This window comes from Notechis scutatus, chromosome 1 (genome assembly GCF_049901735.1).
Source record: "Notechis scutatus isolate UNSWTSFEM ecotype Mainland chromosome 1, rNotScu1.2, whole genome shotgun sequence".
NCBI classification, from domain to species: Eukaryota; Metazoa; Chordata; class Lepidosauria; order Squamata; family Elapidae; genus Notechis; species Notechis scutatus.
Genome location: NC_142009.1, coordinates 326,934,632 through 327,180,219, shown reverse-complemented (window position 1 = coordinate 327,180,219; position 245,588 = coordinate 326,934,632). Strand labels below are relative to the sequence as shown.

The 245,588-nt window shown below is 42.3% G+C and overlaps 3 protein-coding genes and 1 long non-coding RNA gene across 17 annotated transcripts; all 4 read right to left on the bottom strand.

Annotated features, from left to right (window-relative positions):
* Positions 1-34,140: 34,140 nt before the first annotated feature.
* MEX3D (mex-3 RNA binding family member D) lies at positions 34,141-48,879 on the bottom strand. The gene is made up of 2 exons (XM_026681091.2): positions 48,022-48,879; positions 34,141-36,503 (listed from the first exon to the last, which is right to left on the bottom strand). Exons 1-2 carry the CDS (start codon positions 48,725-48,727, stop codon positions 35,209-35,211), a joined length of 2,001 nt encoding a protein of 666 aa, XP_026536876.1. The 5' UTR covers positions 48,728-48,879; the 3' UTR covers positions 34,141-35,208.
* A 9,670-nt stretch (positions 48,880-58,549) lies between these two features.
* On the bottom strand, positions 58,550-78,306 carry MBD3 (methyl-CpG binding domain protein 3). 7 transcript variants are annotated; one of them, XM_026681070.2, is made up of 7 exons: positions 78,176-78,306; positions 71,183-71,342; positions 66,224-66,361; positions 64,019-64,109; positions 62,602-62,779; positions 61,013-61,207; positions 58,550-60,374 (listed from the first exon to the last, which is right to left on the bottom strand). In XM_026681070.2, exons 1-6 carry the CDS (start codon positions 78,235-78,237, stop codon positions 61,018-61,020), a joined length of 819 nt encoding a protein of 272 aa, XP_026536855.2. In that variant the 5' UTR covers positions 78,238-78,306; the 3' UTR covers positions 58,550-60,374; positions 61,013-61,017. The 7 variants fall into 7 exon arrangements, with proteins under 7 accessions (XP_026536855.2, XP_087808749.1, XP_026536854.2 ...); XM_087952623.1 differs by having other exon boundaries at positions 58,550-60,083; positions 78,176-78,292; XM_026681069.2 differs by lacking the exon at positions 78,176-78,306 and adding an exon at positions 76,169-76,702.
* Positions 78,307-84,567: 6,261 nt separating this feature from the next.
* LOC113420955 (uncharacterized) lies at positions 84,568-89,734 on the bottom strand. The gene is made up of 3 exons (XR_003372110.2): positions 89,587-89,734; positions 87,786-87,925; positions 84,568-84,727 (listed from the first exon to the last, which is right to left on the bottom strand). It is a non-coding gene; the product is annotated as an uncharacterized LOC113420955 (long non-coding RNA).
* Positions 89,735-100,281: 10,547 nt separating this feature from the next.
* Positions 100,282-223,758, bottom strand: TCF3 (transcription factor 3). Of its 8 annotated transcripts, none has more exons than XM_087952626.1 (20): positions 223,040-223,758; positions 216,370-216,468; positions 205,982-206,054; positions 169,623-169,696; positions 168,099-168,195; positions 156,359-156,423; positions 151,972-152,101; positions 144,297-144,346; positions 132,465-132,567; positions 129,703-129,842; positions 127,739-127,865; positions 123,611-123,669; positions 122,704-122,782; positions 119,677-119,750; positions 118,334-118,525; positions 115,759-115,888; positions 114,765-114,927; positions 113,568-113,806; positions 104,551-104,695; positions 100,282-100,967 (listed from the first exon to the last, which is right to left on the bottom strand). In XM_087952626.1, exons 2-19 carry the CDS (start codon positions 216,439-216,441, stop codon positions 104,553-104,555), a joined length of 2,010 nt encoding a protein of 669 aa, XP_087808752.1. In that variant the 5' UTR covers positions 216,442-216,468; positions 223,040-223,758; the 3' UTR covers positions 100,282-100,967; positions 104,551-104,552. The 8 variants fall into 8 exon arrangements, with proteins under 8 accessions (XP_087808752.1, XP_087808754.1, XP_087808756.1 ...); XM_087952628.1 differs by having other exon boundaries at positions 114,780-114,927; XM_087952630.1 differs by lacking the exon at positions 113,568-113,806 and adding an exon at positions 105,389-105,615 and having other exon boundaries at positions 114,780-114,927.
* Positions 223,759-245,588: the final 21,830 nt, after the last annotated feature.

Here is a 245,588-nt window from a genome sequence, read left to right as displayed (position 1 = left end):
AAAGTGAGCAATTGATATGAGAGCCGGTTTAATCTAGTGATTAAGGCACCAGGTTAGAAAAATGGGAGACCATGAGTTCAAATCCTGCCTTAGCCATAACCAGCTGTGGGTGACTTTGGGCCAGTCACTCTCTCATACCCCACCCCACCTCACATGGTGGTTGTTCTGGAGAAAATAAGAGGAGCCCTGAGTTATTTGTAAAAATAATAAAAGCAAAACACAAAAAATAAAATAAAAAGAGTGCATGTAAATGTCTTTACAGGCAGTCCTCGACTTATAACAGTTCATTTAGTGACCACTCGATGTTAATGAAAAAAGTAACTTAGGACCATTTTTCACACTTATGACCATTGCAGCATCCCTATGGTCACATGATTTACAGTTGGCTGCTTGACAACTGCCTCATATTTATACCGGTTGCAATGTCCCACAGTCATGTAATCTACCTTTTGCGACCTTCTGACAAACAAAATCAATGGGGAAGCCAGATTCATTTAACAACTGTGTTACTAATTTAAGAACTGCAGTGATTCACTTAACAAATGGGGCAAGAAAGGTTGTAAAATGAGGCAAAATTCAGTTAATGAATTTCTTACTTAGTAACATAAATTTGGGAGTCAATTGTGGTCGCAAATTGATGACTACCTGTATTTCAACCATTTAATCCAGGGGTGAGCAACTATGGCAACTTCAAAACCTGTGGACTTCATTTCCCAGAATTCACCTGGCTGAGGAATAGCCATAGTTGGCCATCCCTGCTATAGTCTGAAAGTTTCCATTGGGAATTGCTGGAATCAAGGTGTGATGACCCAGGGTGGGATACCCTTTTATTCCTTCACTTTGCTTCAAAGCTCCAAATATCCTTGACTGGAGACAAAAAACTCCCCCACAAGCAATTACAAAAAGGAGGAAATGCCGTTTAAACTAAAAATGCCTATAAATTATAAAGAGTAAAAACAACACAAACCACACTGAAGCAATTAAGGGAACAGATAAAGGCTTAAAGATGTCCACAGATATAGGAACACACACTGGGAAGGAGGCCAAACTCAGAGAGGAACAACAGACTAGAGATATTTCCACACTTTGTTTCCAGCACTGGCCCATACGCATGTCTGTCCTTTTAACCAGTTCTCACAGCTGCAGCCCATGAAGAAGATCAAGGCCCTTTCCTCCCCCATAGACCACGCCATTCACATTTCTCCCTTATCCTTTCCTCCCTATGTCCCCTAGGATGGAGAAGGGATGGGCCTGGGTCTTCCTCTGACTGCCCAGCCGGCCTCTGCCCTTCCCGAGCCTCCTCCACAACCTCCGGAGCCGCACTTCCATTCCCTGTTGGCTGTTCCTCCTCTCCCTCGAAGTCAGTCTCCAACAGGGGCATGACACAAGGTTTGTTCCTTCTGTGGATTTCTCCTATGGAGAAAAAGCTCCATAGCTATTTTTAGCTTTTGGGAGATAAGGGGAGCTCTATCTGATTTGTCAACAGAAAGCAAGTCCCCTGGAAAGCATAATTTCTGTATACAGATGCTCCTCAATCTATGATCATTTGTTTAATGGTGGTTGAAAACTATAACAATGCTGAAAAAGTGACTTATGACCTGTTCTTGAAGTTACAACCATAATACCAACCGTCCCCATGGTCATTTGATTCTGATTTGGGTACCTAGCAACTGGCTCGCATTTATGATGGTTATAATGTTCTACAGTCACATTATCATGATTTCTCAGCTGTCTTCCAACAAGCAAAGTTAATGGAGGAAACTGGATTCAATCAACGACTGAAGTGGTTTGCCTAATGATCACACTAAAAATAGTGAATTCTGGTCTAGTCACATGGTGAGTCACTTAATGACTGCATTGCTTCACAACCAAAATTCCAGTCCTAATTGTGGTCATAAGTTGAGGAGGGCCTGTAAAAATGCTTAGACTTTTGTGATTAACTTTTATTTCTATAGGTAGTCCCTAACTTACGAGCACAATTAAGCCCAGAATTTCTGTTGCTAAATGAAACAGTTGTTAAGTGAGTTTGCCCCATTTTACAACCTTTATTGCTACTAATATTAAGTTGTTAAATGCAGTTGTTAAATTAGTAACACGGTTTTTAAGTTAATCTGGCTTCCCTGTTGACTTTACTTGTCAGAAGATCTCAAAAAGTGATCACATGAATCCAGGACACTGCAACCGTCATAAGTATGAGTCAGTTGCCAAGCATTTTAATTTTGATCCCGTGATCATGGGGATGCTGTAACGATCGTGCTTTTCAACTTTGAAAGGTCACTAAACAAATTGTTGTAAGTCGAGGACTACCTGTATTTACACTGAGGAAGACCAAATGTTCCAAAAAAATGCTGCTTAACCTCAGCACCATAACATAAATATTGCCATCAAATGGCATAGTATTTATTGTTTAGCAGGAAGAGGGAATTGTATGTGGGATCCAGACCTCCCTATGTATTTTGACTGCCCACTCACTTTTTCCACTGGGTACAAATTTTAGGATAAACTGTGTTTCAATTCTCCTTGTAAAAGCTGCATATAATATTTTACAAGCCACATCTCCAAGTGCAACATCCAAAGACAATCAAACATGATTTTAATAGTTAACTTTGGCTGACTTGGAATAAAAAAGACACAGCAATCATGGCTAACCCATTTTCTGCTTAGAGGTAGGCAGGGAAAAATATTTACTTAGCTTTAATTTGCACTGTAATTATCCCACGGGACAATATGTGAATTTCCTTAGGGCAAAACTGTCTCAAAGCCTTCCTTGAGGTGGGTTTCAGGTTCTGCATGTGATAAACACAACAGAAGTATAATGGTTTCAACCCTGAAGAAAAGGCACACTGCAAATGCTCAATGAAAGTCTTTCCTACCCTGTTTCCCCCCAAAATACAACCTACCCTGAAAGTAAGTCCTAGCTTGATTTTTAAGCCCTACCCCCAAAATAAGGCCTAATTAAGCTCCTGCCCACTCCAGAGTGCACAGGTAAAAATTAAGCTAGGGTGGGGATGGGGTGGTGGTGGAGCTGCCCTACTACTTACCTTTGGACAGTTGTAGCCAGGCCTTGCACACCCTGACACCTGCCTTGCCGGCCCATTTCTCTGCAGCCAGCAAGGCTTTTCCTGAAGGCTTCTGTAGCTGATAACAGAGCCCCAGATCGATCCGAAGCTCTGTTATCGGCTGCAGAGGCCTTCAGGAAAGCCTTGCCAGCCGCAGAAGAAGTTTCTGAAGGCCTCTGACAGCAAAAAGGAGACTAGGGGCAATGTGTGCAAGTGAGGTTAATCAGTGGATGACATCCCCCGAAAATAAGATCTGGTGCCTCTTTTGGTGACAAAAAAATGTAAGACAGGGTCTTACTTTCAGGGAAACACAGCAGGTAGCACAGTACAGGTAGTCCTTGACTTATTGCCCCAATTGAGCCCAAAATTTCTGTAGCTAAGTGGAACATTTGTTAAGTGAATTTTGCCCCATTTTACAACTTTTCTTGCCACAATTGTTAAGTGAATCACTGCAGTTGTTAAGTTAGTCACACGGTTGTGAAGTGACTTTGGCTTCCCCATTGACTTAGCTTGTCAGAAGTTTGCAAAAGTGACCCCAAAGCACTGCAACTGTCATAAATATGAGTCAGTTGCCAAGCATCCAAACTTTGATCATGTGAACATGGAGATGCTGCAATGGTCGTAAGTGTGAAAAATGGTCATGTCACTTTTTTCAGTGCCATTGTAACTTTGAATGGTCACTAAATGAACTGTTGTAAGTCGAGGACCACCTGTACAAATATAAGGCTTCTAAGAAAGAGAAGCAGTTGTGACCCACCGAGACAAATCCATATATATTGTAATGCAGTGGCCCCCAATCTTTTGGGCACCAGGGACCGGTTCCGTGGAGAGAGGTTTTTCCGTGGACCAGAGGGGGCGTGATTTCATGTGCTGCCTGCATCCTGTAGATGGGGCTTGCTTGCTTGCGTAGCCCAATTTCTGGCATCCTGTGGCCCAGTGCCGGTCCACAGAACTGGGTTTGAAAATCCCTGTCTTAATGTGATGGCCTAGGTCTGTGATGGTGAACCTATGGCATGCGTGCCACAGGTGGCATGCAGACCCATTTGTGTGGGCATGCAAGCCCCAGCCAAACTTACCTGCACTGCACATGAGTGCGCCTCCCAGCTGATTTTAGGCCCCTGGAGCCTGGGAGAGGCCGCTTTTGCCCTCCCAGAGGCTCGTGGGAAACCTCTGCAGGCTCGGGAGGCCGAAAAACAGGTCCGTTTTGCCACTTCCGGTATTTCTACACATGCGCTTTCGGCACACCCCAACAAAACGGTTTGCCATCACTGGCCTAGGTCATACAACATGCTAAGACATTTCCTGAGTTTTCACAGGACCTTGGGTCACAAAATTGCTTGGACCCGGACCCATTTATGCCTAGAGAGCACCATGATTGAGAAATCTCTGCCTCCTAACCTCAGTCCCTCTTCCCTTCCATTATTTAGTCTAGAGAAAATGCCTGCATGGATAGAAACACACACGGCCTCCCAAAGTGTTTGTTTTAAAACTGGGTGCTTTTGTTGTTTTCCTTCTTCTCCCTCCAGTTTGTTTTATCCTTGATGTTTTGATGATATTCTGTTTATCTTCATAAGAAAGAGAAGACTAGAAAACCAATAAATAAGCGATTCACTGTTGCTCAGGCATCTTTGTTTCATCTTCTATGCAGGCCACACAATCAGGAAAATTTATTTTATTTCACTTAGTAGATTGCTGAATACCTGAGAATGTCAACATATTACATACTTGTAATATGAGATGTCACTTTTTTAAAGGTAACCCTTAACACTTGGGTTTTAAGGTTATTCTTTTGAATTACACGGAGTCCTTCACTTGCAACAGTTCACATGACTATTGCAATCTCCCTTGGTCACATGATCAAATTTCAGAAGCTTGGCAACTGTCTCGTATTTATGACAGTTGCAGTGTCCCAGGTTCATGTGATCATCTTTTGCAACCTTCTAACAAGCAAAGTCATTGGGGAAGCCAGATTCACTTAACAACTGCAGTGATCCACTTAACAATTATTGCAAGAAAGGTCTTAAAATGGGGCAAATTGTATTAGTGCTTCAGCAAAATTGATATCATAGTTTTTAGAACTTACTTACTTACTTACTTACTTACTTACTTACTTACTTACTTCCCATTCCCTTTGTATCCCATCTTTCCTCTAGGACAGTGTTTCTCAACCTCAGGAACTTTAAGATGGATGGACATTAGCCCCCAGAATTCCTTCAGCCATCCTGGTTTGGGGGGATTCTGGGAGTTGATATCCACCTGTCTTAAAGTTTCTATGGTTGAGAATCACTGCTCTATGAACCCAAGATGGCTTACAAAGCAAGGTGCCTTCTAATTTTGTCCCACAGCAACCATCCTGTCAGATACATGACTCGCCCAACAAGGAATCATGGATGGAAACTGAACAAGGAGAGATTCAACCTGGAAAGGAGGAGAAATTTTCTGACAGTGAGAACAATCAACCAATAGAACAGAAGTTGCCTTCAGAAGTTGTAGGAGCTTCATCCCTGAAAGCTTTCAAGAAGAGATTGGATTTCCATCTGTCAGAAATGGTGTAGGATCTCCTGCTTGGGCAGAGGGTTGGAATAGATGACCTCCAAGATCCCTTCCAACTCTGTTAACCTCTCCCAAAGCATAATTAGAAAAAGAGAGAAGCAGAATCAGGTTTTCTGACTTACAATTATTTATATGGAAAACTAAAACAAACATTCTCTCAATAGATTGCAATATAAAAATAATCACATTTCAGAAACAAACAAACTTGCCTATAAAAAGCATGGAGACACAAGCCAATTAAACCACATAATTAAAATAGGAAAAACACACAAAAAACCCACAGACGGCTGCTTTGAAAAAGAAAGCAGAGGGGGGAAAGTTCATGGAATGAAAACAACATTAAAACCATACCATGATTTAAAGAAATTGGGAAGATTAAAAATGCCTGGCATCAGAAGAAAATTAGAATATGTACTCAAGTAGGTAGGTGCTTCCAAAATTTGGGTTTGTGCAACTTAGGCTGATCTCCTTGGATGCTTATGACAACAATGTATGTGACAGAAAAGTGCTTAATTTCCCCATCTCAATAATTATGATGGCTTCATTCCTACAATAGTTCTTAACTTATGACCACAATTAGAACCAGAATTTCTGTTGCTAAGCAAGGTGGTTCTTAAATGAGTCATGCCCAATTTTACAACCTTTTTGCCACAGTTGTCAAATGAATCACTGAAGTTAAATGACTCACAGGGTTGTTAAGTGAAGCTTCCCCCACTAACTTTGCTTGTCAGAAGCTGACTGGCAAGGTTGCACATGTCCCCTTAGGATGCTGCAACTATCTATCATTAATACGGTATATGCCAGGGGTCCCCAAACTTGGCAACTTTGGGAATTTTGGGAGTTGAAGTCCACAACTCTTAAAGTTGCCAAGTTTGGAGACCTCTGATATATGCTGATTGCCAAGCACCTGAATTTTGATCACATCACCATGGGGATACTGTGATGGTCGTAAGTGTAAGGACCTGTTGTAAATAACTTTTTTCAGTGTTGTTGTAACTTCGAATAATTGTAAATCTGTAAAGGGAGCATGAATTTTCCAGGATTCCATTGGCTCCATTTTATTTCTTACATTCACGATGCTTATCCTTCTTGAATGTTTAGGTCAAGAATTTCCTCCAAGGGAACAAGATTAAGGTCTCTAGGAAAAACTTCCTTGCATGTTGCTGAAATTCCAGATTTTCCTCTAAATAAGAGACCTTTATCACAGGATACAAACAGGATACAAACCCTGTCATGTTTTCAGAACCTTCCTCTTTAGAAGGTTTGCAAACTGAGGAGGCCTGAATTTTGTTTGATACCTCATATCTCCTGGCATTTCAGAAATAAAGACAGTACAGGTAGTCCTCAAGTTACAGCAATTTGTCTAGTGACTATTTGACTAGAATAACAGAGTTGGAAGGGACTTTGGAGGTCTAGTCCAGCCCCCTGCTCAGGTCATTTCAGACAAATGGTTATCCAATCTCTTCTTAACATCTTCCAGTGAAGTTACAACAGCACTGAAAAAAGGGACTTTTGACTGCTTTTCACACTTATAACCATTGCAGCATCTCCAATTCTCCATGGTCACATGATCAAAACTCAGACATTAGGTAAGTGACTTGTATTTATGACCGTTGCAATCCAGGGTCACGTGATCCCCTTTTGCAAGCTTCTGACAAGCAGAATCAATGGGGAAGCCCGAGTCACTCAACCACCAGTTTACTAACTTACCGACTGCAGGGATTCACTTAAGAACTGTGGCAAAAAAGATTGTAAAATAGATAGATAGAAGATAGAATTCTTTATTGGCCAAGTGTGATTGGACCTACAAGGAATTTGTCTTGGTGCAAATACTCTCAGTGTACATAAAAGAAAAGATACATTCGTCAAGAGTCAAGAATCATCAGGCACAACACTTAATAATAGTCATAGGGTACAATAAGCCATCAAATCATATTAGGAAACAGTCAATATAAATCATGAGGATACAAGCAACAAGGTTACAGTCATACAGTCACAGGTGGGAGAGGATGGGTGATAAGGAGTGATGAAAAGATTAATAGTAATAGTAGTGCAGACTTTGTAAATAGTTGGACAGTGTTGAGGGAATGATTTGTTTAGCAGAGTGATGGCATTCGGGAAAAAACTGTCCTTGTGTCTAGTTGTTCTGGTGTGCAGTGCTCTATAGCGTTATTTTGAGAGTAGGAGTTGAAAGAGTTTATGTCCAGGATGTGAGGGGTCTGTAGATATTTTCACAGCCTTCTTTTTGACTCGTGCAGTATACAGGTCCTCGATTGAAGGCAGGTTGGTAGTAATTGTTTTTGCTGCAGTCCTAATTATCCTCTGAAGTCTGTGTCTGTCCTGTTGGGTTGCAGAACCAAACCAGACAATTATAGAGGTGCAGATGACAGACTCAATAATTCCTCTGTAGAACTGTATGAGCAGCTCCTTGGGCAGTTTGAGCTTTCCGAGTTGGCGCAGAAAGAACATTCTATGTTGCGCTTTTTTGATGACGTTTTTGATGGTAGGTGTCCATTTTAGGTCTTGTGATATGATAGAGCCTAGAAATTTGAAGGTCTCTACTGTTGAAGGTCAATACTGTGTTGTCTAGTATTGTAAGAGGTGATAGTATGGGAGGGTTTCTTCTAAAGTCTACCACCATTTCTACGGTTTTGAGTGTGTTCATTTCCTGGAACAGAACTCACTTAATAACCATCTCACTTAGAAACAGAAATTAATAACCTTCTTACATAGCAACAGGAATGGGTGTAATTGGATTCAATTGTGATCGCAAGTCAAGGATTACCTGTAGTTTGCCAACCTGAAGTCCAGATCACAGGACACAGTGAGGTTTTTGATAGCAGAAGACTTCACCCCTTGGAGCCATAGATAAATGGATGAAACAAAGGTTCTGCTGATGTCCCCAGGAGGACTGGGCAGCCTCAGGTGCTATCTGTGGTGAAGAGCTGTGGCGGTGCAGTGGTTAAAATGCAGTACTGCAGGCTACTTTTTCTGGCTGCCAGCAGTTCGATTCTCACCGGCTCAAGGTTGACTCGGCCTTCTATCCTTCCGAGGTGGGTAAAATGAGGACCCAGGCAGTTGTTGGAGGCAATAGGCTGACTCTGTATACTGCTTAGAGAGGGCTGTAAAGCACTGTGAAGCAGTATATACATCTAAGTGCTATTGCTATCTAGTGATACAAGTAGTCCTTGACTTACAAACATTCACTGAGCAACCGTTCAATGTTACAGCAGCACTGAAATGAGGGACTTACAACCAGTCCTTGCAATTACGACTGTCATAGCCTCCCCATAATCACGTGATCAGAATTTGGAATCTTGGCAACTGGCATGAATTTACAATGGTTGCAGCATCCTGGAGTCATGTGATTGCCATGTGTGACCTTCCCAGCTGGCTTCCAATAAGCAAAGACAATGGGAGAAGCTGGTTTTGCTTAACGATCATGCAATGTATTTAATGACTGCAGTGATTCGCTTAACAACTGTGACAACAAAGATTGTAAACCCAGGCACAGCTTATTTAATACAGGAGCCCTGGTCGTGCAGTAGTTAGGATGCAGCACTGCAGGGCTAACTCACTGCTCCTTCCAGGATTTCAATTCTGAGCAGCTCAAGGTTAACTCGGCCTTCCGTCCTTCTGAGGTGGGTAAAATGAGGACCCAGATTGTTGGGGGCAAGAGGCTAACTCTGTAAACTGCTTAGAGAGGGCTGTAAAGCACTATGAAGCGGTATATAAGTCTAAGTGTTATTGCCATTGCTAATCAATCAGAATAGAGCTGGAAGGGACCTTCCAGGTCTTCTAATAAACTACCTTCCTTAGCAATGGAAATTCTAGTCCCAATTATTATCATACATCAAGGACTATCTTAATTGGCACCATGATTTTTTTGGACAAGCAGCTTGATTCTGGACTCTGACTCTGGATTTTGGATGGACAGCTCCCCTTCTATCTCTACAATGTTACCCTAAAATTACTCATTCCTTGCTCTGCTGGACAGCTCCCCTGCTTACTGTTAGCTAAGCGCCAGGACATCTGAGCATCGTTGAATCATGTCACTGTCTGATAAATTGAGCACCAGTGCATGTAAGTTTCCTGCGTGATTGTGGGAATGTTGTTCTATGCTTAACTGATCTCATTTCAGTCTGGTTTATTGTGTGAACCTAGCATATGCGATTTATGGCTCAGTGTGCCAAGTCAACAGAGGAAATTAGGTTAAGTGAATACATCATAGTTCAGCTAATCATGGATAAGTGAACCACAAAACCACTGAGCTGTGCTTGCAGAATAACATAACCAGGTCACTTAAAGACAAATTGCTTTCGTTTACAAAAAAAGGTGTCTTGGTTGATGTTAACTTTGGTTTGCTTTTTGTGGCTTAGCATGTCGATTGACTCTAGCCTGTTCAGTTAGTTTATACTTCAGTGGACTGGGTTGGACCCAGGAAATGGGTTTAAATTAATAATCAGTAAAGACTGAGAATGCAATCACACCCTTTCCTATTCTAAATCTTTGGACTCCCCCCCCCTTTTTTTTTTTTTCCAAAGTGACTTTTGGCTCACTTTACCAAAGTTTGTGCACATTGTTAACATTCCCACAGCTGTGTTCTCATCGTCTTTTTCATGCCATCACAGAGCCTCAGCCAGTGATGAAGTAGAGGAGAAAAAAAGGGAAAAATGACAGGCATGGAATGGTCAGCCTTGATTATTGTAATTTCTCCCTAGCCTAATTATGAAACATAATTTGTTGCCTTTGTATCTGTCTTGGGCCATGTAACCCAAATCCTGAAATTTAAGCAGCTTTGTGGTGGGTGCTGAAAATGCCCATTATGTATTTTAATTAACAGACAGTATAACAGTGTTGGAAGGGACCTTGGAGGTCTTCTAGTCCAACCCACTGCTTACACAGGAGACCCTACACCATTTCTGACAAGTAACTGTCCAGTCTCTTCTTAAAAGCCTTCAGTGATGAAGCATCCACAACTTCTGAAGGCAAGCCGTTCCACTGGTTGATTGTACTCATTGTCAGGAAATGCATTTTTAGTTGTAGGTTGAATCTTTCTTGATTAGTTTCCATTCATTTTTTCTTGTTCTGCTTTTAAGTGCTTTGGAAAATAGATTGACACACACACACACACAAACCCCTCTTCTTTCTGGCAGTCCCACAAATATTGAAAAACTGCTATCATATCACTCCTAGTCTTTCTTTTCACTGGACTAGCCATACTCAATTCCTGCAACCATTCTTCATATGTTTTAGCCTCTCGACCCCAATCATCTATACTCTTTCCAAAGTCTCAACATCTTTTTTATAATGGGTGACCAAAACTGGGTGCAGTATTCCATGTGTGGTCTTACTAAGGCTTTATAAAGTGGTACTAGTAATTCATGTGGTCTTGATTCTACCCCTCTGTTTATGCAATCTAGGAGTGCATTGGCTTTTTTGGCTGCCGCCGCACACTGCTGACTCATATTTAGATGGTTGTCCACTAAGATTCCAAGATCCCTGTGTGAACACTTCTGCTTTGATGCAATATAGTGATTGGGGAGGTGATCTCAAAAAGCTACAATTGCGTGATCAAAACCACAACATTTTGGTGCACCTTGACATGCAGGGGGAAAAACAGTAGCAGGGTTGAAATGCAAGAATATTCTTTTTTTAGAACGCCAGATAATTATTGCAATGATACAATGAATGCTCAATACAACATAAGAGGTATTTGTAATAATCATCTTCATTCAGACTCTTAATGTTATTTTCGTGGGGAATCTTGATTCCTTCAGTTTTCACTATTTTTCCTTGTTTGATAGTGAGTGTGGCACATTTGTTCAATCCAAACTCCATTACAATATCTTGGCTAAGTATACAGTCAGTGTTGAGCTGCAATTCTATTTCAGATGGAGTTTTCCATATAGCTTCAGATTGTCCATGTAAAGGAGGTGAGATGGTCTGGCAGATGTTTTTGATGTTGATAGCCATGCCCTGAGCTATTCAGTATTGTTGACAGAGGAAAGAGTGCAATGACAAATAGTGGTGGTGATTGTGAATCTCCTTGAAATGTTCCTCTCTTGATATTAACCACCCCCCCCGTCTGTCACCATTGACCTGCAACTGTGTCTTCCCTTGTGCCATCGATCTTTGCACAACACTTCTAATGTTTCTACTGACTCCTGTTATTTCTAGGCACTTGATTATCCAGTCATGTGGCAGAGAGTTGAGTGCCTTTTTGTGGTTAATCCATGCTACATTCAGGTTCGCCTTCCTTCTCTTGTAGTTTTCCAAAATCATTTTGTCAATTAGGGGTTGATCTTTTGTTCCTCTGCTATTGGGGTAGGGTTTTTTAAAATTTCTCTTCTTTTTCAATACTGCATTCTTGCTTTGCTTGTTGCGATTTCTCCATGATTGAGATCCTGTGATGTTCCGCTGTGTTGTTAGTTGTTCTTGAGTTTGTGATTCCAAGCAGACTGGGAAAAAAAAAGTGGCCCATGGCTTCTGTAGGGCATTTAATGATAGTGTTGCATCACTGGCTTATCCACAGGCCTCTTCTTGGCAGAGATATTAGGAGAAGCCATAGGCATACTCCTCCCCTTCAAATGGAAAAAAAAGAGGATAGCTGAAGAGAAAAGAGAGAAAGAAATAGGAGAAGGCAAGGAATGATTGACTTATATTTTATCTGTCTAGCAATATTTGTTCTGATTGATTTGCTCACATAATAACAGAATTCTGGGAGCTGAAGTCCACATATCTAAATTGCCAAGGTTGCAAAACACCAATTTATGCACATAAAGCATTTTTTGATAATGTAAAGAAAGGAAGGTATCAGATATAGATAAAAGAAAAAAGATATAATATAAATCAAAGGAGATGGGGAAGGGAAGGGAAGGGAAGGGAAGGGAAGGGAAGGGAAAGAAAAAAGGACAGTCTCTGTCCAATGAGATTGTAATCTAAATTCTCATAATCTAGCCCAGGCTGGAAATTTAGGAAAACATTTCCTTTGTTAAGATGAGAACCCCATCTGAGATAGGAGGGTACTGCCATACTCTAAGAATCATAGGTTTAGAACTCATTTACCAAACTCTTTTTTATGTATTTAGTATCAGCCTCTAATTTCCTAAAACCCATTCCCAGAACAGTCCCTGAGAGAATAAACTTCCTACTAATTGTACATTCAGCACATTTGAGCAAGATGAAGAAACAGGAACAGCCACCATCCTCTCTCGTCTCATTCATGGCCTGCCAGAGCACAGACAAGGGGGTCAAAAAGGGTTTTCTATTTTTCCCCCCCTAATTGGCAGAGGCCTTTCTGACATTCTGCTGTTTGGCACTACGAGATGACCCATGTTATTACTCTTAAAATCAAGGGGGGGTTAGGGTGGGGCTGGGCTCAAACCTGCTAAGTAGACAAGAATAATATATTGCCCTCCCTTATCTAGAGATGCCTGCCTGCCTCCCCCATCGCTGCGGTTGGATCGAGCTCGGCAGCTCCGCCTTGGCACACTGGCCCAGATCTGCCATTCCACATGGCTGCTCCATCGGAGTCTTCCCGGGGGCTCACCCTGAGCAGGCAGAAGGACCTTCACTGTGACTGGGCTAATCCAACATGACTTTTCCATTAGGGTTGAGAGGCTAGCAAAGAGCTTTTTAGTGTAGGGAAGAGCTCTTCCCCCCTCTTTTGCCCTCCCCCCTCCACGTTCTAAGCAAGCAAATGTGCCATCTCTACCTGAGACCTTTCCTTCCTTCTTCCTGGCACGAACTGCTTAATCTTGCCAGTAAAGCCAAGGAAAAGGGAAAGACAGCAAGACAATATACAAGTAGTCCTCGAGTTACCACCACAAATGGGATCACAACTTGCGTTGTTAAGCAAGAGGTGTCCAATTTTTATGACCTTTTTTGCCACAGTTGTTAAGAAGAGGGCTGCAGTTGTTAAGTGAACCAGGCAGTCGTTAAGCGAATCCAGTTTCCTCCATTGACTTTACTTGCCAAAGGACGACCGGAAAGGTTGCAAAAGGTGACCACGTGATCTTGGGATGCTGCAACACATTGTAAATACATGCTGGTTGCTAAGTGCTCAAATTCTGATGCTGCGACGGTTGTATGTGCAAGGACTGATTGTAAGCCTCATTTTACAGTTCCATTGTAACTTTGAACCATCGCTAAATGAATGGTTGAAATCGAGGATTTCCTGTATGAAAAAGGCCAAAGCCTCTGACCCAGAGGTGGTATTCAGCCAGTTCTGATTGTTTCTGGAGAACCGGTAGCGGAAATTTTGAGTAATTTGGAGAAGCGGCAAATACTCCCTCTGACTGGCCCCACCCCCATCTATTCTCCACCTCTTGAGTCCCAGCTGATTGGCTGGGTCTTCTTTGGTTGCCCTGCACAGGAGAACGGAGCTGGTAAGCAGGTTAGTGGGGTGGGGAGGGAATGGGGATTTTACAGTATATCCTTCCCTCAGAGTGGGGTGGAAATGGGGATTTTGCAGTATCCTTCCCCTGCCACGCCCACCAAGCCACACCATGCCCACCAAGCCACGCCCACAGAACCGGTAGTAAAAAAAATTGAATACCGCCATTGCTCTGACTGTTATTAGATTTCTTTTCAAAATGCACCACTGTAATTGTTACTCGTTGGAATTTTGAATTCAGCAGGAGCCCTGGTTAGAAGGTTTGCTCCTAAGCATACGCAGAGTGCTAAAAAGTACTGAGCAATTAAGTAGCAGAGGTCTTTTTCAAAAAGAAAACAAAAATGATTACAACCTGGTTGTCAGATCCAGAGAAAAGACTTAGACCAACAATTAGGAAATGCTGACAAACATTCATACCGTTGAAATGAAATGTGAATTTGTTAAGAAACAGGGGAGAGTAGGAAAGCTATCTAAACCAACATCTTGAACAGAAAGAAATAAAAAGAGCAAGAGAGAGAAAGAGAGAGAAGAAGCTCCCTTTTGCCTCTGAAATATTGAGTAAGGTGACCAACTTCTTTACAATGAAAAGGAGGACACAAATAAATTGAAGGGAAGAAACAAAGCCACTTGCGCACGGCACACTCTCTCAAAACAATTCTCCTGTGTGGAGCGCATGTGTCTCATAATCGCGTCTCGCCGCACTGTACCGAGCCTTGATGAATCATCATGTCAAATACAAATATGTCACATCACACACAACAGATCAGATTGGCATCAATCAAATACGGAGATTTACAGATTAGTCTTCAAATATCAAAAAGGAGGACACGTAGGAGGACACTTTTCAAGAGAGGACAGAACTTACAAAAGGACGACTGTCCTCCCTAAAGGAAGACGGTTGGTCACCTTAATGTTGAGAGTCATTTTATTAACAGGCTAGGTGAGAGGCAAACTCAGGCCTGGTTGGGAAAAGTTCCTTATCTATTCTCACAATTTGCCCTTGTGATCATAGATAGACAGAGATGATGCAATCTCCTCCTCCTCCTCCTCTTCTTCTTCCTCCTCCTCCTCCTCCTCAACATATAAGGATGTTTGTATTGCACTTTCCCCTCAGAGCAACACATTTTCAAGATAGTTTGAGCTGGGAGAAGGTGATTAGATGAAGAGGAATAGATTCACCCAAAGTCTGCCAATAAGCTTCCTGGCTCGGAGGAGGCTAGAACCAAGTCTCCTCACTCCTACCGGTAGTCCAGTGGCACAGTTGCAGTGATAGGATTCAAATCGGTTCTGTGGGCATGGCTCGGTGGAAGGAGATTGTAAAATCCGCATTCCCTCCACACTCCTGGGGGAAGGATATTATAAAATCCCATTCCCTCCCCACCCCACTAACCTGCTTTCCAGCTCCATTCTCTTGTGCAGGGCAACAAAAGGAGACCCATCAGTCAGCTGGGACTCAGGAGGCAGAGAAGAGATGGGGGTGGGGCCAATCAGAGGTGAAATTGGCCGGTTCTCCAAACTACTCAACATTTCCGCTACCGGTTCTCCAGAACTGGTCAGAACCACCTCTGCACAGTTGACTAGAATTCGCCAGGCAATCTCCATGGTTGAACAGAATTAAAACTCAAGGCTGCTCTCTCCTCCTAATGCAGCCCCCAGTGCAACGAACTGGCTCATGGATGGAGAGGGAGGCCGAAAATCCCCCAGGAAGCTTCAATGGTGCACAGTCCAATGGTTTAATTTCTCAATCTTAGCAGCATTACGTTATATGGACTTCAACTCCCAGAATTCTTGCTGGCTGGGGGAATTCTGGGAGTTGGAGTCCATACATTCTAAAGTTGCCAAAATGGAGGAATACCGTTTGAATTATTGCGAGAGAGAGAACCCCACCTATTACTCAAGGTTGTTGGAAGCACTGGTGTTCAGATAGTCTTTGACTTGTGGCCACAACTGAGACTAGAATTTTTATTGCTAAGCAAGGCAGTTGGTAAGTGAGTGGTGTCTGATTTTGCAATCTTTTTTGCCATGGTTGTTAAGTGAGACAGACACTTGTTAATCTGGCTTCCCCCACTGACTGCTTGTCCGAAGCCATCTGGGAAAGTCACATGACCCCAGGACATGACAACTGTCATAAATGTAAATATAAATAAACTGTCATAAATATATGACAGTTACCATGTGTTCAAATTTAGATCACATGACCATGGTAATTTGCAATGGTTGTAAGTGGGCGGAATGGCTGTAAGTCACTTTTTTCAATACTACTGTAACTTTAAATATTCACCAAATAAATTGTTGTAAGTCAAGGACTGCCTGTAATAATGTGAGTGGAAACCTTCAACCATCTCTTGTGCTGGATGGATATAATAGTTTAAACACAATATTCATGTTTTCAGTTGTGGGAATAATTCTGTTTTGCTATTTTGTGCACTTCTCAGAGCAAGTTTGATGGGGCTGTTATTTATTATACAGATGAAATAAACATATTTGAATTGCTGCCATGCACCTTAATTTAATAGAAATATAATACGCACCAACGTGCCTACTGTCCCTGTCCTATTGTTTCTTTTATATTTTTTTAAATTTTTCTTATATGTATCCATGTATTCATAACTATATTTTTACTTATACCTATTATCTTGTGAGCAATTGACAAATAAAAATAAATAAATAAAATAAATAAATTTCTCTTCTTAATTGGAACCTGATATACGGTACTGAATATACTAATATTGTAGAACTGATTATTCTTTTGTGCAACCAGAAAAACTCAATTTTGTATCTCCACTAAGCTGTGAAGCTCCATAGGTGACTCTCAAGATCTCTCTCAACCTGTTCTACCTTGCAAGGTCATTGTGAATTAAAATGGGCTAAGGATGTTGCTAGAGATTCCTTAAAGGAAGATAAATAAAGGCATAATAATAATTTTAAAAATCCACCCCAGTCCTTGGAAGGAGAATGAAAAGTCAGATAAAATGGATATTGCTAGATTTTAAGTCATCTGGAGTCATTTGAGAGGTGAGCAACCTAGAAATGTGACAATTTAAACCAAATTATATTAAATTAAATTTTTGTGAGGTTTCTCCTTTTTCTTTGCTAAAAAAATGGGATAAATAATATCTTTTCTTTACCCTCAATTCAAGAGAGTTTAAATATGTGGGTCAAACATATAACAAGTCACTAGGAATGAATAGGACTGTGTAAAAATTTAATAAAAGAAGTAAATAAATAAATACAAATCTCTTTATGTTGTTTATACTTTAGTTTCTCCCTTGATAATCCTCACGTGCATTTTCTTGTAGGTCACAAAGAACCCATTCTATTTCCAGACTGTAGATGCATTTATACAATGAAAAAATATTTATTTTGATACCTGTTAAAGGTTTTTACAATTTTCCTTCATATTTTTTATCTGTTTTTGATTCTGACTATTATGAGCCCTGGACAGAGAAATGTTCAAAAATGGTTTCCTAACAAGATGCATTTGCTTTTTATTGCAATTTAATAATTCATCTTAAACACTGTTCAGTGTCTCGAAGAGGCATTGTAGAAAGTTTCCAGCAATACTGGATTTAAATATATTTTAAATTTGAAGTCCATTTTTAATCTTTTAAAGGACAGGCAGTCAAAAAGAAAAAGAAAAGGTTACATTGTGGGCTTAGCCTTAGCAGGGTGAGTGAATCTGTCAAGCTCACTTTTGCTCATTTCTGAATTTTTCTGTTGTTCCATTGACTTGGGAGTTTCTGCATCAGTTCACAAATTATTTTTAAGGTCCCCACAAAATTTTAAGTCATGTCTTTGTCACTATGTCCAGCATATATGCAGTTTGGAATGCATGATTACTCAAGTGTGCAATTTCCCTGATGTAATTGCTATTTTTGCATTATTTTCATGGATGTGTGCCATTACGTATATACTTTCCCTTAATAAATGCATTATTGTCTCCACTTTCTGATGGGTGGGAATTCAGAAAAAGTGTACCATATTTTCAAAAAATAATGATGTGCCAGTGTATATGTTGATTCATATCTTAGACATCAAATTCTGAATCAGTCAAGATTAAAATGTAAAATAAAAGGCTTTCCTTATTGACCTCCAGGAAAAACTGAGGCACTCTAGTCTCCTCCCTCTGCTGTCTCTTCAGGTACAAACTTGGTGTATCATGATATTTAATTTAGTATTACGTTTCAACAAGCTTTTGAGGAAATGCCTCAAAATAATGTCCTCGATAACTTGCCTTATTTTGAGTACAGGTAGTCCTCAACTTACAACCTCAAATGGGACCATAATTTCTGTTGCTAAGCAAGGCAGTTGTTAAGTGAGTCATGCCTAATTTTAGGACTTTTTTTGTCACTGTTGTTAAGCAAATCATTGCAGTTGTTAAGTGAATCATGTACTCATTAAGCGAACCCAGCTTTCCCTATTGGCTTTGCTTGTCGGAAGCCAGCTGGGAAGGTTGCAGAGGATGAATCATATCACTCTGGGACACTGCAATTGTCATAAGTACTTCCCTGTTGCCAAGTGCCTGAATTTTGGGCCATGGGGACCCTGCAGTGGTCTCATGTGTGAAGGTAGGTCATGAGTCACTTTTTGCAGAGCTGTTTTACAAACAGTCACCAAATTAAGGGCTATAAGTCAAGGACTATCTATAGAGGTGTTTGATGTGTGACAATAGATGATATTTGCTGATTTATTCACCTAGCAAAATATTTGGTGGCCTCGTATTTATCTCCAATTCTTGCTCCATGAGGTTCTTTTCCTACAACTTTTGCTTTAGTTTATGGATACAGGTAGTCCTCAACATACAACCACAATTGAGCCCAAAATTTCTGTTGCTAAGTGAGATAGCTGTTAAGTTAATTTTGGCCCTTTTTACGACCTTTCATGCAACAATTGTTAAGTGAATCTGACTTCCCTGTTGACTTTACTTGTCAGAAGGTTGCAGAAGAAGGTTGCATGACCCCGGGGACACTGCAATGTCATAAATATGAACCAGTTGCCAAGTATCCGAATTTTGATCATGTGACCATGGGGAGGCTGTAATACATAAGTGTGCAAAACAGTCATTTTTTTCAGTGTCAGTGTAAATTCGAACAGTCATTAAATGAACTGTTGTAAGTCTATATTTTCAACGGGGGGAGAGGAAGTAACATTGTAATGACATCATCTTGCAAATGTCAGAAATAACATAATTTTTGACATTTGTACAGTGGTCTCTTCCGGAACAGTCTATCATTTAGTCTCCTCATATGGAAACAAAACATACTATAAACAGATAACTCATGGGAAAAATGATAAAGAAGAAACAATTATTGAAGAGAAATTAGGATTTTATTAGGATGAGTAATGAATCATCCCGAGATGCTGAGGTGAACAAAAGCGAACGTCTTTTTTAGGGATGGGTGAATCTGTCAGTTTTAGTTTCTCTCAGTTTCTCATTTTTGAGACTGTGTCAAAGTCAGTTTATCCAACTTCAGAGGCTTTTGTGAAACCTGCACTATATTTTGTGTGCATTTTAATGCACATTTCTCCAAATATAGATATTTGTTTTCCTCTCAGATGCAGATGATCTTTTTTGCAAATACATTTCATGAAACTTTATAAGTTATTTTTCAAGAAAATGTGCATTTTAGGAAATTTCTGTAGAATATTTTTTATTGCTGGCAAACTATGTTGCATATTTCCCACCCATTTCTTAGAAACAGAAGTAAAAAGGACAAGAATTTCAAATTTGTGCATTTACACATGGAATACATCTAGATATCAGATGTTAACCCATCTACTCTACACCATCACATCTACCACATAAAACACCTATAGTTTATCCCTTTTATTTTAGCTACCAGCTATCCACTCCCCCATTCAATCACATGAAAATTCAACTAAGTGAAACAATTCATGAAAAAATAAAAAAGGTCTTTTGAGCTTCACCGGCCTTTTAAAGACAAAATATGTTACCCCAACTGCTGAAAAAGCATTTGAATGGGTTTCGTTCATCTACTACAGGGGCTATTATGGTTGGGTTGTTGTTTTTTAATCACATCTTTAAGCTGAATAAAAAGCATCTGGCTTTCAGATGAGTAGAAAATGGATCATGGATGAAGAGAGAATTGGAAGGTGAAGCAGAAATGTTGGCACAGGATGCCGCAGTGACTTTGATATAATAATTGCAGAGTGGGGCCTAGACTGCACTATGCAAGCACATCCTTGATTTTTCACCTCCAAAATATCAGTGATTGTTTAATAGCTTTGAACGTACCAGAAAAAAAGAAATAATCTGATAGAGCTGCTGCTTCAATGGGGAACCCCTCCCCCCCTTTTTCCCCTACATTCCTATCAACAAATATGTGCCTCGACCTGATGCTCCACTTTGATTTATCTCGGCACCAATCACATCCTTTTCCCGTTTGCTGAAGATCAGACGCTTGCACACACACCCCAACTCCCATGGCGTTTTATTTATTCATTTATTTGCATACCATCTTATAAAATCAAACTATACCCAAAGCAGCTTATAGAGGATTCTGAATTATTAAAAAGGCACGGCGATAGGAACAGAACAAGCTCTTCCCTTGATGCAATGTTTTAACAGGCTTGAACTGCAGAGCCAGGAGAATGGGTGGCAAGGAGCTTAGACGTCCTCAGAAGATTACGGCCCCGTGCTTTATTCCCCCCTCCCCCGAACATTGCAAGCGGCTCAGGAGCGCTGGCCCGGATCTCCACCCTCACTCTGAGCCTGTAGTGCGGGAACCGGGAATGGTGGCGGGGACGGTGAAGGAAGCTCCTGTCAAAATTCATTAGGACCTCCTCGCCTGGCACAAAAGCATGGTGCCCCTTCTGCTTTGCTGAGCTGGTTGGAGGGAGGCGGAGGAGCACCCTTCCCCAGCCAGGACCGGTCAAAAGCAATCAGTTGATAGGAGGGAAAATCCAAAACCAAGCAAGGGCTGCCACCCACAGATCAGGGTGGAGAGCCATGAGTGGGCTTTTCCGCTTGGTCCTGGGTGGGGCCCGACAGGGGGGAAAAAGCAAGAAAGTGGAGAAAAGAAGATTGCTACCAAACCCCCTTTTTGGCAGAGCAAAAGGGAAATTTAGAGCAGAGAAATAAATCTCTGCGGGCAAAGGGGCGGTTGCTCAGCCGCCATCCTGCCTGGCCCCACGTCCCTTGGTAAGTTCCCGGCAGCCATTTTCCATCAAAATCAGCAAAGGGAAGAAAGTAAGAAAAAAAAGGCCAGCTGAAAAATGGGGGAATCTGTCTGAAGGGATTTGTCTCCTGTGAACAATCAGACATGAACAGCAGGGATGATGCAGAAGTTCAGGTTAGGCCAGGATCTTTCGTCTAAAAATGGTTAGCAGAGGGATCTCTGAAGATTCACTAGCCATCACCGTAGTTGTCTTCCCCCGCTGGTCATTGAAGGTTTACTGCTCCTAAAGATGCAGGTTCCATCCTACTGTCACATCTCGGATCTTTCCTTAGGAAGAAGACCGATTTATCCATGAAGCATATTTGGACTTTTAGCCTTAAAGATATCACTGGCAGGACAAAAAGAGGGCAAGACCCAGTTTGTTCCTGATGTCTGTGCCTTCAGAGAGGTAGACTGCCACTGAAGAGGGAGCTCCCCACAGGGAGAAAAACAAAACAACAACACAGGCATGTGTTGATTTATTCATTTGGCCTGACACACTTTCCACATGAAAGACATAAAACTTGCTCTACAAATTTAAAAAAGCACAATCACAGCATCTAATCCTTGGACCAATAAATGATGCTCTTTTTGTTCTGCACCCCAACATTGGTGCGACATTAAGAACCTGTTTTTCTTCTTCTCTACAATCCACCCTCCTTCCCTGAAGGGGGAAGCGGGATGATGGGGCCTTCATTCAGACCTCTATTATTTGGTTGCAAACTGCTTAATTTCCTGGATAACAACGACAAAATTATATTTTTGTTGCTGTTTCTGTTGTTGCTGATGGCCTCCCCCCCATTTTTCTGTTGTGGTACAATCTGTGGTGGGGTGTGTCTAGTTCTATTCATACATTGCCACGGCAACCAGACTCCATCAATGGCCATCAGTAACTGTGGACAATTAGAGAGTTGCTGTGGAAAAAGGAAGTGGGAGGTAGGAGATGAGCAGCCCCCTCACTCTGTGCCATCTTCAACAAATGACTTCAATTATCCACATTATTTCTTCTCTTCCCTCTCCTCCGATTGCATTCATTGGCACCCCAGCTGCTTTGCTACTCAATTTTGTTACATAAATGCCCAGCGGGAACAAACGCTGGTAGGCCAAGGCTTAACGGGACAATTGGGAGTGATCTTCAGCCCTAAGTGACTTCACAACCTTTCCTGCCCAGCTCGATTCCTCCAAAGCAGGTTACTGGAGCACCAGCAGGAATAGCCATGAAGAGAAGGAACAAGAGATGTTAGCAAGCTGCCATTGAGACCCCAATTTTCTCCCTCCCCATAGCCCTGTTTCCCATTTGGCTGAATAAAAGCTTAAACATGCCTTTGGTTTGATCATCGCTCTTACTAGAATTCTCTGAGCAGCAGTATGAAATTGATTTATTAGACTGCTTTCCCGCCTTTATTTGATACAACTCAATGCCACCTGTATACAGGTAGTTCTCGAGTGACAACCACAATTGAGCCCAAAGCTTCCATTGTTAAGCAAGACAGTTGTTAAGTGAATTTTGCCCCATTTTAGAACTTTTCTTGCCACAGTTGTTAAGTGAATCACTGCAGTTGTTAAAATAGTAATGTGGTTAAGTGAATCTGATTTCCCCATTGACTTTGCTTGTCAGAAGCTCACAAAAGGGACCACATGATCTGGGACAATGCAACTGTCATGAAAACATGAGGCCAAGTGTGATCATGTAATCACAGAGAAGCGGCAATGGTTCTAAGTGTGACAAATAGTCATAAATCACTTTTTTTCAGTGCTGTTATAACTTCGGATGCTCAATACATAAATTGTTACAAGTCGAGAACTACCTGTAATATTCTCTTCTGTTTTTCCTGCAACAACCCTGCAAATTGTATTTTCTCTGCAACCTTTCAAGATGGCCTGAGCTGAGTGGGAGTAACCAGCTCAAAATCACTCAGCTTTATTCCTGATCCAGCACTTTAAACATCCCACTGATTTGCCATTGCCATCTTCTGTGTCTTTTTAAAATTTCCTTGAATTAAAGGAGATTTCTCAGGGCTTTAATGTCAGCCTTGACATTTCCTTGTGGTCTCTCATCCAATTATTAGGCATCATTTTTAAGGTCATCATTAGTCGACTATATGCTATCATCTTGTGCCAGGGTATTTGTCTCTCTCAAAACTACGTCCTCCAAACTGGCAGCAAAGGCAAATACAGACTCTTTCAGCAAGCAATATTTTGTGCCATAAGGAAAGAATAGAGAAATATTTTCTCTACTTCATCTATCACTACAACAAACTTTGATGTATATATGATAATGAACTTATTTTGTGAATGTTTAATGCTGATAAAAGGGGAACCAAAAGTGGGAGAGGCAAAGTTGCAGGAAAGTAGACCAGGAAATGTATCTTTTCTTGTGATGATTACTGCACCTATCTTTTAGTAGATCATTTGCATTAATATGGTCAGTTTATTGTCCTTTACAAAGCCATTCTATTCTGATTCTTTTTTTCTGTTTTTACATTGCAATTTTCTTTGCCTGAGAGTTCATGTAAGCACAAATAGTCCTAATCTTTCATATCTTGAATTGGCCAAGATCCATGCTTAATGTGGGGTTTAGATTTTCCTTCTCTTGTCAGAAGGCTTTATTAAAAGTCCCATTTGTTGTTGATTATCGCCACCTGCTGGCCAAAAATAAATCCACTTTATCCTTATTTCCTAGGATTAAGAATGTGTATGTACAGTACTGTAACCCCATTGTTCTTAATTCCCCAATTTTCTATCCATATTATTTTCCTTGTGGCAATATTTAGATTGCAGTTTGCTTGTGTCAATGAATTTAAAGATCTGTAGAAAACTTACAGCCCCAAGCATATTTAAATAGCATGAAAGAATTTCTTGGACCTCCAGTAATCATACTGTTAATCTGAATACATACATCACAAGATACATCACGAGACAAGAATAGAATAGAATAACAGAGTTGGAAGGGACCTTGGAGGTCTTCTAGTCCATCTCCCTGCTTAGGCAGGCAGCCCTACACCACTTCAGACAAATGGTTATCCAATCTCTTCTTAAAAACCTCCAGAGTTAGAGCAACCGCAACTTCTGGAGGTAAATTGTTCCACTGATTAATTGTTCTTGCCGACAGGAAATTTCTTCTTAGTTCTAGGTTGCTTCTCTCCTTGATTAGTTTCCACCCATTGCTCCTTGTCCTGCCCTCAGGTGCTTTGGAGAATAGCTTGACTCCTTCTTCTTTGTGGAAACCTCTGAGATATTGGAACACTGCTATCATGTCACCCCTAGTCCTTCTTTTGATAAGACTAGACATATCCAGTTCCAGCAACTGTTCTTTATATGTTTAGCCTCCAGTCCCCTAATCATCTTTGTTGCATTCTCTGCACTCATTCTAGAGTCTCAACATTTTTTTTTATATCATGGTGACCAAAACTGAATGCAGTATTCCAAGTGTGGCCTTACCAAGGCATTATAAAGTGGTATTAACACTTCATGTGATCTTGATTCTATGCCTCTGTTAATGCAGGCTAGAACTGTTTTGGCTTTTTTGGCAGCTGCATCCCACTGCTGGCTCATATTTATGTGATTGTCCACTAGGACTCCAAGATCCCTCTCACAGTTACTACTATTGAGTCAGGTACCATCTATACTATACCTGTGTATTTTGTTTTTGTTGCCTAAATGTAGAACCTTACTTTTTTCACCATTGAATTTCATTTTGTTAGATAGCACCCAATGTTCAAGTCTATCAAGATCCTTCTGTATCTTCTTAAGCTTATCTTCTGGAATGTTGGCTAGTCCTGTTAGCTTGGTGTCGTCTGCAAATTTGATGAGTTCCTCATCGATCCCCTTGCCAAATAATTGATAAAGATGTTGAAAAGTACTGGGCCTAAAACAGAGCCCTGAGGTAATCCACTGCAAGATAGAAAGACCTGCACATGTATTAGAGAACAAACGGAAGTATATAATATCAGAGAGAGTAAAAGAATACAAATAGAAATGGGCTGGTCACAAAGCAAGAAGAACTGATGGTAGGTGGACCATGGCAGTCACAGAATGGATCCCACGTGATAAAAAGCATCCACAAAAGAGATCTAAAACAAAATAGATAGACGACAGCAGCGAGTATTGTGGGCTGAATTGGCAAAAGAAAGCTCAGGACCGCATTGGTTGAAAATATGTGGAAGAGTGAAGGCCTGAAGTGGATAGACAATGGCTAAAATGCTGCTGGTGGTGCTACTGAATACATTTTTTTAAAATTCCTGAAATAGTGTTTCAAACAGTTGATGCACTTAAGGCTCGCTGAATTTCCTTAGCTTCCAATTGATTCTCCAATCTAGTCCTTTTGTTGTTTTTGGCTTTGATTCTCCAGCATCTTCCAAAATTCCATCTGTATTAAGGTGGTGGGGTATTCGCTGAGTACATAAAGTTGTAGTTTGCTTTTGTCACAATTTGAAAAAACAAAACAAAATAAAACTGTTTAATTATTTATGTGACTTTAAAAATTGTACTAAATTGCTTTATAAGCAGCTAAACAACTTCATTTGATTTAACTTGAGCTTAAAGTGGCAGACATTTTATTTTTCATTAAATGGACACTTCAGACCAGGGGTGTCAAACTCACGTTGTCATGGCAGCATCACGTGACATAGAAGGGGACGACAGAGAATGAGGTGGCTGGATGGAGTCACTGAAGCAGTTGGCTTGAGCTTAAATGGACTCTGGAGGATGGTAGAGAACAGGAAGACCTGGAGGAACGTTGTCCATGGAGTCGCGATGGGTCGGACACGACTTCACAACTAAGAACAACAAATGATCATATGACCACAATTTGTTTTTGTTAAAAAACAGCACTTACTACCAGTTTTCAGCCAAAACTCCCCTAGAGAACAATGGGTTTGCTTAACGACTGCAGCAAAAAAAGTGGGGGGGATATAAAATTAGGTCAGTCGCAGGGTGACTTGCTTATGCCCATCATGCTATGTGATCGTAATGGGCCAGCTATGGTACACAAATTTTGTACAAACACCCACTTATGATATTATCACCTGCCATTTTATGTATGGTACGTCTTAACTATTGCACAAAGTCATTTTTTGGTTTGTGTGCCCTTGAGTCAGCTTTAATTCCTGTCAAGGCCTGCAGTTTTCGTGGCTTGGGATTAACTTCTTCCTAAAATGGAGAGTGATTGGCCCAAAGTCACTTAGCTGGTTTCATGCCTAAGACAAGACTAGAACTCACGGCCTCCAGTTACTAGCTTCATAACCTAACCACTATAGCAAACTGACTATGGTGCCACATCATGGCTTCCTTTTATATCTACACTGCATTTTAATTTGGTTTTATTCTGAGTTAGCTTTATTATCTCCTCACTGTTTTCTCTAAGCTCATTTGTATTTTAGTTTGATAGAAAAGCAAAAAGAACTTCGAAAAAGCAAAACTAAGCACTAAATTAATCAATAATTTTATTTTTAGCTCTGTCAAGTGGGAGTGACATAGCAGGTTTCCTGAGTGAAAGTGGATTGGACAAAGGCTCTTCCTGCTGTATGGTTCAAAAGCTCTGCATTTCTACCACATTCTTACATACAAGTAATTGAATCCTAGTCTACTAAACCTCTTTATAATATAATACACACATTTTAAACCATCCATTCCAGTTACAGCTACACAGTATAGGACTATGGTTGGTTCAACTAACATCAGTTTATTCCAGCTTATTGTGTGAACCTTCTTTAAGAGAGCCAACTAATTTGTGCATACAGCACACAACTTAGTACAGGTAGTCCTTGACTTAAAACCTTTCATTTAATGACCATTCAAAGTCACCACGACACTGAAAAAAATGATTTATATGACCATTTTTCGCACGACCATTGCAGCATTCCCATGGTCACTTGATCGAAATTGGTGACTGGCATGTATTTATGACGGTTGCAATGTCCCGGGGGGGGGGGGGGGTCGGGGGTCACATGTTCACCTTTTGCGACCTTCTGACAAGCAAAGACAAGGGGGAAGCCAGATTCACTTAACAACTGTGTTACTAACTTAGCAGTGAGTCACTTAACAAGAAAGGTAATAGGGCTTCCGGTTTTGCAAAGCTTCGGCGGCGGCAGGAATCCGCGATCTTGCGCGGTTCCTGCTGCGCTCGCCACTGAAGTTCCTCTGATCCACTTGGTTCTGGAGGATATGGTTGCCCCGTAGAGGCAACCGAAGAGAGAGGAGATCCAGACAGGGGCTTGGGGGTATCGCAAACCCCCTCCCTAGCTGGCAAAACTCCTTTTTCCTAAGGCAGTGGAGCGGCGGTCAGCAATGGCCGCCACAAAGAAGCCTGCAGCCGAGTAAGATTTGTGCAGGAGGAAGCTGGAGAAAGTGAAAGGTTGTTTTTGGCTGAACCGGGACAGCAAGGAACTCTTAAATACCCTGGAAATTAAACTGCTTGAATGATACATTGTTTCCCAAAGAAGGCTGTAAAAGCGGCGGAAGAAAAGTAAAAGGGAATTTATTTTCTCTCACTCTCCCTCCCTACGGAAATAGCAGAGGGAATCTGGAAAACCTGCTGGGCACAACAAACCTGAAATTTAAAGCCAAGGAGGTAAAAGATCTTTGAATATTGGAATTAAAAACTAAAAAATTTCTTAATCTTTTTTTTTTTTTTGGTATAAGTGGGAGGGAAGAGGTAAAGAACTTTAAGATTGTATTGAAGGAGACTGCTTGGACTTTATGAGACTAGAAATAAATGGTGATAAAACTTCTAGAAAATTATTTTGGATCTGTGTAATTGAATTCTACCCCAGGAAGAGAAAATATAAAAAGAAGAAAGTGCTAAATGAAACAATTTGTTCTGATTTGGATTTACTTTATGACTTTGGGATTCTTGGGAACTACTTCTTGAAAGATCAAAAACATTTGGGTTGTCTTTTTTTTTTTTAATGGCATTATCGGTTGAAGAACTACCAATGGAATTTCAAAAGCTGAAAGAAGAAGAACAAGAAGGCAAGGGCTCTTCTGGATCTATTTTTCACTTCTTAGAAATGGTGAGTTCTACTTATCAAGAAATACAACAACAGGATGAGGAAGAAAGCTGGGAAGAAGCCATCTTTAATGGACAAATAATCTTAGTGGAAGAAGAAAACAGAAGGGGGGTAAAGAGAATGGAGAATTCAGAACTTAAAAAAGCAACCAAGAAAGGGAAAAATAAGAAAAATCAAAATAATGTCAGAAAGCAACAGAAAAGAGAAATACAACAAAGAGGGAAGATTAAGAGAGTGGAGTTTGAGAGATGGGGGGCAAAAGGAAGGGAAAAAGGAAAGAGAAGTCATAAAGGTTTGAAACAAGATGTTAAAAAAAGGTTTTTTCAGAGACAAAGGGTAAAATATAACTTAAAAAATGATTCTGCGAAAGTACATAAGACTGTATTGTAGATATTAGTATTTGAAACTGAGTTAGAAAATTGAAATATTACATGAGTTAATAATGCAATAAACGGAATTTATAAAAATGTTTAAGATTTAACAATAGAGTTGAATTTCCTAAGAAATATTGTTTTTACTATATTATAAACTTCAATACTTTTTTTTTTGATTATTTCAAAATGTAGTATTTAGAATGTACTAAGCAGAATCAGCATGGAAATTATATATTATTCTAAGTGTTTAATTTAGGGGAAAGATAAAAAGTTGTCATACTTCAACCAGTGATCACAGGAAAAATATTGTATTAGAAAGAAAAGATAAATAGATAATTGAAAGTGATGCAAGTAAAATTATTTAAACTGAGGTGAAATAAATAAAATAGAATTAAGAGAGTGAATAGAAGAGAGAAAACATATAGAGAATATAGAATGTTAAATAAGATATGAAATAGTATATTTGTGAGCATGAATTTGATTTATGTCTGTACAAAAAGATGTAACCTGGGGTAAGCCGCTTTCCAAAAAGAAGTTGTATGTATTTATGTTTTGTGTTATATCTGTCTATGTTTGAATTAAAACCCTAGAAGAACGTTGGAAGAGAATAATGAAATTGTAAATAAGGCAAATGGATACAATGAATATATATAATTCAAGGTAAAAGAAATATAATTGAATGGAAGGAAAGGGAGAAATAAAGAGAAGTTGGGAAAAGATATGAAGTTGAAGATAAGATAAATATACATATTAAATTGTGTTTGTATGGAAATATGATAATTTGGAATTATTTTGTTTTTAAATAAGATGCCTTATTTGTTTTTCCAGAAAAGATCTCTTATGTTGTTATATTCTATGTTCTGTTTGTTTGTGTATTGATTTCAAAAATTAATAAAATTTGTTTTTTAAAAAAAAGAAAGGTAATAAATGGGCCAAACTCACTTAACTGTCTCACTTAGCAACAGAAAATGTTGAGCTTGGTTATGGTCGTAAGTCAAGGACTACCTATAATTGAATTAACCCACGTTTAGCTTTACGTTATATAGATAGAGAGATAGAGTTTCTGGTTCAAAGACATGAGCTTGTGCAGTTCATCTGTGGACAGAGAGAGGACTGTGCAGACCCAGCGCAGAGTCTAGCACAATGGGAGCACTCGAAATCCATTGTGGTAATAATTGTGGGTGTTATTCTGTGACACCACTGACATGTTTCTCTCAGGTTTTGTCTTTGGATCCTGTAGAAGCTTTGTAGCATAGCTCTCTTGGCTAGATGTCAGAATGGTGTAGGATTTCCTTTACAGCACCTTGGTAGTGCTTGTGTGGATGACCTCAAGGGTCTCTTCCCCAGTCTCTGATATACCATAGAGCAGAGGTAGGACAAAATGGCCCCTTTATGACTTGTGGACATCAACCCCCAGAATTCCTGAGCCAGCATGGCTGACTCAGGAATTCTGGGAGTTGAAGTCCACAAGTCATAAAAGGACCATCGTGTCCCCACCCCTGCCATAGAGCAACTGGCAAGTCATCCATTCTGATGACATGTCCCACCCACCACATGATCAGGGACTCAATGTTGGTGAATTTCACGCAATCCAGGACCTCCAGATTGTGGGCATAGTCTTGCCAGTATATGTCAAGGATGGCGCTCCATCGTATAATGACATAATATACTAACCATAATAATAAAATCACATAATAAATTTTTAAAAAAGCACATATATATATATCGTATTGTTCACTTAACACTTAGCATGTTGAGTTTGGAGAAGACAATGTTGGTTGTAGACTTCTGAACTCCCTTTCATATTTGGGAGGGGGATAGGACGATGGTAGGAAGAATTATCCAGAGTTTCTCCAGACTAATGTATGAAAAATGGTGAGTTTACCTTAGCAACCCAGCAGATTTCAAGTGGTCATCAAGAATAAATTCCTAATAGAGGAAACAAACCACAGGTGTCCTGCTCTTGGCAGGTAACACCTACCAACAGCTGTCTGACAATAGAACAGCCTAACACTACAGATGGTAGATTTTCCAAAAATCTGAGGACAGGCTGGATGGCCATCTGTCAGAGATGCTGCCATAGGGACAGGGAGTTGGGACATATGATAACTGAGGTCTCTTTCAAGTCTTGCGTCCAAAATGTTGGAGTTTAGCTATATGCTATATCAGGGGTCTCCAACCTTGGCAACTTTAAGCCTGGTGGATTTCAACTCCCAGAATTCCTGAGCTAACATGACTGGAGGAGGAATTCTGGGAGCTGAAGTCCACAAGTCTTAATGCTGTTATGTTTGAAGATCCCTGGTGTAAGTCAAGGACTACCTAATGTACATATGCATTAACAATTAGGTATCTTATAAGCTTGTCAGTTATGGCTTATTTGAGCAAACCATGGTTTATGACATGATATACTTAACCAGATCAGAAGTAAAGTTACTGACTGAATTTGCATAGCTAAGCTTAATATAGCTGTACGCGGCCTGTTAGTTAGGATATTCTTTGAAAATTGTATAAATGAATGGTTTATATTTTTATATTTTATTTATATTTTATATTTGCATAGCACTAGTTGTGCAAATACAGAGACTACAGAACACATTAATACCCAATTCTTTGAATTTTTGCTGTTAGTGCAAAACACAGCAGTCCAGTTTGGTGGGTGCTACCTACCAAGAGCATATAACACCTGTGCTTTGGTCTCTAAGTGGTTACCAGTTAGTTTCCAGGAATAATTCAGAAGTCTGGTTATTATTTATAAAACACTAATGATCTGGCACCCTGCCAACTGCAGGTCCACCTTACCTAACCTGGCTCATCCAGTATATATGGAACCACTCATTCCCCACCATTTGTGGAGATTAATTTCTCAGAAACAATTTTTCATTTGTCTTGTAGCGTTGTAGAATATTCTACCATGACAAATAAGATTTGCTGAACCCCTTTTAATGTTCAGGAAGCTACTTGCAATGGGACTTTTCCAACCAATGTTGGTTGAATTGATGGCAACCTCACTCCTTGATTTATTTCACTTTGCATATCTTATTATAAATGTAATTGGTATTATTTAGTTTGGCTTTTTAAGATTGTTTCATTACCCTTTTATTGCTATAACCTTGATTCATTTTTGATTATGTCTGCTGTGGTTAATAAGTTTTTTTTTTCAGTGCTTTGTAAACAATTCTTTGCTTGGATCTAGTAGTATCCAAACTGAATGAACAAATTGATTGCCTTGTTCTCCAAAGGCAGAGAAGAATTGGACCCAAAAATGGATATGAACAGTCGTCTGATGTTGATACTCACCTTTTGTTCTCTCTGGCATATTTTTCTCAAGGAGGGAGCTGCAGAAGGATACCGATCAGCTCCCTTGCAATAGAACTGTATTACTTTAGGCCAGGGGTGTCCAACCTTGGCAACTTTAAGACTTGTGGACTTCAACTCCCAGAATTCCTCAGCCAGCAAAAAGGTTGGACACCCCTGCGTTAGGCCAAGAACTACATGTGGTCCTTGACACATCACCGTTCTCTGGCTTATAGAAAATTTGTAGCAAATAGCAAGACAGCTTGCAGAAGCATTAGAGAAAAGCATAAAGTTAGGGTTGCAGGGTTGTATATCACTGCTGACAACACACAAAAAACAGTAGCATGATCCCTAATTAAGAGCTTGAGGACCTACTGAATATTGTTAAACAGCACAAATCAAGTTTCTGGTCCCTTAGGTTGAAAGGATGTGTTTGAAAAAAATGTTCAGTTACAAACTGGGTTAAGATGTTCAGGGGCATCAGAAATGTGTCTAGTTCCTTGGTCCATGAATAAGAGAAAAGGCGATGGATCTCATCAGGGATCATAGACAATTAAGTGGAAATTTTCCTCCCTCCCTTCTAAATGGCAGAGAAACCCTAATGAAAGGATGAGCAAAAAGCTTTAGAACAGAAGTCTCCAAACTTGGCAACTTTTAAGACTTGTGGACTTCACAGCTGGCTGGAGAATTCTGGGAGTTGAAGTCCACAAGTCTTAAAAGTTGCCAAGTTTGGGGACCCCTGCTTTAGAAGATGAGACAGGAAGAGGCCACAGAATGCTCCAGGCTCCCTACCCAGGCCAATGTTCCCATCATCTCCTGCTGAAGTTAAATGAAATGGAACAGCCTGCTTCCTGAAGCTGTGGATGCTCCATCAATGGGATTCTTCAAATAAAGATTGGGCAGCCATTTGTCTGAGATGGTGTAAGTTTTTTTTCACTGAGAAAGGGGTTGGATTAGAAGACTTCCACGGTCCCTAACAGCCTTAGGATTCTGGTATTTATACAAAGGAAAGAAGCCAGAATTTGCCAGTCAGGTGCAGTAAAAGTAAATCCCTTGTTTGCTATGTTAAGTAAATCCCTTGTTTGCTATGGGCTGGTTTTTTGTGAAATCTGAAAGTAAACACGGAAAAAAAATGGCATAAGCTGTAATCATGGGAGCATGGGGATGCTGCAAGCAGCTGTTAATGCAGACTGGTTGCCAAGGATCCAAAATGCAGTCACATGATGTGTGTGGGAGGAAGAATAGCCATTGGAACTTTGGGGAAGCCAGGTGGTCAGTTTTGATGGTCCCGTCTTAAATTTGAACGGTTGCTGAGCAACCAGTTGTAAGTTGAGGACTATCTGTCATGTGCTTATGGGAAGAAATCTATAATGGGGGTCTCCAACCTTGGCAACTTTAAATCTGGAGGACTTCAACTCCCAGAATTCCCCAGCGGAGGAATTCTGGGAGTTGAAGTCCTCCAGGCTTAAAGTTGCCAAGGTTGGAGACCCCTATTCTGTAAATCAGTATACTATTGAAACCGCCAGAAAACCAGGGTGGTATAGTGGTTTCAGTGCTCGAATGAATCTGGGAAGACCCAGGTTCAGTTTCCTCCTCAGCCACAGGGACTCTCTGGACTGGAAGACATAGGGCCACACCCTCCCTCTCAACCTAACATCCGGGATAAATTCTATGATTAAGGTGATGGACTAAAGCAGGGATAGCCAGTCCCGCCTTTTCTCAGCCCATGAGCCAATAAGGTATGGTGAGGAAGGTGCTGGAGTAGGAGTGGGGAAACCAGGTTTAAGACCCTTTTCAGCCTCAGAAGCTTATTGGCTGACTTTGGGCTAGCCCCTCCCTCTTGTCGCAACCTACCTTGCCAAATTCTAGACAAGCTATAAAGACAAATAAAACATGTGGATTATAATTCCCAAAAGTGACTTTACTAGATTACCAGGACAGATTTGTCAGATAGTAAAAAGTCTTTTATTATTATTATTATCATCATCAGCATTATCATTATTAAGAAGGCTTTGAAGTTTAAAAAAAAAATAAAACTCTGGATACAATTTTCATAACTGTCAAGTCAGATCAACAAATATATATATATACATATACATATACATATACATATACATATACATATACATATATATATACATATATATATATATATATAAAATATATATATTTATATGTATATATTTCAGAACTTTAGCCGTTGGATGGTTAAAGGTCTGGTCCTTACCCCCACCCAATGCCAAGCCCCTTTTCTTAAAAAATAAAATATATTTTAGTTCTTAAAATTTATTCAATAAAGTAACTATTTTCCTAGAAATTCCCTACATATACACAGAGGTAAAAAATAAACTTTAAAAAGTCCAACATAAAAAAGAGACTTTTTTGCGTGTGCGTATTATGCTGATATTTATTTTTCCTTCTTTGCCCTCCCTAAGGGAGCCTGCCCGACTTCTCCCCTCCAGCTTATTGGTCCCCCTTGAGAGTTAATATCAATTTATATAATTTGGGGGACCAGCCAAATGCAGATAACACTTGTCTTGCCAACAACGAAAAATTATGTTCACGCTTTCTTTCTCTTCAGGACTGCATACAAAAAAAGTAAAGGAATAAGAGGAAGGAAGGAAGAAAGGAAGGAAGAAAGGAAGGAAGGAAGGAAGGGAAGGTAGGTGGGAAAGAAAGGAAGGAAAAAAAGAAAAAGGAAGGAAAAAAGAAAGAAAGAAAAAGAAATCTTAAAAGTGCACAATATGGACTTTTGCTTGATTTATCTTTGCAAAAAGAAATACTGTTTGGGGCAAAAGGGCATGAGGAACAGCAAACATTTAACCCAACCCAGCCTGTGCTTATGGGGTTGAGAGTTAAAGCTATTCTGTAAACAATATTTGAACAGATATATATTTTTTTGCCCAGCTTTGAAAGCTGGCTCTTGCCAAGCACAAAATGCAATTCAGCCCTCAGGCGCATAGGTATTCAAGTCCCAGAATTCTCAGCCATGGCCATGATAGGGAATTCTGTGAGTTGACATTGACACCTCTGACAGCTGCCCTAAATGGTGAAGACTCTCATCATCTTCCCCTCCCACCACCAATATTATTTTCCCTCGCTCTACCTCGACATATCTCCTTTCACCAGGCAAGATCCAAAAGGACATACTCCATTTCCCTTACCACCCCTCCAGGTTCTTTCGCATGTTCTGATTTCCAAAAAAATGTTGATATAAACAATTAGACGCTTGAAAAAAGCCATGTTCTTTGTTGTTCTTTTGGGTTTGTTTTGGAAGGAAAGGAAGTGTGTGTGTGTGTGTGGGGGGCAGTAAATGCATGGTGAGTCCCACCCACTCAGTGGCTATGAGAAGATATGGATGGCTTGCGTGGCTGGTGCGTGGCAGGCAGGGCACTGGGGCTCAATCCGGCCACAGATGCGCATGGCACACTCCATGCAGAAGAGGTTATGGCCACAGGGCACGAGGGCAGCAATCACTTCGCTCTCAAAGCACACCATGCACTCGCGGGAATTCTTGCGAGCCCGTTCTGAACTGTTAGAATCAGTAGGCGAGCCAGAAGTGGCAGAGATGCTGCTCGGTAACGGGGAAGAGGATGAGTAGCCGGTGCTGTTGGAGAAGGATGACATGGAACCCTGGGCCGGCAGCCAGGACAGGGCACTGACTGGATCGCTCTGGATGCGCCGGGCCAAAGGATGCTCCAGAGCCACGCCAGGGTCTGGAAGGGTGGGTGAATGCCGAGGTGTGGCGGAGGTGCTGAGTGTGCTGTTGCGTCTCTGAGCATTGCCGTTCACTGAGGAGGTGGAAGAACTGCTGAAGGCCTGGAGGGAATTGCTGGGAGCCTCGAAGGGGGACCAGATGGTGGTTGGCGTGGTGAGATCCAAGGCCAAGAAGTCAAACCCAAAATCACCGTCATCAGAGCCCAGTCCGGGAGCTGGAGGTTCGCTGAATGAGTAACTGCTGTTGTTGGAAACAAAGGAGCCCGTGGGGGGGCTTTCAACCACATGGCCCCCAAAGTAAGGCTCGGTGGCCGAGGTAGCACTACCCGAGGAACCGAGGTTATCGTTACGTAAACTGGGCACAGTCCGCCGGGTAGGGTGAGGTGCTTTTGACCACAGGCTGGACGGATTGCCACCCATCAGGTCGAGGCAAACGTCAGTGCCGTTGGAATGAAAGTCGTTGTTGATGTTGATGTCGATGAAGGAGCCCGTCCTCATGGTGATGTGAGCCTCGATCTCCTCACGCGCCCGGTCCACATTCTCCGGCATGCCTGTCACTTCAAACACCGGCTCCTTGTCCCGACTTGGGGTCACGATGTAGGTGTGTGTCTGTTGCTGGATGCGCTTGATGGTTGCTCCCTTTGGGCCCACCACTAGCCCGACCACACGGTAAGGAACCCGTACTTGGATGGTAGTCTGGCCGGGGAGGTTCGGAGGCGCCAGGACTGAGCCAGCCATGCCGTTGACTTTGTTGCGAGTGGCCCGGATCACGGAGAAGTGCTCGGCAGCTGAAAGGATTTCTCGCTTGGCCATCTCCACATCTTCTTTCCGCCCCGTTACAATAAAAATGGGTTCCTCTCCTCTCACTGGTGTTTTGATATAAGTGTTAGTTTTCGCTCTCAGGGCTTTGATCTTGCATCCTGAAAGACAGAGATATCGAAGACGAGAAGAACAAAAGGGACATGTCAGCTAATGGAGAACTCTATTTATAAATTTTAGTCTTGGTTAGAAATGTATCGCTGCATAAGAAATTGCGCTGTCAAAAAACAGCTTTCCATAACAACAAGTAGAATTTTTATGACTATCCCAACCTGGGCCTTTCAGATGCAATGCATCCCACCTCCCAGAATCACCTCCAAATCCTGCAGGCCACATTTTCCCCTGCCCCAAAGCACTCCATCTATAGTTCTCAACTTACAACCGTTTTTTTCACACTTAACGATTGTTGAAGCATTCCCGTGGTCACATGATCAAAATCTGAATGCTTGGCAACTGGCATGTATTTATGAGGATTGCTCTGTGCCAGGGTCATGTAAATCACCTTTTGCACCTTCTGACAAGCAAAGTCAATGGGGAAGTCACTTAGCAATTGTGTTATTAACAACTGCAGTGACTCATTTAAGAACTGTGGCAAGAAAGGTTATGAAGTGGGACAAAACTCACAACTATCTCGCTAAATAACATAAATTCTGGGCTTAATTGTGCTCATAAGTCAACAACTACCTGTATTGTAATCCTCTGGAAGAGGTGGAACTACCTTTTCTCCTCTTACTATTTTAAATAACTGGACAATTTAAGGGCAAAACACAGATTTTAAAGCACCTCTTAAGAACCCCAAATTTCATCCCCTCCCTTTCTCTCCCTCCATAGAGAGGGGAGAATCAAGAGGCAAAATGCTCCATTTCCTCTTATGGCAGTGCTTCCAATGTTGGCAAATTTGAGATTTGTGGACCCCCAACTTCCAGAATTCCCCAGCCAACATGGGGATTTGTGACTTTGCTTGTCACAAGCCGGCTGGGAAAGTTGCAAATGGCAATGTCAAGACCCTGGGATGCTACAACGATCGTAAATACATGCCTGTTGCCAAAACCCTACAGTTTGGTCATATGACTATAGGTATACTATAGTGGTCATAAGTGCGATCACTAGTTGTAAGTCACTTCTTTCAGCGCTGTTGTAACCTCAAATGGTCACTCAAGGAATGACTGTAAGTTGTGGACTACCTTTACTGGTATGGACTAGAAACTTGTTCTATTTTAACAGAAGAGGAGATCCTTAGGGAAGGGAAGCAAGGCTTAGACACGATAGTTCAGCAGCGTGTAGAGATGTACGTGTTCCATCCCTAAAGAAACTAGATTTTCATTTGCTTTAAAGGTCATTTTTTAAAAAAAATCCTGGATGGTTCAAGAACGCATCTCAACTCCCTCTCTCCCTAGAATAGAGACATGGACTATTTTTATAGAATTTATCTTTTTTTGTTGTCGTCCCCCTCATATCTTTTTGGAGTTTTTTTAATCTTTAAATTCTTTTTGAGCATTTGGCATCCAAAAGGAACGGAGCTGGATTTTACAGCTGTACAACCCAGGCAAGTTGGAGGAGCTATTTCAAGAAAAACCCAGGGCTACTTCCCAGAGATCAGAACAAGTAGTTCGATGCCTCAAATTTTTTTTGGAAGAGGTTAGAACAGAAAATAAGCCCTTCGCCCTGTTTTGCTGCTGGTCTTTGGGATCTGGTATAGAACAATCCATTTAGTGACGGATTGACATTGCAACAGCACTGAAAAAAGTGACTTACAGCCAGCTCTTGTACTTTATAACTGTTGCAGCATCCACAGAGTCATATGATCAAAAATTGGGTGCTTGGCAACTGACCAGCATTTATAACAGTTGTAGCATCCTGAGTTCAGGTGATCATCCTTTGTGATCTTCCAAAGCTGGCTTCTGTCAGACAAAGTCAGTGGGGGATCCTGGATTCGCTTAACAACTGTTTGATTCACGTAACAACTGTGGCCAAAGTCTGTAAAATCGAGAGTGGCTCCCTTAACAGGCCACCTAGCTTAGCAACAGAAATTTTGTTTCCAAATACGGTCGCAATTTGAGGACTACCTGTATTGCTCCTGTACACAGAAGCTCCATGTTAACTGTTAATATGATGAATATTTATTGCTCATAAATAACACGAAGGCCTCCACATAAAATGCTGAGCCTCCCAATGTTAATTTATCCTAAAAAGCACTGCTGACACAAAAGAGGATGCACAGAGGGCACTTTTCGGCCATTCAGATTGGGAAAAACACTTTTGCAATCACTAATGTGACCAAAACCCTCTTTTATCCTCATGTTCTGCTTTCACAAAGCAAACTGGAACATTTCCCCATCCTGAGGGGTTAAGATTCTCCTGTGGAAAACAAAGATAATCAGATAGAACATGGACGAGCCACAGTTACTCAGAGAATTGGTCTGGCCTCCTCTTGATATTATCCAGGTTGGCAACCGCTGTGCCCTGTTGGGTCAAAGGAGCGCCAAACTTTATTGAAGAAAATTTATACACATAGTCGACATTTTAGGCACAATGGAGCCTAAAACGTCCATCGCTATGCAGTTGTTAAAATTTTATGGTCATTTTATGACATTTTTTGCCTCAGTTAAGTGAATCCTTGCCATTGTTAGGTGAATCATGAGGTCGTTAAGTGAATTTGGCTCCCCCTCATTGACTTGGCTTATCGGAAACCAGCTGGGAAAGTTACAAAAGTGACCCAGGACAGTGAAACTGTCGTAAACACAAGCCAGTTGTCAGGCGCCTGAAAGCATGTGGCCATGGGGATGCTGTAATGGTCATAAGTGTGAAAAATGATCTCAAGTCACTGTTTTCAGTACCGATGTAACTTTGAACAGTCACTAAATGAATGATTGTAAATCGAGGACTACTTAGATGCTACCAAATTCACTTGCAGTGACTCCTGGCAGCTTACAAGGATTTACTCGCACTCTGCAAACTCCTCCATTTTATCTGCCCCTAATCCATTATTCCATTATTATAAGATGCTTGATATATTTACTAATCTTATACCTAGTTTCTATTTATTTTCTTCTCTTCAGAATCAATGACCTAATATTTTATAGGGGTGAATCCACTGTGATCTTTGCTCTGTCTACATCCAAAAAACTACACACACAAAAAAAGGTATGCCCGAAAAAAAATGTGTGCAATACTAAATTTTTCGGGAGTCTGAAGAGAAAATCAGACAGAGGAGGATTATGATTGAATATGTATAACGCTGATCAGGCCAGGAAATTGCTGCCCTCCCTGTCACTATTTTTAATAGACGATCCTGAGGACAATCTTATGAGAAAGGAAATTTGTTCTTACCCATGTTGCAGGAGGGAAAAGAAAAAAAAAAGCTGTTTTTTTTAAAAAAAGAACACAATTTATGGAAAGCATCGCTGCAAAACCTTTTCGCACATGGTGCCTTGAATTGCCATGTGCGAATAGGTGGCAATATAAATTTCCAAATAAACAAATAAATAGAACTTAATTGTCCAGTTTCCTTTCTTTTTTTTTTAGTCTGAGGTGCTCAAGCTCGAGTTCTGAGGAGGATTTCACAGGTACTTAACAGAGAACAGATAATCAGAGTTGGAAGGGACCTTGTAGGTCATCTAGTCCAACTCCCTGCCCAAGTGGGAGACCCTACACCATTTCTGACAAATGGCAGTCCAATCTTTTCTTGAAAGTCTCAAGTGATGGTGCTCCCAAAACTTCTGAAGGCAGCTTCTGTTCCATTGGTTGATTGTTCTCACTGTCAGAAAGTTTCTCCTTATTTCCAGGTTGAATCTCTCCTTGTTCAGTTTCCATCCATTATTCCTTGTCTGGCCTTCGGGTGCTTTAGAAAATAGCTTCACCCCTTCCTCCCTCTGTGGCAGCCCCTCAGATATTGGAAGACTGCTATCATGTCTAATACCACTCTATAAAGCCTTAGTAAGACCACACCTAGAGTCCTGCATCCAGTTTTGGTCACCACACTATAAAAAAAATGTTGAGACTCTAGAAAAAGTGCAGAGAAGAGCAACCAGGATGATTAGAGGACTGGAGACTAAGGGATATGAAGAACGGTTACAGGAAGTGGGCCTGGCTAGTCTAGTGAAGAGAAGGACCAGGGGAGACATGATAGCAGTCTTCCAATATCTGAGGGGCTGCCACAGAGAGAAAGGGGTCAAGCTATTTTCTAAAGCACCCGAAGGCCAGACAAGGAATAAATGGATGGAAACTGAACAAGGAGAGATTCAACCTGGAAATAAGGAGAAACTTTCTGACAGTGAGAACAATCAACCCATGGAACAGAAGTTGCCTTTGGAAGTTGTAGGAGCTTCATCACTGGAAGCTTTCAAGAAGAGATTGGACTCCCAACTGTCAGAAATGGTGTAGGGTCTCCTGCTTGGGCGGAGGGTTGGACTAGGTGACCCATAAAGTTCCTTCCAATTCTGATTATCTGTTAGATTTGTAAAGCTACAACAGTGCTGAAAAAAGTGACTTATGATTTGTCCCTTCACTTATGACTGTCACAACATATGCAGTAACATGATCAAAATTCAGGGGCGTGGCAACTTGCACGTATAGCTGCAGCATCCGTGTGTGTGTGTGTGTGTGTGTCACATGATCGCCATTTGCGACTTTCCGGGCTGGCTTCTGACAAGCCAAGACAATGGGAGAAACCAGATTTACTTAACGACCGTGTGATTCAACTTAACAACTTCAGTATTTCACTTAACCATGGCAAAAAGTGGGCCATCAAAGTGGGTGTGACTCATTAACAACTGCCTTGTTTAGCATCAGAAATTCTGATCCCAAATGTGGTCGTAAGTCAAGGACCACTTGTATGCTTCTAGAGCAGCTTGCATATGTGTGATTAAGAGCAAAGTATTCTTGGCTGGAATTTCCCTTCCCTTCTGTTCACAAACCACAGGATTTAAGCTCTGAAGCAGATTGCTTAGACCAGGGATCCCCAACCTTTCGACGCCGCGGCCCGGTTCCGGCGTCAGCTGGCGCGCAGCCCGGTTCCGGCGTCAGCTGGCGCCGCCATCTTTTTTGACGAAAAATCACTTCCGGTGGCGTCACGGAAGTGATTTTCGTCAAAATAGGAGCCAGCGCTTCTGGTGAGCTTTTTCAGGTAGAAATGGCTTTCTACCCGAAAAGCTCACCAGCGCTGGCGCCGCCATCTTTTGACGAAAAATTGCTTTTTTACCAAAAAGATGGCGGCGCCCAGCAACCAGCGGCCCGGTAAGGCTTGTTCCGTGGCCCGGTACGGTCCGCGGACCGGCGGTTGGGGACCCCTGGCTTAGACTCTGACTAGGCGGACTATTCCTGACCCTAGAATTACAATTCCTAGAAATGTGACTTGATTGGGTGGGTATAACCAACGAGTGGGCGAGAGAGACAGCCTGGGAACTCATAGTTGAATAGCAAAGCCGTTGGGGGAGGGGCTTGTGAAGGTCCTGGGTTCAATTTTTGGAATCTTTCAATAGGACCCCAAAGCGCCAAGATATACCACATTGTCCTGCAAAAGCACTTTGGCCATTCTATCTTGCAAAGATCCAGGAATACCAAAAAAAAGTCCAGGAAGACCTTGGAATGTGATATTTTAAAGCAGAGGTGGGGAACTATGGCCCTTTTATGAGTTGTGGACTTCAGTTCCCAGAATTCCTGAGCCAGCCCTCTGTAGAACAACGGCTAAATCTTTTATTGACCCATTGACCATTTTGGTGTAATGGTGAAAATACTGGTCTAGAAATCAGGAGACTATGAATTCTAGTTCTCTCTTAGGCATGAAAGCTGGCTGTGGGCCAATCCCCAGGAGATTGTGAGTTCTAGTCTCACCTTGAGGATGAAAGTTGGCTGGATAACTTTGGGCCAATCCCCAGGAGACTGAGTTCAACTCCTGCCTTAGGCATGAAAGTTAGTGGGGTGACATGGGCCAGTCCTGCTCTCTCAGTCCAACCCACCTCCCAGGGTGGTTGTTGTGAGGAAAACAGGAGGAAAATAGGACTACTAGATATGTTTTCTGCCTTGAATTATTTAGAACACTAATAAAGGCGGGATAAAAATCTAATACCCATCCGTTTCAATTCAGTCAATGGCTTTATGCACCCTTATGCAGTCCAGCAATGAATCTAAGCAAGGCTATTGATGGCTCAACTGGACTTAGGCAGCAAAGAGTTACAAGGATGAGGGCCACAACCTGTTGGCTGCACCTGGGCTGAAGGGCACATTCAGATCTTTGATAGTGTTGTAGGCTTTCTCACAGAATGATTTCCCTAGTGGGAGAAGCAGTGGTGGGATTCAAATTTTTTTACTACCAGTTCTGTGGGCATGGCTTGGTAGCTGTGGCGTGGCTTGGTGGGCGTGGCATGGGAAAGATACTGCAAAATCTCCATTCCCACCCCACTCCTGGGGAGAGATTACTGCAAAATCCCATTCCCTCCCCACCCCACTAACCTGCTTTCCAGCTCTGTTCTCCTGTGCAGGGCAACCAAAGAAGACCCAGCCAATCAGCTGGGACTCATTGGGAGGCAGAGAATAGATGGGGGAGAGGCCAGTCAGAGGTGGTATTTGCCGGTTCTCTAAACTACTCAAAATTTCTGCTACCGGTTCTCCAGAACTGGTCAGAACCTGCTGAATGCCACCTCTGGTGGGAGGGCATGGTTGATCCCAAAGCCCCACTTGAAATGGAGAGATTATTATTCATCAGCCTTCCTGGCTTTTGGTAGAAGATACTTTCTACCATTTCTGCCTTATTTTTAGTCCGATGGACAAGAGCTCAATAAAGCTGGGGCTGCAACCACCCATCCTGTTTTATTTTCTAAGAATGCTTCCGTCCTTCATGGGGCCCAGTGATGGCTGAAGATCATGTCTGGTGTTTTGCTTTGCAGCCTTCCATTGTTAAGGTCTGAGGGAAAGGGAGAAGACAAGATATCTAGGGAGGTGTCCCCATAACTGTGCTGCTTACAAGTGCTCTGTTACCTATGTGCAGCACACAGTAACGGCCATGGTATTGTCTATTATTCCTCAGGTATCACTAGAAGTAGTCTTCCATTTACAATCATTCATTTATTTTATTTTTATTTATTTTATTTGGTTTGTCAACTGCTTACAAGATAATAGGTATAAGTAAAAACATAGTTATGAATACATGTGTATGTATGTGTATGTATATGTGTGTGTGTGTGTGTGTGTGTGTGTATATACATTCAGCTTTGTTCGGGTATTTTCCCACGTCATTGTAGTTGTGCTTTTAAAGTTGTAGCACGTTTGGCAGAATCTCATCTGCCATCATCAGGCTTCTCTATAGTGTTCATCTTCATACAGAAGCCTGATGATGGCAGATGAGATTCTGCCAAATGTTGCTACAACTTTAAAAGCACAACTACAATGACGTGGGAAAATACCTGAACAAAGCTGAATGCCATACATGTAAGTACCTGCGAAAACTTAAGAAAACAAATATATATAAATATAAATAAAAATAAAAATAAAAGAAACAATAGGACAGGGACGGCAGAGACTGTTCAAAATTACAGCAGCACTGGAAAAAAAAGACTTATGACTTTTTTCACACTTATGACCGTTGCAGCATCCCCATGGTCACGTGATCGAAATTTGAACGCTTGGCAATGGGCATGTATTTATGACAGCCTGAGTATCCTAGTGTCACGTAATCACTTTTTGTGACCCTGACAATTAAACCCTGATAAACACTTCAAAGGCAAAGCAAAGCGCGTTTGTGGTTATTCTCAGTTTATTGACGCGGAACCTGACATAAAGTCAAAGGGGAAGCCAGGATTCACTTAATAACTGTGTTACTAACTTAATAACTGCAGTGATTCATTTAATCACTGTGGGATGAAAGGTTGTAAAATGGGGCAAAACTCACTTAACACCTGTCTCATTTAGCAACAGAAATTTTGGGCTTAATTGTGATTATATGTCAAAGACTACTTGTATTTGGCCCTCAAAGGGGCTAAGGAAACAACTTCGCAAGGCAACATTCATTCTCCAAGACTCAGTTCCACCTGTCCAGAAGGACATCACAATCCACTGAAGTAAAAATCATCAAGGGATTCAGAAAGAAAAGCAGGATTTCGTACAAGATCCCAAGGGAGGAGCAAGGGAGACTGATCAAAAAATCAATAAGAGTTGAAATACGAAAAAGGGCAAGAGATGGCTTATTTTTATTTATTGGAATTTGTCAAACAAAAATGAGAACAAGAATAAGAGAATAAATATACAATGACAGGGATGATAGGCATGTTAGTGCACATAATTATGCACGCCCCTTCTACTGACCACGTAAGTATGAAGTAAGGTCCACGGAAGTCAATTTGTGACTGAAACTGTGAAAATTTGTAGCTGAGACAACCAAATCAGGTAGGGCATTCCAGACTTTGACCACTCTATTGCAGAAATCATATTGGTAGATAGATATAGAATACATTTTAATATGGGATTTGTTTTAGTAAAGACTAAAAAATAGAGCTAGACATTAAAAATTGGGAAAATGTTATTATGCATACTGTTATATGATAGAAGCTATTCTAATTAATATGTATAAGCAAAATCAAGAAGTCAAGATTACTATTATGAAGGCTTAAAAAGTAAAAAATAAGATGATGAATAGATACATAATACCTCTTAATATGGGAATTGTTGTATTAGAGGCTAGTAATAACACATAGAAAGTAGAAATTGGAAAAACACTATTTTATATTCTTCCACAAAATAGAATTCATTATAATTACAATGTAAGCTGAAAGAATATTATGTATATTTAATATCATCATTGTTATCAAGATTTTGTATAAAGTAAATTGACCCAGACAATGTACTGTTCACTACAGATTTTGAAATAAAATAAAATTAAAAATAATTTTAAAAAAAGGAATGGATCCATTTTTCCATGACACTCTTGAAGGAGATAATCCTTCAAAGTGAGAAAAATCACATTGCATGTCTATTATTTGCCTGATTTCACTGGGTTCAGATTTAATTTTGGAAGGTCTTTTCAACAACCTCGGACGAAAGTAATTAAAAATAAAAGTTCATTATATAGAAGATGCTATATTCTTTCCAACAGTGGTCTTTTCTGGACTGACATGAGATGTTTAGGCCCTTCAGAAGAAAAAATAATGCAAGATACCATCTTTAAAAATAAAAAGCAAACAGAGGAAAATGATGCTAAAATTGTTTTTGGCCCAATACCTATCCTGCAGGTGAAACTTTAGGAGGCATCAGCCTTTTCCCCCTTCCTAATTACGGTACCTCATCTTTAACAGCAAAGCATGATGGCTGAACAAACTTGGAGAATCTGGGTTCATACCTGAAGTGAAATTTGAATTTCAGGTCATAAAGGAAAAGGGATGGAAACTCTGTTTCTTGATGAGAGCTAAAAACTTGAAGCTGAATAGGGGATCTATGTGTGCATTTTCAAGACTGAAGATTGTGCTAATCTACATAAAATTCAGATACCTAAGAAATCTTTTACCTAACAAAATATACAAGGAAATGCAAAAACTGTATTGTTTAAATTGTATATTTTGCACTACACAACCAAACTTTACTTCCCAGATAAATTTCTTCTGTTAAATTTGTTGTTGGATGTATGCTAGCAATAACTTTTAAAAAAAGAGTTCCCCATGCATATTTTTCATGGAGTTACATAAAAACTTCTAGTTTTTTTTAAATCTTTAAGGCGCAATGCAACTACAATCAAAATCTATTTGGTCAACATCACTATTTACAAGCAGGACCAGATTTTCTAAAAAAGATACCTCTGAGCAAACACTGTGTTTTATCTGCCACTAACCAATCACACTCTATGTGCTAGAGATAGTGAGAAGATTTACCTGATTGGACAGTAAAAACCTCAGGCTGCCTTCTTGAGGAATTAAATCCTGACTTCTGCTAAGACAGGAAAAGCAGAAAAAAGTTGGAAGGCGAGCTGCATGGCCTAATATAAATTGGGCGTGGCCAAATAGGGGCGGGAGGGGAAGGGGGGGGTACTTCCAGAATTATCCAATAGGATACAAGGAGCGTGATGTCACCGCGCTCAACACAGCATGGTCTCAGCTAACAAAGCGAACAATAGGGCAGATATGTGCCCCATTGACAAGGGGGAAAAGACTGATACAGACCCCCAAATTACGAACTTTAAAAATACAAAAATGTTACACAACTTAGGCTGGCTATAAACAAAGAGCTGGAGTAATTCTTATTTAGATACTTGGAGAATGTCTTAAAATGTTCCAGCTTTGGAAAAAAAGGAAAGGTACATTTTTCTACAATATATTTTGGCATTTATTATGGTAGCTTTCAAATGCAAAACCAGCAAAGGAAGACAGAGGAGCATCAGTTCAAGATTTGGCCCACCATACGCTCATCTTTGCCCATTGAAACTTGCTCATTTTCTTTATACCTTTGCTGCTAAGGAAAAAAAATGGGTTTTATAAATCAAAATGTTAAAATGTATGGAAAGAAGGCAAGAATGTGAATAATCGGAATTATGTTGAGTGAGCAATTTGCAAAAGGAACAACATGGGTCCCAAAAGAAGTGGGACCTGAAAAACGGGGCACAGATGACACCAATTCCGCATGGATTCCAGAAGGTGGGTTCGAGTTTGCCAACTTATAACTTCTTATAGCCTCCTCGTCCAGAAAGAACAACAAGCATCCAAACCTGTGCTCAAATGTATCTCCTCAATGTGTGTAGCACCTTGTCTTTTTAAAACAAGGATTACCTACTTTAAATACAATTCATAAAGATGCTCACTTGGTTCTCTCAAAACAAAGGGAAAATAAGTGGAAATGGAATATTGTTATTTCTGGAATAATTTTTCCAACTGTAAATGTCGAAAGTTTTTTAGTTTCCTTCCTTCCTTCCTTCCTCTCCACATTTCTGTCACACGAAAAGAACAAAGAAGCTTTTAAAGTCTCCCCAAAGCCAAATGGAACAGGCCCAGAAATTAGGCGTTCCTTGGTTTTCTAGATTTCAGTGAAGTATGAATTAAGGAAGAGAAATACAAAGCCAAATATGGCTGGATTTAGCCACACAAAAGCTGGAAAAGTTGGTATTGGGGCATAGAGAGAAAACTGAAGTCTGTCAGTTTTCACATTTAGAAAGCTACAATCTGGGGGAATGCAGCATTTCTAAATGCTTACATAAAACAACCTTAAAGATTGGGGTGTGCACATACATCGGTTGCCCCAAGCAGGCTCACCTCCCCTTCCAAAGTTTTCCTTAAAAAAAAAAACAGAAAACAAAAGGACCAGCAGTTTGTTTTATTTCCTCCAAACATGGGGTGGGTGCTATGGATGTTGCTTTAAAAATAAAATGAAATTTAAAAAAAATGAAAGAAAGCTCTTTTCATCCCCAAATAAATTCGAGAGAAAGGGACAAACCCACCTAAAACGAAACCCTCCCAAGACTTTTGAAAAACTATGTAGGAGATTGCTGAGTAATTGGGGAGGGGGTGAGAGGATCTAGGGGCAGATGTGGGGGGGGCAGAAACTAAGGATGGGGGACCCGCCCTTTCCTACCGATGGGCTTAACTTTATGATGGGCACAACCAACCAACTCTTCTTGCATTCTTGGACGGTTTTTTTGTTTTTTACCTTGACGGCCCACGATTTCTGCCACATGTTCCGAGCTGGGCACCGAGACGCATTCCGTCATGTTGACACTCTTCTTGCGGCTGCCGATGATGCCCAGCTGCCCGTCCAGCAGGGGGTGCTGTGGCGGAGGGGGGTGCCCCAGATGGGGCGGGAAGGCCCCCAGGATCTCCACGGGGGAGACGGAGTTGGAGGCCGGGGGGCTGCCCTCGGCCTCCAGCAGGACCAGGCCCCCACCTGCGGGCGGCGCTGCTGCCAGGGGAGGCAGCCCATGGTAGCCGAAGGGATCCAGCCCTCCTGGATCACCTGCCTCCATCAGGTCGTCCTCGGGTCGTGGTCCTCCTCCTCCTCCTCTTCTTCTTCTTCTTCCATCCTCCTTGGCCGCCGCCGCCTCCTCCTCCTCCGCTTCTTCTCTCCCGCCTTCTCCTTCCTCCTCTTCCTCCTCCTCTGCCGCCAGCCCTAAGATGGAAAGCTGCTCCAAGGCCAAGGAAAGCTCCGCCGCGGAGTCTCGGAGGGGCGCCTCGGCTTCTTGCAGGAGAGGCGGGGAAGGCGGCTCCAGGCTGGGCTGCTCGGGGCCGGCAGGCAGGGCGAAGCTGCTGCCGGAACAAGCCGGTTGCTGCGCGATCTGGGGGGTCAGCAGCCCGCCCAAGCCAGACGGGGGGCAGCAGCGGGAGGCTTCTCCATCCAGCTGGTAGATGGCGCTGGGCATGGCTGCCTGCAGCTCCCCCTCCTCCGCCTCTTCCTCCTCCTCCTCCTGCTGCTGCCCCCCCAGCCTGGGACGGGCTCCCTGCCTCCGGCTTCGGGGCGCTCTCTCGGGCTGCTGCCGCCGCCGCCGCCGCCGCACCGCCCCCAGATCGGCTCCGCTCGCCTAGGATCCCGCCCCCCTGCCTCCTCCTCCGCCGCCGCCTTTGTTTGCTGGCCCTGCCGCCGCCTTCATCCAGCAGCCCGGCCCGGAGAAGGGGGGGAGGGAAGGAAGAAGGGAGGGAGGGAGGGAGGTTGGACGGGGCGGGGAGGGGAGCCCGAGCGGAGGCTGCCGGCAGCGCACCCGCCCCTCCACCCGATGGCGCCTCGCCGCGCCTCTATCCCACCCAGAAAGAGGACGTCATCTCCAGCCCAACAATGAAAGACCGGGAGGGGGAGGGCAGAGAAAAAGGGGGAAAGCGCATGCGCGGGGAAAGCCTTTTTCCCACCCTTCAACCCCCCCCCCGGGGGTAGCCCCGCCCCCTCCCACGCGCTGTAAAGGTTCGGGGTTAAAAGCGCGGCCACGCCTTCCAACTTCTGGCGGGGGAGGGGGGGAGGGAATGGGGCTGATTTGGGCCGGGAGGGATGCTTCCCCGCCCTAAACCCGACTTCCTGAGCTGTCTTTGTAATAAAAATATATATGGATATGAAGTCGCGGGGTGCAAAGGGGGGGGGGGGGGAAGGAATGTTACTTTTTAAAAAAAGGTGCGCTAAAAATAATTAACCCCCTTCCAAGCCAAGTTCTTGGGAGTATTTTGAGTGCAAAAGCCGTTTTCTTGCCCGCTTTTGGAGATTGATTTTCGTCTAGTTTGCAGCCTTGGAGTTTCCTCGTGGTCTACCGTCCCAGCCCAGTCCTCCTTAGCTGTCAGCTCCTGTAGACGTGGCATGTTTATTTCGGTCAGTAGGGAACCTAATTGGTGACTTTTGCAGAAAACGCCATGCTTTGGCTAATGTTACCTTTCCCCACCCCACCCTTTTTGGTTTAATTATTGTCTTGATATCAAAAAATGAGTTGATAAAGGAACTATATTGTGAGTGCAGTTCCTAAATATTATAACCTAGTGTTGCTTTGGGAGCCAGTGAGAACAGTCACATAACACTAACCTCATTCTATGGAGATTTTCAGTCATCCAGGCCATGGTTGTCCCCAAGGTGCTTTTTTCAAGAGGCAACTGCACTTTCTGGTTTTTCTTTGAAGACGTTTCCCTTCTTCAGCTCTGATGGTAGAGCTGAAGAAGCTTCTTGGATGAGAAGTGAAACATCTTCAAAGAAAACCCAGAAAGTCGTTTCCTCCTGAAAAAGCACCTTTCGGACTAACCTCATTCCAACATAGTTCCAAGTCCTGATCATCTTCTACCTTCTCTGCAGAATGAATCTCCTCTCGGTTCAGAGACAAACCTGCAGGCCTCTTTGAATTTCATGCTTCTCTGTCCCACTATTCCCACATTTTCCATAGCCAGGAAGGTAGAATTATCAGTCTTAGCTTTGGTTGTCATTGATTCATGGCCATCAAGTTGATGTTAACTCTTGACCTGTCCCCAAGTTGCTCCTTCAATGGAGTCTTTTCTCCTTCCACTTTCTCCAGCTTTATGGACTTCTCAAGGAGCTGGATCTTTGCATTCAAAATTGAGCTTGGTCATTTGTGCATCAAAGTGGGAACTCTGGATTGATTTAATGATTCATTTTATATGTTCTTGGTTGTTCATATTTCTTCAACACCAAAGTGCAAAAGCATCTATACTCTTTTTCCAAGTCCAATTTTTATTTCCATAGAAAACCACTGTATGGCTAATTCTGATCTTTTGAGGCAAAATAGTTGAATGAATGAGTGAAGCCATGTGCTTCTTCCTCAGTTGGGACCATTCATATCTCCAATGTAAATAACCCCAAAGGTTTTATTGCTTTTCATTCCTCTACCTACCTTTAAATCATTTGGATGTCACTTGATTGGTTAATGGTTAATTAAAGAAAAGGATTTTAAAAATATCTGTGACCAGTTGATAATACAAATGCAGACATTAAGACTTCAGAGGAAAAAAAACACAATATACTGAACAAATTGAAGTGCATTGTTCTGGTGTTTCATTTATAAAACTAGTAACTACAATAAAAAAATAAGCCTTTAGTAATATAATGAAGGGTGCACAAATGTAAAGAATGGAGTATGAATATCTGTCTTTATTTTCTTAACTCTGTTCTCCCTGTACATAGTAAAATGATTATTGTACTGTCTTGGGTCTTACTGTTACTAGTGAAAATGAATGCACCAATACTTGTATTCTGTCTGTGAAGCTACTGGTTTCTTTTCCAGATGGGGTATTTTCTTCTTGTGATTATTAGTGACCCCAACTAATAATTAAAGGAAGATGCAAGAATTGACTTTTTAGCTGAGAATACCTCCCTTGGGAACTACTTTTGAATAGACATGGGTAGTGTTGAATTGTAAATATTGTATTGCTGTTGTTTATGAAATTTATACAGTACCCAACTCAACAACTCTAAATATTACGGCAAGCATAATGAAGTGAAGGTTCTCACTCTTCCTCAACACAGTCCTGAGTGAAGAATGGATCTTCTAAAAAAGTGGGGGGGAGGAGGATATGCATCCAGACTTTGGGCAAAGCCTCATTCCAGAGGGCAGGTGCTGCCACAGATGTGTACTTCTGAAGTCGCAATAAGATGTCAACCCTTTGACATCAAACTGGCTGGGCAGATACTACGAGAAATAGATGATGCCTCAAGTAACCAGGCCCAATGCTCTGTAGGTTTTTAGAAGTACTGAGACATGCCCATCATTGCTCACACCACTGCATCCTGGATCAGTTGAACCTTCTGGGTTGTCTTCAAGGGTAACCCCCACATAGATTTGCAGGAGCCAAGCCATGAAATACACTTGCACGCCCTGTAGGTATACGTCATATTGGTAACAATTTACAAAGCAAGTTGTAATACTATTTTGATATTCAGAGGAAAGATTTGACGGTATCGTTTGAACATTTGGAAGAACATTTCACCAATCAAAGGTAAGTCCAGGACATCTTTTTCTCTCTTTTAGAATTAGTAAAGTGCTTAACTTTGGCTGTATCACGTGCATCTAGTAAGTATTTATTCCTTCTATTTTCAGTTGCACAAGAATGCAACAAGAATTTTTCTGGATTTGCCCTAAGATATGTAATTGTGCAGAGAATTATTAAGTTTGTAAATGTTTCAGGACCAGGTAAGAATATATTTAATGTGAATTGAAATTGTGCAAGGGAGAATTCTCAACTCCAGACCCACTATAGCACACAGAAATGACTTTTTACAGAATTAAATACATCCCCTTTTTTTAGTGTTTTTTCCTTTTTCCTTTGGTAAGTTTACTTTTACTATAGGTAGTCCTCAATTTACAACCATTCATTTAGCAACTGTTTGAAGTTACAACAGCATTGAAAAGATGACATAACTGGTCCTTGCACTTATGATCCCCATGGTCACATGATCAAAATTTGGCTCCTTGGGCTAAGGCTGCCCTGCAGGGGCGGCTGAAGATAGGGGGGATCCGGAGAGGGGTTTGGGGGTGTTGCAGACCCCCTCCCCGGCCGGCAGAACCCCCTTTTCCCAAGACGGTGCAGCGGCGGTCCGTAATGGCCGCCACAAAGAAGCCGGCAGCTGGGTAAGAATTCGCAGGAGGAAGAGGAGAAAGCCTTTGAAAGTGAAAGTTTTTCTTGGTTGACCCAGGACTCTAAGACATATTTAACATAATTCCTGGAAATTATGGCTTTTTGAATGATACCTTCCAGAAGAGAAAATAAGCGGCAATTTTGAGGTGCTGAAAGGAAAGTTTACTCTCCTTCCCTACGGAATCAATAAGTGGATACTGAGAAACCTGTCTTTTTCAGGTAAAAACTGGCTTTATGTGATAAGTGGGAAGGGAGGGGACAAAAAATATATTTATATGTTAAGATTTTGTTGGAGGAGATGCCTTAAGGATCTGAAGACTGAAATGTATTGTAATAAGGCTTTAAGATACAGATTTGGACTTTCTTTTTTTGATTGATACTACCCCAGGAAGAGAAAGTGAGAACTTTGTCTTGGCTTGGATTGATTGATGACTTTGGGATTGTTCTATTTTTTGAAATATCTTGATTGTTGCAAGAAGAAAGAGGGGGGGGGGAGAAAAGAAAAGATTTATAATGGCTTTTTCTGTTGAGGAACTGAGAAAAGAATATGAGCAAACAAAAAAAGATGGCAAAGATGGTGTAAAAGAAGCCTTCCTTTTTTTAGAAATGGCGCTTGCTACCTATCAACAAACACTACAACAGATGGAGGCAGCAGCAGAAGAAGAAGAAGAAGCCATCTTTAATGAATTTCAAAATTTAACTAAGAAAGAAGGAAGAAAGAAAGGAAGGAAAATGAAGGACTTAAGATTTAAAAAAACACTCAAGAAAGAGAAAAATAAGGTGCAAAATCAATATAATGATAGTAAACAAAAGAAAAAAGGAACACAACAGAGAAGGGAAGCCAGTAAGGCAGAGGCTAGGAGAAGGGGGGGTAGAAAGGTCTGGTGGGAGAAGAAAGAAAGGGAAAAGGTGGAGAAAAGCCACAAAGTTTTGAAATTAGATGGGAAAAGAGGAATCTTTTTAGGGACAAAGGGTAAAAGTATAATTTCTTTAAAAAAGATTTTTCAAGGTACATAAGATGGTATTGTAGCATTTGTATTAGAAATTGAAAATTAGAATGGTTTAAGAGTTAATAAGAGATTAAAATGTTGAAATGTTTAGTAATGATTGATTTTAAAATTTAATAAAATATTAAAGGGAATGTTTAGAATATTGAGTTTCAATTAAAGAGTTTAATATGACTATGGTATTGATGTTATTATAAAATTATTATTGTAGCATTTGTCTTTGGAAAAGGCAATGGGAATGTTATAAGATTCAATATTTAGATCTATTATTTAACTATGTATTTAATCATTTTGGATTTATTATTTTTCTTTTATTTTTTTAAAAAAATTAGTAGATAGAATGTACCAAGCAGAATCAGATTGGGTATTAGGTGTTATTTTAAATGTTAATCTAATTAATTTAGGGGGAAGATAGAAAGGCATCATACTCTGATTAGTGATTTCAGGAGAAATTCTTTTTTTTTATTATAAGGAATGAGACAAAGGGATAATAAAGAATGGACAAAAGATACAAATATAATGACTCAAATTAAGATGGATTAAATAAGATAGAATTAAGAAGAGTGAAATGTGTGGAGAAGCTAATATAGAAGACATAGAATGGTAAATAAAATAGGTAATGACATGTAAGATGAGCATGAATATAATTGAAGTCCATGTAGAGAGAGGTACCTGGGGCCAAGTTACTTTCCTAAAAGATTTTTTATATGTTTGTGTGTTGTGTGTTTATGTTTTTGGGAGAATTAATAAAACCTTGCAGAAATATAGAATGAGAATAATGGTAACCAAGTCAGAAAGAAATAGATGAAATAATAATAGTGAAATTGAATTAGAGAAGTAAAGAGAAACTGGATAAGAGGTATTTGTATGCTCATATGGAAATGGTTTAAAATAGAATTATATTGTATAAAATAAGGTTTTATTTGACTTGTAAAATTTATAATGGAAAAAGGTTCAAGTATGTAATGGTTAATGATGATTTGTTTGTCTTTAAAATTAATAAAATGTGTTTAAAAAAATTTTTTTTGGCTCCTTGGCAACTGGCATGTATTTAACAATGGTTGCAACATTCTGGGGACCCGCAATACCTTTTGTGACCTTTCAAGAGGCAGTCAATGGGGGAGCCAGATTCCTTTGGCGACCACATCCACAATTTGCTCACCAACTGCAGTGATTTCCTTTACAGCCATGGCAAAAAGGGTCATAAAATTTGGAGGTAACTTACTTAACCACCTTGCTTAGCAACAGAAATTCTGGTCCCACTTATGTTCATAAGTCGAGGACTACCTGTATATTATTTTACACAATGGGTGTAATTTGTTCAATATTTTTGTCATCTTGCTGCTTTGGAAGATGATTACAAGATGAGTGATGTTCATATATTCTTTCAGTCCTGATAGCCAGACAGTAACTTGATACAAGTTTATTTACCTGTGGCAAGTTGCACCTTTTCACAATACTGACTGTACCCCCCCATCCCAGTTCCTCTCCACCCACATTATAGAACAAAACATTTACAGACTAAGTACAAACATCCCCTTATCACATCAGCCTGCTTTAAGTCCTATTTATAAGGAAGGCAGTTCAATCACTAAGTCATGTCTGACTCCTTGTGACCTCATGGACCATAGCCCGAGGCCCCCTGTCCTCCATTGTCTTCCAGTTCGTCCAAATTCATGTTCATTGTGTTGATGACACGATCTAACCATCCTCTGCAGTCCCCTTTTCCTTTTGCCTCCCATCTTATCCAGCATCAGGGTCTTTTCTAAGGAGTCTTTCCTTCTCGTTAGGTGGCCAAAGTATTTGAGCTTCAGCTTCAGTATCTGTCCTTCCAAATAGTCTGGATCGGTTTCCTTTAGGATTAGGGTTATTGATCTCCCTGCAGTCCAAGGGACTCTCAAGTCTTCTCAGGCACCACAATTTGAAAGCATAAATCCTTCGATGCTCTGCCTTCCTTATTGTCCAACTCTCACAACCATGCATCGCTGTAGCTTTGACTATACACTTTTGTCAACGATGATGTATTTGCTTTTTAATATACTGTCTAGCTTTCCCATAGCTTTCCTCCCAAGGAGCAAGTATCTTTTATTTTCTTAACCCCAGTTATCTTGGAGTCCAAGAAAATAAAATCTGTCATTCCTTCCATTTCTTGCAGCCTTCCTACTGCCCTCGTTTGTTGAAAGACAGAAACTGAAAGGCAGAACCATGGTCTGCAAATAAAAGGGTTAGTATCTTCTCTGCCTAAGATGTTGGAATAACGTTTTCTCGATGTCAGCTGGTGGGGGGTGGTGGCTTGTATCTTTAAAAGGGTGAAATGGATGCTATAAGCATTTGCCAGTCTTCAGACACTCATTTGCAAGGCCCACTTTCTCTGAAGAGGGTCTCAGTTATAACCCAACATTAATGGTTTAGTACAAGCCAACCAAATATTGTCAGTACTTGAAAGACTTTAACACAAGGTGTGGATTCTAACCTAAAGTAGACTTCTTCAACCTGGTGCTTCCTACAGGCTGATCTCCATATTCTCCAGTCAACAAAGGTCATTGTTTCTCAACTTTGCCAGCTTTAAGATATGTGGATTGCAATTCCCAAGTATGCTGGCTGGGGGAATTCTGAGAATGGGAAGTCCACATATCTCAAAGCTGCCAAGGTTGAGGAACATTGACATCTGGGAATTGAAATGCAGGATTATCTCCAGCACCAAGGTGAAGGAAGAAAATATGGTTTGCCAATTGCACAGTGGCAGATAGGAAAGCACTCCAGAGGGTTAATGTCATTGCCCAGATAATTGGTTGCCCTCTCCCCTCTTTGGAAGAGCTTTATAGCTCCCACTGCCTTGAGAAAGCTCAAAACATTCTCAAAGATCCATCTCATCCCGGGAACCCTTTTTTTGAACTATTACCATCTGGCAGACGATAAAGAATAATAAAAACAAGGACAAATAGGCTGAAAAACAGCTTCTATCCCAGGGCAGTAGCTCTTTTGAATTCTGCTGTATAGGGCAGTGTTGGTGTGGTGTTGGGGTTTTTTGGTTCAATGTGTGAAGAGTGAAGGATGTGCATTTGTGTTTATATTCATGGTCATGATGTGCACTGAAGATGGTGTTTGATTTCGTTGTATGAGGTACAATGACAATAAAGTAAAGTAAACTAAATCAATTATTTAATTGTTCAAAATCCTTTTGGACATGTACACGTCTGCTTTGGGTTATACTGTGAGTGAATTTACACATCCCTAAAATATGGAACAATTTTGTGCATGGCAAGTATTGGCTGGTTAATATGAATGCTATTTCCTTACTACATACTTTACTACTGGCAGCTTTTAAGAGATAAAACGTATCATCCAGAATCCACTTGAGTAAATGGGAAGTATGGCTGCTCAGCATTCAGGTGCTTTGAGATTGTGTCTAGGAACTATATAGGAAAGCAGGGTCTGGCACGTGCATTTAGGTTAAGCAAACAGGAAGGTTTAGTGTGTCTGACTTTTGTGTATAGCTCAGTGGTGGATGAACCCAACCAATGCAATTTTTTCAATGGGATTATGATCCAGCTGGTTGCAACTTAATAAATGAGATACTAATGCCATGCATGAACTAGGCCACTTATATAGAGTTTTGGGATGAGAGATGTAACTCTTGCTCCTGTCATATCCAACTTGATCAGTGGGGTTACCTAATCTAACTCTTGTCCACTGCTGCTTGACCAAGCCTGGAGTTGTCTACACTGTGTGTGTACAGTGATTATTTATGGAGATCTTAGATGGCTATGAGCTTGTCATTATGACTGATCTCCCTTGTTTAAACATTTCAGATACTAAAAAAAAAAAAAGATTTTCCATTTTTTGATAATAGCTCTAAAAAAGTTGGCAAACAGACGGCACTGCTAGTTATCAGGAAATGTTGATTCAAATCCAAGCCTGAATGTTACCAAAACTTGCTTGTTTAGGCCCTGTTAACAGGCAGAATGTATCAGCAATGAAGATTAGCCTCCTCCTCCTCCGTAAGTGAAGGAAGTTCTTTGAACCTGAGAATGCTTGTTACGAATAAGCATCGTTCTTTTTATTAATATTTTTCGTGTGATTTCACATGGATATTTATAATCGGCATTAAAGCAGGAAAACCCATGTCACATATTAAATTTGCAGGATAGGAAAGCATCCCTTTAAGAAGTTACATCTTTTATCCCTGCTCTCCAACCCTTTTCACTGGGCAAGAGACACAACTTCAATCCTGCGGCTTACAGCAGTTCTCATAAATGGGTTTTTTTTTCTTGCACCTCAGCAATGCTGATCAGACTAGCAACCTATTAATTTCTAGTTACTTGACTATGAGAAACCCTTAAACAAAATATGGTAAAATGGCTTCACCCAACTCAGGCTGCCCTGGAAATAATATTAGTAAATTTGTTGAGCCTGGAAATATATTTCTGTCACAACTGGTCTCCATCCTGTCTGAACAGAAGCTTATTGGCAAGCATTCATTTTATACATTAGTTATGCTTTTTTTGAATGATGATCCCTGGTAACTTGACAGGTCCCTACAATTTTCTTTGCCAGTTTTTGAAAGTAGTTTGCCAAGTTTTTAAAAGTCTTTTTCTAAAGGCTGAGAAAGGGACTGGCCCAGGGTCACCCAGCTGGCTTTGTGACCATGGCAGGACTCTAGAACTCATGTTTTCCTGGTTTCTAGCCTTAACCACAGAATCAAAACTGGCTCTCTATTCTGTTTTTATTTTACTTTTCTTAAGCTAACCATAATTGTAATGTTGCTCTATAGGGAAGAATTTGGGGTTCTAAAATATTCCCAAGTAGGGAATGAAAACCAAACTTTCATTCTCCTGTTGTTTCCATGCAACTGTTTAATGGACTTCCTTTACTCATGAAGACACAAATACTAGACCTCAACAGGTCATCTGATGTAATGGCTATCATTACCTAACCCAGGAATTCTTAAAACCCCTATAGCACTCTCTTGCCTGCTTTAACTCTCTTTCATATGACTGCTATGTACATTTTTTTAACCTCACCCCTTTTCCAGGTCTATGATTGGGAGTAACATTTGAGAAAAGTTATGCTATTCATGTTTCATTATATTTTCTTAACAAACATTAAATGCATGAAAAATTAAATGTATGAAAAACATTTTATTACAAAACTAATATTCCCCAACAAGACTGTACATTAAGATACTGTTACAATTAAAGTACATATCAGTGGTAAGGTGGCGACAGTTGTGATGAGTGTGTATTTGAAAGACAAAGGATTGAAGAATTTTCTAAATTCTTGTTAATGAACACCACACTATCAAATCATTGGTTAAAAAGAAAATAAATGCATAATCTGGCTAGGAGGATATTGTGAAGACAGCCAGACTGCGTTTCCTTTCCAACAGGGCTTTACACATTTGCGCACTAGTTGCAGCTTCATCCTAGCACGACTTAAGCACGCAACATGATTTTGCAGCATAAACAGCTTAAAGCAATAATTTATGACATTTCCTAGGAATTATATGCTGAGAGGTTGCTCCAAATAAGCAAAGAAAAGAAATCAAACAGGGACTAACTCTTATGTGCATGCAAGAGCAGAAGAGAAATATACATGATAGATTTCAACCAATACTCAAAAATCTGAAAACAATTAAATAGAGACTACTGGACCAAAATCCTGCATTTCTTTTGTAAGTCCAAAATGAAAAGAGCTATATTAGGCCCAAGATCGCATTTCTAACTTTGGGGATTAAAAAATTAAGGTAACACCCCACATTTCCAAAATATCTAACCAGGATTCATGAAGATGGTTTCCATTAGCCCTGACTTTTTTTTAAAAGAGATGTAGTACTGTCATCTAATCCTGAAATTTAAAATCCAGCACTGAAAATTTAGTATTGTGTTGATGACAGTTTAGAGACAGTATGCATTAGGAAGCAAGCAAGAGCAAAGATGGTATTATTTATGTTTCTAGTAACCCAATCCCAGCTGAGGTGGAACTCATTAAGGCAAATTCTGTGTAATTTACAACTGGCCTGCTTTATTTGCTTCTCCTCAACTATGTTAGCAATCTAATATTACTACTTCTGAAAAGCATTTAATTATATGAGACAAAGGCACCCCCCTCCCCCCCCAGCAACCAATTCAATTATAAAACAAGAGATCGATAGCGCTAAGTAATCCTTTCTTTCAAATAGTTGCAAAAAATTCACACAGCACCTTTTGGTTACTTTCTCTGATTGGGTAATTATGGTCATTATTTAATATTCTTTCCATAATGGTTTGTGCTCATAAAGCCCTGCATGAATTATAGGTATATGCATGCAGAAGAAGGGGATTTTTTGACCAAAACGTGGATCTGTATAGCTTCGGGCGATCAGTTTCCCAGTCCACATGGAAAGGCACGTTCTGTTGACGGGTTTTTTTTAAAAAAGCAAATAAAACGAACCCAAATTAAATAATCAGGTAAGAAAATGAAGATCCCATGGCAAGATTTTACAAGTGGAATAGCTTACCTCTATCACCAAAAATATTTTGTTATATGTGACTTCAATTATGTAGAGAAAACTTAGAAACAATTTCTTCCTGGCATCTCTGGGCTAAGCCAATTCGTTTAGGGCATGTTCAGACACTATTAGAAGAAACTTGGGAAACCTGTTTCAATTGCTAGTCTGGAAATGAGACAAAGGGATTATGTTCATAATTCGTGAATAACTTTTTTGATTCCTCTATTGCCCCATGATACTTTTTAAGAGAAAAATGAGGGGGCAGAGGAAAGAAAAAAAAAAAAGCTGAGCTCAGCAAATTCTTCTTCAAACTACTCAGTCTGACTGGTCCCTTCAGCTTCTTGTGAACTGAAGCCAAACACATTCACACACGCAGATACAGTTAGTGCACAGCATTTTGAAGATGCACTTGCCTCTGCATTGACCAAGTGCAGGCTAGTTCTTGGAAAAAACACCCTGAAGGAAAAGAGACACTTGATCAGCTACAAAGCATGGAAGATACGGCTCCAAAAGGTACCCGGGGATGGGGGTGGAAGAGTGAATAATAAGATTCCTAGCTTGGGCAGGGGGTTGGGCTAGAAGACCTTCAAGGCCCCTTCCAACCCTATGATTCTATGATCAAAATGGTGAAGACTTTTCTACATGCCACGCAAGCATGTACCAAGATCAAGACCACTGCCTGTGACTATGGGGATGGGTGGGTTGCCAAATAACTTCTGTGTTCAAGAAATGAATGTTTTCCTATTCTGAAGGTCCATGCGCACTTGTTATTCAACATTCAGGAGAGATCAAGAGTATAGCCACTCCATTAAAAAAATAGGCCAAGCCAACTTGGCTTCAGGACCAAGAACATATCAAGAATACCATGTAATCCCCACTTCAAGTCCTTTCTAGTTAAAATGGAAATGGAAGAAATGGTTGGAAAAGTATTTTCTTAAAATCTTGAAAAATGCTATCATTCATTGCAAATATTGAGCTTGGTAATAAATATAAATATAGGATAAAATCACTTTGAAACTCTTCAAGGGTTGGGAGAAACAGCACTGCAAACCTATGGGTGATGGGGAAAAAGTATTAATATGGAACTGTGCTACCTGGACTATACATTCTCCATTTCCTGTACACGATCACCATCTTCCTCCTCCTCCTCCTCCTCCTCTTCTTCTTCATTACCCTTTACTGCAGGTGTCTCACCATCCCTGGCTATCTCTTCCACATGAGCAAGCATGTCAGCCATCAAGGCTTCCTCTAGTCTCTTCCTCACTTGCTGAACCAGCTCTTCTTGCTTCCTGGAGAGAAAAATAATTAAATAAATACCCCCAAGCACACGTATCTATTCCTTTGTAGCATACAGCAGATATAACTGGAGAAACCCTGCTATTAGGGAAGAGGTAAATTGACAAAGAATAACAGGATCACTTTTATATCCTATGTTTCATTTCAGTAATTTAAGGTTGAATAGGCAGTGCTTCCTTTTTTAATTTCTCCACAACCACCATCTTATATGAGATTGGAATGAGAGCGAACAGGCAAAAGAAAAAAAAGTAAGCCTACTGAATCTGTGCAGGTAATCAATCATCTAGCCCTGAAGACTTGTGAGATTCATTGCAAGTGGGCAGCTGATCTAAATAACTTCTGTAAGTTGTCAATAGTACAGACTTTCTTCTCACCTCTGATGGGGGCTCTCTTTTCTATAAGGATGATACCCAGGTGTTGTGTTTGGGGATTCTCTTCCCTACCAGTCAAAATATCAGATCTGTCCATTCTGTTTCCTATTTGACTGGTGGGGGTAAAATCAGCAAGTCATCCAGCTATTACATATGATTCCTGGAGAACAACAATGTAGCTACAATGTAGGCTATTGCACTGTGGCTAGAAGCAGCTTTGTGGCTGCCCTAGCACTCATCAGATTTCTTTCTGAGCTGTGCAGTACGTGGTCAGAGCATACTGTTGCACTGCTAAATGCTGGCATGCTTACTTGCCCTTAGCACTTAGAGAGTTCCCTTCACTGTGTTCCAAATGCTGCTAGTGAGCTTGCTGGTCATGAATCCCCTACCAAAATTATGGGAGGGAACAGATCACTAAGCAGCTCGATATTTGACAGCTTCAACATTCATCGAATTTAGTATTCAATGCAATTTTGATACGAAAATGTTGTCCCAGTACTTGTTTGTTTGGTACTTGAGGGGAATAGCTACAGAGAACGGACAAAAAGTCAGCCTGGCTGGGAAGGCTGCTGCAAAAGAAAAAGGGGGACGGTCATTGATGAGGGACAGACAGAAATCCTTCCTGGCCAATGTATTTAATCACATCCTTTGTTTGGCACTCATCCTCCTCCTGGAACCAATTCACGATGAGTACTGAAGTACTACTGTAGAAGAGATCTCAATTGACTGAGCTGTGGTCAGGCTGAAGTTGTGGTAGTCTTGTGTGCTTTCTAGAACAGGGGGAGGACAGGGACTGGGCACAGGGATTATCTGCTCTTGCTGGAAATAACATCAAATATTTGTAGCCTTGCCTATGAATTAGACTGAGGCAGATAACATGCATATTTTACAACAATTTATATTCTTTTGAGGACAACAGAATCATAGGTACTTTTAAGCATCTAACAAATTCTAGCACTATGTAAAACCCCAGGGGGAGAAATTCACCTCCTGCCCTGGGAGTCAGGTTTTACTACCTGATGTCTTCATCAGTCACCATGAAGGCTTTGCAGAGAGGCTGAGAAGTGTTCAGCCAGACCCCGGGGTTTTTCTCAACAGCAGCAGAAAGCTGTCCAGTGATGGGCATTGTGCTGGTATGCAAGGCACTGGCAATGGCTGAAAGGAGAGTCTCATCAGTACATCCAGGTCCCACACCTAAAGAGGTACAGCATGGTAACAGTTAATAAATGATGGTCTTTTTTTGCTAATACTATTACAAAATTCCTGCCGATCAGCATGATCACGTTTAAGGCACAAATATATTCCATGATAGTCTGACAGCAGTATCAGGCACTAGGTAGAGTAGTGAGCTTAAATTCAAATTTAAATCTGTACTCCACAGCTAAAGCTTTCTCAAGACTCTTTTTTTGGGGGGTAAAGAATTCAACTTTTTAACCTCTTGGCCTAGAAACGCAACTAAGGGAGAAAGCCTTTCCTCGTTTACAGAAGGCAGAGCTAACAATAAGAGGGCAGTTTAAGCCCTGTGCCTTCTAGGAGGAGGGATAGAATTAAGCTCTTTCCTGTGGTCTCCCTTTTCAGCAGTCTGAAAATCAGCAAGCTTCCCGCTTCCCTTGCCTGGTTTTGTTTTCCCGAGGATAAGGGGGCACAAAATGAGTGTGTATTTCATTTTATACACATCCCACCCAAATAGTGAGAGTTTCCAAAAAAAATAAAAATTAAAACGTATTTTGTATTTTTAACAAACAGTTCAAGCAGCTGGTTATGATGAGACATCTTAAGTGCAGAAAGAAAGGAAACTGGAATCTGAAAGGATTGGATCCCTTCTGAAATGGAGCTTAGGAAACAGCAATTTATACGAAAGGAGGGGCAAAAGAGATTCTAGCCAGAAACTCTTCATGAGGTCTTCCTGGTGCTCTCTGAGCTTGGCTGTTTGTTTGCAGACATTTGGGTAATGAAAAGTCCTAAAGAAAACAACCAAGCTCAGAAAGCAACAAGGACCCTCATTTAAATCCTGAGCTACAAATATTCTCCTTTATTAAAAACTCTTCAACGCAATTCAAGGATTGTAAAGGAGTGAGCTTTAAAGTTTTGATTACTGAAATGCATATATGGACAGACATAAACATTAACTTCTATGTGACAGAATAATAGCTTAGGAAAAGATTTACTCTTGCAACTAGCATGTAAAGATATATTATGGCATTGTGCTAAGAAGGCTCTATTCATCTGATCTATCTGGATATTTGTTTTTATGATTGGATCATTTATTTCAAAAATCATTACTTATCATTACGGTCAAATGCTCTGAAGAATATTTGATAGTGAAGAAGTGGAATGTAAAATATTCCCAATGAAATAATCAGCTTCGTGATCCGAGGAACTTGGTCACTGCCATCAGCAGTTCAGCTCTTTACCAACAGCTGCTGAAAGTACCTTGCAAACCCTTTGGAAGGTCCATTGTTTTCACCAGCTCCTCTGCAATGTCAAAGGCATTTAAGCCACTTAGTTTCTTTTCCCAGAAGAGCTAAAAAGAGAAAAACAATGTATTTTTGTAAAAAAAGAAAAAAACGGGGGGACACAGTGGGGAGGAAGGGGGCAAATTATGAGTCTCCCTTACACATCTTTAAGAAAACTGCAATATGTCATCTTTCCATCTAATTCCAGTCTTTCCCAGTATGCATTCCTCCTAATGTTATTCAGCTTAAAAGCATTTTAACTCACTGTAGCTTTGAGGATTCCTGAATGGCGTACACATGATACCCAGTCCCCAGATTTATCATTTAAAACAGAGGTGGGGGAATCTATGGCCGTTTTATGACTTGTGGACTTCAGCTCCCCCAATTCCTGAGCCAGCCATGCTGGCTCAAGAATTCTGGGAGTTGAAGTCCACAGGTAATAAAAGGGCCATAGTTCGCCACTCCTGATCTAAAAAGACATGTTAAAAAGGGACGAAGGGAGGAATGTTGAGGTAGGAAACTAACTCAGGAACAAAGTCTTATTGTAACCAACTGTAATGCAGGAAAACAAACAACTCAGAGAGGGGAAACAAACAAACTTTCAGCTTCAGCAAATGGAAAGGCCCAGCTTCCATTTTTTTACATTTCTGTAACTGAATAGAACAGTTGCTGGTCAAGAGCTGAGGAAGGTAAGAGTCTGGAGGATTTATGTTTTAGATTTCATCTCCCACTAGCACAAGCAAACCTAAATAATTATTGTAAAAAATATAATCCAAATTATCTGGAGGGTACCATGTTGTGAAACATGGGGTTTTACCCTGACACTGACTTTCCAGAAGATGATAGACCAATCTTCCCATCCAAAATATTTTTAAACCTCTAGATAGGTACATGCAAAAATTGTCTGTTTGTGAATTCAGCATTCCAGACATTCAAGAATGTTGTGTTTCCCTCCAGACCATAATACTTCTGGGGGTGGAATGGGAGATTTCAGCAGTTTACAGAAGTAGCTTCTGAACTGGAAGTGTCTAGGGATTTCTGACCGAATACATATTTTGTCCAGAGCACCTTGAATCATTCACAATTTGGAGACAAGTGGGACTTTTCTTAGTTAACCAGAATGGCCCATCCCAAATTGATGAATTTTGCAACTCTCTATTGGGCAAGTATGTCAAGCATTTAATCTTCTGTGTGCAATGTATTTCCCCAAATATTTTAAACAAGATTGTATATTTTTATTGAAGACTGGGTGAAGCTAAAATCATATATATATAACTTCACCCAATCATTCATTTTGCACCCAATCATTCATTCATATACACACACACACAGTTTTATTATTTTTACAAAGATCTCAAGGCAGTGACCATATCTAATACACCTTCCCTCTCCTATTTTCCTAACAGCAACAACCCTGTGACGTGAGTTGGGCTGTGATTGACCTTGGCCCAAGGTCACTCAACTGACTTTCATGGTTAAGGCAGGACTTGAACTCACTGTCTCTTGTTTTCTAGCCTGGTATCTTAACCACTAGACCAAGCTTGATAGAGGATATCAATGATTTCCCCCCTTTTAAACTCTATTCAAAATACCAAACTATGCAAAATGGCCCCATCCACTTGGGAGAAGATGCTATGTAAGTATGAAAGAAAAGCTAGCAACTTGCATGCAGCTCCAAGGTCTACAAGTTTCAGATCTTACTTCAGATTAATCTGAAAAGGGAGAAAGAATCAGTCTGAGCAATCTTTTCCTGCCTCAGCTAGGTTCTTTCATGCAACCCATGATTATGGGATATACTTGGAAATAGCCTAAAGCTCATGAAGTGCTAGTAAGATGGAACTTCTCGGTATTCAGAAATGTTAATTTCAAGTTCAGACCTAGTCTAAAACTGCTAGATTGGGGGAGTAGGCTGGCAATTTATATTCCTTGCAAACATTCTTGCAACATCTGGCTAACCACTCCTGAAATAAGATGCTGGATTAGGTGGATTTAACAGGAGTCTTTTTACACTATTACAATAACTTAGTGTGGTATAATGGAGAGCAGACTGACTTCAAAGCAGAGATCAAGGTTCATATTGCTGCTCAGCCTTGATTAGGCCTCTGCTTCTCAGTAGTGTTCTACGAGATCAATTGGAAAATACTTCAAAGTAAACCTCCCACCTCTCAATCACACCTCTTACCTGTCGGGGTTGGTCAACTGCTTTTTGGGGGTCAGTCTTCACTTTATTGCTGGGATGATTTGTGATCTTAGTGACTGGTTGCTTAAAAATTGAAGCTGTCTGCCTCACAGGAAGTGTGGTGTTTAGATCAGGTTTACCCTAAAGATGTGACAAGATAGGAAGTGAGCAATAAAAAAAACCATTCTGAAATTAAACTAAGATCTCAGTATACAATATTATGGAGTTCATGGTGATGCAAAAATGTTTTGAATTAAATTGTTTCTAATCTGAAATACCCTGTTTCAAATGAGAATCAGCTGGGAATAGGCTGTACATTTTTAGCCAGAAACAGCTATGTTCTAACTGCAAAGATTTGATTTTGAATTGAAAGTTTCAAAATGGTCCAAAATGACAATTTTGCAATTGAAGTGGTTTGCTTCTTAACATTTTCAAGACTCCTAAAACTTAAGTCTACTGGAAATTAAATGTCTTTGTAAATTTCAGATTTTTTAAAAGATACATGACAAGGAAAATAACCCTTTCCTTATGTTGTGATTCTGGAGAAATCACTCAACAAAAGAAACTTTTTTTTTGGCTACAATGAATTTTGTCCATTGGCAGCAATACAGAATTTTCTCGTCAGGAATGTAACAGAAGAGTTGCTTTTCTTTCATATCTATCTTGATCATGACTATCAGTTTTTCTTCCCAACACCATACAGCTTTTTAAGAGTATACAGAATGATCTTTATCCCTAATTTAGTTCAAGTCTTAGATCAACAGCTTGTCTTCAAATAAGGCAACTTTAGGAATCCAAGTATGTATGTATAGTAACCCATATCAACATTCTTGAAAAAAATTTATTGGAAAATACAGTTTTCAAGGACTATAAATTCAGGGGACTTAGAGGTATAATCTTGGGACTGATTAAATCTATTGACAACTGGTTTCATTGGTATTTATAGAAAGTTGAGATACTGAAAATGTGGTTGAACGCTGAGTGACAAATTGGGAAAATAGTATATCGATTGATACATAAAATATATTACCCTGTTTCTCCAACAATACGGCCTCCCCCAATAGGAAGTCCCAGCATGTTTTATAGGCATGAAATGAAATTAAGCCCCTCCCCCCAAATTAAGGCCTATATTAAAACATGAGAAATGGTGGGGAAATGGTGGGAGGGCTTGCCGTTAGGAAGTACTTTTGTTGCACACCTGGATATGGTGCTGCCTGCGTTGACCCCGATACAAAGTGCCCCACCAGCGCCGAGGTCAACATCCAAGCTGTCGCCACCCGCCTGCCCAAAGATGCAAGGGGGGGGGGAATTAAGTCACCCCCAAAAAGATGACCTAGCCATTTTTTCGGGGCTCAAAAAAAAATAAGACCCGGCCTTATTATATGAGAAACACGGTATATAATTATAATGAGCACATTAAGGCTATAAGTTGGAAGATAAAAATTCTGTATATGTAAATGTATTATTACTGTGAGCACTATGTGAAAAATATGTCAACCCAGTCATTACACTGTCCACAAAAAATGTTGGATGTTGAAGAAAAACTATAAATAAACATATATAAAAAACAATTCTGATGTACTTTAGTGATAAAAAGCTACAAATTAGTACAGGTAGTTCCTCAACTGAAAACCATTTGTTTAGTAACTATTCAAAGTTTATAACAGTACTGAAAAAAGTGACGTATGTCCATTTTTTTCACTTTACAGCTGTTGCAGCAAATTCAGGTGCCTGGCAACCAAGATGTATTTAAGACGGTTACAGTGTCCTTGGGTCATGTGATCACTTTGTGCAGTCTTCTAATGAGCAAAGTCAATGGGAGAGCTAGAGTCATCAAACAACCGTGTTACTGTAGTGATTCACTTAACAACTGTGGCAAGAATTCTAAAATAAAGCCAAACTCTCTTAACAACTACCTTGCTTAGCAACAGAAATGTTGCTCTTAATTGTGACCGTAAGTCAAAGACTACCTATATAGGTCTTTGAGCGTAAGGCTGGTGCGCTAATAGATCCTACACTGAGTAGAAGGTTGGAACAGATGACTTCTAAGATTCAATTCTGATTTTATAATTGGAAATCCAGTCAGCTGTAATCAGGAAGGCCTTAAAATAATTTTATTTCAGCAAGTTTTTGAGCTCTAGGGAGATTATAAGCAGTTATCTGTTTTTGTTACTGCCATTATGATGATATTCCCCTGCAATTTTAAAAATAATTTTAAGTGATCAGATGTTCTATATCACAGTTTGCTTCTATGCACCACGCAGAGGTGGGAGATCTATAGAAAGTGCTAAATAAACTTTAAAAAAATAAATAATAGGAGCCTTAATTCATAATATCTGGTCAATAAAGTTTAGTGCCATTAATTAAGTCTCCAAGTGGCACATTCACGTCTATGAAAAGCAACACAGTGTACGGACAATAGAGTTTGATTGATGATTAAGGGCAAAGTCTGCCCTCTTAGACAAGGAGGGAAAGGCCCTACCTTAGATGTGGCATTTACTTACGTGTAGAGTAGTGATGGCGACCCTTTTTGTTGTGGTGTGCTGAAAACGCGCACATGTGCCGGCACCCACAATGCAATGTGCCCCCCCCCCCGCATGCGTGAGTAACCTGCACTGGGCATGCACGCACCTCCCAGCTGATTTTCGGTCTGTTTGAGGCCATTTTCGCCTTCTCGGAGGCTCAAGGGAAGCCTCTGCAGCCTCAGGAGGCCGAAAAATACCAGAAGTGCCCATTTTCAGTCTCTGGAGGGCCTCTGGAGTCAGGGGGAGGCCGATTTCGCCCTCCCAGAGGCTTGAGAGAAGCCTCTGGAGCCCCAGGAGGCTGAAAACGGACCCTTTTCGGCACTTCCGGTATTTCCGGAAGGCCTGTTTTTCGGCCTCCCGAGCCTGCAAATGCTTCCCTCAAGCCTCCGGGAGGGCAAAGACGGCCTCTCCCAGGCTCCAGAGGCCCCCTGGAGGCTGAAAACGGGCACTTCCGGTATTTCTGGAAGGCCTGTTTTTTGGCCTCCCAAGGCTGCAGAGGCTTCCCTTGAGCCTCTGGGAGGGCGAAAACGGCCTCAAGCGGGCCGAAAATCAGCTGGGACGTGCGCGTATGTGCAGTGCAGGTAAGTCTGACTGGGGCTCGTGTGCCTGCAGAAATGGCTCTGCGTGCCACCTGTGGCACACGTGCCATAGGTTCGCCATCATGGGTATAGAGGATTCTAGGTTCAATTTCCAATTTAACAGCTAATGTTCACTTTTATTCTGGGAATATACATTTCCCTTTTATGCTTTGTCATAAAATAGTAACTTGGCCAGGAATAGTAAACTACAGCAAAGATCTAAAAATGGAATTCCCCAATCCATCCCTTTTTTGTTCGTAGTTTGTTACGTTTTTAAGATCATTTAGTTCACTTCCAATGAGGATTCATGGCAAACTAGATGTCTTTGAAGGAGCAGATAGCGAAATCAGCAGCCAGACATTTCTGACCAGCCAAGTCTCTCTGGATAAAGAAGCGTGTAAAATATTCCCATGTGTGATTCTGGACAGCCACTTCTTATAAGTAAACTAATGGCTTGCAAGTTGAACAGTTGAGAATCAAGGGATTCCATCAAGCTCAGACCACAATGTAGTCTTATGGACACACAAAGTTCTGCTGAATCTCATTTCCTAATCATTTTTGGAAATACTATTATAGATAATCTTTCAAAGATGTTTTGGAAGAGGAATAAGTTTTATCAGACTGAGATGGATCTTAGATTTAAAAATGGCAGGGTATAAGAATATGGGGAAAAAATGTTGCACTAGGTGTACAAATGAAACTGCTATCTTAACAATTAAAAGGGATATAGAAATGGCAAACCAAAAGAATGACCTTATGTTGAATTTACAAAAGAGACCTGTTAAAGTTCTTAAGGATTCAGTGAGAAGAGAAAAAGAAAAATGAAAAGTAAGCTCTAGGACACTATTTGAAGGGATTAAAGACCAAGATTGTTAAAAGTAAAAAGAGTATACAGTAGGTTTATTAGATCAAGGTTAAAATAGATATGTTGTCATATCAATTTTCTGGTAACCCTTAATGGACTTTTGATGACTAGGACTGAATGATGAAGTTTTAAGGATTTTTTTATACATAAAGGAGTATTTTAAGAGAAAGTGATTGTTAAAATTGTTTATAATTGTTGTGACAAAGAGCAAACCATTTCTTTATAATGATTTTCTTTTTCTTTGCTTTATTCTTTCTGTTTATCTAATCTACCTACCTACGTTCTTAACTGCCCCCCTCCTTCATAGAGGGGCTCTGGGTGATATACAGTTTAATCAGTATAATAAAACATTAAAAACTAAATAATTAAAAATTATTAAAAAGAGTTCCAAGATGGGGAAAGAAGTTGCTAATACAGGCGGGGCAGGGGTGGGTTCTCAAGTGGCCAACAAGCCCTATGGCTATGTGGGCTCCTATGTCCACCCATGCAAGGCTACACAGCCAGGTTTTGACCTCTTTGCAGAAGGCCAAGAGACTGGGGGCTTTCTTCACCTCTGAGGCCACAGTAGAAAATACCCTCTTCCTTGACCCCGCCATTTTTTTCTCTCTGGTTTTTTTTTTTTTTTTTTGCAATTTAATTTTTTTCTAGTTTGTATTAATTTTATTTATTTAACTGTAATGCTTAATAAAATGCACATATATATAAAATAAAATCATTTGGTTCAACCAGACATTTTGTTTGGAATCAAGAATCTTGGATATGTTTTTGTCTCCCATTTGCTGAGATGTTACGTTAGAATTTTTATGTGAAATCTATTTTAAGTGCTATCTGCTTCAAGTACAAGTTATTAAAGAAAGAGCATTAATGACAAAAGTAAATAGACTTAATAAGCCATATCACCATGAGCATTTAGAGTTCAATTGTAATTCTCTCCCTGTAGCCAATAGGGTATTCATTTTTTTAAAAAAAGAGAGGAAAAAAAGACCACCCTCACCTTGGTTTGGCTTGAACAGTCATAGCGCATCCTTTGCCGGTTTTTGTTCACCTTGCTCATTAGCATCTTCCCTGTTCGGAAGTCAAACGAGCTCAGGTCCATGGAGTTACCCAAGTAACGGGCCAGCTGAGGTTTGCTGCGGAATTTCTTCCCACTTGGACTGAGAAACGGACCGAATTTGAACGGGGAGGGATGGAAAGAAGAACAAATTTAGCTTTTGAACTCTGGGCAGCATGTGTTAGAACTATAGCCGAAATATAGCAATTAGTTTGGGGCTGTTTGCACTTATCCCTGCAAAACCATAATGGCTTTGTTCTGGCAGTTAACAGACTCCCCCCCACCTGCAATTCAGTAACTACAGATGCAACAAAGCTAGTTAGCAGCAAGTCACTTTCATCATTGCTGAGGACACTGTGGGCAATATAATGCACACAGAAGATCAATGGTGAAGTTAGACTTTGTAAAGGGGATGGATTAAGAGCTATAACTTAAAATTAAGACTTGTGCAACTGCTCAATACAAACAGAAATAATTCCAAAACTACCATTTTAGCAGCACGATACAAACATGCAAAGAAGTCCTCCTGATTTAAGGCCTGCAAGCCATTTGTGAGGAAAGTGTCCCACGTGGATTATTATGCTTTTTTACTAAAAAAAAAAAGTGAATGTAGAAAGCATTTCTGATCCTCCATTGTTCAACCAAAGATAAAAAAGCAGCTGCAAAGCAATGGAACCAATTCTCCACGCTTGCCTGTCTTAAAGGTATGCTGGCATTGTGAAGTTTTCCATGGTATCCTTCAGACTGTTTACAAAAAAAAAGCTGTCTGCTTTTCTTTCACTCCTTTATTTAGAGTGTTACTTGAAATTCACAGACTTATGAGAACATACATGGGGCTTCAGGGGGGAAGAAAAGGGGAGAACTTAAAATGAATACATTGCAACCTATTCAAACTGGATTGAACAGCCTCCAGATGTCTACTCTGCACAGACAACCTGGACTCTTTGTTCTTTTACATTCTGATTTGCAAGGGAAAATGTATCTTTGTCCCAGTTACATGCAAATTCATTTCCATCACCAATTATCTAGCTTCAGGAAAGCACACACAGACATTTTACAGAACAGAGAGAAAAAAAACAAGGGGTTTAATTAAAACAAAAGCAAAAGTGTAACAAGCAGTAATTTTTGAGCAAGTGAGTAAAATACAGCAGTTTTCAAACTGTCTCCTTTCAGGGATCACCCTTTCTCACTAAGTCTAGGTATCCAGAATACTTTTACAAGGTAATTTATGTCTATCAAGCCTTATTATTTGCAAACACACTCAGTTCTTGTGGTCACTAAAATCTTTGCATAGCTGATTCCTACATCAGACAATAGTGAGGATATTCTACTCCCCCTCACACCCCCAGAAATAAAGCTCATCATTCCTTATTTTTTCAAGGACAAATGTTGTATTAGAGAAAGATCAGAGAATACAAGCTGAAAGTCACAAGTACCAACAGTACATCAATTTAATTATGATCATTTGTACAACACACTAAATGAATGTGTGAGATTACCTAGACAGATCACTGATTTATTGGCTTAGTATTGTCCACTTCACCTGGCAATAAATGCTCAGATCTCAGGCAGGCAGAAACAAGTCTTCATCACTCATACAATTATTTTAACATCAGATCCCAGCATGCAAAGCTGAATCATCACTTGTACTCATAAGTGCCTTGCCTGAGTCATATCATTAATATATTATTTGCTCCAATTTCCTCTATTTCCAGAGGTCTTAAATACAGATTTTGCTCATCTCTTGCTTTACCAAGATCCATTTACATAAATACAGCATCAAAATCTTACACTAAAACTATCAGGTACTTAAAGAATTCAAGCAGTGTGATGCAGAAAACCATCGTAACAACTGTTATTTAAGCATAATTACAAGAGCTTTACTAAACCAATCCAACTTCTATTCAAAACAGCTTGAATTAAACATCTGTAGGATCCATTAGGAAGGTAGACTATTTAGACAGGACCCTCACAAAAAGCTTTATTTTTTTAATTAGCTAGTTGATCCATACATATATCTGTAGGTGGTATCTGTAGAGGGAAGTACTATACCTTAGCTCAGATTTAGAGCTTAATAGCAACATTTCAAATAGAGGCAGGAACTGAATAGGCTTTAAGATTGGATGAATGCACCAGCAAGCATACAAGCAACCATCCTATAAGGCAAGTGTGTATATTTCATTTGGGGATCTTTAATGCTGAAAAGCAGGTAAGTGTTTTATAAGGAAATAAAGTTAAGGTTAGGATTAGACACATCAATGAAAAAATACATATAGTCTAGAATAGACAACTGGCAGCCCACCAACATTTTCAGAAGTTTAATTTACTGATGCCATCCAAAGATACAAGCTGCTACGTCACCAGTGCTGTCCTTCTGTTAGCCACCAAACTCATTGATCAGCACACCAGATATTATTTTGTGGTTCAGGATTCTTTTAATTTATTGATGTGGCCTTTTCTTCCTTTACATGTTGTTCGTGACTAGTCTAGACCAATTCTCAGTATACAAATCCCAAGACACTCTATTATTATCAAAATATGGGTGTTACAAGTGTTTTCCCCACCTAAAACTAGTGTTAAAAATTATCAGACATCCACTTAATTATATCTAGGGTTTACATGTTCTGCCTTTACTTCCCTCTCTTCTCAATTCATGTGAATTGGTATCTGAAGGATGCAATTTATAAGCTTATAAACATGCAATAATCTTTTCCTCTGTACTGCAGTTCTAAATCCCACCTCTACTGCTTCCTGAATAAACAAGCACAAGATGCCATCTCACAGCCTTCTTCCATGAGGCTAGAAGTCAGGCGGAAGACTTTTCATGCATTGGCAGTCTGACATAATTTGATATATTATAATGCTACCAGCAGCACATTGAAAAGATTAGCAGCCACAATGCAATTTGTTTAGTTCTTGCTTAAGTGTGATTTGTAAACCCAGACTTATTTAACAAATCATGATTAGTGAAATATGTGAACGTAAGTTACTAGTAAGGTATCTTTATGCAACAGACTATCTTCTCTTATTACTAGAAATACTGTGACTATATTGTAAGAGGTTAGGGGGGAAATTGTTTTGTATCAGACAAACTTACAGCTTCTACCAACTCATCTTCTGCAGTCTTTCTGCTTTCCATACACCCACATGGAAGCATTGTGAAAGCATCTCAGAGTTGTCTATGTAAGCAAGCTAAAGGAAACCAAAGTGGCAACAACAGTACTACCATACTTCGTTATTTTTTTGCCTACACACATCCTTAAATGGCTCTGTTTCTACCCTGCTCCCTCTATCTTTTCTTGATTAGCTTTCTACAATGTTTCTAGTTTAGTGGTATAGCAAAAAAAAGAGCAGCTGGGTCATCTACTATTCTGCAGATTGGGGCTTCCCCTCATTTACAAAGAAACTCAGTTCTCTTATTTCCTCCCTAAAAACTCTCTTGCACTTAGGATAGCACTTCTGACAATTTAGTTATCATACACTGATTCCAATTGAATTTAGACTATCAACTGAATTTAAATTTATTTGAATCAAATTTAGATTATTAGGCCTGAAAGCTTGGCTGGCTGACTTTGGAAAGTTGCTCTCTCTCAGCCCAACTTACCTCACAGGATTGTTGTGTGGAAAATAAGAAGAGGAAGGAGTATTAGGTATGTTCACCACTTTGAGTTATTTACAAAAATGGTGTGTGGGGGAAAATCTAAAAACAACTCATGCATTCTCCATGTGACTCCCACAAGGCATTTGGGTTTTATGTATTTTAAAGCCTCATGTTCTCTCTGTGCCACTCTTTCAAATTCTCAGCAAATCTGAACCATTTAATAAATATTAGAAAAACACAATGTCTTCATCTCTGAAAGCACTTTTGAACAAGTTATTACTGATTCTGTGTTATATTCTGATATACATACATCTCCATTCTAAGTTTTAAAGGCCCCTTGAGTTAAATTTTGTACTAAAAATGAAATCTGAAATTAAGAATTTATTTACTGCTTGAAATGGTGGGTAGACTCCAATTGGTTAATGTGGGGATGTTGTGGCAGGCCAGCTGGCTTGTACAGTTTGAGAACCACTGCTCTATTCAATATAAAAGTCTGTTTCTCTCCAGAGAATCCCATATTGATATATCTCAAAACCCAGATGCAAAGTCAATGGAAAGGGGTGTAGCTCCGTAGCCCCAAAGACAACAAAAAGCAGATAGCAACTTAGCTCTTCCATCTTGAAATAACAGCGTAAACTTCCACAGAAGAACATCTTGCAATTGCAACAGGATTGTAATTTCTTAGCACGTAGATACTGAGAGACTAACCTGCCCAAAATTCACTAGGGGAAATCACAATACTTCAACTCTGATACAATAGTAGTAATCTAAAATCAGCTCTACTTGAGGATATAACACCAAGTGACTGGACTTTTAAGATGTGAAATTGTCATTTGTAGTTTACTCCACTGCTGACTGAGAGAAAGCCATTGGCAACACTCCTTTCAAGCGATTTTTTAGCTAAATCCAGAACAAGGAATGTCTGTAGCTTATATCAAACCTTTCAAAAATGCTAAAGATGCCATTCTCAGCCCTGAAATCTCTAGCACAGCACACATGCAAAGGTTGGAAGTAACCATTAATTCCTGCCCCATTTGACATGCAGAAACCAGTTTCGCCCCCTCCCCACAGAACTGGACTTTCCACAGTAGCTGCAAACAGGGGATAGGAAAGACCAGCTATATCTTCATCATGCAGAAAATGCAGAATGAGCAAACAGGCTCCCCCTTTGTATGCATATGTTTGCAATGAGTCTTACAGCAGCAAGCATGTAAAGATAAAGATAGGTGGTGGCGGCGGCCACAGCAGCCTCATCACCCCCCTCCATCTTCCTCCCTTCCCACCGCCAACCCTCCCTACCCAAGGCCCCTCCGCCGTGGCACATTCACCTATAATAATAGACATCACTCTTGCCAGCAGAGAGCCCCGATTTTCTGGTCACTTCTTCCCTTTTCCATCCCTGCGGGAGAGCTGAGCACTCCCACCTCTTCCGATCCATTGCTTCCACGATGCCTGGGTCTGGATCTGGATCGAGCCAGCCTCCTCCTCCTCCTCTGGATCCTGCCTGCCTGCTTGCTCCAAGATCCCTCCCAGCCAGGACTGCGGTGGTTTGCTTGCTGCTACTTGCTGGCTAGCTACTATTGCAGCTGGTGGCGACTGCAACCTCCACTCTGGCTTCCAGGACCAAGCTCTTCCAGAGTGCCTCCCTCTGCTGGGACTGGAACCTTCGCAGTGGCTGTTCCTTTCAGTAGCTGTCAATCGCACCTCCCACTCCTCACTTCACCCGCTGAATGGGGGCGCTGTTCCTTTTACCCGACCGCCGAGCTTCTTTGCTTGCATCATCAGCTCTTCTCAGGAACTCCCTTCCCTCCCGCTGCTGTCTCCCTCATTCATTCCTTTTGCTTTTTTCCCTTACAACGCACGTGAGCCTCCCCTCCGCGGCTGTTCCATTCATTCATGTTCCTCCCGCCGTACGAAAGAATGAGGTAGAGTGAGCGCAGGCACCCGTTGGTGAAAAGCCAAAAGAAAAAAAAAAGTCCACTTCCCATCCCGCCAAATTAAAAAGCTCCCACATGGTATCCCTCCGCTTTGGCAAGAATATAGTCCGCCTGCGAGATTTTTTTTTTTTAGCCACTTATACGTGAACGGGCGCTAATACAGGCACCTGCTGCCAAAAGCACTGACAGGGCTCGGGGTTTTCTTCCTAATAAAACAAATCCCGGTTCTACACTCACAATCTCATTTCTTCTCACGATCATGTGCTTCGTTCTCTACGTGTGAACGCTGCCTCTCGTGTTCAACTCCGGCCACTTTCCCAACCGCCACCCTTTCTCTAGGCTCCCATGAAGCTTCTCATGGAGCCCGGACTTTAGCCAAATCCCTGCGACCACTTCCCCAGAAGCAGCGCGGGCTCTGCAAACCGCCTGGAGTTCCTGCCCGAAAAGGCGGCATCCAAAACCTACACGGGAGTTCATATTCAAACGGCTCCCGGGCCGGCCGGCTTTTGCATTCTCCACCGCACATCCTGGCTCTTCGAGGGAAACTTCGCCCACCCCATACGCCAACGGTCTCCACTGCTCCCCATTGCCTGTCCCAGGACCCCGCTTGCTTGGACAGGCCCCACGGGCCTCCCCTCCGCCCCCGAGGCTTTCTTCCCAGTTCCTCGCTCCCCTTCCTTTCACACACGTGCCTTCAGCGCCTCCGCCCCCCAGATCCTCTCACAGGCTGCCTCGCCTGCCTGCCTGCCCGCCCTCTCCTTCCCTCCCGCCCGCCCCGGCCGTTCGTAATTATCGACGGGCGTTTAATGGCACCTAGCGTTCTACCACGCCAAGGCCGCCGTCTTCTCCGTCGGGGAGCTCGCTGACCACCCCGGGACCCCCAGCCCCTCCGCCGCCAGCAAGGCCTTTCCTCCTCCCCTCCCCGCCGGCAAACCGTCCCCTTACTCCACCCCACAGCTCAGCCCTCCCCGTTCTTCAAAACTCCCGCCCCATAGCGCGCGCGCGCCTCACCGACCCGCTTTCTTCGGCAGCTCCACGGGCGGCGCTCTGAGGACCTCCTGGGGGGATCCGAAAGCCGCCTCCCGGGCCCCTTCCCCACGCTTCCGCTCCGTTGTGTCGCCCGAGGCTGGCGGAGCCCCCCCTCCCCCTCTAAGGGCTCGAGAGCGTCCATTTCCCGCATCGCCTCACCTAAGCACCCCTCCCCTCCCGGCGTGCCCCCCTCCTCAGCCTGCCCCAGGGCACTCCGCGCGCCCAGACTTTTTCACCAGAGCCCCTGCTCCGCGGCCGCGCTTCTAGCCTAGCTGACCGGCTCGGCTCGTGCCCTGAACCTTATCCGTGGTTTCAGTCCCCCCCCATGTCGCGGGCACACCCCTTCCCCAGGCTCTCCTGTGCGCTCACCCCAAAGGAAGGCAGCGCGGGCTCCCTCTCGGACCCCCGGGTGCCCCCGGCGCCTTGGCCATCTTCCTCTTCCCCGGGCGGTGCAGCGGGCGCCACGTGGTCCCAAAGCCCAGGACCCCCCGCTCCTTTCGACCCCAGAAGCCCCGCCCCGCCGGGCCAGCCCGCAGGGGACGAAGGCGGGGTGGGGGTGGGGGGGGAAACGGCCGCGAGCACGTGAAAGGCGCCTCCGCTTCACCCCCCGCGGCCTTTGGCGTCGAATTCCGGCTTCCTCCCTCGGCGCCTGTGGCTCGTGCGTGGGATCCGTTGCGCTCGTTTCCCCTTTTTAAATCAGGATGCGAGCTCAACAGGTGAGGCCTGCAACGCTTCCTCCGCAAACTGCTGCCCGCGATCCTATTATCTCTCTGCATCATCAACGGGGGCCCGGGGGTTTCTAGGAATCGTCTCCAGGACCTCAAGATCTTTGGGGCTTCCCAGTTTATACATACCTTGAAATTATAAAAATTACGAATTGACGTGTGTGTGTAGCCTCAACGTTTTCAAGGGGTTTGAAAAACAACATCGTTCCTCGGTGGTTAACAGTCTTATGAACACAAAAGAGAAGAGCAAGTGCGAAAAGAACCAGCACTTTACATTTATACTTTCTTTTGCTCATAGAAGCAGTCATGCTAGCTTACAATAAATATAATGCAACATGCCATGATTACAATCACCTAACAATTGAAACCCTAGTGATAGTGACTCATCTTGCCATGTTCCTAAATTGTAGGAGAATGCCCCCCCCCCAATGCTTCTCCCTGGGGAGAGCTATCCATGTCTTTAAAAAGTGCACAAGAGAAGGGCCACCATCACCAATAGTTGAGCTGGCTGGGAGAATCTATTCAGAAGAACCTCTCCTACAGATTTCCTTAATTAGGCAGCTTCATTGTGGGCAACAATACACTGAAACCAGCCTTGAGCTGAAAGCTGCAAATGCTCCAGGTGGGCCTTCATTTAAAATAATAATAATCTGGTTATGATTTGTTAAACAACCAGTGGATGGACCATGAATTGGAGCAGGGTGACAAGCAAAATGTGTCAGAGAATGCATACCAAATAGGCTGAAAAACCCCTTCTATCCCAGGGCAGTAGCTCTGTTGAATTCTGTTGAATGGTGCAGTGTTGGTGTGGTGTCGGGGTTTTCAATTCAATGTGCAGTGTGAAAGATAGGTGTTGGTGTTTATTTTCATGGTCATGATGTGCACTGAAAAGGGTGTTTTTGTTGTACGAGGTGCAATGACAAAATAAATTAACTAAATGGAGTGACCAGAAGAGATCATCAGAATTTCAGAAAATTCCCAACTCCTTGCTGCCATCTGCAGGTTATTTAAACGATTGTACTCCATAGCCTGGAGTTCTAATACTTGGAAAACCAGTATTCCAAAAAACATTTCAGGTATCTCCTCAGCTGATTCCTCCAGCTGCTGTTTTTTTTTTTTTTCGGTAAACAGATTTGTTCTCTCTAATGTAGCAGCTTGTAAGGTTAGGAAAGAAAGATCTGCTTGGAGACCTAGTGAGTAGGTAGAGAAGCACTCAGGTAGAGAAGCACTTCAGGTAGAGAAGCACTCCTTCATATATTCAGGCCTACAGTCTTAAGGCTTTAAATTATGCCTGGCAAGTGCAGCTCTTTCAATGTAGACATCATGTGGTCCTTGTACTTTGCACCAGTCAAAGTACAAGGCTTCTGCCTTTTGTGCCAGTTGTAGCTTCTGAATTATGTTTCAAGCATGACCTTCCATTGCAGTAGTCAAGGAAATCTTTAAAAAAGAAAATTCCTTAGCTCATATGGACAGGATGACATAGTACCCTTACCACTGGAAGCTCAGATGAAAAGATGCAGACATTAGCCATCCTCTGAGATACAAATTTGATCACTATTGTGAATCCAAATTTTGTTTTCCTAACATTTGCATTAGCATGGAGTTTCCATTGCTTTATGATTACGTGCCATCAAGTTGGTATCAACACATATTCTCCATGATGATTTGCTCAACTGATTCTTTTAAGTTTTTCAAAGGTGCACTCATTGCTACCCTCTATGAGCCCACCCACCTTGCTGCTGGTCATCTTTTTCTTTTCGTCCCCCTTTCTCAGCATTAAAGCTGAGCCAGAGAGCTGAGCTTTCACTTAAAGTTATCTGATGTGAGATAATTTGGGACTGGTCAATTGTGCAAGAACTGTAGGTTGATTTGTTCACTGATCCATTGGTTTGTTTTCTTGGCTGTCCACAGTATTCTCAGGAGTCTTAACACCAAAATTCAAAGTTGTCAATACTCTCCCATCATCTTTTGAAGTGAAATTGCTTTATAAGCATTAAAAAGAAATCTGTGGGAACACATCTGGCAAACAAATTACAAATTAACCATGTCAGTCTCGTATAAAGAAAACTTATATAAAATGGTTCATCGCTGGCACCTACCTCCTGTGAGACTGGCTAAGATGTTCCCCAACCTACCACCCAACTATTGGAAATGTAACTAAGCACAAGAAACATATTTTCACATGTGGTGGACTTGCCCATGTGCTCAGAAGTTTTGGAGAAATATTAGAAATTGGATTTTAAATGTAACAAAACAAAATTTAAAACTTGAACCTGAAACCTTTCTGCTAAGTATGATAGATTTAAACATGGAGAAAAAATATCAATATTTAATTTTGCACATCATAACTGCGGCCAGAATAACCTACGCACAAAACTGGGAACTGTCTTTCATTCCTTCAGAGGATATGGTAATTAAAAAAATACATGAATGTGCTGAGATGGATAGCCTAACCAAATTGTTAAAAATTAAACAAGATAGTGACTATTATGAAATATGGAACATTTGGTATGATTGGTTAAAGAAAAGGTAATATTTGATATTTGGATAAGTTATGGAAATGACAGATGTGCATTTAATTATAAACTATATAGAGAAATTTAAACAAAAAGAATGAAGGAGTTATTGTAACAAGGCAGATCACGTCAATGATAAAGAAAAAAAATTAACCATTGCTCAATATACGCTGTAAAATATGTGTGTGTGTGTGTGTGTGTGTGTGTGTGTATGTTGATTTGTCTGTTTTAAATGTATGTCAAATGTTTTTTCTATAATAAAAAAAATAAATCTGATAATAGATTTAGCAGATCAATTGGGGAAGGAAGCAACTTTTAAGCTGCTTAGATGCTAATGAAGAATAGGATACAACCTAAAATATTTATGCCTTTACTATCCGTTCTCTTTTACCCTTATAACACTGTTTTAATGTTTTTGCAAATTTTTGTACATTTCAATGTACAATGCTCAAAAAAATAAAGGGAACACTTAAACAACACAATGTAACTCCAAGTCAATCACACTTCTGTGAAATCAAACTGTCCACTGAGGTAGCAACACTGATTGACAATCAATTTCACATGCTGTTGTGCAAATGGAATAGACAACAGGTGGAAAGCATAGGCAGTTAGCAAGACATCCCCAATAAAGGAATGGTTCTGCAGGTGGTGACCACAGACCAACTCTCAGTTCCTATGCTTTCTGGCTGATGGTTTGGTCACTTTTGAAGGCTGGCGGTGCTTTCACTCTAGTGGTAGCATGAGACGGATTCTACAATCCACACAAGTGGCTCAGGTAGTGCAGCTCATCCAGGATGGCACATCAATGCGAGCTGTGGCAAGAAGGTTTGCTGTGTCTGTCAGCGTAGTGTCCAGAGCATGGAGGTGCTACCAGGAGACAGGCCAGTACATCAGGAGACCTGGAGGAGGCCGTAGGAGGGCAACAACCCAGCATCAGGACTGCTACCTCTGCCTTTGTGCAAGGAGGGACAGGAGAACTGCCAGAGCCCTGCAAAATGACCTCCAGCGAGCCACAAATGTGCATGTGGGTGCTCAAGCGGTCAGAAACAGACTCCATGAGGGTGGTATGAGGGCCCGATGTCCACAGGTGGGGGTTGTGCTTACAGCCCACGTTTGGCATTTGCCAGAGAACACCAAGATTGGCAAATTTGCCACTGGCGCCCTGTGCTCTTCACAGATGAAAACAGGTTCACACTGAGCACATGTGACAGACATGACAGGGTCTGGAGACGCCGTGGAGAACATTCTGCTGCCTGCCACATCCTCCAGCATGACTGGTTTGGCAGTGGGTCAGTAATGGTGTGGGGTGGCATTTCTTTAGGGGGGCGCACAGCCCTCTATGTGCTCGCCAGAGGTAGCCTGACTGCCATTAGGTACCGAGATGAGATCCTCAGACCCCTTGTGAGACCATATGCTGGTGCGGTTGGCCCTGGGTTTCTCCTAATGCACGACAATGCTAGACCTTATGTGGCTGGAGTGTGTCAGCAGTTCCTGCAAGACAAAGGCATTGATGCTATGGACTGGCTCGCCCGTTCCCCAGACCTGAATCCAATTGAGCACATCTGGGACATCATGTCTCGCTCCATCCACCAACGCCACATTGCACCACACTGTCCAGGAGTTGGGGGATGCTTTAGTCCAGGTGTGGGAGATCCCTCAGGAGACCATCCGCCACCGCATCAGGAGCATGCCCAGGCGTTGTAGGGAGGTCATACAGGCACGTGGAGGCCACACACACTACTGAGCCTCATTTTGACTTGTTTTAAGGACATTACATCAAAGTTGGATCAGCCTGTCGTGTTTTTTTCCACTTTAATTTTGAGTGTAACTCCAAATCCAGACCTCCATGGGTTGCTAAATTTGATTTCCATTGATAATTTTTGTGTGATTTTGTTGTCAGCACATTCAACTATGTAATGAACAAAGTATTTAATAAGAATATTTCATTCATTCAGATCTAGGATGTCTTATTTTTGTGTTCCCTTTTTTTTTTTTGAGCAGTGTATTTTGTTAGTGTTTGGCCACTTTCATGCAGGTTTTTATTTTTTACAAGCAGTGGTCAAAACAATAATTTGATACAAGTTAGCTGATAGTCATTTTCTTCAGTTATTAAGAATTTAGATAACAAAAAAATTAAGCTGATGATTCCCCTTAGAAGTCTGATTTTTGCTGTCTTTTGTCAGTGAATAAAAATGCATTACTAAAGACGTTACTTATTCCCCCCCAAATTTGCCTAGTAGCAGTGCTTGTGCTGATATTTATAATCGGTTACATATTGGCTTAGAACTAAATGTCAGAGTAATTTTTCCTATTTAAAATCCATCTCTAAGAACATTTATAGTTTTGGGTACTGCAAGTTTTTAGAGGAAGTCAGCAGGCTGAACAGAAGCAGGCAACAGAAATCAGTTGCTTTCCAATTTGGATCACGTAACCAACCATTGCATATCATCATCAGACTACTATCACTGTCCCTTTCTTATCTTCCTTTTTACAGAACTCTAACAGTGAATTGTTGTGCCCTTGTATATTACAAGAACAGTTTGTATTGGTAAATTATTTACTTTCCATATAAAGTAAATAATTTGAGAGGGGAAGGGGGGGAGAGGAAGAGAGAACAAACTCATTTTTTTTGTGTTCACTTGAGATGGCATTTTCCCAAACCTTTTTGAAAACATACAAGCTAAAAGAGTTATGCATGCAGAGATGCTACAGGGAATTGGCTGTAGGGATATTAGGAGCCCTGGAGGTGCTTGATTATGATAGAGGTGTACTGTGACAGGATTCAAGAAGCCCTGGTGGCACATTGGTTAAGTGCAGTATTGCAGGCAAACTCTGCCCACAACCTGGAGTTCGATCCCGATGGGGCTCAAATTGACTGAGCCTTCCATCCTGAGATTGGTAAAATGAGGACTCAAATTGTTGGGGTCAATATACAAATAATGCTTCTATATTGTAAACCGCCAAGATAGCACGGGGGGGGGCAGTATATATGCTTAAATGCTATTGCTATATTTGTTGGGCTTCCAAGGAAGGTTCAAGTTAATGTTCTCTTAGTATCTTACAATCTGAGCTTACAATCTGGAAGCTGCCATATCCAAATATTTTGTAGAAATATTTGTCAGAAGATGTTTCAATATCCAGCACTAAGCAAGGTCTCTATAGTTCTTAAAAGGGAATATGGAAGTTATAGTCTAACATGGGAGGAGGAAGCACTGAGTAGGGATGTAATGTTAACAGGAAAACAAAACTGAAATGCTGTTACATGGGAAGTGCAATGATGTAGAACAGTTATTTTTTTCAACAATTATGCTAGAAGAAAAATCAGGCATGCCTTTTTTTCTGGGATTCAAACTCATAAACGTAATTTTCTACAAAACAACCAAGATAGGTAAAGTGAACATTCACATACACAGGTATCTGTTCAATATTAAGCAAATTTTAAAATCTACATATATTTGATTGCATTGATTCATACAATAAATACCCAGAGAGGGAAAAAGAAAATACATTGCTGCATAAACCCCATGAGGTAAGACATTTATTGGTTAGGACAGGACATTATGTGGCAACTGCTTGTTGAGAATAAAATGAAGCTGTTGTGCACTTTCACGGAAGGTGACATCAGAGATTCAGACCAGGGACATCAGAGAAGCAGCTTCCCCAAATCAAGGTAGGCTGGCCTGCAGGAGAAGAAGAAGGGAGTAGGGAGTAGTAGTAGTAGAAAGGTAGTGAGTGCTGGATAAATGCAAACTGATGAAAAAAAAAAAAAGAAATATAGAATGCCAATGTTAAACAGCTATGAATGAATGAATGAACGAACGTAAAGAGAATGAGAACTGAATCATAAAACAAACAGGTGAAACTAAATGAGTTGAGAGGAAGGTGGACATTGAGAAAGTCTTTGGAGGGAATGAAAGATCCTCAAAAAAGAGATAATTACCTATAATTTAACAAAGGACAATGTACAAGGCAATATATCTGGCAGTGAGGTATCAATATATAGAAGATAGAAGTAAGGATAGTTAGCCAAGACAGAAAGGTATTGAAGTACAGTGAATAGTACTGATGCAAACTGGATTTGGCTTTCTAAGTTCAGACTTTATTTTGCATACCACAAGTGGTCGTTAATTTATGATCATAATTGAGTCCCACAATTATAAATCATAATGGTTGTAAAGCAATCATCATGTGACCAGATGTGATTTACAACTTTTTTTGCAGTGGTCATAAAGTGAATACCAGAGTCATTAAACGAATGCTGCAATCATTAAACCCATTTTCACTATGGAATTGTTTTTGCCAGAAATAAATGCTAGTTTCCAGCCAAAATGTCATAAATTGCAGTCATATGATCATGGGGCACTGCAAATGACCATAAATGCAAGTCAGTTCCAAGTGCCCAAAATGTGGTCATGTGACTGTGGAAGGGGAGGCAGATGGAGGAATTTTGAACCTGGTTTGTAAGTAACTTTTTCAGGGTCTCTCATAACTTCAAACAGCAACTAATTGATGGTTGAAGTTATGGCAGACCCTGAAAAAGCTACTTACGATCCTTCTGCATAAGTCTTTCCTTTTCTGAGTTCTGCATAATCTTGCTTCACCTTTAGGTAATAAGAGTAATGAACCCATGTATTTGTATTGTCTTATAATAAAAGTTAAAAAACGTCTTGCTTTGTTTTATCTTGATACTCCACAGGAAGAAATCTTTTCTGGGATGGGAGTGCCATGTAATGATCCAAGCACTTTCTTTGCTTGCAGAAGATCAATTTCTGGTGGCTGCCAGTTTTAAAAAGAGCAATCTAGCAAGCAATGAATAATATCCAATATTCTTGAAAGATTGGCAGAACTGCTGCAATTCAAAGCAAAAATTATGGATCAAAATGGATGAACTGCTGCCTAAGAAAGGCTTCTTTTTAAAAAAATATGTTCATAATATGTCCTTTAACTCATTCCATTCCATTCCTAAGGTAAATTTATTTACGGATATCAATCAACCACCCTCCTCCCAAAACACTGGGTGGTTTACAGGAATAAAACAAAAATATAAATTAATATACTCTGTGTTTTGATAATCAACACGTACAAAAAAATCCCAGCAGCCTTATCATATCTCATATAACCAATAATAGGAATCAAACGCCCCTAAACTCTTCACAGCCCTGCACAAGATCAACAAGGTGAGCCACTGGATGCAGCATGGTGGAGGCCATTAAACCAGACTGCCCTTGGACTCATGTCCACTTAATTTTTCATAAGGATGGGATTCTACATTCACCACATAACTCAAATGTTTATCTTGCCAGATTGTGGGTTCTCAAATATAGAAGTGCTTTGAAAAGGAACTTGGCAACATCACGTCTAACCTGCTTCATATTACTTATCCAGACTTTAGTTCTGTCAACAGACATCAAGAGCACAACTCCTGCAAGTGGCTTAGACAAAAGGCAGTATCTCAATCAGCATCTTTATCTTTCTCATCACTTGGCTCCTAACTCAGGTGTTCCCCAACCCCTGGGCTGTGTTCCATTTCTGGCCCATGGCCTGTTTGGAACCGGGCCCTGCAAGTGGTTATCTGGCACATGGAAGCTCAACTTGCGTGAGCTGTAGGCTGTCATGCATGCGTGTGCAGAGCTCAACTTGCGTGAGTGGTGGGCTGGTATGCATGCCAGCCCACTACTTGTGTTGGCTGATTTCCTCTCCCCCCCCCCCTCAAGACCACCAAGCTATAAAGATTGGGGACCTTTGTAAGTGTCCTAACTGGCTATGATAAAGATTGAATATGCTTCCGTTCTATAAAAATGGAAAAGCATGGAACACAAATAGCTGGAAGTGGGATTACGATGCAGAAATCTGAGGGATTAAAAGTCTGTTTCAAAAGGAAATTAGTAACAAGGATGAGAAGCATTCAAATAAAGCCTAGAGAAAAGAGAGTGTGAGGTTAATACATTTGTGATATGGGGGAGAAGGAAGCCCACAAGATACATAGAGGAACATAGAGAAGGAAAGAAAGAGCTGAGAGAGCTAAGCAGGTACATATGAAATATTTTGTGTATTAATTCAAGAAAGTTATTAATGTTTCTGGTTGCAGGATTTCATAGCAATATTCATAAGTTTAGTGATTAAGGATTTAAAAAAAAACATCTTGATGGCCTTCCTGCCAAGACAAAAATTATGCTTGCCAAGAGGTGTGATTTTTCAACTACTGGATCTTGGAGCTCTTCTTCACGTCACAATTTGAAGCTGGGAGGGGTACAGGTAATCCTTGATTTACAGCCTTTCATTTAGTGGCCGCTCAGCTTTACGATGACACTGAAAAAAGTGACTTATGATTGTTTTTCACAAGTTAAGACCATTGCAACATAGCCATGTGATCAAAATGTGGATGCCTGGCAACTGGCGTGTGTTTATGACAGTTGCAATATCCCAGGGTTATGTGATCACGTTTTGCAAATTTCTGACAAGCAAAGTCAGTGGGGAAGCCAGATTCATTTAACAACCATGTTACTAACTTAAAAAGTGCAGTGATTCACTTAACAATCATGGCAGGAAAGGTCGCAAAATGGGGCAAAATCACTATCTTGCTAAGCAATGAAAATGTTGGGCTCCACTGTGGTTGTAAGTCGAGGACTACCTGCATACAGTAATTTTTTGGGGAGAAAGAAGGAAGCCAAATCAAGGTTGGCACTGCCAGAAGGGCATATTTTGAAGAACGGAAGCCTCACACATTGCAAGTCTTACCTAACAGTACAAGTTTTGCTCACTCATCTTCCTTAAATTTGCCGCTGATCCATGGGACATAACCAAGGATCACCTTCCAGTCTGTGAGCCACACACCTCCTATGACAGCACTGGTGGCCCAGAGCGCATATGAACCCTTCCTGCAATATGGAGAAAATGAGTAACTTGAACAGCAGTATTTTAAGTTCTAGAATACTACTTGTTATGAAAACTTTCACATTGGATGGGTCCTTTCTGCAGACAGCTTTCAATCACTTGTAATTGCGAAGAACCTTTAAAGATCAGCTAAAGACACACTTCTCGAAACTGCAAACAGGCCATTTTGAAACACTGTTTTCTTCTTCTCACGTTAGATGTGATTAATTGAAGCATATTTTTGAAAATAAAATTTACGCCAGCTGCTTAGGAATGAAGATGGGTGGCTTTTGTCTGGAAGACACGTACCAGTGTTTCATTGTTTTCATATGAAATCCTATATACAGACCAGGAAAACTTGTTGGAAAGGACATGGTGAAATGTACACTTTAGGTTGACAAAGTCGTGAGAAAAGGTTGCATACGCTCCCTTTATTTACTAACCTACATGTCGAATACTAATTAAGCCAAGCTGAATTGGAAAAAGTTGAACACGATTTTAAAACTGGAGAAACAAACAGGAATGTCTATGGAGATTCTCACACATCCAGGTCATGGTTGTCCCAAAGGTGCTTTTTCAAGAGGCAACTGGTTTTTCTTTGAAGACTTCTCTTCAAATAAGCCTCTTCAGCTCAGAAAAACCAGAAAGTCCAGTTGCCTCTTGAATTCGGACATGGAATAAATTATATGAACGGATAGAGAAAAGAGATAGAAATTAGAGAAAGTAAGATTATGAAGGCTAAATATTATATATAGTGAAAGAGGTAGATAAATATAAATGTAGTAATTGACAAAAGTGTAATTAACTTAATGTAAGAAGAAACCTAAATCAATTCTCTTGGTTATACTATTAGTGCTGTTATACCATTACTATTGCTATTATTTTGTATGTTGCGATTTATTACCAACATATGTTGGTCATGTTTTATTTGTAAATAATGATCTGCCAATGCACGGTTATTCAAAAATGTTTATGAATGTTTATGAATGTTATTCAAAAATGTTTATGAATGAAAATTTATAAAAATAAATTAAAAAAACAAAAAGCATCTTTGGGACAAACAAGGCAGTCCTTTATAATTCTGCAAGCTTACAGCATTATAAACTTGTCCTTTATTATTTTGAAATAAAGGAATGCCAATAAAGAGTGCGCCTTTATTTCAGAAAGCTGTCTGAGAATATGCGTTTTTCTAAAATTATCCTTGGTTTTGCTGGCGGTTTTTATAACAAAGGAGATATTGTCATTGTAGCTTTATCAGGCCGTTCTTAATTTTTCAGGGATCTCGGTTTTGTTCTTAGGATTCTCCAAATGAAACGATGTACGGGTTAAATTGAGAGGATATTGTTTTATCGTTGTTTTACTTTTGCATTCTTAAAACATTAATTTATGGCTTTGGGGGTGAGCGCTGAAGCCACCCTTCCTCAACTTGTTACCCCACGCCCATGTTCTCATATCCCAGTTCTCATAAACTAGGATAACGTGGCCAAAGTGGCTCGAAATGCTGGGATATGTAGTCCTCGCAAGCCTGCAGAGCAAAACAAGGACAACCGCTTGGAAATAAGAGTGGTAGTGGTGGGAATTACCGCAGGGGCAACGAGCGTACTTCCTAAAGGAACCCCATTTCCTAGCACACGGAGCTGCAGACCCGCACCCCAGCCCAACTCACTGCTTGCGCAGATGCTCCAACAGGCTGGGCTTCAGCCCCAAAAGCGCCAGGACGCCCGCCATGAAGGTCGCTCACCCGAGCCCAGCACCTCTCCTCTCGACCCGCGGAGCGCATGCGCGGCGCCCTTAGCGTTACTCACCGGTCTATAGATCTAGGATAAACTATAGAACGCAGCGCTCCTTTTTCAGCAGTAATGTGGAAAAACATTGTTCTCTAGACTGAGTAATAGAGTAATAAGAGTTGGAAGGCACCTTAGAGGTCTTCTAGTCCAACCCCCTCCTCAAGCAGGAAACCCTATAAAATGGCTGTTCAATCTGTTCTTAAAAACTTCCAGTGTTGGAGCACCCACAGCTTCTGGAGGCAAGTTGTTCCACTGGTTAATTGTCCTCACTGTTAGGAAGTTTCTCCTTAATTCCAGGTTGTTTCTCTCCTTCAATATTTCCATCCATTGCTTCTTGTCCTGCCTTCAGTGCTTTGGAAAAGAGCTTGACCCCTTCCTCTCTGTGGCAGCCGCTTAAATATTGGAAGACTGCTATCATGTCACCTCACCCCTTCTTTTCATTGAACTAGATTACTAGACTTATCCAATTCCAGCATATGTTTTAGCCTCCAGCCCCCTAATCACCTTCATTTCTCTTCTCTCAGCCATAATTCATAGATTCCAGCCATAAGACCCAGCCTGACTCACAAATTCTCACACTCCTCCTTTTACAGTGCTAGTTTTTTTTAAAAAGGAAAACTGGATGAAATAGCAGAAGATACAGATGAAACATACCAAAAGCTACAATAGGCAAGTGTGTGCGGGGAGTCCTCCACTTACAACAGTTCATTTAGTGACTGTTCAATGTTACAGTGGCACTGAAAAAAGGGACATGATAGTAATAGAATAGAATAGAATAGAATAGAATAGAATAGAATAGAATAGAATAGAATAGAATAGAATAATTTATTGGCCAAGTGTGATTGGACACACAAGGAATTTGTCTTGGTGCAAATACTCTCAGTATACATAAAAGAAAAGATACATTCATCAAGGGTCAAGAATCATAAGGTACAACACTTAATGATAGTCATAGATAGAGTACAATAAGTAATCAAATCATACTAGGAAACAGTCAATATAAATCGTAAGGATACAAGTGACAAAGTTAGTCATACAATCACAAGTGGGAGGGGATGGGTGATAAGGAGTGATGAGAAGATTAACAGCAACAGTAGTGCAGACTTTGTAAATAGTTGGACAGTGTTGAGGGAATTATTTGTTTAGCAGAGTGATGGTGTTCAGGGAAAAACTGTCCTTGTGTCTAGTTGTTCTGGTGTGCAGGGCTCTATAGCGTCATTTTGAGGGAAGGAGTTGAAACAGTTTATGTCCAGGATGTGAGGGGTCTGTAAGTATTTTCACAGCCCTCTTTTTGACTTGTGCAGTATAGAGGTCCTCAATGGAAGGCAGGTTGGTAGTAATTGTTTTTTCTGCAGTCCTAATTATCCTCTGAAGTCTGTGTCTGTCCTGTTGGATTGCTGAACCAAAGCAGATAATTATAGAGGTGCAGATGACAGACTCAATAATTCCTCTGTAGAACTGTATGAGCAGCTCGTTGGGCAGTTTGAGCTTTCTGAGTTGGCGCAGAAAGAACATTCTTTGTTGTGCTTTTTTGATGTTTTCCCACACTTATGACCATTGCAGCCTCTCCATGGTCATGTGATCAAGAGGCAGATGCTTGATAATAATCAATGGGGAAGCCAGATTCAGTGAACCACCACGTTACTAACTGAACAACTGCAGCGTTTCACTTAATAATTGTGGCAAGAAAGGTCATAAATTAGGGCACAAATCACTTAAACAACTGTCTCACTGAGCAACAGAAATTTTGGGCTCAATTGTGGTCATAAGTTGAGTGCTACCTGTAGCTTGTTCTTGTTCATTTTGATTGGTTGTTTCCAAAACTTCCTTCTGTGGTCCGTGAAGTGATCCTGCAAATGAAACAGTGCGGGTGTTAAGATCAGTTGGGATTCCCACATAACAAAACAATCCCCTTGCTGAAAGTAGCCGCCCTTTAAAGAAGCTCACTTTTCACGCTTGGTTGCAGGCAAATACTTAAACTACCTTCTCAACCTTGGCAACTTGAAGATGTCTGCGCCCCAGAATTCCCCAGCCAGCTTTACTGGAAATTCTGGGAATTGAAGTCCACACATCTTCAAGTCCCTGAAGTTGAGAAACATTACTTTCTAATCATCCATTGTTAGAAAAAAATACGTCTTGTAAATTCTACACATACACAACAAAGCCCACACACAGCTCCACAAGTATGAAACGGTGGAGTCGTAAAGGCATAAACTCTCTGGGCCGGGGGTCTCCAACTTTGGCAACTTTAAGATCTGTGGACTTCAACTCCAAGAATTCTGGGAGTTGAAGTCCATAAATCTTAAAGTTACCAGGGTTGGAGACCCCTGCTCTGAGCTATTTTACCTTGGCAGACATAATAGCTCGTTAAACTCTGAATAGACTTAGCTGACTGAGAGTCTATACAAAAGTCTATGTTCAACGTTATCCTGCTTTCCCCGTCTTCTTTGTGACGCAATGCAATGCGCGGCGCTCGCGAAGTACCCTCTCCAGGAAGGACCCTACAAGGTTATCCTGCATTTAGTGGGAAGAGAGCATTAGGAGTCTCTCGCAGTGCCTTGTAAACATGTGCATTCAAAATAAATACTGCAAAGGGTTCCGTTCAGAAATCCAGTCTCTTGCAGACCAGAGACGTTTTAGTCACACTTGCAAATATGATCACACTTAACAGATAGGGACTGGACTGAACTATTTGTTTAAACGCGTTCAAACGTTGCAAAAAAAAAAAAATAGAAAACAAAAATACAAACGCTGCTTAGGGTTCAAATTGGGTCACCATAATGAAAATCTTAGCACAGGTTTTTGTTTTTTTTTTAAAGGGAAGGAGGATGACTACACATCCTTTGGGCAAGCCAACCTTTTCTGTTTTGAAGATGATTGGACAATAATGTATAACTGGATAGAAGCATTCCTGTCAAACAGACAACAAATGGTCAAAATTGGGAGTGTCCTATCAAATTCTGTACCTGTCAACAGTGGTGTCCTCCAAGGCAGTGTTCTAGGACCAACCCTCTTCATACTCCACATAAATGACCTCTGTGATCATATTAAGAGCCAACTGCGTTCTCTTCGCTGATGATGTAAAACTGTTCGTATTGACAATACTGCTACTCTTCAAAAAGACCTCGACTATGTATCAGAATGGTCAAACAAATGGCAACTTCAAATCTCAACAAATAAATGCTCTGTCTTTCATATTGGCAAAAAAAAAATCAGAAAATAAAATACAAGCTGAATAGTCAAGACCTTGTTGATGATCCAGACTCTGTCAAGGACCTTGGAATTCTCATCTCTAATGATCTAAGTGCTAGAGTCCACGGTAACTACATAGCCAAAAAGGCATTAAGAGTTGTTAACCTAATCCTACGTAGCTTTTTCTCTGGTAATATCACACTACTAACTAGAACATACAAAACATTTGCTAGACCAATACTCGAATACAGCTCATCAGTCTGGAACCCACATTTTGTATCTAATATTAACACAGTTGAGAAAGTCCAGAAATATTTCACAAGAAGAGTTCTCCACTTCTTTACTCGTTGCAGAATACCTTATGCCACCAGACTCGAAATTCTAGACCTAGAAAACCTAGAACTATGCCGCCTTCGGTCCAATCTAAGTATAGTATGTAAAATCATACATTGCAATGTTCTACCTGTCAATGAATACTTCAGCTTCAACCATAACAATACAAGAGCACACAATAGATACAAACTCAAGGTTAACCGTACCAAACTTGATTGCAGGAAATATGACTTCAGCAACAGAGTGGTCAATGTCTGGAACACTCTACCTGACTATGTGGTTTCTTCCCCAAACCCCCAAAACTTTAACCTTATATTGTCTATTATTGATCTCACCCCTTTCCTAAGAGGTCTGTAGGGGGCGTGCATAAGCGCACCAAGGTGCCTACCCTCCCTGTCCTATTGGTTCTTTTATTTTTCTTATATGTATCCATTTCATGTATTCATAACTATGTTTATTCTTATACCTATTATCTTGTAAGCGATTGACAAATCAAATCAAATCAATCAATAAATAAATAAAGTCTCATTCTTAACTGAGCATGCTACTATGCTGGCTGGACAGGTTGCTCTACTGCTTTTGGAGAATATCTTTCTCCTTCTATCCTGGCCACTTTACAGAGGCACAATTGAGAGCATTTTAACAAACAGCATCACTGTTTGGTTTGGTGGCAGCAGCGCATCTGATAGAAAGTCCATTCAGAGAGTGATAAGAACAGTCGAGAAGATTATAGGAAGCTCACTTCCTGTCATTCAAGATACTGCTTATATGTGCTATGTGCTTAGAGTTCAAAGCATTGTTACACAACCACTTCAAGGTCTATTTCTGTTGCTCCCCTCTTGGAGGAGGTTTCAAAGTATTTCTAGCAGGACTACCAAATTATGTAAAAGCTTTGTTCCCTATGCCATCCATCTGGTAAACTCGCAAGATTCATTTGTCTCGCTACGCACATGTATACATCCGAACTAGACTGTGTTGTTTCTCCATGTCATATAATCTATGTGGGTATGTGCATATTAATTTAATTTAATATTTTATTTTATTTTAATTTTATTTATTTATTTTGTCATGTTTATATATGTATATTATGGATATTATGTATATTAGAGGTGGAGACCTTTGAGAGCTGTATGCAATGAAATTTCATTTTAATGGATGCCGATTAGTGTACATTCAAAGTGACAAAGTTATTCTAAGTCTAACTTTGGAGTTACTCAGGAGGCTTGAGCTTGGAATGTACCAATAAAGTAAAAAAAATCTAGCTCAGGGTTGAAATAACAGATAATCAGAGTTGGAAGGGACATTGTAGGTTATCTAGTCCAACCCCCTGCCCAAGAAAGAGATCCTATATCATTTCTGACAGATATGGGTCCAATCTCTTCTTGAAAGTCTCAAGTGATGGTGCTCCCACAACTTCCAAGGGCAATGTATGTAACTGGTATGCATGTATGTAACTGATAATAGCAAATGGCATGAGACAAGGATGCATATTGTTTCTCAATCCATTATATTCTCTATATAAGTTAGATATATGCCCTGTTTTTTGAATACAATTGGAGCAGGATGGAACAGACAATGGGAATAAAAATTGGAAGTTGAAAATTTAATACTTTGAAAGAAGCAGGTGATACATCTGTATTATGAAAATAAAGAACATAGAAGAGCTCATTACGAAAGAAAAAGTGGAAAGTAAAAACTCTAGATTAATGCTGATTATCAGGAAGAAAAAAGAATAGCAACTTACATGCTTTATGAACTTCCACACGCAATTGACAGTAAAAAAAGATGAAAAATATCTCTATGTTCTTGGAGTCCAGACAGTAGACAGTGTGTTGAAGTCAATGCTAGGGAATAAGACAGTGACCAACATAGACAAGATAGTGAAGAATAAGATCATTTCTATGACAATCAAGATCATATTGGTCATTAAAACAACAATCTTTCTAGTGAAAACAAGATCCTGAGAAAGTGCAAGGGAAATGTAATAGATACCTCTGAACTGTTTCTGGAGAATTATATGACATACAGCAATGCATTCCCTGTGACACTCTATGGAAGTAGAAATTGGACTTTGAAGCACAAAGAATATTGAAGCTTTAGAAGCGTGGAGACATTTCTAAAGTTTGGTGTTAGAGAAAATTCCTGAGAATCTCATGGTCAGCCCAAAAAACAAAGCAATAGATCTGGGGTGTCAAACTGGCTGCCCACGGGTGCATTATGTGCAGGCCACGCCAGTGGTGGGATTCTAATTTTTTTTTTTACTACCGGTTCTGTGGGCGTGACTTGGTGGACGTGGCAGGGGAAGGTTACTGTAAAATCTCCAGTCAGATGTGGTATTTGCCAGTTCTCTGAACTACTCAAAATTTCCGCTACTGATTCTCCAGAACTGGTCAGAACCTGCTGAATGCCACCTCTGGGCCATGCCCACCCCAGCTCCATGAAGGGGAAAAAGTCGTGATATGTATGTGATGGCGGTGCGACTTTTAACACCTGTGCAACAGATCATCAAACAAATCAACCCAGAGTTCTCACTTGAGACCCAAATGGACCAGGTTCAAATTATCCTACCTCAGAAACATGATACAAAGACCAACCTCTAATGCTGGGAAAGGTTGCACCTTGAAGAGCTCTGAAAGCTTCCGTTGGTACAAAATGCCCAGTGCGGGCAATTATGTGTACCCCTAGAATGCACTGCTCCACAAATTGCATTAGTTGCCAGTCTGCTTCTTGGTTCACTTCATGGTGCTAGTTATGACCTTTGATGGCCTACGTGGCAAGGGGCTAAGTTATTCATTCATTAGATCCAACCAAAATGGCATATTATGGATTCCATCTACTAAGGAGTTTTATCTGTCAGGATTCAGGAGACCATTTTTTGTGGTGGCACCTGCTGTTTGGAACATCATTCCCTCCTATCAAGGTGAGGTTGGCCTGGACCCTTATGACTTTCCAGAAATAATTTAAAATGTGGCTTTTGCAGCAAGCTTGGGAATCCTATAGGACAGAATATGTGAAGAAGTTGCATTGTTCGTATGCTTGGGCATACACTCTTCTGTGCTTTTTGTTATAGTTGGAAAGTAAAAAAACTTGTATTTTAATGTTTTTAAAATATTTTTGTTATTTTTGTCTGCGCCACCCAGTCACATATGTGAGATGGTTGGCTCCACAAATTTAATAAATACACAATTTAAAAGTGCCAAGTTTAACAGCAATCTGATTTTTGTCTTGATGCAGAGACGTAATCTGATTTTTGTCTCGATGCAGAAAATCTAGTTTCAGATTTTATTTTTTACAATAACAACATGGATGTCAGTGCAGTCTTGGTCATTTTCCTTCCACAATTAATGTTTTTCTCCTATAAAAATGCACCTTCATTTTGGTCTGGGTTATGAATTAAACAGCATGGTTTATAGGGAAAAGAAAAAACAGGAATAACGTTCCAGTTGCAACATCACAAATCTCAAAATTCAATCTAGCAACTGATGGGAACAAAAAGACCAGCAGAAGCAGTTTTTAGTACAAGGTAAAACCTTTATTACAACTTTTTTTTTCATTGATAGGTATACAACATCTGAAAGACAGATCTGGGGAGAGGGGAAAAGGTAATATTGTTATAAAATGTCACATTTATTGCTACATTACTGTTATATACAGGACAGTTCTCAAAATTCTACTTTTAAAAAAGTTAAGGATTATTTAAAAATTCCAAATAATCCAGCCAGCTGTTTTTTTTTCTTGACACTTGTATAAAATTATTATATATATATTTTTAAAAAATGAACACAATCCATATCTTGAGGCACTCAGAAACACAACTTTAACCCCGTGCTCCCCTTCCCAGTAATTCTGAATCAGTCCAAAAAAATTATTTTTTTAAACTATCTTGCCCTTTTCCCTCCCCCCCGATACTTTTCTTCCTTTTTCTCTTTTTTATTGGTGTTAGGCATATATATATATATTTTATTTATTTATACTATATATATATATATATCTTTAAAAACTATAATGTGTATCTGATTTAATAACAAGGATCTCAGCCAGTTAAGTACAGCTGGATTTTTACACACAGGCAGCAAACACCAAGACTCCAACCCACATACAGTTAGATAAAACTTAAGTCCACCGAAAGACTTAAGTTAGTCCATTCACTTCCATAAGACATTGCCATGATTAAACTGTATCTGGCTTGAGGCAGCCCTCCCAAAGCAAAACAAATAATTTTTTTTAATATAAAAAAGCCGTAATAACAAAAAAAAAAAAAAAAACTTAAAACACTCTACAAGGACTGAAAGTTACACAGCCTTCCCCACCCCTTCTAGAAAAATATATCTTAAATGGGAATCAAGTTACATTTTGTTCTCTGCATTGCTTGAACCCCTATTTTTGCTAACAAAAAACATGTTACATTTTCCCATGACAACTTGATTTTTTTTTCCGCTTGTCCCTTTTTGTCTCCTAAAACCTACATCCCGGCCCCACCCCACCCACCCCATTCCCAGAAAAATAAATATCCCAAGAGACTTTGGGACACATCTATATTACAAACCTAAACTGGTTTCAAACCCGTTTCTGGATACAGCAGCTCCCAAACCCAGGAGATCTGCAAAATGTAGTCTTAAAGAGGGTCCCATTGGGAATGCGCAGACATTCATGAACCAACAGCTCTTAACATCATTATCAACCTGAAGGATTCCTCAGGGTTTCTCAACCTTGGCAACTTTAAGATGGGTGGACTTCAACTCCCAGAATCCCTCAGCCAGCTGTCTGAGGAATTCTGGGAGTTGAAGTCCACCAGTCTTAAAAAAATTTCTAAGGTGGAGCAACACTGCTCCAGACAGTTAAAACTGATCTGAAACTAGCTTAGCGCTTGTAGTGTAGACATACCTTGGAAAGGTGCTTCCCTTTCAACAGAAATACTTTTAAGCAATCCAAACAAAACAAAAGCATAATTGAAGGAGAAGCTGGTTTCATGCTGGTGGACTAGAAAGAGATTTGGGGAGATCTGGCACTAGAAGGAACCTGGCCACTTTCTGCTTTGCAGGATCACATCTCTACGGTGGTGGTAGGAAACGTGGTTTGGATTGCACACATGCCATTCTGCTCCCTCACCCCACGCAAAAGCTGTGCGAACCCAGCGACAACCCGATCCTTTGCTCATGGGACAGAGAGAAGGAAGAGAGGGAAAGCCAGAGCTCTCTGGAGGACCTAGGCCACATTTTTTTTCCTCCTATGTTCTTGAGAGCTTTCCTCCTATGTCCACTTTTGTACAGAAGGGCTGCACCCCTGTAATCAGAAAAAAACAGGGATACTGCAATTCAGTCAAAGCAAGTGACAAAATGGAAGAGACTGTGCCAATTTGACTTGGCTGGCATGTCCTTTGTCATCAAAAGATAAGTGTCTGATCTTTTCTCCTTCTTTGCAGAGAGGTCAAGGCAGACATTTTGTAGAAAAGCCCATCCCCACGGACCCCTTTACGATAAAACCTCTCTCAACGGCATTAGAGCATTACTCCTCAACCTCAGCAACTCAAAGATAGGTGGACTTCAACTCCCAGAACCCCCCCAGCCAGCGTTGCTGGGGGGTTCTGGGAGTTGAAGTCCACCTATCTTTGAGTTGTTGAGATTGAGAACTACTGCATTTAGAAGGGAAGTGGTTGCGGGGTTACCACAAACTATCCAGCAAATGCTACATAACTTTTCTCCAACCATAAAAAGGGACATGCGGCGAGAACGTTGCAGGTCACATTTTGAGACTGCCACATGCCCTTCAGCTGGCTCCAAATTACCGAGTAACCCAAGACAATGTTTAGTTACAGTCGGCTGTCCTACAGAAGAATGCAAAATCTTCTGCAGGTTTTCAAAGATATTTGGCCACTTGGCCACGGGCTACTTTTCTTCCTCCCCAGGAGCGAAGCAACCTTAGAAGGGATTTCTCTGGATCAGGGAGACATCAATATTCTCCTTTTCTGTCCATGAAAAAAAAAGCGGGAGGATCTCCCACGAGAACACACGGGGATCAGGGGAAAAGTTGGGAGCCACCCCCACCAGCATTTTCTGCAGAAATGCAACAGTGATGGCAGCATGTTCTTAGACATGTGGAGCATTGCCAAGCTGGGTAGGAGATGTGTCTTCTTTGGTGTGTGCATTTGTTTCACAACAGCGATTTGGACTCTGCACGCCACTCTCTCTCTTTCTCTCTCTGGCGCTATATGTATATATATTTCCATTTGTTTTATTTTTTTGCTGGGTGAGTCTTGTTCCTTTTCTCCTAATGAGCTCTTTGTTCTGACTGCAACCTGTTAGGATCTTTCGCTTCCTTTTGTTCCACGTCAATTTGCACCAGTGCTTAAAAAAAAAAGAAAGAGGCAAGTGGTTTTCCATCTCCTATGTGCCTTTGAAGAATACTTCTGCAAGCTCCCAGAATGTAGAAGTGCAGGCAGAGCTGGAGGGGGCAGAGTTAAACGCATCATCAGCTTAGAGTTGTTAAGTTCCCATAAACAGTCCAAGTCCAGCCCCCCTTGAATTCTGTTGACCCCTTATCTGGTGCCGGTTCAGATCTGAACTTTAGTCAACGAGATTCTTGTGTATAGGCTCAAGCAAGGAATCCTTCTGAATTGCGACTTAACGTACGGTCCTGATTCTTTGCGCTTGATACAGAGGCTGCCACCCAACTCAAAGCCGTGTTTTCCAACCAATGTTCAGAAATGCCATGTGTCATTCTTTGTCTTTTTTTGTGTTAGAAGGGATTGGAAATACTTTTGAGTGGCAGGGAAGATAGGAGAGGGCCAGACCAAACAGAAAGCTTCCAAGAATTGCAACTGGTTGCATCATTTGGGTGAAAGACATAAGACACAAAGACTGGCAGCTGATGGATTCATTCCCCCTCCAACCCTCCAATATTTCAAGCAACAAAAAGAAACTGAGGAATTAACCAGTATTTTCTCCCCCCTCTTTCTCTCTTAATTATAAAAGCTACTAGCCTTAGGGAAGATTTTATTAACCCGACTTTCTCAGAGCCAAAATGCAAATCTCTCTTGTACCAATCTCTTCTTTTGTTTTTCTTTTTTTTTTCTTTTTAAAAAACATCCAGTCTCTTAATACAAACTTTTAATATTTCTGGTTGATCTTATTTAAAAAATAATATGCAACATTAACTATAGAAACAGCAGCAGAAAAAGGCATGGGGAATCATCAAATCTCTCTCTCTCTTTCTCTCTCTCTTTTTACATTTTTTTGTTGTTGCTTACAAAACAGAGATGCAAAAGAAGCTTTAAAAAACAAAAAAGGCATTACTATGTTTGTTCTACATTTAAAAAATTATTGTAACTAATGTTCTTTTTTAAAAAAAAAAGAAAAAAAAAAAGAAAAAAACGCATAGGCACAATTTCTTCTGCTGGTCTTTTGTGAAGACAAGCCACTTAAATGTCTCCCCCCACCTCCCTCTGAAGGATATGCATTAAGAAGTTCCAGAATATACAGTTAAGGCAATCTTTGCTGTTGGGTTTCTTGTGTTTTGTGGTTTTTTTTTCTTTTTTCTTTTGGATAAAGTTGTTGCTTTTCCTTTCTGGTGGAGGGAAATAAAAGTTCCTTTGAGTACACTGAATTTCCATTGCCATGTCAGTATTTCAACAAGACTGCAGTTTCTGGCGTGGACACCCAGCAGGGGTGTGAAAATGATCCAGTCCTCACTTCTTCCTACAGACATCTGCCTCCAGGTCAAGGGGGAAAAAAATCACCTGTAAAGAAATCAGAGGAAAAAGTATAGAAAACTTGATGTTCTACACAGATCACATTGTAAGAACCAGCAGAACCAGCTAGGTAATAGCAATAGTACTTGGACTTATATAATGCTTTATAGCAGTGATCCCCAACCTTTCTTATGCCGCGGCCCGGTATCCCCAACCTTTTTTATGGCGCGGCCCGGTATCCCCAACCTTTTTTATGCCGCGGCCCGGTATCCCCAACCTTTCTTATGCCGCGGCCCGGTATCCCCAACCTTTCTTATGCCGCGGCCCGGTATCCCCAACCTTTCTTATGCCGCGGCCCGGTATCCCCAACCTTTCTTATGCCGCGGCCCGGTATCCCCAACCTTTTTTATGGCGCGGCCCGGTACCGGCATTAGCTGGGCGCTGCCATCTTTTTGATGAAAAAGTGCTTCTGGTGACCTCACCGGAAGCACTTTTTCATCAAAAGATGAGCGGCGCTAGCGCTTTCCGTGAGCTTTTCCAGGTAGAAATGGTTTTCTACCCGGAAAAGCTCACCGAAGCGCTGGCGCTACGCCATTTTTGATGAAAAGTGCTTCCGGTGAGCTTTCTACCTGGAAAAGCTCACCGGAAGCACTTTTTCATCAAAAAAAGATGGCGGCGCCCAGCAAACCAGTGGCCCGGTAGGACTTGTTCCACGGACCGGTACCGGTCCGCGGCCCGGTGGTTGGGGACCCCTGCTTTATAGTGCTTTACAGCCCTCTCTAAGTGGTTTTGCAGAGTCAGCATATTTTCTCCCCACAATCTAGGTCCTCATTTTACCCACCTCAGAAGGATGGAAGGCTGAGTCCACCTTGAGCCTGGTGGGATTTAAACTGCCAAATTGCAGGCAGCAAGCAGTCAGCAGAAGTAGCCTGCAGCACTGCACTCTAACCACTGCGCCACCTAGGCTCCTCAAGTTATGACTACAATTGAGCTCAAATTATTTGTTGCTAAGTGAAACATCTGTTAAGTCAATTTTGTCCCATTTTATGACCTTTCTTGCCACAGTTGTTAAGTGAATCACTGTAGCTGTCAAGTTAGTAACATGGTTGTTAAGTGAATCCATTGACTTTGCTTGTAATCAAGTCACGAGAGGATCACATGACCCTGGGACACTGCAAATGTCATCAATATGAGTCAATTGCCAAACATCCAAATTTTGATCATGTGACTGTGGGGATGCTGCAACAGTCCTAAGTGAAAAATGGTCATAAGTCACCTTTTTTCAGTGCCATTGTAGCTTTGAACATTCACTAAATGAACTGTTGTAAGTCAAGGACTACCTGTAATTTAATTTTTTATTTTACTTATTTGTGTCCTGTCTTTTTATTTTTACAAATTACTCAAGGCAGCAAATGCTCATGCCTATTTTCCCCATGACAACAACCCTGTGAGGTCTGTTGGGCTGAGAGAGAATGACTGGCCCAAAATCACCTAGCTGGCTTTCATACCTAAAGTGGGACTAGAACCCACAATCTCCTGGCCCTAAGTCACCCAGATGGCTTTCATGCTTAAGGCGGGACTAGAATTCAGAGTCTCTTGGTGATTGGCCCAAGTCTCCGCGCTGGCTTTTGCGCCTAAGATTAAGACTTGAACGCACATTCTCCTCCTTTATGACCTTGTGCCTTAACCACTCTAGCAAACTGGCTCTCTTTTTAATTCCTAGAGAAGAAGTTTTAATTTAAACCAGCGTTTCCCAACCGTGGCAAGTTTAAGATGCATGGACATCCCTTTTCAAAAGCTTCCTTACGGAAGAGCAGACCGTAACATTTTCAAAGGTAAGCAAAGCCTTCCAATGCTGTGAGGCAACCATGGCTAAGAGAAGGCAGCAAGGTCATCCCGTGGACTTTCTGGTCCTGCTGGGCTTAGATTTCTGTAGTTCCACCCTCCCAGGAGGAAATCCTCTGTTGATTGAAATGAGGTCCAATAGCAGAAATTCCTGGTGGGCTTTAGCCTCGTCTTCCTCCTCCTCCCTCAATTAGGGGTCAGGCCATGAGCAACGAGCATGTGAAAGGAATGGCACATATGCATTCCCCCTGTATGGCAAGGATACAGGTTATCTGAGGAACCCTCTTACCCAGAGGTGGGCTTCCAAAAATGTAGCAGCTGGTTCTCTGCCCGGTGGCTGGGTGGCCGTGGCCATGGTGGCCGTGACCTAGTCGGCCTCCACCATGGCAGATGGGGGAGGGAACGTTTTCACCTCCCCGGGCTCTGGAGGCTTTCCTTGTGCCTCCGGGAGGGCCAAAACAGCCTCCTCAGGTTCTGGAAGCCCCCTGGAGGCCGGAAAAGGGCGCGTTTCTGGCCTTTCGGAGCCTCCGGGAGGCCCATTTCCCCCCTCCCTGGGCTCCAGAGGCTCTCTGGAGGCTGGAAACAGGCCCGTTTCTGGCCTTCCCGTTTTTCACCCTCCCTGAGCCTCCATGTGAGCCCTGCAGTTACCTGGAATCCAAAACGGGCCACGTGGAGACTCCTGGGAGGGGTAGGCGGGCCCAGCCAGTCATTGCAACTACTGGTTCGGTGAACCAGATGTAAAATTAACATCTGGTTCGCTCGAACCGGTGCAAACTGGTAGCAGTCCACCCCTGGTCTTATCCCAATGGGAGTGGCCTGCCCCACCTGTACGGGCAGAGGAGGCAGGCTACGGACCCCATCGGTCAAGGAATTGTAGCTGGCAGGGTCTAGGAGAAGAACCTTCTCTGCCGTGGCTCCTGCCGCCCTCTGTAACATCTTGCCTCCCGGGGTGAGGTCTACTCCCACCCTCCTGGCTTTCTTTAAAAGCCTGAAGACCTGGCCTTGACAGTTCGCTTGGACCCGTGGGGGAGTATCACACTGGAAGTAGTTGGTGGGCCAATGGAAGATCTCACTCCCCCGCGCATCTTGCCTCCTTCCCCAGGGGTGGGATTTAAATTTTTTTAACAACCGGTTCTGTGGGCATGGCTTAGTTGGTGGGCATGGCTTGGTGGTCATGTGACTGGCTGGGCATGGCCAACTCAACATCGCTCACATCGAAGCACGCATCTCCTCGCCTGGCCTCTCATGATTGTGGGGACGCTGCAACAGTCGTAAGTGTGAAAAATGGTCCTAAGTCTCTTTTTTCAGTGCCATTGTAACTTTGAATGGTCATTCCACACGAGCAAAGTACCAGCAAAGGACCTCCAGAGACGTTCCAGAGACAGGAACTCTAGTCCTGCCAATGTATAAGGGTTAAAAGAGAGGCAGTTTCTGTAAGCAACACCAGAATGTTTCCTTCCTGCCTTCCTTACAGGATTAGGCCAGTAATTTCTTCTAACAACCGGTTATCCGAACTGCTTAGAACGTTAACAACCAGTTCTAGCAAATAGGTGCGAACCTGTAAAATCCCACCCATGCTCCTTCCGCCCCATCTTTGATTACAATTTGTTATTTGTACTGTTATTAGTAACATTTCTTTCTCGTTGTTTTATTGTTTTTAACGTTATAGAGTCACCTGTAGCAAGATGGGTGGCAAATAAATATAAATTCATTCATTCACATCATGTGAAAGAGCTATATATTCCATTTTCAGTAAAAGTCCCGTCCCAGTCCCAGCAGAAAGTACCTTTACATATGTCCCACGGGGTTGTGCCCATCTCCTAATCCTGCATGAGATGCTGAAAGTGCCATCTGGGGATCACCCACCACGCCAGACACTTTCTCCTCTTCACGACGTTTCAAGCAAGCTGCTTTAGGGTTCAGATTGCGTTCTGGGAGAAAGAGAAAAAAACAAACACGCGCCATGGGAAGGAGGAGAAAACCTAGATGGGGGTAAAATATCTTGCAATGACCACAGTCTTTCTGCTGTCCTCCCCAAGAAGCATGAGAGTAGAAAAACAGAGGCTGAATATACATGCTGCTCAAGTGAGAGAAAGTATCCCAGCAAGGGAAACAGCAGGGTTTGTGGGAGCTGCAAGTAAGGCTGCCACTATTAGATTTGGGCTGCTATCAAGGCAGGTGGCCACTAGAGGGCAGCAAAGAGAAACCAGACAATTCTCACGCTTTGCTGCCACCTAGTGATCAGCCAGACAGTAAGCAGGCAACAGTGCTCTGGATAGCAAGTTGGACCGGATATGCTTAAGACGCTGCAATACTCCCACCTCTGAAAAGTCACGGGCTGTTTTAGCCTTCATTTTAGACGCAGAATGATCTTCAATCCTTTGAGGATCATTTCCGCAGTGGTCCACATGCAGCCGAAAGGGCAGTAAAGCAAAGCAAAACCTAAGAAGACGTTGTAATCAAAACCGCTCCGCTTAGCGCCCCGAGCAAAGGATGGAAGGGACAGGCATAGAAGAAGACACTCATGCGAAGAAGGGCATGTGGGGGGACATCCCGGAAAGAGACAGCCTCCCACCCATGCAAGAGAATGACCTCAGGGTGGTGGGGCACCCCTAGCGCCGTACCTCGTACTTGCTGTTCCAAGCCTAGAATGACTTGTACTGCTTGCTGAAGGATGATGAGTTTGGTCTGTGCTTTGTCTGTTTTTAAGTGCATCTGGCACATGCGTCCCAGCTCTTTAAAGGCCTCGTTAATGTCCCGTACGCGCACCCTCTCCCTTGCATTATTGGCCATCCGCCTCTCCCGGTCCCTCAGATCTTTGTCCTCCAGGGATAGCGCCTCATCCGTACTGCTGGGTTCACACAGCACCACAGGGGTTAGTCAGGGAGCAAAATGTGACTTGGGAATTGGGGTGGGGGGGAGAAGGTGGGGGACAGTGCCAAGGTGTGGTGGAAAAATGTCCACAGGAGGCCCCTACAAGCCAAGACGGGCCAGGCCAATTGGTCGCAGGGAAACCCTTGAATTGCACCATAGAGATAAGAGGCTGCCAAGGACTCTGGGGCAGGATTAAGCTTCCTGTGCCCTTTATTTCCTAGACGGTCTATTTAAAGAAGCAGAAGCATTTGACATGAAATCAATTCCTTCCTTCATCAGACGACACCAGTAATGCTTGATGCTAAAGGGAGGACCCTCCTTTGCAAGTCGAGAGAATCCTGGTTTGCAAACAGCAAAGCAATCAATAATGCAAAAGCGGGAACTTCGTTTCCTCCGCCCCCAAAGATTGGCTGAACCATAGATTCTCCACTGCTATAATAAAGATTTAAGCCTTAAATAGTAGGAATCTGTATTGTCCATGCATTTGTTTTTATTTTCCCTTAGGGAATTAAAAATCAGACTTGCAATGCCTTTCTCTCTGCGTTTTAGAAAGGAATTGGGGGGAATCCAAGTTAAGCATTAAAAATAATGGGCTGTAAAACCTGGAGCCCCCAAACCATTTTATGGCTTCTGGAGCCCCCTCAGATTGTGCTTTGTACAGCTGCATATTTAAGCACAAAATGAGTATAGGATTTGTAAACCCCCCCCATCACCAAAAATAAAACAAGTGGTCTGTGATGCCACTTGACCACCAGCCATGAGCCCTCAAAGGCAAAAAAGAAATTTTTTTTCCAAAAAACGGTGCACAAAGGTTGCCTAGCCCGTCCAAAATGTCCTCAGGAAATTGATCCTTTCACAGGTAGTCCTTGACTTATGACTGATCAAAGTTAACAACCAACCCGAAAAAAGGGGACTTACGACCTAAATTTGACATTCCAACAGTCAGGCCTCCTCTATGGTCACAGGACCAAATTTGGGGTGCTCGGCACCATGGCCACATATATAGCCATTTGCAGGGTCCTGTGGTCACATGACTACATTTTATGATGATCCCCCCCTCCCCCCATGGCTACTTACGACTGGTTTTCAGGGAAACCTTGCCCATAGCCAGCCACTGGCTTGCTTAACAATTGAATCAACCAATAAAGTCATAAATTCAGGCTGGTCATGTGATCAATCCATTTTATAACCATTTATGCGTCAGATGCCAGGATAAGAGTTCAAAAGCACTACAAGTTTATTCCGTTCAACCTCTGTGCAATAATCTGTTCTATTAACGGACAAGGCAAACTGGCACCAAATAAGAGTCAATGGACTTCAAGGAGGGCTGGACATAGGTCTCTTTCGGAGGGGTAGTAACTCCAAACTGATGATGTGCTTGACCACACCCTTGGGCTGAGTGTGGTCATCTCCTAACCCATGACCGTTAACAGGCAAGCTGTTCAACTTTTACTGAGCTGCTCTAACCGGTGGGAAGGCTCAGAGAGAAACATCTGGTCCGTGTTCTTCAAAATGCTCTTCATTAGGTCAAGATTCTCCAGCACTGTTGCCTAATGTGTGCTTGAACTCTCTTCTGAAATATGAACCCTATCATTATAAACTTAAAACTTCGTCGATTTGAGTGCCTTCAGTGATTCCTGGTTTCTTCAGTTAATGGGGAAAACGTTGCGCTGACATGGACGTAAAAGCAGAATGAGAAAGGAAGTGTCAGGCAGGAAAGACCAGGATCACGGGTGACGTTTTAATTTAAAGTGATTCATTGCTCATGGAATCGAACTAACAGTTTGGCACTATTTTGGTGCCAGGTAAGGGTTGACGTAATTCAAGAGCAGTTAGACTTAACCCATTTGTGGCTACTTAGAGACTCTAGGCTGAGTCCACTTTTCATTTTCGATTTCATTGAGGCAGTGGTGGGATTCAAAATTTTTTACTACGGTTCTGTGGGCTTGGCTTGGTGGGCGTGGCTTGGTGGGCGGGACAGGGGAAAGATACAATAAATCTCCATTCCCACCCCACTCCTGGGGGAAGGTTACCACCAGTTCTCCGAACTACTGAAAATTTCCGCTACCGGTTCTCCAGAACTGGTCAGAACCTGCTGAATTCCACCTCTGCGTTGAGGGTTGCATCAGGGTTGCTTTTGACCTTGGGGGGCTGGGGTGGGCATGGCCAAGCTCGACATCACTCGCGTCAGGGGAGCCTGTAGTGGCCTGAGCGGTCTGCCAGCGAAAACAGGTTCCCGATCTCTGTTTTGGCTGCAACGGCCTCCTGCAACCCTCCGCTAGTGAAAACGGAGCTTGGGAGTACCACCCGGGGCCCGTGCAACCTCCATTTTTGGCTGCAATGACCTTCTGCAATCCTCTGCCAGTGAAAATGGAGGCCGAGAAGGCCGCAACACAGCCCTCCCGAACTCCATGTTCCCTGGCAGAGGCACCACGGGCCCGGTCAATTGCTGTTTGCGGGGCGGCCCCGCGGGCCAGATCTAAGCACCCTGTGGGCTGAATCCGGCCTCCGGGCCTTGAGTTTGAAACCCCTGTCTTAAAGGAAGAGGGTCACCTGAGACTAGAAAATAGAAGCCGCAACTTGCAACTGGCTTTGTAAAGCGGCTTCCTAACACTTGCCACGAATAGAGTCTATGCAGCAGAAATAAGCAAAGCCACTCGTTAAATGAGTCACAACCAATTTTATGACCGTTCCAGCTCATTAAATGAATGACACAGTTGTTCAGCGAACTCAAGTTCCCCTACTGATTTTGCTTGTCAGAAGCTCCCTGTAGAGGTTGCAAATGGTGACCACATGACCCTAGGATGCTGTTTGTAAATACATATGGGTTGCCAAGGGCCCAAATTTAGATCACATGACACACTGATGGTCATAAGGGGGAGAACTGGTCATAAGTCACTTTTTTCAGCACCGTCATAACTTTGAACAGTTGCTAAAATAATGGTTTTATAATACGAGGACTACCTGTACCAGATCTGGAAAGATCTCCATCTAAAAAATAACAGCTTGCTTCCTCTGAAACGTTGCCCATCTTCCCCCAAGCCACCCAAATCTGGCAAAATTCTGTAGTTTCCAGGTATAATCAAACACAGCATCAAAATTGATCCCGCCTAAAATAATGATGAGCATTGGCAGCACCTTAAACTCTTGGCAGATTGAACCTAGGAAATCCGTTTCCTTCCCATCATGCCCCATCACGTCCTATTTTTATACAGGGACAGCCTTTTTCCCCAGAGCAAAAAAAGAAAAAATTCCTGAAAAAAAGGTAGATATAATTGCCTTCTTTTGACAAGAGCTAGTGGATGTCTCCAATGAATTAAGAACACGAGGCAACCATTTTCCACTGGAAATGACTTCCTATTGAAATAGTGTGTGAAGGCACAATTCTAGGGACTTCCGTAGCTTTGAATTAAGCAACCCTTTTCTTAGCCAACTAACAAGACGAAGTAAGATGTATTTTTGTGTGCTCTTCATTTCCAACCTCCTATACCAGGGTTTCTTAAACTTAGCCACTTTAAGAGGTCAGTACCAACTTCAATTAAAGAGTTGAAGTCCAGACCTCTTAAAATGGCCAAGGTTGAGAAACACTGTCCTAAACTACAAAGGGCAAGCCAGAATAATATCCAATCCCAGTAATTGTTACCTCTTGATTTTTCATCTCCAGAACCATCCAAGACAGACTTCTCAATTACTTTATCTTTTCAGTGATTCACTTACTACTTGGGAAACTTCATTCTGAAAACGACTCTTTTGTGTAAGCTTCACTGTCAAAGGTCAGTCTGGATTCTCCTACGATCTTGTCTGGGAATTCAGCCTAAATCCAAAATGAATTTTTGATCTCATAGTTTTTAAAATGGTGGCTAAAAATGTTGGGCTCGCTTAAGCGCCATCTCTTTCTGGTATGTCTTCAAAATTCAAGCCAGGTATGGATTCACACAGTTTACTTATCTGAGCTACAGAATAAAAGCCATTGTCCCAGAATTAACACCTTACACACTGAAGTACAAGTTATCCAAGCAAAATCTAGCCACAACAAACTAAGCCAACAATAGACGTAACCAAATTTGAAATTAACCAAGTTGACTGTTATTTTTCCAATAATAACCATGGTTAAGTGGAAGCCAAGCTACTTTGCTACACCTGTGTGGGAATTCTAATACTGCTTAGAAGCAAGCCTCACTAAATGTACCAGGACATATTTCCAAGCCAAATTCACATTTTAAATTCATAATTATTTAAAGAATTGTAATATTCAGTGTAAAACTAAGCCTACATACCCACAACCAACAGGAACTGTAATAGCTAACTATGAATTAAAGAAATGTCCATTGAGTATTATAGCAAACAAAATTGAAGCTGTATCCAAACTCTTGGGGATGCATTTAGCCCATTTAGCTCAGTGGCTCCTGTCACAGAAGAAATCCAGTCCTTTCATGTGGTATAATAATCCTGTGCAAGCTTGCTCTTATCCCAAAACAAATTTAAACTTTAGCAGGGTATTGAAAATAGCTATCAGTTGTAGTGCTGCCCGATTAACACCAGCTAGATGTTCCACCGCATTCTGGCTTTTATAAAATAAAAGTAGCACACTCTCAAAAAGATAGCAACATTTCTTAAATAAATTCATAACTGGTGGGATTGAAAGGGGAGAAGAGAAAGCCCTATAGAAAATCCATCCAAGATACTATAAGAAGTAGAAGCTTGCATTTAGCGAGGGTCCCGCCGTTCTAACTTCAATCTTCACTGCATTTTTGCTGGAAAAAATGTTATGGGCTGCCTTTTCTAGGATGACAGATGTCAACTCTCAGAAATATGAAGCTCATCTGATGGAGTATGAATATGAAGCTCATCTCTTCTTAAGCTCTCTGATAAAAAATGTCCAAGGGATCAAAAATATCCATACAAGAGAATATTTGTAGTTCAGGGTTGAACTGCGGGGTCTTTGGTGTTCTCTGAGTTCAGTTGTTTTCTTGCTGACATTTGAAAATATTTACAGACCCCTCACATCCCGGACATAAACTGTTTCAACTTCTACCCTCAAAACAACGTTATAGAGCAGGGGTCTCCAACCTTGGCAACTTTAAGACTTGTGGACTTCAACTCCCAGAGTTCCTCAGCCAACAAAGCTTAAAGTCTTAAAGTTGCCAAGGTTGGAGACCCCTGTTATAGAGCACTAGACACAAGGACAGTTTTTCCCCGAACGCCATCACTCTGCTAAACAAATAATTCCCTCAACTCTGTCCAACTATTTACAAAGTCTTCACTACTATTACTGTTAATCTTGTAATCACTCCTTATCACCCATCGCCTCCTACTTGTGACTGTATGACTGTAACTTTGTCGCTTGTATCCTTACGATTTATATTGACTGTTTCTTAGTATGATTTAGTGATTATTATTAAGTGTTATACCTTATGATTCTGGACTCTTGACAAATGTATCTTTTCTTTTATGTACACTGAGAGCATTTGTGTGTCCAATCACGCTTGGCCAATAAAGAATTCTATTCTATTTCATTACCCAAGTAGGTAACATCATCAGTGCTAGGGAAGTGCTAGAACTGATGTTATCTAGTTGGTTAATGGAATATCTGCAAGAAAACAAGCCAGTTCAGAAAGAAACAAGGATCTCACAAAGATATCCAGTTGGAAAAAAAAATTTTTTTTTCAGGGGGATTAAATATAGGAATGCCAACTGCTCACCAGTCAAGGCAAAACTTTGCTCATCTTCAACCTCAGGTAAAATGCTATGTATTCTTTTGAAATCGAAAACCAAGAGCCTGAACTCCAGATGAGAGGACCATGCGCCAACTCTTCTACTCACAGATTGTTCTTTTCCTGTTCCCTGTGCCAACCCACCTCCCCACTCCTGGTTTCTCTCTCTCTCTCTCTCTCTCTCTCTCTCTGAGCAAGCAGCAAGTACAAGGTAGAGGGTGGGAACCACCGAGAGGTCACGGCTGGGGACTGTCTGTAGGAAAGCAGGTAAAAGGATTGGGGGAGAAGTGGAGAAGAACAAGAAAACATTGGACAAGGAAATCAAAGTTATACATGTTATGACAGGCAAATAAAAGGGAAATGAAAAGTGAGAGAGAGAGAAAAAGAGAGAGAGAAAAGCATAAATGAATTCCAGCATTGCAACATGACAGCAGAGTACAAAACAGGCTGTGGATCTGGATTGTAAATGCAGCCGCCTCTCTTGAGGAAAAGAGTCAAATCTGCCAAGGTAACCCCACGGGATGGGTTTCCAAAGAAAGGAAGGTTAGATGCTCACATGCACAGCCAAGCACTTGCAGCATTCCCAGAAGAAAAATTAGCACAAGTACATTTGGTTGGGAGTCCATCTTTCCTCTAGGGGAACCGCTGAGACCCATTTAAAATTTCCTTTCCCCTTCCTCCTTCCCAGGACGTTCTGCATCCTACAATCCTGACAGTCACCCTTGATTTCTACCTTTGCAGGGATGGTTTCTGAGGTTTAAATTGGGATCTGGGACCACGGTGGGATTGGAAGACTTGGGTTATAGACAGAAAATGACCTTTTTTTTTTTACAACCTCACACATTTCAATGTAGGTAAAATCCCAGCTCCTTTTGAGAATCTTTCACGGCTTCAAGTTGCGGGTCCCAGGTCTTAAAACTACCCGATCTTAAAACTAGAACAAGCTCGGACACCAATGTGTCTCCCAGGTGTATATTCTCTATTCTCCTTGTATACCTCCTTATCAAGGTATCACTCCTGGTCCAAATTCAGTCATTGCTGGTGAAGGGCAGAGAGAGAGAGACAGCCTAAAGAGCTACACCACAGACTATACCGCATGGTCTTGAGACTACTCTAGGCAGAGGGATTTACGGTAATATATTTTCCACAGGGAACTTTCCTCACAGGACGAGAAATGCTCCTACCAAGACAAGATCTCGCCTGGGGAAGCAGAGATAGTAACTTTGAACACACGGTAACCATTTCTTTTCAGCATTGAGGGTTTCCCAAACCCTAAATCTACACTTTACTACAGGTACTCCTTGACTTACGACCACAGTTGGGCCCAAAACTTGCTAACATTTGTTAAGTGAACTTTGCCCCGTTTTATGACTTTTCTCAGCACACTTGTTAAGGGGATGATGGCAGTTGTTAAGTGAATCTGACTTCCCCAATGACTTTGCTCGTCCGAAGGTCGCAAAAGGGGATTCCATGACCCCAGGGCCATCATAAATACACGCCCCCTGGCCAATCGGCTGGATTTTGATTGCGTGGCCATGGGGATAGGCTGCAACAGTTGTAAATGGGAAACATGGCCATACGGCGCTTTTTTCAGCGCCGTTGTAATGGTCGCTAAACGAATGCCTGTAAGTCGAGGACTACCTGCACTTAAAAGGCGTATACAAAAAAGTGTTCTAGGAGGCTGGGGCTGGAAAGGACTTTCCAATCGATAAGAAGGACAGGGTATATATGGTTTTTGCTGTGAACTCATCCTCAGTTTGTATGCATGAGGAACTTGACCTTTGCAGACCCTGCCCTTTCCCCATATTTAGCAACAAAGCGCTGAGGTTCCCGGTGGGCCGCCCTCTACAGCGCTAAGTAGCAGAGAAGGAAGGAGGGAGAGAGAAGCAGAGTCCCCGTACAGGCACGAGGCTGGCTGGCATGCAGAAAGTGCAGCTTCTTTCTTTATTCCAAATGCAACACAGGAATTACAGGGGATGCAAAACAAAACGAAAACAAAACCAAACCAAAATGGAACAGAGAAGTAAAACACAAAACCAAACTTGAGGCATCATCATTAAAAATAAATGAATAAAAGGATGCAGGAAAAACGTCAGCAGGGTGGAGAGTGTCGGGCAGGCCTGCCCAGCACGGTGGGCCGGGGCAAGGTTGAAAGGATCAGACAGACAGCCCCATGCCGTTCCGAAACGTCACCACGTCGGAAGCCTCCACTGACCTCTAACTTGTTGTTCCAGATTCAGAATAACCGACACGGCCTGATGTAGGATTAGCAGTTTGGTCTGTGGTTTTTCGCTGTTAAGGTGTAGCTGGCACATGCGCCCAAGCTCTTTAAAGGCCTCGTTGATGTCGCGGACCCTCAGGCGCTCCCGAGCGTTATTGGCCACCCGCCTCTCTTTCTCGCGCTCGGCTTTTTGCTCTGGGGGAAGAAGGTCGTCCTCCTCATCCTCATCTTGACTGATAATTTGAAATAAGAATGAAACAAGGAGAAGGGGGACATTTTTCGTGTGTGCACACCTCGGCACCGGAATATGTTCACAAAAAAAAAAAAAGGAAAACTGTAATACATATAATACACACATGTGCGCACCCCTACATGCACACACAACAGAAACAAACACATCACAATGGTTTTGTTTTTAAAAAAAAGATAATTGAAAAGGAAAGGTAGACATTAATCTATTTTGCCATCTTTGGTCAATATTTACTACATGCATGTCTGACAGGCCTCCCCCCTCTGTCCCCCAATGTTCTGTTGCTAAATAAAATTTGGGTCGACTGTCCTAGAGCACATTTTACATTTGTGTGAGATAAAAGAGAGGGTCAAGGAAGTAAGCCATGCCTTTCTCCTCTACTTAGGACCTTCACAGGAAAATGGCAGCCGGGGGGGGTGGGGGGAAACAAAGGATCAGGGGAGATAAATAGAACCAAAAGTTACTAAGTCAAATTGTCTCGGGAAGTCGGTCCTGCTTCTCCACAATTTCTCAGGGAAAAGTAGCAAAATTTGAAAATATGCCTGCACCTAATAAAACTAAAATTGATTTGAAAAAATAAAAAAATAAACAATGCCAATATCTTTTCTGTTCTTTCAATTAGCCAGCCAAAGGAATTGCCTGAACTGGAAAATTCCTCCTCTGTGAGGGAGATGGATGGCTTCTTAATTTGATAAATAAAATTGGGGGGAATAGAGGTTCTTCCTGATCCGTTTCTCCAACAAGACAACCTGCCCCAATTTTGCGAAGACATTGGTCCATTAATAATCATAGTAGGTTCCTACAGGTCTGAAAACTGTGGGTGGATTCTCCCCAAGACTGAAAGATTTTGAAGGAGGCTGTTTTGCCTTAAGCTTTCTTTACAGGGTCAGGATTTTGTCCTGCCCGGCTAGCCTCCAAAGGGAACAGAGAAAGGTTGAGACCTGTTCAGTGAGCACCTTGTTCTGGTTCGAGATGGCTTCAGTTCCTTTTTCTCCTCTTCCGAATTGTCAGCCACTGACGTGTTTTCGTCATCCTCCTTGTCCTCCCGCTTAATCTCGCTGGTGCCGGAGGAGACGCTGGCCCTTCCCAGGCCCCCAGTCAAGCCTGCAATGGGACCAAACCAAGTAGAACGTTGACCCAAGGGTAAAATGATAAATGTAGGAAAATCACCCTTTCTCCTCACCTGAAACCTGAGGAAAGTTGAAGTCTTCAGCATAATTGTACTTAAAGCATCAGACTGGAAACCAGAAAGTTGTGAGGTCTACTGGGTGATTTTGGGCCAATCCCCAGGAGACTGTGAGTTCTAGTCCTGCCTTAGGCATGAAAGCCGGCTGGGTGACTTTGGGTCAATCCCCAGGGGACTGTGAGTTCTAGTCCTGCCTCAGGCATGAAAGCCGGCTGGGTGACTTTGGACTCTCAGCCTAAATCACCTCACACGGTTGTTGTGGGGAAAATAGGAGGAAGAAATATTCCACATGTCCACTGCCTTGAGTTATTTACAAAAATAATAAAGGCAGGATAAAAAAATATATAAAAATAAAACATCTTAAATAAATAATTAATGAAATATTTTTTTTGATTCCGAGTTGCAGATTCACATGAAGAGAGAGATCCCAAAAGTTTTTTGTTTTGGTCAAAAGGTAACTAGGCATCCTTAGTTTTTTCTTGAAAAGGCATTTTGCTTTTCATTCAAGAAAAAAACACCCTTTGGGACAAAACCATGACCTGGATGACTGAGAATCTCCACAGACACGAAGAGGAAGCATTAGTTTCATAGAGAGGAGTCCGTGGTTCCTTTCCTTGAATTATAAAAGGAAAATATCGACTGTAATTTTGCCAAGAGGTTAATATGCCAGTTGTCCGGCACCCTACCTTGCACCAGCCAAGAGACTGGGGTTTGAGAGTCAGCATTCGAATCGTGCAACTCAGCCTTACCGCTAAAGGCATCTGAAGACTGTCCTCTGCTGAGGTCAGGAAGCGAGCTGGTCTGGGCAGGGAGAGCAACATGGTTGTGGAGAAGACCAGGATTGTTAGAGAGGCTGTCTTCGGGGTGACCTCCCCCGACCTGCCAAAAAGAACAGCAACAAGGTCCAGAGAGGCCAGTAGGTCAGTGATGCTGAACTGGGGAATTCTGGGAGTTGAAGTCCACACATTTCAAAGTCCCCAAGGTTGAGAAACGCTGCCTTAGGCAGTGCTAGTGAGCAAATGTAGAAATTTGAAAAGGGGCGTATCAGACCCTCTTTTAAAGCCTCTGTTTTTATTAGTAAACTACAGCAAAAGCCTCAGGAGCAAATGGTTTAATAATATGCCAGGACTGTTTTAAGTACTGGTTGTTAATCAAACAATACAATTCAGGTTTGAACATCAGCTTCAACCATAACAACACAAGAGCACACAATAGATACAAACTCAAAGTAAACCGCACCAAACTTGATTGCAGGAAATACGACTTCAGCAATAGAGTGGTCAATGTCTGGAATACTCTACCCGACTCTGTAGTCTCTTCCCCAAACCCCAAAAACTTTAACCTTAGACTGTCTACTATTGACCTCACCCCTTTCCTAAGAGGTCTGTAGGGGGCGTGCATAAGCGCACCATCGTGCCTACCGTCCCTGTCCTATTGTTTCTCTTATTCTTTTATTTTTCTTATATGTACCCATTTCATGTATTCACAACTATGTATACACTTATACTTATTATCTTGTAAACAATTGGCAAATCAAATAAATAAAATAAATAAATAAATAATGCTAAGCCATTAGTCCAGTATGGCCTTAGATGGGGAGTCTCTGTGGATTTTATCTGCAGAATATAGACGGCAGTGTTCATCTCCTTTTTAAGTCCAAAGATATTTCCATAGTCATGTGGCCAGCATGATGTCAGGTAGCGCTGTTATCTTCCCACTGAAGTGGTACCTATTTATCTACTCACACTTGCATGCTTTCAAACTGCTAGGTTGGCAGGAGCTGGGGCAAGGACGGGGAGCTCACCCTGTCGTGTGGTGCTTGTGGCTCGAACAAGGGCTGCTGGCTTTCCAGCTGACAAGCCCAGCGTCTTAACTGTTGAACCATCGTGCTACCCAGTACACCTATATTATGACTTCATCTGATGTGTGAATAAGGTCTATAGTTAGGAATTTTAGATCTAGCAGCCCTCTCGTAGAATCCTGAAGTTGCATTCTGACTATCAAATGCTATGTCAAAAGCAAGTGCCTGAAGGGCATGGTTAGGAAAGGGCAAGACGATCGCCACAGCGATGTTTACTGGAGCTTTCAACTGATTTTGGGTGAGTCATGAAGCATGTAAAAACAGGCATGTAAAAATAAAAAGAAATCAAGTTCTACAATATTGTGGGGTCCTTGGTGCTCTCTGAGCTTGGTGGTTTTCTGGCAGTTTTGGTTTCATTACCAAATTAGTAACAACGTAAGTGCAAAGCTGATGAGATTGGGGGGGAAAAAACCATTTTACCCAGGCTTTATATTAGACAGTTTCCTACAACCAAGCCCTGAATAACCACCTTGATGTTTTGTAGGATGCAGAAAAAAAATCCCACTCAGCTGTGAAACTCTAAAGCTGTCAGAGAAAAGTTCGATAGAATTATGTTGCTGAATGTAAGGACCATTGGAAACTTCCTTTTGATACCCTGACTTCTGTCCCTCAGCCATGACCTTATATCATAGAATATTCTCTTTTCTGCCTCGACTGGTACAACAAAGTCCCAGCCCACAATGAAAGGGTGTTAAGTTTGGTAGGACTTTTGAACATGAAGAATGTTACACAGCCTGCAAGAAGCATTTTTAACCTGGACAGCCCAGTGGAGGACACAAGAGATTAATCTCAATCTCCAGTATCTACAAAGAAAAGGTGGTAAGAAAACTTTTGATTGCTAGTTATACTAAACTAGATTAGTCATGGAGAACTCTCCTGATGCTTTGGACCAACCAAGTCCCACCAACCTGCCACAAAGAAGACGGGGGTCAAGCTATTCTCCAAAGCTCCTGAGGGCAGAATAAGAAGCAATGGGTGGAAACTAATCAAGGAGAGAAGCAACTTGGAACCAAGGGGAAATTTCCTGACAGTTAGAACAATTGATCAGTGGAACAACTTGCCACCAGAAGCTGTGAATGCTCCAATACTGGAAGTTTTTTAAAAATATGTTGGAAACCATTTGTCTGAAGTGGTGTAGGGTTTCCTGCCTAGGCAGGGGGATGGACTAGAAGACCTCCAAGGTCCCTTCCAACTCTGTTATTCTGTTCTGTTCTATTTCTATTATTTCTATTCCTATTCTATTTCTATTCTATTCCTATTCTATTCTATTCTATTCTCTAGCTGTATGTCTAAAGTCAATGGATTCTAGGAACTGTGGACCAAAATGCCTGGATCAGGTGGATTAATAGTCAAGTTATGCAAATAGGCTTCTTTAAAGAGCTTCTTGAAAGGAGAAGCCATAAAGTTTTAAACGATACAGCATGTCTGAAATACACCCCCCCCCCCCCCAATTCCTATCTTACCAAGTTCGTATGCCGACTAGCAATTGGCAAGACAGAGGCCGGGGAGAAAGACTGGCTAAGGCTGCCCACAGAAGTGCTGTGCGCAGAAGCGGATGCCAATAAGTCGTGAATGTCCCTGTGGTTGGTCTGGCCCACTGCGTGGCTCCTCAGCACATGGATGGCTTCGTCCAAGTGGTCTTCCATTTTGTTTTGCTTGAAGGGCGGAAGAGAGGGAAAGACTGTGAAACAGGAGTCCACCACAGACCCTGCGGGGAGGTGGTGGAGTGCGGGCCAACAGTTGAGATTCAGGCACCAAACCAAGCATGAAGTTAAAAAGCAAACACAGACAACATTTGAAGATTGGGCACAAGGCTTTCTTTACATTCCTGATCAGGTAGGCCAATGATGGCTAACCATTTTTGGTCTCCCGTGCCAAAAATTGTGCGCACATTAGCATGCACGCACTTGCGTGCCAGCACCCAGAATGCAATGCGCCCACCTCCTGTGCATGCGCATGCAATCCCCCCACCCCCACCATTTCCTTACCTGCACTGTGCCTTACAGCTGATTTTTCGGCTGGTTTGAGGCCTTTTTTTGGCCTCCCAGAGGCTTGGAAAAAATCTCTGCAAGGCTTTTCAGGACGAATAATATGCCCGTTTTGTCACTTCCGGTATTACAGGAAGAAACGGGCCTATTTGTCCTGAAAAGCCTTGCAGAGGCTTTTTCCAAGCCTCTGGGAGGCTAAAAAAGGCCTGAAACCAGCAGAAAAACTAGCTGTGTGGCGTGCGCATGCGCAGTGAGGTAAGTTTACGCCTGAGCTCGTGTGCCGGCACAAATGGCTCTGCTTCGCCATCATGGAGGTAGGCCATTACTAGGCTGATTTTTCAGGCAGAAGAACCAAGGCTAAAGAGATGGCCGCTTTGGGGATATTATCAAGAATAGGCTGGTGGACAATCAAACTATGCTACTGCTAAGGTTGCTAGGTCCACTGTTATCTGCTAGAAATTTGTAGGTGATCCTTGAGTTACGAGCACAATTGGGAATGGAAAATTCATTGTTAAGCAACGAAGTTATTAAATGGTTAAATGATCATGACTTGTGACCTTTCTTGACAGCTTCTCCATTGACCTGTCAGCTGGGAAGGCTGCAAATGGCGATCACATGACCCTGGGATGCTCTAATCTTTGTAAAGGTGAGCTGGTTGCCAAGCACCCAAAGTCCGATGATGTGACCACAGAGAGGCTGCTTTTTCCAGTGCCATCATAACTTTGAATGACTGGTAAACGAATGGTTGTAAATCAAGGACTGCCTGTAATTATTTACTGCAAAAACCAATGGGAAGTATGAGGTTGAGGGATACTTACCAAAGTATGGAGGGTGCCTTCGTAGCTTGGAGATAAGGCACCCTGTCCACTTGCTCGGGGCCACTGCGAAGAACCTGAGTAGAGGACAGACAGTAGGGGACATTTCGCCCATTAGCAAATACATTTGATAGACAGACAGCAAAGACATCCTTTCTCTTCACAACTGCCAGGATGATAGAAGTAGCTCAGGGATGAACTGTGGAGTTTTTGGTGCTCTCAGAGCTGGGCTGTTTTTGCAGACATTTCATTACCCAGCTAAGCAACATCATCAGTGCATTGCAAGCAAACAACCAAACAAACTCTGGGAGCATTAATTACTCGACACTTCCAGGATACATCAAAAGCCAGGTGGAACTTCGGGAGTTCCATCAGGATCAATCGCTCTTTACAGCCAGTTTTATTCAAACTCAGGAACTTTGAAATATGTGTGGACTTTCAACTCCCAGAATTCCTCAACCAGCATGTTGGCTGGGTAAGTTTGCAAGCTGAAGTCCACAAATCTTAAAGGTGCTGAGCTTGAGAACCGGCGTTATAGACTTTTCTTTCCATTGGAAATGTGCACGCTTCCCTGTCACAGAAATGTCACAAGGAAGCATCAACCACATCTTGGAAATGCATGTCCTGTTTTAACGATGGCTTTTTCCATCTACCTAGAACAGGGCTGTCAAACTCAAGGCCCGGGGGCCAGATGGGCCCGTAAAGTGCTTAGATCTGGACCGTGGGGCCACCCTTGAAACAGCGAAGGATCGGCCTGCAATGCCTCTGCCAGCGAAAACAGGCTCCCGAGCTCCATTTTTGGCCAGATGGTCTCCTGCAATCCTTGAAAACAGGGTGTTTTCGGAGGCTACCACAACCGAAAATGGAGCTCAGGAGCCCATTTTCGTTTGCATAGTACTCAGGCCACCACAGGCACCTCCGACAAGAGTTGGAGCTGGCCATGCCCACCCACCCCCCAAGGTCAAACACAACCCTGACGCGGCCCTCAAGGAAATCGAGCTTGATAACCCTGACTTAGAAGATAAAAATTGCACTGTAGTCTTCTTTTGATGTATCATTTAAAAAGTCCCGACAAAATGAATCGGGCAGGGAAGAAGATAAAGAAGATGGAATACAGGTCAGTTTTTACAAGCCACAGTGCTTAGTGAAGATGATTGTTTATGAAAACCGACTTGCCATGAGTTGCATGCAGTTCTTCCATGTGACAGCAGGTGGCGCCAACAACCCACAAACTTCAGATCAGTTGATTCACACATATACCCTGAAGCTATAACTGTGCAGCTAAGCCTTAATAAATCTCAGACTAAGGCTGCCTCAGTCTCAGGTTAAGAGGACATGTTGTGGTCCAAGGGTTACCTTTAGCTAGTAGTCTTAAGGAAAATTCACTTGCGTTTCATTCTGTTGTAGTTATTACACATCCCCTTAGGTCTTCGGAAGTGGGCAAACCAACAGTATAGTAAACCGTATTTCCACACCACACTTTTCAGTCCAGTACAAAACCAAGATAACAGCGCTCAGTGATGTCATGCTGGCCAGATGACTGTGGAAATGTCTTCAGACAGCGCTGGCTCAATGAGCTTGAAACAGATACGAGCACCACCCCCTAGAGTAAGTAATGACTAGTGGAGTAAAATCCACAGGGACTCCTCTTTAACTTTAACTTTACAAAACCAAGAATTTTAAATCACTTTCAGCAAAACCTTCTATTAGCATTAGTTAAACCTACAAGTACTTATCTGTATTATTCCCCTATCTCATCAGAGTTCTATTCACATGCAAAAAAAAATCAAAGGACATATTTCCACCATGTCTTAAAGAAGGGGGAAGAAAGAACTCCATTGGCAACCAATTTGAGTGGGTATAGTAGTTTGATTGAGTGAGTCTATACTAGTGTCCTTTAAACTTGGCAGTCTGAAGATATGTGGCCTTCCAATCCCAGAATTCCCCAGCCAGTCATGCTGGCTGGGGGATTCTGGGAGCTGAAGTCCTTACATCTTCAAGAGGCGAAGTTTGAAAAACACTGATGTAGACCTTGCTCAATAGCCTGCCAAGGGGGGAGCTTACAAAAACCGAACACTTTCCTCATTTTGCTGAATCCAGACATTTGATACAGATGGAGGTCCTAAACTGTTTGCACGGACACCCTGAATTTTGCATGTTACCCCAAATTGGTTAATGGGGCTAACACTGGATCAGTTTCAGAATAATCAGGATTTTATCTTGAAACACTCATTGATAAAATGCCAATCCCAGCTTCTCCTCTGAGATTTCCGCGCACTGTTGCTTGTTCTAGATTTACCGTATATGCCGGCGTATAAGACGACCCGGCGTATAAGACGACCCCCCAACATTTCCACTCAAAATATAGTTTGTTATATACTCGCTCCCTCTTCCGCACGCCTTCCACTTTTGCACTTTTTTTTTTTTTGAGGCACTTTTGCGCACCGTGGAAACGAATCCCGTGAAGCCGAAAGGAGCAGCCAGCCTTCTCCCAGCTCCCAAGGAAGCGAGGCTCGCACCGCCCGGGCTCCGCTGAGGTATCCGGCTGGGGCTGTCAGGAGTTGTTACCGCTAGCGCGGCTCCAGTCCCGCGTTGCCTCGGGAAGGGAAAGGCAAAAAGGAAGAGCGCGGCGGCGCTTTGCAATGGCAGCAGCGGCTCCTGGTTTTGCCTTTCCCTTCCCGAGGCAACGCAGGACTGGAGCGCGCGGAGCCGCGCCAGCGGTAACAACTCCTGACAGCCCCAGCCGGATACCTCAGCGGAGCCCGGGCGGTGCGAGCCTCGTTTCCTTGGGAGCTGGGAGAAGGCTGGCTGCTCCTTTCGGCTTCACGGGATTCGCTTCCACGGTGCGCAAAGTGCCTCAGCCGCGGCAGCCGCAGTGCTTCCCAATTACTATTTGCCGGCGTATAAGACGACCCGGCATATAAGACGACCCCCCCAATTGGAGGCATGTTTTTCAGGGCAAAAAAGTCATCTTATACGCCGGCAAATACGGTATACTGCTTTTCCATAGGCAAAAATTTTACAGCTTACCTGTTATTCCCTGAGGGGAGCCCACCGGAGTGGATGGGTTCGAAGAGAAATTATTGCTAGAGTGATCTGGAGAGTAGATCTGGGGAGGAAGGAAAAAGAAAAGTGTTTGGGAGAAAGAATGGAGGAAAAAAAATATATAATGCTTAAATGTCTATGGAGATTCTCAGTCATCCAGGCCATGGTTGTCCCAAAGGTGCTTTTTTTCAAGAGGCAGCTGGACTTTCTGATTTTTCTTTGAAGACGTTTTGTTTCTCATCCAAGAAGATCAGAGCTGAAGAAGCTTCTTGGATGAGAAGCGAAACGTCTTCAAAGAAAAACCAGAAAGTCCAGCTGCCTCTTGAAAAAAAGCACCTTTGGGATAATGCTTACACACTTCTGAAAAGCCAACTCCTCTTTTTTGCTCAAGGATGGACAAAATTGGGAGCCAGAATTTCCATTACTAAGCAAGGCAGTTCTTAAGGGAGTCATGCCCAATTTTACCACGATTGTTAAGCAAATCACGGCAGTTGTTAAATGAATCACATGGTCATTAAGCACATCCAGCTTCTCCCATGGATTTTGCTTGTAGGAAGCCGGCTGGGAAGGTTGCAAATGGCGACCACATAACTCTTGGATGCCTTTGTAAATACATGCTGGCTGCCAAAGTGCCCGAATTCTGATCTTGTGACTAAGGGCGAGGATGGAGCATAAGTCACTTTTTTTTTTCCAGTGCAGTTGTGACTTTGAATGGTCACTAAAGAAATGGTTGTAAGCTGAGGTCAGCTTGTAATAAACAAACAATTCTTATACTTGTAGTTCCAACAGTTCTACGTTGTGCTAGTTTTGGAAGTCTTCCATATACAACGTACAAAGCGTCTGCAGATAAAAATAAAAAGTTATTAGAATGAGAAATCATAATGAGACTTACTGAAGCTAATGCTTTTCCAAGTGCATCTCCTGAACTGCCAGCGGTGGTTCCTCGATTACCTGAAGGAAGAGAAGAATTAAAATCAGGAAGGACCAGGGGTGGGATTCAATTTTTTTAACAACCGGTTCTGTGGGCGTGGCTTAGTTGGTGGACGTGGCTTGGTGGTCATGTGATTGGCTGGGCGTGGCCAACTCAACATCGCTCACATCGAAGCATGCATCTCCTCCCCTGGCCTCTCATGATTGTGGGGATGCTGCAACAGTCGTAAGTGTGAAAAATGGTCATAAGTCACTTTTTTCAGTGCCATTGTAACTTTGAATGGTCATTCCACGCAAGCAAAGTTCCAGCAAAGGAGGGGGAAAAAACCTCCAGAGACGTTCCAGAGACAGGAAGTCTAGTCCTGCCAAGAATGTAATAAGGGTTAATGGAGAGGCAGTTTCCGTAAGCAACACCAGAATGTTTCCTTTCTGCCTTCCTTACAGGATTAGTCCAGTAATTTCTTCTAACAACCGGTTCTCCGAACTGCTTAGAATGTTAACAACCGGTTCTAGCGAATAGGTGCGAACTGGTAGAATCCCAACCCTTGGAAGGACAAATAAACAAATGGAATATCAAGCCCAGAAATTTTAGGGCTATGAATGAACCAACCACAAGAAATTCTGAGTTTGGACATCCCTGCTGAAAAGTATCTGTAAAAACTTCTTGAATATGTTTGCTTTGTTGGTCCTAGAAACATATTGAGTATTCTGCATGCAGAAACCCCTTGATCACCCATTCTATATACTGTATATAAAAGCAAAATACCACTCCCGCATCATCACAAAATCTCCAGAACTGTAAAGCCTACAAACTTGAAATTTGGCATGTATGTTCCTCTTGGCTTCTAGGTGCTCACTAAGAAAGGATTTTTCAAAATGACCATCATCAGAGCATTAGTATTTCCTATATTAACACGCTCTGATGCTAAGGAGTTCTACTCCCCCTCCCCACCTGAAAAGAAATCTGTTCCAAATGCAAAACACAAGCAGAGGAGAGTTTTTCAGTTTCAGTTTCAGAGCACCAAACAGCTTTAGTACAGAACACTTGAGCTAAGCCACGCCTAGGCTCCTTGCTATCTCCTTCTTGCTCACACAGCAAATACTGTTTCAGTTTCCAACTCTCACGCACTTACAGGACACTAGCCAGATGAATACCGATGGATGCTGGCAGGCAGAGGCAGAATTTTCTTTTCCTTGTTTTCCTCCTCAAAAACTAAGCCCGATCACATAGTTTCGTAGCAAAGCATGGGTATAGCGCTAGTTGGAGATATGCCGACATACATGGTTGTCCATGGTATGTGCTACTTATCATCCAATTTATAGAAAAACTTACCAAAGGAATTATTTTTAATTTATCAAGGATAGAACCAATTAGAACCAGGGAGAAATTTCCTGCCAGTGAGAACAACTAATCAGTGGAACAACTTGCCTCCAGAAGTTGCGTGTGCTCCAACACTGGAGGTTTTTAAAAACAGATTGGGCAACATTTTTCCGAAATGGTATAAGGTTTCCTGTTTGAGCAGGGCGTTGGACTAGAAGACCTCCAAGGACCCTTCCAACTCTGTTATGCTGTTATTATTAAAGTAGGATACAAAAAAAATGCATTTTGTTGCTCCTGCAGGGAATTTTAACTTTAAAAAATATTACTGTATTCCAATTGTTTTTAGGTTGGGTGTTATGTAGCTTTGACTACCACCTCCCAAACATTATGACTATAGGAAATAAAGCTAAGAGCCAAAGCATGTTCCAAGTTCCCATTTTTATGTAAGAAAAAACACTCAAATGTCTCATGTTATCCAAAACTTGGGACAAAGTGTCAGAACATGGAAACACTTTGTTCAAACCTAGAAAATTCACATTTTATTTATTTCATACAATATAGTTACAATGCACTCAAGCCAACCAGGCTCAAAGTGACTAATAACAGGAGGGGGGGGGGGGAAATCACATTAAAATAGAATCCATTATAAATCAAACAGAACAAAGCAATGGTACCCAAAGGAAAAGCTACGACATTAAATCCATAGAATGTCCGTTCCTCCATCTGTCTTTGGGGATGGGATGAATGCAAATGCTTAGGAAAACCTGAGAGAGATGCGTTTTTTCCTGTTCCTTGGCTAAAATACCTATTTCCTCTACGCAGAGATGGGAACTGAGGCTCTAACTGGCCCCTTTACACTCAGATTTTGTGATGAGCGGGCAGGATGTGTCCATGAAGGGGGGCTGATGATGTTTGGTGACTTAACACTTGGGGCCAAATCCCTTTTCTGGGGAAACTAATCAGTCACCTCCCAGTAACTTTCCATCACCAACCACTTTCCCCAAATCTATAGAAGGAGCTAGAGATCCTTTCAAAGGGATTGCAGGTCTTTTATTTAATCTCTTAATTGCTGGGAAATTATTTATTTGTTTCCCGCCTTTATTATATTTACAAATGACTCAAGGCAGCGAACACATCCAATAAACCTCCCTCCCTCTATTTTTCAACCCTGTGAAGAAATGGGTTGGACTGAGAGCGAGTGACTGGCCCAAAGCCACCCAGCCAGCTTTCATGGGTAAGGTGGGACTTGAACTCACGGCCTGCCATTTTTATTAACTGTTAATAAAATAACTGTTTGTTTTATTAAATTAAAAACACTAAGGGAAAAGGTTTGTAACACGAGAATGATATGACTAGAAGGCTGGATTCCGCATCAGCCAACAGCATTTTCCCAGTGGATCTAAACCACCCCGTCTCTTCTTCCCTGATCCGCATTATCTCCCCCCTTTCTAATCCTTGTTTATAACAGCCACTCCCAGGGACTGCTGTATTTGTCCCACTTGGGTGCCTCTAGGATTTGTCGGGCCTCTATGACTGAAGTTGATTAAATTAAAAATGGGCACGTCCTTAAGTAAGTAAAGGCAACCTTCACTTCCAACGATTTTGAGGGATCTTGCAGATGAATTGAGGTGACATTTAGTCTCTTTCCTCCCCTCCCCAAACAGCAGTGTGAGAGGAGGGCAGGAGGATTAAAAACAGGTCTTCAAGTCTCTATGTAATAAACAGTGTGAGGGATGAAGATTCTATGTCTGGCTGTCAAAAAGGGGAGACATTACTAAGTACGTCCACCAGACAGGGGCTTAAAGCTAAATAGATCTATTTCCGTCTGCTGGGCTCCCCCTGGCCCAAAGCCACTCTTGAGGGATTAACCTTCATGTGCCAGGAAGACACGAGAAGGGGAGGAATTTGCATTAGAAGAGTGGCAGTGCACCCAAAGCAGGTTATGTGGGTGTATGATTAGGAAGCAGACACATCCAGAGTTATTTCTGCCCCATTCTTCTCCCTCCCACCACAGTTGGTGCTCCATTGCATGCTTCTAAGTCTAAAATCCACCCAAGCGCTTGAAATTTCTTTGGCAGTCTCAGAATGCTGCCTAAGGATATTTCAGAATATCTAAGGGACTGTCACAAAGAAGAGGGAGTCAAGCTATTCTCCAAAGCGCCTGAAGGTAGAACAAGAAGCAACAGATGGAAATTAATCAAGGAGAGGACTAACCTAGAATTAAGGAGAAAATTCCAGACAGAACAATTAATCAATGGAATGACTTGTCTCTCGAAGTTGTGGAGGTTTTTAAGAAGAGATTGGATATCCATTTGTCTGAAATGTTATAGGGTTTCTTGTCTGAGCAGGGGGTTGGACAAGAAGACCTCCAAGGTCCCTTCCAACTCTGTTATTTTATTATTTTAATCTTATTGGAACTATTGCTCTCAGTCATGTCTTGTGACCACATGTTCACAACGTCAAGATGTTGGGTTTCCATCGCTTCACTGTGGCTGCTATTTTGACCCCTCTCTCTCTGTGTGACATGAAATTAAACAGAATCAAGGAATATTTTATTAATCACTCTTGAGTTAAATCAGAGAAATGGGGAGGAAGGATTTTTTTGGGGGCAAGCTATTTGATCTTGAAAATATCTAGTCCCTCCAATTTGGATTCTCAAACTTTGTAAGTTCCTATGGCAGCTCAACCCTTAAAATGAAAAAAGCAAAGAAAAAGAAAAGCAACTAAACGCGTTTCCATGGCTCTGGAGACAAAAGACCAAATAATTACCCATGACATTTTCTGTCCCACCAATCGGGGGAGTGTGGCTGGACACTCCATACTGAGTGGAGGCTGAAGAAAATCCAGGGACGGATGGGAGCCCACCGTTGACTTCGCCCGAATGCATCTGATAATTCTAGAAGAGAACAAAGGAAGGCATTTACAAAGGGAAGAAGGGGGGGCGGGATACACACTGGGGATCTTCCATTAATATTTCTCCTTTCAGACTCAATTTTAGAATTTTAGGAGATAAAACTTCAGGATTTACTCTTTCTACTCTCATCGTGGACCTCAGGAAAGAAAGTAGTACAGGTAGTCCTCGGCTTACGACCACAACTGAGCCCAACATTTCTGTTGTTAAACAAGGGAGTTGTTAGGAGAGTTTTGCCCAGTGGTGGGATTCATATTTTTTTAAAAAAAAACTAGCAGTGAGCGTGGTTTGGTGGGCCTGGCAGGGGAAGGAGACTGTAAAATCTCCAGTCAGAGATGATATTTGCCAGTTCTCCGAACTACTCAAAATTTCCACCACTGGTTCTCCAGGTGCTGAATACCACCTCTGGTTTTGCCCCATTTTATGACTTTTTTCCCCCCCCGCCAATAAAAAAAAGCCCTGAATTCTAAGATGAATGTCTATAGAGATTTTCAATCATTCATCATGATTGTCCCACAAATGCTTTTCACAAAAGGCAAACAGACTTTCTTGTTTCATTTTTTTCCTTGAAAACATTTCACTCCTCATCCAGGACATTTCTTTCCATTCTAACTCAGTTCAGTTAGAACTAAAGAAGCTTCTTGGATGAAAAGCGAAATGTTTGCAAATGAAAGAAACCAAGGCAGTCCAGTTGCCTTTTGGAAAAAGCACCTTTGGGACTAACAAGAGGAAGTTTTTGTTTGACTCCGGATGACATGGCATTCCCCCTGAAGGAGGAGGTTTATACATTGGGAGTAATCTGGAGCTCACAACTATGATGGTAGGTTTTAAGATTAATACCCAGCAGATGAAAGGTAAATAAAAAAATATGAAAATAGAGGATCAAACAGAACTGATAGAGAAAACTGGTTTAAAAGTTGAGAAATAAAATATTTGGGTGTCATTATGACAAATAAGAATTATGTTATTTCAAAGCAATTATATGAAGGCATGGAATGAAATTTAAAAAGACAAGCTATGATGGTAGAAATGACACTGTTGGGAAGAATTTCTGTGATAAAGATGAATACCTTGTCTAGAATGATGTATCTGTTTCAGACAATACTTGTCTTGACAACTGACATATCATTTAAACAACGGCCAAAAGATATATTTAAGTTTGTATGCCAAAGGAAAAAGCCGAGAGTTAAATGTAAGATTTTAATCAAGATGTAAAGGAAAGACGAGGACAGGGTTGACCTGATCTGAAATCATAATTTGCAGTTTATTGTTTGCTTTGGATGAAAAAATGGATGTAACTGAGAAATAAAAAGAGTTTTAGAGTTAAAAGAACATTACCTGACATATATGGTGGCATGGATATTTGTGGTACAGTGGAGTCAAAGTTAGCGTAGATTTCAAAAATTGTTATGTGAGACGTGCCACATGAAGACTATCGAACAAATACCCAATCAGGCTCTGCCTGAAAACACTATTAGGGCTCCCAGAACAAAGAAGCATTTTATAGACAAGAAGTAATAGGCAGGGAGAGATGGATAACCTACAGTCAGATGTTAGAATTTTATCAAGGGGAAGAAATATAAAATCAAGAGTACAACTGATGATAAAGTCAATGGTTTTCTTGATTTAAAAATAATTCAAAATACAGTAGATTAAAGAATTCATGGTACCGAACAATGCAAGACAGAATTTGACACGGAGCAGCAGAGAGATTACAGAAAGCGGTGCATAAAACGAATGGTTAAGTTGAGGACTACCTGTATAGAATCTACCAATCTCTTACACGTGCTGATAGCACACCAGAGGCCCCGGGTTTTATTACCATGCGTTCATGCTGGTGAAGATTGCTGAAGTTGCTAGACTGGGGAAGCGGGGAGGAAGAAGCGCCCAAGATGGCCCCATAATTCGACTGGCTCATGCTGCTGGAGGAGCTCCACAGATCTGCCGAATTGTGAAGCCCGTCTGCAAAACAGAAAGAGAAGAATCAGGAACAGTTGGGTGGAAAGAGCTGGCTACCCATTCCGCTTCACACCCTCCTCACGAGTAGGAGAAGGTTTCGTAAATGTGGAAATGTGCAAATCTACATTTGGATAGGCAGGCCCTAGAGCAGTGATGGCTAACCTATGACACGCGTGTCACTCGTGACACGCCGAGGCACTTTGACTGACACGCCTGTTGGTGTGGGGAAAACCTGCACATTTAGAGGCTGCCTGTGCTCTGCTCCAATCCCTGCTCCCTGCTTGTTGCGTGGAGGCGTGGTGTCACCGCTGCCGCGAGATCTTTGCAGCAGAGAACCAGTTTTAACCGCCATAAACTGAGGTTTGTCAGTTTCATTACCTCAGGAACGCTACAGGAGGAAAGGAGATCCATGAGGTTCACAGCCCTGTAAGGTGGCCTTCCGATCCCCACATCCTGCACCTGCAGCCCTGAGACCAGGGAGACGAGTTTCACAGCCCTGTGTGATCACCCCAGCCCAGTCCGTCATAAACCAAATTATTGATATTTCTTGAAGTGACACACGACCCAAGGCTACACTTTTTCCCGATTTTCGACACACCAAGCTGAAAAGGTTAGCCATCACTGCCCTAGAGACCTCCAAGCCCAAGGTAAGGTTTTCAAACGCCAGGAAGCCAAAAGAATTGCTGAAGAGGGTTCAGCTAAGGATTATGCAGCCGAACCTTCAGTCCAACATCCTTTTTCCCACCAAGAAGCCCTTAAGATAGACTTCCCCAATCTGAAACCCTTCAGTCATATGCTGGACTGTAAACTCTAAGAAATTCGCCTGCAGTCATTTTAATTATTTATTTTCAAGTACAGTTATCTGTAATACTATGAGATATTGCATATAAGGTAGTCCTAGGCTAATAACCATTCTTTTATCCCAAAGGTGCTTTTTCAGGACTTTTTTGTTTTTTTCTCTGAAGACGTTTCCCTTCTCATCCAAGAAGCTTCTTCAGCTCTGATAGGAAGAGCCTCGGTGGTACAGTGGCTAGAGTGCAGTACTGCAGGCCACTTCTGCTGACTGTTGGCTGACTGCAATTTGGCAGTTCGAATCTCACCAGGCTCAAGGTTGACTCAGCCTTCCCTCCTTCCGAGGTGGGTCAAATGAGGACCCAGATTGTTGGAGGCAATTATGCTGCTTAGAGAGGGGGCTGTAAAGCACCGTGAAGCGGTATATAAGTCTAAGTGCTATTGCTATGGTGGGGAATGGAAGGCTTTATATTCCTTGCAGACAGCTGGTAATTGTCTGCGAGGAACAATTCAACAAGGAGTATAAATCCTTCCATTCCCCACCATTCTGTCAGAGCTGAAGAAGCTTCTTGGATGAGAAGCGAAATGTCTTCAAAGAAAAAACAAGAAAGTCCAGTTGCCTCTTGAAAAAAAAGCACCTTTGGGACAACCATGACCTGAATGACTGAAAATCTCTATAAACAATTCTTTTAGTGACCGGTGGCAAAACGGCACTGAAAAAAAGTGACTTATTACTGTTTTACAAGGTTATGACTCCGTTGCAGCAACCTCTGTAGTCACATGATCAAAATTTGGATGCTTGGCATTGGCATGTACTTATGACAGTTGCAGTGTCCCAGGGTCATGTGATCACCTTTTGTGACCTTCTGACAAGCAAAGTCAAAGGGGAAGCCAGATTCACGTAACAATCGTGTCACTAACTTAATAACTGCAGTGGTTCACTTAACAACAGCGGCAAGAAAAGTCGTAAAATGGGTGCAAAACTCTTTTAACAACTGTCTAGCTTAGCAATGGAAACTTGGGGCTCAATTGTGGTCATAAGTCAAGGACTACCTGTAATGGCAATAACTGCTGACATATTACAAAAAACTTTCACCCCACCCCATTTCCCTCAAAGTCCAGCTTTCTCCAACCAACACTCCCCAGAGCTACCAACTGCAAGTCCCAGAATTCCTCAGTCAACATGCCCATTGCAGAGAATTCTGGGAGTTGGTCAAACCCTGCACTTCCCTCCCCCAAACATACCTTAAGTTGGGGGTGGTTATTAAAGTTGAGTTCTTTAGGTCAGGGGTCCCCAACCGCCGGTCCGCGGACCGGTACCGGGCTGCGGAACAAGCCTTACCAGGCCGCTGGTTGCTGGGCGCCGCCATCTTTTTTTGGTAAAAAAGTGCTTCCGGTGAGCTTTTCCGGGTAGAAAGCTCACCGGAAGCACTTTTTCATCAAAAAAAGATGGCGGCGCCAGCGCTTCCGGTGAGCTTTTCCGGGTAGAAAGCTCACCGGAAGCACTTTTTCATCAAAAAAAGATGGCGGCGCCAGCGCTTCCGGTGAGCTTTTCCGGTAGAAAGCTCACCGGAAGCACTTTTTCATCAAAAAGATGGCGGCGCCAGCGCTTCGTGAGCTTTTCCGGTAGAAAGCCATTTCTACCCGAAAAAGCTCACCGAGCGCGCCGCTTATTTGAAAAAGTGCTTCCGGTGAGGTCACCGGAAGCACTTTTTCGTCAAAAAAAGATGGCGGCACCCAGTTGACGCCGGTACCGGGCCGCGGCGCCCAGCTGATGCCGGAACCGGGCCGCGGCGTCGAAAAGGTTGGGGATCACTGCTTTAGGTTACCTACCTGGCATGTAGAAGGCTCCAGGGTAGACAGTGCTGGGAGGCTTGGAAGGTGCGTAGTTGGCTGAGTCCCTGCTGTATTCATCACCTGAGCTGGGTGGATACACCTGGGAGGAAAACAGGCAGAATTTAACTTTTTCCAAGTTACGTTTCCAGTGGCTGGCTGGGGAATTCTGGGAGTTGAGGTCCACATGAAGTCACAAAAGTTGGGAAACCTTGATTTAAAGTGCTTTATATTCCATCATTCTTTTTTCACGAAAGTTGAAGAATGAGACGGTTATAAATTCAAGAGACCCTTTCCCTATGCTGAAAATGAGCATCACATTTTAAAAAGTGTGTTGGGATGTATGCACCACGTTCATAGTTTTTAAATGTTTTTCTTTCTGTTGTTTCATTAATAAAATTTATTTTAAAAAATGAAAAGAGATCTTCCTTACATATGAAAGCATATTTTTTTAAAAAAGGAATCGTGTTAGGACTGATGAGCAGATTTATAGCCAACTGCTTGTTGATCCAGCCTGACAGATTAAGCTTCCTGCAGGTATTTTAGAACTCTTGCTTCCCATCATCTCCATCCATCAGCCATGAAGTCTCAACAAACCTAGGATAATTCCCAGTTGAGAAAGGTGGCTTAAGCTGACAGATAACTTGGTAAACACAGAACTGTATATTTGCTCTCTGCTCCCTGTTATCAACTGATCCACTGAAAAGAAAATACTCTCTCCCAAACATATGGATCATTCATTCCTCATCATTAGAGTCACCTCCCCCTTTATTTAAAATACAATGCGAGATTTATATATAAAAAATATTATCAAGTTATAATCAATCAGTACTCTGTACTGGACGGCCCGATAGCATTAACAGAGCCATTATTATATTTTTTCACCATGCTAATTTTTATTCCGGATTTTCATCGTTTTCCTTCTAAAATTAAAATTCAAATGTTAAAATCACCCCTCATCATTATAGTCACCCCCCCCCCTTTACTTATAATACAATGTGGAATTTATATGTAAAAAATATTATCATTTATGGTTAATCAGTACTCTGTACTGGACGTCAGAAGTCCCTCAGAGTGAAACACTCACTGGCTGTGGGTTAAGCAATGAGAACGATGCAGCTTGATTCTGCCTTTACTCAAGGCACAATATAGGTAGTCCTTGACTTATGACCACAGCGGAGCTCCACATTTCCATTGCTGAGCAAGACAGTGGTCAAATGAGTCCCCATTTTACGATCTTTCTTGGCACGGTTGTTAAGAGAAGCACCGCAGTTGAAAAATTAGTAACGTGATGGTTATGCAAATCTGGCTTCCCCAGATTTGTCAGAAGGTGACAGAAAGTGATGCCACAACCCCTGGGACTCTGCAACCATCATAAATGCATGCCAGGTGCCGATTTTGATCATGTCACCTTGGGGACAGCCGCAATGGGCATGCGGGAAAAAAAAATCATGTCATTTTTTTTCAGTGCCGTTGTAACTTTGAACGGTTAAATGAATGATCGTAAGTCAAGGACTTCCTGCCCATAATGTGTGGTGGATTTTTTTTTTTTTTTGGCTTTACAAGCTAATGGAAACACAGAGAGCTGTGTGAACCCAGCCAGTTGTGAATTATTCAATAAAGTCCAATGGAAGCAATCTATTAGCATTTATGAGGATGGGCTTTCCGATGAGAACTTAAGTCATCTCCATCAATGCAACCAACCCCATGTTGAGTTGACACTTGGGCAACATCGCAAAACATTTCCATAAAACTTCACAAAGGCCTATTGGGAGATCTTGCTGACTCTTAACGACACAACACAGCGTAGGTTACTCCCAACAAGCTACTGGGGCATAATTTATCAACCCAACAACAATGGAGAAATACAAGCTTCACCACTTTCATTGCCACAGTAGAGACTCAAGCATGAGTTCATACATGTTTCCTTCTGATTTTCTTCCAATGCTTCATGTCTCTTTTTTGCTAGTTCATCTCCAGAGGTTCCTCGGGATGAGGAAACAGAACACCTTAAAAGCACTGTGGTCACTTCCATATTCCAGAGCTGGACCAGGTGCTTAGACCTCTCTCCCAAATTGCCAGGAACTCCCCAGCACCTGTGGGGATCTACTCAGATCCATCCACCCAGAGGCAAGCCAACTTTCAATGGATCCTTCTATCCTGCTGGAGTTGGGGATAGCGACTAATCTTAGGCTAACCAGAAAGGGATCCAGCCAACGCAAGACTCCCTGAAATGCCCTCAAAATTCAGATCATACACCAACTGCTCTGAGAAGACAATATCCAAAGTATGACCAAAGGTTACCTGCGATAAGTTCATGGCTGTTATGGGGAATATTTCCTAAGTTTTCTCAGGATCTCACCTAAAGGCATGGGATTAAGCCCCCTCCCCAACACTTTAAATCAGGAAACTCCAAACCCAGCCTTGAATTAAGGCTCAGGAGTTGAGGAAAGGTGGATGTTATCCTCTACAGCAGGGGTGTCCAACCTTGGCAATTTAAAGAGTGGACTTCAACTCCCAGAACTGGCTGAGGAATTCTGGGAGTTGAAGTCCACCAGTCTTACTTACAGATGCCAAGGTTGGACACCCCTGTTCTATAGGCAGAATCTCTACAGCATAGGGGCGTCAAACTGGCAGCCCATGGGCCGGATGTGTCATGTGCAAGCCACGCCCACCCCAGAAACATCACATGATGGCAACATGACACAGTGAGTTTGACACCTGTGCCCTAAGCAGGTCTCTCCAGTCCACATTTGGGCAATCACAACCCACCCCCTCCAAAGCAGTCACCAAACTTCTTTTGAAGAGTATCACCACTCTTCCACCCCACTTTGGGATTATAGCTGATGCAAGACCCAAACGCAAAGTGGCTAAAACTTTGAGAGCGCTGTTGCCCTCATCCAATCAGGTTTGAGTAAGGATCTCTCAACTCAACTCTCTTTTTGACCTCATTGGCAAGAGTGAGTCTATCAGCGGTTCCCATCAACGTCACTCTGAGGATCATTGGAGCTCGAGTCCTCCCACCACGTCAAGGTAATTGCCTGCTGGTATCGGTTCTACTAATAGCTTCCCATCCAGCTTTAACTACCAAAATATACAAATGCCTAAAGCAGAGGTCTCCAAACTTGGCAACTTTAAGACTTGTGGACTTCAACTCCCAGAATTCCTCAGCCAGCAAATCTGGCTGAGGAATTCTGGGAGTTGAAGTCCACAAGTCTTAAAGTTGCCAAGTTAGGGGACCCTTGGCCTAAAGACAAAGCTGAGGACACCAACCATTAGTGGGAAATGCTGTTTCCTGTTTCATAGTTCAACTTTCTAGTCCTCAAGGATAGAGAGAGGCTTGCAAGTTCCCAGTTGATGGGAAACTACATTTCTGTATCTTCCTGCCGAAGGGGAAAAAACTCACAGCACCCTCCTTGGATACTGGATCTCAGGTCAAAACAAACATTATCTCCCTTCCGCATCAAAATTTTGCAAGATGATGTTCTTTGTTTAATCTCTTGGTTCTGGATGGTTTAAGGAGTGGCACACCTCTGTAACAGGGTGTCTCCCCTGTTTTGGGTGCTGCTGGATCTATGGGTTTGGGAGAGATTTTATCAACGTTGAGCTACAATTATAATTTTTAAACTCTGAATGGTAAAAAGCTGAAGACATTTTAAACGTATGTTTCATTTGCACATGCAGGCAAATATAAGGGGGTAAATGGCAAAGTCTAACTTTTGTTGGTGTAAACGCTGGAATTCCCCTTTTCAGAGGAGAGGGCAGGAGCAGCCCCACGGACCAGGAATAGTACCACACATGGTACAGCTGGCTACGATCTGTGTAAGAGGTGGGTTTTGGTGGCTAGAAGCCAATCAACATTTTTTGGGAAGGCAAGGGCTGTGAGTGGGCAGGACCAGTGATGCAAGAGAGGCAGGTCAAAACTTTGTGCTGTTTTTTCCCCTCTGGGTTCTCTCCCTCTGTGTGTGTGTGTGTGTGTGTGTGTGTGTGTGTGTGCACGCGTGTGTGTGCGCATGAGTCTTTGTTTAGCTGGGTTCAATCTATTTTAAGCTTTTGTGCTTTGAACAATTCAAAATGGAAGGAACTCAGGATGTCAATTTTTGGCAGTGCCGGTTGCAGCCGACCTCAGCAAAGGCAGAAAAAGAAACAAGAGTGGTTACAGGTAGTCCTCAACTTAAAGCCCTTCGTTTAGTGACTATTTAAAGGTACAACGGCACTAAAAAAAAACCAAAAAACTATTGCAGCATCCCCGTGTGATAAAAACGTGGGCACTTGGCAACCGGCATGTAATAATGATGGGCTGCCGTATCTTGCAGCCACGTGATCACCGTTTGTGACTCTCCCAGCCAGCTTCCTTTCAACGGGGAAAGCCGGATTTACTTAATGACCGTGTATTCACATAACTGCAGTGATTCACTTAACAACCATGGCAAAAGGGTCATAAAAATTGGGTGTGACTTACTTAACAGCCACCTTGTTTAGCAATAGAAATTCTGGTTCCAACTGTTGGGCATAAGTCAAAGGTAGGGTGTTACACACAAACTTAGCTCTGATTGCCAGGTAAGAGCTGGCAATTGCGGTCTTCACAAAAAGACTAGCAAAGGAGCACCTTGTGTGTGTGTGGTGGGGGGGAAAGGAGGAACAAAGATTAGATTAGTTTTAGTTCTGATTCTGATTCTGGAAACAGCAAAGACAGCTTTGTGGTGGCTTTGTGTGTGTGTAGAGGTGGTTTTAAAAAAATTAGACCTCTGAAGATCTCCAACACACCATTATGAGGAACTAGTAACTATCAACACTCAAGCTTAGCAGGAGTACCTACTTGATTCCTTCTTTCCCTGAAGGATTTAAAATGGCAGCTAAAAAAAAACCTTGAAAATTCAGGAGAGACATTCTTGCCTGGATGAAATGGCCAAGCAGTTAAGGCAAGATCCAAATCGCATCGTTTAAAACAAATACTGTAACTTGTCTTCTCAGAACAGAGTTAAGCCTGTGCTGAAATGGCAAGTGAAAGGCAAAGGCTTTGGTTGGCTGGGAGGCACAGTCAAAAATACTCAGCATCAAGAGATTTAGAAGGGGGGGGGGGATGGAGAGGAAGAGACTGAGCAGCAGGCAACGTGACTTGCCAGCAGAAATTGGTGGATTTCTTGCAGAATTGCTTCTAGGTAGAGCAAAACCTGCTCTTTGGGCTGGAATGTTAATTGCAAAAGGCTCATCTGCTTTGTACAAGAGTTTTTTGCATCTGTCTATGCATTTCCAGGGCAGTGGAAAAGATCTCTCTCTGCTTTAAATCCTAGAGTGTCTCCCCCACCCTCCAGCTAAGGTTGAATGACACTTCCTGTCCTTCCTGCCCACCAGCCACACATTTCTTTTACTGTTTGTGTATCTCTAGTCCACCAATTAACTGAACATCTCTGGACGGATCTTGATTAGAATAGCAGAATAACAGTAGGAAGGGTCCTTGGAGGTCCTTCTAGTCCAACCCCCTGCTCAAGCAGGAAACCCTATATCATCTCAAACAAATGGTTGTCCAATCTCTTCTTAAAAACTTCCAGTGTTGGAGCATTCACAACTTCTGGTGGCAAGTTGTTCTACTGGTTAATTGTTCTCACTGTCAGGAAATCCCTCCTTAGTTCTAAGTTGCTTCTCTCCTTGATTAGTTTCCACCCATTGCTTCTTGTCCTGCCCTCAGGAGCTTTGGAGAATAGCTTGACTCCTTCTTCTCTGCGGCAGCCCCCGAGTTGTCAGAACACTCCTAAGCTGAGGGCAAGCTTACCACCCTCCTCCTGTGGAGACAATAACACATAAAAAGTCCCCAGCCACCAGGAGTCACTTAGGTGAGATCGGCAGTGTAGAAATGGGATAAATAAACAAAAATTCCAGCATATCTGGAGGGCATCTCATTGGAGAAGTTGCTCACATTGCAGAGGATGCTAATCTCTCAATATCTGGTCCTCTTCAGATATGCTGGCTTGTTTTTTTACAACATCCTCAACCAACATAGTTGGAGAAGGATGGTGGGTGCTCCCGTCCATCCAATCCCATGACATCAAGTATACAGGTAACTCCTCAACTTACGACCATTCATTTAGTTGACCGTTTGAGGTTACAACGGCACTGAAAAAGTGACAATGACCATTTAACGACCGTTGCAGCATCCCCATGGTCACAGGTTCAAAATTCGGACACTGGGCAACTGGTTCACATTTACGATGGTTGCAGTGTCCCAAGGTCCTGGGATCCCCCTTTTGCGACCTTCTGGCAAGCAAACCGAATAGAGGGAGCCTGATTCACTTAATAACCGTGTTATTAACTTAGTAATTGCAGCGATTCACATTTAATAACTGTGGCAAGAAAAGTCGTAAAATGGGGCAAAACTCACTTAACAAATGTCTCCGTTCGCAATGGAAATTTGGGGCTCCATTGTGGTCGTAAGTCGAGGACTACCTATAATATCACATGATGCCATTTTAAGACTTAAGACTTGAGGCCAAGCCTCAGCTTAAATATGACTAATCAAAGAAATGAAAAAAATAAAAAAAAATACCAGTCATGCCCTCTTTTGATACCGATTGAGGGAGTTTCAGAATGAAAAACTGCTTGTAAAATTAGGCCTCTCGAAAGATTCTCAGGCATTAAAAACAATGAGGTGGATTTCTGCTTCATTTGTATATCGGCGGGGGTGGTGTGTTTGGGCTGCATCCTCCTCCTCCTCCTCATTATTATTATTATTTAAAGATTTTTCTCCCTGCGTGTAACATCTTAACAGCCCCTTGGATTGGCCTCCTTAGAGAAGGCCCAACCTACTGTGTGTCAAGGTGGAAGGATCGAATCCAAGAAACCAACTTCCCAGACAATTGCAAATCTTTACCTTCTGTGTGTATGTGTGTGTTCAGGGGGGTGGAAAAGAGAGAGAAAGAGACATATACTACTAAAGCAAAGAGGTGGGGGAAGGAAACAAAGCGGGGAGGGGGGGGGAAGAGAAGGAGAGCACTGAAGAGACTGAGGGAGGCAGTGCGGGGGAATGAAACTCTCTGCAAAGAATAAGAAATCCAGTAAATTGCCTTTTCCTATAATTTGATTAAATAGCAGGAGCTGGGACTGGGACTCGAGCGAAGGAGGAGGAATAATAGCCGTGCGCCATCTGCCAGTGCCTGGCACCTGGCCAGTTCTCCAGGCAGCTGTGTGGTGCTGGGTTGGGAGGAGGGGAGGAAAGAGACAAAAAGGAAAAAAAAAAGAAAGAAAGAGAGAAAGAAAGAAAAAGAAGGTGGGGGGAGCAGGGAAGGGGGAAATGCAGCTTAAAATTCAAGGCAATTTCCAACTTCTTATATGGGAAGACAGGGAGGATGGGTGGAAAATTCCTTACTTCCCTTTAACAACCGTCTTCTGAGGGGGAAGGGAGAGGGGCTGAAACTCAGGGTTAGTCTGAGATTCGTAAAGTTTGCAGGTTAAATTAAACATTCTCCCCACCACCGCTATCTTCCCTCATAAACATTCAAGCCTTTCCTTTATGGAGGCGGCTATGCTCCCGTCTCTAGCACCAATCCACCCAAACAGAGTAGTTTCCTGCCGCCACCATATTTCCATCAAGGCTTTATTTGCAAAGCAAGGGAGGAGCAGAAGGGGGAATGATTTTAAATAACAATTAAAAAAGAGAGAAGGAAAATGGAAAGAGAAAGAAAGAGAACAAACACATGCATCAAAATGATACTTGGCCAGTGTGCCACACTTAAGCGTATGGTTATTGGGGTTTTTTGTTTTTTTTTAAGTTGGATATGAAAAAGAGGAAAAAAAGCAGACCACATATGTGTTATCAGGTAAAGTTATCAAATGCGACAGGAAGAAGTAAGAAATCTTGATTCTCGTCTGTGGGCTCTCTCTATCATATAATTTTTTCTAATTCCTGGTAGGATTTTCAAGGGCTGAAAAATATCTGATTTGCGGAGCTGCAGAGAAAGACTACAAACTTCATTAATTAACAATGGTTGAGGCCGTCAGAAGAGCAAAAACGAGAACTTTCTATCTCCCTCAACACTTGAAAGGGTAAAAGAGGAGGAGAAGGAATAGTAGAGGAGAGGAAAGGAAGAGGAAGAAGCGGAAGGGAACAGGAGGAAGAGGAAGAAGAGGAGGGAAGAAGGAAGAAGAGAAGGAGGAAGAGAAGGAGAGGGGGAGAAGATGGGAAGAGCAGAAGGAAAGAAGGAAGAAGGGGGAAGAGAAGAGGAAGAGGAGGAGGAGGAGGAGGACTGGAACCAGTGTGGAAGATGTTGTATTTCCCCAATACACATTCCTATCTATGAATGAGACCTCCACTGGGCCAGCCTGAGATGAGAAGAAGAGATGGGTACGGCAAATAAAACATGGAATTTGCACAGCTACAAAACTGTGATGAGAAAGACTGACTGCGGAAAAGAGGGAACTCCAGGCGAATTCAGGCCGTGATCATCTTCTTCCCTCTGGAGGGAAGCCAAGAAATGGGCCCCCCAGAATGAACCCCAGATGTAAAGGCTGGTGCAGAATGCAAATGTTTCTCTAGCCAGATCCACTTCGGAAAAGGGGCAAGGACAGACTCTTACCAAACAGGAAACGCTAAATCAAAGTTTATCTCCCCTGTGTGTGTGTTATTCAACCCCACCCCTACTACTTCCCCTCATCCCACCCCACAGACCCTCCCCATCTTCTCCAACTCAGGTTTTATGCTGCTGTCAGGGAGGAGGAGGAGGAGGAGGAGGAGGAGGAGGAGGAGGAGGAGGAGGAGGAGGAGGAGGAGGAGGAGGAGGAGGAGGAGGAGAAACAACCTCCAGGTTCTATAGACAAGATTCCTTCCTCCCTTTAAAATTCTCATTTGAAGAGCAATTGTCCCACTTTGCCAACTTCATCCCCATCCAATAATGATAATAATTTTAAAACACCATTTTGCACCTAAACTAAACAAGAGCCTTGGTGGCGCAGTGGTTAGAGTGCAGTACTGCAGGCTGCTTCTGCTGACTGCCAGCTGACTGCAATTTGGCAGTTCGAATCTCACAAGGCTAAAGGTTGACTCAGCCTTCCATTCTTCCAAAGATGGTAAAATGAGGACCCAGATTGTTTGGGGGCAATAGGCTGACTCTGTAAACCGCTTAGAGAGGGCTGTAAAGCACTGTGAAGCGGTATGTAAGCCTAAATGCTATTGCTAAACTTTTGCATCTCTCCTATTTGGCTGCATCTGTCATTGGTGTAAATGCACAACCCTCACTGGGGAAATGTGAAAACGGAGCAAGTAAGAGCAATAGTTCACGTCTAGGGAGGGAATAAGAGCTTGCAGCAAAAGGCAGGATATTTGGAGCCATAGAATAGTGTTGGAAGACAGGCGGAAAAGAACAGAGAAAATAGAATAACAGAGTTGGAAGGGACTTTGGAGATGTTCTAGTCCAACCCCCTACCGATATCATGTATTTGATATTCACACAATTGAAAAAGTCCACAAATATTTCACAGGAAGAGTTCTCCACTCCTCTACTCATTGCAGAATACCTTATGCCACCAGACTTGAAACTCTAGACCTAGAAAACCTAGAACTACGTCGCCTCCGGTCCAATCTAAGTATAGTATGTAAAATCATACATTGCAATGTCCTACCTGTCAATGAATACTTCAGCTTCAATCATAACAATACAAGAGCACACAATAGATACAAACTCAAGGTTAACTGCACCAAACTTGACTGCAGGAAATACGACTTCAGCAACAGAGCGGTCAATATCTGGAATACTCTACCTGACTCTGTGGTTTCTTCCCCAAACCCCAAAAACTTTAACCTTAGACTGTCTACTATTGACCTCACCCCCTTCATAAGAGGCCTGTAGGGGGTGTGCATAAGCGCATCCATCGTGCCTACCGTCCCTGTCCTATTGTTTCTTTTATTTTTCTTATAAGTATCTATCTCATGTATTCAAAACTATATTTATTCTTATACCTGCATCTTGTAAGCGATTGACAAATCAAATACCAGGGGTCCCCAAACTTGGCAACTTTAAGACTTGTGGACTTCAATTTCCAGAATTCCTCAGGAATTCTGGGAGTTGAAGTCCACAAGTCTTAAAGTTGCCAAGTTTGGAGGCCTCTGCCCTATACCATTCCAGACAAATGGTTGCCCAGACTCTTCTTGAAAACCTCCAGTGATGGAGCACCCACAACTTCTGAAGCAAGTTGTTCCACTGGTTAATTGTTTTCACTCTCAGGAAATACCTCCTTAATTCTAGGTTGCTTTTCTCTTTGATAAGTTTCTATCCATTGCTTCAGATGCTTGGCAACTGGTTCATATTTATGACTGTTGCAGTGTCCTGGAGTGATAGGAACACCTTTTGTGACCTTCTCCTGAGAAGCAAACTGGAAGAGGAAGCCACATTCACTTAAGAAACGTGCTATTAACTTCACAACTGCAGTGATTCACTTAACAGCTGTGGCAAGAAAGGTCGCAAAATGGGGGCAAAATTCACAAGAGCTGTCTGGCTTAGCAACAGAAATGCTGGGCTCAAATGTGGGAGTGAACGAAGGACTATCTGTTGGAGATACCAAAACAGACAGGTTGGAAATTGTTAGTTCACTTTAATAAAATAAAGAATAATCCCATGTTCCTTCTTAAAAGTAAATAACCAAAAGAACTTGCGTCAAAAGGATGTGTAACACAACAGTGCAACAATAAAAAATGACAAGCCTTTGATTTGCTTAGGAGTGAGAAAGCAGTGGTTCATATCTTAATGGAACACAACTTCTCTTATTCCAGCTTTTTTTTTACAAGCATCGGCACATAAATTCACAGGCGGTATTAAAAGGGGTTTTCCAAAGCTCCTTTCTCTAACAGTCTTTTGAATATATTGCTATGTGCCCCCATCATCAGAAAAGTTGAGGTGTTCTACCACTCAGCTTTGTCACCACTAATTTGTAATTGAAACAAAGGTACCATGCGCAAAATATCATACATATATGGACTGCCAGAATGATGCAAAGTATGGTTACACATATATAAGTACCCCCCAAAATCTGACCCGGTTAGATCAAAAATACAGTTGAAATTATTATAATATCTTTTACAGCAGTGTCTCCTTGACAACTTTTAAAATATGTGGACTTCAACTCCCAGAATTCCCCAGCCAGCCAGTAATTTGTATTCTGGATCTTGGCCTTCACTTCTTTCTAACACTTGGTATAAATGCTCCCTGTTTGTTTAAACAGGGATCAAATGGACACCTAATCAGTATTTTGTAGTATTAGTAGACTTTCTAGCCTGATAAAGGGTTGAGCTAGATGATCTTTAAGATGCCCTCCACTTCTCTGATTCTGTCTACTGCCCTCTACTTCCACTCTCTATCTCATTATTGCTGAGTTTATTTATTCCCCTTCTCACCCTGACTCCTACCCCTTTTTTCCGACCTGTCCACACCCAATTGTGGTCCCTTCCTCGCCAATACCACAAGCTTCCTCCCATTGACCTAAAATTGTTCATGGGCTTGTCTGAAATCAAGCAGCCTCTCACAATTAAACTGCCCTGGGCTCTGCTTTATTCTAGTTAGAAGCCATTTTGGCACTCTGCCAGTGGCCTTCTCTCTCTGTCTCTCTCAACCAGCGGCTCTCTGACATCACAGCAGTTCCACCAATCAGAAAGAAGGAAAGATCAGGAACTGCCTTCAATGCACTAACGCAGAGGTCTCCAAACATGGCAACTTTAAGACTATGCTGGCTGAGGAATTCTGGAGTTGAAGTCCACAAGTCTTAAAGTTGCCAAATTTGGGGACCCCTGCACTAACGACTGGATTCTTGATCAACTTTGATAGATGGGTAGAGAAAATCATAACTTACTGAAGACGGGAGTCCTGGAGGCACCTTTCGGACTTTCTTCGGTTGTCCATCTGAATGTGAAGTAGAAGGAGACAAAGAAATAAATAAAAACGAAGCCAGTTAGAGTCAAAGCTTTGGAGAAGCATTATAGAATAGGAAGATTTGGATCCAGATTTCAAAATTTTCATTTTACAGATGGGTTACCTTGATTTTCCCAGAGCTTAACAATAACAACAACTTAAATTTAAATATTTGTAGAGTACTCTGCTCTTCTAAATGGATGTTTGGAGACAAGATTTTTTTTTTAAAAAAAATCCACCTCAAAAGATGCAACTGAAGGTATTTGAAATGACTGCAGGTAAAAACCCACCAGCTTTAAAACAAAACTCAGCTAAAACAGCGTAATGAAATGGCCTTGCATCAACATAAATTTCGGTTTCGTGTTTATTTTTCACCTTCTTCCATAAAGCTGAGGACAGCAAATATATTCCCCCCCACCCCCCCAAAAAAAAATACACAAAGCCTCCTTGCAACAATCTCCTACAATAAGTTAAAACGAGAAATAGTAGCAGCTCATTCTAGGTCACTCAGCAAAAGGATTAGACATCTTCTCTACTTGACTTCAATACAAAAGGTTAACCCCTATGCCTGGTTGGAGCCTGGTCTGCACTGATGGACGTCGCAGTCAAAAAGGAAGTAGAAGGTGGAGTCCCCTGTCCATCCCGCCGCTCCCGGCCCATGAAATCCAAGAAAATTGGGAACAAAGAAAAGAAAGAACTTCATCCCAGTCGCTTAGCGACCGTTTGCATTTTTGACAGACCCTGAACATGGGATTTACAACCCAGATTCAAAGGTCCAAGGAATGCCCCACCATGATGTCATGTAATTTCATTCTGGGTGCTCAAGCAATTGGCCGGTATTTACGACAATTTGCAGCACCCCACGCTCACGTGACTACAATTTATGTCATTTGGGCTGGTAACCAAGTGTTCACGTCTGGTTTCTGGCTCAAAACACCCCATGTTGGACAATGGGTTCATTGAATGACTGTGGCATTCACTTTATGACCATTGCATTTGCTTAACAACCACCACATAAAAGGTCGTAAAGTCACATGGGTCACACGATGGCCCACTTTATGACCGTAGCGACTTGCAACCAAAATTGTGGACTCAATTACAGTTGTAAGCCAAGGTGTACCAGTAATGTTGCGCCACAGATAGTGATGGCTCTAAAAAGGGACAAGACAAACTTATCAAGGAGAAATGGAGTATCTGTTAGAATTCATCAGCAAGCGGCAGCTAAGTAAGGCCCGTGTCCCAAAGGTGCTTTTTCAAGAAGCAACAGGACTTTCTTTGTTTTTCCTGGAAGAAGTTTCACTTCTCATCCAAGAAGCTTCCTCTCAGAACTGAAGAAGCTTCTTGGATGAGAAGCGAAACGTCTTCCAGGAAAAAAACAAAGAAAGTCCAGTTGCCTCTTGAAAAAGCACCTTTGGAGCAACCATGAACTGGATGATGCAGAATCTCCACAGACCGGCAAGGCCCATTTTTAAATCTTGGAGGGAAAAAACAAAATAACAAGGGTGTGATTGAATCTACTGCTTCATATCCTGCTTTAGCTGTCCTTTATTAAGGACAGAATAATTGGGCTCTGCTTATGACTGTTAAGCAATGTTTTGAGATAAAGGCAGCGTGTATTTTTGGCATTCACAGTTTCACACCGTTTTGTCTTCCTTTCGTTCTTGTTAATTATATCCCATTATTAGTGAAGCTTGCACTTCCAGTGACATTTGTTAAATTTTCCAAAGCCACCCGACACCATAATGACTCTTGAGACATGTACAATATTAAGAACAGCACATTATAGCCAGGAAAAAAGAATCAAAAGACATCCGGGTACAGCATAAAACTGTAACCTTTATCTCCGCATAGTCCCAAGGGTTAGGGAGGGATTGATGTACTCCCTAACCCATGGATTGGGGGAAGAGCCAGATCTTCAAAACTTGCTTAAATAAGGTCAGATTGGGGGTCATCTGAACCACTGGGGATCCTGTGTTGGAGAGCAGATGCTATGACAGAGAAGGTGGGGCCCACTGTAGCTCTGTTCAATCAATGGGACTCAAAGCATGCCAACTCTGCAAGAGACAGATGGCCCCTTAAATATTCATCAAATATGAACTGCCTTCGCACTCATGATACATTCTTCAGGCCCCATCTTCCTCTACCCAGCACACCCCCAAATCTGCTGGAATACACCTTTGTAACTCTCTAAGGATGATAGCTTTTGTAATTCAAGGTACCCAGAGAGTACTGAGCTGGACAGAACTTCTGAATGATCGTGGAGGGTGCTTTCTTCTGGAGAACATTTTTGACATGCAAATGAGGGGAACGAATTGAATCACTGAAGGAAGGAAGCATCTTTTTTTTTTTTTGGCAGGATCTTCATAAAAGAAGGGGAAAGAAGAATTGGTTCAGGAAAAACTGCTAGGGCTTAACTAACTTTTGTGAAGCTACTCTCCCCTCCCACGAACTCAAAAAAGAAGGACAAAGGTGAGCATTATGAACTCTTTTTAGGATTAAAACATGGTTTTGGGGTTTTTCTTGGAAGTAATGAGCTATTTTGCAGAAAGGGGGGAAAAGAGAAAAATAGACAGATAGACATTGACTCTAGATGTTTAACAACTGGTCAAAATTATAATGGACTGAACAAAAGCTATTTACAACCCATTGTCATGGTTGTGACTTGTTGCAACTGTTCAACCCCATGATTTACTTAATGAGTCTGGTCATGTGGTGTGTCGTTTGTGCCTATTTTGGACCCTTGGCAACTAGCCCACATTTACAACTGGTTGCAAGGTCCTGCAGTCACACAACCACAATGTGCGCCTTTCTTGCTGGTTTCCACCCAAAAATGCTGTAATTTGATTCAACCACATGATTTACTTCATGACCACACTGACTTGCTTTATGATTGTTGTAAAACAGACGTAAAATCGAGTCTGGTCGTGTGGTGCCTCAACTTACAGCTGCAACAATTTACAACTAAAATTCCGAGCTCCACTGTGGTTGGAAGTCAAGGACCACCTGCAGTAGTAGTGAGTTAATGGCTAACTTAACCACTGCAGTGGTTTCCTTAACAACTGTGGCAAGAGAGGCTGTAAAATGGGGCAAAACTCACTTAACAACTGTCTTGCTTAGTGATAGAAATTTTGGGCTCAACTGTGGTCATAAATTGAGGACTACCTGCATACTCCCAAAAGGAGGCAAGTGTAAGATTTCAAAGGCTGACGAGCAACCTCCTGAAAGGCCGAGGCTGAAGCGAAATTTGGACTAGATGTATTATTTTTTAAAAATATGCGATGTTCAAATCTAAAGCAGCAAAGGTGGCTAAAATGGCTGCCCTTGTTTATCATGCTCATGCCAGATCTGAAAACATCGCTCCCTCTGTGGGTCAGGTTCCTGCACATGTCTAATTATTAATTGTTATTGTTTATGGTGATTAAGAAGGCATGGAGTGTTTTACCCCACCAGTCCATCCTTCTCCTAGTATGGCCTTGCACTCTGCTGCCGCCTACTTCTGGTTCCTCCTTTTTCTATCTCTCTTCCCTGGGTCTGTTTTAAATTGTAAGGCCAGGGAAAGGGGGCCAGGACTTGCACACCTGCTCTTTGCAAAACACAACCTACTCAGACAGCATTATATACATTAATAATGATTGCAAATGGCTGGTTTCTCCCCCCCTTTGGTCCTGGCCGCCGAGTGGCAGAGAAAAAACGCACGGCTACTTTCACTAAAAGGGCTCCATTCCTGAGATTCTTTTCCACCAATGAATGCCAGATGTTCAGGTTCTCCTCAAGGCAAAACCTAGCAACTACCTCCATTCCACCTCATAAAGAGTATGTGTGTGTGTGTGTTGGGGGGAAGGTTCGCTTGGAAAGATCTGGGAAGTTGGCTTTTTAAAGGAAGATCTCCCAGCATCCTCCCTCTGCTCCTCTGAATTGGACAAGGTGCCCATCGAGCAGGTGGGGGAGGATAAAGGGAATATTTACATACAGTTTGGATTGGGCTGGCAAAATTGCTTGGAAGGAAGGATGTGCTGGAAGCGATCTCAAAACATCCTTATGAGATTCCGATTCATTTTTTGAAGCTTCTCTAGCTGATGATGCTTGCAGCTTTCTGGGGAACTGACTTCAAAGCAATGGGATGCAGGATACCTGGCAGCTGTCTTGAGCTCCCCAAAGCACAGAGCACCCGAAGATGCTTCACGCAGGAAGTGGGTCCCACCCAGAGTTCACTGATCTTCCGGCTTTCTCTGTTTGTTTCACACCCCCACATGACAAGGTGACTGGAGGGGTATAAGGAGATCTGGATTCAAATCCCATCTTTACTGAAGTTCTATGGTCTGCCTTTACGATAAATAGATCCATTCAATGTCAGAGGAATCTGCCTTGCATAGTCTATAGATGAATGAAAGTGGAAGGAGAGAGCCAGTTTGGTTTAAGACAGTGGTCGCCAACCAGTGGGCTGGGGACCACTGGTGGTCTGCGAAAAAATTTTGGTGGTCCACAGAGAAATATCCCTCCCAAAGCACTCCCCCCAAAGCAACTAATCCAAGCTGTGTGGGAACACAAACTGTCCACATAGCCCCCACTCTTCGGCCGAGCGCAAACCTTATCTTGAGTAGAGCCACGCGGCTGGAACTGGAAGGTAAGACCAACGGCAGGGGAGGGAAATCCGCCCCGGGGTGGCTTGCTGAGGTTGGTGGGAAAGTCGGTCCCATATTCCAGAGCTGCAGTAGTCACAAGATTGGCCCTTTGGTCATCCCGGAGCAGCTCCTCCAGTCCATGGCAGGCCGGTGCACCCGGGTGGAGGAGCAGCTGCTCTAGGATGACCAAAGGGCCAGTCCTGTGACTACTGCAGCTCTGGAATACGGGACCGACTTTCCCACCGTCAGCAAGCCACCGCCAGTCAAAATTCATATTAGTGAACTGCGGGATTTAAAATTATGAGTTTGGTGGTCCCTGAGGTCCAAAAGGTTGCCGACCCCTGGTTTAAGACACCAGGCTAGAAACCAGGAGACCGTGAATTCTAGTTCTTACTGTAGCCATGAAAGCCAGCTAGGTGACCTGGGCCAATCATTCTCTCTCAGCCCAACTCACCTCTCAGGGTTGTTGTGGGGAAAATAGGAGGAGCAGGAAGGTGTAGTTTGCCACCTTGAGTTATTTGTAAAAATAATAAGGGCAGGAAATGAATGAATGAATGAATGAATGAATGAATGAATGAATGAATGAATGAATGCAAAAATTCAGGCAAGCTTCAGCTCCTTGAGGGGAGAGATTTGATATAGTAATAATGATATTTTCTCTATTTTCATTGTAGTAAACTTTGTTAAAATGACAACAATATTGTTACTAGGGCAAAGGTTTCTTGGACTCATGGATTCCGCAGAAGACTTTACAGCATGGATTGCTAAACCTTTTGCCATCACACCTCCCTTTAGTGCAATCTTAATATACACACCTTCCCTAAAAAAATCCAAACACCAAAAGAAATACAATTCGACAATGGAAATAATACATTGAAAGTATGGGAAAGCTGGTTTTACTCTAATTGTACACTAAAAAGTTCTTCACGCTTCCCTGGGATTCTTCACACTTCCTTGATTCTATCTGTACCTCCTCAAAGGAGATACACCTCACAGTTTGGGAAACACTTGGGAAAGTGTCACAAAAAGATGATTTACAACAAAAATCATTCTGTTGTAGCAAGTGTACATGGCCCTCTGTAAAATGAATTGCTGTTATTATATTACATTATTGACAAACTATGCATCAGTGGTAGATCAATACCCAGTACCAATAATTGGTAGAATCCTTGGACAGGAAAGGACACTTTGTAAGGTTTCCGACACAGTTTTTACTATATAGTATTGCCAAAGTGGTTAGAGCAATGCTTCTCAACCTGGGCATCTTTCAGACATATGACTTCAACTCCCAGAATTCCCCAGCTGGCCATGCCAGCTGGGGAATTCTGGGAGTTGAAGTTCTCACAGCTTAAAGAGTTGCCAAGCTTGTGAAACACTGAATTAGAACCTCTATCTTTAACTGGTGCCTCTCCAGATACATTGGGATCAAAATCCCCCAAATTATCTTTGTAAGACACCCAGAGTCACTGAGACTGAGGTGGGCCACCATATAAAATTTCTTAAATAAAAAAGTACATTTAAAAAAAAAATCCAAAACCTTCAGTTTCTTAGAGTTGTTGTCATAGCACATCTAGAGCGGCACTAATTTGAGGGCAGCTGATCCCACAGTGTTAAGATATTTTTCTCTCTTTGTCTCTAAATATTAGATTCTTGGGTCATCCAAAGGCAGCAAAATAATTAATTGAAGACAACAAATTCATACTTAGGTCTATTTCAAGCTACTGGTAATGATGATTTAAAGGAGGCTGATTATCTGGAATTAATCTAGCCCTGAATAAAAGTTGTGAGAAGCACATCTAGCCCTCTCTATAGCAGGAATCTCCAACCTTGTCAACTTTAAGACTTATGGACTTCAACTCCCAGAATTCCTCTTGCTCTGGGAGTTGAAGTCCACAAGTCTTAAGGTTGACAAGGTTGGAGACCCCTGCTTTGTAGTATTCAGTTAGGGCCTGGGAAAGACATTGAAACCTTCCCTCCAATTTCTGGCATATGGTTTAAAAATAAGTCAGAGATGATTATTGCCTTCATAATCAATTCTTGAGTTTCTTAGAAGCCCTTGGTTGTCCCCTGTTTGAGCAAGAAGGGTGATTTGGATAAGTGTTTTTCAACCTTGGCAATTAAAATGTGTCCCGTTCAATTCCCAGCATTCCCCTGCCAGCATGCTGCACAAGGAATTCTGGGAATTGAAGTCCACACATCTTAAAATTGCTAAGGTTGAACAAGAGTGGTTTAGATCAGTGGTCGCCAACCTGCGGGCCGGGGGACCACTGGTGGTCCGTGAAAATTTTTTGGTGGTCCGCAGAGAAATATCCCTCCCAAAACACTCCCCCTAAAGCAATTAATCCAGGCTGTGTGGAAACACAAGGCTGCGCTGCCCACATGGCCCGCCCACCCGTGGGCCCCCCACCTTTCGGCCGAGCGCAAACCTAACCTTGAGTAGAGCCACGCAAGCTGGAACTGGAAGGTAAGACCAACGGCAGGGGAGGGAAATCCGCCCCGGGGTGGCTTGCTGACGTTGGTGGGAAAGTCAGTCCCATATTCCAGAGCTGCAGTAGTCACAGGACTGGCCCTTTGGTCATCCTGGAGCAGCTCCTCCAGTCCATGGCAGGCCGGTGCACCCGGGTGGAGGAGCAGCTGCTCCGGGATGACCAAAGGGCCAGTCCTGTGACTACTGCCAGCTCTGGAATATGGGACCGACTTTCCCACCAACGTCAACAAGCCACTGTCAGTCAAAATTCATATTAGTGTTCCGTGGCATTTAAAATTATGAGTTTGGTGGTCCCTGAGGTCCAAAGGTTGGCAACCCCCTGGTTTAGATGAATCTGAGACACTCCCAAAACAATAGGAAAGGGACTTTCTGTAATGGAAGGGCTGCAGTGAGACCCTGACAGGAAATGTCCTTTGGTCTTCCTCCTTTGCAACCGAGATTTTTTGCTATGCACAACCCTCACCAAGGCAACTGCTCCAGCCAACACCCTCACCAAGGCCACCTACCTATGTTGCTGTCTGCGACTCTCCTGCGAGGGTTGTTGGCGTATGGGTAGTACTGCGAGCTTCCCTTCACTCCCGTTGGGGAGAGCGTGCTGGGACTCGAAATCCCTATTTCGCTAGGCAGAAAGCCAGGCTGCAGAAAACAAGAAAAACAAGAGTGCACCATCACAACCTGAACAAATCCCAAATCTCTTGCCGAACATGGTTTTCCAATGAGCACCAGGTGTGGATGCCTGTGAGTGATAGTGCTAGGTTTATATTCCGGTTTGGCTAGTCTAGCCCTTTCACACTTTTGCCAACTTGGCAGAAATCCATAGCAACCCTTCCTCAATGATAACCTCCGGGTAGGATGGACTTCAACCTCTGCAATAGCACAGGGATTGTAGTCCAAGACACATAGTCCTATCCAACATGTCCAACAGGAAAGGGATGCTGGTAGTTGTAGTTTTGCTGGTAATTGTAGTTTAGCAACTTCTGGTAGACCACAGGTTCCTCATCTTTAACCAAATGCAGGCATGATATTCCCCTCTGAAAAAAAAATCGGGGCCGGCCAAAAGAGACCCCCCCACCGCGCGCCAAGAAATCGCTGCCCAGCTCCCTTTTCCTGCCACTCAGCGGGCTCCGCTCGCACCGCCCGGGCTCCGCTCGCACCACCCGGGCTCCGCTCAGGTATCCGGCTGGGGCTGTCAGGAGTTGCTACCGCCAGCGCGGCTCCGCGCGGCTCCAATCCCGCGTTGCCTCGGGAAGGGAAAGGCAAAACCAGGAGCCGCTGCTGCCGTTGCAAAGCGCCGCCGCGGCTCTTCCTTTTTGCCTTTCCCTTCCTGAGGCAACGCGGAATTGGAGCCACGCAGAGCCGCGTCAGCGGTAGCAACTCCTGACTCGGGGCCTCCGAGGGGAGGGGAAGGAGGAGAAGAAGGGGGGGAAAGGGGGGGTGATTCCCCAAAAAATCAGAATTCCGATTTTAATCGGAAGAATATCATGTCTGCAAATGGTACTCTTCAGTTTAGGGACTAATGTCTACACAGCATACAAATAGTCCTCGACTTACAACCATTTGTTTAAGGATTGTTCAAAATTAAGACACTAAAAAACTGGCTGTCACACTTATAGCCATTGTAGCATCCCCAAGGGTCACAAGATCAACATTTGGCCATTAGCATGCATTTATCATGTTTGCAGCATGCTGGGATCACGTGATCACCATTTGCGGGCTTCGATGGTTTCCAACAAAGTCAATGGGGGAAAGCAGGGTTTGCTTAACGCCTCATGATTCACTTAACAACCATGATAAAAAAGGTTGTAGAATCAGATGCAACTCACTTAACAAACAGCTTACTTAGCAATGGAAATTGTGGTCACAATAGTGTTTGTAAGATGAAGATTTTACTTCCTGGAGATGGATGGATGGATGGATGGATGGATGGAAGGAAGGAAGGAAGGAAGGATGGATGGATGGATAATTTGAGGAGGAATTAAATATTTGGAGGGTTCCCATCATTTTAGCCTTCCAGATGCAGTGAAGACCTGGCTCAAGCATTGGGCTAGAATAGAAATGAGCCCAGTCAATGTAGATTTAATGAGATGCTGTGGAGTGTCGGTTTTGTGGGTTTGTCTACACCTTTGTTTTTATGAATTGCTGATGTAAGCAACCTAGGATTATCATGTCTAAGATAGGGGTTCGTATAAGTTTTCCAAATACGGTAAATACGTAAGCAAGCAAGCAAGCAAGCAAGCAAGAGGGAGGATTTCCATTTTTAATTCATTTAGTGACTGTTCAAAGTTACAACAGCACTGAAAAATGTGACTTATGACTGTTTTTCCCCACTTACGACCATGGCAACATCCCATGGTCACATGAGCAAGGTTCAGATGCTTGACAAAATGGGTTCGTATTTATGACCTTTGCTGTGTCCAGGATCATGTGATCCCCTTTTGAGACCTTCTGGCAAGCAAAGTCAATGGGGGAAGCCAGATCCGCTTAACAACCGTGTCACTAATTTATCAACTGCAATCATTCACTTAACAACTGTGTGAAGAAAAGTCATAAAATGGGGATAAAATTCACTCAACCAACGTCTCACTTAGCAACAGAAATTTTGGGCTCGATTGTGGTCATAAATTGAGGACTACCTGTATTGGGAGGGCAGGGGAGAAACGAAAACTCCTTGTTCAAAGGCATTCTACCACGGAGGAGTTGTTGCTGGAAATGTTTAGACTGCGTCTCACCAATAATGTTGGATTTGGCAGACCACTTGCCTAAGCAACTTACAGGCTATGCTTTCTTTCCCTTGATTTACGGTCTGCACAGCAAGAGCCTTGCTCTTCCCACTGACTCTTCCATTCATGACGTCACCCCCTTTCAATTATGCCTCTCTCCTCCTCCTACCAGAAAGCAAATTAAAACAACAACAACAGCACAAGCAAACTCCAAACCCATACTATTTAAACACATGGCCGGCTGGCAAGTCTCCTGTTCTGTTTTTAAAATTACATCTATTTTGGCACCCATCGCAGTCCTCGCACATCTGCTTTGAAATTCAGCAGGAAATCTATATACACACACACACACACACACACACACACACACACACACATATATATATACACATACATACGCATATGCATATGTATGTATGTATGCATGTATGTATGTATGTATGTATGGTATTCGGCTTTGTTCGGGTATTTTCCCACGTCATTATAGTTGTGCTTTTAAAGTTGTAGCAACATTTCGGCAGAATCTCATCTGCCATCATCAGGCTTCTGTATTGTGTTCGTCTGTGAGTCAGACTTTTACAGTTGTCTGTTTTAGGGCTAGCCTACTGCTGTGCCAGAATGGTTTTTTCTTCATCCTGATTGGTTGGGAGTCTTGGTCTGTGTTTATTGGTCTTCGAGTTTGCTGTGTTCTGCTTGACTGGTGTTTCTAATATCTTCTGTTTGTTTTGTGGCTTTTTTGGTGTCTTGATTGGCTGGCAACATTGTGTTCCTGTATTGGAGGCTTTTAGTGCAGCTTGGCTCCGAGTAAATGGACGGCTATCATTTGTTAGGAAGCTAGGTTTCATCTGGGTGCCTGGTTGGGGGGTGTTTGAGCTGGAGGTATCAGGGGGGATCTGTTTGTGCCCAGGTGTTTGCCTGGCTAGTGGTGTGGAGATTTTTTTGTTTGTGAGTGCAGGCTTCCAAATAATTGACAGTCTGGTGGAATCATCTCTTCTATTCATGCTTTCAGGTCTTTTTTCAATCTCTATGGCTTCTCTGATAATTCTGTGGCTGGGGTTTTCTATAGTGGCTAGGGTTTTGGTGCCATTGAAGTCGATGCTATGGCCTGTGGCTTTCATGTGTTGGACTAGTGAGGAAGTGTGTTCCAGCTTTTTGACTGCATTTTTGTGTTCATCCAGGCTCTTCTCTGCACTTTTTCTAGAGTCTCAACATCTTTTTTATAGTGTGGTGACCAAAACTGGATGCAGATAGATAGATGCAGATAGATGGTAGATAGCTAGATAGATAATAAATAGCTAGATAGCTAGATAGCTAGATAGATAGACAGACAAATAGACAGCTAACTGGATAGCTAGATAGATGATAGAGGCAAATGATAGTTAGCTAGATAGACTCTACTTGTGAAGCTACCCAGATCCTGATCAGAACTGGAAAAAAGGAACGCTGGATTAGCAGGACTTGGTCTAGTCTGGCACATCTCTTTTAGATAAACACTGTGGATGGGCAGTCTTAAGACTTGAAGCTAGACTTGAAAGCCAGAGAGCTTCAGCAGTGAATTGTGGATTCCCCCTTGGAGGCTAGATGATGGTTCTCCCTTGTGGACTTTTTCAAATGGGGGTTCAATAGTCCCCCTCCCACTGCTGGAGAATGGTTTAGCGGTTTCCTGAAATGAGCAGGAGTTTTGGACTAGATCAGGGGTCTCCAACCTTGGCAACTTTAAGTCTGGTGGACTTCAACTCCCAGAATTCCCCAGCCAGCTTTGCTGGCTGGGGAATTCTGGGAGTTGAAGTCCACCAGGCTTAAAGTTGCCAAGGTTGGAAACCCCTAGACTAGATGACCTGTAAGATCCCTTCGAATTCATATGTTCTGTAATGCACCCTAGAGGAAAAGTTAAATTTCCTTATTCTGCCTGTGTGAAAGAAAACATACATCTCTGTGTTCTACGACAGGAATCCCCAAACTTGGCAACATCAAGACTTGCGGACTTCAACTCCCAGTATTCCCCAGGCAGCCATGCTGGCTGGGGAATTCTGGGAGTTGTAGTCTACAAATCTTAAAGTTACCGAGTTTGGAGATCCTTGTTCCTAAGAGATCAAGACTTGGCTGAACAAATCTTTTTGATTAAAACACACTTCCAATTAATTAACTAAAATAAAAGAGCAGCGCTGCTTACCTGATTGATAGCTGGCATGCCTGCATCTCTTCCAAATGGGTAGTTGCTTCTTTCTGTACCTTTTCCTAGAGATCAAAAAAAGAGAAAAGTCTGTCTGGGGAAATATTAGGATAGTTGATAGCAGGTCGGCATCCTGGTGGTAGGGATTAATACTCCAGTTCTATTCATCTTCCATTTCTGTTGCATCGTTTTATTGGACGCTCTCAAAACTCAATTCAACCTTCTAAAAATTAAATCAGGGTTAAAAATAAGACACAGTTCAATGATATCTCAAGGCAGCCTGTTTATGTACACCAGGGTTCCCCAACAGTGCCCCAAGAGCTGATGATAAAGAGAATTTTACATCTAGTCTCACCTCCAATCGACTGGGAGCAAATCGGAAGTGTTGGAAAACTACCCTAAATGGAGATATGTCAGAATACAGGCAGAAAACAAAGATTTCCCTCATCTGTTGGAGCTTTGTTGGAAATCCAACATCTTGAAATGTACAACATTTCGGATCTGAAGCAGAGGTGGTATTCTGCAGGTTCTGACCAGTTCTGGAGAACCGGTAGCGGAAATTTTGAGTAGTTCGGAGAACCGGCAAATCCCACCTCTGACTGGCCCCACCCCCGTCTATTCTCTGCCTCCCGAGTCCCAGCTGATCGGCTGGGTCTTCTTTGGTTGCCCTGCACAGGAGAACGGAGCTGGAAAGCAGGTTAGCGGGGTGGGGAGGGAATGGGATTCTGCAATAAGCTTCCCCTGGAGTGGGGTGGGAATGGAGATTTTAAGTATCCTTCCCCTGCCACGCCAACCAAGCCACAGAACCGGTAGTAAATTTTTTTGAATCCCACCACTGATGAAGCCAGAAAGTTACTTTGCAACAGTGGGCGCATCCTTTAAAAAGTGCATGTTTTCCTGGGCTTGCATTGTTGCTGCAGGATTGCGGGAAAATTATACATTTGAGTTAAGGAGGTAGCAACAGCACACCCTGAAACAGCTTGATGCATATCTGGATAACTCAAAAGGATATTTTCCTGGATGCTACACGAGCTCCCAAAAAAGACACGGCTTCTCAGAGGAAGCGCTGATGGGTGTTGCAGCCGTATTTGTGGCACCTCTTCAATTCTGGATTCGAATCACTGCACTTCCCTACCAACCGCTGATATCCCCACATCTTCTCAAACCAATATTATTATTATTTTTAATAGCTGCCCATCTCAATGATTCTCAGCAGCTTACAATTCAGAAACATAATTAAAACACTGAGAGCATTTTAAAACAATAAAAAAACATCCAACATAAATATATGTAGCAACTTGAGATACTTGGCCAGTTGGCAATAAAATTAAAGTAAAACAAAAAACAAAACGAGTGGGATTTTTTTCCGGAATTGAAAGAAGTAACCCTCCACCACTTGATTCCTGCATTGTAAATTGCTAACTGAGAAGACCTCTCCATACTTCATCTGAAAAGACTCCAATCTTCTCCACTGGCTAGCTGGGAAGACCCCATCCTCTCCATTTTCTGCTTGAGAAGACCCCCACGTTCTCCATATTCTAGCTAAGAGGACTTAATCGTCTCCATACTCTAGGTCAGGGGTCTCCAACCTTGGCAACTTTAAGACTTGTGGGCTTCAACTCTCAGAATTCCTCAGCCAGCCATTCTGGGAGTCGAAGCCCACAAGTCTTAAAGTTGCCAAGGTTGGAGACCCCTGACCTAGGCCAGGATGTCAAACTCGGTTTCACTGAAGGTCACATCAGGGTTGTGATTGACCTTGGGGGGGCGGGGGCAGCATGTCATTCATGTTAGGGGGGCGCATGTGGTGGCCCAAGGGCTCTGCCAGTGAAAGCGGGCTCCCGAGATTTGTTTTTGGCTGGGACAGCCTCCTGCAACCCTCTGCCAGTGAAAATGGAGCTCCATTTTCACTGGCAGAAGCACCGTGGACCAGTTCTTTGCTATTTCCAGGGCAGCTTCACGGGCCAGATCTAAACACCCTGCAGACTGGATCTAGCCCCCGGGCCTTGAGTTTGACACCCCTATTCTAGGTGAAAAAACATTCATCTTTTCCATATTCTAGCTAAGAAGACCCCATTTCATATGAGACTCTTCTATGCTTCGCATATTGCATCAATAAAGCTTTATAATTTCTGTGGCTCTGGGCAAAAAGTCTAGATCTTATCTGAGACATGGATGAAGCATCTTGTAACCATACTTATTCCCTCTACTAAAAAAAAACCCTTCTATGCCAAATCTTATAAGGAAATGAAATAAAACATTTTTCAGTGGGGCCCCTTTATTCCAGAAACAACGTTTTATACACAGACAGGATGTTTATGGGGCCGTATGGACATAGCATTAGACGTACATTTTACACCCATGGGAAAGAATGCACACCAAAGTCACCCTATCCCTGATGTATACACACTCCTACAAACCTCAGATTGCATTTATGGAGATAAGAATAAAACTGTTTAGTGTTAATTATCATTTTTTTAAAGGCCAGAAAGCCAGGATAACGCAGATCACTTTGCTTTCACCAGTTTTCTGAATCTCCCCAGTATCTTTTCTTTTATGTACACTGAGAGCATTTGCACCAAGACAAATTCCTTGTGTGTCCAATCACACTTGGCCAATAAAGAATTCTATTCTATTCTATTCTATTCTATTCTATTCTATTCTATTCTATTCTATTCTGTTCTGTTCTGTTCTGTTCTGTTCTGTTCTGTTCTGTTCTGTTCTGTTCTGTTCTATTCTATTCTATTCTGTTCTATCTGTCTTCTTTTTTCCTTTCTTAGGCTTCCCCTTCCTCTCTCCAAATTAACTTGCAGTCATTGCTATTTCTCCCCACTTTTAAGAATTTCATCCTCCAAGCAATGTAATCGGGGTAAAATGGCGTGCCAGTTAAAAAATACCATAAGGATTCAAACCCAGCTTTTTCCTTGTCCAATGATCCTGCCAGGACCGTATATTGCCATCGCCTAACTGTTTGCTGGCTGAACCCCCTTCATTCCATCTAATTCAAAGTTTGTTTTGGGTAGCAGTCAGCTAGTCTTGGTGGAGAGAGGGGGCTCAGAAGCAAGATCAGCCTTCGCTCTTGCCAGAACTTCTAACTCTCCAGCTGCCTTCATCTATAGGAGGTTCCTCTGAATTATCCAAATTTCCTGTCCTCTTTTCTGCACCTTCCCCCAGCTCCATGGCATTTGTTTCAAACCCCAAAGTTGTTTCCCCCCTGCAAAAGGCAACCGGACTTCGTTTTTCCTTGCAGACATTTAACTTCGCATTCAAGAATGAGAGAACTGAAGAAGCTTCTTGGATGAGAAGCAAAACATCTTCAAGGGGAAAAAAAAAGTCCAGTTGCTTTTTGATAAAGCACCTTTGGGACAATCATGTCCTGGATGACTAAGTATCTCCATAGACATTTGTTTCAAGACTATTAGAGGCTGTTAGACTTTAGCATATACATGTGTCTCAGAGCTCAAATTATCTCAAGCTACTGTTGGAGAAGGGATGGCAGAACCTGGAATGGGATGAAAAGGAGGATCAGCTTAGAATCCCTATGTAGCTATAAGAGAACGGAGTCCAGCCCCTTTTAAGTGCCATTGACTCTTATCTAACTCTAAGCAGGTGTCCACTGTTAGTTGAGAAAATTCCTGCGTGTAGCCTTTTACCAATAAAAGATTCCTGCACACAGGCTTTTAGCAAAAAAAACCCAGTGTATTGAAACTTCCTGTGTGAACCTGGTCTTTCACACCTGACAACTGCTTCTCCCATGTTGAAAACTCACACTAAAATAAATGACGTTCACATGAACGCAAACAGCTGGCTCGGACCCCCTGGTCCCATCTGGTCCAGCTGCCTGTTCTCACCAGGATGTACCACCTGCACCAGAAAGTCCACCAGTCTCCCAGCAGATGTCCTTCAGATGCAGTGCTTCAGCCATCCAGGCCGATCCTGACTTTTCTCAAATGTGCACCAGTTGGCAAACCCGGTGCTGATAAAACATTTTTTTTGAACAACAAACAGGCATTATGCCATGCACATTCCCATTCATTTGAGAGGCTTAGCATTAAGTAAACAGGAGGTCAAAAGGTTGTAGGGCAAAATCTTTTAACTGACCTAATTTTTTGAAAGCGGTTTAGGAACTAATTTTGCCACATGACTGCCCTCGTTCAACTCTCCGTCCGCCTCCCACCGCACAAAAATAGCCCTGGTGGGGTTTTTTTTGTTTTTGTTTTGCCACAGTGCTGACTCCGGTTAAACCACAAAAAGAGAAGTTCAGGAGCATCCGAAAAGCAAAATGGCAAGATCTTTCCTTCTAGGTTGGAGCTTCTGTAGCTGCGCCCAGGAATTAATCTTGATAAGATCAGGATGAGAGAGGAGGTAAATGAGCGGGAGGGAGAAAATTTTCCTCTTTCTCATATCTCTTGGGGGGTGGAGAAGCACTTTAGAAATTACTTCCTGGCTTAGAGTGAGTCAGTGTTATTTCCTTTTAACAGATAATCAGAGTTGGAATGGACCTTATAGGTCATCTAGTCCAACCTCCCCCCTAAGCAGGAGACCCTACACCATTTCTGACAGATGGGAGTCCAATCTCTTCTTGAAGGTCTCAAGTGATGAAGCTCCCACAACTTCTGAGGGCAATTTCTGTTCCATTGGTTGATTGTTCCCACTGTCTGAAAGTTTCTTATTTCCAGGTTAAATCTCTCCTTGATCAGTTTCCATCCATTGTTCCTTGTCTGTCCTATAGGTGCTTTAGAAAATAGCTTGACCCCTTCCTCTCTGTGGCAGCCCCTCAAATATTGGAAGACTGCTATATTTTAATCAATTGCCATGTATTTGCTCGTAAGTCCAAGTTAATATTATTTTTGTGGCTAGGCATTTGTATCTTAATTTTCAATTTAATGTTAATTATTTCCCCCTTGGGTTCTGAGTGATGCAAGGGACATAAGATCTTGATGATGTCCCTGCAACGAGTGAAACCTTGTTTGGGTGAGACAATACAGACGCACCAAGCACTTCCAATGCAGTAATTCCCCCCGCCCTTGTATTTTAGCAAAAAGGAATAAAGGAGAGGGTAGACCTCGACTTACAATCACAACTGAACCCAGAATGTTGGTTGTAAGTTGTTGCGGATGTTAAGCAGGTTAACCACGTGACCAAATTCAATTTTATGACCATTTTTACAATGGTGGTAAAGTGAAGTCATTGCAGTCGGTAAGCAAACCAAGCAAATCGAGTGCATCCAATAGGAGGGTTTTTTAAAACCATTTTCTGCTATAAAATGGCAAAAAATATCGTAAATTGCAGCCATATGACAATGATATGCTGCAACTGGACATAAACGCGAGCCGGTTGTCAAGTGCCTGAAATGGAATAATGTAACTGGGGGTGTGGAGGAGGCAGTTGTAACTTTGAGGATGGGTCGTAAGTAGCTTTTTTGAAATCCATCATAACTTTGAACACTTGTTAAATGACTAGTAAGTTGAGGACCACCGGTATCCTTAACAATAGCAATAGCATTTAGACTTATATACCTCTTCACAGTGCTTTACAGCCCTCTATAAGGGGTTTACAGAACCAACATACTGCCCCCAACAATCTGGATCCTCATTTTACCAACCTCAGAAGAATAAAAGAATAGAATAACAGAGTTGGAAGGGACCTTGGAGGTCTTCTAGTCCAGGGGTCGCCAATCTTTTGGACCTCAGGGACCACCAAACTCATAATCCCGTGGACCAGAGACCCTGGGAAAATCCCCCAAAAAGTCTGCAGGAAAATTCCCCACCCCATTTTCCTACCAATCGATCATTCTTTATTTGGGATCGCAGGATACCGTGTCCAGCTCTGTTCTCAGGGGAGAGAGAGACTTTTGGCTTCATGCAAGGAAAGCAGCAGAAGCAGCAGAAGTCTTTCTTTCTCTCCCCCAAACTCCGCCAGAAATTAGTCTTTGTGAGACTTGTCGCGCCGACGCAGCCACTTGGAGCAGGATGCCTTGCAGGGTCCCAAAGACTCATTTCTGGCAGAGTTTGAGGGAGAGAAAGAAAGACTTTTGCCGCTTTCCTTGCGTGTAGCCAAAAGCAGCAGAAGAAAGAAGAGGAAAGAAGCAGCCTGGTGGCCAGGCCAGGCACGTAGGGCGAGTGGGGCAAGTTCTGCCCGTCCACCCTTTCCCCCCTCCCCTCACTACCTTGTGTTGTTCACAATGCAAGGGCCTTGTGTTCCTGTGGGCCATGTGGGCGGCGCAGCCTTGTGTTCCCACACAGCCTGGATTAATTGCTTTGGGGGGTGCTCTGAGGGTGACATTTCTCTGTGGACCATCAAAATTTTCTCGCGGATCACCAGTGGTCCCTGGCCCACTGGTTGGCCACCACTGTTCTAGTCCAACCCCCTGCTTAGGCCAGAAACTCTATACCATTTCAGATAAATAGTTGTCCAATCTCTTCTTAAAAACTTCCAGTGTTAGAGCATTCACAACTTCTGGAGGCAAGTTGTTCCAGTGATTAATTGTTCTGTCAGGAAATTTTTTCTTAGAAAGGATGGAAGCCTGAGTCAACTTTGAGCTGGTCAGGATCAAACTGCTGGCAGCTGGCAGAAACAGCCTGCAATACTGCATTTTAACCACTCCAACACCACGGCTCTACATTTTAAAACCTTTTTTTAGCCAAATTTCAGAAATACAATTTTGGTGAATTCCTTGAGCTATAAAATGGGAAGGGGATACTCATTATCTGCCTTCGACCTACGCCCACTAGGTCTTGGTTTCTTTTTTTGGCTGGAAATAGGGAACAACATTTGCACGGCAAACATTTTAATTGAAGCTTATATACTTCTTACATCTCTAAGTTCTATACATCTAGACAACAATAATACCCTCAAATCTGTACTTTTGTGAATTCCGATTTGGGCAAACCCAATTCTTAGTGAGAAATGGCTTCCAAAGAATGCAACTATTGTAAAATTCTGTGCAAAAGTAGATTGTACAGTATTAGGAAAAAATTGACAAAATTCATGCAAATTTTTATGCAGACTTTCTTGAAAATTCATAAACAGGGAAGGAAACCAGTCAAAATAACCTTACGACTGGGGTGATAAACAGCTAAGCTAAATGGAAGTTGTCAGATCCTCTCATTATGACTCTATGACTCTTTTTCAAAGCCTTTGGGAGTAAATTAAAATACAAACTTATTTTTCAAATACGAATGAAATGGAAATAACAAAGGTCTAGCACACCAACCAAATCATGGTTAAATAAGAAATCTGAACCATGTGAAGGCCATTTAATATACAAATTGCAGGTCATGGATGGGTCATTGTTGCAAAGAGATGGTCAAGATGGAAATTCCATGAGGCTTTGCCGGCAAGGATTTCTTGATTTTGGCACACAACAATCTTGAATCATTAGTACAATGCGCTTGAGATAATGGCCCTAGCAGCACGCATGCATGCATCTAGGCACACATACACAAAGAACATTCAGAGCAGCAACCAGTGAATCAAATTAAAGCAAAGCTGCAGAGTAAGGGAGACACACCAGTGACTTTAAGGTATCTTTCTCCATTTGACAATGGATTTCATCAGGGAAGAACAGGTGTGTTCCACACAGGCAATTTGTTCAGCCTACTGGGAGTTTTTACACACGGATGCCTTCAAATCAGGGCTGCTGCTTAGACATGACGTGAGGCTGGTGGGGAGAAGAGAAGTGCAGCCATCTTTCCTTCCTTGCCCCCTGCAATCACCTCATTTTGTAATACAGGTAGTCCTCGACTTACAACCATTCGTTTAGGAATTGTTTGAAGTTGCTATGGCAATGAAAAAAAGCGACCTATGGCCATTTTCCCACACTCACGACCGTTGCAGTGTCCCCATGGTCACGTGATCAAAATCCAAAGGCTTGGCATTTTGAATTTTCACCTTCTGAACAAGCAAAATCAACAGGGAAGCCAGATTCACGTACCAACCTTGTTACTAACTGAACAACCGCAGTGATTCCCTTAACACAGGGCTGTCAAACTCCCGGCTTTCGGGGCGGATGCATCACGCGCTGGCCACGCCTACACCCAGTTTAGCAAAGGGGGGGGGGAGTCCCAATATGTCACGTGACGCTGCCATGATGACATGAGTTTGACACCCCTGCCTTAACTATGGCAAGAGAGATCGTAAAATAGGGCAAAACTCAAGTAGCTACTTTGCAATTTCCATTGCTTAGTAATGGAAATTTTGGGGGTCAATGATGGTCATAAGTTGAGGACTGCTTGTATATTAAAAGCTGGTATGTTTTCAAGTGCCAGCTATTATAATAGCAATCATGTATCTGTTATTGCTTGATTTCAAGTAAGATGGTTAATACTATCAAAATGCCCGAAGAGATAATGGCTTCAGTCCCAGGAGCTCCCACCCTATCGGATAACTGGTACAATCCCAGGACCTTTCTCCCTCTCCCTCCCCCTTAACTCTTAGATCTGCCCATTTAATTTTAAAAGCATCACTGCTACTTCAGGAAAGTATGATGAAATCTACACTGCTATAAGGGTGGTCAGTAGAAGCACATATGAAACAGAACGCATGTCTGGTTCTATGCATGGAACTAATATATTCTCCCTTGGAAAGCAGGTTGCCTGAGCAGGAAGGAGGTGATGTTGAATTTTGATTGCATCTCTAAAGGACGCCTGTTTCCGAAAGGGTTAAGAATTGCTAATAAGGAGACAGATTGCCTGGAGGGGGCGGGGAGGAGAGAAGGCAATTAATCCAATTAGTAGGTTGGAGAAATTCAGAATTTCACATTTACTCATCATATAGGCCTTGTGCAGATATACAATTGTGAACTTTTTGACGATTGTGAACTTTGGGGCTTAACTCCAGCAGAAGTAGAATCACAATCCAAACAAGCTTAATTTGGCTTAGCAATAACTATGGTTTGGTTGCCTTCACTTTCAATGTATCATGGAAACGATGGTTAGCTTGCTTTGCCTAGTTTGTCACTCGTTGCTCTGCCTAGTTTGTTGCTCACACGACAGGATGAATATGCAAAGATACAGATTTGTTAGCTCTTAGTCAGAGAGGGAGAGAAGCCACAGTACCTTACCTGTGGGGATTTTTTTTTAAAAAAAGTATGTTTAACTATGGTTGGCATTCATTGGCATATCTGCACAAAATGATATTTGGTTGGAAGTTGACTTTCCAAGATCAATGAACCTATCTATTGTTGTTTTACCCATGCTATGTAAATGAACACTCTCTGGATGTTTCAACACACAATGGTTTTAACAAATCCTGGCTTAGCATTGTCAGGTCACAGCCAATGTAATCAGTGACGGGATTCAATTTTTTTTTTTAACTAAAGGTTCTGTGGGCGTGGCTTGGTGGACGTGGCAGGGGAAGGTTACTGCAAAATCCCCATTCCCTCCACACCCCACTAACCTGCTTTCCAGATCCGTTCTCCTGTGCAGGGCAACCAAAGAGACCCAGCTGATCAGCTGGGACTCGGGAGGCAGAGAAGAGATGGAGGTGGGGCCAGTCAGAGTTGGTATTTGCCGGTTCTCCGAATTACTCAAAATTTCCGCTACCGGTTCTCCAGAATTGATCAGAACCTGCTGAATACCACCTCCGAATGTAATCCTAGGCCCGAGCAAAACCCAACATTTCAGGAACCTTGGCCAGAACACCCTCACAGCTCCTGGTTCAGAGGATTAAGTTCCAGAAAAAAATGCCAGGCCACCCCAGGGCAGCGAGATTGGCATTCAGGAGAAAGATGCCATATTAATTTGTGTACCCCCCCTACCCTCCAAATGGCCAACATGTCTCAGCTGGTGGCCAAACACGAATATGTGGATATTTCAGGGTCTGGTTCAAGGAACACAAAGGGTTTCCCCTCCTCACTATGGCATTTGGAAGAAAAATGGGATTTTCAAAACCAATCATTCTATTAAGTATATAATTCCTAGCAAGGGAACAGAGGAGGAAAGATAACATGTTGAGATTAAAGGCAGTTGGGAGGGCGGAGCGGAAGACTGTGAACCGATTAAAAACCATTGTCCAGGATGCACACCAGTTACAATGCTGGCTAGATTAGCAAGCTTAGCCCTGAAAAGGAGTTAATTGCTAGAAATAATTACCTGAAAGAGATCTACTCAGGCGGTTTGGTTTCCTTCCTAACAGTTAAATAATTCCCATCAACCTTTCTGCTTTTCTCCCTTACTGTTGATTAATTCACAAAATACTCTCAGGAGGTGTGGGGGAGGGGGGCCTCTTAAGAGTACCTCAAAAATGTGAGCCATGTGGCCTTACATGTACAAGCACCCCTTCCCAAGGAGAATGTTTCTAGCCCAGGGTTGAAATGAGGGATCCTTGGTGGTGTATGAACTTGTTTTCCTGCAGACGTTTCATTACCTAAACTTGGTACAGGTAATCCTCTACTTGCAACCGTTTGTTTAGTGACTGTTCGAAGTTACAGCAGCACTGAAAAATGTGGCTTATGACCATTTTTCATGGTTACGACCATTGCAGCATTACGATGGTTGCAGTGTCCTAGGCCAGTGGTGGCTAACCTTTTTGGGCTCCCTGTGCCAAAAATTGTGCACGCGCTTGCATGCTCACGCTTGCGTGCCAGCACCCAGAAGGCAATGTGCCCCCCATGCCCCCTACACATGCGTGTGTAATCCCCACCCACCCACCCCGACGCCCCCTTACCTGCACTGCACCTTACAGCTGATTTTCAGCGGGTTTGAGGCCTTTTTCGGCCTTCCAAAGGCTCGAGGAAGGCTTCTGCAGGCTTTGCAGGCCGAAAACTAGCCCCATTTCGCCACTTCCGGTATTTTCGGTATTTTCGGAAAAACAGGAAGTGACAAAACACGGCTAGTTTTCGGCCTGCAAAGCCTGCAGAAGCCTTCCTCAAGACTTTGGGAGGCCGAAAAAGGCCTCAAACCCGCCGAAAATCAGCTATGAGGCAAGTTTGTCTGCAGCTCGCATGCTGGCACAAATGGCTCGGCGTGCCACCTGTGGCACGCGTGCCATAGGTTCACCATCACAGTCCTAGGGTCATGCGATCCCATTTTGCGACCTTCTGAGGAGCAAAGTCAACGGGGAAGTCGGATTCCCTTAACAACCGTCTTACTAACTAAACACCTGCAATGATTCATTTAACAACTTTGGCAAGAAAATTCGTAAAATGGGGCAAAACTCACAACAAATGTCTCACTTAGCAACAGAAATGTTGGGCTCAATTGGGATCACAATTCGAGGACTTATCTGTAACATCATCACTGTTGATGATACCTAGTCTGGGTAGTGAAGCATTTTCAAGAAAACAACCAGATAGCATCAAGGACCCCCCTCACCTTCAGAAATGGCCTTGCAAGAAAAGCGATGCTGCTGGTTCCATTGAACTGGGGGCAGCCAGGAAAATTCACTGTTGTTAAATAGCCCTTCAATAATTCCTATGAGGGTAAGGATTCTCTTGATTCACAGCAAGATCGACTTTTCCCATTTTTCCCCATACACAACACAAGGGAATCAGGAAATGGTGATGGCCGAGGGACAAGCCAAACAAAGACTAACAACCAAGATGGTCAAGAAAGTCTCATCAGAAAGGCGGATGAGATGACCAGGAAAAAAGCAGGGTAAATTCTGCTCTCATCCATCTTTCTAACTAAAATCAAACAGGACCAGTCCCCATCAGATACAGCATTCATCTTGCAGGTGGCTAGGGCTCCAGAACGAGCCGAATTTTACAATGTCAAGACTTGCTCCAAGCAAGGACACTTACCTACTATTCCAGACCCCAGGAATGATGACGAAGATATGCTGTTATGGGATGGCAGGTCCCTGTGTTCACTGTAGTGTGAACCTTCGCCATAACCCTGCTATAAGGAGAAGAAAAAAAGTAGTATCCATATGCACAAAGTCATGAAGCACATAGCTACCCACACCTTTCTCAATCAACAAGACTAAGGGCATCCCAAAACCATTTCCAAATCAAAGTACACCTTTAAAATTCAATTTAATCGGCTCTTATAAAGGCCAGCTATCTTGGGATGGATTAAACCAACTCGAAATGACTATAGAACTGTTTCTATATGCTCTCATTTTCCAAGCTTTTTTCTTCTTCTGTTCAATCATACCCGATTCTCAAAGACTGCCTGGACAAGTCCCTGAAGTTTTATTGGCAAGGTTTTTCCAGAAGTGTTTTGCCATTGCCTCTTTCCTAGGCTGAGGGAGAATGACTAGCCCAAGGTCAACCAGTTGGCTTCTTGCCCAAGTTGCGGGAGTAGGATTCACGGTCTCCCGGTTTCTATCCTGATGCCTTAAGCACTACACCAGACTGGGTTTTGGCTGAAGTGGTACAGAAGTTAAATAAGTAAACATACTTCCTAAGGAAAGGGAAGTGAGGAAATCACAAACTTCAGCACATACAAAAAGTCTCCATCATCATAAAAGATGAAATCCACCTTAGAGTTAGACGGGTGGCTTCTAAATTCCACAACTAAATAAATATGGTACTCTCCGGAACAGGGAAGGTTCCGGAGAAACAATTACCTTCACCATCGTGGGAAAGAAAATAAATCAAATGTAGTTTTAAAAAAAAGGATGATTAATGTTGGAAGGAAGACAGATCAGACTCAAAAACAAGATGACCAAACAATTAACTCAGATAGCTAAACAGAACCTTAATCTCATGGACAATCTCTTGGTGTATATCAGCCATTCCATTAGGCTCCATGGAATAAACCTCAACTTTGTTAAAATACCAATTCCTTCAGGCTCTCAACTACTTTCTATTCCAGCAGATCATTTTATGATCTGAACTTAAGTTGAACTGCGATAGAACTTTAAGAATTGATTCTTAAGCCTGTCATTTCCTCTTCTTTCTTCATCCCTTTTTCTTTCTGAATTAGACTGTAAGCTGAATAAGCAGCACTGATTCTACATTATTGTATGCAAGCAGGTCTGGGAGCTTTAGGAGCTAAAGAGTAAGGTAAAAATTATCTTTCAAACATGATCCGGCTAAGCATATACAAGAAAAAAAAATGTTGCTTTCACCTCCTGCTTATGTAATGGTTTTCTATAGGACATGTGACAGGATGCTCTCAGAAAATAATTCCTTAAAATTACAGATCTGATTCCTCAAAATTAAATAGCTCAGGAAGAATTAAGGTGAGAGGAAAACTACTTTTCAGAAAAAAAGGGAATTAGAGTAGTTCACTTTCCCATCTCAAAAGACACGTGTGTGGACAAATCCCCAAATATCCATTTGGATCTTGCAGTGAACAGATCTTGCAGTGATCCTTACCCTGACTTGGTCAAACGTGGAGTTGTTCTGATCTCCTGTTGCCCAAGAACCTGAGGTCGGTCGCTCATCCAAACCTTCCGGGGAAAGAGGGGGAGAAAAAAACAAAGATTACTTTAATCTACAGGTTCTTCAAAAGACAGACTCTCTCAAAGTTAACTCTTCCTTTCACAAACATAAAAATATGTGGATGAAAATACCAAACCAACACTGACTTTTCCTGTTTTGCAAATTTTCCACACAGCTTCAGCTTCAAAGGAGCCTCAGTTGATATGTTTGGCAAAATTGTGAGAGGGCAAATTTTATTTAATATGTGTAACACCTCAAGGGAGTTGTAATACACATAACTTACCTTCCCCAAAGCTGCTTTGGCCAGAGGAACATTACAGGAAAGGAGGTGGGAAAATTCAGTATGCTCAAATTATGAAGGGGGGGTGAGTGGGAAGGAGACAGTTAATGGAATCAATTTTTTTTCTTTCTTTCTAATTGGTCCACCATTTATGTTCTAGAACAGGGGTCTCCAAACTTGGCAACTTTAAGACTTGTGGACTTCAACTCCCAGAATTCCCAAGGCTGGCTGAGGAATTCTGGAAGTTGAAGTCCACAAGTTCTAAAGTTGCCAAATTTGGAGACCCCATTCTAGAAGAAGCCGTAAGTGGTCCAGAATGCCACCTTGCCATTGCCACCTTGCCACGGCCATGTCACCACAGCTATCTCAGCATGGCCACCTTGGTGCCACCATCTCAGCACGGGACAAATCACCATGGGAAACTCTCCATGAGACAACTTGATGTGGCCTTACATGGCACCTCCCTTAGTCGACCACAACGTTGTAACTGGCCACTTCCAGCAGGCTGGCAATTTGTCCTGCAGAGATGGTAGCACCGAGGTAGCCATGCTCAGTGGCCATTGCGACATGGCCGCGGCAAGATGGCTGCACTGAGGTGGCCGTGCTGTGATGTCATAGATTCGTTATCATCAAGAAGGACTTTTCTCTTTTGTTGACATCTCCATCCCATTTCAGGACTGACTGAACTTTACCTGCTCCCAGATATGGAATGAGGACCCCAAAAAGCAAACCGCCGAAGTCTGAAGAAATGTTGTAGCAAAATAGACCTCTTTATTTCTCAACTACATAGAAATTTAATTCCTGGTGTTTGTTATGGAAGTAGCAGCACAGCTGCAGATTACAGACTCTGGGAAATGGTTATGGACATCTGCTTGGGAGAAGCTTGCTAGATCTCACTGTAGTATTATATACATTCATGAACACTATGAATTGTCCATTCCAACTGAAAATTCTGGGAATTTTAGCCCCGATGCATCTTGAGGCTGCCAAGTTGGGGAAGGTCCAACTCAAATACTGACAAAATACAAGAAGAATCAAGAATGTACTCCTGGCTTCCCTGCAAAGGAAGATGGCTTAAGATGAGCTAACCTCCTTTTGAAGAAGCTATTCCACTATTTTTACTCTCAGACTAGAGCAGCCCCTCCTTTCTCAAGCTGCCAAGTGTTTTTGTATGGGAGCAGGGTGAATTTTGCAGATAAATAAATATATATAAGCAAAGTCCCTACAAAATAGGATGGCAATTCTATGCTGGTCTCCTACCACTGAACAGCTTCAGGAATTTTTTAACAGGTCACAAGACTATTTTAGTCCTATTGTAGGAGATGACCAGGCTGAGCCCCAGGGAAGGAGGGGGGGGGCAAACGTGTTATCAGTCTCAAATCCCTTCATGCTCACAAGAGATCTAAGTCCAGCCCTCCTTGGATTCCACTGACTCTTACCTACCACCAATTTGCTTTAGTAGTTCAGATTCTTGTATAAAGCTTTAGCGTACAATAAACCTGTATATTCATTTGAACTGCCAGGATTTATTGATTTCCTGCACTTCACCTCTGCTTTGATATGATTGCAAATCAAACCATGTCTGGAACAAGACCGTCCCCTTCCACGTCCAAAATATTACGAGCAGGGAATGTTTTGTGGGTCCAATGGGTATTTTTTTGCTTCCAATAGGATCTTTCCACTCCTTGACTAATGCTGGAGTGAGAGATCTGGAAATCAGCCAAGACCAAGATGGCAAACCAGCTTCATTTGGAGACGGTGACCCTCTTAGAACGATTCCTTTAATTTCATCTTATGCTCAGATAGTAACTACAGCTCCATCATCGCAAGGAGGCTTTGAAGTCCAACTCTACTATGTTTGTATACGTGTATTTTTTAAAAGCATATTATTATGGGAAACACACCATCTTTTTCTCTCCTTCCCTCTCCCTACTGTTCATTTAACCAGAAATTTCTTTCAAAATTACATGCTTCCATTCCGAAGCCTTTTGTGTTAATCATTTCCCCGGAGAATTGGTGTTTAATTGCTGTCTAATTTGCATAATTATGCATATTAATCTCCACTCCTAATGAATATTCATAACTCTCATTTAGAGTTTGTTTTCTAATAAAAAATATTCCAATGTGATTACGTTGCAGGATTGAGGCTGGCGGTGGAAGTAAGATGCTTAACGCAACTACGAAAAACATTAAAGTGCTACCTATTCTTTTCAAGGCTGGCAATACTGCAAATTTTGCTCTGCTAATGCTTTACTTCTTCCTTTCCATCCGGCTCTTTCAGAATAATATCAGCTGTGTTTTCTGGAACTGGTGGGGGTGATTAAACTGAAGTATGTTTCAGGCAGATACACACAGAATTAAAAAGGTAGGAAAGGTGATAAGTGTTCAAAGACTGTTTGCAAAATTAACAGAATAAACAAGTTGGAAGAGACCTTGAAGGTCTTCTAGTCCAACCCCCCTATTGAAGAAAAAGACACAATTAATCAATGGAACAACTTGCCTCCAGAAGTTGTGGATGCTCCAATTGGAGGTTTTTAAGAATAGATTGGACAACCATTTGTCTGAAATGGTATAGGGTTGGACTAGAAGATTTCCAAGGTCCCTTCCAACTCTTACCAGAAGAACAATTCTGCTATTCTAACCCTATACCATTCCAGACAATCTCTTCTTAAAACCCTCCACAACTTCTGGAGGCAAGCCATATTCCATTGATTAATTGTTCTGTCAAGAAATTTCTCTTTATTTCTAGGTTGGTTTTCTTCTTGATTAGTTTCTATCCGTTGCTTCTGGTTCTGCCTTCAGGTGCTTTGGAGAATAAGCGGACCCCCTCTTCTTTGTAGCAGCCCCTCAAATAGCACTTAGACATATATCGCTTCATAATGCTTTTACAGCCTCTCTAAGTGGTTCACAGAATCAGCATATTGCTGCCAACAATCTGGGTCCTCATTTTACCCACCTCAGAAGGATGGAAGGCTGAGTCAACCTTGAGCCAGGGAGAATCGAACTGCCAAACTGCTGGCAATCAGAAGTCAGTAGAACTAGCTTGCAATAGTGCATTCTAACCACTGCGTCACCACAGCTTTTCTAAATATTGGAAGACAGTTTTTGTGCTTTCCTTAGTCCTTTTCACTGAACTAGACATTACCCAATTTCTTATTTTTCCACCTGTCCAGGTCTTGTTAGCAAAAGAACCTCATCTCAAGGAATTGCAAACCTCACAGCACAGAGTAAAATACAGAAATAATTGTAATAAGAAAGGAAGAAGGAGTTGGGATCCATGTCCCTTTCTGGAAGGGACCAATAATAAGCCACTGGGTTCAAATGAAGTACCCAAGTTTAAAAACAATGTAATTTAAATATGTAAGGAAACATAAGAGGCAATGTTTAAAAAGAATACAAAAACCCATTTTTATATTCATTTAATGCTTTTTTAAAGTGAGAAGTACTTAGAAAAGAGAAGGGCCTGATTCTTGTTTTTGAATCAGGGAGATGCTTTATATGAATCCAAGTCAAGGTGATATGATTGACTTTCCCACCTTGGAAATGTGTGTTTGTAAAATATATATGCTTCCCATCTCAATATCCAAATACCAACCTCTGCAAAACATAAAGTTAATTGAAAATAGGCCAATGACCAGGTAATATGGGGGCATATCTAGTAAAGGCCAAGGTTTCCACACTCCCACTGAATTTTCCACAATGGATAATTCTTCTTTTTGTTTGACTAATATAAATCAGGGGTGTCACACTGAAGGCCCCTGGGCTAGATCCGGCTTAGATCTGGCCTGCACAACTGCCCTGGAAACAGCAAAGGACCGGCCCACGGTGCCTCTGCCAGCGAAAACGGAGCTCGGGAGGGCCGCCCACGGCCTTCCCAGACTCTGTTTTCAGCCACTGTTCTGACCCAAACCTTGTTCCAAGTAAACAAACACCAGAGATAAAAGCAAAACCTTTTAATGCTTCTCTACAAATTCCATTAATTCACGGTTAAAATGGTATTAAAACTAATTGTCTCTGATAAGAACGAGCCTTGCCAAGGTTGTGCAAGGCTGCCAAAACCACTAGATTAAATTGCCAAGAAATATTCCAAGCAAAAAGTCTTCAAACACAAACCAAGATAGTCTGAACTTCCACAAGGCTTGAAGTGCAAGAACTTCTTTGCTTCCTGCAAAGAATACCGGTCTCTCAGGCTGGCTTTTATCTCTTAAGGGAGAGGCCATTATCTTGCAGCCTTACTCCCGAGTCGCCCGTGCTGCTGTAGCTGCCCTTTCCTACAAGCAGCCCTGCACTCATCCGCACTGGGCACAGGCTCCTCGGGGGCCTCTTCATCACTGCTGCCAGCCTCCACAATCTCCGAAGGCATCACTCCACTTCCTGATGGTCCTGGCCCCATCCCTACATCACACGTAGGTCCCTCATCTGAGTCCTCACTCTCCGAGACCTCAGCCATCTGCACCTGCTGCCGGCAAACCACAACAGCCGCAACGGCCTCCTGCTGCAGCCCTCTGCCAGTGAAAATGGAGTGTGGGGTGGGATGTGAGCTAGCCACGCCCACCCCAGCTCCCGAAGTCAAACAGAACCCTGATGCGGCCCTCCATGAAATCCAGTTTGACACCCTTTCTATAAATCAGGGGTCCCCAACCACCGGGCCCTGGACCGGTATCGGTCCGTGGAACATTTCCTACTGGGCCGCCGGTTTGCTGGGCGCCACCATCTTGTTTGACGAGAAAGTGCTTCCGGGTGAGCTTTTCCGGTTGGAAAGCGGCGTTTGGGTCCTGAAGGAATCCTCGCGCCTTAGTTTCATCGAAGGGGGGGCTTCGAACGAAACTAAGGCACGAGGATTCTTTCAGCACCCAAGGCAAGGCGAGCCGAGCGACCGTCCCGAAGCCGTCCTGAAGTGAAGCCCATCGACAAAGGTACAAAGGAGGAGTTGAAGGTGGCGGGGAGAAGTGGGGGACAGCTGGCTGGCTGGTCGCTTGGCTTGCCTTGCCTTGTCATGCGTGCTGATGCCGGTACCGGGCTGCGGATCATTTTGTTGGTATCCTAGCTTTTGGACTAGGAGATCAGTTTAATTGATTTACTAAAAGAGACAGTTAGACCCTCATTGTGCCTTTCATACGGGTCTACAATTAATAGACAAGTGATTACGCTACCTTTGCACGGTTAGGGTACCGCGGCCGTTTAATTATTCACTGGGCAGGCGTTGCCTTTAATACTGGTTTAGGCCGCGGCACAAGAAAGGTTGGGGGCCACTGCTATAAATCATTCTTCCTGAAGCCACTTGAAGGTCTTAGGAAGCCACAAGTAACATGGATGTACCAAGTTGGCACAGCCAAATCTAAAAGGTCATCTCAAATCAATTCAGAGCTACTTGGCTGCTTCACCTTATAATAAATACATTATACATTAAATCTTTGACCTATGAATAGAGGATGCCTATCATGGTTGTAAATCATGATGCTCACAAAACAATTTTACAGCCTTTTTGGCAGCAGTCATAAGAGAATCCACAATCATTACATGAACACCATAGTCGTTAAGCAAACCAAAGGTTCACTATGGGCACAAATTAGAAGTGCCGACATGACAGCGTGGTGTGGTGGTCCCATTTTCTGGGTGCACTGTGACTTCGAACGATCCCTAAGAAACTGGCCGTAAGTCCAGAACTACCTGAAAGTTTCCTTAAGATAAAATCTTTAGTTTTGCCTTAAATGGTGTCATTTCCATTCCTTAAGATAGCTACCAATCTTGAAAGTGTAAAATATTCAAATATCTGAAATATTCAAATTTCACATTTCATAAGGCGTTTACCAGCTGAAGGAGATGGGTTTGTCCAATGGGGAAATGTTCCCAAAGAGCCCTCCAAACTCCAAAATAGACTAAAAACATATACACTGCTAGCTACGCTCTATGCAGCTACATATATATATGCACATTGTATCTTCATGCAGTTCAATATTTAATGCAATAATGCAATACAATGCAACACACACAATGTCTTAACGCATTTTTGCAGTTACAGAAGCTTTCCCCAGCCTCTAGGTTTATTTTACTATATTTTCCATCATCCTTAGCCAGCACAGACATGTTTAACATATCTGAAACACATCAAGATGGAGGACAGATTAGAGTACTAGATTAAAAACAAGAGATTTACATTCAAATTCTCATTTAATCACAAAGCTCATAAACAATTGGGGACAACCCTATATGACGGCTCTCTGGAGGAAAAGGAGAGCATTAACTGGAATAAAAATAAAAGGAACAGGAAAATAAACAGCAGATAATGCTTTCAGCTTGCCAAAACTTCCTAACATTGCAATGTTATTTCCCAGACTGGAAGGGATAAGAAAACACTCATTCTCTCTCTCCCCCTCCCTCCCCATGGCTTCACCACCCCCCTTCCATTAATAGAGTTATTAAAATGCGGGGTGGAGATAGAATGTCTATAGATTAATTATGCATTTTAATAACCCCACTCATGAATATTCATGAAGCATTCTGTGCTCATGTTCTAATTAAAATATACTAATAGTATAAGATGTAACTGTCAGAAAGAAAAAACATTCACTCTCCCTGCCCCCCTTTCACTTTTTTACACTGGAGTAGATGTAGGTAGGTACAGACTGACTTCACCCAGGGACCCACTGCACAGATAAAAATATCTCACTGAGGTTCAACATTAACGACATATTTAGCCAGGGTAAAAACGGAGCTGCAGGTAGTAGGCAAATACACACAGTCAGACACACACACACACACATGCAGACTACAGTGGTATTTATTTTTTTGAAGAAAAGGAATAACAGCTGCATGTGATCTTGCTGAAGGAAAGAGTTAAGAATAGGTTTAAATGCTTGTCACTATTTGCATGCACAGAGAAAACCTACTTCACGTGATACGGAGTCTCTGCTAAAATTTGCAACGGAATGAGAATGAATTGTACAAAGTCCAGATTGATGACTCGGGAGAGAGAACATCAATCAATCAATCGATCAGAATAGAGTTGGAAGGGACCTTGAAGGTCTTCCAGTCCAACCCCCTGCTCAAACAGGAGACCCTATACCATTTCAGAGAGGTGGCTGTCCAATCTTTTCTTAAAAACTTCCAGCAATGAAGCACCCATTAACTTCTGATGGCAAGCTATTCTACTGGTGGACTGTCTTCACTGTTAGGAAGTTTCTCCTTAATTCCTGTTGCTTCTCTCCTTGGTTAATTTCCATCATTTATTTCTTGTCCTGCCCTCTGGTGCTTTGGAAAATAAGTACTCCGCCCTCAATTTTTCAAAGTTCAGGTCTTGGATTGGTTCAACCAGTCTATTTGCATGGCACTGAAGAAATGGTGCTCAACTGCACAGAGAGGCAGAGATGATGCAGGCTGGCTACTTTATCCATGTAAGGAAGTAGCTATGTACAGTAATCCAGTACAGTCAATCAGTAAACATCACGCCCCACTCCCTGCCATCCCAAATTGTGAGCCATCATAAACTACAGAGTGATCCAGAAAGCTATTGACCTGAAGCCCCACAACTTTAAATGCCCCAAATCTCTCAAGAACCCGTATTGATTGAACACTTGGGGTAAGGCAAAGAAAACGCACACAATTTGCTGAATAATAGGAATAGCAATAGCACTTAGGCTTATATACCGCTGTACAGTGTTTTACAGCCCTTTCTAAGCGGTTTACAGAGTCAACAATCTGGGTCCTCATTTTACCCACCTTGGAAGGATGGAAGGATGGAAGGCTGAGTCGACCTTGAGCCTGGTGAGATTTGAACTGCCAAACTGCAGGCAGCTGGCAGGTAGCAGAAGTAGCTTGCAATACTGCACTCTAACCACTGTGCCACTATGGCTCATAATAACCCACAAAGGAGTATTTTTAATTGATATTTTTAATTAATCCATAACAGAGATTTGAGGGGGAAAAACAAGGGGAGAAGAAGAGGAGGAAAAAGAGAAGCAGGAGGGGGAGGAGGAAGGAAGACCTCCATCTCCTCCTCCTCCTCCGCTCTTCTGGCTATTTGCTCCCATTCCATCCCACCTGAGCAAAACAATCCACAAAACCTTTTACCAGTTGGGGAGAGGAAGGAAGTATAATTTTTCACTGATTTTCCCTACGCATACACACCCAAACTCCAGCATGCAGAACACAATGTTCTTGGATGTCATAAAACTAGAAGCCACAACTTAAAAGGTCACGGAAGGGAGGTGGTGAGACCCAATGTTAGAATCCTTTTGGTGTAAAGATGCACCACCTAGCTCCTTCGTGGAGGAGGGGAGTAAGGGATGCGGTAATTTGATGTGAAAAAGAGGTGACAGACGGCTGCCATGATAAACACTTTCATAATAAGCCGCTTTTGCTGCCTAATCAGCCTGAGAATCAGCCTGGGACAAGCAGACTGCTGAGTGAGATTTGGAAAAATCAATGAAATTAGTTGGCTGATAATTAGCTTTAATACTCATAGCAAAATTGTTTTCCCACTAGCTACCCACAACAGGAATGCTATTCTCCCACAGACAGACATGGATACCCATTCCTCTGGACTATGCTTTGCAAGAGAGGAAAATACATTTGATTGCATGGACCCTGGAGAGTCAATTCCCACGTGCTTTTAAACTTCTTGAGAGATGTATTTTTGTCCAGCTTTTCTGACAACCATCAAGGCAGCGTGCAGAAATTCCAAAGCAGTAAAATCAGAATCGCAGTCTAAGCTGCAAGATTTTTCTTCGCCTGAATGGTGATGTATCAGGACTTACCCTTGCTATTGATTCTAATTTAAATTTTATGAAGTTAAAGGCAGTCCTCAACTTACGACCACAATTGGGATATAGAATTTCTGCTGCTAGGCAAGATGGTTAAGTGAGACATGCCCAATTTTATGACCCTTTTTTGCCACCGTTAAGTAAATCACTGCAGTTGTTAAGTGAATCATGAGGTCCTTAAGTGAACTAATTGACTTTATTTGTGGCAAGCTGGCTGGAAAAGTCACAAATTCCGGGACACTGTATCTATTGTAAATACATGCTGGTTACCAAGCACTCAAATTTCGATCACATGACCATGGGGTGTGCTCCAATGGTCGTAAGCATGAGGACTGGTTGTAAGTTACGTTTTTCAAAACAGTTGCAACTTTGAACGATCACTAAATGAATGGTTGGTGAGTCAAGGACTATTAGTAATTATAATCTGCCTGGAATTCTTGGGAATCAAGTGGCATATATGATGAAATAATATATAAATAAATACTAGACATTTATAGAACACTGGGGAAAAAGAACTTTTCAAATCAAAGTTGCAAGTGAGAGGAAGTAAGACTTGTAGCCAAGAGGTTCAAACTACCTTTGTCCATGCTGTGAATTTTCCTGCCTGTTTCCATTGTAGGGAAATTAATTTGGAGACCTGGCAGAGACAGCATCTGTGCATGCTAACACACTACTACAGTATCTGCCACTAATCCACACCTGAAAAGCAAACACAGATGTACATGTCTGTATACATACATACATACAAACCCTTTCCCCATTGGTTCTGTACCCTTAAGCAAAGTTTTTCTTTCAATCTATTGGGAAGGGCAGGAACACCACAGAGATACCCTCCGCAGAGGAAGAATTTAGAGGTGAGAGGCTACTGCTGGTTTTAATTCCTCTGATCTGGAAATTACGCTTTTAATGGAGCATAAGCTTAATGGCAGCTGCTTCATGCGGTTTGCTCACATTTATTCAGTTTAAATCTGTTTATCTCACTTTTCTATTTAAAAAAGGATTCCTAGCGGTCAACAAAATAACCATGAACAGAAGTAGAAGGATAGTCTACATTGAAAGCATTTAAATATGTACATTATATGTATTTATACCCTATAATCCATGAATAGTATTTCTGTATCTGGGCTCATTTGATCACCTTTTCTGATAAACAAAGTCAATAGGGAAGCCAGATTCACTTAACAACCATTTTACTAATTTACTAAATGCAGTGATTCACTGAACAGTTGCGGCAAGAGAAGTTGTAAAATGGAGGAAAACTCCACTAATAAATCTTTGGATCAATTGTGGTTGCAAGTTGGGGATTACCTGTATTTTGATGGGGCAGACCTTGAGGGTGTTTTAAGAAAGCAAACTAAGATTGCTCTTTAAAATTCCAAAATGTTTTGAAAATCACTGGGAGGGTTTTTTTTGTTTTGTTTTTAAGGGTGAAATGTGTCCCTTAAGCCTCGATAACACTTCACTCTTTTGCCTTTTCAAAACACTCCCCAAATGTTGGTCTCAACCAATCTGCAGGATGCCCACCTGGGTTAACTCAGAAAGCTCTGACTTATGGTTTATTTATTATGACTTTATTTACTGATGTTTGCCTTCTCCATGGGAGCTCAACGGGTTTCTTATTTTATTTCCGTGAGAGCCTTATGAGACGGTTTGGGCAGAGTACAGAGACATACATGAGTGTTGGGCATATTTTTTATTTTTTAAAAAAAATCAAGACTGATAAATTTCCCAGGGACTGTGTAGCAGTGTGAAATCTTAAAGCACTGATAGGATATTGGTGAAGAGGTTGGAATACGAATCCCCTTATCAGAGCCCTCTCCAGCCAAACTTTCCTCTCACGACAGTTGCTGTGGGGGAGGAGGGGGACTATTTATGACAATTGGGGCTCCTGAAAAAAGAAGCAGGACATAAACTTAGCAAACAAATGACTGAATTTAAGTGCATAAATATCATGAGGTTAATTGCATTCTCATCCATGGATCTTGAGCAAACTCATGTGAGAATACTGAAATATCACATTTTTTTATTTTTTATTTTCATTTTAAAAGGCTTTGGAGAACTTTTAACCCTTTAAGAACATTTTTATAACCCTTAGAATAATATATAGTATTTCTCAAAAAAAAATGTCTGTCTGTCTTTCATCTGCCTATCTATCTAATGCAGATATGTCTACCAATAAAGGAGAATATTTATAGCTCAGGGTTAAAATGAGGGGTCGTTGGTGCTCTCTGAGCTTGCTTTGTTTTGCTGCAGACGTTTCATTACCCAAACCAGGTAACATCATCAGTGCTGATGATGTTATCTAATTTGGGTAATTAAATATCTGAAAGGAAACAAGCAAGCTCAGAGAGCACCGACCTGCAGATATTTCTCCCTAACTCAAACAAGATTCCTAACACGCTCACAGATCCAAATAAACTGATCAGGACTTCATACAGAGCCAAACAATTTACATTTGTTACTGTCTTGTTTCAGAACATGGAAGGACTCGCATAGGTCTGAGTCCTTCCTCATGATAAAATTCTTGCATGTAAGAAACAAGCACATTTGTTTTTATACAACGGGGTGTTTCAATATAATAGCGGAGAAGCAATCCATCCATTCCTACCATCTGCAGTAGCACAGCCTCGACAGAGATATATAGTGCCTTGCTATGGAATAAGCCAGAATGAGCAGCCTTTAAGGAAACATTTCCTCTGTTTCTTGATTTATCACACTGAGGAATTGCTGAGGCTAAGATATTTGAGGAAACCCCTTGGGAGAAACATAGTCCAGAAGGATTGGTTGACTGTATAGGTTGATGGGCAGGGGGCAGAATATCTACCAGCTGTGGGTGCCTCTTCAAGCCATTAAGGGCAGCAAATCTATTTTCTGTCACATCTCCCAAGATATAATTTCTGGAAGGGAAATAAAAAAAGACCCCAAACTAGAGTTCTTTCCTTTGGCTGTGGCTCATCTGTTCTCTGCCAAAGTCTTGCCTAGGATACTTTCATGTGCACCTCACCCAAGCGAGAGAAAAAAAATTAAAGGGGAAATGTAGTGACAAGAGTAAATAGAGTAAATATAAAAGACAAAGAAAAAAGAGAGGAGAAAACCCACAAATCCAGATGGATTGAATTACCAAGTGTTTCACTTGCCTGCTAAATATTGCTGCCTCCAGTCTGGAATTAAATAAACTGTATATCTGCTGCTAGGTGTGTGCAAGCAGGAGAGTCAAGAAATGTAATTTTTTTGCTGACCCTGCCCCTCTGTGTACCAAATTCATCCCTCCAACCGACATTTACAGTCATCTGCTGCAAACTGGATTCCTTCCTATAAGCAATAGCACTTAGACTTCTACAGTATACCGCTTCACAGCCCTCTCTAAGCGGTTTATAGAGTCAGCATATTGCCCCCAAACAATCTGGGTCCTCATTTTACCGACCTCAGAAGGATGAAAGGCTCAGTCAATCTTGAGCCGGTGAGAATCGAACTGCTGAACAGCTGGCAATCAGGAGTCAGAAGAATTAGCCTGAAAAACTGCATTCTAACCACTGCACCACCATGGCTCTTGCCTTTAGCTTCTTATACAAGCCATTTTCGTTGTTTCTTTTCAAATTCAAGTCACCATCCCTGGCTAAACAACATAGAAAATGGATAGAGGTTTTTAAGAAGAGATTCCAGCCATGTGTCTGGAATAGTACAGAATCTCCTGCTTGAGCAAGGGGGTTCGACTAGAAGACCTCGGAGGTCCCTTCCAACTCTGATATTCTGTTAATTCTGTAAACATTCTGAGGGAGTCTAATGTAATCTGCAATATGAGGATGTCACTAAAATGGACATTTTTTTGCAACCAGCCCCCATGGATAGGAAAATCCCAGGTTCAAATTTCATCTGTGTGGCAAATGCCAAAGAAGCCATTTTCTTGTCTAAATTACTGAGGCAACAGGACACATTTTACATGCAGATAGGAAAACTCCATGTAACTTCAACAGGCTACTTATTAACTGAGGGAAAAACACCACCTTTTTTCTGTAGATCATCTGAAGAGACATTCAGATCTCTCGTGGGAAGAAGACTGTAGGCAGTGTGTGTGTGTGTATGTGGAGGGGGTGAGGGGGTTGGCAAACTGACTTTTAAAGTACATCAGATACTTCCATAGGCATGACCAAAGGACACACTTCTTGGAGAAATAAAATGGAAGGTTAAATGTTTCCATGTCATTTACAGAGGCAATAGAGCGATGCTATTTCCCCCTAATTATATCTCGATAAATATTAGGGCACATCAATTTGGCCAAACTTTGCCAAAGACTGACTTCCATAGACCTGCTCTCTTCTGTTCTCTATATCTGTGTTTCTCAACCATGCGACTTGAAGATGTGTGAACTTCAATTCCCAGAATTCCCCAGCCAGCAATGACTGGCTGGGGACTTCTGGGAGTTGAAGTCCACACATCTTCATGTCGCCACGGTTGAGAAACACTGCTCGATATTCTCTACCTTGATGCCAAGAAGCAGAAGCTGGACTGTAGAGTATACTTAATGTTATGCATATTGCATGCACGCACTGCCACATGGCCAACACATCCTGGCTCACAGTTGCGTGAAAATATCATGTGAGGCTGGCACTGGGGATTTGTGAGCAGAGGAAGTAATCTTTCAAGCTTCAGGGGGTAGTTTCCCCCATGTAGGCCCAATATTGTTTGGGAAAGGGGAGAATGAAAGGGGATTTCCCACCAAATGTCAGCGTTCCAACTAACAAACTTGTGGGACCAGTTTATGCAAAGGACAAGGGTAGAGACCCTCTCCCACAGAACCCCCTCCCTTTCTCACCATTTGCTTATTTAGCATTCAACACCGAGGTGCTGTTGGGCCCATGCAACACACTCATCGTTTATTCTTTCATTAAATCTCTGGCTGTGCTCATTTGGTTAATGTTGTCCAGCAACGATGGCAAATTACAAGGGTTTCACTCCCGTCAGCATCCTCCTTCAATGAAAAGATCGTCCTGGAGGTCCTTGCCTCAAGTAAACAGTATGCTATATAGCAAAAGGCCTTATTTATTTATTAGAGGTTTTTTTTTATCCCGCCTTTATTTCTTTATGATTAATTCAAGGTGGCAAACATACATAACTCTTCTCCCTAATACGATTTTACCCACAAAAACAACCCTGTGAGGTGGATTGGGTTGAGAGAGAGAGAGACCGGCCCAAAGTCACCCAGCCGGCTTTCATGGCTAAGGCAGGACTAGAACTCACAGCCTCCTAGACCTAGTGATTGGCCCAAAGTCACCTAACCAGCTTTCCTTACCTAAGGCAGCACTAAAACTCTCAGCTTCCTGCTTTACAGACTTAACTGCTACCTCCAGTTGGTCTGAAGTACCAAAGTATATATTTTAGAACAGGACTTTTTGTCAAGGAGAATAAGCATTCGTCAGAACAGTGACTGCTATTTTCTGCTAAAAGCAAAGGAATCAGAATTGCACGCGGAACCACAGCCATCTTTCTGTCCATCCAGAGAAGATGGCTGCAAGTTACTGCTGAGTTTTCATACTTGTGACAGGCAGCTGTTAAAGCCAACAAACATTGCTGTCCAGCTGCAAACTCCTTTTAGAGCAGGAGTATCCAACTTTGGCAACTTTAAGACCTGTGGACTTCAATTCCCATGGATGGCTGGGGAATTCTGGGAGTTGAAGTCCACAGGTCTTAAACTTGCGAGGGTTGGACACCCTTATGTTTTAGAGCCTTTCCTGAATGGGGTTGGAACATTTTTGGAGCAGTTCCTCCCAATCTGGTGCCCTTGTCCAGATGTAGTAGAGAATGGATTTCATCACTCTCAAATAATCTGGGCAGCATGGCAGGGAACAAGGAGGTCAGTGGGATGACATGCTAGAGAAGGTAGTTTTCAGGGATACCTGCAGGGAGCAGTTTGTGGAGGCGAGCAGTTGATTCAGCTAGGGAGTGGGGGGAGGAGAGAAGAGTGGCACCTGGGGAGAATGGAGAAGTAAATCAGTGCCCTAAACACTTCCCGGCAGCTGTAAAAACAATTGTGCAAACAAAGGACTCCAAAAGGAGCAGCATTGAGTGGAAAAAAATATGTGTGTGTGAGGGAAGGGGCGAGTTCAAAGTCTTACAATAAAATCAAATTTAAAACACACACAGATACATATCAAAACACACCCACCCACACTTGTGGGGAGACAGTTTGGTCTACTGGTTAAGGCAGCAGGCTAGAAAGTGGGAGATTGTGGATTTTAGGCCTGTTTTAGGCATGAAAGTTGCCTGGGTAACTTTGGGCCAATCACCAAGAGACTGAGAGTTCTAGTCCCGCCTTAGGCATGAAAGCCTGCTGGGTGACTTTGGGCCAGTCCCTCTTTTTCTGCCCAGCCCACCTCATAGAGTTGTTGTGGGGAAATTAGGAAAAGGAAGGTGTGTTGGATATGTTCGCTGCCTTGAGTTATTTGTAAAAATATTAAGCCCCCTCCCAAACAAACAAACGAATGAATAAACCTAAGAAATGTCAGTGGGCAGCAGGTCTACAATTATAGAATTTGTTGTACCATTTTCTGCAACCTGCATGTTGGAGATAATCCGAATGCCCAAACTTCCCAACTCCTGCCTTGTTTTATTAGCCTCTCTTTGGATCAAATGTCTTCACTATTTCAAAAGGAAAGATTTTTGTTACGAGAGATGGAGACGCAGAAATGGATTGTTCATTATTAGATTTATGCAAATTCATGGACACAAGATGCCAGTATACATGGCTGTTCACTTGCCCAATTGTAATCCAGCTATCAAGACTGTATGGCATTAGCCCATATCTTGAGAGCAGCCAATACTCTGATATTGAATTCACACAACATGCTAAACCAAAAGGGGGATGAAGTGTATGAATCAGATTTCCTATTATGCCAGAATGCAGTTTATTTGTTCAGGCACAACAAATTATACAAACATAGGAACTGTATTTGGTTCAACCAGGTTTAACATGCTATGTTAATCCAGGCCAGGAGAAATTTAAGTGTTCTATTAAGCAATAACTTTTTTATTTGTTTACATCTCTATAGCATTCTCTGGAAATGAGCATTCCAGCCCATTTCGCTAATCCATTAGTGTGCCACAGCAGCAAAAAATAATGAAAAATATATTGTTCAGAAAGGAGCTATTGTTTAGGAGTGATATGTCAGATTTGAAGGTATTACGTTTCCATCCTGGGTTCAAATCCTCGCTCAGCAGTGAAAAACTTAAAAGTAACCAATGAATAGTCACTTTCTCTAAACCTCTTAAACAAACAGGAAAAGGGTAACTCAGATGATTTAAGGGGTTGGAGCAGCTTCCTTGGGAAGAGAGATTGTGAGACTTGGGTCTACTTTGTCTGGAGAAAGAGGGACATGATTGAGATGTACAGATAGTCCTCAACTTACAACCATTTATTTAGTGACTATTTTAAGTTACAAAGCCATTGAAAAAGTGACTTACAGTCGTTTCCACACTTAACGACCATTGCAGCATCCCCATGGTCACATAATCAAAATTTGCACACTTGGCAACTGGCTAATATTTATGAAAGTTGCCGTTTTCCAGGGTCATGTGATCACCTTTTACGACCTTCTGACAAAGACAACAGGGGAGCCAGGTTCACTTAACAACCGTGTTACTAACTTAACAACTGCAGTGCTTCACTTAACAACTGTCTCATTTAGCAATGGAGTTTTGGGCTCAGTTGTGGTCGTAAGTCGAGGACTATCTGTAAAAATATATGTGCCCGGCGAGGATAAAGAGGAGGAGAAACTCCATTCTATAAATGTGAGAACTAGAAGACACCCAATGAAACTTCATTGTGGAAGCATCAGGACAGAAAGCACTATTTTAACTAATCCATTTGGGATTGGCTACCATGAGATGTGGTGCTGGCTACCAGCTTGGCTAGCTTCAGAAATGTTAATGGAAATTGTGGGCATAAACGGATAATACCTCTGAAGGCAGTGAATTTGCCCTTTAAAGGTCATCTGCTGGGAGATTAGCAGGCTTTCTTGGGCAGTTGATGGGCCACAGTGAGAAGAGACTGCAGGATGAGAAGACCCAGGGGTCTAATCCAGGGGTCCCCCAAACTTGGCAACTTTAAGCCTTGTGGACTTCAACTCCCAGAATTCTCCAGCCAGCATATGCTGGCTGGAGAATTCTGGGAGTTGAAGTCTACAAGGCTTAAAGTTGCCAAGTTTGGAGGCCTCTAATCCAACAAGACAAGGTTTCAAGTTTTATGTTTTTACCTTGCAAGAATAAATTGAGTAGTGCTTTCTTGTGCTATCTCAGATTCTTTGAAGGAAAATTAGGATAAATGCCTAGCTAACAACTGCAATAAAAATTTAACTCTTCCTTAAAAAAAAAATCCCTTTCCACTCCAAACCAAAATAACTTAAAGGGACAGTGACAATAAAGCAGTTAAATAGCAAACAACAGTTATAGGCAGATACTCTTAGGCAAAGAACCTGGATGCAAGAAAATGTGTAACACGTGGCCAATCCATCTTATTTTTAAGCACTAGAGAGCAAGTAAGGCGCTCAGGAAATATAAGAAGGAGTCATGATCCAAGGGTCGCTTCCGGTAAATAAATTGCTCACAAGCCAGACGGTGACTCACAGCAGCGGAAAGAGATAAGAAGAATTGTTCAGCGCAAGGCAGGACAATTCCTTGTGTTCCAAAAAAACAAGCAACTGTGTTCCCCCCTTCTTCCTTAAAACAAAGTGTTCCTCCGCCATCACCTGCCTCTTTAAAAACTGGCGGAAACTCCTTCTGCTGGCAGCCTTTTGTTAGACGCTGTTGTTTCAACTCCAGTTGCCACAACAAAGGGAATGATTACTTTCTTTTCTTGGGGACACCCTGGTGTTGTTGTTTTTTTTAAAAAAAAAACCTTGTGTAAAAGTCTCCTCACTGATGCCTGGAAACAAGCCCGTCCACCCCCAGAACTGATGGACGCTGGTTTAACATACAATCATTTCCTTTATCAGCAGGAAAAACTTAATGCTTTGTTTTTATTACAAATATTCCTTATTTATTTCTGAGCTTTAGAGGCGGCCCATCTTAAAAACAATTTTGGGAAGTTTGCATCGGAATAAAGAATACAAGAAAGAAGGAAGCAAGAAAAGAGGCCTAAGTACTTTGCAGGTGTCACTGGGAGAATTCACAACAAGAAAATCAGCAATACCTTAAAAGAGCTTTCATTCCTGGTTGAAGTGGATCAAATCTCCAAAACAGGATGCTCAACTTTGTTGCAGCATCAGCTTGTATCAAACAATGGCAAAATCTTTCAGAATAGGACAAATCTTTCAAAAAAAAAAGTATAATCTAGAAATATACTCCCAAATATCTTGCTGATGAAAGCAAAACCAGTTTGTGCATTGCACAATCGTAATGTGGTTTGTTTGAATTTGAATTTTTGTGATCTGCAATCCCAGCAATTGTGTAGGATGTAAAATCATGGTTCTTAGCTTAGTGAGATGTATGAATTTTCAACAAACCATGGATAAAACTGACCAATATGTAAATTCAGTCAAGAGAGAACCCATCTTTCATCAATAATAAGCCAAATTAACTCTTCTGCTCCAGAACATTTCTATTTTAGCTCTACTTGGGTAAGCCCTGTTGCATCCTGTGATTCCAGCTGAGTGGTAGCTATGATACCACCCACTACTACTTCAAGTGGAGATGAAAACTTGGAAAATGAAAGGGAGTTCAGCACCCTTTGCATTTTAAAGGTAACAGGCATGGGCCCTAAGTTCATTCTCTTTTCTTTTTAATATATTTTTATTAAAAAAAAAATAAAAAAAAAAATAAAACCTAACACAAGCAAATGGCACCAAGAAAGAGAAAAGAAGAAAATCAAAGAAGCAAAAAAAGAGAGGAAAAGTTCCATTAAAAAGTGTAAAGCTTCAATATTCTTCACAGTTGTTATAAATATATATATTGACCCCTCTCTCTATAGTTTGTTAGCATAATTAAATTTAGGAATAGTAAAGCGTATAATGGGCCAGAACACACAATTGTAATTGATTGGTTGGAGAGTGCTGGCTCCTGCATGAGGCAATCTATGCTATGATTGGTTGCTTGGGATTTAAAGGAAGAGTTTTCCCCGCCTTTTTTGTGTGTGTATTTGTTCTGTGTGCTCCATGATAACCTCATGCTGTTAGTGTATACCTGACTATCTTATCTGTTGTAAAGATAAATGTTAAATATATTTATAAATATAAATATTAATTATTTTTTATTTATATAAAACTACTAGTTTGTAAAGAAGTGACTTCTGATATTCTTCACAGCAGTTATATGTTTTGACCTCTCTGTCTCTCTCTCTACAGTTACATCATCTTATCTTCTTTCAATAATCTATCCTGTTTAATCATCATAATCATATGCTCTAAATTCATTCTTGATAACTTGAATGCAGTAAGTAAATCTCAGGATAATGCAAGCCTAGTAAACGGGACACAGGAAATCAAAACAGCCGTGGCCCAGACCACAAACGCAACCAAATGCAAAGGTAAGATTCAGAAATGCGTCAACATTCTGCATTTCAAAAGTATACCAGCACATATAAACACAGATCTAAATCAGAGGGTGTACAACGATTTAGAAAAGTTTTCATTCTTCTCATTCTCATAAAACAAATCCCAGCAAATGACAAATGAAAACAAATGACAATGTGTTTATACATATGCAGACACACAAAGCAGGGTGAATAAAAATCAATGGTTGTTGTTTAAAAAAAAAAATTGGATTTTTAAAAATTTAAATCAGATTTTTTAAATTTAAATTGGATTTTTTTAAATCAAATTTATTTTTATAAAATGCTTTTGGAGTAAAAATCTATCTAAAGATAGTTTTCTATTTAAGACACATTAACAATTTATTCAGCATGAAATGGAGCTTAATTATGTAGCATGAGGCTGTATATTCTGCAATATTGGGACTGTTGGTGGGTCAACAGTGGGTCAGAAGAGGAGCTGCTGCAGGGCAGAGGTGACAGTTGCTTTAAAAAATTATGTTTTAAATTAATTTGATTTAAATGAAGCCTTTTTACTAGTGATTTAAATCAGGGGTCTCCAACCTTGGCAACTTTAAGACTTGTGGACTTCAACTTCCAGAATTCCTCAGCCAGCTTTGCTGAGGCATTCTGGAAGTTGAAGTCCACAAGTCTTAAAGTTGCCAAGGTTGGACACCCCTGATTTAAATCAAATCCACCCTGACACAAAGTATAAAATGTAGATGTTAATGCCATAGGAAACAGCAATGGGAAACTGCATAAAAGAGCTTCTAAGTGGAATTAGATTCCAAACTATGTTGGAAGGTTTAATCTGACGGTCCAGGGGCCATTATAACTAACAGCTTTCATTTCAGTGGCAAGCATATCTCTGAGCAACATGCTAACAGTAAACCAGGATTTTCCAACCATGGCAACTTTAAGATGGGTGGACTCTAATTCCCAAAATTCTGGGTGCTGAAGTCCATATGTCTTAGAATTGTCAAGAGTGGAAGGGTGAGGCTTTTCTGCTCCTTTGGCCAGAAACTATCCTGTGATTTCAAATATGGTTTGTCGAACTACAAAAGTGTTAAAAGACTTATTCAAACATGGCCCAGTCGGGCAAGATCTCACACTCACAGCTCATCAATGAGGGTCTAAGTGGGAATATTCCTTCTGTTTAAGCTAAAGGTTCAATTCTACTCTCCTAGGGGAAATATTATGGCTTCACGAAAGTAACCATAATCCAGGAACCAGGATGAAGGGAAAGAGAGCTGAAGGCAGAAGAAATTCCCAAGGCAATTTAAAATAGCCAGTCCAATGGAGTTAAAATTAGTTTTTCAGGCCCACTTCGTGGCCTGAAGTGCTATTCCCCAGATCTGGAATTGTCATCAGGGATATAAAAGACCTGGCATGCTAACTATGCAAGCCTTCCACTTCGGCAAAGTTATGCAAGTCTTTCGTTTCACTCTTGGCCTCTCCTGGGGAAGAGAGCGTTGTCCAGAGTTAGGGAAGAAAGTGATCTCCAAGGTTAGGAAAGAGATCCTACAAGATCTAGATCCCTTCTTGGAAGAATGAATTATCTTCCCAAGCTTCTTGAAGACTAGAAGTAGTCCTCGACTTACAACAGTTTTAGTGACTGTTCAAAGTTATAACGGTTCTGAAAAAAGTTACTTATGACCATTTTTCACACTTACAACTGTTGTAGCATCCCCATGGCCACGTGACCAAATTCAGGCGCTTGGCAACTGATTCATATTTATGACGGTTGCAGTTTCCCGGGGTCATGTGATCACCTTTTGTGATCTTCTGACCTGCAAAGTCAGTGGGGAAGCCAGATTCACTTAACAAGTGTTACTAATTGAATAACTATAGTGATTCACTTAATAAATATGGCAAAAAGGGTCATAAAACAAGGCAAAACCCATTTAATAACTTGTCTTAGCCACAGAAATTTTGGGCTCAATTGTTGAGGATTGCCTATATTCTTAAAATGGAGGACACACCCAGCAGGGACTGCCACAGAGAGGAAGGGGTCAAGCTGTTTTCTAAAGCACCCGAAGGCCAGACAAGGAACAATGGATGGAAACTGAACAAGGAGAGATTCAACCTGGAAATAAGGAGAAACTTTCTGACAGTGAGAACAATCAACCCATGGAACAGAAGTTGCCCTCGGAAGTTGTAGGAGCTTCATCACTTGAGACTTTCAAGAAGAGATTGGACTCCCAACTGTCAGAAATGATGTAGGGTCTCCCGCTTGGGCGGGGGGTTGGACTAGATGACCTACAAGGTCCCTTCCAACTTTGATTATCTGTTATCAGCAGTGGAGAGGTTTCATTTGCTTTAGGGGTAAAATGACAGGTGTCAAATGCATATACTTGGTTTTGTCAATCCACAGCTTCCAATGACCTATTAGTCAGCTGGGGAAGACCTACGTGGTCAGCAAATCTAAGCCACACCGAATTAATGGCCGAAGGAGTTGCCAGCTTTAACCCGGGCTGGAGGCACCGTCACCTTCCAGATGTTTTTAGACTCCATTTTATATCTACCCCAACACCCTGGCTGGTTGGATTTGGGTCCAGTTGCATCTGGAGAGCTTCAGATGCTTCACACCCATGTTATAAACAACAACAATAATAATAATTGGCCTATCTCGGGTCCTTGGGGAGGACTTGATAGGGAGATAAAAATGCCAAATCAAGCCTAAACATCTGGCTGACTATGCGATGAACAATATTTACAAAAGACCACACTGCTTGGAAAAGCACATATGCTACGTCGACACATTACGACATCCTAGGTTCTTAGAAAGACCTTGATGTGTATGAAGGCCAACACCAGCTAAAGAACTGGCAGCTGTGATTTCACATTGTTGTGTGTATAATAAAGTATCATCCTGTCTTTAACAGGACACCCTATGCCCTATTAGGTTGGGCCCCAAATCACCCATGAATGTCCATGGCGGGGGGGGGGGGTTAGAAGCCAAGTCTCCCTGTCCTAGCCCAGCATCTTTCCCTCTGCAGCTTAAAAACAGAATGGCAGAGTTGGGAGGGACCTTAGAGGTCTTCTAGTCCAGCCCTCTGCTCAAGCAGGAGACGCTATACCATTTCAGACAAATGATTGTCCAATCTTTTCTTTAAAACCTCCTGTCTTGTAGCACCCACAGCTTCTGGAGGCAAGTCATTCCACTGGTTAATTGTTCTTATTGTCAGGAAATTTCTCCTCAGTTCTAAGTTGATTGCCTCCTTGATTAATTTTCTTCCACTGCTTCTTGTTCTGCCTTCAGGTGTTTTGGAGAATAGATTGACCTCTTCTCTCTGGCAGCCCCTTAGAAATTGGAACGCTGCTGTCATGTCACCCTTAGTCCTTCTTTTCATTAAACTAGGCATACCCAATAACAGAAAGCTCTTTAATTTTTAAAGGCAAATTATCAGGACAATTTGAGCAGAGAATGAGAATGGCTGTATACATGCATCTGCAAATAAATATTCCTTCAACAGGTCCATGTGTGTGGGAAGAGCTTCCTTGCACAAAAACATATGCCAAAAGCCCAATCTTTGCTGATAATTTGCAAAAGATATCATCTTCTTCAATTAAAAAAACCCCTTCACCTCTTAAAAAAAAGGAAAACGCACTCCGGAAAAATAAACAGATTTCAATTCCATCAGGAAAGTACACTGAATTTCCTCTCCCTCACCCCCCCTTCCAGTCTTCCCCCATAGCAACCCAAACGTGGAGGCTGCTCATATGGCGAAAATCCCAGCTCTGCATCTGAAATGCAGTTGGACTTTCAAATGCAAATACCAACAGAAGCATAACATATGGTGGAGGTTAGCTCTTATTTTTCCTAATTAAATGGTGTACTGCTGTTTCGTATAACAATGTTAATAGGGTATTTGCAAGCTTTTGGAAAGGAGACCACTGTGATTGTTAAGGGAAAAAGAGGAAATTGATTGGGCAAGAGCTGGAGAAAACGGGGAGCTCTAATCACCCCACGACACCATCTTTTTTCATTAGCATGCTCCCAGTAGTATGGGGGTGGGTGGGTGGGGGGAGGCAGGAAGAAGACGAAAAAAGAAGAGATCCCTGAAATAGAGAGGGAGTCCCTCAACACAGTGCTCTTTGCTCCAGTCCTGGTTGTCCAATTTGTAGTTTTTGGATTTTCCAAAGCCATTTTCCAAAAGCATTGGGGTTAATCTACAGTTGCAATGGCAAATATGTCCTCCTTCAGCACACACACACACACACACACACACACACACACACACACACGCCCTTCCCAGGGGACTTGGTGCAAAAGGAAAGAACCTAGAGGTAAACGAAGGGTTAAGCTTGCCAGGAAAATTCAGAGATGGGTAGTAGCAATTTCATACTTCAGTTGCCAACTGCTTTTCTGTTGCCTGTGTCTTGCACAGACTGGCACAAATATGGTGTTCAAATCGCTCTCTTTCACACGCACAAACCAACGCTGGCCACAAAATGAATGGCAGGATCCAATCTGGGTCAGTCACCGGGACCGGAGGATTAAGTCTTCCAAGCTTTCCGGACTCGTGCAGGGAATGTCACACATTCTGGGTAAGAGAGAAGCTCTTGGAGGGTGGGCTGCAGCCCAAGTCCAAATGCTCGGAAGACTAAACCTCTGGTCCCAGTGAAGTGACCTAAATTGGGCCCTGCAACATTATCCTGCGATGTGTGTGTATCTGCCTTCATTTGTAACAAAATGAATTGCCCACCACTAACATGGGATGCTTACAGAGCACTGCCCCTAATTCACATCTGGTTTTCCAACTATACCAAAACTATAATCAGAAGCTGTGATCTTGACTGTGGCTGCAAACAGACATCATGCTAACCCATGCTTTAATTCTGGTTTTGTGGAATGAACGAAAGTAGCCTGATTCACGTATAATGATACTATATCCTCATGTGTGCTTTATAACAGGGGTCTCCAACCTTGGCCACTTTAAGCCTGGAGGACTTCAACTCCCAGAATTCCCCAGCCAGAGTTGAAGTCCTCCAGGCTTAAAGTGGCCAAGGTTGGAGACCCCTGCTTTATAAAATTGCAGTGGTAAGTTGCACTAAGTAGAATGTCAAAAATAAACTTTACGAAGGTGTACAGTATATAAATCAGGAATATACAAAGCCTATGTACACTTTGTACAGACAACGTAATAAAAGATGTGACTCATTTATGAGGAATATAGTAGGTTTAAAAATGATAGTTGTATAAATGTATTAGAAATATATACATACTTGTAGGATGAACCTGGGGCCAGAGTTAAAAGAGGGTTCAGCGTAGAATTCCTACTAGCCACAAGCTAAGTCCAACCTCCCTTGAATTCCATTGATTCTTATCTAACTCCAAGTAGGTGCTAACCTTTAATTTGAGAAGATTCCTATTTGTAAGCTTTTTAGCAATAAATCAATTTGATTGGACATTCACATGTGTAGACCTGGTCTTTCCAGCCTGACATTATTTGAATAATACGTTATTTGCATTAGATAAGTATACACGGAACTGTAATTGTTTACTGTTATGATGTATCATATTTTCTTTGTTGTATTTCTTTCGTTTTTGTTAGAATGCTTTTATGTGTTCTTTGTCCCACTCCCTTTTGACAATGTATGTATCTTGATCATTATCACTGTGTTTTGTTCTTTTTACTTACTCTTTTTTGTTATTAAAAAGCAGTAAAAAATAAAAAACAGGAATATGGGGAAAAAAAGGTTATAAAGGGCTTTGAGCCATGTGTTGGGGGTTACACACCACAATGTAATATGTGCAGCAAAATCAAATTGAATTTAATCTCAATGACATGTTAGTTTCATTAATGTTACATAGTTATAATGCGATTACTCTCTAGTCATGTCATTATAATTTCCCCCTTAGGTCATGTTTAAAATTACAATTTGATAACAGCTTTTGGATGTCTAGAGCTGCATTCAAAGTTTATAAAGGAGGTGGGCCATGTGGTCTTGTTGTGCGTTTTTAGTGTATAATTTTTAATACCCTGTCTTGCAAACACAGAAAGAAATACGCACCTCTTCTTTTCCTTATTCCTATTTAACAGACTTAAGGTTCTGGTTTTAGAAAGCAAGCTGGAATTTTCCCACTTTGGGTACAAAGCACAGGGATAAACTTGGAGAAATAGGACCCGTCCAGGGTTTGACCCAAGATTGATCCTTTGATACATACAGGTAGTCCTCAACTTATGACCACAATTGAACCCAACATTTATTGCTAAGCAAGGTGATTATAAAGTGAGTTTTGTCCTATTTTACAATCTTTCTTGTCACAGTTGTTAAGTGAATAACAAGGTTGTTAAGTGAATCTGGCTTCCCCATTGACTTTGCAGGTCAGAAGATCACAAAAGGTGATCACATGACCCTGGGAAACTGTAACCGTCATAAATATGAGTCAGTTGCCAAGCGCCCAAATTTTGATCACATGACCATGGAAACGCTACAACAGCCATATGTGTGAAAAATGATCATAAGTCACTTCTTTTAGTGCCATTGTAACTTCGAACCATAAGTTGAGGACTACTTATAAGAAGATAGCTATGTGGTCCTAAAACCAGGAGTCTGATAGCACTTTTTCAAATTAACAATTTATATCAAAAGCAATAGCAATTAGATTTATATACTGCTTCACAGAGGTTTACAGTCCTCTCTCAGCGGTTTACAGAGTCAGCATATTGCCGCACAAAATCTGGGTCCTCAGTTTACCCACCTCAGAAGGATGTAAGGCTGAGTCAAACTTGAGTCAGTCAGGATCGAACTGCCGAGAGCGTAATTAGCCTGCAATCCTGCATTCTAACCACTGTGCCACCACGGCTATTTTCACTGTTATAAAAGTGAGTTACGCCTTTTAATAAAATTTGTTGATCTGAAAGGTGCTATTGGATTCCTTCTGATTTTCTGACATCCATACAATACGCCGCTGACAATATGCCTCTCAAAAGTTTTTGTCCCAGCTACTGGATTTAATCTTTACTGGAGACCACATCCAGGCTATAATAATAATAATAAAATAATTTGAGGGAAAAGAAACCTGGGAATCCAAAGAACATTTTGTTTTCCATTGGTCTTTGGATATTACAGTTCAGAATTCTTTGCTATTTCCACTAGAGCAGATGTCAGAATGGGAAATAAATCTAAAAGTCATTGCTGTAAAACTAAAGATCTGGAAAATTTAAAGACTGTGATGCCACCATAATGCCTTTAATGGCAAGGCAGGGGCCAAGAACATTTGATTTGGTATTGTTTTAAAATGTGATTCTTTTTTGCCTGTTTGTTTTCTCTTGGACCTATGTGATGTGCGCAATATTTCACTACGGCCTAGTTAGAACCACAAGCAAATATTTTTGATGGTACCAATTGCCGCAGCGATTAACACCAAGAGCAGGATTCAAAGGCCTGGTCAGAATATCCGAGCAGGTTTGTGAGGTCTGCAACTATTAAGACAGAAATTGGTATTTAAATTTTATGTGTGCACAAGAGATAGAGCAACCTGGAGTATCTCCAGACACCTTGCATAACTCAAGTTTAAAAACACACACACACACACACACACACACGACTTGCTTGTTTTCTTCCAGTTAATATTATTGGGCAAAAATGGGGAGGGCAGGGTGTCACACTCTTTGCAACAGGCTCTGAAATCCAAACTGGGTGCCCACTCAAGCAAGGAACAAGGCATTGCAGATCTTGTTACTGAAGGCCATCGCATTGCAAATTGATCGGCCAGTTAGGACCAATTTGGGGGGAAACATCTTATTTTGCCTTGCATTATTGAGCTTGGAAAAGGAGAACGAGAAGATTCATAGGCCTCAAAAACGTTCTGCTGTCTTGAGCCAGGGGTTTGTTAGGCTGGCATCTTGTTTCTGAGACAACTAGTCACCTTGTTTTAGAAAGGCTGCCAGAAGGGTTGGAAAAGGTGGATATAATGGTAATTATAGTTTTATTAAAACTTTCTTTTCAAATTTGCGTAGCTCTTTATAAAATCTTGCACAGAGACCTGAACTTCCTTAAGCCCCAAATGGATAGCTCTACAAAATGCCATTGCCAATTTTTTTTATTATTATTATTATTTTAAGCAGGTGAACAGAAAGGCTGCTCTCATCCACGGCTCTACAATAAAAGGTGGAGAGTTTTCTTCTTCTATCCAGGTTAGCAGTTTAATTCTTTGTTTGGGAGATGAAGAGGGAGAGACGCTTGTTGTGCTGGAGCGCTCAGAAGCCTTGCCAACACATTTCTTTCTCTCTCTTTTGGAAAGAGATCAAAGTGTGCCAGGTTAACAATTAAAAAGAGAATTCAGAGCCGGGGAAAAGAACTCTAAAGCCTTCCCCAATACTTTTTTTTTTTTTTTTGGCCAAAAAGGTAGCAAGGGGATTACTGGGTCAAGAGATGGGCGATTGGTTGGGTGGGCCTAGGGAGATCTGAGCAGAAACAAAAATCACACAGTGCAGGCACGAACAATACGTCAACCCATGGATATAGGTAACTTTATTTTTAAAAAATCTGTATTATATTTCATCCCTCAAAACTAAGTTTTCCCAGGGCAGCTCACACAGCCTCAAATGCAGTGCCCAAAACTGTTAGAAGCTCAGCCAATTTTGTCAATCTTCTTTCATTCTGCCCGTGCTATTTTGTGTGGCAGGTGTTATGGGACACAGGGAAGGCCCAAGGAGGAACAAGATGCACTGTCAACTCCCCAGCCTTTAGACCGCTTTCTCAGACTTCCCTCAATTTCAGCTCTTCGTTTTTTAAAGATACGGTCTCCCATCTTGAGGACTAGGAATTTAAAAAGGACTGGCGGAAACTGAGCCCTGGATCTCACAGCTCTTTCTCTGACACTGCAGAATTATGTGTGGCTGTGCACCCAAGTTTCATCTTTTTTCTAGGCCAGCAATGTATAGTCTGAAGTCCCAGAAACTGCAAAAGTGGCTTCTCCTGTGTAATTTTCAAGAGAGGTAGCCATGCAGACCACACTCAGTTTATTTTTAATTAAATTGATGTGCACAAGAAAGCCAATCGGGGTTTGTTTTCCCAGCCCTGCTTACTCTTATTTATGTATTTATTTGTTGAATTTATTTGCTGCCGATCTCACCGTGGTGCTCCACTCTCTGGCAGCAGCTTTCTACATGCTTTTAAGCTTTTTACCAAGACAGGAAAGGTGATTGCATATTGATTTATATGCCGCCTTCCCTCCAGCAGCTCAAGGCAGTGCATAATATCACTCCTCCAATTTTTCCACATGCCAACCTTTTGAGATAGGCTGAGTTGGATTCTAAGTCTCCTAATTCAGCATCTTTGCAAATTGGACTGTATTGGTTATGGGACTGAAAGGGAGGGACTGGGCCAGTTAGCCAATGAATTTCCACAGTTGAAAGGGGGACAAGAACCTGGATCTCCCTCCTCCTAGTCCAGCCCTTTTGATGCTCTTGATTGGTCCTGGGGCTCAGAGGGAGGGACCAGCCCAAAGCCAGCCAATGAATATTCATGGCCAAAGGGGGGAACCAGAACCTGGATCTCCCTCCTCCTAGTCCAAGCCCTTTTGATGCTCTTGATTGGTCCTGAGGCTCAGAGGGAGGGACCAGCCCAAAGCCAGCCAATGAATATTCATGGCCGAAGTGGGGACCAGAACCTGGATCTCCCTTCTCCTAGTCCAAGCCCTTCACTGCTCTTAGGTTGGCTCTATGGTTGAGAGGGAAAAACCAACCAATGACTTTCACAGGTGTGAGACAGGGAAGTGGGGAAGAGCACTAAACCCTAGGTCTCCACACAGTCCAGCTTCTTAACCCCTATATGTCATTGGCACTCATTGGTTTATTTTTAAGAGAGGAAGGATGCTGGCATTTACCAGGATATCCTCTTAATTTTCTGTTTAACATTAGGCACAAATATAGGAAGCTAATTTACTTTAGGAAGCCATTTATGTATCCATTTCAGTTCTGTACTGTCTGTTCTAACTGCAAGTAGCTGTGCTCAACACAAGACACTTAACCAGTTCATTTAAAGGCCAAGTGGCTACACTGAAGTAATGGGTTCAAGGCTGGCTAAGTGTTCAAACCGGTCACTTTTTTCTGCCCTAGCATGAACGAATGACTCTGACCCGTTGGGTTGGTCAAAACTGCAATGTATTATGTGAGCCCAGAAAATGAGTTCATTTAGTAGTAAAGATAAATCAATATAGGTTTTTTTTTCTTATTCTTGTTAATTTTAATAGTTATTCTTCTATTGTAAGCCACGCAAGTCACTTTGGACAGCGAGATGGGTGGCACATCCCCCAGTTTTTTCTCCCAGGATTTGGTTAGAATGTGGGGTGTGGCTCCTGAACAATTGTGATTGTGCAAAGAGAATATGGGGCATCCCCTCTGGATTAATTATTGGCTCTGATCTTAATTGGCATACTTTATACCTCTATGATATCCAGGGTTGTCTGGAATCAGGTGGTCTTATGACAGACAGGCAGACATATCATTCCTAATAGTCACTAGTCTTATTTAACAGATTACATACACACTTTGACACAGACTTGGGACTTTATTTATTTTTTAATGAAAGGTTGAATTCTGACTCACTTTTCTCATGTTCTTGCGCCATATCAGCAAATATTCTAACTGCTACAGATGCTCCAGAAGGCTGTAAGAGTCGAGCCTGCTATTGCTGAAGACGCTCCAGATCGGGCTGTGTGCTCAAATCCAAACAAAGTGGGAGAATGCAAAGACAAGAACCACAGCAAGACACCCCCAGATTGAGGTGTGGTGACCCAGCACGCTGACAACACACCCATGGGAAAAAGAGCCGATTCCCAACTTTCCAAAGAAGCAACAAAAACATGAGGGCATAAAAGCAGCTGGCAGATCTGTTGAAGGTATAAACTTTTTTCTGTGCAAACAGCAGGGAAGGTACATCATTTTCCCCTGTTCCTCCCTAATGATATTAGCACAGCTTTGCTCAACCTGATACTCTGCAGATGTGGTGAGAAAAACATCTGGAGGCTCCAAGATTAGGGACTTCTGCATGAGGGGAGAATGGGGGAGTTACCCCCAAAAATGTTTTTTGAAGAATGGGACAAAAAGGGAAGCACAACTTGACAAATCACTGCCAGATGAGATAAAGACCAGATGGCCTTTCAAAAAAAAAAAAAAAAAGGATTTATAAGTTCACAAAAGTTCAAGGGACTTAGGAGAATGCTGGTACCAGATGAGTCTGCTTAGACCCCAACCTTGGTCTGGCTCATTGGACTGAGCCATGTTTCTTTCTTGGCTGGGTTATGACTTTCGCTAAGCATCAACTGTAGCTCACAAACTATGATGGATTCTCACAACTCTCCCAAAAGCCACGTTATGGCTTAGCACGTGGGAGGACCAAGCCAGAGGTTTTTTTTTTCTGACTACTAACTTGCCCCAAGCTTTTTCCCAGTGTTTGCCAATATTAAACTCTTAAAGCAGGGGTGTCCAACCTTGGCAACTTTAAGACTTGTGGACTTCAACTCCCAGAATTCCTCAGCCAGCAAAGCTGGCTGAGGAATTCTGGGAGTTGAAGTCCACAAGTCTTAAAGTTGCCAAGGTTGGACACCCCTGTCTTAAAGGGAAATGAGAACTATATCTCAGGTAAAAAAAAAAGGGCAACCGGTATGCTATTGGTTCGGACCAGTTTGGCCCAACAGGTAGTTAAAAAAAACCCTCCAATGATCAGCTGAGATAATGGGGGGGGAAAAGCCTCATCAGCTGAAAGGAGAAAGAAGAGAAAAACCAGGATTGGTTCTCCCAGCTGCCTCTGCACTTTTCTCTTCTTTATCCTCTCAGCCGATTGGCACTGTCCGCTCATTGTCTCAGCTGTTGTGGGGAAAGTTGCGCGCACGCGTTAGGTGCACACACGATCACCGAACCAGTAGTGGAACAGGTAGGATCCCACTGCTGGGCCATAAGATAAGTTTTAATTTTTAGACAAAACATTGGAAAAAAAAATTAATATATACAATGCTTGGCATCATATTTTTGGGGCCAATAGGCTGATATATCCCCACCACCACCGAACCAAAAGCCAAACTTAAATGAGTTAAGCCAGGAGAAATAATACAGTTGTCATTTGATTACATAAATTAAATGCAGGTTAATTTAATTCCCATGCATTCATTCTTTTTGCCCCTTCTCACTTTAAAACAGGGGTCCCCAACCACCGGTCCGTGGACCGGTACCGTCCGCGGAACAACTCCTACCGGGCCGCTGGCTTGCTGGGCGCCGCCATCTTTTTGATGAAAAAGTGCTTCCGGTGAGCTTTTCCGGTAGAAAGCTCACCGAAGCACGCTTTCATCAAAAAGATGGCCGTGGTGCTTTCCGGGAAGCCATTTCTACCGAAAGACGATGGTGCCTTTTTGGTAGAAAGCCATTTCTACCCGGAGAAAGCTCAACGAAGCACGCGCCGCGTAGCATTTTCGGGAGATTTCTTTTGATGAAAAAGTGCTTCCGGTGAGGTCACCGGAAGCACTTTTTCATCAAAAAGATGGCGGCGCCCAGCTGATGCCGGTACCGGGCCGCGGCGTAAAAAAGGTTGGGGATCACTGCTTTAAAATATCACAATCTAGGGGCAACTTGTGGAAGGTTTAGAGCGGACATGTCAAACATGCAGCCTGCGAGCTGGATCCGGCCTGCAAGAGGCCCAGAGTTGTCCTGCAGGGTCGTCCCAGAATAGCGAGGGACCAGCCCATGCCACCCGGGCCACACACACCCAGGCGGCCATGACCAGGCCACGCCCACCCTGGCCCCTCAAAGGTGTCCCAGCCAGCATGAGAAAAATTCTTATGGCAAAATGGAGGCTGTGACAGACAGACACAGACACACACACACACACACACCGCTGATGATATGTGGTGGAACTACATCCTTCCTATCCAGGGAAGAGAACACTGTTTTTCAACCTTGGCAAATTTAAGACTTCAACTCCCATGATTCCCCAGCCAGCATTGCTTGGTTCACATGTCTTAAAACTACCAAGGTTGAGAAACATTAGAATAGACCAGGCACTTTACAGTATGTTATCTACAGGCTGGGATTCTCCAGGTTAAATCACATGCTTTTCTGCTATCCTCTGGGAGCTGTGCCAAAATTCTATCCTTGCAGCCCATTTACCCACAAATGTCACACTTCTATCCCCATCTCCTCAAACTAAGGCTAAAAACACAGTAAGAAGCTTCTTTGCTGTACTATGAGCAATTTATATTGAAGTTTCCCTCCCTCCCTCCTTCCAGCTTCTCAAAAAAGTCACGTCTGCTGTATTGATATCGCTACAAGCTGCCTCAAAAACATAGAGGAAATACTTTTTTTTTTTAAAAAAAAAAAAAGGTTAAGAGCTAGTTTGCAAAATTCCCCCCTACACACACACACACACACACGCACAAAGAAACCCCATTCTTTTTTTAGATGATTTGGGAGGCTTCAGGTCATTCTAGAAGGAAAGCTGTAGGGAAATTTTTTAGCATAAAGATCTTCAATTGTATTTATTTATTAATACACCGCTTTTTATAGAGAGCAGCGTACATCGTGTACCCTCTTCCTAGTTTTCCCTACACGAACCCTGCAAGGTTGGGCTTTGAGGCAGACGTTGGTTCGAAGTCAACCAATTAGCTTCCATGGCTGAGAGGGAACTAGAATCTGTAAGTCTCATCACTCCTAGTCCAGCCCCTTCCCCACAAGACCTGATAGGCTGAGAGGGAAGGACTGGCCCAAAATCAGCCAATGAGTTTCCATGGCTGAGAGCAGACTAGAAACCAGTTCTCACCACTCCTAGTCCAGTCCCTTCCCCACAGACCTGATTGGCTCCTGGGCTGAAAAGGGGAGGAACTGGCCCAAAGTCAGCCAATGAGCTTCCATGGCTGAAAGGGAGACTGAACCTGGGTTTCCCCACTCCTAGTCCAGCACTATTCATATTAGGCCATGCTGCCTTTGAACCTAAGCCCTCTCTCCAGGTCAGCACACCTGCATATAAAAAGGGAGAGGTTTTGATTGTGCAGCAGCATCCATCATTGTGATTTATTGCCTCCCCCTCCGATGATCTCTCTTCTCTATTTATCTATACACAGCTTATATATACATAGCCTAGTCATTGCATGCTCTTAGAAAAGGTTTGTGTGTGTATATAAACTCTTAAAGCAGCAGTGGCAGCAGCTCAAAACTACCCCATAACACTGGCATGAAATCAAATTAAACTGAGATAATTTATCCATTGCCCCATCAGTGCATTAGAGAAACGAAAAATCTGGCAGGAAGCTGAGTTTTGCTAGCTTATTCTAGGGCATCTGGCTTCATAGTGAAATTTGGTAAAAACTATAACTCCATTATTAACAGGTTTCTGAGTGGTTGGATTAAACTCCTAGTAATCCTTACTAGGTTGGGAGGGCATGATGGGAGGATCCAGGAGGGCAGGGCATTGAATAAATAAGTCCTGGGAAAATAGGTATTTTTGCAAATTTACTTTTCTGTACCTAAACAAGGTGTCCATATTATGGGTGATTAATTGCAGCCACTCTGAAGCCGCATCTAAAGAGCTCAGAAAGAAATACATGGGGCAGATTGTGTGAACACTCGGACACGGTTCCTAGTATATTAATTGAAAGAGTATTGGTTTGGGTTTTTTTGTGATATGTGCATCCAGCAGACCAAAGCTACTCTTGTTCTGCCAACCTATAGGTATGGCTTGTTCAGTAAAGTATGGTTAAAAAGACCACAGTTTTGCACAATGTATGAACAAAATGTTAGCCTGGTTGCTTAAGAGAGAAAAACATACTTCCAAGTCTGTAATGTGTTGTTCTCTCCAGAATGGCAGATCCTATAGTTGCTGTTGGCATTTCTTGCATCCGCAAAGGTGTAGCTGGTGGGTGTGGCAGGAGGAGGATGGAGAAAACACAATAATAATTGGTGAATTAAAACTGCCGAATAATGGGGCAGAGCCGGCCTGGGCCAATTTACAGGCCGCACAACTGATCTGAGTGGCTGATTGACGCTTCTGGTCTCTGGAATTCACACACAGACCTGATAGGAAATCCTGGGAACATGTTTGGATGGGTGGAAGGGTTGGGCGTATCACTCAGAGATAAATCAGAAAGACGGTTGCTCCGAGTTGGAATAGCAAGTCTGGGTGCAGAATTTCCTAAGTTTAAGACTTTGGCACTTCCAGTTCATAAAGGTGAGAAAATAACAGGAAACAAGAAAGGGTCTCTGTTTGAGGAAGTATAGAAGGGTTTTTCTTAACCTCTTCAGCAGCTTTAAGATGCCTGGACTTCAACTCCAAGAATCCCCCCAGCCAACATGAGGTTGAGAAATACTGGCCTAGAAAGACTGCTCATCACTGTGGCAATATGGGGTTAAGTTGACCCATGCCCTGCCCTCTTCTTTAAATGTGTTCATGCCATTTTATCTAGCTCGTCTTTTAATTAAAAGCCGGCAGCCTGAGTCAAAAGGAGCTGACACAAAAGTGGTGGATTTTCTTCCAGCCGTAGAGAACAAAAGTGAGGCAGAGTTGGAGTGTAAACCTATGGATCCAAATCCCAAGCATGATTCCTTAAATATGGAACCAAAGAACAACAATAATACCCCTCAAGCAAATATATCCCAATATATCCCATAAGGGTTGACTGTGGCAAGTATCTTCATTTTGAAACATTTGGGGGGGGGTGTATGAAAAAGAGCATCAAAGGGGAAAACACAGACACGACAACCTTCAGGCACAGAACATGTGGCGGGGAATTTGGCTTTGTTCTCACCGCCTGTAGCTTCAACATTCAACACTTGCACAAACTTGTATCGCCCGCTGGCAGAAAAAGAGTTTTCTCGAACACACGCCCCAAATCAAAGTGATCCCCAGTGACAATGGAGTTCAGTTCTTTACTTTCATGCTGAAGGACCAGCCCGAGAAGAAAAGGGAGCGCTCTGTAGCTTTATACCATTAATAAATAAAAAGGGTGGGAATTCCCCTTCATTTTCAACTTTGTTTGGCTCTTCATTCACCATAGGGGACCTTCCAGGTGTTTGGGACTATGGCTCTTCCATATCTTGCCCATGGCTAGGAGGCCAGGGTCGAAAGGTGTGGCACTCTCCTTTCTTGAAGGTACTAACCTGACAGTTCCAGAAGTGCCATACACAACACCGAGAGATAGTTGCTTTAATTGCTTAAATCAATGTTTTTCTATCTTGGCAACTTTGTGTGGACTTCAATTCCCAGTGTTCTCCTGCAGAATGCTAAAGTTGCTAAGATTGAAAAACACTTCTTTTAAAAAGAAAAAACAAACCATTAGCTTATAAAATAGGAACACTTCACTAAATAAGTAAATGCCAATAAAGAAGAATAGCTCAGGGTTGAAATGAGGGGTCCGTGGTGCTCTCTGAGCTTGGTTGTTTTTCTTGCAGATGTTTCATTGCCCAAACTAGGTAACATCATCAGTGCACAAAGAAGTGCATTTTCAAAAAAGCTCACATTAAAAAAAAAAAACCATAGCACAATCAAAATAGCGAGATGTCATTTTATTCCTTAGATCCCTGCCCCAGATAATCTTTTCTGTGGACAGCCCTGCAGATAAGGTCAAGGCAAAAATAAATAAATAAATAAAATTGTGGTGTTTAACTGGGAAAAGGAAGCATGAGGTCCCTGGGCAGATTTTTAACCAGAGTCTCAATATTAGAAAATATGTTACATCAAATATCAGAGAGATTGGGCCTTTTCTCCCCAAAGGGAAGAGAAAGTTAAGCAATACCTGATCCACCAAACTGCGTGCTACCAAGAGTTGTGGGTCTGTTTTTTCCATTAGTCACTGGCAAGGGAAACATCTAGAAAAAAGAAAGCAAACAATAACAAGATTAAACATCGGAGAACATGGGTGTGGGGAGAAAGGGAAATAATTCAGCAATTAAAAACATTATGAGAGGTAACGCCACAGATTTTAGCTATCTAGCCAAAATCTAAAATGAAACAAAGCTGTCGTATTTCATCAGTGAGCTCTTCAAACTGTTTGCAAAGACTGTTGGCTTTTTTTTGTGTTTTTTTGCAATTGCTGGATAGACAATAAATATTCTGCAGGGTTAAATTATTGGGCTGCCTATCTTGGGTCTGTTTGCTATTTAAAAACCACTATGCAAACAATAGGAAAACCCACCCAGAGAGAAGCTGCAACGATAAGATAAAAATCAGGAACGGTAATAATCAAGGCAATAAATTAAAGCATACAAATCAGAATAAAGCAGCAAAGAAGCCCTAACATTCTACTATTCTGAAATAAATCTTCAGATTCCTAGCAAATGAAAACATCTTCAACTGTGTATCAACAATTTCATAACACAAGGGTATTTCTAGAGATTGCATTTCACAGATGAAGCCTGATCCCGTAAGAATCAAAGAAGTAGATTCTTAAAATGTAGAGGATCAGTTAGAAATGCACTTCTATTTCCTTAAAACTGCATTTCTAAAAGATCTGTTATGTTCACTTAGAAATCCTTCCAAAAAGTACAAGGTAGATTTTGTCCTTCCCCAAAGGACAGGTAGAAGCACAGCTGTTAGCATGGCTTTCCCCAACCTGCTATCAGGGGTGTTATCTAAATGAAGCAATAACCAGTTCCTGAGCAGGTAAGCGGCAGATTAATCTGAGCAGTGGGAGGAAGGAGGAAGGACCAACACACTCTAACTTCCAGCAGAGAGTGTGTGTTTTCACCTCGTTTCCCACACAGCCTTGGGAGCCGCTATACTGCCTCACATCGGTCCTTCTGTATGGACATATCTGATGCCTCTTTCCCCTTCTAAGTGTGCTGCCCACAAAGACTGAACAGAGAAGTCCCCATCCTAAAAACAATTGAACAGTCCCCACAAACCAGAGTTGATAGACAAACAATCTTGCCTGATATCCTCCAGATGTGTCAGACCCAGAACATCTGGAAGGCTTCAAACTGGGGAAGGCTGATGAACCTGAGAGCCACTCCAAGGTCTTGGCTGAATGAAGAATGCTCCTGATGGACATATGCCCATCTAGTGAGGAGTCAGGCCATTGACTTATCTCGGTTCGGCATTCTGGGTCTTTCCAGCCGTAATTTCCATTCCTCTATTTTGAGCCAATCTGCCCAATGATCACAGGTAGTATGAGCTGCAGTCCAGAAACATCTGGAAGGACCACAGACTGGATTCACATAACATATTTAACTAAGCTACAAAGAGGGTGAGTAGTCTCTGGCTGTTCCTCATGTTCATACCAGGATATCACTTTTAGCCCATATTTGGCTTTTTATTTCCAACATAATTTGTTATGGAAACATACCCTGTTCCCCCCAAAATACAACCTAGCTTGAAAGTAAGTCCTACCTTGATTTTTACATCTGTGCCCAATATAAGCCCTACCCCACAAAATAAGCCCTCATTAAGATCCCACCTACCTGTGTGCATGGGTAAAAATTAAGCTAGGGTGGGGATGGGGTGGTGGTGGAGCTGCCCTACTATTTACCTTTGGACAGTTGTAGCCAGGCCTCGCACACCCCGACACCTGCCTTGCCAGCCCATTTCTTCTGCAGCCAGCAAGGCTGGCAAGGCTTTCCTGTAGCTGATAACAAACACTGGATCGATCTGGAACTCTCTTATTGGCTGCAGAGGCCTTCAGTTCGTGAAGGCCTCGGACAGCAAAAATGAGGCCGGGGCGATGAATGCATGTGAGGTTAGTCAGTGGATGAAATCCCCCCAAAATAAGACCTGGTGCCTTTTTTTGGTGGCAAAAAAAATATAAGACAAGGTCTTATTTGGGGGGCAACACAGTAGAAATGGCACATTGTTTTGTTAAAATGGGTTAGGGGATAGGATGTTGTGTGAACCCACTCTGTCTTCTCTATAAGACAGCTAAAGGTCAATATCCTGCCAGAGGAAAATGCCTTTGGCAATTCTAACATTTTTACATGGAGATGCCAGGAACGTAACATATGTAGGTATATTGTAATTTTGTAATTTATTTTGTCATGTTCATGGCGAGGATATTAGAGGTGGTGAACCTTTGAGAGCTGTATGCAATGAAATTTCATTTTAATGTATGCCAATTAGTGTACATCCAAGATGACAATAAGCTTATTATTCTATTCTATTCTGAGCTAAAGATAATTAGCAGAGGAACAGCGTTGGATGGGACCTTGGAGATCTTCTAGACGAATCCCTTGCTCAAGCAGGAGACCATTTCAGACAAATGGTTGTCCAATCTCTTCTTTAAAAGTTCCAGTGTTGGAGCATCCACAACTTTGGGAGGCAAGTTGTCCCACTGATTAATTGTTCTAACTGTCAGGAAATTTCTCCTTAGTTCTAAGTTGCTTCTCTCCTTGATTAGTTTCCATCCATTGCTTCTTGTTCTGCCTTCAGATGCTTTGGAAAATAGCTTGAGACCCTCTTCTTTGTGGCAACCCCTTAGATATTGGAAGACTGCTATCATGACATCCCTAGTCCTTCTTTTCATTAAACTTGACATACCAAATTCTTGCAATTGTTCTTCGTATGCTGTAATTATAATTTTGAAGACTGCATGTTTTCTACCACCTGATATTAAACTAGCAACTCTGGGGATTAACAGATCCAGTCGACTGCTAAAGACAAAAATAAGACCACTGTTGTTTAAACAGCTGATTCCAGTTAAAAATACTTATCGGTATTCCTCGACTTACACTTACAATTGAGACTAGAATTTCCAACACTAAGCGGTTGTTGTGAATTGCACCGAATTTTACGAACTTTTTTGCTACTGTTGTTAAGTGACTCACTGCAGTTGTTAAGTAAATCACCTGGTCATTAAGTGAATTTGGCTTCCTGCATTGACTTTGTCAAAAGTCAGGTGGGAAAGTCACAAATAGTAATTGCACGGGCCTGGAACACTGCAACTGTTATAAATACATGCTGGTTGATCAGCACCCAAATTCTGATCACATGACCGTAAGGATGATGTAACGGTTATTAAGTGTGAGGACTGATTCTAAATTTCTTTTTTCAGTGCTGTTGCAACTTTCAACGTTGCTAAACAAATGGTTATAAGTTATAAGTTGAGGACTACCTGTAATTTATTCAAATTAGGCTGCAAAGCATTTTTCTAATTTTCAACTGGAGTATTATCAGTGAAATGCAAGTTGTCAGGCCCTCTCTTAATAGGCATTCCTGCCCTGGTCCAGCAACGCACCACAGAAAATGTGGAGTCCTTTGGTGCTCTGAGAGCTTGGTTGGTTTTTTTGCAGACATTTCATTGCCCAGCTAAGTAACATCAGTAGCACTGAAGACATTACCTAGTTGGGTCATGAAATGTCTCTTAAGAAAACAACTAAGCTCAGAGAGCATCAAGGACTCCTCCTCATTTCAACCCTAAGCCACAACTATTCTCTTCTGTTGGTCCCATAGAATGATAACGCCTCCTCTGCTCCTTTCTCCCTTTTCTGCGTCTCAAAAAATGGAAGTCTTCTTTTGTGGAAAGGTATTTTCACTTATTCTAAGGTAGGGTCACCAAACTTGGTAACTTTTAAGACTTGTGGACTTCAACTCCCAGAGTCCACAAGTGTTAAAGTTGCCAAGTTTGGAGACCTCTGTTCTAAGGAATGGGGAATATGAGCAGTGCGGGGGTCCTTGGTCCTCTCTGAGCTGGTTTGGTTTCTTGTAGACATTTCATTACCCAAAGTAGGTAACATCGGCACTGATGATGTTTGGGTAATGAAACGTCTGCAAGGACCAAGGACCCCACATGTCAATCCTGAGCTCCAAATATTCTCCTTTATTAACACGAGCAATTTTTTTTTATTTAGAAAAGTTATATTGCTACCTCCTCGCACATGGCGACTCAAGGCGGCTTACAAGGATATAAAAACTACCATATAAAAGAAAAACAAATAAAATAATAACGCCCCACCCCCTCATTTTTTCTTGTGGAACAAGTGAGAATGCTGTTTTTAGAGAGCGATGTCTGCAATATATACCTTCTGCGTGTATAAAACAAAGGAAATGTTTCTCTCTCTCTTTTTAATAGTCTATCAAGTGAAGTGGTTGACTAAAGCCTTTAACTAAGCTATTATTTAAGAACAGAAGACAAGAGTTCTTCATTCAACAGCCGGGCACAAACTAGAAACAACTGGCGCTAACAAATACTATACTATCCCATTTTAATTCAAAAGTAGTATTTTTTTTTTAAATCATCTTGCTTTTTTTAAAAAAAACCTTTTTTTAAAATTTCAACATTTTAACACTAAACACATGTATTTTTAAAAAACAAAAACCAAATACCCATCTAGACCTTATTTGCATAGCTCCACCCCCACCAGATCCTTGGGAATTCTACTTCCTGCTCACCCTCAAAATGTGACAGGCTGCATAAGATAACAAAGGCCAACTCTTAAGAACAATAGCAAAACAGTAAAACAGGCAGCACTTGCAGTGACCTGCCGAACACGACAAAATTAATCCCATCTGTCTGGGAAATGTTCTCTTTCGGGCCAAGGGAGAAAGGAAGGAAGGAAGGCAGATTAAACCTCAGACCAGTTCAAAAACATTTGCACGATGCAAAAAATAATAATAATTATAAAAGTGGAAAGATCTCCCACATTTATCACTCCAACAGCTTATTTTACCCTTGCTCAATACACATTCGCAGTATCAGTCCAGCTGGAAGTTTCCTTCCAAATAAAAAAAAATCTTCCTGCTTTTTACCCCACAGGAAGGCCTGTGAAAATATCTACCAATCCAGCACTGGGGAGGCTTCAAGTGAGACCTGTTTATAAAATCACAGATACAAAATTGTATCCAACTGATAACATATATTAAAAGCTAACATGTTTTCAAGTGCCAGCTATTATCATAGCAATCATGTATCTGCTACTGCTTGCTTTCAAGTAAGATGGTTAACACTATCAAAATGAGCTCCTTAAGATATATCTGTTTATCCAATTACTGGTTTCCCAGTTCTACTGTGTTACATGCTATCAATTTATGACTTTTGATTCAGCTCCAATAAAGTCTGTATTCATCACTGGGCCTCCATCATTCACCCAGACTGCTTTTCAACCTCCTAGGTCAGTGAGGGTGAACCTTTTTGTCACGGTGTGCCGAAAGTGCGTGTGTGTGCCGGCACCCACAATGCAATGTGCCCCGCCCCCCCTGCGCATGCACACACACCACCACCCCTTGCCTGCACTGTGCATGCACTCACCTCCCAGCTGATTTTCGGCCCGTTTGAAGCTGTTTTCGCCTTCCTGGAGGCTCGGAGGAAGCCTCTGCAGCCTTTGGAGGCCGAAAAACGGGCCCATTTCGGCACTTCCAGTATTTCCACCTCCAAAGGCTGCAAAGGCTTCCCTCGAGCCCTCAGGAGGGTAAAAACGGCCTCCCCCGGGCTCCAGAGGCCCTCCAGAGGCTGAAAATAGGCACTTCTGGTATTTCCAGAAGCCCCATTTTTCAGCCTCCCGAGGCTGCAGAGGCTTCCCATGAGACTCTGGGAGGGCAAAAATGGCCTCAAATGGGTCGAAAATCAGCTGGGAGGCGTGCGCATGCGCATTGTAGGTAAGTTTGGCTAGGGCTCGTGTGCCCGCACAAATGGCTCTGCAAGCCACTTGTGGCACATGTGCCATAGGTTCGCCATCACAGTCCTATGTGCCCCTCTGTCAGAAAAAATGTCTGCTTCTGTCAAAAAATCCTACCCCTTGTAAAGAACGGACCCTATTCTGAGATGTAGCCTCAATCCAAAGAAGGGATTGGCTAAGGCTTTGGAAAAACCTTGTGGGAATCGAGGTTAGTTCCTGCAGACACTAGCCAATATCTAACTGGAGTGAACCAAATATCTCACAGAGCTGAATGCTCTTTCAGTTGAAAAAATAAAAATCCTAGAAAGATACATCAAGCCAACCAAATTCGTCTGTCAGGAACAGATTCTTCCAGGCAAGATTCTGTTTCCAGCCCTGGAAATGGCAGGAGATGTGATTGTATTCAGTGCAAACCGTGATATGCGATGTTGAGATACTTGCATGCAGAAAATTAACCAGGCCAGGTGGCTTTCTCTGTGGCACATTACTTTTAGAGTAGATCCCCTCTGCTCAATCACTCTAAATTGTCTTCAGTCCAGGATAGCTAGCGTGAGGGACCAAAGGACGCTAATTAGGCCATTTTGTGTAATACAGGTAGGTCTCGACTTATAGCACTTCATTTAGTGACCATTCAAAGTTACACTGGAAAAAGTGACTTATGATCATTTTTCACACTTATAACCGTTGCAGCCTCTCCAGGGTCACATGATTTACATTCAGATGCTTGGCGACTGGTTCAAATTTATGACGGCTACTAGTGTCCCAGGGTCATGCGATCAACTTTTGTGACCTTTTCACAGACAAAGTCAATGGGGAAGCCAGATTCACTTAACAACCGCGTTACTAATTTGACAACTGCAGTGATTCACTTAACAACTGCGGCAAGAAAGGTTGTAAAACAGGGCAAAAACCATTTAATAACTGTCTTAACAGACATTTGGGGCTCAGTTGTTATCATAAGTCGAGAACTACTATGTATGTATGTATGTATGTATGTGTATGTATATGTATATGTATATGTACATACATACATACATACACACACACACAAGTAGTCCACAGCATATGACAATTGAGCCCCAAATTTCAGTTATTAAGACAGTTACTAAATGGGTTTTTCCCTAACAACAGAAATTTGAGGCTCAATGGTGGTCATACGTTGAGGACTACCTGCATGTATATACAGTAGTTCTTGACTTATGACTGCAACTGAGCCCAAAATTTCTGTTGTTAAGTGAGACATTTGTTAAGTGTCTTTCATCCCATTTTACAACTTTTCTCACATCTGTTAAGCGAATTACTGCAGTTATTTAGTTAGTAACACGAATGTTAAGTGGATCTGGCTTCCCTATTGACGTTGCTTGCCAAAAGGTCGTAAAAGGGGATCGCATGATCCCGGGACACTGCAACAGTCTTAAATATGAGTCAGTTTTACCAAGCATCTGAATCTTGATCGCATGACCATGGCAATGCTGCAATGGTCGTAAGTGTGAAAAATGGTCCTAAGTCACATTTTTCAATGTCGTAACTTTGAGCGGTCACTAAATAAACTGTTGTAAGTTGAGGACTACCTGTATCTTCAAATCAGTCTTGACTCCTGGTGATTACATGGACAAGTTCTTGTAGTTTTCTGGCAAGATTTCAGAAGTGGTTTGCCACTGCCTGTTTCCTAGGGCTGCGAGAGACCTGGCTGGCATCAGACCTCTCAGCTGTGCCTAAGGCAAGATTAGAACTCACACTCTCTCAGCTTCTAGTTTTTAACTATAACACCACACTGGATCTCTACTATAATGTAGGAAATACATAGTTAATTCAAAAGAGCCTGAAAATATGTACTCCCACTATCACATTAAGGGGCGTGAAATTCATTTGCAAAGTGTAAGAATTTGGTTTGGTCTAGTGGTTAAGGCACCAGGTTAGAAAGCAGGAGACTATGAGTTCAAGTCCCACCTTAGCCATCAAAGCTGGCTGGATGACTTTGGATCTATCACCTAGAGCAGGGACCGCCAACCTTTTGGACCTCAGGGACCACCAAACTCGTAATTTTAAATCCCGTGGACCAGAAACCCTGGGAAAATCCCCAAAAAGACTGCAGGAAAATTCCCCACCCCATTTTCCTACTAATCGATCATTCTTTATTTGGGATCTCCAGCTCCATTCTCAGGGAGGGAGAGGGGGGGAGGGGGAGAGAGAGAGAGAGAGAGAGAGAGAGAGAGAGAGAGAGACTGACTGACTTTTGGCTTCATGTAAAGAAAGCAGCAGAAGTCTTTCTTTCTCTCCCCCAAACTCCACTCAGAAATGAGTCTTTGTGAGACTTGTAGTGCTGGCGCAGCCTCTTGGAACAGGATGCCTTGCAGGGTCCCAAAGACTCATTTCTGGTGGAGTTTGGGGGAGAGAAAGAAAGACTTTTGCTGCTTTCCTTGCGTGCAGCCAAAAGCAGAAGGAGAAAGAAGCGAAAAGTAGCAGCCCAATAGCCAGCCCAGGCTCGTGGGGCGAGTAGGACAAGTCCCCCCCCCTCCATCCTTTCCCCCTCCCCTCACTACCTCATGTTCGCAATGCAAGCAACACAAGCCTTGTGTTCCCGTGCAGCCTGGATTAATTGTTTTGGGGGTGCTTTGGGGGGTGACATTTCTCTGTGGACCACCAAAATTTTCTCGCGGACCACCAGTGTGTCCCTGGCCCACTGGTTGGCAGCCACTGACCTACAGACTGTGACTTCCGATCCTGCCTTAGAAATGAAAATTGGCTGGGTCACTCTCCCTCTCTCAGCCCAATCCACCTCCCAGGGTTGTTGTTTTTGTGGGAAAAATAGGAGGAGAAAGGTGTGTTGAATATGTTCATTCCCTTGAGTTATTTATAAAAATAATAAAGGCAGGATATAAATAATAAAATAAAACATAAAAAAATAGGGGAAGAGAAACCTGGGGGAAGAGAACGGACCACAAAGAAGATGGCAGCTCCTTTTAAGCAGAAACCTTTTCCTACCAATGTGGAACAATCAATCAAACAAACAAAAAACAACCACCCTATTCTTTCCATCAACCCTCGATGATCACTGCATGACGCCCCCAAACATTCATGACCAGGAGAAAACACTAACCAATCATTAACAGAGCAAAGGGAACTAACCAGAACAGAAGAAACACAATCTGCCCACTTCTTCTCCCACGGGTCACAAAATATCGGGGAACAAACCACATAACATGGGCAGAAGGGACCCTGCTGCAGAACCAGGATGTCCCCCATTTAAACAAGCCAGAAACAAGAGCAAAGGATCCACCATGGATCATCCCTAGTCATCCTTTGCTCTGCAGTTATCTCTTTATCTCCCTCCACAGTGTGGCGAGTCTCTGCCAGCTTCCTTCCAAAGAGCCTCTTATCTTAAAAAAGGCTCTTATCTTAAAAAGGCAAGGTCTCCCTCCCTTTGAAGTACAATTTGAATGACAGTTTTCCAGCTGCATCTACTCCTGTCAGAGAAGGTTCAAAGAAGCATTGAGAAGAAAGGGAAAGAGATGGTGGACATACTGGGAGGCGCTGGTGAAACATCCAGTAAAATATTGAGCCAATGGCCAGCCATGAGGATCTAATGCCCTGTTCATTAAACTTCAACTATAAGATGTGTGGACTTCATCACGCCAGAATTCTTGCTGGGGAAGATGTGTGGATTTCAACTCCCAGCATAGCTGGCTGGGGAATTCTGGGAGTTGAAGTCCACAGATCTTAAACTTGCCAAGTTTTGAAAAACACGGATCCAGGACAAAGAAAAGTACCTCGATCTTTTCTCAGGTCCTTGGCACTTAGTCTGGGACATTTGGGGTTAATACAGCTATAGAAAGATGCAACAGAGAAGCCAACCCAATCAACTAATACCCCTTCTGGAAGAATTTAAAAGTATTGGGGTAGGAGGGGACCCCCGAACAGCACTCATTTCTCAGCTTTGCCTGTTTTCTGACACATCCCTCTAAATTCCTTTTCCAGGCAAGCATACCTACTCAACAAGCCAACGCTGCTTTCCCTGTCCATTTCAGAGATTGTTTGCAAGAAATTCAGCCAGCAGGACTTATTTCCCCAGTATAATAAACACAAATTAAAATTCCGGGCTTGGCCAGAAAACAGACTGAGAGAGAGGGGTGGGCTGAAGACGAAACCAGGATTAATGGTAGCATTTTACACAGTTAGGAGATCCTTGCCCTTTTATCTGTTTGGGGGGGTGGGGGGGTGGGATTTAAAGGGTGGAAGAAGACATCCGACTGATTACCTGCTTTGTTTTCTTCCCATCAGGCCAACTACTGTACCTCCTTAAGCCTTCACAACAAGGAGACTATGCAATTACTGGTCCCCCTTGACACTCTTAAGTACAGAGAACAAACAAGTTGAAGCTTGCAGTTTTTGACTCCCAGTTAACCCCCCCTCCCTTCTGCCAGGGATGTCCTCCAACCCCTCCCCTTGCAGTCCAGAGCATGCTGGGTACAAAATGGAGCTGCTGCTCTTTTAGACATCTCCCCTCCCCCTTCACATACAAAAACAACCCCCAATTCAGGGGAATCTACTGAGCCTCCATTGCCCCCAGCGTCTCACTTACCATACTGAAATCTAGGAGATCGCTTAATTCCTTGTCGGTTCCTGCTGCAGCCATTCTTTGTTGCTGGTTCATATTCCCACAGATTGAAATGGTGTCTGTCTTTTTTAGAAAAAGGACAGTGGGGGCGAGGGAGGGAGGGGGAGATACGAAGGAGAAAGGAAGCAGGATAGGAGTGGAGAAAAGAAAAGATTATTATTTCTTTAATGGAATGGAAGCGCTTGAAAATAAGCTCATGTTGTTCAATACTAGATACAATATGCAACTATTTCTCAGAATTATAAATCCTCCCGGGCAAAAATTCTCTAGCAAGCAACAACTGAGTAATTAAAACTCTTTCTCTCTTGCACACACAGGCACGCACATACACACAAACAGTATCTTTAAGTGCCAATTTCTTGACTGGGGCCACTTCAAAACCAATAAAAAACATTTTTTTTAAAAAAAATCATAAATAACGACAGGAACAGGGAGACAACAAAAATCTAAATGTCATGGTCTTTTCTATTCCAGATCACCTGTTGCTCCAGTTAGCGATCTAACACTTGGAAAAGTTGCTGACCTTTGATTTTAAGGTTCCCAAAGTAATTCTGCAGTTAATTCTAATGCTGCATCTATTTACAAATCCCATCAATCACTATCTCCCCCCTTCTCTTTTTTTTCTTTGATACGGACTAGAGGAGTTGTTCTTGCAAATAATAAGCAAGGGTTTCATTTCCTGCACCCTTAAAAGACACAATAGGAAATACTTAAAATTTGAATTTTGAATACAGTCTCTAAAAACTAAAAAACAATATGTGATCCAACCCCCCACGAGGCAAATACACTGCAATCTTACACTAACCTGGGAATAAGTTCTGTTGATCTGCCTGAACTTTTGAGCAGAAATGCAAAAAAAAAAAAAAAAAAGCATGTCTTATGTGCCAAAATTCAGGTGAATGGTGAATACAAAAATTCCATCTTTTGCACACACAGAGAGACTTTGCTTTATCTGTGGAAGAGCCAGTTGTGTTGATGAGGAACAATTTTCTCTAATCAACGGCTTCATTTGATCACCACCTCACTTTCAATCCTCCCCAGCCTCATCCTCCCCACATTAAAAAATAAATAAAACTATAAAAAAATAAGACTGAAGTGTCCTTGGGGCAGGGAGCCTTTGTTTAATTTTGCCTGTCCCATGCTGCTGACTGTGTGGTTTTTAACGTCTGTCTTCTTGCAAGCTGCCCAGAATCAATTGGGAGTGGGTGGCATGCAAATATGTAAAATAAACAATAATTACTAACAGCTCCTTGGCTTGAAAGAGACCACAGAGGTCATCAAATCCAGCCCTGCTCAGCACAGGAATCACAAAATAAAGACCCAAATTACTTGCCAGATTGTAAGAGCCTAGCTATATACTCACAGTGTGAGAACACTGATAGTTTATTGTACTTGTGAGTAAACACTACACAACTCGGTGGAATCTACTGGAGAGTAAACCTTGCCCAGTTTTAAGCAACCTTTTTAAGCGCAGAACAATTTTTTTTTGCATCTGGGGACCTCCAGATGCAACAACAATGTCCACAATCCTCAGTCAACAAGGAAAGGCTGCTGTAAAATATGGATGGGGGGTGGGAGTTGTCCTGGTTGTGTGAATCTGATCAATGGGGATGCAGCCTAGGAAAGCAGCCAGATAACAGCTTTAAATTTGCAGTCTTCAGGAATTTTTTTTTTTTAACTTCATGCCGTGATGTGAGATGTCCTCACATTTAATCTCTCATGTTGGTAAAAGCTGCGGATCACAGAAACTTCAAGGCTCAGGAATTGCAACATATAATTATTATTACCATAAATAATATTTTATTTAACCCCCACCCATAAGTCTTTAGAGCTTATGGTCACCCATCAACGACAAGAACAAACAAAAGGATGTATATTACTCTCTGCCACAAGATATGGTGCAAGCCATTCATTATAAAAAAACAAAAGGAGTTCAAACTAGACAAGAGGAGAAATGAAAGATTTCAGTACTTCTTAAGCATGAAAGTGGGATTTAATTTCCACACAGGCCTTTGATCCCAAATGGGACATGTCGGGGCACAAAACAAATACTAGAATCCTTAATTTCTTTGAGGCATATGAACAGAAAGATACTTGTGCACTTACGCTCACAGACTTCGAAGGAAAGATACACCCAATTATTTATTGATATCCTTCCCTTATTATATTTACAAATAACACAAGGCGGCTAACATACCTAATACCCCTTCCTCCTTCTATTTCCCTCACAATAACAACCCTGTGAAGTGGGTTGAGCTGAAAGAGAGGGACTAATCCAGAGTCACCCAGCCAGATTTCATGCCTAAAGCAGGACTAGAACTCACAGCCTCCTGGTTTCCAGCCTGGTGCCTTCACCACTAGATCAATCAATCTGCTCAATGCTCCTATTTCTGCTAGATGAAAATGGGAGACAACCCCCCCCCCAGTAGAAATGCACAAGTGGGGTTTGCCCCAAATTGCCAGAGTACACCCCTTCTACAATATATGCCAATCTGGGGTTGACAGCTCAACAAATTTCATTACTCTGTTTTCCTGAGATTCCTTTACTGGTTTATCTTCCTTTTCTGCGTGCCCCCAGGCCCCATTGCCCCCTTGTAAATCAAAAACTCTATGTACTCTAACTATGCCTTATATATTCATTGTCGATCTTATGTAACAGACACATTGGGAATAGCAATCTTTATCTTTGCTGATAGATAAATGTGTGTTGCTGGAGTAGGTGGGTAGAAACTCCAGGATCCTAGACATTTCTACTTGAGAGTAAGCTTCATGATTGCCAAGGGGCCTTACTCCACACAAAGCACAATTAGGATTGTAATCCAGACTTTTCAGGCTACGCCATGTAATGGGCAGAGAGGCCCACTGAATACTATGAGGTTACACGACAGTGCAGCAAATCCAGTTTACTCTATAATTTAGAAGGGAAAAGAAAGACTCACACCCACTCACTTTCTCTATGAACTTAGTGAAGGCAATTGAGTAATGGTGCAATAGAGCCTTTAATTTCAGCAAACTATCTGGCAATTACTTTTTATCTGAAAGTTGCTAAGCGTGTTTCCAGAAACTCCTTGTAATAAGGGCTAAATTCGAAGGTGGAAAACAAAACTTTTGATCGTTCGCCCAGAAGGCCAGATTGCACTCCCGAAGACCTGGATTCAACTCACTGTGGAAAACTCACCAGGCTTGTCTCTCCTTCTCAGTTCAGCCTATCCCATACGAAAATAATCTGGGAAAAAGCAGATTGCTACATGGGAGGAATGGTGGCAATGAAATAAAAATAACCCCCAAAATGTGGGGTATCCCTCAAATTTATCCTCATTTTGGGGTGAGGAGCAGAGAAGGGTGGTAGAAAGCATTGGTACCCACCAATCTACCTCTTCATCAAGGGTTGTGTTGTTTTTTTACAAAAATAAATCTCCCCCTGCTCCATTCACATATGTGTGGGGGTGGTGGTGGAAAAAGCACCCCCTTAAACTGCATTTTAGCCCTCCTCCGCTGAGGGCATTTGCCAGACTTAAGCCGAGGCACGGCAGAATCCCAGACACGTGCTCTCGGCATGAGCAATCGCCTGGATCCGGCCGATGAACCCGGTCTCACTCCAGACACGGATATTCTAGGAGAGCCCGGGGTTCAACCCTGCAAACTGGCAGGTGCCCTCTCTGCCACAGATCCACACAAGAACACAAGGGCAAACTGAAGGCAGCTGGACTTCAGGCAGGAAACCGCGGTGGCGTTTACCTCTCCCCAAAGTATTTCTTCAAATCTCTCCCTTCCTCGCCCCTGCAGGAGAAAGTGGCTGTCCCCCCCCAGCTGATGGGCGTCCCCCAACCTGCTCCCCCCCATTCCAAGCAGTTGTCCTCCCTCCCGGCTACCCTTCAACCTGACTCATTTGGGGTTCCTTTCACTAGAAGCTGAACACTTTTTTTTCCCCCTTCAGGACAAAGACTCCAAACCAGCTCCCCCGGACCCTCCCCCATCCCCAGGCCCCTCCTCCTCCCCTCCCCTATTACCATACTTTTAAAGAAAAAAAAATTAAAAAAACTCCGGGACAGGTTTATGGATATTTGTTAGAACTCTTCTGCTTTCTAAGTGTTCCATCTTTAGGCAACTTAATGTAGTCACAAACAGATTAAAATACGGAGTGGGGTGGGGGGAAGGTGGAGAGCCAGGGGAAAACAAATCTAACACAAAGCAAAGTGTGTGCGTGTACATGAGGGGGAGGGAGGTCTTGCCTGTGCATTAAAAAGAAAAGTTTGTAATACACTCAAAGGCTCCCGATATCTACTTCCAACACAGCACAGCACAGAGCTTTTTAGAATTTCTTTTTAAATTACTGGTGTGGGGGGAGAGAATTCACATTGGGGTTTTTTTCCCCCTCTTTCCAGTTTGGTTTAATGCAGCAGACAAGGAATCTCTTATATGCAAGCAGCTGCCATCTGGGGCCTCACCCCCCTCCTCAAATGCAGCAGCAGCACCCATATTACTGGACGATAAATGCTGTATTTGAGGACAGGCCTGGGGTCTCCCTTTTCTCTTTCAGTAATTGAGGCCTAACTTATTTTACAGCCATCAACAACTTGCTCACAATAAAGCAGCCAATTAGCAGATTCATTAATATATTGTGTTGCTTCAAGAACACTACACACAGGTATATAGCATGATTTCACACAGATAAACCTATAAATTTTAGACATGTAATATATAGGTACAGGAACAAGCGATTGAAGAAAACATTATCTAGGCACATAAGTAAAAGATCAAAGTACAACTCGGCATAAACAATGACCTGTTATTTAAGGTCTGGGGAACAGTTTCACTCAGAATTTGAAGCATTATTTCAAATTACACAAGAACTTTGTGGCTATTTGTCATCTTTCTCAAAAACTAAAAAGCAGAGGTTTGTGCCCATTTGATTGGCAAACAGCAATAACAAATATTTCAACCAGAGACAATTGTTTTATACACATGGACATTGAAGTCAGAAGAAACAGTTTTGCCTACAGACTAAGTTCTCAGAAAGAATTCTCCCCACAGAGTTCCAAAAATTTAGTGGTTGCCCTTAAATTCTGGGATATTCTAAAAGAAGGCCTAGATTGCTGCCATACAAACTTCCCAAGGAAATTGCCGAAGGGAAAAGAGGGAAGGGGTGGTGAACTCTTTCTTAAATAAAGTCAAAAGGCTGAGATAAATAAATAAATAGATAAATAAATAAATCAGGCATTTAATTCCAGGCTTTGCTTAATTTCATCCATGGCCTAAACCTTGTATTTTCCCAATTTCCTTTGTGCAGAAGATCTAATAATTGTGGGGAGGAGTGTGGCATAGGTTGTGTTTGGTACATCAAACCTGCTGTAGAAATATTAGAGTTACAAAAGGAATGGATGTTTGTGGTGGGGCAGGGGGAGAAGGAATTTGTAAATAGAAGCTGGAGAAGAATAATCCAGCTAAGCAGTGACATCAATGTGATATGTTCCCATTTTAAATGTTTGTCACTTCCATTAGCATGTGTCCGGTTTTGTTTTTAAGCAAGGGAGGGTCGTATTCTAGTAAAATATAAATTAGGGTGGGTGTCTGTGGGATGAAAGAAAGAATTGGCAAGCTGGGATTTAAAAGGGAGACGATACTATAATCATGGACATCAAACTGGTGTGGGCTTTCCTCTCAAGAGTGTGTGTGTGAAGAAAGAACATTAAAAACTTTTTAGTAAGGGCGTCTTTGCAAAAGTGGGACAATCAGGAATACAATTGCCCTTCTCTGCCCCCTTTAATCCATACTGTTTGATAATTGCACACTAAATAATAATAGCCAACACACCACATTTTGGTGCTGGACAAAGTATAATAAAACTTCTCTTAGACAAGAGGGAGATGTATGTTGGGGGGGGGGGGGGACTCTTGTGCATGTGTGTATCTACTATGAGTGAATTCTGGATCCCTTCATTAAAATGAACAAACTACTGCAACTGAAAAGCATCTGTATTCATTGCAGGGAAATTTAAGACATCACTTCCCAGTGTTTCTTTCTTTAAGGACAATAAACTTCACAGGCAAGAAAATGGGGGGAAGTCAGCCCCCTTCTGCTTTAGGTTATTACACTCCCCCAAAAAAAAGCTGAACTCCCCCGCAGGCCTAAAGGAAAGCTCAATAGAGTATAAAGCTTGTTGCCTTTCTCCCCGACCCTCAAAAGGAGTTAAGAAGACCTCCTTCATCGACTCCCCCCACTCCACCCCGCGTTTGCTTCAGCTAGCTTCCCGCCCCATGAAGTTTAATACCACTTCCGGGGGGGGAGAGAGAGAGAGAGAGAGAAAGAGAGAAAGAAAGGACAAGTGTGCGTGCGTGTGGGGGAAGAACAGGGAAAAATACACCTAAATAATAAGCATAACAGAGAGAGAGAGACAGACAGTAACAGTAATTACTAAGTAAGGGACAGAGCCGAGGAAAGTAGCAAAGTTAAATCTATAGACCCTCAGGAAAGAGAAAGAAAGACTCCCGACTTAAGTCAACTCTGCCCCCTCCGAAAATAAAATAGTTCCGTGGAGGGGGAGGAGTCACACACGAACCCCCCAAATTAAAAGCAGAGGCCCTCCCCTACTTGCTTCACCCACCCGCAGCCCCCCCCCCTTCCTCAGGCTTACCTGCTCAGCTTTGTGGTGGGGGGAGGGTTACATCCACAAGTATGGCTGAAGATTCCCGGGGCGCAGCCGGGGTGGGCGCCCCGGTCGCCCCTCCTGCCTTCCTATTGTTCTCCCGGAGGCGACTGGAGACGGTGGAGGCAGCTTTAACAATGTCCAAGCAAACGGAAATGTAGTCAAAACGAGGGAGGGAGGCTTTTTTTAAAAAAGAAAAGAAAAAGGAAAGAAGAAAAAGAAAAAAAAAAGGAGAAGAGGGGGGAAAAAAAGCGAGAGTGGGAAAATAAATTAAGAGAGGACCGGGGGGGGGGGGGAGAAAGGCGCTCCCCCGAAGGTTCAGTCTGTCTGCGCCCCTCGGGCTGCGAGTTCGGCCGCGCCGACGTTCGATCGAATGTTTGTCCCAACGTTCGATCGGGTGTTTTTGCCCCCCGCCAGGAGCTTTTGCGTGGCCTCTTCAACGTTCCATCCGCGCTTGGAAGATAAAAAGTGCTTCCGATCCTCCGGCCGCGGACCCCGCTTAGCGCTGGCTTCGCTGGCTCATGATCGCCGAGCTTCTTTCTCTTTGCGTTTTTTTTTTTTTTTTCTTCCAACCCCCTCGCTCGCTGGGGCAGCGGACGGGCGCCCCCTTCTCCTTCGCCGCCTTCTCCTCCTCCTCCTCCTCCTTTGCTTCCACACATCCACCACACACACACATGCACACACGCACAGACTCTCGCATCAAGACCTTCCCCCTCCTTCTCTGGCGTATCCTTCCGCCGCGGCAGCCACCATCACTACCAACTGCACAAGCCCCCAAAAAAGCGGGGTGAGGGGGAGGAGGAGTGAAGGAGGGAGGGAGGGACACGGCTGATTTTTGCCCACGGGGTTCTTTTCGGAGCTCCCAAGTAGTTGGGGGGGGGGGGGAGGGAAAGAATGGGAAAGTGAATTCTTCCCAATGGGATTTTCTTTTTATTTTACTTAACAACCGGCCGACAATAAAAAACTCCGCACGCTCAAATATTTCCGGGGAAAGTGGAAAAGAAGAACGAGGGGTTTGAATGGATATTGCCTAGGTCTGGACTAGTAGTCTTGGCTGCAAAACTCTCAGCAAACTTCAAATAGGAGTAGAGAGATTAAAGATACACTTCCCAACCCCCAAACAGCATTCTGCTGCCCTTTTTGGTAGTCTTGGGGTTTTCCTTTTTTTAATTTCTTTTTTTGCAATGAGATCCAATAGCCACGTAGTTTTCATAGATTTGTACAAGTACTCCTCGACTTGCATTCATTATGTTTTGTGACCGGTCGAAGTTACAAGGGTGCTGAAAAAAGAGACTTATAATCGGCCCTTGTACTTTATGGACTGTTGCAGCCTCCCCACAGCTCAGATTCGGATGCTTGGCAACTGGGATGTATTTTACAACAGTTGCAATGTCCCAGGGTCATGGGGTCACATTTTGTGACCTCCCCAGGCAGCTTCCAACAAGCAAAGTCAAGGGGGGAAGCTGCCTTTGCTTAATGACCACATGATTCACTTAACAACTGCAGTGCTTCACTTCAGAACCTTGGCGCGAAAGGTCATAAAACTGGGCACCACACACGTAACAACCACCTTGCTTGGCAACAGAAATTCTGATCCCAACTGTGGTCGTAAGTCAAGGACTGCTTGTAAAGAGTCAAGGAATTACACAGCCACTACTCTCAATTCTCTTGAGTGTGGAAGAGAGAGGAAGGCAGTGGCCAAATTATTGTCCTCATTGGTTTTGTAGGGTTCCAATGATGTTAAGACCCATCCTAATGTAATTATGTGTTTGTTCCTCTAAGCCAGGGGTCCTCAAACTTGGCAACTTTAAGACTTGTGGACTTCAACTCCCAGAACTCTCCAGCCAGCTATGTTATTCTCCAGCTATTCTCCACACTGGGAGTTGAAGTTCACAAGTCTTAAAGTTGCCAGGTTTGGAGACCCCTGCTCTAACCCAGCGGTATCAAACTGACGGCACACGGGCCAGATGCATCATGCGCAGGCCACGCCCACCCCAGCTCTGTGAATGGGGAAAACGTCGCAAAAGAACATGTGACGGCAACGTGACGTGGCGAGTTTTGTGCTCTAACCTGAAAGAACGACTGGTTTTCCTCAACATTTTGGGATAAATAGGTAGCTAGTTTCTGAATGAATAGGTTATTAGGAACCCAGCTATTCTTGTAAAGATGTTATGTGAACGCCAGCATCATGTTATGCCATGATTTTATTTTATTGGGGGACACGCCATGTCTTATGAACACATTATTCCACATTTTTCCAGATTTTGTTCTATTGTACTTTATTAATTTATAATATTCTTTTTGTTAGTTTTTATGGTTTTTTATTTTTATTTTTTGTTTTAAATATGGTTTTATATTGTGTAAGCCGCTTTGAGGCTCTAAGTGGTGATATAAATTAATTAATTAATAAAATAAAATAAATAAACACTGCCCAATGTCTGGAGCACATCTTTCCATTTCCACCCCAATTCGCTTACCTTTAAAAAAAAAAAAATAATAAGAGACAACCTCTTCGCACAGCTGTCCAATTCAATTAAAATCCCATGCAAAACACATTAGTGATCCAGCAAATATGCAGCCCACAGCATCTGTCCCTTCCCCATCAAAAATATAGAACCATCTTAACTTTGAGGAATTTGACTGATCTTAAGAAGAGGGCTTTAGCCATCGGATAGGGTCCTTGCCTGAGATCTGATGCTAAGTAGAATTGTACGTTGCTCATTGTTGGAAAGGGAGGCTGCCAGAGCTGAGGGCTCGGCTGTAAAATTGCAAAAACAGTCTGTAGGAAAATGCTGGCAAAGCTCTTCCACGCTGTTACAAAAGAAAGCTGCCCAGATGCGTGTCCATAGATCATCAGGAATCAATTTTATTTTTGGTTTACTCCATCTTATTATTTTTTTTATAAATAACTCAAGGCTACGAACATACTTAATCCTCCCTCCTCCTCCAGTTTTTCCCACCCTGTCAGGTGGTTTGGGAGATGTTAGGATATTATTAAAACAACAATAAACAAATATTTTCCCACTCCCCCAAGCAATCCACCTGCCCAATTTTAAGAGATTTGATGATTTTTGAGTGGACCTCCCATTAAAATACTGCCCAGAAAAACACATACTGATTCTCTGTGCAATTGCTCTTTCTGTTGCAGGATCATACATTCTCATTCAAAAGCTCCCAGGGCAGAAGTGGAGAACTAGGGCCCCTTTATGACTTGTGGACTTCAACTCCCAGAATTCCTGAGCCATGCTGGCTCAGGAATTCTGGGAGCTGCAGTTCACAGGTCATAGGGTCATAGTTCCCCACCCATCCTAGACAATGCCCATTCATATATTGCACCGAAACATAATGGGGTGTATTTGGTATTGGCTTAGCATGTTATGTAAACCCATCCATGATGGTGTGTGAATCATGGTTTACATCTCTTGATGCATGGTTGAAACTAATTGGAATTGAATCAGACATCCTCAACCTGCAGATTTCCAGAAATGGTTAACTAAGCTCTAGAACGGGGCTGTCAAGCTCGCGTTGTCATGGCATCTTCATGTGACGTAGCACAACTTTTTCTCACTTTGCTAAACCGGGCATGGGTGTGGCCAACGCATGATGCATCCAGCCTGTGGCCCGTGAGTTTGACATCCCTGCTCTAGAATGACTAGCTAGTGTGCTAGCTGGAGATTGGGAGAATTAGACTAACATCATGGTAGGGCACGACATTGGAGAAGACTGCATTAAAACTATGGGTAGGTAGATAGTGACCTAGCACACAATATGTGGAGCCATTTGTTTCGTCCGATTTCTTAAATGGAGCCTAGAGGTATCTGCAGGGTGGGTGGTTGGAAAGCATCAAAACGGCATCTGCAACCTGCACAATGGAAGCCTGGTCCAAAGCTGCCATCTTAATATTTTTGAATCCCCTACCACCATTCCAATCCTAGACAACAACATAAATATCAAGTATTAATCACAACGACACGTGATGATGTCACAGTGTTTTGCAGAATGACATCAAAAGGGACATCACACCCAGCACTTCCTCACTATAGGCTGCAGTCCTCCAATAGAGGCCTAGTGAGATGAAATGAGGATGTAAGGATTGGATTCTGAATGCATTTAAATGGGATTCTACAATGGCTTGAGAATGCCCACAAAAGAGGATAAAGTCCTTTTAGCTGCTCTCAGCAGTAATATTAATCTGCTCTGTAACTAACACCTAAGTTTCAGAGGTTCAACCTTCCCCTATTGCAATATTTCTCAACCTTGCAACTTTAACATTTATGGACTTCGGCTCCCAGAATTCCCCAGCCAGCATGGTAGATGTTCTCATGTAGGCCAAATACAATACCAAATACTCTTTGGGAGAGGAGTGAGTGAAAGGGGATTTCAAAGTGGAGAATATAAAGCAAAGTTTCTGAAGCTCAGCAACTTTTAGATGCATAGACGTCAACTCCCAGAATTCCCTAGCCACCCTGGCTGCTGGTAATTCTGAAGTTGAAGCCCACCTTTCTTAAAGTTGCCACGCTTGAGAAACACAGATCTACTGCTTAATCCTTGCACCTTGTTCCTAAATAATAGTCTGTATCTAACAATGGATGTTCTCTTTGGTTAAGAAGGCATAAGAAGATCTAAGATGAGTCAGAGCAAAGGCTCAAATACTGTAATGGAAAAGTCTTTATTTTTAAAAACTGCCAGGCAAGATCCTCCACACTGCATTAAACTTTTCCACCATCCCTTGGTGGCCGGTCCACAGTATTTTACTTTCAAAGCTGAGCGGTCTCTAAACACGAAGGTTTCCTTTGCTTGCTTACAATGAACCCTTTCTTCTCTGTGATTTTGTCTGGTTAAAAAAAAATAAAACTCCAATCTTGATTATTTTTACCTTGTAGCAAGGAATTCCATAAGCTGACAACCCTTAATCTTAGAGGCTGCGAAGACTATTGAGATGGTAGGTAAGCTGCATAAATAAATAAAACTAAACAAGGACAAATTCGACCCCTTGATGGGTGTGTATGTCCATGTGACCTCAGTGATGTTGTGGCTCACAAGACAAAAGTTTTTTTTTCCACTGAAAAAGCTCCAAACCAGGGGTGTCAAACTGGCGGCCAGTGGGCCAGATACATACAGGTCATGCCCATCTCAGCTCCTCGAAGGGGGGGAAATGTGCTACATCATGTGATGGCAACTTGAAGCGGCGAGTTTGACATTTGTGCTCTAAATTATTGACCTGGTTTACCTTAATTTGAATATGTGCAGTCTCTGCTTATAAGATTTTTATTTTAACATATGTATAACACTTCACAGAAGTAGGTTTCCCCAAGTGAAGCTTGAAGACTGTGGCTTTTTTTTTTCATTTCCCCTTGTTCCATTTTTTGTCCTAAGTTTCCTCTGAGGGGTCTTTGATGTGTGCTCTCTGAGTTTGGTTGTTTTCTTGCAGACGAGCACTAGCAAGTTGTCCTAGGATGATGTTATCTAGTTTGGGTAATGAAACGTCTGCAAGAAAATAAAAATGCTCCCAGAGAGCACCTACCACCCCTCATTTCAACCCTGAGCTACAAATGTTCTCCTTCCTTTCTTCTGCCTGATAAAAAAATTCTGGGGACCTAAAAAAACAGGTTTTTTGAAGAAAAGTTCTGAGCTGGTCAAATCAAGAGTGTGCATGGATACAAATTTTGGAATTTTCTGCTTTCCTACAGTCAACATTGCTTTGCTATACTTAGCATTATTTTTCCTGCCATAACTTTCTTTGACCAAAGTATAGTTCTTTCAGATGTATACATTTATGCATGTATTTTTTTATTATTATTCTTACTCGTCTGTAGAAACAATTGCACTTGTCGAAAACAGATCGATGAAAAGGTAGGGTGGGAGGATTTTCCGTGGAATGGGTGGAACTGGGAGGAGCCATGCCGAGAGGTGGAGGAATACGAACTATTTTTCAGAGCGGAATGACACAAAAAATTGTTGTAGGGAAAAAACCGAGAGCAGCAGCAGCAGCGTGACGAAATGGGAGCACCGAAGAGATGGAATGATAAGGCCGCGGGGTAGGATCCAATGGAACGGCACGATGTCGTGGAGTAGCAAGAAGATTGACCAATCAGAGCCAGCCTCCGTTCTCTTTCCTCCCCATCCCTCCATCTGACTGTCTGCCTAACCCTGCGAGCCCTTATTTCGCCCACTGAGCAAGGGGGAGGCCGTGCAGGCAGCTGCCGCGATCTTTTGTTTAACGGGCCTCGGCCGAGTTATATTTGTGAATTGTTTTTGTTTAGCGGTTTTGCTGATTTAAAAAAAGAATTGGGAGGAGAAATTGAAAAGAAATGAATGTAACACAAGTGCTGGACTGAGAGTGATATTTTTTTTAAAAAAAATAGTTTAAAACAGATGGTCATTATTTTGCTTTTATTTTATTGTTTGCTTATTAAGACAAGTGATAAAGAGAAAAACAGTCAATACATACGATTTATCTCTTTAGAACGGGAGTGTTTTACACTTTTTAAAAAGGTTTTTTTTTAAAGCTTTACATTCTTCAGAAAGTGCTTAAAACGTGCAAAAGCTGTGAATATGACTATTCAAAATATCTAACTGGGAATATGACCTCAGAAGGAAGGTGCATTGGATTCAGTGAGAATTCTGATAAGGGAGCATATAATTGCCACAGTAGAGTATGTTGAATTCAACCAGATTCTCTGACTAGGCCTCTGTATGCTTATTTACTAATAGCATTTATATAAAGTGCCTTTATAGAGCCATATGATCTATTTTTTATGGCTGACAATTCCTGGCATGTATTTTGTAATAATAAAAATTCCAACAGCTTGAACCGCTGGTACATTTCTGTAATTGGCTTGGAATTGCATGTGCAAAGTAAGGTACAATAGGCAATTAAAAAAACAGCTGTTTTTGCACTATTAAATCACATCTGATGCCAGGATGGAACACAATTTTAAGAGTCCAGTCCCAAAATGTATTGTGACTTGGTCTAGGGATTGCATTCTTAATGTACTTTCCCCAAAGTTGTGTATTCTTGTAAGTTGGTGGAATAGATATTATATGGAAGCAGCAGACAGAACACTCCCATTTTATGTGTGTTTTCTCAGAAGTAAACCCATCTGAGTGTAATTTTATTTTTGGGGCAAACTAAACATTGAAGAGACTTAAAAGTTCTGATTCTTACGCTTTTGCCCTACCCCTTCTTTCTTTACAAGGTTCATAGTAGCAAACAAGAAATCAATCTGTCTGGGCTGATTCATAGACCAGTGGTGGAGCTAAAAGAAAGAAAGAATGAAAGAAAAAAAAAGTGGGGGGAGGAGAAATAGGATCACTTTGGAGAAAAATACGGTGGGGGAGGGGAAGCTCAGTTGATTAAAGTTGTAGTCGCATTTCCCACTCGTCAGTTTTCCCCCAAAATCCCCAAACAGCACTTTGAATTTATTCTCGAACTGAGTGTTAATAATAGTTCCACAATATTATTGATGGAGATTGTATGCTGCAAAAAAACACAAAGTGCTGGCCGTGGTTATACTGTAGAGAAAAATGCACATTAGTCCTTCAAAGCTAAAAGAGATTTTCTCTGTTTTCTCCCAAATATCTAAGTGCTGAGGCACGTTTTCAAGTAGGGCTGCTTCACTTCTAGAGAGACACACAGACACGGGGACAAACTTAATTTCTAGAATCAATTCGAAAAAGAATTTGTGTGCCCTCAACATTCTTGTTTACAGATAGTCCTTAATAACCATTTGTTTAGTGACTGAAGTTATAATAAGCACGGAAATAAGCAGGACCCTTTGCAACATCCTCATAGGTACATGATCAAAATTTGGGCATTTGGCAACCAACATGTATTTACAATAGTAGCAGCATCCAAGAGCCATGTGATCACCATTTGTAGCCTTCCCAGATGGCTTCCAACAAGCAAAGTGGAGGAAGCCAGATTCATTTAACAACTGCATGATTCACTTAACAACAGCAATGAATTGCTTAACTGGCAAAAAGGTCGTAAAATGAAACACCTCACTTAACAACTGCCTTGCTTAGCAACAGAAAATTTGGGCTCAACTATGGTCATAGGTCAAGGACTACTTGTATTTGTAAACTATAAACTTTTTCCAAATAAAAATTCGAAAAAGAATCAAACAGGGTGACCACAAAAATTCTTTTTAAGGGTTGATAATCCTGGCATATCCTCTGATCTGGAGCACCTGAATTAATGGAGTCACACCTAATGCACACAAAGGACATCAGACATCTTCGACTCAACCAGAGCCCCAGTAGACATCCTCCTGTTGGAACTAGAGAAGTTTTCTGATGCTCTAAAATAGCGAATAGAGGGGCCTGAACTGAATTGCCTCTCTGTCCTTACAAGAAACAGGTCAAAATATCCAGCCATCCAGCTAACTTTTCTTATGCTTTCTATTTATTCCTTACATTTGTTTCACACAGAACTTGGAACAATACATTTCCTTCTGGATTACTTCCCTGTAAAAGGGGAAGAGGGGAGAGCTGATTTTTCTTTTTAAGTACTGAAGGCAACAAGGCTTTTCTTGAATTCTGATAAATTAATGGGATAGCTTGTCCCCTTGCCTGTCTTTAGCTTTGTTATAGGTTTAACCATATTTTAATTTTAACTTCTTTATAGTTCTATTTCTCTGGCACAGAACAGGGGGAGAGAGAATATCTCCATTTCTGAACGCCAGATGAGCACTGCCTGAGAAATATTTAAAGTGCTTTCACTCACACCCATGACAAACCCTTCTGAAACTGTAGGATATGATTAGAAACATGGTCATTTAGTAAGTATCTTCCTGAGCTAAATGCACAGTTTATGGTATTCCCCTATTCATGTCCTGTTCCCATTAGAGAGAATATGTCATCAGCCCTCTAACTGTGGGTCAAAGAAGATTCTCAACTTTTTTTGCCCGATTTTTCCAACGTAGGCCATAAAATATTCCACTTTCTCCATATCCCTAGCTAAACAATGAGCCTAAGGATAAAAATAAATAAATGGATCCATTTCTGGAAATCCCTAGTCTTTACTGATCAGATAGACTCTTCCTGCTCAGAAGGCTTGCAGCAAGCTAGCAAGATTTCTATACTATACTTCACAATTTTGTCTTTCCTGTTTTTTCCTCCACACTATTAAAAGTGGAGGCTGGGGGCAAATGACTGAGTGAGATTTTCCCCAAACCTTAATGAGCAGAGAAATTAGATTGATAATTTTGGGGGATTTCAATGTCACATATGACTTTTTACTACCATAGATTTACGGGATTATTTTTCAACACTGCCAGAGCAAGAAGAACTTTTCCAATTATTTCTCAAGAATGGGACTCTCTTTAGCAATAGCAAGATCATCAATGTTCAAAACATCCCAACATATTCAAAATGTTTTGGTTGCCACAATATAAAAAAGATGTTGAGACTCTAGAAAGAGTACAGGGAAGAGCAACAAAGATTATTAGGGGACTGGATGCTAAAACATATGAAGAACAGTTGCAGGAATTGGTTATATTTAGTTTAATGAAAATAAGAATTAGAGGTGATATGACAGCAGTGTTCCAATATTTGAGAGCCTGTCACAAAGAAGGGGTATGTCAATGTGTCAATCTATTTTCAAAAGGACCTGAAGATAGGACAAGAAGCAATGGATGGAAACTAACCAAAGAGAGAAGCAACCTAGAGCTGAGGAGAAATTTCTTGACAGTGAGAACAATTAACCAGTGGAACAGCTTGCCTTCAGAAATTGTGGGTGTTCCAACACTGGAGGATTTTAAGAAGAGACTGGACAGTCACTTGTCTGAAATGGTATAGGGGCTCCTGCCTGAGCAGGGGGCTGGACTAGAAGACCTCCAAGGTCCCTTCCAACTGTTATTCTGTTATTCATCCCAAAATAAAAGTTTTCTGCCCCAGGTCATAATCAAAGTGAAAGAAACCATGGAGTCAGCAAGTTGACAGATACTTCTGCATTGATTTTTATACACACCCCTAATTGGGCTATCTTACAATCAAATAAGTTAATGAATCGCATATTTCCCTCAAACCTTTCTCCAAAATTACCTTTCCCTTTGAAAGTACTGCATTTTGATACTCCTTTTATCAAATGCAGATAGTCTTGTAATTATCCCTCCTCCCTCAGTGACTGTTCAATGTTACGACAGTGCTGAAGAAAGCCATTTACAACCCCTGTCCTCGAATTTGCCGCTGTTGCAGTGTCTCCCTGGTCATGTGATTGCCATTTGCGGCCTACACAGCTGGCTTTTGGGAAGCAAAATCAACGGGGAAATCAGTGGAAGGTTGCAAGTTTTGAGCATGTGATGCCTTGCTTAATGACTGTTTGATTCACTTAGTGCCTGCAATCAGAACTACCCTCCTAAGTTGTCATGGTCATGTCATTTTTGGCTTTATGACTCCCTCGCTTAGTGACATAATTGTTGTTTCCAGTTACAATACTTAACTAAGGACTACTTGTAGAATGAGAACCGGCAGGGGAGGAGAGGTAGAAATGGAGAATATTTTCTCTTGTGGTTGAGTTTACTATAGTAGTCTTTGACTTACGACCACAATTGAGCCCAAAATTACTATTGCTAAGAGAGACAGTGTTTAAGTGAGTTTAGCCCCATTTTACGACTTTTCTTGCCATTATTAAATGAACCACTGCAAGTTAAGTTAGTTGTGAAGTGAATCTGGCTTCCCCACTGACTTGCTTGTCAGAAGGCTGCAAAAGGGGATCGATCATATGACTCCGGAACACTACGACCGTTGTAAATATGAACCAGTTGCCAAACATCTGAATTTTGATCACATGACCATGGCATGCGGCAACAGTTGTATTTGTCAAAAACGGTCCTTTTACAGTGCTATTGTAACTTTGAATGGCCACTGAACGAATGGGCGTAAATTGAGGATTATCTGTACATCAGAATGCAAACCCGCGCCCCCAGTGACGAGATTAAAATTTTTTTACTACCGGTTCTGTGGGTGTGGCTTGGTGGGCATGGCTTGGTGGGCGTGGCAGGGGAAGGATACTGCAAAGTCCCCATTCCCTCCCCATCCCACTAACCTGCTTTCCAGCTCCGTTCTCCTGTGCAGGGCAACCAAAGAAGACCCAACTGATCAGCTGGACTCGGGAGGCAGAGAATAGATGGGCGCGGGGCCACTCAGAGGTGGGATTTGCCAGTTCTCCCAACTACTCAAAATGTCCGCTCCCAGTTCTCCAGAACTGGTCAGAACCTGCTGAATACCACCTCTGTGGCCCCACCCAAAAAAACCACTTTAGGATATTAATTCCTAGCCAGCTGCCCCTACTAAGCCTTTTGAAGAAGTTCCCACCAGGTTGGCCTGCTACTATTTTGAAAAGAGGCTGACTTATTCTGGTCTGTGAAAAGAAGGCCTAGCAAAACTGAAGCATTTGTTTCAATGACAGTCCCATGCATGGAGCTTCTGGGAACCCCCGAGCTGCCATTGGTTAACCTGCAGTGATCTCTAGGGCCGTTACCATCCATGGGAGGAGTTGAGATTTCAACTTGATTCCCCTACAAACATCCCCAAGTAATACTGTGCTAAGAGACAGGCTTCAGGCGATGAGCCCTGACTGATATTTCACGAATGCAAACCCCATCTTTCGGCAAGGCATTTTTGTTGCTTGCTGTGGAGAGGGAGCAGTGTAATTCAATCCTGTGATTCACAGCACTGGCAGGCAGCAATAAACCATGATAAAGCTATTGTAAATGAAAGTCCAGTGGGAATGGCAGGAATAAGATGATGACTGAGGACCTAGCCTCATCTCTATATTTGAACAGGCGTTTTATTGCTGAGACTCCCAATTACAGGATTACTTAGAAATCTGAATTGCATATACTAGTGTATGAGGCTAGTTTCCTTTCCCTCCCCAATTTTAAGTAAACGGACTTACTTGTTAATAATTTAATTGTATAACTGATACAAATATTTATATAAGACTAATTTCACTCAACAACCTTCAAATCCTGTTTTGCTGCCTTGTTGAGGCTGTGTGTGTATTTGTGTGTGTCTGTGCATGCGTTTCTGGGTGAAGAACGTTGGGAGTATATAAATACAGGTAGTCCTCACTTAATGACTAACTGCTTAGTGGCCATTCAAAGTTACAATGCACCTTCCCAGAGCTACTTAGGACCTCATTTTGAAGTTCCCATGGCTACACACATGGTCACATGACCATATTTCAGGCTCGCTTTTACGGTGGTTTGCAGTGTCCTGCAGTCACCTGACTACAATTGATGGTGGGCTTTTTTGCTGGTTTCTGGCATTTACTTCTGGTTTCCAGCAAAAATATGCCCATTGGTTAACCTTCAGTGATCCCAATGAGTTGTAAGTCAAGGATTATCTGTACTGTGCAGGAGAGGTCAGTGATAAACCACTCCTGTATTTTTACTAAGAAAAATCAAAAATATAAAATGATTGACAATATAGTTCTAGATGATGATCCCTTCAGATTAGACGGCACTCAACGTGCTAGTGAAGATGGGCTGAGGATGTTCCTGGAGTATAAATGGTGTGTGACATCTAAACCTCTATGGAGATTCTCAGTCATCCAGGTCATGGATGTCCCAAAGATGCTTTTTCAAAAAGCAACTGTTTTTTTGAAAACAGTTTTTCCTTGAAGACATTTCGCTTCTCATCCAAGAAGCTTCTTCAGTTCTGACTGAATGATGGAGGATGGAAAGATTTATATTTCTTGCAGTCATCTGGTCGTTAGCACTCTTTCTGAGAGCCGTTGAGGCCACTTGGAGGTTTATCTATGCCGTCAAGATGACCTGAATAGTGCAAATGGGTGTGTGGGACCTTCTTGGAACCAATGAAAGGACTGTGTTGCAAATAGGAGATGTGGTGTTGTATCCTTCCTCCTCTGTTGAGAGAGGAATGTTCAATCTTAATGTAGATGGCTTCTTTGACCCCTGTTTCAAACCAGCAGTCCTCGAAGTCCACATTCTGGACACCACCTCCAGTTGCCTTTTGAAAAAGCATTTTTGGGGTGGGACATTTAGTTCCTGATGTTGCCATACAGCAGGGGTGTCAAACACAATTTTATTGAGGGCTGCATCAGGGTTGTGTTTGACCTCGGAGGGCATAGGCATGCTTGACGTCACTCGTGTCGGGGCGCTTGTGGCAACCCGTGTGTTTGCCAGTGAAAACAGGCTCCCAATCTCCGTTTTTGGCTGGGACAGCCTCCTGAAACCCTCTGCTAGTGAAAACGGAACTCAGGAGGGCCGCATGCATTTTTGCTGGCAGAGGGTTGCAGGAGGCTGTCCCAGCCGAAAACGGAGATTGGGAGCCCGTTTTCGCTGACAGAGGCACTCCTTCACTGTTCCCAGGGTGGCCCGTGGGCCAGATCTGAGCACCCCGCATGCTGGATCCAGCCCATAGGCCTTGAGTTTGACATCCCTGCCATAGAGGAAAAGAACTTCCAAAGCTGCACAGTAGGAACTTGGAAAGTAAGAAGCACAAATATAGGAAAGCTTAACACACTGAAAGAACAAGCAAACAACTACAAACCAACATCTCAGGCACCAGCAAATCGAGATCGGGCACTTTCCATCAGAAGATTGCATTGCTTATGACTCAGGACATGGAAAACAAAAAAGAAATGGCATTGCTTTTATAATTAGAAGGAGGATAGCAAGAACCGTACTTGACTACAATGCAATCAATGACCAAATAATATCGATTAGACTTCGTGGACAACACTTTAATGTGATGATCATTCAGGTTTGTGCTGCAGCCACCAATATAGAAGAAGAAGAGGAAGTTGATAAGTTTGAGGCCTAAGGTCAATTTGTAATCGACAGAACATGCAAGCAAGATGTGCTTTTTTATGATCAAAGACCCAAGTGCCAAAGTTGGAAAGATGAAGAAGGAAAATGCAGTTGGATTGTGTGGCTTAGGACATTGGAATGAAGCCCAAGACAGATTTATCAATTTCTGCCACTCCAGTGATTTCTTCATAGCTAACACTCAGTACTGTCTTCAAACAGTAGGGATGGAAAGATTCCCCTTGTTGCAATTGTAGTGTTGATATGCAAACTATTAAATATATTGTGAAAGAATGGCCACAATGTGCATTTCCTGGCTCACTAGAAGACTTGCACAAAGTAACACCAGGGGCGGTCAATTGGACATCCAGTTATGAGGCCACTGTGATACCCCCATAGAGGTTTTGCTTATAATTACATAGACTGGGTATATATCTTTACTTCTCTTCTGTTATGTTCTCATCATATGCTAAATGATAATAATAAACTGTCTTTAAATAACCAAAATAGTGCTTCTACCCTGTTTCCCTGAAAATGCGACCTACCCTGAAAATAAGTCCTAGCTTGATTTTTACACGTGCGCCCAAAATAAACCCTACCCCCAAAATAAGCTCTAATTAAGATTCCGCCCACTCCAGGGTGCACAGGGTAAAAATTAAGCTAGGGGGGAGTGGGGTGGGGATGGGTGGAGCTACCCTACTATTTATCTTTGGACTGTTGTAGCCAGGCCTCGCACACCCCAACACCTGCCTTTCCAGCCCATTTCTACTGCAGCTGGCAAGGCTGGCAAGGCTTTTCCTGAAGGCCTCTGTAGCTGATAACAAAGCTCCGGATCGATCTGGAGCTCTGTTATTGGCTGCAGAGGCCTTCAAGAAAGCTTTGCCGGCCGCAGAAGAAGAAGTTCCATGAAGGCTTCTGACAGTGAAAAGGAGGCCAGGGGTGACGCACGAAAGTGAAGTTAGTCAGTGAATGACATCCCTGAAAATAAGACCTGGTGCCTTTTTTGGTGGCAAAAAAAAATAAATAAGACAAGGTCTTATTTTTGGGGAAACACAGTATGCACAACTGTCACCAGATGGAATACAGGTAGTCCTAGACTTACAAGATCTTATTTAGTGACCAAAGTTACAATGACACTGAAAAAGTGGCTTATGACCGTTTCCCCACACTTACAACTTTGCAACATCCTTATGGTTATGTGATCAAAATTTGGATGCTTGGCAACTGGCACGTATTCATGAGATTTGCAGATTTCCCAGGGGTCATGTGCTCACGTTTTGCAACTAAGCGAAGAATCCTGTAACTATACTGGACTTCTGCTGTTAAGTAAATCACTGTGGTTATTAAGCAAGATAGCAACTGACTTGTTTTTTCAATTCCACATTCTCCATTTAGATTGTTTGTTGAAAGCTGTCTATGAAGTTCTGTGGGAAGGACTGTGGGATACAGCAATGGCCGGAAATGTGTGCCACTGGTGAATTACCTGGTGTTCACATGACAATGGGATGCTACGCCAGCTATAAATGCAAAGATTGGTTGCAAACCTGATATTTTCAACCGCTGTAGCTTTGAATTGTCGTTAAAACTGCAGTTAGTAAACAAGAAGTCATGTGCAACATATAATGACTGCAACAGCTACTACATAGGACAAACAGGCAAAAGACTGGCAGAACGCATTCATGAACACCAACTAGCAGTCAGAGGATGTGATGAAAACTCTTCCATAACATGTGGACAGACTTAACCATAGTTTCAACTGGGAAACTATGACCATCCTAGACCAAGCCAAGTCCAAAAACACTAGGGAATTTCTAGAAGCCTGGCATTCTGATAAATTAACCATCAATAGACATGTAGACACAAACAAAATCTACATATTTGTGCCAAAGAGACAGTCAACAAGTCAAAAAGGGAACAAAAAAAGACCAAAAGACATCCCCATCAGCAATCAATATCCAGATCAGAGGTGGTATTCAGCAGGTTCTGACCAGTTCTGGAGAACCAGTAGTGGAAATTTTGAGTAATTTGGAGAACCGGCAAATACCACCTCTGACTGGCCCCGCTCCCATCTATTTTCTGCCTCCCATTGAGTCCCAGCTGATCGGCTGGATCTTCTTTTGTTGCCCTGTACAGGAGAATGGAGCTGGAAAGCAGGTTAGTGTGGTGGGGAGGGAATGGGATTTTTGCAGTAACCTTCCCCTGCCATGCCCACCAAGCCACGCCATTGCCCACAGAACCAGTAGTAAAAATTTTTTGAATCCCACCACTGACCCAGATGAGCATAGTTTAACTTCAAGAATAACATCAGACCAACAGTCAAAAAGTAAACAATACCCCAATGAAGGAACTACCAAGCAAGCTAACAATAAACAGCCCAATCAACAAACCTCCAAGACTATTCCCACCAACACTTGACAGAGCAAGCCATTAGAATAGGAACTGGGAGCAAACCTCACTCCTTACTAGCACTGATCATGTTATTTAGTTTGGGTAATGAAATGTCTGCAAGAAAACAATTGAGCTCACAGAGCACCAAGGGCCCCTCAAGGAGTTCCTGTATTATTCCTAAAAGGAGATGGAAAAGCTCATTTATAGCATTTACACTTACAGCTCGCCTTCAGAAGTTGTGTGAGCTTCATCACTTGAGACTTTCAAGAAGAGATTGGACTGCCATTTGTCAGAAATGGTATAGGGCCATGATGGTGCATCTATGGCATGCGTGCCACAGGTGGCACGCAAAGCCCTCTCTGTGGGCACACGAGCCATCGCCCCAGCCTGGCTCTGCTGTGCATGCATGCATGCCTCCCGCTGGCCAACTGGTCTTCAGGTCTCTGTTGCACATGCGCAAAGGGTGCATGTGTGGGGAGTGGCGCATGCACAGGGCGCATGTGCGGGGGGTTGCGTGCATGCATGGGAGATGCACGCGTATGTGCAGGGGTGGGGCGCATGCATAGGAGTGAGGTGCATGCGCAGGGGATGCATGCGCATTGCATTTTGGGGATGCGCACATGCGCTTTGGGCACTTGGTGCCAAAAAGGTTAGCCATCACTGGTGTAGGGTCTCCTGCTTGGGCGGGGGTGGTGGACTAGATGACCTACAAGGTCCCCTCCAACTCTGTTAATCTGTATCTGCATGACAGACATGGCTAGGTGTTGACTGTAGAACAGTTCATCAACTGCTCATGTGCAAGCTCCGAGTTAAGCTAAGAGGGTGTGGCTTGGCGGGCGTGGCATGGCGTGGCTTGGTGGGCATGGCAGGGGAAGTTTACTGTAAAATCCCCATTCCCTCCCCACTCCTGGGGGAAGGATACTGCAAAATCCCCATTCCCTCCCCGTTTCATTAACCTGCTTTCCAGCTCCGTTCTCCTGTGCAGGGCAACCAAAGAAGACCCAGCCAATCAGCTGGGACTTGAGAGGCAGAGAATAGATGGGGGCAGGGCCAGTCAGAGGTGGGATTTGCCAGTTCTCCGAACTACTCAAAATGTCCGCTATCGGTTCTCCAGAACTGGTCAGAACCTGATGAATACCACCTCTGGTTTCCATGATATGGAGAAGACACATTAGCCGTGAGAATAGCCAAGAAAACAGATCAGTGGATCATCAAACAAATGAACTCACAGTTAGTTCTCTCTTGAGGCACAAATGATCAGTCTCAGATGATCCTGCCTCACCCAGCTCTCTGGAGAAGGAAAGGAAGAAGGAAAAGGAGAGGATGAAGAGCGGTAAGATAAAGGGACTTGTTTATAGAAGGAATGGGTGCCCCATTGGGAAACTTGAAAAACAGTTTAGGCAGAGATAATCATGGGGGAAAAATCTATGTGGTTACTAAGAGATAACAATGATTTGATGTCGTGTAATCAATCAGTTTTATTATGTTCGTATCTGACATTTGGGGGGGGGGGGGTTCCTCCCTCCCTCCCTCTCTTCCTTCCTTCCTAACTAAACTTCCATTTTAACTGAAAAGTGAAAAGAACCATCGCAACTACAACAGAAATTCACTATTGAAAAGCTGAACAACAATCCAAATGGGTTTCACATTCCTACATCAGCATGGAATCATTCTTCTAATACTCAGAAGCTCAAGCAAGCAGCCACGACGTTTTCCAAAAATAGAGCAAAATTAGTTCAACAGATTTTCTACCAGGAAGGGGTGAAAGAGGTGGAAATGTCTATTTGTCTGCCCACCTCCTTATCTGGCTGTTAGTTACCCATTTAGGACACGTAGCAGCTGATCTCTGATAAAAAAAAAATATTTGCAAGAATATTTGAATGCCCAAATAAACATTTGATGTTTATTTTGTTTGAAAGAAACAGGAGTCTATAGCTGAGACTTAGTGTTTCTGCCAGTGCCTAAATCTGCTGGCTGATTTAATGTGATGTCTTAGCATAATGCAGTTTGGGGCACTCTGGGAAAGTCATGAACATTAGGAAATGACACCTTATTTATGCTACAGGTACAGATCAGAGGTGGTATTCAGCGGGTTCTGGAGAACTGGTAGCGGAAATTTTGAGTAGTTTGGAGAACCACTAAATGCCACCTCTGACTGACCCTGCCCCCATCTATTCTCTGCCTCCCGAGTCCCAGCTGGGTCTCCTTTGGTTGCCCTGCACAGGAGAACGGAGCTGGAAAGCAGGTTAGTGGGGTGGGGAGGGAATGGGGATTTTGCAGTATCCTTCCCCTGCCACGGCCACCAAGCCACATCTACCAAGCCATGCCATGCCCACCAAGCCACACCCACAGAACCGGTAGTAAAATTTTTTTGAATCCCACCACTGGTAAAGATGGTTAAAATTACAGGGGAGTCCTTGACTTATGACCACAACTGAGCCACACATTTCTGTGGCTAAGAAGACACCTGTTAAGTATGTTTTGCCCTGTTTTATGACCTTTCTTGCCGCAGTTGTTAAGGGAAACACTGCAGTTGTTAAGTTAGTGACACCCTTGTTAAGTGAATAGGGCTTCCCCATTAAATTTGCTTGTCCAAAGGTTTTGAAAGGTGATCACATGACCCCAGGACACTGCAACCGTCATAAATACATGCCAGTTGCCAAGTGTCTGTATTTTGATCATGTGACCATGGGGACACTGCAACAGTCGTAAAAAGACTCATAATTCACTTTTTTGTAACTTCAAACGGTCGCGGAACAAATGGTTCTTATTCGAGGACCACCTATATTAGAGCAGATCTCCCCACAGGAAGTCATTGTTAAGACAAAGGAAAAGAGAACCTCAAAATCTGAGGTCTTCCTCCCAGTGGTGGTATTCAATTTTTTTTACTAGTGGTTCTGTGGGCGTGGCTTGGTAGGCGTGGCATGGCTTGGTAGGCGTGGCTTGGGTAGGATACTGTAAAATCCCCATTTCCACCCCATTCCAGGAGAAGGTTATTGTAAAATCCCCATTCCCTCCCCACCCCACTAACCTGCTTTCCAGCTCCATTCTCCTGTGCAAGGCAACCAAAGAAGACCCAGCTGATCCGCTGGGACTCAATGGGAGGTGGAAAATAGATGCGGGCGGGGCCAGTCAGAGGAGGTATTTGCCGGTTCTCCAAACTACTCATAATTTCCTCTATGGGTTTCTCCAGAACCTGTCAGAACTGGCTGAATACCACCTCTGCTTCCTGCCATAAAGCAAACTCACATTCATCATAGGCAGCTGACCGCTTTGAAACCATGGCTGACGCAAGAGGGTTATTCCCTGTCCGGTTTTTGCAGGTCAGGTTCCCTTTCCTGAAGCTTCACAGAATAGCAAAGCATTGATTATACAATGAACCAGGCATCCCAAAACTTCTGTGGCCAAAACGTCTCTGAAGGGACTTCTCTCTTCTTGGCACAGGTGGCCTCTCTTTCTGTTCCCCTCCTTCATCAGAATCACTCCCCAACCCTCCCCCCCTCCAAAGCAAATATCCGTCTTCTCCAAATTCACTTTCTTTAGTCTAGATACTGTATGCTGGAACTGCAAAATCCCAGAATCCTTTTGGGGCCTGCTAGTTGGACGTTCTTGGAATTATGGTTCAGAGATATTTGGAAGGAGGAGCCGGGCTAATTACGTGAGAACACAGAATTTCGGGATCACCAGGCCTTAAGCTCTGTTCCTTTGTCCAACATCTTGTAAAGTAATCTAAGGCTGATGATGGAGCTGAATATCCTAAGGTGTCATTTACGGTGAGAAGAAACTGCCGTGTGAGTGGTGTGTGTTGAATTCTTCTTGGGGTTGAGGTCCTCGACTTAACCACCGCAAGTGAGCCCAACATTTCTGTGGCTAAGTGAGACCTTTGTTAAGTGAGTTTTGTCCCATTTCGCAACCTTTCTCACAAAAATTATTACTGTATTTTTTGCACTATAAGACATACCTCCCCCCCCCCCAAAAAAAAGTGGGTGGAAATATGTGGGCGTCTTATGGAGCGAATATTGCGTTGCAGACCGGGCCGTGGTGGCAGCAGGGGGGAGGGGGTTGGTGCAGTAGTGATGAAAGGCAGCAGCAGCAAACGGCCTGTTGCCACCGCTGCCTGTTGCCACTGCTGCCTGTTGCTGCTGCTGCCTGTCACTGCCCCGCCTATTGCTGCTGCCATTCACCACCATCGCCTATCAGCGCTTGGATTGGCCTCCACGAATACCACCGATCAGCTGTTCCAGGCGGCAGTAATTGCCGCCACTTGTTGCTGCCACCGCTGTTCGCCACAAATGGCAGCAGCAGCAACAGGCAGCCGCGATAGGTGGCCACGATCCCTGCTGCCTGGAACAGCTGATCGGCAGTATTCTGGGAAGCTGATCCAACTGCTGATAGGCAGTGAGCAGCAGCAATAGGCGGAGGTGATAGGCAGTGGCAGCAACAGAATAGACCCAGGTCCAAGAAGAAAAAAATCCATTGTGGGGACAGCCTTACCTATGGGAAATTTCTTCTGTACCTTCAAGAGCTTTTGGCTGAAATGATATATAGGGTTTCCTGTGTGAACAGGGGGTTGGACTAGAAGATCTTCCAGGTCCCTTCCAGCTCTGTTCTTCTGTATAACAGCATGTTACAAGAGGCAACCGAAGATAAGTCTTAAAAGGTTTAGACAAAGCCATGCAAAATTTTTGTGGCTGAAACAAAACAATTTTTGTTTTCTTGTTTTTCTCCCCAAAAGCTAGGTGTGTTCTGTATTCTGTTACAGTGGTAGATTTTGTCCTCTTTTACAGATGCAGATAGATAAACTCAACAAAACATTCTTACAAAGTCTTTATTACTGGTTCATCAGGTATCCTCATAACTCACATTTGTGACGAAGTTCTTCTTTAATGACCAATCCTTTGCATATCTGTCTTGTGGGCAAAAAGATGGTTATCTCCTATCCCTTTTCTCCCATCTCCTAGTGATAGCAGTAGAACAGTTACCACGAGTCCGTGAGTTCAGCCAAGAGTGAGGAAACCTCCTCCAACCCATCGAGGGTCAATTTAGTGACCAATCAGGATTACAGATGTGGTCACGTGATATGGACTACATTTCCCAGGATACCTTAACTACATTTACCATGATGCATTCCCTTAAGGGTTCAGCTCACAATTGCTAACTAACTATCCAATTCTCATACACTGGCTGGACAGCACACTCCCCGCCTGGAATTGTAAATTCCACTAACTAAGTAAAGAGCAATTAATTAATAAAAACAGTAAAGAGTAATACTAACTGAATAGCAGATAACTATATAACTAAAATAAACAGTTAGCTATATAACTAAAGGAAACAGTAAATAGCAATAAAGCATCAAACAATGCAAAGCATGCAAAGCTTGAGGTTCAATCTTCAAGTTCAGTCTCTTGGTGCAAGTCTGCTGGTCACATCTGGTGGCCTTTTAGGGTGTATAGGTACTCTTGGTGGCAATGGTGAAAGTCTGGTGTCGCTTCTGGTGGCCTTTTATGGTTGGAACGGTACTCTTGCTTCCACGGTGTCAAAGGGCGTCTGGAAGCTGTTGGAAAGGCTGTTGCGGAGGCATATGCCAGTGTAGAGCGTCTTACTGGACGCCTGGTGGTTTCTGGCGGCCGTTTGGGGTGTCCTAGTGAAAGTGTGCATGCACATGATGGAACCCGGAAGTGCAGCTGGCCGATGGCGGGTGTGTCCACAGAGAGGGCTCTGAGTGCCACCTCTGGCACGCGTGCCATAGGTTCGCCATCACGGGTATAGGGGTTGGACTTGAAGACCGCCAAAGTCCCTTCCAACTCTGTTATGCTATTTTATTCTAAAACCTTGCAACTCTGGAAGTTTCTTGCCCCATCCGTATTTCTGCTGTGGGCTCAGCTGCCTTTTATCTGATCATTCCCTCCACTGTGTCTCTTTGCCTTGTCTTCCAAGGCCTGCCTACATACCGTTACAGGAGCACTGAATATTCAGCACAACAAACTAGACACAAAGACAGTTTTTTACCGAACGCCATCACTCTGCTAAACAAATAATTCCCTGAACACTGTCCAACTATTTACAAAGTCTGCACTACTATTACTATTAATCTTCTCATCACTCCTTATTGCCCATCCCCTCCCACCTGTGACTGTATGACTGCAACTTTGTTGCTTGTATCCTTACGATTTATATTGACTGTTTCCTAGTATGACTTGATTGCTTATTGTACTCTATGACTATTATTAAGTGTTGTACCTTATGATTCTTGACAAATGTATCTTTTCTTTTATGTACACTGAGAGCATTTGCACCAAAGACAAACTCCTTGTGTGTCCAATCACACTTGGCCCATAAAGAATCCTATTCTTTTCTATTCAAATGTGCTT

Bases quoted from the DNA above. Each gene is read 5' to 3' on its own strand.
- MBD3 (XM_026681069.2), bottom strand. From the start codon at position 76,278: ATGGATCGGAAGAGGTGGGAGTGCTCAGCTCTCCCGCAGGGATGGAAA. The intron at 71,343-76,168 runs GTGAATGTGCCA...TCCGTTTCTCAG, and splicing joins AGTGATGTCTATTATTATAG to TCCAAGTGGGAAGAAATTCC. The intron at 62,780-64,018 runs GTACTTTCAGCA...GTACCTCTTTAG, and splicing joins CCTTCCAAAGGGTTTGCAAG to GTGTGGGACCTGGATGTACT.
- MEX3D (XM_026681091.2), bottom strand. From the start codon at position 48,727: ATGCCCAGCGCCATCTACCAGCTGGATGGAGAAGCCTCCCGCTGCTGC. The intron at 36,504-48,021 runs GTAAAAAACAAA...TCTGTCTTTCAG, and splicing joins AGAAATCGTGGGCCGTCAAG to GATGCAAGATCAAAGCCCTG.
- TCF3 (XM_087952626.1), bottom strand. From the start codon at position 216,441: ATGAACCAGCAACAAAGAATGGCTGCAGCAGGAACCGACAAGGAATTA. The intron at 169,697-205,981 runs GTATTGCTTAAC...TTTCCCCGGAAG, and splicing joins CACGCAGTTTGGTGGATCAG to GTTTGGATGAGCGACCGACC. The intron at 123,670-127,738 runs GTAATTATTTGG...CTCTTCCTTCAG, and splicing joins TGGGACAGAAAATGTCATGG to GTAATCGAGGAACCACCGCT.